At 37.5% G+C, this 288,358-nt stretch overlaps 7 protein-coding genes and 3 long non-coding RNA genes across 10 annotated transcripts; 8 read left to right on the top strand and 2 right to left on the bottom strand.

Moving 5' to 3' along the window:
- Window positions 1-23,913: 23,913 nt before the first annotated feature.
- LOC112049658 (chitinase A) lies at window positions 23,914-39,589 on the top strand. Its single transcript, XM_024087637.2, has 2 exons — window positions 23,914-24,044; window positions 37,798-39,589. Exon 2 carries the CDS (start codon window positions 37,806-37,808, stop codon window positions 39,462-39,464), a length of 1,659 nt encoding a protein of 552 aa, XP_023943405.2. The 5' UTR covers window positions 23,914-24,044; window positions 37,798-37,805; the 3' UTR covers window positions 39,465-39,589.
- Window positions 39,590-51,860: 12,271 nt separating this feature from the next.
- On the top strand, window positions 51,861-53,690 carry LOC128199322 (uncharacterized). Its single transcript, XR_008251974.1, has 2 exons — window positions 51,861-52,380; window positions 52,803-53,690. It is a non-coding gene; the product is annotated as an uncharacterized LOC128199322 (long non-coding RNA).
- A 744-nt stretch (window positions 53,691-54,434) lies between these two features.
- LOC112049659 (uncharacterized) lies at window positions 54,435-56,981 on the top strand. The gene is made up of 2 exons (XM_024087638.2): window positions 54,435-54,602; window positions 56,707-56,981. The coding sequence occupies exons 1-2, from the start codon at window positions 54,503-54,505 to the stop codon at window positions 56,916-56,918; spliced, it is 312 nt and encodes a 103-aa protein (XP_023943406.2). The 5' UTR covers window positions 54,435-54,502; the 3' UTR covers window positions 56,919-56,981.
- A 5,426-nt stretch (window positions 56,982-62,407) lies between these two features.
- On the bottom strand, window positions 62,408-64,355 carry LOC128199313 (uncharacterized). The gene is made up of 2 exons (XM_052888299.1): window positions 63,704-64,355; window positions 62,408-62,433 (listed from the first exon to the last, which is right to left on the bottom strand). Exons 1-2 carry the CDS (start codon window positions 64,353-64,355, stop codon window positions 62,408-62,410), a joined length of 678 nt encoding a protein of 225 aa, XP_052744259.1.
- Window positions 64,356-65,830: 1,475 nt separating this feature from the next.
- LOC112049666 (uncharacterized) lies at window positions 65,831-67,422 on the top strand. The gene is made up of 2 exons (XM_024087651.2): window positions 65,831-66,000; window positions 67,182-67,422. Exons 1-2 carry the CDS (start codon window positions 65,901-65,903, stop codon window positions 67,409-67,411), a joined length of 330 nt encoding a protein of 109 aa, XP_023943419.2. The 5' UTR covers window positions 65,831-65,900; the 3' UTR covers window positions 67,412-67,422.
- Window positions 67,423-69,427: 2,005 nt separating this feature from the next.
- On the top strand, window positions 69,428-72,005 carry LOC112049671 (uncharacterized). The gene is made up of 2 exons (XM_024087660.2): window positions 69,428-69,556; window positions 71,677-72,005. Exons 1-2 carry the CDS (start codon window positions 69,469-69,471, stop codon window positions 71,919-71,921), a joined length of 333 nt encoding a protein of 110 aa, XP_023943428.2. The 5' UTR covers window positions 69,428-69,468; the 3' UTR covers window positions 71,922-72,005.
- A 20,444-nt stretch (window positions 72,006-92,449) lies between these two features.
- On the top strand, window positions 92,450-96,184 carry LOC112048634 (uncharacterized). The gene is made up of 2 exons (XM_052888298.1): window positions 92,450-93,164; window positions 96,156-96,184. The coding sequence occupies exons 1-2, from the start codon at window positions 92,450-92,452 to the stop codon at window positions 96,182-96,184; spliced, it is 744 nt and encodes a 247-aa protein (XP_052744258.1).
- A 3,231-nt stretch (window positions 96,185-99,415) lies between these two features.
- Window positions 99,416-271,431, bottom strand: LOC112049667 (hemicentin-2-like). Its single transcript, XM_024087653.2, has 18 exons — window positions 271,224-271,431; window positions 247,469-247,644; window positions 186,353-186,500; window positions 160,999-161,207; window positions 146,449-146,559; window positions 126,641-126,847; window positions 125,215-125,360; window positions 124,399-124,546; window positions 122,630-122,760; window positions 121,801-121,960; window positions 121,129-121,290; window positions 120,117-120,254; window positions 110,586-110,759; window positions 109,548-109,697; window positions 105,703-105,808; window positions 104,893-105,035; window positions 104,203-104,318; window positions 99,416-100,151 (listed from the first exon to the last, which is right to left on the bottom strand). The coding sequence occupies exons 2-18, from the start codon at window positions 247,563-247,565 to the stop codon at window positions 100,137-100,139; spliced, it is 2,361 nt and encodes a 786-aa protein (XP_023943421.1). The 5' UTR covers window positions 247,566-247,644; window positions 271,224-271,431; the 3' UTR covers window positions 99,416-100,136.
- LOC128199349 (uncharacterized) lies at window positions 152,767-154,693 on the top strand. The gene is made up of 2 exons (XR_008251999.1): window positions 152,767-152,974; window positions 154,497-154,693. It is a non-coding gene; the product is annotated as an uncharacterized LOC128199349 (long non-coding RNA).
- LOC128199350 (uncharacterized) lies at window positions 256,161-259,507 on the top strand. Its single transcript, XR_008252000.1, has 2 exons — window positions 256,161-256,874; window positions 258,366-259,507. It is a non-coding gene; the product is annotated as an uncharacterized LOC128199350 (long non-coding RNA).
- Window positions 271,432-288,358: the final 16,927 nt, after the last annotated feature.

Here is a 288,358-nt window from a genome sequence, read left to right as displayed (position 1 = left end):
GACGCTTTGAGGACGATTAGACGACGGTGAGATAAAAAGATGAACGGCGAAGGTATTTCATTTGTTCCTAATTTATATTAGGTTTCCAGATCTTATTATTTTAATAACTTTCTTAAAGTAATAGTTTTCAGACAGCGGTAGCGTGGACTAAGGTCTAGTTTTGAACTGTACAGTTTGGTATAATCGAAATTACAATAAAAAGGAGATGGTCCATTTCAGATCCACTCTTGTACCCCGTAGCATTAAAATTTTAAAAATACAAGGATTTTGTTAAAATCTGAATAAATGAATAAATCTAACTAAATAAAAAGAAATAAATAAAATTAAAACCCAAGTTTTTGAGTTATATCAAGATGGCGCCCTTAAAGCAACTATGACATGACAATTGACAGCAAACGTCAAATCGACTACTGCATTGAAAACGTCATCAATCCCGTAATAGTGTTGCATTTCTTGGTAGATAATGAATATTATTTCGAAAAAATTAAAGTAAATTCGTATTTTTTTTTTCGTTTCGTTTAATCAAAAATAGTTAAACAAATATTTTCTTTTATTTCCGCCTGAGTACAATGACTGATCCTGGGCTCCAACAATTTTGGACCATCTCCTTTTAAGAAATAAGTGTAGGTAAAGTAAACTAATCGATAATACACACGAACAGTGTGCCTAGTGGGAGTTTTCAATATTTTCGTACTGTTACTATCGCGTTAACGTAAACGCGAATTCATATGGAATTGAAACAGTTATGCAGTAGTGCCACTATTTCAATTCCTTAGAAATTCGTGTTTACGTTAACGCGATCGTCACAGTATCAAACTGCCACTAGGTCCTCAGTTCGGGGTAGTACAGGTTGGATGTAAGACGCATCAACGAGGTACTTTCAGTTGCAGAACAGATGTTTCACGAATAGCTGTGGGTATGTCGCGCGACTAGGCTTCGGCTAGCGACTAGCATTGGGCATTGCTTTTATGCAATTAATGGCTAATGCTGAGCTGTAAACCCTTTCTGTTTGGTATCACAGACAGTCATATAATAATTAAAATAGGATGTACTGTGTGTGACATTAAAAATGAACAAATTTATTTTCTTTGAAGAGTTTGTTTGTTTGTTTGATTGAACGAGCTAATCTCAGGAACTACTGGTACAACCACACAAACTTCACATCATACAATCTAAATATATAAAACTCAAAGGTGACTGACTGACTGTGATCTATCAACGCACAGCCCAAACCACTGAACGGATCGGACTGAAATTTGGCATGCAGGTAGATGTTATGACGTAGGCATCCGCTAAAAAAAGGATTTTGACCAATTCTATCCCCAAAGGGATAAAATAGGGGATGACAGTTTGTATGAAACTTTGTCAATTTTGCGGCGATTTGCCTGAAATTAAGAATGAAAATAGATTTTACTCTGGATTAACACATAGGCTACTTTCATGCCGGAAAAATCCATGGTTCCCGCGGGATTTGTGAAAAACTTAATTCCACGCGGACGAAGTACGTAAGTACGGGGATAAAATGTAGTCTATGACACTCACAAATGACGTGGCTTTCTAGTAAAATCGGTTTAGTAGATTAACCCCCCCCCCCCTAGAACCCCTACAAAATTTTCTTCTATAATATTGGCATAGATTATGTATTTTCAATAGGTATAAGTGGCACAACACGGTGCAGCCGAGGAGCGATGGCGGCGGTTACCTATCGGTAATAGGATCTGCGCTCGACGCTTTGTACTACTTGAGGAGCTTTGAGCTACAATCACACTGATATTGTACACTGCCTTAGATCTCTGCTTTACCTGCAAAATTCAAAATTCATTAAAAATTCAAAATTCATTTATTTCAAGTAGGCTCAGTTTACAAGCACTTTTTACACGTCAGTTGACTATTTGTAAAGCTTAGAACAATGCATTTAATGTTTAATCTATGACAAGTCATCCTATTATAGGACTCAAAAGTGATTACTAATATAAGAAAACTAATGTCGAACAAAGGATATGATTCACAACACTTGTCAGGACAGGAACTTAATTAACAAATTAAACTGTAACCAAAATAAGATCCTAGAATGGCAGAGAATGACCTTGAGTGATGTCACGTACTTGTGAACGATGTGTGTAGGGTTAAAGGTGCCTTTGACTGTATACAAACATACAAACACTCCCCTTTTCCACTCAAGTCACTCTCCCCGCCTATCCCAAGTAACACATAAAGAATTACAGAACAAGAGATGTGGACGGCTCGAACGCCACGAGCACACTGAAGCCAACACGAGATCGAGCGACGTCATATCCGTCACAGACTACTATTTTCTACACTATTTATTAACAACATGTAAATTTAAAAGCGGCCAACGCGGCGAACGGCCCTTGACTGCAATCTCACCTGTATAATTATTAATTAATCAACAGTAAAAAAACAACAACTTTTAATAACCTCGTCATTGATACAAGTTGAGATGAGGGTAGTTTACCAAAACTTGATACTAACCAGTTGTTTTTTTACTGTTGCTTAATTAATAGTTATACAACTTACAGCCACAATGTCCTACAAATTGCGTGGTGCATCGTCTCCTTCCGACGCTCAGAAATTTTCCTTACCTGGTAACCCATTTAGCTACCAGAATCAAGAATTTTCGTAAATATAAAAGTTGATCGTCTACTCAAAATTATCATAACTTGTTAGTAATCAGGTGTAAAAACATTCTACGGATCCCTGACTATCAGTGTACGATTCAAAACACAAGCATTTAATCAAGTCACAGTGATGTTTCGTTTTGAATCTAAAAATATGATAATTTTGATGAAATTAAGTTGATAATTGCACCAAATGGGATTAGGATTTAATTGAAAGGAATTACCTTATTTGATTAATATAAAAATACAGCGTGACTGTTATTCATATTATAAAACACGGCTAAAACTCATATGCTACAACGTCGAAGTATACCCGACTAGTTTCTAACCCATACAGAGCTCTTATTTAGTCATGAGCTGGTTCGTGCAACGCGGCGTCAGCCAAACTGACACGGGCAACTGCGACGTTATGTCACGTGAGTTTTTACCGTGTTTTATTTTAATTTAATTAAAATAAGGTTATTTATTTACGACAAACTTATAACAGTATTTCTTGCTTGGTGGTTAAAAACGCTATGAAAGCATATTACAAGCTGTAACGTTTGCGCGTAGAACATAATGTTCAATCAAGCTGCACATATTAAGTCTCGGAGTTTCTTGTGGGTATACAGCTCGTAGTATCGCTACAAATTATAGTAATTTTCTTATGATTATAAGTTTCCTATCTATACTGATTTATCAAAATCAAATCAAAAATCATTTATTTCAAGTAGGCTCAGTTTACAAGCACTTTTGACACGTCAGTTGACTATTTGTAAAGATTCTACCACCGGTTCGGAAGGCAGGTTCTGCTGAGAAGATACCGGCAAGAAACTCAACAGTTGCTCTTTTGAAAAAGTCATACAGTATTACAATTTACAATTGATAACAATTACATTTACATTTCTTATTGTTTTACTTCCTGTGTGAAGGTGGAAGCTGATCCAACGGCCTCCAAGCATCTTTATCTATATCTATACTAATATACAAAGCTGAAGAGTTTGTTTGTTGGATTGAACCCGCAAATCTCAGGAACTACTGGTCCGATTTGAAAAATTCTTTCAGTGTTAGATAGCCCATTTTTCGAGGAAGGCTATAGGCTTTAGCGTCAGCTAGTTTAATATAAGAAAGCTAGAATTATACCTACGATTTTTCCAACTGATTACATTGATTTTGCCCGCATCGGAAAGCGCAGTGTTGGTCGACCCCCCACTAGGTGGACCGAAGACATTAGGCGTGTTGTAGGCAGCCGCTGGACGCTGGCTGATCGAGAATGTTGTGTTTAAAACCCCATGGCAAGAGGCCTATGTCCAGCAGTGGACATCCATCGGCTGTTAAACGAAAGAACCACAGAAATTTTGTAATTTATACGGCTTCAATTAAAACATCACTGCCTTCAAACTGATCAGAAAGTAGCACATAGGTAAGATGTTATTTTTTGCTTTTTAGTTTAGGTTAATTTTTGAGTTGGAAACCGGTTGATTTTTTTTTATTAATTTATGTCTGAAGATTGTAGCAATTTTCCTCAGTCTCATAAAAATCTCATAAAATATTCGAAGGTCATATTATCCATTAATATTACCTTTATGTATGATATTATTAAAGTATCTCATATGACTGCACATATTGTTATTACAATTATTATAATAACTTTATTGTGTTCAGCATTTAGTGTACTATTAGAAATTAGAATTTCAATGTCAAATTTTGTTTGTTGAGCGAGAAATATAGGTACATTTTGAATTGAATATTTGTTATTATGTATTTCCTGCGTTAAGTCAGCCATTGACGGTCAGATATTCTCGTGTTTCTGCAGCGCAAACGGCAGTGAAGACGTTTCATAAGTCGAGCCGTCTTGCACGCAGTGACCAATACACGATCAGTTATAGTCGTGGGTGCTGCAAAAACGTGAGAATAATTGATCATCAATGGCGTGCATTAAAGTTAAATAAACGAGTTATTGACGGAACTATCATGGCCAGGGGATGATTCAGCAATTTTGCCGCTCCGGGTAAAGATAAATTTTGCCGCCCTTTAGATACAATAAAGTTCCTTTTTTTTAATTAGTATATTGTTAGAATAGCTTTTTGAGCTTAGTTTGTTATGTAAAAATACTAAACTATAAAAAAATATAAATTGTTCTGCTGGGGAATAACTCTATAAAGTTACAGTAGGCTGGTGGGAGGCTTCGGCCGTGGCTTTGTACCACCCTACCGGCAAAGACGTACCGCCAAACGATTTAGCGTTCCGATACGATGCCGTGTAGAAACCGAAAGGGGTGTGGATTTTCATTCTCCTCCTAACAAGTTAGCCCACTTCCATCTTAGACTGCATCATCACTTACCATCAGGTGAGATTGTAGTCAAGGGCTATCTTGTAAAGAATATAAAAAAAAACTGCGATGTGACATCGCTCGTTACCATGGCAACTTCGTTGTTAGTGACATTTTATTTTTACATCTCATAGTAATAAAGTTTAAAAGGAAGACTTTAAGATCAATAATTAATACTTTATTCGCCTCAATGTTATAGGCGAATATTACATCGGCGAGCCTAAAATAGCAGAATCACACCCCTGATGGTAAACAGAGTAACGCTTCACCAAGCCACAATATTAACATTACACTCATACAAACGAGAGTGTGTTTGTGTGTGTACTATGTTTGTACGTCACAACTTTACTACTGAACCGATTTGGCTGTTTGGAACGGGGGTAGATAACAACATAATACTTTTTACCCCGAAAAAACCATAATTTCCGTGAGATTTGCTAAAATGTTCATCATTTTCATCATTAATAACCCATAATCCCCTCAGAATGGGAGGGGTTAGGCCTTAGTCCACCACGCTGGCCCAATGCGGATTGGCAGACTTCACGTAGAGAATTAAGAAAATTCTCAGGTGTGCAGGTTTCTACACGATGAGGTCCTTCACCGTTTGAAACCGTGTTATTTAATTTTATAAAATGCATATAACTGAAAAGTTGGAGGTGCATACCCCGGACCGGATTCAAACTTACGCCCTCCGAGTCGAAGGCGGAGGTCATACCCACTGGGCTATCAATCAAACGTTACTAAGGGTATACGCAGGCATCAGTTATTAGTCGATAGGCTTTGCAGGCTCAAGCGTATAGTCTACAGCGAAAAGCTATCCAGTAACATGTAGTGGTAGTGCACAGGTATACATGAGTCAGTTAGCATGCAGCGTTTGTGCACTAGATATGACCGAGTAGTTTCGGTAACGCCACTCCGTTATACTCGCCCGGAGTAGGGTGACCATTTACGTTCGGCTTTTGAGGGACTGTCCTGGAATTATTATTTAACTTGTATGAAAATTATGTAACTATAATGTAAAAGGCATAATCAATGATTATTTATTATATGACATCACAGTGTGGTTCACTTTCACAAAAATCACAATTTGTGGATTATCATTTTTTAATGTCATTGATTGGATACTGATCTGATAAGCGTAACGTATTAGGGATGTAACTCTTTCAATGTTTCTGAGCTGCTATTAAGAATTTCTTAACTGGAATCCCTCATGATTTTGAAGGTTAATTCATTTTTGTTGGTTTGTTAGCATGAAATTTCTTAAAGAAAAAATGCTCATATTAGTCGTATTATAAAGGTAAGCTTATCAGATAAGGATGTAAATGTTACCTTAACACCCTTCTACTATTTTAACAAAAAGTCATTATTAGAATACTTTTTTTTTTTTTTTCTGTCTGAGTAGGTGCCGATAGCTCCCTGCGGAACCACTACGGCGTCACCGGGGGGGTTGGGCGAGCGCAGAAGCATCGCCTGATGTGACCCGAAGGCTGAAAGAAAGATAGAGGACGGAACGGCTCTCTAAGGGCGTCTCCTATGAGACTCGGACCTCGGCTTAGAGGGCCATTCTGGAGGAGGTAACCGTGACCTGAGTGAATCAGTCCGGATTTTGAATACTATGAACCCTATTTATCTATGTGTTTCCAGTTTCCATAAAACAGTCCTGCATAAATATCATCGTAATGAACTACAATGATAGATTGAGGTAATGAGCCCAAATATAATGCATCTAAGTATACCTATAGCAGTCAAATATAATGTATGTAGATAGTCCTGTGCATGAGTCCGCATGCAATGTTCTGCACTAGATATGACTGAATAGTTTAGCTATTCTGTTATACCTGCCCGAGGTAGGGTGACCATGATCATGGTATAGCTGCTGTTACAAAATTGAGTTTCTAACTAACAACTAACAACTTTTATGTGATTTAATACTAGATCCTAGCCCATGTCCATATGACGTTCCGCGAGTACGCTGTGTGAAACGTGACATGGAATATGCTGTAAAATGTATATTTTAGTGTTAGTTATGTTTAATATCAAAGAAAACAAAAGGAAGTTGATAAGAGCGTAGGTATTTCAATAAGAAAAACCTAAAAAAAAATAATCATAAGTCACCCAATCGTGGATTTCAATCACCGTCGTGGTCGAAATTAATCTCACTAGATTCAAAAACGTTTTTAATACGTAGAGAACGTTCTTAGTGAGACGTAATTGTTCATCTTCCGTCTTCCGTCTACGAGGAAGTGTTTCTATTAAGGTATCTTCTGCAACACACAATCAGAATAAGGTACCGTCATAGACGTGCCGCCAAGAGATTTAGCGTTCCGGTTCGATGTCATGTAGAAACCGTAAGGGGTGTGGATTTCATCCTAGTCCTAACAAGTTAGACCGCTTCCATCTTAGATTGCATCATCACTTACCGTCAGGTGAGATTGTAGTCAAGAGCTAACTTGTGAGAATAAAAAAAAAAGGTATACGGATATGTCCTAATCTACGAGTATGCTATGGTCACCCTATCCTGTATTGTAGTAAACGCAAATTCTCATTAATGCGGGCGTTACGTGTTCGTGTAGGCGTCACCCTAACGTTTACGGCTAACAATTTCAACCGTTTGCAGCGGGTACATACGGGCGCGTATTGCAGGCGGCGCCGGGCGGATACTGTAAGTACTTGTAAGTGTTAATAAATAAATACAATCATATACATACGAATATCAAAAAATTGAAATTTTTAAGTAAAAGTTTGTGGGTATCGAACACGAATTGAATTACTAAGTTTTAAGTAATAAAGTAAGTACTGTGTTATTATTTAAGATTTATGATAATCATGAATTAATAAGATTCTTCCTCCTTTTCATATGGATTTACATAAAATCTATTTTAAGTATATTTATTTAATTAAGTAATATAAATAGAAGAAAATTTTATCAAAATATCCGGATTGTTGTAAATTATTATTTTTATAAAATTATTACATTTATAAGCGAAACCTCAGCTTATCAGCTCGTTCACATACTAATATTGTGTCTATGAATTGAAAGGCGTGACGTCATACTGACAAATGAATGAAAATGACATCTTAATTTAATTTATTATCAATACAGAAGCGAATTATGTAAACGTGTAGAGGTGCAAAGTAGAAATAATTTACTTAAGCGATCGTTTCAGTACATGATAGGCGCCCGTGTGTTTACGACTACTTATCGTCAGTTACGACTATTTCGGGAGTGGGATATTATCCGCTTTGGCTACCAAACTAAATTACTAATTACATACAAACTTAAAGTAGGCACTTAGCATAGAGCCACTTGGGTGCCCGACCACCCGGAGATATGATTTTAATGGAATTCACAGAAAGATATACAGATTCGTTTGTGAAGTTCATGATATATATGTACACTAGTGGATGCCAGCGACTTCGTTCGCTTGTAATTTTGTTTTTCATAAATCCCGCAAGAAACCATGGGTTTTACGTATTAGTATGGATAGGTATCCATACTAATACGTAAAACTGTTACAGTGGTGTAAAAAAACAATAAAAAGAAAGTATAATGTTAAAGTTATAATCTTTTTAAAATAAAAATGGAACGGACTTCGAAGACGTATTTCAGTTATTTTGATTTGAACACAAAATTACTAAACCGATTTTCATGAAAATGATATGGACCTACTCTTTCGAACAAAAACAATATTTTTCAAAAGTTATTAATAAATGACGAAATTATGTTGTAACTAACATTGAAAAAAAAACAAACGCTTCGAATTGAGAACCTTCTCCTTTTTTATGCTAACCCTAAAATTGCCTCGGTCGATAATCGAACCTCTCACTTCCCTGCAGTGCCCACAGGAGCATGTCAAATCAAATAAACTTTTAGTTAATTTACGAGCAACGCGAAAGTACAACATGTGATATTTGGTTCCCAAAGTTGGTTTTCCTATTTAAGCCGCGTATTCACACTACATTCTGTTGCAAAATAAATCAAATTGTTGTTTTTTTTTAAATTTATTTCTTATTTCAAATCAAATCAAAATTCATGTATTTCAAGTAGGGTTAGTTTTCGAACACTTATAAAAACGTTAATTGACTGTTTGTAAATACTCTAACTACCGGTTCGGAAGGCAGGGTAATTATCCCAAAAAACGAATTAAAATTTCGTTTACTGCAAATAAGTAGTACTAATTCGCAGAAACGTTTTTGTTTTTCTAGTCAAAAAAATAAAATGATAATTTATTAGCTTTTTTAATAGCTTTATTTTCTATTAAATATATATCAAAGGTTATCCCCAAGTAATTGGCTTACAAAGCAGCAGCGTTAACAGTTTATGTCAAGTGTACATAAAAAATAACAATAGATAAGTACATGAAATGAAATGATTGAAACATCACTTACAATGGTAAGTGGTGTTTCAATCATTTCATTGGTAAGGTGAGATTGTATTCATGGGCTTGTCTACTAACAATCCCATCTGTATAGAAAAAAACTCTTCTTCTGCTTTTGCCTTTAGGCCACCAGGCGATGCTTGTGGGCTCTAAATCCCTAGTGACGCAGCTGAGGTCCCATTAAGTAGCCTACGGCAATTATATTGTAGAAAGAATAAATCATAATAATTGTCTACTACTTACCAAATGAATACGTGGCCTTATCCCCGGCTCCAATTTGTCAAATGAGAAAAGTTGGGATGAACTCCGCTTGTAATCATAAGTTCAATCAAATAATTACTCGGATGTCACCCCCTCTCTCTCTCCGTGTATCAATTAGACGCTTGTCTTTGTCTATTTGATGGCGGTTTTGTGAAGTAGATATATGTTTACTTTATATTACTTGTGCGAAGAATAATTTTGTTAATTCAATAATAATTATACACAATTTTTGTAGACTTAGAGAGATTTTTGTATGTGAAGAATTAATCGCGACCGCGAGATTCTGCTAGTTGTAAGCCCCGTGGGAATTCGGGATAGTATATAGCCTATGTTACTCGGGGAAGATGTAGCATTATTGTTGAATTTTTAAAATCGGTCGAATAGCTTTCGAGTTCAGGCACAGATAACATATGGTTAGGGTTAATATTTCCGTTACATGCAGCACGTTGCTAACGGCTGAGGCAACTACTATCGACTGCAGTTGACTGTCGACGACTAAAATCGTAAAGAAGAAACAAAAATCAAATCTTATATCTTTGTATCCATACTAATATTATAAAGCTGAAGAGTTTGTTTGATTGAATGCCCTAATCTCAGCAACTACTGGTCCGATTTCAAAAATTCTTTCAGTGTTAGATAGCCCATTTATTGATGAAGGCTATAGGCTATATATTACTACGGGAACGGGAACGAACGCGGGTGAAACCGCGCGGTGTCAGCTAGTCTACGTATAAGTATGAAAACTCATAATTATCAGCCCATTTTCACCATCCTGCTCCAGTGCGAGTTGAATTTTTGATATTGAACATACAACTATCAGATGTTAATGATAATAACTGGGTACAACGGCTTTACACCAGCTTTCCACCTCCAGAATTTTTACCTCGGCGCAAACCTCGTGGCCAACGAGGTAGTTATATTTGTCGCTCAATTACGCAAAAGTGTGGTATGGGTTTACCTAGAGAAGATTTGGTTTGATGTGATGATTCACCAGTAGGTGTGTCTGAGTAACATCGCACCCATAGTGTTATCTTATCGCGTAGAAGGATAAGAGGAGGAAGCCTACTAATAAGTCTGACGTTCGTGACTTTGTCCGCGTGAAATTCACTTTTATATAATAATTTATTTATTTGCTATTATCCGCGAAAAGCGTGCAATTGCAAAGACTTTGCAATTGCACGGTGTAGAGCATAGAGTACATTTGGTGTAGAGTCAACATCTCCTGAGGATGCCCCGGTTTCGGTGAAACGTACGTAGAGAGTATTTTGTCGGACCTGGGTGACGTTGTCGCATGGGTTCGTCGGCTTTTCGTCGATAATAGCAAAATAAATAAATTATTATATATTCATGATGAACTTACGCAAAGTAGGTAACGCCTGTTTCTATCCAAATTCACTTTTTACAAAGCCCGCTGGAACAATTTTGTAAGATAGGTAGCCTTTAAGTTGCTCAATAACCTCCTTAATCTTTCAAGTCCAATTAAAATCCGTTTAGCCATTGCAGAAATTAGCGCGGATAATCAGACAGACAGAAAAAAATAATATATAATTAGTTTGTGTTTTAGTAAACACAGTTATTTTGAGTAAATCACAGACAGACGATTCAATTTTATTTATATGTCCTATTATATGTATGTAGTGATGTAGTGATGTATTGATGATACGGGTAGCTGCAAACAGTCATGCGTTAATGAATTGCAGTGCTTATGTGCATTCGCAGGGTGAGTTAAAACTTTTGGTTTTTTTCTTTACATACGTTACATAAAAAGTTTAAAGATAGGTATCTTTAAACTTTTATTTATTGTATTCTTTACAAGTAAGTTAAGTATTTTTTTGTATTCTTTACAAGTTAACTATAATCTCACCTGATGGTAAGTGATGATGCAATCTAAGACGGAAGCGGGTTAACTTGTAAGCAGCAGTATGAAAATCCACACTACTTTTGCTTTCTACATGACATCGTAACGAAACGCTGAAATCGCTTGCCGGTACGTCTTTACTGCTAGGGTGGTAACTAGCCACAGCCAGACCTGGAACAATTAAGAAGACCTCGATCAACCCCGCCGGGGATCGAACACAGGTCCTCCGTTTTGTAATTCCACCGCTCATACCACTACGCCATCACGGAGGCCATCAAATCCTTACCCATATATCATTAACGGTCAGCATCTATATTCTATACATTCATACAAATCCTAATAACTTTAAGATATTATGGTCACCATGGGCCTAAAAAGGCTCAGAGTCACTCAGCGAGTTATGCTTTGATTATCTCCGCGTCTTCGAATTAGAAATGTGAAGATCTGCAGACGAACCAAAGTCACCGACATAGTTCAAAGATTTGCAAAGTGGCAAGCAAACAAGATTACTTCGAAGAACCGTTAGACTTTGGGTTTCAAGATGTAGAGAACGTGCCGTACCGGAAGGCTCTCTTTAGATGTACCGAAATCATGAAGCAGCTTACAAAAGCCGTTCGATGTTTGGCAGCTCATGACTGATGTTTGGATGTCTTTACAAGAAGCTTATGTCCAGCAGTGGTGAAATGATCCTTCGTTCCTAGTTCCGATACGAAAGGTCAGGTTACACCTAAATGAACCTAAGTATAGTCTGACCATTTGGCACACTAGGATTTGGACATTTTAAAACCCCCCTCCAGTGATTGGGGGGCAGGACATCGCCTGTCAAATGAGCGAGTGCGCCGTAATGAGAAAAGTTTTTTGATCATCCGCTACCGCGCTGTGATCATAACTTTAATCGCGCCGATTTTTATTTATCTCGTGTGTAACTGCGAGTAGCTAAGTTTAGTAGCAGTTCTTAATAAAGAAAGCTGTAGGTAGGTGCTGTCATATCAAAGTTAAATAAGTTATGTATATCTATACAATGTCAGCCACTGACGATCAACTAATCGATAAAACTGACCGTGTGTTGTGACTGACATCATGCCAATCGCGACCAACACACGATTAGTTTCATCGGATGTCAAGCCGTTAGCGCTGCAGGCATGTGACACTGTGAGTGATTACTTGATCGTCAGTGGCTGACATAATATGATAAAAAGGAAAGTTTGTATTATTGTATGGGTAGGGGTAATCTCTGTAATCTAACTTTGAAATGTAAAAGGAAAAAGAGTTTATTTAAAACTTGTCAATGGGGAAATTCTCTTTTAATTACAATGTACTCTCGCAGTCGGCTGTCGCAGATGGGTGGGAGCATATTATCAGCTCAAAAATATTACTTATTAATTTTAATCTTTTTAAAGACAAGTTAGCCTTTGACTGCTATTTCACCTGATGTTAAGTGACGATGCAGTCTAATAAGGAAGCAGATTTACAAAGAAGGAAGAGATACAAGTGTATTTTTCCCATACCTGAGACGGTATCAACGCGGCATCGTACCGGAACGCTAAATCGCTTGGCGGTACGTCTTCGCCGGTAACATGGTAACTAAAGATAGCCTAAACATGTGGCCAAAGAAAAACTTCGAGCAGAGCTCGCAGTTTTTCTTTTTACGATGGACCCGGCACCCGCTCAATGAATCCATGGAATGCTAAGATATTCGTCTCTCGGCGTCTTGCCAAAACATTATGCTATTCTTCACAAAATATCAATTGAAATTAATGGTCGGTCGTATTTTCTTCGCTTGCTCGTGCTAAACCGTTTTCCGCATAAACACCAAGTAAATTCTAGATGATACTGGGCAGTAAGTTATTGTAATTGTTGCTGCTATGTTTATTGCACGTATCGTGAGCTGCAAGTAAACTAAAAATAGTAACCAGACTAGCTAGAATTTTGCTTTTTACAAATTCCGTGGGAACCATGGATTTTTTCGGGACATAAAGTAGGTTCTTCTCCAATTTATCTCTATACCAAATTTCATCCAAATTGGTTCAGCGGCTGAGCCGTGAAAAGGTAACAGACAGACGAACAGACGGACAAACGAACTTACTTTCGCAATATTACTAGTGGACGCGTCCGCGTGGATTTCAGCTTTCACAAATCCCGCGGGAACCACTGATTTTTCCGGGATAAAATGTAGCCTATGTGTTAATCCAGAGTAAAATCTATTTCTATTTCAAATTTCTTGACTGGTATCTCACCTGAAGTTAAGTGATGCAGTCTAAAATGGAAGCGGGCTCAGTTAGAAGAAGCACGAGGATTTACTACCCGTATACCTCCGATGGTATCTACATTACGGGAAGAGAAGGAAAATGTTCTCGCATTCTACTGATTTACATTTTTAACAATATGTACAAATTATTGAAAATCAAGATATCAATTGAAATTAACGACCGGCCGAATTTTCCTCGAATTTTCCGGCACTACTTGTAAACCGTTTTCCGCATAAACACCAAGTAAATTCTAGATAATACTAGGTAGTAAGTTATAGTAATTGTTGCCGCCATGTTTATTGCACGTATCGTTAGCCGCTGTAAGTAAACTGAATATATTATTAGAGTGCGGTGAGGGTAGTCTGAAATAGAGCTGCGGATGTTTATTTTGCAGTTTATCGTTAATTGTGGTTCCGTCGGATCGGTGTGCAAAGCGGAGGATTACTCGCACGAACGTTCCCGACTTGAATTAGAACCGAATCTGGCTTTTAACGTTTAAGTTGCAATAACTTTTAATCAGAATGAAGTAAATTGTGAAACAGTTGCATATTAGGGGTTAAAATACAAGTGCATCACACTTCACACTAATATTATAAAGGCGAAAGTTTGTGTGTAAGTGTATATGTTTGTTCCTCATTTGCGCTGTGGCTATTGAAGCAATTTGGCTGAAATTTGGAATGGAAATAGATTTTACTCTGGATTAACACATAGGCTACTTATTATCCCGGAAAATCCATAATTCCCGCGGCATTTGTGAAAAACTGAATTCCACGCAGACGAAGTTGCGGGCGTCCGCTAGTTTTATATAAATAACAAAGTGAGTTACAATAGAGACATGAGTTTTTTAATACCAAGTCATGGAGCGTTTATTATTGGCAAGTTGTTAGTGACAATTTATTTTTGTCAACCGATAGAAATAAAGTTCAAACTTCTGATAAAACTTGTTATAGGCGAATATTACATCGACGAGTTTAGTATAGCGGCATCACACCCGCTATTTGAGAGCTATGTATATAAATTTATCAGTGTTATATAATGTTTTTATATTTATAGACTATAGAGCAATGCAAAGTATATAAACTTCATAATTTGAAAAAAAAAAAAACAATAAAACTTTAAACGAATTACTTACTCGCGCGGGACGTTCAAATAATAAATATAAACAACACATAATAATCATTATAACATTATCATTATCATTAATCATTTTAATACAGAAACACTTCAACACATCACTATATGATAATCAATTTACGATAGTCGTAAGTATGAACTCATAATTTGTTTGAACAAACTTATTACTCGCGCGAGTTGTTCAAACAACTTTTCTCATTACGGCGACCGGCGCGCGGTTGACAACTTGGATTCCACGTTACCAACTATAAATCTGTAACATATTTTATTTTATTTCCACTTTATTCTAAAAAAACCCAATATGAATTAATGTTAAAGATAAAATAGTATTTATATGCGTTTTAATCTAAAATACCCTTTTTGTAAATCAGAATAAGTGATAAGAGAAACAGAACTCGCGCAAGTTGTTTAAATCTCACGGATAAATAAACAATAATAAAAATAGATCAACTACACTAAGTAATCATTATAACTAGATCAAGATACAGAAACACTTCAACGCGTCATCATAAGATAACCAATTTACAATACTCGTAAGTATGAACTCATAATTTGTTGAACAAACTTATTACTCGCGCGAGTTGTTCAAACAACTTTTCTCATTACGGCGACCGGCGCGCGGTTGACAAGTTGGATTTCACGTTACCAACTATAAATCTATCATGTAATAGGTTTTTTTGGTGCTCTAATACAACGTTGTCTGTCTGCAACGTTGAATGGTGGTATGCAATGATAGTTCATTATTCTATACTAATACCTACCAGCGAACAGCCTCCCTAGACCTCCTTAATCCGGCCCTCTTACAAAATCCGTCCAGACGAATACTAACTATAAACTAACTCCCTGCTAAATTTCATCTTTGTACCTATCAAGTGGTTTTCAAGATATCGTGACGGATGACCTTTCGCATTTATATAGTTACTAGTAGACGCCTCCGCAGTTTCAACCGCGTAGTTCCCGTTCCCGTAAGAATACGAAGATAAAATATAGCCTTCCTCGATAAATGGGCTATTTAACACTGAAAGAATTTTTCAAATCGGACCAGCAGTTCCTGAGATTAGCGCGTTTAATCAATCAAACAAACAAAAAAACTCTTCTGCTTTATAATATTAGTATAGATAAAGATTAAGATTGTAAAGAGGTAAAGTTTGTGATATTGATGGGTTAATGTGTGAAGTGTAGATCTACAGAACCGAGTTTGAAAATTCTTTACTACTAGAGAGCCACGTTATTTGTGAGTAGTAGTAGTATATTTAGTGAAATTGCAGGCCTTCGGCTGAAATTCAATATTTAAATGAAACCGATTCAATTCATTTGTGCATTATTTTACATCAATCGTTACTTTTTAGTAATTTTCCCAAATCACGTTTTGTTTGTATTACAAATAACAATGGAGTAGCCTAACCCGAGGCCGAACGATTATTATTATACATACTTGAGTACGTGACAAAACACTTCCTATATTGTCAGTGACCTTTTGATATTGATCATCATTTTATTAGCCACGAATACATCTTGTGGTATTTATATGTGTACAGTATATCTGTAATTAATTTATAATCCTGCTGGGTTATTGTCATCGTCGTCACTATCAGCCGATGGACAAAGACAGACAGACAGATAAAGACCTTTTGTAAGTTCTTCTAAACTCCATGGTCCTTAGCTGCATCCAGTGGCTCACTTTATCCCGTTTGATGTCATCGGCCCGTGTAGTGGGGGTAGCATGTTGCATGGACTGCCAAAAAACAACGGTCTCGAGCCGCCAGCATCCAACGGCTCCCTGAAACCCACTTGACTTCGAACTATGTGACTTGCTCGTGGTCTCTTCAGCTTCGCGACTCGCTGAGCTATGTCAATTACTTTGGTTCGTCTCTGTGGATCTCCTCATTTCTGATTCGATCACGCAGAGAAACTCCAAGCATAGCTCGCTCAATCGCCCGCTGAGTGACTTTGAGCCTTCTAATAAGCCCCATAGTCAGCGACCAAGTCTCGGAACCGTAGGTCATCACTTAGATTGCATCGCTTAATATCATGTAAAATCGTGGTCAATTATTAACTTGCTACAGAATAAAAAGTAAATATATACACCAAACAACAAACAAGTATTTTTACTTTTGTAGTACACAAAACAAAATATACCACATTTGCTAAACCTATGCTTTGAAATGAAAAGCAAAGTGAATTTCCCACTGTTCCAAAAACTCCACTTTTCCGTCTACATAATAAAATAGTTTCTAATTCAAATACCCAGTTCAAATAATATACGGTCAGGAAATACGAAGCGTAATATAATGTATTCATTTAGAAATGTACTATTTCGCGTAGAAATTAATACAATTAGTTTCAATTTTCTACGGTTCTGTGTGTCAAGAGATTAACTAAATTGTGTGCGAGCTTTTGGAAAATGTTGTTTCAGGGATTAATCGCGGTGTGCAATCAGTCACATTCGTCATTGATAACAGTTGCATTCAATTTTTGGAAAATATTATTTCAGGGGCTTGGGTTATTCATTGGGGTGTGCGATCGGTCTCATTCATCATTCATAACAGTTGCAATCAATTATTTACAATGAGTTTACAAGGTTGTTATAGTTCTATTTCCCTTGTAAAGTACCTACTCTTTTTCGGGACATAACGACTTACTTTTTTTATCTGTGCACCCAGATTACATGACGTAGGTATGTATTATTTTTATGGTTGAATAGTCAAGGCGTAAAATCGTAACGTAATCACCACGATTAAAACGATGCCAATCGTCGTATCTGATAATCTTTGGAGCCAATCTGTATCTCCATTTCGAGTTGCCATCTTCCACATGGTTAATTCTATGTTTATTAAATATTGTATTCTATTTAAGTGTACACTCAAATAATTTATTAATATTTATAATAAATAAATTGGTATTATTTATATATAAAAAAATTAATACAATATTTAATAATTTTATGTAAAAGCGATGCTTGACTTGACGGGGGCACGGCACCCAAATAGACTGATCGCCAAGACAAAGGAATCCTAACTTTAACCTAGTGGGGTTATCTTGTTCAGTTTAAAAGTTTCTATGGTCACCTTTCGACTTTATAGTCAGAATTGTAGCTCTATAGAACAATTTTTATAGTAATAATTGAAGTGAAAACCATCTACATTTCGCTGGTAAACAAACATCACACACTATACAAAACATCCTACAAAGTCTCATGTGCTAAACGTGGTAGTAGTACTTTACGGATATGCTCTCTCGCAAGAAGCTCTACTACAAAATTGCCACTGAAGAACATTAAACTTGAGTCCAATTGACCGTAGCCAAGGTTCATTCAGCTTTCAAGATTTCACACCTACGAGTACTAACTGGGTAAGTTAAATGTAATAAATAATGCTCATAATAAACAGATAGCGATTGCGCTCCGCAATGGCCCTTTCGTTCATTATATAAGTGAGTTTCACAGATTTTAATAGGCTCAGTATTTCAATATTTAGATATGCTATTTTTAAAGCATGAACATTTTGGTTAGGAATATTTTAGAACATATTTCTTTGAAGGATATATAATTTAACATGCTGCACGCCTGGTAATTATATTGTATGTGCCTATATAAAGGTAAGGATAAATAAAAAAAAGTGGGATGACTAGTAGGTATCAATAAATATTTTTTCCCAATTTCTGACCATTATTTTATGTTAGCTGTGACGTCACACGGGTCTCAGCTGAAAATCAGCGCCGTGTATTATGCTTCTATAAAGTACATGGCATATTATACCGAGATGGACACCCTTTCTTTTTGACAGACATGCTGTCTTCAGAGTAGGGTACTTTTGTAATTTTTAAATCTGAATAATTTTATGTTCTTTCTTCTTTCTTTCTTTCTTTCTTTCTTTCTTTCTTTCTTTCTTTCTTTCTTTCTTTCTTTCTTGTTAGTGACCTTATAAGGCATCCCCAAAAAATAAAGTTCAAATTCTAATAAAAATTGTTTTATATGAGTAAACGAGTATAAAAATCGGAACACCCCAGGTGTGTTCGTAGTCAAGGGTTAATTTGTCAGTTAATAAAAAGAAACCCAGGACTTCACAATCCGAAGCTATTTAACTAAAGGTTAAGTTATTGATAAGACAATATATTTGTATTCAAAGACAATACAATATAAATCGCTAGTGTTATTGTTTACATGTTCAAAGCAAATAACGCGGAACTTCGCCGATGATACGCGCGACGCATAACACCGGCTATACAGGATGATTCAACTGCTTTAAACAGTTGATTCACCTTTGTGATACAGGATGATTCACCACTGTTTATTTGCCACAAATTTGGACGTGCGCGGTTTGATTGACATTTAATTTTGGGGTTAAAATGTGAAAGTTTGAAGTTGAGTTTGACCCCTCAAATGTGGGTTATATTTCTTAAAGTAGGGTACGTGTACATTTTCATATAACTCGTGCGCAGTAACTTGGCACCTGGCTACCAAACGTGGATATATAAACACAGTACAAACATCAGGAGTCAGGTTAATCCGCACGGGCTGTATGTAACAGGTATGTCAGATTTATTCTTTGACTTGTTAGATTTGTCTTAGTTGTGGGATTAACACTATTATTATCAAGCTTATACTACAGGGCCAGACTTTATATGAAGGGGATTTTATGGAGTTTAGACAACTCTGCTACAATGCGGGTTGTTGGGTTTAGGATGATGTTTGTGACGATCACAATCAAACGTTAATGATGTGATGACTGACACAGGCGGTCGTGCTACGAGACAAACACCGACACGAGGCTTATTAGCGGACGCCCGCGACTTCGTCTGCGTGGAATTCAGTTTTTCACAAATCCCACGGGAACCATGGATTTTTCCGGTGTGAAAAGCCTAGCTTATGTGTTAATCCAGAGTAAATCTATTTCCATTCCAAATTTCAGCCAAATCGCTTCAGTAGCCGTAGCGTAAAAGAGGAACAAACATACTTACACACTTACACACTTTCACGCTTACACACTTACACACCAACTTTTGCCTTTATAATATTAGTGTGATAGTTTGATAAATAAAAGATCAAGAAAAGTTACAGACTGACGTACACTAGAATAAGCTTTTCGCTTCCTAGAAAAAAAAATCAAATATAAAATAATTGAGCTAAAGATGTCATTACAAACCATTACAAAATATTTGACTTTTTCCATACGTTCAAAAGAAAGTAAGAGTAAGAACACCCAGGTCAAACGCTTTCTAAATTTTTTACAGTTCGTGATGTACTGAACCCGCATTATATCGCGTCGTGCGCGTGCTGCCTACGGCTACACGTAGCGCGCCGCGCATCCTAATGCTGCTGCGAACAAAGAATGCATGTGACACGGTACACATCGTTTGTTATGATGTTCATTTTTTGACAAAAAACGTAGTACAAAATGTGGCTCATTGTAGCTTTAAATTATATTTATTTCTAAGGAAACCTGCATACTTGAGAATTTTCTTAATTCTCTGTGTATGTGTCAAGTATGCCAATCCGCATTGGGCCAGCGTGGTGGACTAATGGCCTAACTTCTCTCATTCTGAGAGGATACTCGAGCTCAGCAGTGAGTCGAATATGGGTTGATAACGATGAATATTATAAAGAGGAAAAATTTGCTTGTTGGTTTGTTTGCATAGCCTCCGAAACTACTAAGCCCATTTGAAAAAGTCTTTCACTGTTGGAAAGCTACACTATCCCCGAGTGCTATAGGCTATATTTTATCGCTGTTTTTCTTCGAAAACGGGAACTAGGTGGGTGAAACCACGTGGTGTCAGTTAGTAATCCATAAGAAAGCAATCTTCACAGAACATGAACGGAAACCACTGATGATATTTATTTTAAAAAAAAATATTTATCTAGTTTAAAACAATATGCCACACGTCGCATACTGTGTTTGTTCTACTGGGCGCCAACACAACACCTTGGGCCTAGTAAACGGTCTTGATTTAGCATATATAGGTTGCTCGGTAGTATTTCCCATAACTCTAGGGTTATATTCTATAAGAAAAAATAATAATTAAAGATGTCTAAGGAACATGTTGTATTCTGAAATGAATATTTTCGGAGTAAAAAATATTTCTTTTGTAAATAGATCATAAATGTGTCCCTTAAATCGCATCCTTATATTATGACCGATAAACTTATTAATTGATAGATATCATGAAGTAGCTTACTAGTGAAGTTCGGAGTGCCAGTAGGAATATCTCGTCGATATCAACAGTCCTACCACTACGATTACGTATTATAAAATGTAAAGATAGATAAAGACATGGATATTCGGAATTTTTTGAATTGCTTTGTATGCAAACTATTTTTTTTTAGTTAAAAAAATTAGTTATGCAGTTCGGCTCCTGTAAGTGGACTTGTCAACACCTTGAAGTTATGGAAAATACTCCCGAGGACCCTGTATATATATACCTAATATAATGTATGAAAAAACAGCGTAAAATTAAAATGTATGCAAAATTTTGATATTTGAAGATAATTTGATTTTGGATCATTTTTACGTTGCCATTTGCCATATTGGTTTTATTTATAAAAGAAAATAAGTAAGTTTCTTACACTGATATTACCATCTGGTGGTGTAAGCTCAGACATTGTTAGGTTTAGGTATTCTCTTTAAAAATGCTCATCTTCTTTTCACTTAGTAAACATTTTAAAATATACGTCGCGCTATAGTGCTCCTTACACCAAAGGAAGTGTAACTCTAAAAGCGCATATCTTTTCATTTTCTTTTGATGTTTCACTGGAATTAAGCAGTTTTTTTCATAAACAAGACACAGGATACTTTGTTATGTATATTTTTTTTAATTTCTCCTTAATTTAAATATGAAAAAGAAATGTATTCCAAAATAAGGGGGCTGGCACCGTAGAAATTGTAATAATTAATCATACATTCTTGTACGCAGTAGGTTAGCACATAAAAAGGTTTAAGTGTATATCTTTAGTATTGTAAGTTTTTGTAAATTATTTATTTATAAGAAAACTAAGTTTATTACGGATTAAATTCCAAGCGTATGCTAATTAACAGTATTTTACCTTTTACCTCCTACAGCTTCCAAAACTATCTAGAGGCCTACATACGGTGATAAATAACGTACCTATTATGATGAGTAGGTTAGAATACCTACTAATATTTTAAAGAGGTAAAGTTTGTGGTAGGGGGTAATCTCTGGATCTACTGACCGATATTCTAAATTATTTTCCTACGTTATTTATCACCCTTCATAGGTACTCTGTATACCTACCCCGTATATAGGCTGTATTGTATTCCCGTATTCTCCCGGGAACGTGAACTATGTGGGTAAAACCGTTTGTCTGTACATTTGAGAATCCTAACTTGAGAATTTGATAACCTAATTCTGACTGATACGTGAATAAATCTATTCCAAAATATACCGTTCTAACTGTAAAGATAAGTTCTATAATTGACTTTATTAATTAATAAGCCGGCAAAGTTCCCAGGCGTACTTAGAACATGTAATTTTCGTAATTTACGAGCAATCTTGTTTAAAATTACTTTACCCATTCGTAATTTAATTTAAACATTTGAATAATACATCTGACGTTTAATTTAATATTTAAATCAATATATTTTACTGGAGGGAGGATCCGGAGGATCTGGAGGATCAATCATTATAAAAGAATAAATAAAATTTTTATTTAAGTAAGTAAATACATTTTTAACCGATTTCAAAAAGGAGGAGGTTCTTAAGTTGATCGTTATATGTTTTTATGTATTTACATCGATTAAGTACTCGAAGACGCCTGAACCGATTTGTAAAAATCTCTCCATGTGGTCAATTTCATCATGTCATGGTCAGATGATGGAAACCTGGAGAAATCGATTGAAACTTTCAAAAATTATATGGATGACTAGTGTTTTAGTAATGAAGGTTTGAAATCGATCTGACGATGGAGCCAAAATACAGACGAGGGAACATCTCAACGATTTACAGCATTTACCTTTTGTATGGGCTCGATTCATTTGTATTGATGAGAACTTTCCACCTAGATGGGTTGTGATTGTCATTAGGGGTCTGGTGATAAAGACCAAGGTCCATTAGGGAACTCCTTATCGGTTAGCTACCTTGTGTTTAGGCTTGATTTGATTGAAGAAAAACATTGCGACGATATTCTGCTATAGACCAGGTGCTGTACGGTAGTGGGATTACATAAACAGAGGACAGCATTCTGTTAACAGTTTTGAAATCAGAAAAGCATGCATATTACGATTCTGCATGTTGCCAGGAGATATATTGGTCTATTCTTATGTTATATACTACCCCCTTTGGTGTCGAGTATATGTACAGATCAAATGCTTTGTATCAGTTTTATTGCTTGTTGTATTAAGGATGCGGTCCTCGGTTTATAGGTATAATTTTAGTAAATTACTCTGAAGTGGATTAAAAAAATTAGTAAAACCAATGTTGAACAAAGGTATTGACAACATGTGTGTCAGGACAATTTAACTAACAAGTCAAAATGTAACCAGACTCAAACAGAATTCACTACTCCAGACAAAGAGAGATTCTCCGTGCCTAACTAAGAAAAATTACTCCACGGGAAATGTTGGCGAATAGACCACGACCAAAACACTACCAAGGACCGTACAGCGAGCGCCTTATATCACATGCCATTCCCGCTCTCGGACGTCCCCATCATCTAAATCCCACTATTCATGGAAATAACTAGCGCCACCTAGCGACAGCACGAGCCGACTGAATAATTCCGACAACAGTCGAGTGAGCGAGAGAGAGTGAGCCCCGAAAGGAGCTGGAAGAAATCACCAGGGAAGCAAGTTTCCCTGCGTCTTACTCGGGCAAGGAGGCAAACCCTCGAGGCTCGTACCCCCTTACCCGACACTCGGGAAGAGATGACCCCCACTGAGTCGAGTGACGTCATATCCTTCTCTTCCAACAATAATCTCACTACCTCACAGCGCATGGTCTATTAATCAATACGTACTGCTGTCAAACTGTCAAATTCTCGTTACAATTCATGTGCCGTAGTATCCGGGAATCGCAGTGCACGCGCGCGCGCAATACTAATGCGAGCCCTTGGCTTGCCTCGCTCTTCCTGCTCGGTCTATTGTAGGCCGGCTTTAGTGCACCCAGCGCCGCCGCATCCGTCACTCCTCTCGTAGAGAACCGCATGTCTCGTAGTTCAGTGTTACACTGTGTCGGATTTTGATAAAACATAAACACAAACAGGTGATTATCTCTTACACTATATGATACTTTTTTAGTATAAGCTGATGTTTATGGCACAATTCTATGAATAGGTGTTTTTTGATGGCCTCCGTGGCGCAGTGGTATGCGCGGTGGATTTATAAGTCTGTCCTGGGTTCGATCCCCGGCTGGGCCGATTGAGGCTTTCTTAATTGGTCTAGGTCTAGCTAGTTACCATCCTACCGACAAAGACGTACCGCCAAGCGATTGATCGTTCCGGTACGATATCGTATATAAACTGAAAGGGGTGTGGATTTTCATCCTCCTCCTATCAAGTTAACCCGCTTCCATCATAAATTGCATCATCACTTACCATCAGGTGAGATTGTAATCAAGAGCTAACTTGTAAAGAATAAAAAAAAAGAATAGGTCTATTTAAAGGTCCACTACAGATCAGGCTTTGTTTCTAAGGGAAGGTTTATGCAGATCCCACCTTGTTATAACAATGTTTCAGTCTTTAATTATTAGTATCAGATTTTAATGATAGTGATCGAGTCTGACGTCTTAGCGTGCTCTACGAGGTACGCTAGTAAATAAAGAAAATAATAAAGAAAATAATAAAGAAAAGGTCACCCCATAGCCTATTATATATATAGCCATAGCCCTACACGACCGAATCCAAATAGGCTAAACATTGGCCAACGACGTAGATTGATAGTCGATAGACTACTAATTTTGTCTCGGAAAACCAATGGTTCTCGTGGTTTCGTGAAAAATATAACACAGAAAAAGTCGCGGGCGTCCGCTAGCGTTTTCTAATTTAGCAAACCAAGCAAAGCAAAGTTTTAGTTTATGGGAAAGCTTGTGTATGGTGTAATAAAATACCTCATTACGGACGCAAAAAAAAATAACGAAGTGACAACTTAATTTCGTGTATTTTCTCGAATACCAATTTAATTTAATGAATATTATGTACCCATTCTATCTTCACTTTATTTTGTCTTATCGAAGTATCCGAGACAATATGAAACCCACAACGAAGGGGAGGCGGTATTATGCTTCTTTCAGCAAAAGTTTCTGACCATCGGGTCATGTTTCTCTATGGCTCCGTACACAAGCAATAATATTTGTCAATAGTTATAGTAATAATTAGTCCAACCTTAGACAACTTTACCCTACTTTATTGCCTATTTATTAAATATCGTAAGATACCTAACATGCGTTTAAACGGTCGATAAAGTATTTTATAGCCATTACGTAGGTTTTTAAAATTCAATCATAATCTTTAAAATATAAATTAAATGGCGATTCTACAATAGGCTTGTTTTCTAACAAAGGGTCCGCAAAGAACACACGGAAGAAACAGTTGATTTAAACACCAGTAGATTATGAACAATCAAAAACTCCTGAGATTGATGACAAAGTATGCAATGAATGAATATGGAATTACTCTTAAGCCTTCTCCCAGTTGTGTTGCTCGTTATTAATCCGTTACATATCCCGTTATGTGTCCCTTCGATCCAAAATTGTAAATGCTGACTATTTTTTGCGGTTAAAAATAATTTTTCCCTTAAATTATGAACCTTATTTCAATGAGATACGGTATATTTGCATTTAGATGCAATGTAATCGCAGTTTGTGCGAGTGCAATGCTCTTAGATAAATATGTTCGTTGACCTCATGTGCATATCATTTGCATATTACCGATGCGGTTGTATTTTCAACCAAAAGGTTTTAATTAATTAAGTTAAATGCAATACATTCATTAGGGGCAAATTATTTTGAACTTTGATTTTTTATAAAAGAATGTTTCATATTTAAATATCTATACTTATAATAAATCTGTAAAGAGGTCATTTCTGTACATGAAATATATTTTCAAAATGTCAGGGGGGATTAGTGATCGATACCGATGCCAAAAATGCAATCAGTAAAATTTTTGCCTGTCTTTCGTCTGTCTGTCTGTCTGTCTGTATGTTCGTTATAGAAACAAAAACTACTCGACGGATTTTAACGAAACTTAGTACAATTATTCTTCATATTCCTGGGCAGGTTAAAGTATACTTTTCATCACGCTACGTTCAATAGGAGCAGAGCAGTGAAGGAAAATGTTGGGAAAACGGGAGAAATTACTCCATTTTTTAAGCTTCCGTCCGTGTGCAGCCTTAATGGGTAGGGTAGGGGTAGGGTAGGGGTAGGGTTAGGGCAGGAGTAGGGTAGGGCAGGGGTAGTTAAAAGTTTACATCTACTTCACGCGGACAAAGTCGCGGGCGTCCGCTAGTATGACTAATATTCCTGTTTCCCCCCAATGTTAAAAGAAATAAAAAAAAACCATGAACCACGATCTGTAAAATTTTGGTTTCCCCCCAATGTTAAAAGAAATAAAAAAAAAAACCATGAACCACGATCTGTTGATGATTAGTCCGATCTCTTTATCGTTAAGCGATTGAAACTTTACCGAAGACATCAAGCGGGTTGCAGCGAGCCGCTGGATGCTGGCGGCTCCCTTTTGTTTAAAAGTCCATGCAAGAGGCCTATGTCCAACAGCTGACGTCCAGCTGATAATGCTGAATGATGAATGATGATGATGATGATGATGATTGAAGCTTTGTGATAATATCAAAATATTTTTTGAGTAGGTATACTACTTATGGACGCCCGAGACTTCGTCCGCGTAAAATTTTGGTTTTCCACAAAACCTCCGGGAGCCTTGGATTTTTCCGGTATAAAGAATATATTAGTTAATGATCTATATTTTAAAGCCTCATTAAAATTTGTTTAGACACCATTAAAGATCATATATTTAGCGAACGTTTGAAAGATTCGTTATTTCCCATTGTAGAAAATATCAAAAAGTTTTACTTACCATGTGGGTTGGCAAATTTTCGGTTGTTATAAAATGAAGTACGTCTGGCGATTGCAGGCTTTCATTATATATAGCTACAGATAGGTGGTTAGATAAAAGATCATAGATCATAGAAGCACAAATGCACTGCTTACCTTTAGGATACTTTACGAATCGGTATTGGGAAAGGAATTTAATCATTTTGTAATTTGCAAGTTGCCTACCCTAGTTAAATACCTCGTGCATGCCACTGGTGGTTAGTTTGACAGTTGGAATCAATTACTAATTGGTTACCTTTTACAACTGACACAGTTTGACAGATGGTCTGGCTAACAGATGTTCATGCTCTAGTATGATTTATGTAATAACAAGTACGATTGTGTAGCCCTAACGCGCAAAATTTGTTACAAAGTACCACTCAGGGCTCGAATGCGAAGTGTTCGAACGCATCAGCTCTTTGCTACCACCAACTGCCGTACAAATGCGGGCAAACGTTCTCCATTATATAGAATGACGCAATCCTACAATGAGTTCTTCAATAATATTGATATTTTTTCTACACGTGTAGGTACCTTCAAGAGGTTGGTTATAAAACGGTTAAAGAGTTTATAGCTATTAGTTAATTAATAATTTAGTTTTTAGTCTTTTCTTCCATCTACTTTTTTTTATTCACTTTTTATTTTTTATTTTAATTTTTTTTCAAAATTTGTTTGTAATAATTTTATATAAAATATTTAGGTGCGTAGTAGTCTACTTTATAGTATTGTAATCTGTGGTTTTCGAAGCTGGTGTCATAGTTATTATTTTTATTTATATTACTATTATCATAATATGATTATGTACTATGATGTTGTTTGTAAGCCCTCAATAAAATAAAATAAAATAAAGATGGACAATTGCATGACATAGGTATATTTTAACAGTAAAGATAATCGCAACGGTAGTTGTAAACTGGAGCGCAGGGTATATGGATTTGCTGATAGGTACGGCTGCGTTCATAAGGCGTTAAAAATAATACAAAAAAAAGATTTAAATTTGACTTTTTTCACCTCAAAAAGTATGCAGATAATTTCTACATTCTAACCTGCCTAACTAACTAACATTAATTTTTTTATGTTTTAATTTCTACATTCTAACCTACCTACATTCAAAGATTACAACACAAATATTTTTTTATGATTTTTCATTTTCCTATCTATAATCCTGTTTATATTTTATGTAACTAATAATTAATCCAAAACTTTTTTTTTAATAAACTAGAATTTCATACATATTTTAATTAAATGCAAACAGGCGCCGTTGAGTGATCAATTAATTGATAGCTTTACATAATTAAATAACATTATACATATATTTTATACAAATAAAGCATTTTATAAATAACATACAGGTATAACTAGTGTCTATTACTGGCTTATTCTGAATACTGCAATAATTGTGATAATCGATTTGTTGATTGCACAAAACTCTTAATTATTGTTAATTATTAACTATTTACATATAAAAAGCCCCGGCATTTTTTCCGACACATACAATAATCGTCAATCATCGTGCAATATTCACAGAGTATATACCTTAATCTTCTTTATAAATCATTCTATCTATTGGTGATAGCTGCATGAAAACCATTTAGTAGTTTCAAGTATATCGCGACAGACAAATAATGGCGGTGGTTTTTGTTTTTATTATATTTAATTTATGTATAGACTAACGTAGTTCCAGTTCCCGTGAGAATAACATAGCTTTTTATAGGTAAAACGATTTTCAAAAATTGGTTCCATAAATCCAGATACTACCATAATGCCACAAAATTCACAAACATATATAGACAGACAAACGCTGCGGAGGACTTTGTTCTATAGTATGTTTAGATAAAACAATTCTGCTTATCTATACTAATATTATAAAGCTGAAGAGTTTGTTTGATTGAACGAGCTAATCTCAGGAACTACTGGTCCGATTTGAAAAAAAAATTCAGTGTTAGATAGCCCATTTATTGAGGAAGGCTATAGGCTATATGTTATCCCCGTATTCTTACGGGAACGGGAACCACGCGGGTGAAACCGCGCGGCGTCTAGTACAAAATACATCGAATCAAATATCTAAGTTAGGGTAGGTTACGTACCTACAGCAAATTGTAACTTGTTATTATACTTATTGAAACGGTGCCCTTTCGTCGTCGTTTGTATTACGCAAACGGATTCACTCGTTTAATTACTAGAACAACATACAAAAGAGCCGAACACAATGTAAAAAGGTCGGGAGATCCTCCAAATATACTCAGGCCATTGCCTTCGGATTCACCAATAAAAAAAATTCAACCGATTTCATAAAACACGAACTTGCGTAGGTACCTACTATAGTTTGGCAACATCGTTCGTAACACTCTCGATGGTTCGCGCTGGCCGGGGGGCGTCTAGCGACAAATGAAAATCCAACGATTGATGCACCTCACTTCCCCGCACGCACGATTTCACACCCGGTCTTTCCCCCCGTCGCCCGCATATCATGAGAGTGTCATCTATAAACTTGCCAGACTATACCTATGTGGTTCCAAATATAAGACATATTTTTTTAGTTTTTCAACGGGATATTATTAAGACAATAATTAACCACCTTTTATCGCCTCAGTTTCGACGCGTTAGTGTCATTTCTACTAATATAAAATCTTTGCCTACCTTACTTATGGTAGGAGCATAGGCTTTATTTATAACAAACTTTATTTATTTTTACATTATCACAAAAGTTTGGGTACCACAGGCCTCGTAATGTGATCTATGGTCTCAATGTTTAGGCGATTATGCGTGTTTGGTTATCACATGTCTCAGACCTTAGCATCGCTTGTACGCCAAAGCTGTGGCCCCAGCAGTCGGCATGTGACATTTGTGACATCAGTGGCCTACAATAAATTGTTTGTCAATATCGCCGCGATCACGATCGGCTGAATTTTACTAAAAGCATAGTTTACGCGAAATACCAAACTTGTAGCGTGTCAGCTGATGATATAACTGTGATAATAGCTGACATGACTGCAGCAGCGCATCATTATATTATGTACTCGTATCTACTAACACAATCATTTGATATGATATATTATTCGGACCTATTAAATAATGTAGAAGAAAATCATTCTATTCATTATCTAAGGTCCCGACTGTTTTCTAATTGCTTTCTACACTTCTGGACTGAGCTTGTTTTTTTTCTTTTCAGTTTTTTTATACTTTATGCAGTCGGGTTTTTTATTTGTTTAATTAATTTATTTATTTCACAATTTTTAGTTACGCTAGATGGTTAATTTCGGATTTATTTGATTCAGTGTATTTGTATTTGTGTCAGTGATTTCAAAATACGTAACTTTATTTTTTTAGTACTAATAGTTATTTACAGATTTAGATACTAGAATACAAATCAAACTTTTGTCTATCTGTCTGTTTATTTGTCCAGGCTAATCTTTGAAAAACTAATTTACACGTGGACGCAGACGCGGCTATTCGCTAGTTATTACTGTATTTGTATTGTTTTAACAATATGACATGTTGGTGTACGTATCTATAATATGCGCATTTTAAAGAGCTTTTTATACTCTAACGATTAATATACGTATGTTTAGTATCTGTTTTATGGATGTGTATTTTCTATCTACACTTGAAGGAGATTTTTATATTTATTTATATTATATTAATCGTAATAATAGTGAAAGAGGTAGCAGGTTGCAAGGGACAGCCCCAGTTAAACCCTCAGTTATTGTAGTGTATTTTTTAATAGGGGCGCAATTTCTTTGCAGTTAAAAAATCATGGTGAACTAACCTTTACATTTTGCCTTGCACTTCGCGGGGTCGTCGGCCCCAGGGCGGCCGCCCACGGCGCATTGTATGCTAATGTGCACCAGATTTGTTGCGCGTCGCTCCGGCACATGGGCGATAAGCTTTACAGCGGTACTGACGAAGCGATGTGGCATTTGTTGTTGTTATTTTTTGTATTCTTTTGACGGCCAGTGGTATGCGCGGTGGACTTACAAAACGGAGGTCCTGGGTTCGATCCCCGGCTGGGCCGATTGAGATTTTCTTACTTGATTCCAGGTCTGGCTGGTGGGAGGCTTCGGCCGGCTAGTTACCACCCTACCGACAAAGATGTACCGCCAAGCGATTTAGCGTTCCGGTACGATGTCGTGTAGAAACCGAAAAGGGGTGTGGATTTTCATCCTCCTCCTAACAAGTTAGCCCGCTTCCATCATCACTTCCCATCAGGTGAGATTGTAGTCAAGGGTTAACTTGTAAATAATAAAAAAAAATCTATTGTTTTTTTTTATTTTGGCTACAGTTATACTAAGAAGTTACTAGTCCCGATTTTGTTTTTGATTAATTATTTACATTTTTCCGCACAGTTTTCGACTGCTCAACCATCCAACAACAGCATTCTGTTTCTTATGATGTTGTTCAAAACTTTTTGATGTAAAACCATTCACGGTCATTCGTATCAATATATATATTTTTTTAAATAAATATACTTAAACAATACACATCACTATCTAGCCCCAAAGTAAGCATACAGAGTAGCTTGTGTTATGGGTACTAAGATAGTTGATATTATAATATTAATATACAATTATATGCTACATATAAATACTTATATAATGTATAAATACACACAGACACTGGAAAACACTCATGCTCATCACACAAATATTTTCCAGTTGTGGAAATCGAACCCACGGCCCTGGATGTAGAAAGCAGGGTCACTACCCACTGAGCCACGCGGTCGTCGAATTTATTAGAATATTAGTAAGCTTTAAAGATTTAAAAATGATCAAACCGTTAACCCGCTTTAGAAAAGTACTCTTTCTAATAAAGAGGGAAGACTGGCCGTTAAAATAGGCTGATAACAGATTTATAACACATAGTGTGTAGTCGCAGGATTTATTTAGTGTATAGTCAAAAGAAGCCGTTTTAAATACCCCGAAATGGGAGCCCTTAACGCATCGCTATGTTACGATAAGTACGCTTGTGTGTGTGTTGTCGAGGGTTATTAGATTAGCTCTCACATAGACACAGAAGTGGTTTACTTTTGGAGAGTAAAAAACTACGTGTGTAAACTATTTATGAACTTATACAATTCATCATTATCAACCCATATTCGGCTCATTGCTGAGCTCCACTCTCCTCTCAAAATGATAAGGGTTAGGCCAATAGTCCACCACGCTGGCCCAATGCGGATTGGCAGACTTCACATACGCAGATAATTAAAATAATTCTCTGGCATGCAGGTTTTCTCACGATGTTTTTCCTTCACCGTTTGAGACACGTGATATTTAATTTTTTAGAATGCACACAACTGAAAAGTTGAAGGTGCATGCCCCGGACCGGATTCGAACCCACACCTTCCGGAATCAGATGCCGAGGTCATATCCATTGGGCTATTATGGCTTTCTTTTTATATCTCTATTTTTATGTAGTATTTTTTTTCTTTAGAAAATAATCTATAATATAAAAATGAATCGCAAAATGTGTTGGTAAGCGCATAACTCAACAACGCCTGGACCAATTTGGCCAATTCTATTTTTAAAATGTTAATTGAAGTTCTAGGATGGTTTTTAAGGCGAGAAAAATTTAAAAAGACTAAAAAAACATTATAATCCCATACAAACGATTCGTAATAATTTGAATTTTAATATGTATAGGGTAGGGGTAGGGTAGGTGTAGGGTAGGGGTAGGGTATGGGAAGGGTAGGGGTAGGGTAGGAGTAGGGTATGGGTAGGGTAGTTGTAGGGTAGATGTAGGGTAGACGTAGGGTTGGAGTAGGGTAGGCAAGGGTATGGAAGAAGTGCACAAAAGTCAAAGCGAAGCTTGATCGGGTCCGCTAGTAAATAATAAAAAAATAAAAGATTAAATAAAAAAAAAATTGTACTGGAATCGAACTCTGGTTTAATAAGTTTTGCGCCTTAGATTCACACCACTGGTCCATCTGAGTCGATATAATAAACTTGAAATGTGTTAACTTGGTGCACGGCTTGGGTGTTAGGTTTATTTTCGTTACGGAATTTCCTCGGTCTCCGCGCTCAAAGCCCGCGATAAAAACTTAAAATTGTTATGTGTCTATAGGTTATTAGTCTAAGGCTGATAAATTAAATGCTTTATTTTGCATACTGGATGTTATGGATTGGAAGCTTCTGCCCGCCTCTCACTATTAATTATACAGTTTAAAACTACATCACACGCTCGTTTGACTTGTGACACTTGCGGTGTTATAATTGACAGCGCGGCAGTGTCATTATGACACGCCATTTTTCATTTTAAGATGCGTATCACTATCATTAACTTTATCAGCCAATTTTAATGACCCACTATAGAGTTTGGTTTTTCTATTTGTAGGAGGTGGGATATGGAACTAAGACCCAACATTTTCTAATGTGGTTTATGGTGATAATGTTAAATTCTTTAACCACTATTAGCTTCGCTTCCATCTTAGATTCCATCATCACTTACCATCAGGTGAGATTGTAGTCAAGGGCTAACTTGTAAACAATAAAAAAAAAGACATCCACCTCCAACTTTTCAGTTATACTACATTTTAAGAAATATCACATGACTCAAACGGTGAAGGAAAACATATTCAGGAATCTGCATATCTGAGAATATTGTTAATTGTCTAAGTGTGTGAAGTCTGCCAATCCGCATTGGGGCAGCGTGGTGTACTATTGGCCTAACCCCCCATTCAGAGAGGAGACTCGTGCTCAACAGTGAGCTGAATAAGGGTTGTTAATGATGTTTAGATGTTACCTAATGATAAACACCGAGACGGACGACTTGTGCTCTCTTAGGCGCTGTAACCTCAAACTTCTCGGGCTGCGAAATTTTATTGAAAACTTCTAAAAAAAATACCGGCAAGTGCATGTCGGGCCACTCGCAGTGTAGGGTTCCGTAGATTAAGTTAGCACTTTAATCCCTTATGTAATGCACAAAAATACCGATTACGTTAGGATAGACAAAAAATTCCCATATTTTGGGAAGGAACCCCAAACATTTTTTTTTCCTAATCTCATTTTTCTAGTTTAAACATAAAATGAGTCATTGTACTGACAACTTTATCTTTTTATTTTTCAAGATTTTATTTTACGACTTTGTTCACATTTTTAATTTACATATTCATGCTAATTTACAGCTTTCTAATCTAATCTTTGCGCTTAACCGTTGACGGACGGACGTACAGACGGACATGACGAAAATATATGGGTTTCATGTGGACTATGGAACCCTAAAAAGAAGCTCAGTTTTTCATAGCCCGACCCAGGGCTTGAACCTAGTATCTCGTGTAGCAACATAAACTTACCAATAGACCAAAGAGGCAGGCGTATTTATATAATATCCCATGTATGGGTCAAGCCTTTTCCCATACCTATTGCATTTGGGCGGATTTCGAGCTAATTTGAGCTAAGATTAAGATCCACCCGCACCTCCAATGCGGCACCTCCAAGCTGACTTATAAGTTAATGATAGTTGTAGTAATTGAGTTTCTTGCCGGTTCTTCAGCAGAACCTGCCTTCCGAACCGGTGGTAGAATCTTTACAAAATAATCAACTGAAATTTCAAAAGTGCTTGCAAACTGAACCTACTTGAAATAAATGAATTTTGAATTTTTTGAATTTTGATAATGAGCGAAATCGATGGCTTAACATGCTTTCAAGGAATCTTTCTCAACAAATTTTTCAACTCCGCGAAGCCATTAAGAAAATTTTGTAAGAAAGTACTCAGGGTTCAGGGCACTAGGAGCCGAACGGCACACACATCTTCCTACGTTGGAGAGCACGTTAAGCCGTGGGTCCCGGTTATCACAATCTGATAGCGCTCATTAGTCACGGAAATCCTAAGACAATTTTTAGAAATTATGAAATAACCCAAATTTGGAATCGAACCTAGAACTTCCCAGCTATACACAGAGCAACGCAACACCGTCAGAAATACGAGAAGTAAATTAATGATATCATTTTCATCATGACAAATTAGCATTAGAGAGAGAACTACAAAAATATGGAATGAGGAAAATTTAATATTTTTTTTGACTTTACAGTTTTTGATGATGGTGGAAAAGAAAAAAAAATGCAACGCATTTCCTCTAAAAGATGTATAATCACAAAATATTTATGTCATCATTAACAATACATATAAATAAATCGAGTTCTTTTAGTTATTTACAGCCTCCGTGGCGCAGTGGATTTACAAGACGGAGGTCCTGGGTTCGATCCCAGGCTGGGCCGATTGAGATTTTCTTAATTGGTCCAGGTCTGGCTGGTGGGACGCTTCGGCCGTGGGTTACCACCCTACCGACAAAGACATACCGCCAAGCGCTTTAGCGTTCCGGTACGATGTCGTGTAGAAACCGAAAGGGGTGTGAATTTTCATCCTCCTCCTAACAAGTTAGCTCGCTTCCATCTTAGGTTGCATCATCACTTACCATTAGGTGAGATTGCAGTAAAGGGCTAACTTATAAAGAATAAAAAAAAATACACGATACTAAAACACAAAGAATTTTTTTTTAGAAATTTCGTCTGTTTGTTGTGTTTAATCTCTGGAACGGATATATATAGAGACACACTTTTTATCCCGAAAAATCAATAGTTCGGACGGAGTTATAGACTTCTGCTTGTGTATAATATATAGCTGACGCCGCGCGGTTTTTCTCGCGTGGTTCCCGTTCCCGTAGGAACACAGGGATCATATAAAGCCTTCCTCTATGAATGGGCTATCTAACACTGAAATATTTTTTTCAAATCCAGTAGTTCCTAAGATTAGCGTTCAATCAAACAAACAAACAAACTCTTCAGCTTTATAATATTAGTATAGATTCGACTAAAGTACCCTAAAGATATAATGAATCAAGATATTCTAAGAATATTGAGGTATAATCACTTCTTCCGTCCCTATAAACGATATAATTGTTATTTGAGATAACAATAAGATATTTAGGTTTGTGGGTCAATTTGTCCCGCATAATGATTCAACGTGAAAAATTATGTAGGTAATAATTATGTATTGGAGCTAGAAACATATTATTCAAAATAGTAGATAATATACTCATTAACTGAACCGTGATAGCCCAGTGGATATACCTTTGATACGGAGGGCGTAGGTTCGATTCCGGTCCGTGGGGCATGCACCACCAACTTTTCAGTTATCATCATTTATCACGTGTCTCAAACGGTGAAGGAAAAATATCGTAAAGAAACCTGAGAATTTTCTTAATTCTTTACGTGTGTGAAGTCTGCCAATTCGCATTATGCCAGCGTGTTGGACTATTAATCTAACCCTTATCATTCTGATAGGAGGCTCGTGCTCAATAGTGACCCGAATATGTTGTTAATGATGATGATGAAACTCGTTAACTGCTATTGGTTCAGTAGTTAGATCGGCTGAGGATTATAAGGTCTAAGATTTGAGATCAGGGTCAAGGCAACAAAAACAAAGTTATTGGGTTTTCTTTTCATATATTGTACAAGCGATATAAGCGATTTAATTTTGGGATTTCACTATTTTGCGGGGGGGAATTGCGTTGTGAGAAATCATGGACTTAGTAACTTTAAAAAAAAAGCATACGCAGGAGACCCGGAGGCCTAGGCCGGTATTGTCTTGCTATAATAGGCTGATATCGATGATAATGAAAGTATACACCGATTTTCACGCAAGCAAAGTCGAGGGCGTCCGCTACTTTTGTTATAAGATTGGGTACACAATCTAAAGGGAATAATTTCCAAAAGGATTTCTGTACTTTTCGGTACCGGTGTATGCCTAGCTTTGTCTGGCTCGGTCCAACCTACGTGGTTTCGGATCAGGAGGTTCTGGGTGAGAGTATGAAATATTGAGCTTTTCTTTCTTCTACAAAATTTCAGTTGTAATTCTAAACCCGAAGTTAGGAAGTGGTGGGTTTAAACTCTATATTCTTTCTCATAAGAGAAAGAATATAGAGTTTAAAGGAGAGCTTGACCCTGTGGTTGGCCATTAAAATAGACTGTTGATATTGATGATAGGACTAGCAAATTGTGACAGAGTTGTACAAAGACCCGTTGATGTCTTTTGCTCTACATTATGTAAATGATATGCAAAAAGGAACCGGTACTTTTTCCGGCGTAGGATGGTATAACATTATTGATTGCTTACAGTTATGAATATACCTCTATTTCCGATTATATTCAATTGTACAATGACATTAAAAGAGTGTTTGGGTTTTCTTGCTGCTTTTCTTAGAAAGTTATCTCTTCCGAACATATTCTAAGAGTAGATTCACTGCAAAGTGACATTTTTGTTAAAATTTACCTATAATTTTGTATATTGTTTATAAATAGAAATACGTCTGATATGACCAGGGGTAAACAGGTTTCAATGACTTAACTTAACTTGATTTGCTTTTCAAGGCACAAAACCACTAACTTTGAGTTGCTATCGGTGACTGATACTCGATTATAGCTTCCCTACTCTTGTAAAGGAATGAAACTGATCTCTTTTATAATCTGTATTCAAGATCAAGGAGACTTAGTCAATGTAATAGTTACGTATAACGAGTTTTATTTATAACGTAAGCAAGTTGTAGGTTCTCACGGGGACGTCGACCGTTAGCTCGGAACAGGATCGCCACCGGTCCGTCTATCGAGCGTACTTACTCATAACGGGCTCGACTCATTAGCACTGCGTCTTCAAAAACAAACCATTAGCGAACACAATTAAAAAGATAATGTCTCCTTAAGCGACCCACTTGCGTGACCGGGACACGAGAAGTAAGCTAACGATTTTTATTACGCATCTCAAAATCAGTATCGGCATTCCTTTGCGAGCTTCTCCGCTAGCGGTTGGCCTACTATACCCCCCGTATATAAAAGATACCACCGAGATGCGAGTTCAGTACGCATCAGACGCTTAAATGTAGAGATCGCGCCCGAGTTTTCACTTGTTTATTTATTTGTAGAACCGGTCATGAGGCAGGCGGTGGTCTTCGCGGCGCTGCTCGCGCTCGCCGAGTGCGGGCCCCCTGGGAAGCCGAACTTGGGATGGGGTGAACGGACGTTCGCGATCGTCGAAGTGAACCAAGCGGCCACGGCGTACAACCAGCTCGTGAAACGGCATGACGCCGCCGATGTCACTGTCACGTGGAACGTTTGGTCGGGAGACCCGGCCACGAGCTCCAAAGTTCTTCTAGATGGCAAGCAGTACTGGTCCGGCGCAGGCTCTGCGACCTCCGCGACATTCCCTGTCAAGAAAGGAGGAAGATACCAGATGAAAGTGGAACTCTGCAATGCAGACGGTTGCAGCTCCTGTGAACCGACCGAAATCGTTGTAGCCGATACTGATGGAAGCCATTTACCTCCTCTGGACTTTTCAATGGGAGAGAGGAATAAGCCGTTCAAGCAGACATCTGGGAAAGTCGTCGGTGCTTACTTTGTGGAGTGGGGTGTGTATCCCAGGAAGTTCCCAGTCGACCGCATCCCTGTTCCGAATCTCACCCATCTTTTGTACGGATTCATCCCGATTTGCGGTGGAGACGGTATCAACGACAGTTTGAAAGAAATCGAGGGAAGCTTCCAAGCTTTACAACGATCTTGCAGTGGCCGAGAGGACTTCAAGGTTTCCATCCACGACCCTTGGGCAGCTTTACAGAAACCGCAGAAGGGACTGTCTTCCTGGAACGAACCTTACAAGGGCAATTTCGGACAGTTGATGTCGTTGAAGCAGAGGAGACCCGACTTGAAGATTCTACCCTCAATCGGTGGCTGGACTCTCGCTGATCCCTTCTTCTTCTTCACCGATCAGACAAAGAGACATCGTTTCGTGGACTCTGTGAAAGATTTCCTCATGACCTGGAAGTTCTTCGATGGTGTCGACATCGATTGGGAGTTCCCCGGAGGTAAGGGAGCCAACCCTGATCTCGGAAGCCCAGAGGACGGTAAAATCTACGTCACATTGATGAAGGAGTTGCGCGAAATGCTTGATGAACTGACAGTTTCGACCGGTAAGAAGTACGAGCTGACTTCTGCTATCAGCTCCGGTTGGGACAAGATCCAGGTTGTAGATTACAGCAAGGCCCAGAACTACATGGACCACATCTTCTTGATGAGTTACGATTTCAAGGGAGCTTGGTCAAACGACACTTTGGGTCACCAAACTCCACTGTACGCGCCAGAATGGAATCCCAAAGAGACGTACACGACTGACTTTGGTGTTAAGTACCTGTTGGCTCAAGGGGTTAATCCGAAGAAGATTATAGTGGGTGTAGCTATGTATGGCAGAGGCTGGACCGGTGTCAATGGTTACAAAGACGGGAACCCCTTCACTGGCAACGCAACAGGACCCGTTAAAGGGACTTGGCAAGACGGAGTAGTGGACTACAGGGAAATAGCCAATGAAATTGCACAGAGTCAGTGGGAGTTCCACTATGACAATGTAGCACAAGCCCCATATGTCTTCAGACCGTCGACCGGTGACCTGGTAACGTACGACAACGCGAGGTCCGTTATTGAGAAGGGTAAATACGTAAGGAATAACAAACTAGGGGGTCTCTTCGCATGGGAGATCGACGCAGACAATGGTGATCTACTAAATGCCATGAACATGGGTCTGGGCAACAATCAGGCTTGAATTTCGGTTTGAACCATGAACGTATTGTAAATGTGATCGTATATAATAAGTTTGCTGTAAGTAAGGTCTCACATAGGTCGTAGATGTATGAACGTAATTTATAATAAAGACTGGTAAATGTATAATTTTTGTTAGTTTTGAAAATCCCCTATCCAACATAATTTCCTGTTATATGTTTAAAGCTTATTGAATTATTACTGTATGCTAAAATTAAAACATGACCTCCGTGGCGCAGTGGTATGCGCGGTGGATTTACAAGACGGAGGTTCTGGGTTCGATCCCCGGCTGGGCCGGGGAATAATAATAATATATATGAAAATAAAAAATAAAAATGTTAAATTCTCTCACGAGATATTATTGACAATAACCGTGACCGAGAGCTTAACATTTTTTTTTATTCTTTACTAGTTAGCCCTTGACTACAATCTCACCTGGTGGTAAGTGATGATGCAGTCTAAGATGGAAGCCGGCTAACTTGTTCGGAGGAGGATGAAAATCCGCACCCCTTTTTGTTTTCTACACGACATCGTACCGGAACGCTACAACGCTTGGCGGTACGTCTTTGTCGGTAGGGTAGTAACTAGCCACGGCCGAAGCCTCCCATCAGCCAGACCTGGACCAATTAAGAAAATCTCAATCGACCGAGCCGGGGATCGAACTTAGGACCTCCGTTTTGTAAATCGACATCGCATACCACTGCGCCACGGAGGCCGTCAAAAACATACTCCTAAACCACCAACTTCCGAATTCATTGCAATTTTTACTGAGAATTTCCTTGAAGCTCGACCTAGGACTTGAACCTAGGATCTCGTAATTCAAAGCCACTATTAACCATTGGGTCAATAAGGGAGTTATTATGTATATGCACATAATGATACTAAAATAATAATATTATATTAATTGATTGCGCACTCCGAACAATGCAAATGCGATCGCAATATATGATAATTACACAAAACAATGAATTTAAAGACAATACAGTCTTTTTGCTCGTTCCAATCAGCAACGCACATTGTAATTGTGCGATACTGTTGTATGGAAACAGGACAGATATTGTAAAATTACTGTACAGTTAGACTATTGGCTAAGTCAGTCGCCTTCAGAAAAACAAAACCACCGAGATTGTTTGAAAGGAGATCAATAATATAATTAGTTATTTATATCAAACTAGTGGACGCTCGCGACTTCGTCCGCGTGAAACTCGAAGTAAACTTTCAACTACCCCTACCCTACCCTACCCCTACCCTATCCCTACCCTATCCCTACCCTACCTACGTACCTACCTACGTACCTTTCTGGTTGATTTTTTACACCTTGTGTTCGAAAAACACAAAAATCTTACGGAACCCTATTTTTTCCAAAATAAAATTAAGTCTATGTTACTCGTGGATAATGTAGCTTTCGAATGGTGAAAGAATTTTAAAAATCGGTTCAGTAGTTTTTGAGCCTATTCATTACAAACAAACAAACATACAAACAAAGTTTTCCTCTTTATAATATTAGTATAAGTATAGATAATAATATCAGTTTTAGACTGGTTTGATTGCAGTTTAATTGACAGTTGCAAAATCAAAACATGGGCATGTAGAATAGCACTGCTAGACTTCAAGAAAAATACATTACTTACTTTTGGTGATTAAGGATTTATTGTCATTTTTTGATTTTGTAAAGTGCTGGGTCTAAAATGGTCGATGTCCTTTCGTGTTCTGATAGAAGATCCGCTGGATGCTGACGACGAGACCGTGACAGCCCACTCAAGAGGCCTATGTCCAGCAGTGGACGTGCCTACGCTGATAATTCTGATAATGATGACAGAAGATAACATAAATCATTTTGAAGTGACAACGTCTTATAATTCGATGGAGCCGGCTGCACACTCGGAAAAAGATGACGTCATGTTCCCTCGCTCTAGGGCTGCCAACTTTTTTTACAAGAAATAAAGTATATTCTGGTCTATGGAGATTATTAAACAGTATTTTAGAAAAATGAACATTTTCTTTTGAAAAATGCAACCATTCCATTAGTATTTTCTTATAACGTTGTCACGTTCAAGTATCGTCAGTCAACTGAGTTCACAGACAACCGATTTTTTTTTATAGTAAATTGGTGGATCAAGCAGATAGCCCGAAATAATAGCGGTCTTACTTGAAAGAGGTAAAGTTTATTCTATACCCATAACTCTGTCGGTTTTCACGGAACGATAAATCGTTAGGCGATACGTCTTTGCCGGTGCCGGCAGTCGGCACCAGTACCATGGCCGATGACCACAAGGCTAGACCTGAAGCAATCTCGGAAACATGAATTCCTAAACTTACCCCAGCTGAGATTCGAACACAGGACCTTGTTGAGAACCACAGCACTACCTAACTGCGCCAAAGAGGTCGTCTCTAGCGAAGGTTTGCCACGAAGTATCTGGCGACTAAGGACTTGCTTTCTCATGACAAAGTCAAAGTCAAAATTAATTTAATAACTTCCAAAAAGGAGGAGGTTTTATGTTCGGGTGTGTGTATGTTTTTTTTTATGTATGTCCTGCGATATTTCGTACGGGGCATCGAGGCATTCGCTTTCTTGCCCAGGCACGACGCGGGAAACTTTGACGACCTCCGTGATGCAGTGGGATGCGGGGCGGATTTACATGACGGAGGTCCTGGGTTTGATCCCCAGCTGATCGAGGTTTTCTTAATTGGTCCAGGTCTGGCTGGTTAAATGCTTTAGCCGTGGCTATTTACCACCCTACCAACAAAGACGTACCGCCCAGCGATTTAGCGTTCCGGTACGATGTCGTGTAGGAACCGTAATGTGTGCCAAAATAGTTTTGAGAGGGCTGTTTGGTTACGTCATAATTAAAGCATGCTGATAGGGACACATTTTAAGATCTAAGATCTTGGTTAGTCTGTGTAAAAATTACGCGTGTGTGTATTGCAAGTCAAATTTATAGTTGTGTGTAGTGTATGGACACAGAATATACTCACTGGTGTTAAATATTTTTGATGTGTGAGTTTACCTCGTCCCTCTTTTTCAAAAAAACGACAGACTTTTTTGTTGGTGAATTTGGGTGTGAAACAGGTCCATTCTTTTTAATGGTCCAAATTAGGTTATAATAAGCAAAGTCGATAACTCGAAATTAAAGTCACTATTAAAGCTCCGAGAAAATCCCACAACAAACTCAGCCAGGGTTTCTTTTGTTTATCACCATTTTTTTTATAAAATATGTATAAAAAATGTAAATATTTGTATGTATGTATGTGTTACGTATAGCTGTAAACCGACAGTGCACCTGCGGGCGACTGGTTGAACTGTATCGCGAGATATTTTAGTTTTAACGACGACATCCAGTTTTGTTTACACGCTATATTGAATCGAGATATCGATGTAAATATGGAGCCACGAGATAAGCGAAAACATGGGAAATGTAATAAAACTATTGAATTTTTACGGCTAATAAAAAGTCTTTTAGTTGCTAGAGCTTAGAACACTATCTTTTAAATTACAGAAGATGTTTTCGACTTAACTTAGAACAGGCGCTGTGAGGTATTGAGTGTACATAATTCGAGGAACGCATTCTGTTTACAGTTTTAAAATCAGAAAGGCATGCATTCTGTAATGAGTATTACAGAATCGTAATCTGCATTGCGGGCCAGCGTGGTTGACTATTGGACTAACCTTTCTCATTCTGAGAGGAGACTCGTGCTCAACAGTGAGCCGAAAATGGGTTGCTAATGGTGATGATATTGCCAGTAGGTTTGGTGGTCCATTCTTTTGTCCCACGTTTGGTGTCGCGGGCTTGGACTTAATCTACTTACTCTGCAGTGTTTTCCAGTTTTTGGGAGGTTTTTATTTTGAATTATCATCAGTAAAAACCGAAAGTGGTGTGGATTTTCATCCTACCCCTAACAAGTATTTTTTTTATATTGTTTATATATTAGCCCTTGACTACAATCTCACCTGATGGTAAATGTTGATGCAGTCTAAGATGGAAGCGGATTAGCCCGCTTTCATCTTAGATTGCATCAAAACTTACCATCAGAAGAGATTGCATTCAAGGGCTAACTTGTAAGAAATAAAAAATAAAATATATGTGAACAATTCCCGCCAGTTATTCCATTCCATATAGTTCCTGGCAATACTTAAAATACGTAGCAAACCAGACTCTTTTTAACCGACTTCCAAAAAGGAGGAGGTTCTACGTTCGGCTGTATGTATGTTTTTTTTTTTTTATGTATGTCCAGCGATAATTCCGTCATTTGTGGACCGATTTTGAAAATTATTTTTTTGTTTTGAAGGGTTTGATTCCAGGGTGGTCCCATTTTTTTCATGTCAGGATTTGATGATGGCATCCTGGAGAAATCGAGGGGAACTTTCGAAAATCGTAAAGACGGCTAGTGCGTTTGTTAGTGTTTCCATAAGGTATTTTAAACCACTACAATTCTATGAAGGTCTGGAGTTGGTCTGATGATGGAGCCGATACACAGACGATGGAACTCGTCAACGATTTACAGTAGGTACCTTTTGTTTGGGCTTGATTTATTTGTATTGATGAGAACTTTCCACCTAGATGGGTTGTGACTGTATTAAGGGTCTGATGATGAAGACGAAGTAGAGTTAAGAGAACTACTCAACGGTTCACAGTAGCTACCTTGTGTTTGGACTTGATAAATTTGTATTGATGAGAACTTTCCAATTAGATGGGTTGTGACTGTATTAAGGGTCTGATGATGAAGACGAAGGAGAGTTAAGAGAACTACTCAACGGTTCACAGTAGCTACCTTGTGTTTGGACTTGATAAATTTGTATTGATGAGAACTTTCCACCTAGATGGGTTGTGACTGTATTAGGGGTCTGGTGATGAAGACGAAGGATAGTTAAGGGAACTCCTCGACGGTTCACAGTAGCTACCTTGTGTTTTGACTTGATTATTTTGTATTGATGAGACCTTTCCACCTGGATAGATTGTGACTGTATTAGGGGTCTGGTGATGGAGATGAAGGAGAGTTAAGGGAACTCCTCGACGGTTCACAGTAGCTACCTTGTGTTTGGACAAATTTTATATTGATGAGAACTTTCCACCCATATGGATTGTGACTGCACAGGGGGTCTGGTGATGAAGACGGAGGACAGTCACCTTTCACGTTTTTCTGAATATTCATATTACGTGTGGATAAAGGGGATGTGAAATTTTGTATATGAGTTATGGTAGTAGTTTTAAAATTGGGATTGTAGGACTTAGATACTTATCATAAGAAAATAACGTTTCAACTAATTGCTCATTAATTTTTGTTCACACTCAGTAGGTGTGCTAACACTAAAAATGAAAAAATAAAAATTTTAATAAAAAAAATTCAACCGACTTCCAACTCGAAAATTAACCTAAACTAAAAAGCAAGAAATAACTTCTTACCTATGTGCTACCTTCTGATCAGTTTGAAGGCGGTGCCAATCCAGTGTCATGTTTTAATTAAAGCCGTTTCTGAAAGAACCACAGAAATTGTCTAATTTAAACGGCTTGAATTAAAACATCATTGGCTTGGCACCGCCTTCAAACTGATCAGAAGGTAGCACATAGGTAAGAAGTTATTTCTTGCTTTTTAGTTTAGGTTAATTTTCGAGTTGGAAGTCGGTTGAATTTTTTTTATTAAAATTTTTATTCTCTTGTAGCACCATGTTATATGTATACAAGCATTGCTTCTAAACGGCACAGTAAGCTGCACCATTACTAAGTATACAACATTTATTCCACGTATGTTTTTTTTTATTCTTTACAAGTTAGCCCTTGACTACAATCTCACCTGATGGTAAGTGATGATGCAGTCTAAGATGGAAGCGGGCTAACTTGTTTAGAGGAGGATGAAAATCCACACCCCTTTTCGGTTTCTACACGACATCGTAATGCTGCAAATTGCAATTAAATGCTGCATCCGTAGTAAGTAATTCGCAGTAAGTAAACTAGTTATGTAGCTTATTTTTTCTCACGTGTGAAAGTCATACACATAGCACATTTTATGAAGGATAAAAGTGAAAAAATATGTGAACAATTCCGCCAGTTTCGTGGAGTAGGCGACGCAACAAGTTTTCAATGCGGATATAACGGAGCAACGATTGTCAATCTGTGTTTGCGTGCGCTGCGCCTCTGGATATATTTGCTTGAACAGCAATAAATGCAATGTCTGTTCTTGTTGTGCTGAGAGAATCATTTTAATATTTCTACTAGAATAACAGTTTGCGAGACTGAGAAACACTGAGAGAGAATTCCTTGACCGCTATACTTAAAATTCGTAGCAAACTGCTATTACGTTTGTAGCCGGCACCATGTATACAAGCTCCATAATATCTTCTATCTATATCTGTACATGAAATATAATCCCAAAATAACTGTTAAGGGGTGATTAGTGATCGATACTGATGCCAAAAATGCAATCAGTAAAATTTTCGTCTGTCTGTCTGATTTTCGTCTGTATGTTCGTTAGAGAAACAAAAATTACTCGACAGATTTTACGGAGACTTGGTACAATTATTTTTCATATTCCTGGGCAGGTTATAGTATAATTTTCATCACGCTACGATCAACAGAAGCAGAGCAGTGAAGGGAAATGTTGGGAAAACGGAAGAAGTTACTCCATTTTTACAGCGATAGGTACTACTGTAAGGGCTGGATTAAAGAGGTCTAAGGGCGGGCGAAGTCGCGGGCGTCCGCTAGTTATGTAATATGGTGTTGCTTCTAAACGACACAGTAAGCTGCACCATTGCTAAGTATCTTTAACAGTCCATATTCGGCTCACTGTTGAGCACGAATCTCCTTTTTAGAATGAGAGAGGTTGAGAGGTAGGTCGTAACTTTAATTTTAAGTTTTCGGCTTTACTTACCACCATTAATTAATAATGACATTACTTGACGTTTCAAAAGTGCTTGTAAACTAAGCTTCATCGAATCAAATGTATTTTAAATTTTGAATTTTTTAGCCTAATAGTCAACCACTCTGGCGCGATGAGGATTAGCATACTTCACACAAGTAGAGAGTTAAGAAAGTTCTCAGGTGTGTAGGTATCCTCACGATGTTTTTCTTTCACCGTTTAAGACTTTTATTTTATGATATTTAATTCTTTAATAAGAAGTTCGAGCTAGCCCCGGACCGGATTTACTTGCTCTACGATTGTCTTACGTTACTCCACACACTTCCATACTGCATTCTTAAACAAAAGTATTTCCGGTATTGTCGTCTTTCATAGCTCGGACCAGGGCGAAGCTACTATGGTGGTGCTAGCCCCATGTGTTAAGCCTGATGCACCTATACCTTCTAAGAATCCCTGTTTTAATGCTATTATTTTAGTTTCTCCAAAAATTCTTTTTTCTAAAGTATGCAAATTTAAGAAGCAGTTAGTTACATATGATTGTTTGCTAAATATTTTGTGCAGGCGTTTAAATTAAATTGAATAAAGTTGCAGGATGTGCTGCCTAGACCCCTCCTTCACACAGGATAGTCTGAGAAAGGTCATAAATCATAAATCATAAATCATTTATTGCCAGAATGTGGTCATATACAGATATTGTTACATTTTAATGTTCCTACACAATCTGCCTCATAGGCGTGCAAGCCGAGTACATTATTATAATTTTTATTTACTAATATTAGAACTGTCAATCATTTATAATATAGTAACCCATAGTAACCCTGCGTACTGTTACATCCCTAAACTCTACGTTGATAACGCAGGCCTGCGACAAAGATATCAAGAATCAGTCAGCGATGTATTTGCTATAAAAACCGTAGCTCTGTATCTTTCAGTCATCCTGGTAATTAGCCAAATTGCTGTCCAGCTACGGACCTGGTGTCTGCCTGCCAGTCTGGACTAGTAGTAAAGCTAAGGCCCTGACCAGAGGCGTCTCTAGCTCACGTAGCGCCCGGGTGCAAACTTCACCTTACCGCCCTCTAGTACATAACCTAAGCGTGCTGAGCACGCCGAGCGTGTTAAAATGGAATGGTGTACAAACATCACTTCAACTACCACAACTGTCTGTGTAGCAGACATCTATGTCCAAATCCTTCTACTGCTTTAATTTCTAAAAAAAACAAAAAATATAATTATTTTGATGCATAAGTATGTACGAGTATCTATCTACAGTTTAACATAACACCTAAGCACTCGGGCGCCTCTGAGATCGCGGCGCCCGGGTGCATCGCACCCTATAGTTGCCTAATAGACACTTTGCAGGTCCTCGCGAGTCGCGAATAGAAAGTGATCAAAAGTGTGTAGTGAGAGTGTAGTGTCGTTGTCGTAGTGAGAATTATAAAAAAAATAAATAATAAACAGCATAATTTCAGCAAATAAAGTGTTTTTTTTAAACACCGAGAGCCACAGTAAGTAACAGTACGTCGTGTCCCATATGAAAGGGTTGGGGTTTAAGGGTTGCAACGAACCTTTGAGGACGTGATAGCCCAGTGGATATGACCTCTGCCTTCGATTCCGGAGGGTATGGGTTCGAATCCGGTCCGGGCATGCACCTCCAACTTTTCAGTTGTGTGTATTTTAAGAAATTAAATATCACGTGTCTCAAACGGTGAAGGAAAAACATCGTGAGGAAACCTGCATACCAGAGAATTATCTTAATTCTCTGCGCGTGTGAGGTCTACCAATCCGCATTGGGCCAGCGTGGTGGACTACTGGCCTAACACCTCTCATTCTGAGAGAAGACTCGAGCTCAGAATATGGATATTAGTGATTTTGTGAAAACAAATTATAGATCTTTAATGTACTGGGCAACCACGGGTACCGTATTACCACTTTGATTTATAATTTTACCTGAAATGACCCTGATACCCAGATGACCGCCATTTTGGTTTAACTTTCTTGTTAGGGTCTATACCTACTCAAACTCATACATATCTTACTCCAGATAAACTCCCAGTTATTTTTGGACTCCATCGCCAGGTTAAAGAATAATTCACGCATTAAGATTTCAATTTGGAGATACCTGATCCCAAACACAGATAGCTCGCACAAACACGGCGGGGAAACAAATTTGTCACGCGCGCGTAATTGATCACGTCTTGAGCGAAATAAAAATGTATCTGCCTACATTAGGAGGCTGTGTGTTTTTCGTATCGTATCTTCATCAACCAATATTCGCCTCACTGCTGAGCTCGAGTTTCCTCTCAGAATGAGAGGGGTAAGGCCAATAGTCCACCACGCTGGCCCAATGCGGATTGGCAAACTTCACACACGCAGAGAATTAAGATTATTCTCTGGTATGCAGGTTTCCTCACGATGTTTTCCTTCACCGATTGAGACACTTGATATTTTAATTTCTTAAAATGCACACAACTGAAAAGTTGGAGGTGCATGCTCCGGACCAAATTTGAACCCACACCCCCCGAAATCGGAGGCAGAGGTCATATCCACTGGGCTATCACGGCTCTCGTGTCGTGTCGTGTCGTATGTGTGGGATGTGCTTTCTGGTATGCGCGGTGAACGTCGTCACCTAATGGACAAAACTCATTATAACGCCTTGGACATGGACCGGCTGGCGGCACACGCGCCATATTTGCGATATCGCAGTATACTCGTAGATGGCAAGGCGATTTAGAGCCGGTCCGTGGGTTTGATTCCGGTATTTTACACTCATTACCGAAATATCATCTCTTATTTTACAAACAGTGCCATACTCCCAATTCTCCTCATCATTATCAGCCATAAAGAACGATTTCACCCGCGTTGTTTCTGTTCCCATGGGAATAATGGGATAAAATATAGCCTATGACACTCACAAACAACGTTGCTTTCACAAACAACGAGTACGGAAATTAAAAATCAGTTCAGTAGTTTTTTTTTTATTATCTACAAGTTAGCCCTTAGCTACAATCTCATCTGATGGTAGGTAAGTGATGGTGCAATCTAATATAGAAGCGGGCTAACTTGTTAGGAGTAAGATTAAAATCCACACCCATTTCGGTTTCTACACCTTTGCACCTGAACGCTAAATCGCTTGGCGGTACATTTTTACCGATAGGGTGGTAACTAGCCACGGCCGAAGCCTCCCAGACTTGGATCACGTCAATCAGCCCAGCCGGGAATCGAACCCAGGACGTCCGTTTTGTAAATCCAACGCGCGCATTACTGCGTCATGGAGGACGTCAAAAATCTAGAGATTACCCATATAACACCACTTGAGCTAAACTTGATTATACTTGACCTCTCTATAATACTACTAGTACCCACTAGTAGTACTATAGACTAGTATAAATAATGTTTATGTATAAAGCCTCAATAGCTCAACCGTAAGAGCGGTTGGACTCATCATCGAGGGGTGGTGGTTCGATCCCTGCCCCGTTGGTCTATCATCGTACCCACTCCTAGCACAGTCTTTCCCGACTAGTTGGAGGGGAATGGGAATATTGGTCATATTACAAAATATGGCAAATATTCTTTTTTAAAAAAAAAAGAAAAAAAAAGTTACCATGCAAATGCCGGAAAGGAAGGAAAGAATATATAACCGATTATGGAATCGAACACAAGTCTTAAACATAGGTGCGATGCCCTTCAGTGACTTATATACATTTACTTAAGTATATCTAAAAACTATAGAATGGATCTCGCTTGCTTGAAGAAATCATAAACTTACAAGTAAGTTCAAGCCGGTTGTCGAGAGCGCTGTACTCTACCAAGGGTGACCTCTAGAACCGGTATTTATTAGTCAACTTTAAATACGCTAACTAAAAGAAAATGCTTACTAGATAAGTAAGCAACACGCGATTTTCCTTAGTCTTAACTTAGACACATGTAATTTTCATACACCTGATGATTATAGTAGAAATTATCAGGGTCTAATTATATTTAAGATACAACTTTACTTTTTATAATCATTAAATAAATAGTTATTATTATAACTTCTTCGTTCTTTAAGAAAATCTGTAAGTTTTGAATCCACATCTGTCTCAGAATAATTATGGGACTCAAAATCCGTCCTTAGATCATTTAGATAAAATTATTATATCAAATTCAACAACAACAACCACAACAACAACAACAACAAAAAACTCGCAATTCAGAGTTACGAGTACCTACAACACGGACAGACGGACGAGGCGAAAAAAAAAGGGTTCCTTGTTGACTACGGAGCCTTAAAAAGGCTGTTAAGTACCTATTTAATAAAAGTAAATTGAATACACATAATAGTAGTAAGGCACACAATACAATAATAATGAAAACTGGTTATCGTTAATCATGGATGGAGATGTAACTTAATAACAGATCGTCTTGTTTCCGAGACACGACTCGTCAATAAATATAATTATAAATGAAACACTCATGCTCAAACAAGAAACAATACAAACCGTACAAGGAAAACCTTGCAACAAGTATTTACCATGTTAAAACTCACAGATAGGTACATAGTCGTATAACTTTGTGTTTCTTTAGATCATTGGTTCCCAAAGTGGTCCAGGTCCACGGGAGACTCAACAACAACACTTTATTTATTTACAAACCGTGGCCCCCCATTTTTTTGTTACGACAACGTGGTCTACATTGTCGTTACGGGGTTCCATGAAATTGTATCTAGTTTCATACTGAATGGGGCGTTTTCTAAATAAAACAAGTGAGAATTTTTTGAATCCTTGTGCTGTGTATACCTAGATGTTAAAAAGTATAGTTGTTTCATTGGCCAACTTTGCTTTTTTACATCCACTCACAGCACAATAAATTAATTAATTCAGCAATCGATTCTCACTTAAAAAAAAAACTGATAATGTTGTTGTTAATTTCGATGGAACTGAGCCTACATATTTTTTCGAAATTTGGGAAATGGTAGAAATGTATCTGCAGGGGGTCCACCGGAACCAGCTAGATATCAAAAGTGGTCTATGAGAACAAATAGTTTGGGAACCGCTGCTTTAGATGTTCTAGATAAAAGTGAACATAATGTTTTATGAATAAACTTATACAAAAATATGGACAAGTGCGAGTTAGACAAACCAATCGTTTCAGCCACCAAGTTCCGTATTTTCACAGAATGTTTGCAGTTTCATGCAAAATTTCTCCTCGCAAAAGTTAACTATAGTCTACTATGGTACTGATTTCTACCTTTAATATACTCGTAAATATAAAAGATTATCGTATCAAACATTTTTATTTATTTTCAATTTAAAAGTAATTATTTTAATTATTATATTGGTCGTTAGTAACTAAATAACCTAGTTTCCTAATAAAAGACGTTAGTTGATCGTTATGAATCATTTCAAACAAATTAAATGAACATTTTCTTTCCCTGATGATATTAATAATAATTTAAACGAATAGGAAAATACCAAATTATTATAAATATTCCTAGAGTGACTTAAATTAAAATTAATAATAATTTATAAGCGGTATCTGAGACCGCTAGTAGTTGGCTAAGGGACTTAAAGAAGGTGGGTGGGGTGGGTGGTAGAGGCTAGGGGTTAATGCTCTCCGAGGCATGGGGATGTACTATTACCATCATCATCATCATCATATCAGCCGATGGACGTCCACTGCACTCCACGATGGATGGACATCGAGTGACGTTATATCCGTCAGACTACTATTTCCAACAATAGACACTATCAGGGATTATCCTGAGAAACCCATGTTTATCGCGGTATTTGGGAAAAATGAAATTTCCTCAAACAGCGTCGAGGGTTATCGCTAGGTTATAATTAATAAGTTAAAAGGTCGTCAAATTAAAAAATAAAATCATAATAACTGATTAAAGAAAACAATACAATAGCAATTGGCTAGTTGTTGGTGAGACATCACTTTAAACTCTCGTTGAGTACACGTCAATTTCATTACTTTTACCAATATGAAATTTATCTTCGCTTTTTGTTTATTCGTCGTGATCGGGTTGTCATTAGCCGTTATCCCCGAGTCTGATAGGGGTTGTATTTACGGGTTAAAAGGGAAATGTGAGTATTTTGTAATACGTAGAAAGTTCTAGGTAAGTCAGTTAAGTTCTAAGTAGTTCTTGGTATTGTCAAATACCTATCTTATAAGTTGGGTATCTTCAAAACAAGAGTGAATAGGCACTTCTAGGCAAGCGTGTCTCATCTTAGACTGTATCTACACTTACCATCAGGTTAGATCATGGTCAAACGCGAGCCTATTTGCATTACAAAAAAACAACTCAAGTAAGATCCGATTTGGCTGAGCAGAGAGAACAACGCGAGCAGAGAAAAGGGAGTGTTTACTTGTCATAGAGGAGAGAATTTCCTCTATGACAAGGTCATAACATCACAAGTTACTGGTTCTGCTCAGTTTTTTCTCTGGCACACGATAGACCCGGCACCCGCGGTGATTCCATGGAATGCTAAGATTCGTTTTATTTCAGGCCTTCATTACTGCGAGGAAGGCACCCATTCCTACTCACCAGGATGTGGTCACTTCTTACCGGAAGCTACTTGCGATAGTCCTGAGCCAGAGCTGGACATTACTAGCCATGTCTGCGACTTCTCTGCTAGCTACTGTGACGCTCCTGCAGTACGGGATACTGCTTCTGGAAAATGCGTGCCAATTGAAGAATGTAGTAGCGGATATCAATATATTGATTTTTAAACTTGAAACGGGCATTTGGTAATGATATTAGCCGTGATTTATCAGCCCCCTATGCTCCTACCAAAGATAAGTACAGTAGAATACTATGAAGTTTCCAAAAACACGTCGAAAACGCATGCCTTTGAGAGGTAGCAGAATTCAAATGTCGAAGCGTTATTTTTGTTATGAAAAATCATAGTCGCTTAATTTATTGATTACCCCTAAAAAATTATCTTTAAAGATTAAAGATTTAAGGATCTCCAGCGAAGAATTGTCACGAAATAGAGAAAAAGTTGACGACAATTTTAAGGTCTGGAAACGCTCTACTTCCTTCAAGCCAACATGATCGAAACTTTACAGTTTTCTACCGTACTTACTTATGATAGGAAATTTTCAGATTTCAGATAACATAATTATAGACTGGTCATCATAGTAGCAAAAATATGCCGAATGCGGTTGATTCGACCGCACGAGGCCGCGAACCCGTAGGAAATGAGTTATTTGCAAAAATATCGATTTTCGTGACCTTTGTCCTCAAATTACTTAGCTTATAGCTTTTGAGACAACTTATAGAATGCTAAAACATTTTAGCTAAGTTAAATTTTAAGCTAAAATACAAGTTTGTACTAATACTCAGCTGATTATCTATTTGTCTTGATTTTGAATAATTAAATAATTATTTGTATGTATAATTTTTTATTTTACAATATAAATAGGGTAATGTTAAACAATTTAACCATTATTGTCATATTTGTTTAAGATAGTGATGTATTTAAACAGTCGGATTTACGTCCTTTATGAGGCACCTGGTGTAACACCTCCAATTTCCTAATATATAGGTACCTCATCATTATCAACCCATATTCGGCTCACTGCTGAGCTCATTCCTCTCGGAATGAGATGGGTTAGGCCTTACTCTACCACGCTGGCCCAATGCGGATTGGCAGTCTTTACATACAAAGAGAATAAAGAAAATTCTCTGGTATGCAGGTTTCCTCAAGATGTTTTTCCTTCACCGTTTGAGACACGTGATATTTAATTTCTCAATATAGGTACCTCACCTACCTAATATTACGCCTACCTATGTTCTTTTCTGTACACCTGACAACGTGTCTGCGGCAAATGATAACCCAATGAATAGTTATGGAGAAAACTCATAACAAACACGAAAAAACCAGAGAAAATACTACTTTTTCGGCAAGGTATTGTATAATATAAGTACTACATATTCCGCAATGTATGGTCTATTCAACATGAAATAATATTTTTAATTAGTATTTAGTTTTGGAATGAATGTTTTCCCAAATTAAATTAATAATAAACAAATAAATAGACAAACAAACTGACATTGACATTTATTATATTATTAACTATTCGCTTAAATCAAGTTTAATGACATCATAGAAGACGAACTATTTAAGGCCACATGATCAGTGCATCGTGGGACTCCAGACGATACTCTTGTATTATCCGAACGATTTAAATACCTCTGCGACAATGAAGTTGTTGTTTGTTCTGTCTCTTGTCGCCCTGGTCGGGTTATCATTGGCTGACACGAAGACTCATAACAGAGGCTGCATTTATATAATGGGAAGATGTAAGTATATTTTTTCATCTTTTGATTTTATAACCGTCAGAGGTATCATCCAAGTAAGCCCATAATAATCTTAAATAGCATTGTCATTCGACTCACGGACTAACTTGTTTTGAATTGAAAGAATGCCCGGCAGTTTCACCCGCGTAGTTCCCGTTCCCGTGGGGCTATAGGTATAAAATGTAGCCTATTTTACTCGGTGAGGAAGTTGCTTTCTAATAGGGATATCTATACTTATATACTAATATTATAAAGATGAAAACTTTGTTTGTATGTTTGTTTGATTGTAATGAATAGGCTCAAAAACTCCTGGACCGATTTTAAAAAATCTTTCACCATTCGAAAGCTACAGTATCCACAAGTAACATAGGCTAAATTTTATTTTGGAAAAAAGTAGGGTCCGTAAGATATTTGCGTTTTTCGGACGCAAGTATAAAATCAACCAGAAAAGCAACTTATTTTACGTACGCTGCCCAAACTATAAAAGATAGAACCATAAAATGTTCTAATTTATTGTAGATCTTATAAATATCTATAAAAAGTCCGTGATACACTATACCTATCTATGTTGAGTGAAGCACAACAACCATTTTTTTATTTAAAAATCTTGATTTTTTTCGAATACATTTAAACGCATTTATTTTACTTTATTACTTTATTTTACTCTTGCTATTAGTCATTGAATGATTAAAATTGGACGTTTGGTTTTAAAGTTATGGTGAAATTAAAATATTACGATTTTAGGGGATTTGGTATTGGGGATTGGGTAGGGTATGGGTACAGGACGGTACGGGTAGGGGTAGTTGAAAGTTTACGTCGAGTTTCACGCGGACGAAGTCGCGGGCGTCCGCTAGTAATTTATAAAATCGGTCAAATAGTTTCCGAATTAATCTGTGGTAATATAGGCTGTGATAACTAATAAGAAACAATATTTTTGTACATTTTTCAAGACAGAAATAACTTTATCACTAAGAGATACTTGTTGTTTATTAAAAGTATCTACTAGTAATAATCTGAAGAGGCCAAGTTTTACTGATATACGTGTTAGTAGTAGTTCCGTCACATAAAAGGCGCGCTGACTGACTAACTGTTACTTTTAATTTTTACGTAAAATACAACTTTACTCACACTTTATTATTTGTTAGATTTATACTAAAATAAATTTACAACAATATTTAATTAGTTAAAATATACACGACAGGCATGAAATTGCGGAATATTAAACTGATTTTGAAAGGAGATTTACCATAGAAGAAAAAGCTTTAAAACAATTTCACTATCCAAAAAGTTTATAATAGATTGAAACATATTCACAACATTTTTCAGTGAATGTTGTTGTTGAATTCACATGTGCTTATGGCTTAACGCTTATGATTAAAGTCGAAGGTTGCCGGTAATTTAATTAATAGTATAACAAATCATAATTAAGAATAATGTATGTTCCTACAGAGTTTAAAATTTACTAAATGGGCATAATCATATGTTAGGCCCTTAGACCTCTTTAATCCGGCCCTATCGCAAAATCCGTTCTTAGTTAAGAAATAGTAGTAAGTTAATATTGCTCATTGTAAATTCAATTATCACAAAAACAGAGTCGGCTTAGACATAATGTGTAAGGGCAACGAAACATGTTAGATGTCAGCGCTCTTTTAACATGATATCAACTATACCTACCTACGCAGTCCAAATAAAATAATAAGTCAGGTCATTAACATTTATCTTAATTGGTTGTTTTTATACGAGTATAATTTTGATGGCCTAGCAACGAGTCCTAGTTTATAGCTATGATGATTCATATCTATCACACACAATTATAAATTCGTGTATTTTAGTGACCTGTGTAAAGATTAGAAATAAAAACTTGTTTATAGAATATTCTTTTTATATCTATCTCATCACTCCAAAACTACTGGATGAATTCAAATAAACTTGACATAATTTCGCATAATTTCGTAATTTTCGCGGTGAAATTTTGCATGGAAAGTCCTTAATTTTTTTGGTGACTTTGAGCCTTTTGTTGACTCCTATAGTTTGTGGCCAAGTCTCGGATCCGTAGGTCATCACAGGAAACACGCACTGTTTGTATTCATTTAGTTATTGGTTGCAGGTTATCGAGAGTGTGAAGAAGGCACCCATTCGTATGGAACCGGTTGCGGTTATTTGCTACCAGAGGCAACCTGCGACAACCCGACACCCGAGCTCGACAAAAGGGGCAAGATCTGCGACTTCTCCGCGTGCTACTGCGACCCGCCGACCGTCCGTGATTCTGCTACTAACAAATGTGTAGCTCTAGAAGACTGTCCCAAGAAAAAAGAATAATAAAACATAAAAGATTGATGAAAATAAAGTTTTTTTTTTGGAAAATATATTAGTTTGCCTATTTTTAATAGTATTTTATTTATGAAGCGTAAAGTCTATTTTTCACAAATCTCGCGCGAACTCATTGAATTACTAATACTAGTAGTACTAAGTACATAGTTTTAGCAGACTCAGATTTTTACATTTGGTGATTACATTTTGAAAACCAATGTCGAACAAAGGTTAGGTGCAACGACTTGCGGTACGGACGGCTTCAGTGTGCTCGTGGCGTTCGAGCCGTCCACACCTCTTGTTGTGTAATTCTTTATGGGTTACTTGGATAGGCGGGGAGAGTCACTTGAGTGCAAAATGGGAGTGTTAGATATCTGTCAAAGGCCTTTAACCCTACACACAACGTTCACAAGTGCGTGACTTCACTCAAGGAAATTCTAGGGTCTTATTTTGGTTACAGTTTGATTTGGTTATTAAGTTGTCCTGACAAAATATGTTGTAAAACCTTTGTTAGACATTAGTATTCTTATTTTTGTTATCACTTTTGAGTCCGCTAAAAGATCTTAGACTAGTAATATTTTACAATCAATCAATGTCAATTTTCTACCATACTTTATTTCTTATCTTAAGTAATTAACAGATGAGGGTATATATTACTTATGCCGGATCTCGTACTAATTGATAAGTGGTGTTAAAAGGTCGTTATATTAAAAATCAAATAACTATATAAAGCGAATGATTTATTACTAATTTACTAGTTGTTGGACGGACATCACGCTAAACTCTCGTATTATACTGACAATTTTAAAATACCCTTACGAAATGAAGTTAATGTTTGCTTTTTGTTTATTCGTTGTGGTCGGATTATCACTAGCCCAGTCTGATAGAGGTTGTATTTACATAGAAGGAAGGTGTAAGTATATTGTAATAGGTACCTACGTAATATAAAGTTCTAGCTAAGTCAGGTAAGTTATGGGTAGTTCTAGATACTGTCGTCGTCGTCGTTCGTTATCAACCCATATTCGGCTCACTGCTGAGCTCGAGTCTCCTCTCAGAACCCCTCTTGGTTAGGCCAATAGTCCACCACGCTGGCCCAATGCGGATTGGCAGACTTCACACACGCAGAAAATTAAGAAATTCTCTGGTGTGCAGGTTTCCTCATGATGTTTTCCTTCACCGTTTGAGACACGTGATAATTAATTTCTTAAAATGCACACAACTGAAAAGTTGGAGGTGCATGCCCCGGACCGGATCCGAACCCACACCCTCCGGAATCGGGGGCAGAGGTCATATCCACTGGGCTATCATGACTCTAGATCCTGTCACTAGGTACCTATAATTATTGTTATGTTTTTTTTATTCCATGACAAATACCCCCTTGATAAATAACCCCTTGTCATAGAAGCGGGGAAGAGGTATAAGTGTATTCTATCCATTTCTCTGTTTCTACGCGACATCGTACCGGAACACTAAATTACTTGGCGGTACGTCTTTGCCCATAGGGTGGTAACTAGCCACAGAAGTTTACCAATTTAGAAAACAATATATGTAGGGTAAGGAATGATAGCAATATATATATATATAACGTGCTTTAAGACCTTGGTTTCCCTAGAACAGTGGTAGTTATCGTTCGTTACAGCAAACGTTCTTTTAAATTAAACGGCTCAGTGGGTAGTGACCCTGTTCTCTACATCCACAGCTGTGGGTTCGATTCCCACAACTAGAAAATGTTCGTAGAAAATGATGAGCATGAATGTTATCCAGTGTCTGGGTGTATTTGTACCTTATATGTAGTTTATAAATACATAGCCTAAAAGCAATATTGAGCCGTGATAGCCCAGTGGATATGACCTCTGCCTCGGATTCCGAAGGGTGTGGGTTCGAATCCGGTCCGGGGCATGCACCTCCAACTTTTCAGTTGTGTGCATTTTAAGAAATTAAATATCAAGTGTCTCAATCGGTGAAGGAAAACATCGTGAGGAAACCTGCATACCAGAGAATTATCTTTAATTCTCTGCGTGTGTGAAGTCTGCCAATCCGCATTGGGCCAGCGTGGTGGACTAATGGCCTTGCCCGTCTCATTCTGTAAGGAGATTCGAGCTCAGCAGTGAGCCGAATATGGATTGATGACGTTATAAATACATAATATGATCAAATCTTAGTACCTATAACATAGGCTTACTTTTGGGTTAATTAGTGATGTGTGTATGCAAGTATATAATATGTAAGTAAGTATTAAAACTATCAGCTGTCAGATTAGTTGGGCAGGGAGTACAACACGAGCAAAAAAGGGGAGTGTTGTCATAAATAAACTCCTTAACCCTACACCCAGGTCACAAGTACCAGTCTCCGTTCAGTTTTTCTCTCCGTCATAATATGATGGATCTTATACCGCGGTGAATCCATGGAATGCAAACTATCCATTTATTATTTTAGGCTTTAAAGACTGCGAGGAAGGCACCCATTCTTACACACTAGGATGTTTTTGTACCACTTTAGTACTATTTGGATACTTATATATTTGGGTTTGAGTAAGGTATGTCGTGTCCCGGGTAGCGGTTATGGGTGATAAATAATAGTAGGCTCCACTGATAAAACACTTATATTGACTATCAGTTACAACGGTTAGGTAACGACTGGCGACAAACCGCCCGTATCGACTTCGTCATAATTACGAAAATGCTTAAGTAGCATTTTCATTTACAATCTATGTGTGTGTGACCACCACATCATTCCACCCCCTTTTTTTTTTTTTTTTTACAGAAAACAATGTATAGGTAGTATAGGGGTGTTTCATTCTTAACACTATAAGCACAATGCTGACAAAACGTTTCACGAGGAGCGTACACTTGTTACACTTAAACTAATGAACTCTGTAAAGCTAACAACAAAAAATTTAAACAAAAAAAAATATAAATGACAATGTAAAATTTGTATAAGTGTAATATTATGTAAACAATTTTGTAGAACACCTTCAAATACAATTACTTTAAACAGAATATGGTTTTTACTTTAACATTGCACACTAATATATATTTACCTAACTTAATATATTACTTTTGATGTGCCCTGACTTGTGTTCCCTGCATTTTGTATTGCCGACATGCTGTCAAGTTTTATCACTGGCGCATTGTTGTCGATTTGCCTCTTCATAAAATTTTTCATGTATTTTTGCCACTGGGCACGCACACCATACAATATTATAATTGACAACATTACGATTATTACTATTAACATGACCTCTACGTTATTCTCAGGAATTTGCACTTTGTGTTCGCTATTGGTAGTCTGCGAAATCACTACTTTTTCTTTATTATTTTGGTTGCCCATAATAATATCTTATTCTGCACTACTAAAAATATATGTGTATACTGCCTCGTGAAAACATATTCCTTATTTATATATACTTACTTATTCTAGAAAAAAATTTTGGTACTACGTGATAAAATATAAATCATTTCTTAAAATTATAAACATGACGAAACAATTAACAATAATGCAACTAAGCATAACGTGCAGGTACGCGGCTGACGCGACCACTGCTCGTTGTTTTGCATTTTACACCGTTGGTATTATAAGGGACCGTACACACTGTGACTTTCTTTTTTAAAATCGGTTCCGTAGTTTTTGACGACATAGTATTTTGGGGATTATCGTTTTCCTCCAAAATATAAGCTGGTTTCAACCGATCTATAGAAACTATAACCTGACGTGTGGGTAATTGGACCTTAAAAACTTTCTCTGTCCTGCTAATTACTCGGTACGGACCGTCGTAAGGCGCTTGGAGAGGCTTACGCACCGCGTCGTTCCTGATAAATACTTTGTCACAAGTGTGTAAATCCTGGTGAACAAAAATTTTTCTCGAGTCTTTATTGACCCTTTTAACAGGTTTTAAATCATTAATTATACTTTTTAATTTGCTTACATAACTAGAGCTATCTAAAATATTATCCTTACTTATATCATAAAATTCACCTGGCAGCCTAATACTTGTGCCGTATACCATTTCAGCACAACTAACATTAGTGTCTGCCCGTACAGCGGCTCTTAAACCTAGTAAAACGGTTGGTAGTTCTTCTACCCAACTTTTAGTTGACAGTCTAGCCATAAGTGCTGCTTTTAAAGATCTGTGCCACCGTTCTATCATCCCATTACTCTGCGGGTGATAAGCGGTAGTGCGGATCTTTTCAATACCCATAAGATTCATGAGTTGCTTGAAAAGATTACTCTCGAAACAACGACCTTGATCGGAAGTACACTTAAAAAATACTCCGAAACGCGTTATATAGTTTTCATAAAGTGCTTTGGCTACTACTTCAGCTGTGATTTCTTTAATTGGGACAGCTTCTGGCCAACGCGTACCTCTATCTATCATAGTCAAACAGTATCTATATCCCTCGGGTGATGTATTGAGAGGGCCTATTATGTCAATCATTAAGTGACTAAAACGATCTACTTTCTCGAAAGTACCTAAATCGGATACAGTATGCTTTTGAATCTTAGATCGTTGACATGGGATACAGGCTTTAGCCCATCTTCGGATATCTTTATTCATACCTACCCAAAAGTATCTATCTCTAACCATTTTGTTGGTAGCGCGAATACCCGGGTGACTTAAACTATGAATTGCATCGAAAGCGATACGTCTAAAACTTTCCGGTAAGTATGGTCGGGCCTTATTAGTCGATGTTTCGCAAACAACGCAACTATCGGTGCCTGGCATCACGATGTTTTTGTATTGTATTTTTTTCTTTAATTCGCTTAACTCTTCGTCATCATTTTGTACACGTGCGAGTTCCGTGAAATCAATGACCGTAGGACAAACAATTTCTTCCACGCGGGACAAAGTGTCAGCTACTATGTTATCTAACCCGCTCACGTGGCGTATGTCCGTAGTGAATTCGCTAATGAACATTATCTGTCTAGCTCGCCTAGGTAGCTCTTTCACGCTACCTATCTTTGAAAAAACATAAATTAGAGGTCTATGGTCAGTATACACAATAAAATTACGACCTTCTATCATATATCGAAAGTGAGCTATCGCCGAATAAATGGCTAATAACTCTCGATCATAGGTACTATATTTCCTTTGTGCTTCCGAGAACTTTTTAGAAAAATAAGCAATAGGTTTCCATACGTTACCTTCTCTTTGCTGTAGAACCGCACCCATGCATGACTCTGAAGCATCCGTCATAAGCGCCAAAGGTTTGTCTATCGCAGGATACGTTAACGTCGCGGCGTCACTTAGGCTCTGTTTACACTGCTCAAACTGAGCGTTTGCTGAATCAGTCCAAGCGATTTTTGACTTATCTTTTTTTTTTGTATTCGTTAAATAGCGATCCAACTCAGACTGCTTTTCAGCGGCACCTGGTATGTGTGATCTATAGAAATTTAACATACCTAAAAATCTCCGGAGTTGGTCCACAGTAGCTGGCCTCGGAAACTCGATGATGGCTTTCACCTTCTCGTCGAGTGGACGAATCCCTTCCGTTGTTACTTCATGACCTAAAAACTCCATTTTTGTCTGTTCGAAACAACACTTTGATATATTCAGAGTAATACCGAACTTCTCTAAGCGACTAAATACTTCCTCTAAATGTTTTCTATGCTCGTCGACGTTGTTACTTGCAATTATTATATCATCTATATACACGAATAAAAAATCTAAGTCTGGGAGTACGCTATGACACATAAAACGCTGAAAACTTTGGCCAGCATTTCGAAGGCCAAAAGGAAGTCTGATGAACTCGAAAGCCCCGAAAGGGGTTGACACAGACGTCTTTTCAATGTCCATCTCGTTAACTGGTATGCAATTGTAAGCTCTGTTTATATCTAACCGTGAAAAAATTTTCTTACCAGCGAGTAAGTACGTGAAATCGCGTAACCTGGGTATAGGGTAACTATCGGGCTTAGTAATAGCATTTAAGCGCCTATAGTCACCACATGGCCTTATCTGCCCATTTTTTTTAAGCACTATATGCAGAGGGCTTGCCCACGCGCTTTTACTGGGTCTGCATATTCCCATTTCACACATTAACCGAAATTCCTCTTTAGCCTTAGCGTATCGGTCTGGCGGTAACGGTCTTGCTCGACATTGAACAGGCGGACCGTTCGTCTCGATGTGATGACAAACGCTATGCTTAGGAACTTCCTTAAAAGATACCGGTTTAGTTAAATCTGGATATTTAGCTAACAAACTATAATGTGGGTGTTGATTATGAATTGTAGTTATTGAACTTTCCATGCACTGTGACATACTAGCAATAACATTAAAATTTGTTACCTGATCCACTAGTTTCCGTTTACTAAAATCTACCACTAACTTATACTTAGTTAAAAAATCGGCTCCTATTATAGGCTGTCTAACGTCAGCAACTATAAATGTCCACCGAAATGCTCTCCTTAACTTTAAATTTAATACTAAACTATGCAACCCAAATGTCTTAATAGGTGTACCGTTCGCGGCATACAGTCTATAGTCCTCGCACGCTCTATTTTTCTCGCGCACTGCCCACCGGGGTAACACTGACACATTAGCACCACTATCTATTAAAAACCGTAATTTACTGTTTTCGTCAGTTATACACAAGCGGTAATTTATCGATGGGTCACAGCCTCCCGCCGCAGACAGGACCGAAGCTAGTTTTCCGCACTGCCAGTAGGCTGGTTCGATGTCTTCCACGTACACGGTTGAACACATTTGTGTGCTCGGGCTCTAAACTTATAGTGGTAGTAGCAAAGCCAGTCTGGATCTGCCGGTGTCCTCTTCCTGCTACCGCTAGTGATGCGCGTACGTGGCGCGCCGTGTGACCGTGATCGGCTTCTCCCACCGCTACGCTGGGAATTTTCAATTTTTCTTAGTCGTTCGCCCAGCTTGTGGATCTCCGCTATGACATCTGGAGAATCACTCCTTGCACTCCGTACTGCGGCCACCCCCTGTATAGGCATTGCATTTTCTGTCACCTTGTCTGCCATTCTGGCCAAAGCGTTAATATCGCTTAAACCTGATGCCGTGAGTATTCCTCTCACCCATCCCGGCAAATGGTTTTGCCAAAGGATGGTAAGGGTTTCATCTGTAACTTTGCCACTTGCCAGCTCTTGCATTTTCCTCAGCAACTGCGATGGCTTCTGGTCGCCAAGCTCCATTTCAGATATCAATTTTTGTACCTTTCTATTTTCTGACTCCTCATAAATGTCAAGTAATCTTGTTTTTAATGTATCATATTTACCATTTTCCGGCTGTTTGACTAATATGTCTGTCACTTGTTGTATAACGTCTTTTCCTAATTTCGATATGACAAACTGAAATTTTGCCTCGTCAGACATCTTCTGCGGGTGTAGCACTGCCTCCGCCTGTATGAACCAGTGTCGCGGCAAATCCGTCCAAAATTCAGGAATTCTCGCCGATACAGACACGCCGGAAACTGACACCTCTGGTTGAGCCATTTTAAATTCCAATGTGTGAGTCGTTACGTGTTGCTACCCGTGCAAAATAACCGCTAATAAAACCGAGTCGGGTCACCACTTTTGTACCACTTTAGTACTATTTGGATACTTATATATTTGGGTTTGAGTAAGGTATGTCGTGTCCCGGGTAGCGGTTATGGGTGATAAATAATAGTAGGCTCCACTGATAAAACACTTATATTGACTATCAGTTACAACGGTTAGGTAACGACTGGCGACAAACCGCCCGTATCGACTTCGTCATAATTACGAAAATGCTTAAGTAGCATTTTCATTTACAATCTATGTGTGTGTGACCACCACAATGTGATTACTTGTTACCGGAAGCAACCTGCGACAACCCTAACCCAGAGCTGGATACTCGCGGCCATGTCTGTGACTTCTCTGCATGCTACTGTGACCCCCCCACCGTGCGGGATACTGCTACTGGCAAATGCGTGCCAATGGAAGAATGTAGCAGCGGAGATCAATAATACCTACATACATACATATCTATGTAACCAATAACAAGTTGGGTCACGCGGTTTCATTCGAGTCAAGTTATTGATTTTTTGATTGATTTATTATTAAGCTTTCCTTAATTATTGGGCTGTTGAACACTAAACATTTTCAATTCGAACCACTTTCTGAGATTAGCGCGTACAACCAAACTGTCACTCTATAATATTAGTATCACACCTAGTTGAAGTATGAAATATATTATGATAGTAGATGCCACTATTTGTTTATTTTATAGTACCTAAAACCTAATTAACGCATAGTTTGAAGATAGATATAATTATTATTTAATGATTTAAATTTTTTAAAATAAATGTAAAATCGTGGTAACTTTATGTGTTTAAAGCGAAGTTGTTAAATAATAAGTAAAATTTCAATAAACGAGCTGTGATTAATGAAATATAGTTGATTTTTTCTATTCCTTACAAGTAAGCCCTATCTCACCTGATGGTAAGTGATGATGCATTCTTAGATGGAAGCGGGCTTACTTGTTAGAAGGAGGATGAAAATCCAGACCCCTTTCGGTATCTATACGACATCGTAACGGATCGCTAGATCGCTTGGCGGTACGTCTTTGTCTTTGTCTTTGGGTGGTAACTAGCTACGACCGAAGCCTCCCACCAGCCAGACCTGGGCCAATTAAGAAGACCTCAAGCGGCCCAGCCGGAGATCGAACCCAGGACCTCCGCCAAGTAAATTCACCGCGCATACCACTGCGCCAGGAAGACCGTCAAATGTTTGATAGTAAGAACATTACAATAATTAAAATAAATGGTCAATTACTAAAACATTCTGAAAAATATTCCGTAATAAAACTCGGTGCGTGAGACCGGGGTCACCATTTGTGTAAGTCAAATTGTCGTTACCGTTGACGGGTTAATATTAACGATTAGCTTATATTAAGTAGATATAATGAAATCTTAATATTATGAAGGCGAACTATTTAAGGCCACCTAACCAGTGCATCGTGGGACTCCAAACGATACTCTTTTATTATCCGAACAATTTAAATACACCTCTGCGACAATGAAGTTGTTGTTTGTTTTGTGTCTTGTCGCCCTGGTCGGGTTATCATTGGCTGACACGAAGACTCATAACAGAGGCTGCATTTATATTATGGGAAGATGTAAGTATATTTTCATTTTCCATTTTAGCAGACGCCCCGCGGTTTTACCCGCGTAGTCCCCACTACTGTGGGGATCATCCTCACCTCATCATCATCATCATATCAGCCGATGGACGTCCACTGCGGGACATAGGCAGGCAAAAAGCCTGTGGGAATACCGAAATAAAATGTACCCTATGTTACTTGGTGAAGATGTAACTTTCTAATGGCGAAAGTATTTTTCAAATTGGTCCAGTAGTTTTTGAGTTTATGCGTAATATGCAACAACATAAATCTTTCCTTTGTTATAATTTTAGATGAGTTCAAATCTGGTCAAAGTTGGTCATTAACATGAAATAGTGATCTTTGAAAAGCTCACCAACCCTCATTGAAGCAGCGTGGTATGTCTAATTCCCATATCCTCTAGGCAGACCTGACCCTGTAGTTAAAATAGGCAGATAGTGATAACAAACAATAATTTTGTATACTTTTCAAGATAAAAATAACTTTTTTACTTAGAGATACTTGCTCTTTACAAAAAGTACGAGTAATTATATCAAGAGGCCAATTTTTACTGATATGCGAATAGTTAGTATGTATTCCGTCACCTATAAGGCGCGCTGGTTGACTAACTGCGTCTTTTTGTACGTTTTACGTAAAATAGTTTTTACTATTTACTAGCTGACTCAGCGCGGTTTCACCCGCGTGGTTCCCGTTCCCGTAGAAATACGGGGATAATATACCTATAGCATATAGCCCTCCTCGATAAATGGGCTATCTAACACTGAAAGAAGTTTTCAAATCGGACCAATAGTTCCTGAGATTAGCGTGTTCAATCGAACAAACAAACAAACTTCAGCTTTATAATAATAGTATAGATTAGATCTATACGATAATTCACAACATTTATTGTGACATGATAATAAATTAATTATATTAATTTATTATTACGGATTCAGCGTTTGAACATTACGGGATATAAAAAAATATTTTGAAAGCAGATTTACCGTGAGAGAAAAAACTTTAAAAAAATAATTTTAATTAACCTAAACTAAATTTGTTTTAAATTGAAATTTTGCAAAGGAAGTCCTTAATTTTTTGGTTCCCTTCTTCGCTCGAGTTGTTTCTCCTGCCCAGCCAAATTTGGTAACACGCACTATTCGACATACTGTGTTTTGTATTTAATAATTTATTGGTTGCAGGTTCCCGAGAGTGTGAAGAAGGCACCCATTCGTATGGAACCGGTTGCGGTTATTTGCTACCAGAGGCAACCTGCGACAACCCGACACCCGAGCTCGACAAAAGGGGCAAGATCTGCGACTTCTCCGCGTGCTACTGTGACCCGCCGACCGTCCGTGATTCTGCTACTAAGAAATGTGTAGCTCTAGAAGACTGTCCCAAGAAAGAAGAATGTGAAATATATCGTGATTGATAAAAATACCATTTTAATTTTTTTTTAAATTATACTTCCCCTCCCCTATAAGGAGCGAGTTCTGGTCTCGTAGTTACCTTTAAAATAAGCTAATAATGATGTTAGGGCTCCCGCACACGGGCCACAACCACAAAACGCCGCTAACGGCATATTTCCTGTAGATTTCATACATTTGGACTCGTCGCATACGCGACGATTGTAAGGCTGCCACACGTTACAATCGTCGCTGCTTGCTTCTTGTGGCTCGCAGCGGCCACTAAACGCTGTCACACGCCACTCGTGTGATTTCACACCTCTCTCTCCCTTATAAAAGCCTCAATAGCTCAACGGTAAGAGCGGTGGTTCAATCCCCGCCCCGTTGGTCTATCGTCGTACCCACTCCTAGCATAGTCTTTCCCGACTAGTTGGAGGGGAATGGGAATATTGGGCGTATTATAAAAGAAAAATATTCTTTTTAAAAAATAAAAATTATCTCAATAAACCTGTTAGGAGTCGAAAAGTAGCAGCCACCTACCGTAAGTGTCGACCACCGGCCACTAGTGGCTGGCGCGCGCTTCAGCTACTTTTGTGGCCCCTTCTTGCTTCTTGTGGCGGCGATTGTGGCTGGCGCGAGTGACCCGTGTGCGTCGACACTTAGAACTCTGCCTCATTGAGACGCCATGGCGACGTCACCGGCTACGTATCCAGTTAATATGATACCTAACTCACTTGGCGACGGTTTGGCAACGTCGCCAAAATGGAAGCATGGCCACGAGCTACGGTCTCTACGTGGCTTATGGATACTCTGGCGGCTTGGCGACGTTGCGACTATAATGTACACGGTAAACTGTACCTCGCTCACTCAGTCGCCAGACAGCCGCCATTTTGGACGTTCGCTCAAAATATAGTACCTAGTTGATGTTGTAAATAATAACTTTAGAAACTGAAAAATGTATAATAGATGAGATAGTATGAGATGGTTCATCTAATGAGTATTCTGATCGTAACTTAAACATTAAAGGTTGGGACGAAATTGAAAAATTTTTCAGGATATTTTCGTAAATCTCCATACAGTTTTAAAAAAATACTATTTCGGCTTCGATCTGATATAAAAGGATGAATCCATAGTTTCTTTATTTTTCTATTTTTCTACGACGTACATAACAAAGAAGTGCGATTTCTTCTACGTCCATTCCTGACGATGTAAACGAACTGACTGTAGAAACGCCATGGCCACTCGATTTGTCGACCTTCGGATGCCAGATAGCCAGGCCTGCGCCACTGGCGACGTCGCCATGGCGTTTTAATGAGGCAGAGCTTTTAGAAATATGCTTTGTATAGCATATATTCACTTGTATAGTAATAAAAAGCGCCGCAGTTGAATATTTTGTCGTGTTTAAGGAAATCCTTCATTAAGTTGTCACAGGAGCCGTCGGGAGCTGACGTGTGACACGCTCCGGATGTTATTGCGAGGAGGTGTTATTGCTTTATTCTTTTAGTTTTAGGGTTCTCTGAAGAAAAAACCGAAATCTATAAAGATTTTAGTAGTAGGTAGATAGGCTCTGCTTTTTTTTATTCTTTACAAGTAAGCACTTGGCCACAACCTCACCTGATGGTAAGTGATGATGCAATATAAGATGAAAGTGGGCTAACTTTTTGGAGGAGGATGAAAATCCACACCCCTTTTGGTTTCTACACGACATCGTACCGGGACGCTAAATCGCTTAGCGGTACGTCTTTGCCGGTAGGGTGGTAACTAGCCACGGCCGAAGCCTCCCAGCAACCAGACCTGGACCAATTAAGAAAACCCAGCCGAGGATTATGATTTTTTTACCTTTTTACAGGAGTTATGATTTTTAACTTTTTCACTATCCCACAGGATGCACAGAGATGTTCCTAATTAGGTTTTCTAAGTGATTCACAGAAATAACGTATTTTTCCCCAATATATTGACGTGGAATACACAGTTTATCTACAGGTCATGAGTTTAATCAGTCATATAAGTACAGCTAGTATATAAATGAATCATATAAGACATTCTACGCATATTGAAGGTGTTTAATTCGAAGTTAATAGCAATGTATGTGGTAGTTGCACTGTGTTTTGTCGCTTTGGCTAGCGCCATGCCGGATTACAGACCATGCACCTACGATACTAGAGGATTATGTGAGTATCTTCACAATAGCAGTATGAAACAGTTGCTAGGGGTTATTAACCCTTAACTGTAGTGGTGAAAAATAATCACACTCATAAAGTCGTCGGTTCGCGATACCAATACTTAGTTGTAAGAGCGAGCGAAGCACGTCCGATCTCCTCAACATACTTCGGCGTATTTTCTGAAGGTATCTAGGAGCGGGAGGCTCTGAGGCATACATGGGTCCTATGGACCCACAGCTACAGTTAAGGGTTAAAACACGAGTGCATTTTTTATAACGAAAGAACCGAGTTTTATTATTGCGACACGAGTATTTTAGTACCATTCTATGCACCGTTTCATACTTAACTTTATCTATTATTTGCGGATGCCCGCGACTTTGTCTTCTCCCTGTCGCACATATCGTTCTTAGCGAGCGTCTATTAATTATAAACAACCTCCTTTTCTACACTAGATATCAAGTACTTTTAGGTCAAAACTTTTTTCCTTCTCCAAAAAATATGGTTGACGTGTCATTCGCTTCGGAATCGTGTGTAGATCTACATTTTTGAAAAAAAATTCTCGCTCGCAAAAATTGCAAAAAGAAATTATTAAAATGGCTGGATTTTCAGTATTTAAATATACTAAAAATTATAAATAATCTTTTTAAATAAGTAAAAATTTTTTGTCTGAATTTTTTTTTTGAAAATTCCATAACCTAAAAAAAATTCCAAAACCGTTTGATGAGTGATCTTACGTTTTTATATAATTAGTATAATTATACATTGATTACAATATATCATTATACTAGCGGAACCCCGCGGCGCCGTTCGCATGAAGTATAGACTTTTCCGGAATAAAAAATAGCCTATAAAAGTTACCTACTTGGTAACCTCTTTTATCTTCCAGTGAAAGTAAGAACCATTAAATTCTGTTCCGCCAATTAGTTCGAACAAGCTGACATATGGACAGATAGACAAAAAATTAAAAAAAAAGGTGTTTGTGTATTAAAGTCGTGTAAATAACTATAAGCACTTGAAAAAACATAGTTATAATACATTTTACGCTTATGTGTTACGTAGTACTTTTTACCCGACTGCAAGAAGGGTTATGTTTTTCGCACGTATCTTGTATGTATGTATGTAGGTATGTAATATTCTTTATTACCTCATATCTTCCAAAGCACTGAACGGATTTACGTAATTAGGATATCGTTAGATTTGTCTCAATAACCCAAGTGTTTTTAGAAAGGCGAAACTAAAAAAAACAACAAGACGACTGTGAGACGCTATAGACTCGAGGTGAAAAAAAAAATTTTTTTTCTAATTTTATAATATGGGTATCAAATTTAAGAACTTTTTGTGAGAATTCTAAAATGGTATATCATGGTAATGTTTAAAAAAAACTACAATTAGAAAAACGTTATTTATTAGTTGTCTATACAAAATACGCGAGGCGAATGATTATAGGTGCGAGCAGGTTTGTGAAGTGAAGTTATAAAAAATAGTCTAAATATATTGATTATAAAAATCGGCTAAGTGCGAGTCGGATTCGCCCACCGAGCGTTCCGTAGATTTTTTTGAATATTTACTAAACCTCGGTTGGACGTATAAATTATCGTACTTTGTAATAAACGTAATAAATAAATCCGAAATTAACCATCTATAGTAACTAAAAAGTTTGAAATAAATAAATTTATTAAACAAATAAAAAAAACCGGCTGCATAAAGTATAAAAAAACTGAAAAGAAAAAAAAAACAAGCTCAGTCCAGAAGTGTAGAAAGCAATTAGAAAACAGTCGGGACCTTAGATATTGAATACAATGATTTTCTTCTCCATTATTTAATAGGACCCGATTAATCTAATTGCTTTCTACACTTCTGGACTGAGCTTGTTTTTTTTTTCAGTTTTTTTGTACTTTATGCAGTCGGGTTTTTTTATTTTTTTAATGAATTAATTTATTTATCAAAATCTTAAATACAGATAATGCGATAGTAACGAACGCCGTCGCGCCGGATTTATAAATTCAAAAATTAAGTTGATTTGTTCAATATTTAAATGTGTCATACATTAAACATTGTACACTAACTTTTTCATATACAAAATAGTGCGTTTAATTTTTATTTTAAATAACATTTTATAAACGTTCCAGGTATGCACTATTGTGAAGAAGGAACCTATTCATACAACACTGGTTGTGGCCCGATGACCCCCGAACCGACTTGTGAAAACCCGCACCCAGTAGCAACCAGATACGCTATATGTGACTACTCAGCTTGCTACTGTAAACCGCCCACCGTTAGAGATACTTCTAGTAAGAAGTGCGTTCTACTAGAAAGATGTCCACCAAAAGAGGATCATAATATTCACGATTCACATTTATATACTAAGTTTTGATTACATGTTTAACTTTATTTATTTCTTTTCCAATGTTAAAACCAATGACAATTTTTTTTTAATTTTTTGCTGCATAACTTCTACTGCGACCTTTTACGAAACTATAGCGATCAGAGTGAAACAAATTATTTAAATTAAAGTTATTTTAAAGTTGATTTAAAGTGTTTTTTTAAACCTTACCAACTGTAAAAGACTTTTATAACGACACATTCTGAATACAACAATATTTTAACTGATTTTCTAATTGATTTGTTGTGGCATCATGAAATTTTTTTTTATTTTTATTATTCTTTACAAGTTAGCCCTTGACTACAATCTCACCTGATGGTAAGTGATGATGCAGTCTAAGATGGAAGCGGGCTAACTTGTTAGGAGGAAGATGAAAATCCACACCCCTTTCGGTTTCTACACTGCATCGTACCGGAACGCTAAATCGCTTGGCGGTACGTCTTTGCCGGTAGGGTGGTAACTAGCCACGGCCGAAGCCTCCCACCAGCCAAAAATGGAATTATATAAAAACTACTGAACCGATTTGAAAAATTCTTCAACAATAGAACGCTAATATACATATCATATTCCGCCCCGCGGGACCAGACTACCGCGGACGAAGTTGCAGGCGTCGGCTAGTGTTATCTTTATTTTAAAATGTTTATTTATTTCTCTTAAATAAATAAATTATCACTACATTGTTTACTACACTATATACAATATATATTGTTCTAATATGTCCGTTCATTGCTACGCACGAAAAAGGAATGAGGAAGACGCTACCAACACTTGAACAGGTGGGGATCTCATAGTGGGGATAGGGCATATTGGGTGAATATTTTGTTTATTGACATCCGGTTCAAAGAAAATAAATCTCTGAAACGTGCGTTGTTGCTTGTAAGATAAGGGAAACTACATGGTAAAATTATATCTTCGAATGAAGCGACTCACATAATTATGATATAGCTTCACTTACAGGTAAGTTCGTTTAATCGTTAATTATACCGCGTATAATTAACGATTAACACAGCGTGGGACCAGACTACCGCGGACGAAGTTGCAGGCATCGCCTAGTGTTGTATATAAATGTAATCTCGTACGATATTGAACGCATAGTGTAGGTGTAGCTGGTAGCGATGTATGTAGCTGCGTTGTGTTTAGTCGCTCTGACGGCCGCCCTGCCGGACTACAGAGGGTGCATCTACGATGATAGTGGATTATGTAAGTACAGTAAAAGCTCATTTTTCGCGGGGGATACGTTCTCTAAATGTGTCGTGAATACAGAAACCGTGAATATAACCATCCATTCGCAATTTTAGGCAATAGGTATTACAAGTTAAAGTTTAAATTTGCAGATTTTACGTCAATTTCGTTAGTCAGATCCGCGAATAACGAAATATTTAGCCGCGAATATAGGAATTGGGACGCAATTTTTTAATCCACGAATAGTGAAAACGTGAATAAAGGAAGCGTGAATGAGGAGCTTTTACCGTAATCACAAAAAGAACATCCATATTTCTATTCTACTATTATTGCGAAAGTGAGTTTGTTGGGCTTTCACATCTAAGCCACTGAACTGATTTTAAATTTACTTTCATCGATGGAAAGCTACATTATCAGAGAGTAATATAGGTTAAATTTGATATCCGAATTCCCACGGGAAATGTAACTAACTATGCGGTTTAAACCAGCGGTTACCAGCGGTATGTTTTGTTTTATTAGAAAATCAACAGCTACATTTTTCTTCACCGTGATTATAATGAAGTGAATATTTTATTAAAATAAATATGTGTCAGTTATAATTTGTAGTCTATTAATTATTTTTATTGAAACAAACAAAACAAAATCATATTAGCATTTTTAATATTTATTCTCTTTATTCAATACAATAAATTTTGCTTTTACAAATATTTACACTAACTAAATACAATACTATTTAACTTAATAACTCGTAACAAACCTAACCTAAACTTATAAAATAAAATAAAATGAAATATAAAATTATATCTATATTATATAATATTTAATAGATCTAATTCAACTACAACTTATAAGATATTGCGTCTTTCGATTCAGTTAATCGAAAAACAATCTTTATACACTAGATCTAGTCGAGAAACCGAGCGCCCGATTCGATACGATTCTTCTAGAACGAATTATGATATCTACCATGAAATCGATTTACGACGTAGTAGGTAGGTACTACCTCGTTGGTAGGGTAAGCATAAGTAGCTTCGGATCTTGGGTTCCGGGTTAAAAATATTGACCTATTTGTTCTTCCAAAAAACAGCACAAAGTTGAGTTCACAGCTAAGTTATACTGCCGTGCTGTGTACTCTGTATCATTATTATAGTCTGGCAAGTTCGTCGTCACTCCAATGATATGCGGGCGACGGGGGGAAAGACTGCGCGGGTGTGCAATAGTGCGTGTGGGGAAGTGAGATGCATCAGTCTGCCTGCGCGGACCATCGGGTGTATTACGAAGTTGCCAAGCTTTAACATCCGGATTGTTACAAAGTCAAACATTATCCACCGGAGACCTACCCGCATTGGAACAGTGTGATAGGATTCATCAACATCGACCCAATAGTCCACCACGCTGGCCCAATGCGGATTGGCAGACTTCACACACGCAGAGAATTGAGAAAATTACTTTGCATAGGCGGGGAGAGTGACTTGAGTGGAAAAGGGGAGTGTTAGATATCTGTCAAAGGCGCCTTTAACCCTACACACAACGTTCACAAGTGCGTGACTTCACTTAAGGTCATTCTCTGCCATTCTAGGATCTTATTTTGTTTACAGTTTCATTTGTTAAGTTGTCCTGACAAATGTTGTGAACCTTTGTTCGACATTTGTTTTCTTATTTGTGTAATCACTTCTGAGTCCGCTAAAATAATGATGATAAATCAATAAACATAATACATGTTCCAGGTATGAGCTATTGCGACGAGGGAACCTATTCATACTCACCGGGTTGCGGCCCGTTGATCCCGGAACCGACTTGCGACAACCCGCACCCAGTAGCAAACAACCACGACATCTGCGACTACTCAGCTTGCTACTGTAAACCGCCCACCGTTAGAGATACTTTCACTATGAAATGCGTACTACTAGACAAATGCACACCAAAATAAAATTTATAAGACGAAGATTTCACTTAAAACCCCAAGCTATATCATTAAATATCATATAAGATCAATAAATGCCCAGTCTATCAATTATGTTTCTAAGTGTACAGGTACCAAGTAGTAAAATTTAAATCATCATCATCATTATCAACCCATATTCGGCTCACTGCTGAACTCAAGTCTCCTCTCAGAATGAGAGGGGTTAGGCCGATAGTCCACCACGCTGGCCCAATGCGGATTGGCAGACTTCACACACGCAGAGAATTGAGAAAATTCTCTGATGTGCAGGTTTCCTCATGATGTTTTCCTTCGCCGTTTGAGACATGTGATATTTAATTTCTTAAAATGCACACAACTGAAAAGTTGGAGGTGCATGCCCCGGACCGGATTTGAAACTACGCCCTCCAGAATCGCGGCTTTTTTAAATAAAATCGATCTTGTAAGTAAACGCATCGGAGGCAGAGATCATAACCTTGGGTTGGGTATGCACTTCCAACTTTTTATGTGCATTTTAAGAAGTAAAATATCACGTGTCTCAAACGGTGAAGGAAAACGTCGTGAGGAAACCTGCATACCAGAGAAATTTCTTGATTCTCTGCGTGTGTGAAGTCTGCCAATACGCATTAGGCCAGCGTGGCTATTGGCCTAACCCCTTTTATTCTGAGAGGAGACTCAAGCTCAGCAGTGAGCTGAATGTGGGTTGATTGATGGGTTTTAAATCACGAGGTTAATGGATTCGGATCTATAGCTTCTAACCAAGTGACATATCAATTCTCTTTCTACTAACGCTAACGCCTCGAAAACTAATAATTATATGGTGATGACATCCGTTATCGACAGGTCAGGTGTTCAACTTATCTATTGGATTTGTCATTCCCATATTTGTTTTAGTTGTTAGAAACGTTAGCGTTTGTAGAGTTAACTTGCACGAGTTATACGCTAATTTGCGAGCGTTTAACTCGTGCAAGTTAACTTGACACCTGGTATGACGCGACCCTCCTCCTTGCTTACGCGCGAGAAAACGCCAAGTACCAGTATCACAGTTATTGTAATGTTTTTAAAATAAAATAACTTTATTCTGAGGTCTTGTGAGTTTATTTTAATTACTTTATTATACTTATTATACTGGTATATTTTAAAATAACAACATGTATTCAGATACCGTGGCTAGGGCAGAGAGATAGGCCGCCATGTTCAATGTGGGGCCTTATATAGCAAAGCTAAGAGTAGTGAGTTGACATTATTCACTATTTAGTTTAGTTAGTTAGTAGGATTACTTTACTACAGTTATCACCAATCACTATAGCACGGCCAATCCCGAAATCGAATTTTGGCTTCAGTCATAATCATGTGGTATTTTTTAAAATGTTATCGCTCTGAAACAAATTAATCGATTTTTATGCGTTTGGCAGCGATCGACGCAGTGTTTTAAAATATACTATAAACTGTATCCGTTTTTTCGCCGAATCTTGGCCGAAATCGAAAATTCCGTCGGACACTAAATTAAATTAAAACTTATTTGCATTCCAATTATTTCCATTACCATAAAGAAACGTCAAGCCAGGTGTCAAATTATTCCGCACGAGCTGTAATTTCGTTAAAATAACCAATAACCATGTTAGATGATCACGTAAACAAAAATACGATGAAAAATGTAGAGACGCATGTTTTTAATCGTAGATACCTACTGTGCCTACACTGAGGTAATTATTGTCAGGCAGAGCGTATTAATTTAATTCAAATAAAACAAATAAAATATTATTAATTTTTGTTTACTTTATTTGTGTCCTTTTAATCTTAAAACATAATATAATTATTAGAATATGCAACGGTTGCATTTAGAAGTTCTTAAGTTTATTTTATAAATCTAAAGAAATTATAATAACCATATAGAACAGTTGTAAAGACAATTTTTGAATAGTTTCATGCTCTATTTTATATTATACACTCGTTAAAATGAGATATTTGAAAGAAAGAAAGCAATAATTGTTAATGAATACCCATCCTAAAACAATGTAGACAATGTCCTGCCATGGACCATTTTCTATATACCTATCCCGCAAGTAAAATGGTTGACACTCCAGGCCATCCCTGCAAGTTATCGCTAATTCTGAGTACAAAGTATAATAGGAAATGTCGCTTTTTTCTTTATTCTTTACAAGTTAGCCCTTGACTACAATCTCACCTGATGGTAAGTGATGATGCAGTCTAAGATGGAAGCGGGCTAACTTGTTAGGAGGAGGATGAAAATCCACACCCCTTTTCGGTTTCTACCGGAACGCTAAATCGCTTGGCGGTACGTCTTTGCCGGTAGGGTGGTAACTAGCCACGGCCGAGTAGCTTATTGCTAAGCGTCCACTGATCAGCATCGGACGCATAGCATTGAACGGATTTTTAATATTATAGTAGATAGAATAAAATTAAGAATAAAATAGAATCCGTTTGAAGCGGTCCGTATGCCAATCGGTTTGCGTATGCAGATTAGCGACGTTGTTCTTGTCGTAAAACCGTAGTTGGGAATTTCTTGACGAAGATGTTTTCGCTTCACCAATTGAGACATGTGATATTTAATTTTTAGCACATAACTGAAAAGTTGGAGGTGCATGCCCCGGACCGGATTCGAATCTACGCTCTCCGAATTGAAGGAAGATTAGGTTATATTCACTGGGCTCACACGTCTGGCTCTGTATTGATCGTATGATAATAATGAGATAAAATACTCCTAATTAGTTTTTCCAAGTGATTCAAAAAATACGAGCTTATTTTTCGCCAATACCTTAAAATTCGTGAAAACCCCACAGTTTATCTACCGGTCATGAGATCAATTTCGTAACGTACGAGTATGTACAACTATAGTATATAAATGAATTACATAAGCAATTCTATGGATAGTGAAGTTGTAGCTAAGTAGCGATGTATGTGATAGCTACGTTGTGTTTTGTCGCTCTGGCTAGCGCCCTGCCGGACTGTGGACGGAGCATGCACTATAATAGAGGACCGTGTAAGTATTCACACGAGAACATACGTTTTATATATTGCTAGCAGGCGCCACGCGGTTTCACCCGCGTGGTTCCCGTTCCAGTAGGAATACGGGGATAAAATATAGCCTATAGCACTCGGGGACAGTGTAGCTTCGCAACAGCGTAAGAATGTTTAATTTTTTTTTCTGATTGTGTAAGTGCCGTAACTTTTCTGCATATCTGAGAAATTTCTTCTTTCTCTGTGTGTGCGAAGTCTGCCAATTGGGCCAGAGTGGTGGACTATGGGCCTAACCCCTGTCATTTTGAGAGGAGACTCGAGCTCAGTAGTGAGCCGAATATGGGTTGTTAACATGTTCGCTGCGGCACTGATTTTTCAATACTGTTTCAGTACAATACGAGGTTTTTTGACCTCGTACTAAATTTTTTGTGTTATAGTACGAGGTTAATTGACCTCGTCCCGTGTGATACGAGGTTTTTTGAACTCACACTAAAACTGTGGTGTGGTACGAGGTAAATTGACCCCGTACGTTACGTACGTAATACAATTTATGTTCACATAATATACTTACTCGTAGCGTAATTCAGGTAAAATTTTAATTAAATTGATTTGAAATATTTTGAAACTAAGATTTGAGTAGGCAAGGGGTGTTAAGAATCTCCGGCAGAGATTCCGCTGCCAACCCCGACGACTAGACCTGGCAACATACAACGCACGCACTTTGAGGTCCGACGAAAAGGTCATCGAGCTGGAAGAAGTTATGAGCAAGTTGCACTGGGATATCATAGGATTGTCTGAAGTCCGAAGAGAGGGGGAGGGCTCGATAATCCTTGAATCCGGCAACATGCTCTACTACCGGGAGGGCGACCAACAGTCCCAGGGTGGTGTCGGATTTATCGTTCACAAGTCCCTCGTGAACAATGTTGTAAAAGTCGAGAGTGTGTCGAGCAGGGTAGCGTTCCTGGTCCTCCGAATTACCAAACGGTATTCGTTGAAGGTTATACAGGTTTACGCACCGACCTCGACACATCCCGACGAGGAGGTAGAGGTATTGTATGAGGATATTTTTAAAGCCATACATGCCTCAAACTCTTATTACAATGTTGTGATGGGGGATTTTAACGCAAAGCTGGGCGAACGTAGCGGTTCAGAGTTGAAAGTGGGACGATTTGGATATGGGCAACGGAACGATAGGGGCCAAATGTTGGCTGACTTCATGGAGAAGGAGGGCCTCTTTATGATGAACTCCTTCTTCAAGAAGCCACCACACAGGAAATGGACCTGGATGAGCCCCGATGGTTCCACGAAAAACGAGATCGACTTCATCTTGTCTACCAGACGGCAAATATTCAACGATGTTTCTGTGATCCATAGGGTGAAAACCGGTAGCGATCACCGAATGGTTAGAGGCACGTTGAATATCAACATTCAGCTGGAACGGTATCGACTGGTGAAGTCTACGCTCCGACCTACTCGTGCCCATATTCAAAACCCCGAGTCCTTTCAACTAGAACTGCAGAACCGCTTTGATTGCCTAGCAAATTGCGAAACTGTGGACGATCTGAACAACAGGTTCGTGGAAACTGTCCATTCCGTTGGGTCTAAGTTCTATAAGACCCACCGTGCGAAAAGAACCAAAAAGTTCTCGGACCAAACACTTAAACTCATGGAAGAGAGGCAAGAAATGAGATTACAGTCTTCAGCAGATGCGTCAAAATACCGACAAATCAGTAGACAGATCTCTAAGTCGCAAACCAGCGACTTGCGAAATTTCAATACCGAGCGTATTAAAAATGCGATTGAAAATAATCGAGGCTCGAAAGTTTTCGCCAGAGATCTGTCTATTGGACAGAGGCAGCTGACGCGTTTGAAGACCGAACACGGTAATCTAATTTTTTCCAAGCCCGAGTTATTAAGTGAGGTCGAGAAGTTCTATGGACAGCTATACACGACTACTCAGCAGCCTGTTGCCAATTTGGCTAAAGACCCCAGAGCCAAGTTGACCCGACACTATACCGAAGATATCCCGGACGTCAGCCTATACGAGATTAGTGTGGCTCTCAAACACCTGAAGAACAATAAGGCGCCAGGTGAGGACGGAATCACAGCAGAACTCCTGAAAGCGGGTGGAAAACCGATACTTAAAGTCCTTCAGCGATTGTTCAATTCCGTCATTCACGAGGGCACGACGCCTGAGGCGTGGCATAGGAGCGTGGTGGTTCTGTTCTTCAAAAAAGGTGACAACATCTTGCTGAAGAATTACAGACCCATCTCGCTGCTAAGCCATGTTTACAAATTGTTCTCGAGAGTCATTACGAATCGTCTCGCTAATAGGTTTGACGACTTCCAGCCTCCCGAACAAGCCGGTTTCCGAAAAGGCTTTAGTACCATAGACCACATCCATACGCTGCGGCAGGTTATACAGAAGACTCACGAGTATAACCAGCCACTTTGCTTAGCGTTTGTGGACTATGAGAAAGCCTTCGATTCGGTGGAAACCTGGGCTGTGCTAAGGTCATTGCAGAGATGCCGAATTGATTACAGGTATATCCAAGCGTTGAAGTGCTTGTACGAAAACGCTACTATGTCAGTCCGTATTCAGGATCAGACTACGAGGCCAATCCAGTTGCAGCGAGGAGTGCGTCAGGGAGATGTGATCTCTCCGAAGCTATTTACCGCCGCACTGGAAGACGTCTTTAAGCTTCTGGACTGGAGCGGACTTGGCATCAACATCAATGGCGAGTACATCACTCAACTGCGGTTCGCGGACGATGTAGTCATCATGGCACAGACTCTGGATGACCTTAGTACCATGCTCAATGACCTCAGCAGCGTTTCTCAACAGGTGGGCCTGAAAATGAACATGGGCAAAACAAAAATAATGTGTAATGCTCATGTATCGCTCCACCCAGTTATAGTTGAGAACGCTGCACTCGAAATTGTAGACGAATACATATACCTAGGACATATGATCCAGTTAGGTAGGTCCAATTTCGAGAAAGAGGTGAACCATCGAATCCAACTCGGCTGGGCTGCATTCGGGAAGCTTCGCGACATCTTTTCGTCCGAAATTCCTCAGTGCCTGAAGACAAAAGTCATCGAACAGTGCGTGTTGCCAGTGATGACCTATGGTTCCGAGACTTGGTCGCTAACTATGGGCCTCATAAGAAGGCTTAGAGTCACACAGCGGGCGATGGAACGAGCTATGTTAGGAGTATCTCTGCGTGATCGAATCAGAAATGAGGAGATCCGCAGAAGAACCAAAGTCACCGACATAGCTCAACGAGTTGCGAAGCTGAAGTGGCAATGGGCGGGGCACATAGTTCGAAGAGCCGATGGACGTTGGGGTCCCAAAGTGCTGGAATGGCGACCCCGCACTAGTAAGCGCAGTGTTGGCCGACCCCCCACCAGGTGGACTGACGACATCAAGCGAGTCGCAGGGATTCGCTGGATGCAGGCGGCTCAGTATCGTGATGTTTGGAAGTCCCTACAAAAGGCCTATGTCCTGCAGTGGACGTCCATCGGCTGATATGATGATGATGATGATGATAAATCAAAAAAACATACGCATGTTCCAGGTGTTACAAAACGTTGCGAAGAGGGAACCTATAAATATGAAAGTGGTTGCGGCCCGCTGAACCCAGAACCCACCTATGACAACCCGACCCCAGTAGAAACTAACTACGACGTATGCGACTACTTTGCTTGCTACTGCCTACCACCAACCGTTAGAGATACTTCTACTAAGAAGTGCGTTCTACTAGACGAATGTCCTCCAATAGAGAATTTAGTTGATTAAGAATTGATAATTAGAAATAATATAGATTTTGAAACGTGATATTTTGATTTAGGTATATGAATTGTTATGAAATAAAATATTCCTTATTAGATTTTCTAATTGATTCACAGAAATGTGTACCTCTACCCTACTCTTACCGTAACTCTTCCTTACCCCTACTTTAAAAACCCCTACCTACCATACCTGGGTAGGGTACAGTAAAGTAGGGATTTTCTTAAGCATTATTACGAATCGTTTGTATAGGAGTAGGTAGTAGGCAAATGTTGTTTTTAGACTTTTTTTTAAAGTTATTTTTACACAAACAAACAAAGGACAAGTCTAACAATAACAAATACATAAAACCAAGAATCACCCAAATTGATGCAGTCGTTCGAAAGTCATAGACGTATATACATTTCGAAGATCCATTTTTATTTATACAGATTTTTCGACATTATCTATAAAGTTTATCTACAGGTCAATCTCGTAACGTACGAGTACAAGTATAGTATATAAATGAATTACATAATCAATTCTATGCATAGCGAAAGTGTAACTCAGTAGCGATGTATGTGATAGCTACGTTGTGTTTCGTCGCTCTGGCTAGCGCCCTGCCGGACTATCGAGAGTGCATCTACGATGACAGAGGATTGTGTGAGTATTTACCAACAACCATTTTATAAGGAAACTAGCAGACGCCGCGCGGTTTCACCCGCATGGTTCCCGTTCCCGTAGGAATACAAGGATAAAATGTATATGTATATGCCAATAGTCTTCCTCGATAAATGGGCTATCTAACACTGAAAGAATTTTGCAAATCGGACCAGTAGTTCCTGAGATTAGCGTGTTCAATCAAACAAACAAACTCTTCAGTTTTATACTATTAGTAAAGATATGAATATTGCATCAATATTTCTTTACTTATAAATGCAAAAGTAAGTTCGTTTGTTTGTTATGCTTTCACGTCTATTGAAACGATTAAATTCTTTCACCAATGAAAACTACATTATCAGCGAATAACATTAGTAAAATTTTATATCCGCATTCCTCGGGAAATACGCGGTTGAACCAGCAGGCGTTCGCTATTATAATTATATATTTTGTGTTTGATGTCCACGGTTAGGAATATTCCTCCAGTATGGACATCCCTGAAAATTAACAAGGCAAATTATTGAAAATAATGTAGCAGTATTTAATATAGAACAAAAGAATTACGTCTTTTGAATCAATTCATTGAAAAACAACCATTGTAAAGTCGAATTGACCGAGGACTCGGGTGCCCGATTCGAATCGATTCTTTTAGAACGAATTGACATAACTACCATGAAATCTACAGTAATTTATGACACAGTAGGTAGTTACTTACTAGTATAGTTACGTGATAGCCCAGTGGATATGACCTCTGCCTTCTATTCGGAGGGCGCAGGTTCGAATCTGTCATGCATCTCCAACTGTTCAGTTGTGTGCATTTTAAGAAATTAAATATCACGTGTCTACGGTGAAGGAAAAACATCGTGAGGAAACCTGTATACCAGAGAATTTTCTTAATTCTCTGCGTGTGTAAAGTCTGCCAATTGGGCCAGCGTGGTGGACTATTGGGCCAGCGTGGTGGACTATTGGCCTACCCCTAACCCCTCTCATTCTGAGAGAAATCTCGAGCTCAGCAGTGAGCTGAATATGGGTTGATAATGATTGTCGACCTAAGACCGCACACCCGCCTTGTAGCAGCGTGATGGGTTTAAGCTCCGTAACATGCCAAAAATCATGGTTCCCGTGGGATTTGTGATAAACAGAATTTCATGCGAACGGAGTCGCGGGCGTTTGTAACGTATAAATGTCATCATAAAATATGGAAAAGCACTTGAAGTACAAAGATGAAACTTGGCATGGAGGTAGTGTACCGAGAGGCCGGTCTAAGGGCGGACGAAGTCGCGGGCGTCCACTAGTTTCCTATTGATCAAATCAAATCAAAAATCAAAAATCATTTATTTCAAGTAGGCTCAGATTACAAGCACTTTTCACACGTCAGTTTGACTATTTGTAAAGATTCTACCACCGGTTCGGAAGGCAGGTTCTGCTGAGAAGATACCGGCAAGAAACTCAACAATTGCTCTTTAGAAAAAGTCATACAGTATTATAATTACATATTTCTTATAGTTTTATTTCCTGTGTGAAGGTGGAAGCTGATCCAATGGCCTCCAAGCGCTTTTTTCTTTAAGGAACTAATCAATGTTGTAGTAACCTCGACTAAGTAAATGTTTTTTAACACATTGCTTAAAGCTATGCATTGGCAGGTCCATCACAGTCTTGGGGATCTTGTTATAGAAGAGTACACCCAAATCTACAAAAGATTTTTTTACTCTTTGGAGACGATATGCAGAAATAACTAACTTATGCCCGTGTCTAGATATCATAGAGGCATGACCCTGTGTCCTATAGGCTAGACTAATGTTCCAGGTATGAGCTACTGTGAAGAGGGAACCTATTCATACACGACTGGTTGCGGCCCGATGACCCCAGAACCGACTTGTGACAACCTGCACCCAGAAGCAACCGACTACGACATCTGTGACTACTCAGATTGCTACTGCAAGCCGCCCACCGTTAGAGATACTTCTACCAAGAAGTGTGTACTACTAGAACAATGCTCGCCAAAAGAAAATTTAATTGATGAAGATTTCACATTGAAACCTAGAGAATATTAATTGTTATACAATAAAATATATGAATACGTTACGTTTTGTTTAACTTTTTTTTTTATTCTTTACAAGTTAGCCCTTGATTACAATCTCACCTGATGGTAAGTGATGATGCAATCTAAGATGGAAGCGGCCTAACTTGTTAGGAGGAGGATGAAAATCCACACCCCTTTCGGTTTCTACACGACATCGTACCGGAACGCTAAATCGCTTGGCGGTACGTCTTTGTCGGTAGGGTGGTACTAACTAACCAAGTAACTAGCCACGGCCAAAGCCTCCCATCAGCTAGACCTGGACCAATTAAGAAAACCTCAATTGGCCCAGCTGGGGATCGAACCCAGGACCTCCGTCTTGTAAATCTACCGCGCTCACCACTACGCCACGGATGTCGTCAAAAATGTTAAATTTTATTTAATTAACTGTTTCCACTTCCCTAGTAACTCCTTAAAATCATTTATCAACTAAAATATTAGATTTTGTTCTAATGGTATAGGCCATGATTAGTTACCACCCTATCGGCTAATACATACCACCACGATATGATAGGTATGATGCCATGTACAAACCGTTAGAGGTATGTGTAGAATAATAGAATGAATTGTGACCGTTTTGGTTGTAAAACGGTTAAAGTTTCTTAAAACTCGAGTGTATTTATAAAAGACTAGCTGACGCCACGCGGTTTCACGCGCGTGGTTCTCGTTCCCGTAGGAATACGGGAATAATGTATAGCCTATAGCCTTCCTCGATAAATGGGCTATCTAACACTGAAAGAATTTTTCAAATCGGACCAATAGTTCCTGAGATTAGCGCGTTCAATCAAACAAATAAACAAACAAACTCTTCAGCTTTATATTAGTATAGATACGCGAGAATAAAGCTGGATTCACATTTGTCTAACATGTCGTGTCGTGACGTATCAGAACAGAATCGGTATCATACATTTTGTATGGCAACGATTACAGTTATGTGTTCTGACATGTCGTGATGGCTTCTGATGTGTACATACAAAATGTAGGATACCGATTCTGTTCTGATGCGTCACGGCCCGACACATCAGGCAAATATAAATCCGGCTTTAGGCATCGTCATACTCTATTTTATCAAATCTCATAACAATAATACTTTTAAATCAAAATATATGGGTCATAAGTGACACAAATTATCTTTAATATGGCGTATTAAACTAATATTATAAATGCGAAAATAAATCTGTCAGTCTGTTTGTGTGTTACCTTTCACGACTAAATAGCAGAACCGTTTTAGATGAATTCTAATATTTAGTGAAATTGTACGCTGACGCAAGAACATAGGCTACTTTTAAACACAAAATTAATATAGAAAGGGATGAAAGTTTGTATGCAAAAGGTAATTTTTTAGTTACCAAAGAAAATAAAGATACATTTTTATAAAGATATTTATATTAAATATATCTACGTAGATTTGACTCTTTCCTCAAAGCTACAAAACATGTACTTTGAAACGTCCTTTACTCTGGCACGCATTCCAGCATCAAATGCTATTACCATATGTTCTCGATCATCATATTAAAAGCTTTTATTTCACGAAATTTAAACACGAAATATACATGTACGGAAATATCCTACTACTAATATTATAAACGCGAAAGTTTGCGTGGATGTTTGTATGTTTGTTACTCTATAACGCCGCTACTACTGAAGCGATTTAGCTGAAATTTGGAATGGAAATAGATTTTACTCTGGATTAACACATAGGAATATCATCTCAGAAAAATCCATGGTTCCCGCGGGATTTGTGAAAAACTGAAAGGTAAGGTAAGGTACCTATTACTATTAGATATTGCTAGCGAGATCCAGGTGAGATTGTGAAATAAATCCCATAGTAGGGGCTAATAGATCTCTCTACCGCCGGTTCCAACACAACACAGCATTTAATTCGATTCTGCGGGTTTGTAGTTTGCACCGATACCGATTTAATCGCACGAACCATTTGTTTTTAACCGACTTTAGAAACAGAACAAAGTTCTCTTGAAGGAAGGAAACCTATTATAGTACAGGTGCTCAGAATTATGTAACATTTGATTAAGGTGTTTAGATGGAATTTATTGTTATTTGAATTTGTTCTCTTCATTTGAAAAATAAAATATGTTCATCTGTGTTTCATATTTGCTTAAAAGCAATTAATTTTACTACGTTGCTAGTTGTGTTTAGAACAAATTTAATTTAACGATATTTCCTGTTCTCATCAATAATTTAATAAATGGGTACATTGATACTTAATTAATAGCACGAAAAAAATATAATAATTATAAATACTTTAAGTGTCGCGCCTGTAAAAACATATTTTCAATATCGTAATAGAAATAATTTTAATTGCTAAAGCAACAGGCGCGAATTTTTCTCTTCATGCCTGAGATCGTCTAGGGAAGTACTAGTGCTAGGACCATGATAACTTTTGCCACCAAGCAAGCTGCGAGCAAGCAGCGAGCAAGTGTCGAGCAAGCTGCAAGTAAGCTGCAAGCAAGCATAGCTGTGTTACGATCTGAAGGGTTTTGCTGATGATGTCTTTGTCATGCTAGGTTTGTTCCGTCTATAACGAGTATTATCACTATATAAAAATATACTATGATTTATGCTAAAGCAACAATAAACTTAAATTCACGTCAAAAGACTCTCAATTGCGGTTTGCATTGTAATGTAAATACTCTGCAGACATCTGAAACTTTCGGCAACTTTGTCTACGAACTTTTGAAGAGAGCAACAATTTTTAGCAACTCTCTGTCTAAAGTTTCACCACTAAGTGGTTCAGAGGGACTTATTTTGTCATCTTGGTTCTTTTTAACTGTTTATTATTAAAAAGGCAAGAGATCTTAGACATTAATTAATTTTGGGGAGTTAAAAAAATCGTTTTTGCTGGACTGCGAATTTATTTCACTAAAAATTTAATTTCACTTTGCACCAATGTCTATCGGCTCATTGTTCTACGTGCCGCCTATTGACAATTCAGCTTCGCGATTCGTTAAACTATGACTGTGACTTTGGTTCTTCTGCGGATCTCTTAATTAATGATTCGATCACGCAGAAAAACTCCGAACAACGCTCGTCCCATCATCCGCTGGGTGACTCTGAGCCACATAAGGCCCATAGATAGCGACCAAAACTCGGATCACTGGCAACAAGCACTTTTTGTCCTAAGGCAAAAATAGCGCGAAGTTTTATAAGAAAATAATATACAGAGTGCTCGGAAGCCTTTCAACTAAAAAAAACTTTTAATGTTTTCATACAAAGTAATTCAGATAATTCCGACTATCCATATAACACACGCCATTATTCTTCATACTCCTTGGCAGGTTATAGTATACTTATCATCACGCTACGATCAATAGGAGCAGAGTAGTGAAGGGAAATGTTGGGAAAACTCCATTTTCTAAGCTTCCGTCGCTTGGTAGGGCAGGGTATGGGTAGGGTTGAGTCCCTACTCATCCCCTGTATGGTAGGGTAGCTGTAGAGTGGGAGTAGGGTAGGATAGTAGTAGGGTTTCACGCGGACAAAGTCGCAGGCGTCCGCTAGTATTAATTATAGTTGAATTTACACAAGTCCCTAAGTTGGCAAATATCAATTAGACACTTGTTCCAAACAACGTTAGTCTATTGTATTAAAGTAAGGTTTCAAATAAGAAGCTGTACTCGTAACATCGGATGCTTTTAAAAGTTTCCGCAAGTGAGGTTTTATTTTTATGCAAATCCCGCGGAGCCACGCGAGTGCTCAAACGCTGGTTCCGTACCAACACTTTTTGCTAAGCGCACTTGTAAACTACTTAATCTAACTTTTGTAGTTACGTCGTTGTTGATTCACTGTTTACAGTGACTGGTAAATAAAAAACCGGACAAGTGTTATTCGGACTCTCCTATCCAGGGTTCCGTATAGGTCATTTTCATAAATCGAAGTTATCATACAAGAAATTCAAAATCTGTCTAAGCTCATGTATATGTGTATGACGGCCTCCGTGGCGCAGTGGTATGCGCGGTGGATTTAATGACGGAGGTCCTGGGTTCGATCCCCGGCTGGGCCGATTGAGGTTTTCTTAATTGGTCCAGGTCTGGCTGGTGGGAGGCTTCCGCCGTGGCTAGTTACCACCCTACCGACAAAGACGTACCGCCAAGCGATTTAGCGTTCGGGTACTATAATCGTGTAGAAACCGAAAGGAGTGTGGATTTTCATCCTCCTCTTAACAAGTTAGCCCGCTTCCATCTTAGATTAAACATCACTTACCATCAGGTGAGATTGTAGTCAAGGGCTAACTTGTAAAGAATAATTAAAAAATATGTAGCCCGACATGATACTGTTAACTGAATTAACCTGTATTTTGTGATTTAGATACAGTTTTCAGATTTTTTGTTATATTTTTATGTCGACTTTTGTTTTTTTTCTCAGATTAGATGTTAAAAGCATTACATTTGCCGCCAGTCCAGTGCCTGTTACGGTTATGTGCATGGCTGAGTTGATTAAGCAAAACGTCGCGGCAACTATAATAATAATTAATATTACTTAAATGGAACATGAATTATACAGGGTGCTCGGGAAATTAAAATCAGTTTGACTAATTTATTATATTTTTACAATTTGACATACACATAAATTAAATATTTTATTATTTTCATTACTTAAGAATTTCAGTATTGGTATAGTTATGGTAAATTTTATGTTATTTTCAAACAAATTAACTTGCAGCATGTAATATTAATTGGAATATTTAAATTAAATTACTTATTTTTAAAATACTTGCACGCCTAATTCGTGGCAAAACATGTTTGGACCATTGTATTTATTGTATCTATTTTTACCCATGTTTTAGCAAATAAATTATTATTATTATTATAAGAAAAATTAATTAAAAATGTCTAAGGAATATGTTCAAAAATGTTTCAGAGTAAAAAATATTTCTTTTGTAAATAGATCTTAAATTGTGTCCCTTATATTATGACCCAGCCAAACTTCGTCGTTATCAACCCATATTCGACCCTTTTAGAATGAGTGGGGAGGTTAGGCCAATAGAAGACATAAAGACAATCCTCCACCGAAGCTACTTATCACTAGCTCAATCTAAAGTCTGATCATCAGGCTTAAGGTTATCCTAATAATATACTTAAACAATACACATCACTATCTAGCCCTAAAGTAAGCATACAGAGTAGCTTGTGTTATGGGTGCTAAGATAGTTGATATTATAATATTCATATACATTTATATACTACATATAAATACTTATATAATGTATAAATACACCCAGACACTGGAAAACACTCATGCTCATCACACAAATATTTTCCAATTGTGGGAATCGAACCCACGGCCGTGGATTCAGAAAGCAGGGTCACTACCCACTGCGCCACGCGGCCGTCAAAAGCCTAAGCTTCCTAAGCTACTAAGTGGCATACATCAAAGACATCACACTACTTCGTTGATCTAGTTTTAGCGTTATGTGGCATCCGGTTACGAGGTCCTGGGTTCAAAGATTGCGTCGAGTTGTAAAATATTGAGTTCTTTTATGAATTTTCAGTAAAAAGTCGCAGATCGGTGTTGGGATTGTGGTGGTGACACACCCATTATTAACATATGTGTGCCTAGTTGTAGTTTACAATATTTTCATTCGGTGACTATCGCGTAACCGTAAACGCAAATTTCTAAGGAATTGAAACAGCTGTGCAGGAGTGCCACTAGATGGCGCTGTTTCAATTTTACGAAATTCGCGTTTACGGTTACGCGATCGCCACTATATGGAAACATTGAAAACGTTACTTATTCAAACTTTACCAATTTAAGCTCGCCTACCTGTAATGGAACAGAGTGGTGAGTTTAAGCGTTATATCTACTCTCCTTTTAGGAAGGCTTGGCCATGTAGTGGGCCAATAAAATAGGCTGATTATTATAACTACACAAAGGTATATTACAACTATAATACTTATTAGGTATAGTAATTAAATGCAGGGATCACAAAGCGACACACAATGAAGACATAGGAATCATAATATAAGCGTATTACTACAATGATACTGATAAGCAGGTATCACAAAGCGATAATGTGGAGATGTATACATCTAATTACAATAATAACGTACTGATCAGGCATGATGATGCAGGGATCACAAAGCGAGTACAGTGAAGACGTAGGGATAGTTTAAGCGTAATACAACAACAATACAATATGTACCTGATTGCAGGGATCACAAAGCGTGGTCCAGTAGGTAATCATCATAAAGTGAGCCGATGGTTGATAATCACGCAATTTGTTAGTGTGCCGCGTTTATCTTCATTAGGGCAAAGCCGGTGCAAATACCTACCGTTGAGAGCGGTGAATGAATATTGGGATTTTGTTACTTTCTACCCGACTATATCGGCGTAAATAAAAGGGTTATGATTTTTGGGATTACTTTTTTTTAAGGGATATTTTTTATTAAATGTCAATAATTAGTATAAATTCGATAGTAAGACTGTCTGTCTTATACCTTTCCACGGTTAAACCACTAAGCCGATTTGGATGAAATATAGCATTTACATAAATTGGATATTGTAGCTGAACTAACATCGACAGTACCCACAGGATTTGTTAAAAAAAAAAACAGAATAACCCAGAGTCTCGAGCGTCCGGCAGTCTATTCTTATTCAATTTTGAATTTAAATTCTAAACAATAATCTAAGCGTTTAATTTGCATATTTGCACCACACACATACTATTTTAGTAGTATTTTCTACAACATGAGCCGTGATAGCCCAGTGGATATGACCTCTGCCTCCGATTCCGTAGGATGTGGGTTCGAATCCGCTCCGGGGCATTCACCTCCAACTTTTCAGTTGTGTGCATTTAAAAAAAAAAAATATCACTTGTGTCAATCGGTGAAGGTAAACATCGTGAGGAAACCTGTATACTAGATAATTTTCTTAATTCTCTGCGTGTGTGAAGTCTGCCAATCCGCAGATGGGCCAGCGTGGTGGACTATTGGCCTAACCCTTCTCATTTTGAGAAGAGACTCGTGCTCAACAGTGAGCCATATATGGATTGCTGATGATAATGATGACAATAATACGTACCAACAGAGTCCTGACGCAACACCACTGCAGTTGAGTTGGTATAAACTACCTCTTACTCGCGGTAGAGAATAAGCTGAAGAAAATACAGACGGACAAAAGCAACGGCTAAATCCACTTTATTATTAAGTTACTTGTCTAGTTATATCTTAATTAACCAAAACCCCAAAATACAAGTTTAAGTTTGAAATTAAAGTTACTACAAAGAATCACTTCTCCGAGCAAACTTGCCAGAAACTTCGGAGTGTTGTTTTGAGACGAGATTTGCATTAAAATACATCGTGACTACAAAATACTTGCATTATGATAATGCAGTATAGCCGCAATAGCGAATTGGTTGTTTTAAATCGTTTTAAGATGCAGCTGATTCTATTCCTGTGTAGCATTATCCATATAAATATTATTAAATAATTATTTCTAGCTTATCCATATTAACATTTAGTTCGTAGATTATCTATAAGTTAACAACGTACCAAATTGTAAGTCGACATGTGGCATGCACATGTCGACACTAACAACTCGAAAAAACATTCTTAGCTCTACTAACCCAATGTATTTGGTAATATTAAGTTAGTTGAACAGTAAACAATGATAAATAAATTTTAGAATTTAAACTATCGTGAGTGTTATTCATATTAATTGATTATGAAACACGGCTAAAACTCACGTGATATTACGTCAGACTCACGTGATATTACTCAGAGATTATGGTGAGTTTTGATGTGGAGTCCTTGTTTACGAATGTTCCTGTGGAAGAAGTAATTTCATTAATTAAGGGTTTCATAACGGATTCAAAACTACCATCGGCTTACTTGGATTTGAGTGAGTTTTGTCTTAAAAGTGGTTATTTTATGTGGCGAGGTGACTATTATAGCCAAATAGATGGTGTTGCCATGGGGTCGCCGATTGCACCTGTAGTGGCCAATATATTTATGGAGTGGGTGGAACGCGAGTTGGTCGATAAAATGACGTATAGACCGCGTTTTTGGCTGCGTTATGTGGATGATGTGTTTGCCATTGTAAACAGGGATGATTTGGCCATAATATTCCAGTGTCTCAACAGTCTACATGAGAAGGTTCATTTTACGAAAGAGGAAGAAAAAGAGGGCGGTCTGCCATTTTTAGACGTGATGGTGATCCGGGGGTCTGGTGGTGAATTACATACAACGGTGTACCGAAAACCGACTCACACCAACAGATATCTCCATGCGAGTTCGCACCACCATCCGTCGCAGATATCGTCGGTACCAAGAAGCCTCATAAATCGAGCCCTAAGTCTTTGTGACCCACCCTATATTGAGTGCGAACTAAGAGTGGTGAGACAGGCGCTGGAGAACAATGGCTATAGTTGGCGTCAGAGTTCCAGATGGGCACAAACAACAACTAGGCGGAAACCGTCCTGTGTGAACCGGTCACCAGTGTACTTAACATATGTGAAGGGCGTGACGGACAAAATCAGCCACTATCTCCAACGGAGATTTGACATAGTGACGCGGTTTCGTCCACCTGCACTGGTGAAGAGTATACTGCGATCGCCTAAGGATAGGGATCCGCTGAACGTGCCCGGGGTGTACAAGATTCCGTGTGACTGTGGTAGATCATACATCGGTGAGACTCGCCGTAACATCACCACAAGGGTAAAAGAACACATACGGAGCATGAAGAATGTGGACACGGACGGTTCAGCAATAGCCGAGCATGTTCTAGCTTCGGGTACGACTCATTATATCCGTTTTGATAAGGCTTCTGTATTGTCAAGGGAAAAGTTACTAGTACCTCGTAAGATACGTGAAGCGATAGAAATTAGTCGTCACCCGAATTTTAATCGGGATCATGGATGGTTGCTGCCCACAGCGTGGAAACCGCTATTTCTTTCATTGTCACATACAACAAACTTGGAACAAGATAGCATTAGTTCGGTTTGCTTACAAGAAGACGAGTCTAATGAAGATGACATTAATGAACCGTCGGAGAGTGTAACGGAACCTTCACTCCCCACCACTCAACCCCTCTCCGCGCGCGCAATGCGTGCAGCAGCGCGTCGCGCAGCCGCTTCGCAGTTTGGATCGTGCCGCGATGCAAGAACCAGCTCATGACTAAGGGCCCCGTATGGGTTCGAAACTAGTCGGGCATACTCCGACGTAATATCACGTGAGTTTTAGCCGTGTTTCATAATCAATTAATAATGATAAATAAACACGATTTTCTTTGCCTTCTTACCTTCTATCCACACGCGGCAAACCTGGACCTCTAAAATGTGCTAAAACGAGACTTTGTGAAACCTTAATTTGTTTAGGTAACAAGATGGCTGTTTAAAATAATTATCAGGCTATTAATAAAATCTATCTATTAAGTCTCTAACAATGGGTGGGTGATATGGAGATTCACTAAGCGAACGATTGGAGTGAGTTACGCTTGGAGTACGCGATTGGTGTGTGATCGAATCAGAAATGAAAAAAAACCCGCAGAAGATCAAAAGTTACCCACACAGCTCATCGATTTATTATATATTTATTATTTTATTTCTTAAAATGCACTGAAAAGTAGGAAGTACATGTTCTGGGTTTCGAACCTACAACCCTCCGAAGGCAGAGGTCAAATCAACTGGGCTATCACGGCTTTATTTGGCCCTCAAATCGGTCCATAAAGTTTTGACTTTGTAACATAAGATGTTTATAGTGACCAACTCTCAAACTCCTATTTGCTTTTAAAAATATATTGGAATTCCTCTTATTGAAAAATCATTATGATGAGCTGCAGTCCAGGACTTGAACTCGGTACCTTATACACAGCAATGCTGCCTGGCGGCAGAGGCATGGGCGCAAGCTCTTCTCGGACAAGCACAAGCTTTGTCACAAAAAGTTGTACGTCTACTTACTAAGGTAGGTTATGAAGTTGTGGCTAAAATAGAAGTTGCAAAACTACTTAAATCGAACTTCGAACCTTTTAGCGACTTCCTAATTAATTTATTCTCCTGTGTACACTTTCGCGGGTCCGTGTTATACAATGGTGAACTAAGAAGTCATTACGTTAGTGCTTCAAACAGTTTTGAAATCTATTATAGTAATATTTAGGTCTATTTTCGTGTGAAAGCTTTTGGCTATTCACTTGTGGTACTTTTTGTATGAATATGGGTTATCTCTAGAGGATCGTTATCATGAATTATGAGTGTGTTTATTGAATTCTGACCTATTATGACACCTGGGGGTATTGTATTTGTACTTAAGATTTGTATGTTCCAAGGAATTATCAAAAACAGCCCGGAGTTGGGAAATCGGTGGCGCCAGAACCGGTTTTTTGGTTGTAACATTAGTTCCGGTAAAATATGAATAAACATATGAACATATGAATAACAATAAAAAATAAAATAAAAAATAAACATCAAATAATGATTATTTGAGTCTTAGAGTACGAGATCCAATGATACTTTATACTATAGACAATAGACATGTTATGTGCCTACAAAATGGCCGCAAAAAGAAAGAAAGATCTTTATTTTTAAGTAATGCCACATATCACATTAAATCTAAATTATTTTACGGCTTAACTGTCCACTCAAACAGTGGAGCGCTAAAGAATTCCCTGTAATATGTGGCATAACCTAGAAAAAGGCCCCAACTCAGCATTTTGCGGCATACTTTCAATAAAAAAAGGATGCAGCACTGATTTTCAGTTAGGACCCAGTTCAGGTGCCGCCTGTGAGCTGAATTTAGCTACGCTATTGAACGCACACATGTACAATTTTGTGTTTAATTCCATTATATATTTACGTATATGTTTATACAGTTTTTAAAGTTTCTAAGCACACTACCTACTCGACATTTTGTAACCATGTAAATTCAGGTATTATTTGTTTGAATAACTTTACTATGCGACTCAATGAAATTCGGTCAATTTGCCGCTTTTTTTCGCATAATAAAAACTAGTTTCGGCATAAGAAATATATTCTCGCATCTGTTATTTACAAATCCTACTAATATTATAAACGCGAAAGTTTGTATGAATGTTTGGATGTATGTTTGGATGTTTGTGAGATATTTGAGATATTTATTTACTTAGCATCCATGCACTTACAAACTAATACATAAGCTTAGCATGCATGATACATGGGGCCCTGTCATGATATGAATGTTCGTTACTCTTTCACGCCTCAACTACTGAATCGAATTAGCTGAAATTTGGTATTAAGATATATTATAGCCTGGATTAACACATACACTACTTTTTATCCCAGAAAAATCTATGGTTCCCGAGGAATTCGTAAAAAACTAAATTCCACGCAGACGAAGTCGCGGGCGTCCGCTAGTAAGAAATAAATGATAGATAATATTCACATATATGCAATGTAAATAGGTTGCCTATATGAATTGCGAATTGCTATAAAAACATATCTGTCAGACCTATAGTCTGTGAGCTAAATAACCAAACGGTCATGGCAAAACTATAATGGTTTCTTGTTGACGTGAAACCCTAAAAACCACTGAAATCTGATATATAGAAAAAGTTGTCCGAAAAATTTTACATGATATCCCTATAATAGTTGATGAATAAAACGGGTCAACCGTCTAGTTACCGATCAGTTGAACGTTATTTGCTCAGGGCAATCAACAGATTCGTCCCGTCACTGAGCCACTCGCCCCAATACCCGGGGGGAGTACTGTTATGTCTCTGCTAATGAAGACATACTCGCTGGGAACAAATTGCCAGATTCTCAACTATTATTGGCAAAGAGAGTTGTTAGCGTTATTTCATATAGATAGTTTTTCTATGTCCATCTGTCTCGACAGGGTAATAACTTGTCGTCGATTAAAAATAAATGAGGAATGTCACACTATAAGGATTCTTACAACAGGTTCCAAGACTTGGTCGCTAACTAACGGGTCTCATAAGAAAGTCACACAGCGGGTGATGGAACGAATTATGCTCGGGGTATATCTGCGTGATCGAATCAGAAATGAGGAGATCAGCAGAAGAACCAAAGTCACTGACATAGTTCATCAAGTCGCGAATCCGAAGAGGCAATGAACGGACGGGTGGTTGGGGTCCCAAGGTGCTGGAATGGCGACCCCGCATTAATAAGCGCAGTGTTGGTCGACCCACCCACCATATGGACTGACGAAATCAAGCGAGTCGCAGGGATTCGTTGGATGCAGGCAGATCAGAATCGTGATGTTTGGAAGTCCCTTCAAAAGGTCTATGTCCTGCAGTGAACGTCCATCGGCTGATATGATGATGATGATAATGACACCAGGTATTTCCAGCTATTCTGAAAAAGCTTTACCATTAAAGTAAGAGAATGTATTTATTAAAACACCGGGATCCTGTAATGGAGTGTACTCGCGACAAGATTTATTTAATTCAAAGGTCCTCGGTCGCGTCATCAATTATTGCGCGAGGCTATAAATCGCGGGCTGTCTGCCGGCATCGACCCACCTGCCGCTGCCGACCTGATATATTTAACATTCGCATTATATTCAAATACCCACGACGTGAGAGCTCCAGGTTTTACCTGGTTGTACAGTAGCTATTCTGTTAAACTTCATCAAACTGTGTTGTGTTGGCTGTGTTCGTGGCGTTACCCAATCTGTGGTTCCAACTGAAAATCAGCGCTACGTGTCCAAATTCAAATGGTCACGTAGCATTTTGCTGAGTTGGGGCCATTTTCTGGTTAAGCCACACATCGCAGGGTATTGTCCTGGATGTCCTGGTGTACTGGAGATATTGTGATGTGTGGCATAATTTCGAAATAAACGCATTTTTCTTTCTTTCTTTCAAACTTGCAACCTTGTGAAGCGGTTGTAAATAATTTAGCATATAGATGTTTCGACTTAGCTAAAACGCAGCCACAGGTATGCATTGATTCTGCGCTGCGTTTCTGCGCTTGCAGCAAAAGTCCGTTTTTGTGTGAAAATAGGAATTCTTGCCTAGTTTTTTCTTTATTGTTGATGAAACAGTCCTCTCAATGTAAACGACACGACATAGTACCGGAACGCTAAATCGCTTGGCAGTACGTCTTTGCCGGTAGGTTGGTAACTAACCACAGTCAAAGTCTCCCACTAGCCAGACCTGGACGAATTAAGAAAATCACAATCGGCGCAGCTAGGGATTGAACCCTAGAGCCATGATAGCCCAGTGGATATAACCTCTGCCTTCGAATCCGGTCCGGTGCATGCATCTCCAACTTTTCAGTTGTGTGCATTTTAAGAAATTAAATATCACGTGTCTCAAACGGTGAAGGAAAACATCGTGAGGAAACCTAGAATTTATTTAATTCTCTGCGTGTGTGAAGTCTGCCAATCCGAATTGGGCCAGCGTGGTGGACTATTGGACTAACCTCGGCTGAGCTCAAGTCTCCTCTCAGCCGAGCCGAATATGGATTGATAATGATGATGATGAGGGATAGAACCTAGGACGGTCTTGTTAATCCAACGAGCATACCACTGCGCCACGGAGATCGTCGAAAAGCTATGTGCAAGTAAGCTTGCTTCCATCACGTATCTAAATCCCATGCAAGGGCTTGTCGTTGAATAAATAACACATACTCGTAAGTTCATGAAAACTAACGATCCAATATAAAATACATATCATTCTATCGAGAAATATCCCGATAATCCCCGTGCTATCCATGCATTACCTAGATAGCTCAACACTTGATCCTCAGAGACGTTTCGTTCGCAAATGAATACAGATGCTGCGTCGATCGGATGAGCATTGAGATGAATATCACGGCTAACGATCGCGGGAGCTGCTAATACCTACCCACCACCTACTGGTACCTACTTCCTTTATTTATAAAGCTTACTTTGAAAATACTTACTGATCCTCATCTATAAAAACATGCCAGCTCGCTACTCCGTCAGCTGGAAATTGTCTTTTATTTATACTTTATACTAATACTAGCGGAGGCCGGCGACTTCGTCCGCGTGGAAATCAGTTTTTCTCCTCATTCGCGGGAACCATGAGTTTTTCCGGGATGAAAAGCCTAGCCTATGGTATAATCCAGGGTAAAATCTATTTCCATTCCAAATTTCAGCTAAATCGCTTCAGTAGTCGCAGCGTAAAAAAGGAACAAACATACTTACACACTTAAACACTTTCACACTTACACACAAACTTTCGCCTTTATAATATTAGTGTGATTATAAAGCTTTTTTTTTTTGAGTTTGTTTGAACGAGTTTATCTCAGGAACTACTAGTCCGATTTAAAAAGTTCTTTCAGTGTCAGATAGCCTATTTATCGAGGAAGACTATAAGCTATTTCCTATTCCCGTATTTTTACGGGAACGGGAACTACGTTAGTAAAACTACGCGGCGTAGTCTGTTATATAACGATTCCCCTTCACACAGGAAGTAAATAAAATTTTTTGGATTACTGCAATTTTTTTCAACTTGTTATAACTGACTGCCTTGTTGGTGCAATAGACCTGGGTTCTAGTCCTGGGTCGGGCTATACTGAGCTTTTCTGATTAGAGCACGTTAAACCATCGCTCCCAATCTTTATCATTAACAACAGCTGAGAGTGATCATAAAGTCAAAACTTTATCACCAGCAGCCGACATTCAGCTGCGTGATGGGTTTAAGCTTCATATTCATTATAAGGATTATCACAAGCTTGGAGTGGTGACTCTATAACTGAAAGCATGTGGTGGTTGGTGGTCTAGACCACCTTTTTGTTCTTCCTTCAGACCTTCATTCTATCTACCCACTATTTATACTTAAGGTAAAACACATAAAAAACTACCCCACTACCCAATCTTTGAGCAAAAAAGCCTTAAAAAAGCAAATCCTACGGCTGAAGTACTCTAATTATTTATCTTTCGTTTTTGAGAAAAAAAAAATACCAACTGCTTTAAGTATCAACATTTATTTAAAGATATCATAGAATTTACATTAAATATTATATTATTATAATTAACTTTATATATGAAGAAGAGATCTTTATTCAAAATAAAAAGAGCCTCCATAACTCGATTATTCGAGTATTTATATGTGTTTAATAATTTGTGTGAGTTTAATTTACTTAAACACATACAAAATGAGTTAAACTCATAATTAATTTAATCTATTTAAAATAAAAATGGAACCGACTTCAAAGACGTATTTCAGTTATTTTATTTAATAGTTATATTTTAACACAAAATTACAAAACCGATTTTTATGAAAATGGAATGGGACTAATCTGGAAGTAAACTTTTTCAAACAAAAGAATAATTTTCAAAATTGGTTCTTAAATGACGAAGTTATGTAACAAACATTAAAAAAAAATCGCCTAATTTTTTTTATTTTTTACAAGTTAGCCTTTGACTACAATCACACGTGATGGTAAGTGATGATGCAATCTAGGATGGAAGCGGGCTAACTTGTCGTACCGCACGCACGCTAAATCACTTGGCGGTACGTCTTTGTCGGTAGGGTCCTTTTTTTGAAGTCATTTAAAGAGATCTCTTCCTCTCATATGAATGAAAATTTAAAGTGATATGGAAGAATTCGTCTATATTCTCTTAACTTATGTTCATTGGCAATCAAGAAATGTACAATGTAATGGTATATTTACACGACGCGCTGCTCGCCCCTTCTATGTTATCTTTGAGGCATCTGAAAAGATAAAAAAGATTAGTTCCTCGTTTCTGACTCGTATCATCAAAGCTGCAGGACATAGGCCTTTTGTAGGGACTTCTAATCATCACGATCCTGAGCCGCCTGCATCTAGCGACTCAGAGGTTCCCATTTTATTTCTTTCCACATTCTAATTTAAGTGGTTCCTGTGGACCATCTGCTAATCCTAGCTATCCAAAACTCGTCAAATTTTTTTTTTTAAATATTTGCCATATCTTTTCAACATGGCCAATATTGCCATTCCCCTCTGACTAGTCGGGAAAGACTGTAGGAGTGAATACGACAATAAACCAACGGGGCAGGGATCAAATGTGTCCGACCGTTCTTACCGTTGTAACTATGGAAATTCGTTGCAGTTGTATCAACAGCCACCACCAAATAACAGTTTTTTAATAAAATAGTGATAATTGGTTACATAGTTAATTAAATAATTTAATTGATTGTGCTATGAGTGGATGACAAAAAGTAAAATTGTCCAGGCAAAAAGGTATTTCAGTAAACTTTATTTTTTGATATCTACTCACAGCATAAGGAAGCCATCAATTCACAATTTATTTAGAATTCTCCCCATTCGGTATGAAAACAGATAAAATAAAAAAAAAACAATTTTAAGATTCTATCACCAATGGAAAGCTACAATATCAGCGAGTATCATGGGCTTCAATCCCATACTGCCACGGAAACGGGTCGCTTTAATAGATGAGCTTTGATGGAGAATGTGTGATAACCTACGGATCCGAGACTTGGTCGCTAACTATGGGCCTTATTAGAAGGCTCAAAGTCACTCAGCGGGCGATGGAGCGAGGTAAGGAGTTTCTCTGCGTGATCGAATTAGGAATGAGGAGATCCGCAGACGAACCAAAGTCACTGACATAGCTCAGCGAGTCGCGAAGCTGAAGTGGCAATGGGCAGGCCACATAGTTCGAAGAGCCGATGGACGTTGGGGTCACAAGGTGCTGGAATAGCGACCCTGCACCGGAAAGCGCAGTCGACCCCGCACTAAGTGGACCGAGGATATCAAGCGGGTTGCAGGGAGCCGCTGGATGCTGGCGGCTCGAGATCGTTGTGCTTGGAGGTCCATGCAAGAGGCCTATGTCTATCGGCTGATAAGGTAAGGTAAGGGTAAGGTATGGCTACAGAAGCGCTTAGAACGTTATAGAAAATCAACATTTGTTACACTTCGCTTACAATCTAAGCGAAGCGTAACAAATGTTATGTGACAATTATTATCATAATTATGTAAGTGATAACAAGGTACATTTCAATTCGCTTATATCTCTCTCCGCGGTACATTTAGCCGCGCGTATATAATTGCAGGCGGTGAGGGCGTGCAGGGTGGTGCGAGAGGGGGATGTGCGGATGACCGGCTGGAGAGCTGTTTGTGGAATTGATGCGGAGTTTCATTACTAATACATGGTGCTACTATGTACAAGTCGCTTGAGACACTGTGTGACTTTTGCTGACTATGTTTTAGAGGTCAGAAGACAAATCTTTCACCATCATCAATTCATATAAATATATTTTTTCTCTAGCTTATAGTTATATACTCCGATTCCGGAGGGTGTGGGTTCGTATCCGGTTCGGGGCACGCACCTCCAACTTTTCAGATATGGGCCTTTTTAAGGAATTAAATATCACGTGTCTCAAACAGTGAAGGAAAACATCGTGAGGAAATTTGCATACCAGTACATTTTCTTAATTCTCTACGTATGTGAAGTCTGCCAATCCGCATTGAGCCAGCGCGGTGGACTATTGGTCTAACCTCTCTCATTCTGAGAGGAGGTTCGTGCTCAGTAGTTTCAAACTTTTACAAAGTTTTTGTCCGTCCTATCCTATCCTATCTAATCCTATTACAAAGAGACGCCTGTGGTAGCTAATAATTGTGTTGACTAATTGCAAAAGGTTTTTTTTATTCTATGACAAGTTAGCCCTTGACTGCAGTCACGTTTGATGTTAATGTCGATGAGGTACGAGTTTATTCTATACGTATCTCCGACGGTTTAACGCAACATCGTACCGAAACGCTAAATTCGCGGTACGTCTTTGCCGGTAGAGTGGTAACTAGCCACGGCCGGGAGGATTCGGCCGTGGCCAGACCAAGACTAACGAAATATTTATTAAATTCTAAACTGGCCCTACTAGGAATCGAATGCAGGACATCTCTGTTAAGATCCATAGTACTAACAATTACACCAGCGAGGTCGTCAAATTAACTGATAGTGATAATGACTAGTCGTAAAAGGCCTTCACGCACTGTGGATTCTGAGTGTCACGTTTTTTAGGGAAGAAAATCTGCCGGCTAGTGCCTTCCCTGGACTCCGTGGTCAGCACGGAACCGCTTTGCATTTCTTCGTGATGTTTTCTTTTACTCTCTCTCTCTTTTGTTCTAACTCTTTTTCCTCTCTTCATTTCATCGTGGTTCGGAGCCTATGGGCCACTGCTCCTCGCTTGACAACATACGTGAGATGAGGCTTCTCGCGTTTACCCCCTCGTTAGTACCTCCGTGGCTGCTCTCAGATCTGTGGTCAGGGCATTCAAACAGTGCATACCTCGACCTCTGAGTGTCACGTTATTAACCTTTAAGTACCGACGTGTCATTTTAGTTACATAAGTTCCGACGTGTGGTCTGGTAGACCACCATAGGTTTGATAACGAATACTTTCATGTTTGTTGATATGCTTCGGCCCGAGTGGTACGAGTATAGAGGAGCGCGAGAAGATTGGTATCTAATAACTATACAAATTAGTGGCTAATAACTATACAAATCATGCCCACGTGGAATGGTGGCAAGAACACTGGCTGCATTTCCGCGCTGGACAGCCAGGCTGATCCTTTGCGCAAAAAATGAGCCAGCCCTTCTGTCACCAATCGAGGCAACTAGCCGCGGTAAAATTATTCGGTAAAATTTTTTGGCACTGTGATTCCATGGCTCAAGGGTCTCCACGGCAAAAGGTACAAATATGTAACTCTCTGTCTGAGAGGCATACTTTAGCCACTTACCGGTGTCAGCTTTTTCTGCTGCGGCTCCCGGTCTTGATTCTGTCTCCCTGATATGACACGGTGCTAATGTGTCGACGCGTTGACATTGACATTAGGGACCGCCCCATTTCATCGCTAACAGTCAGACCACACGACGGTACATAAAGGTTTACGTTACATTAACATTAGTAGTGCGTATTAACCCTCTACCATAATTACGTACACACTCATAACTCAATTGAGTGCGAACTGAAATTGGTCTCCGCGGTATAATTAACGACGCGTAATATATAATTGATTTTGCCATCAATTTTATGATAACCATTAAAATATTACACTGTAGGCTGTTATATTAGTTAAAATAAATAATTTCATTCATTAAGATAAATAAATTTATTAATACGATAAAAAACGGGTAGTGTAAAAATGGCTGAGGACAGATATGTTGAAAAGTAAAAGGTTTGCTTGGATATGTGATGATAGGGGATGAAAGTTTTGCGACCGGGATTTTTTAAGTAGGTCTAAAGATGGACGAAGTTGCGGACGTCTGCTAGTTATGATATACATATGAATCCTAATGTGAAAACCTGATTCAGGAATTCATGTAATAATGGTACTTCATGAATTCTTGACCCTAAAGTGGGTTGGTCTAAAGTGTTAAAAATTGTCTAAAAAAATAAAACCGTACATAATTTAAGTATTGTAAATAAATAGAATGTAATAAACATAATAATTTAACTCTCGTATGGGGTTAAACAGGGGTTGAATTTTTTTATAAAAACCTGTAACTTTTAAGTTTTATCTACGGTGATTGCTTTATTGACTAAAGTTAAAATGTAAAATGTATGGGGGTTGAAAAGGGGATGAAAGCCTACTGATTATTTCGTGGACAAAGGTGCAGGCGCTCAGATAGCATGGGTACGGTGACAGTTCGTTTCACTCTTGGAAGTTTGCCACGATAATAGTACGTATTATCAACGTCATACAGGCGACTGTCACCCATGCTATCTATAAAACACTTTAGTGATGCTATAAGTGAGGGAATATTCACCATATCATCCTCGGGGGCTGGTGGGAGGTAGGAAGACTTGCAGGGCTGGCTCGCCTCCTTGATGGTGTAGGTTTTGCTGTCACTTGACTCCAGGACCACGCGCGGAGGCTCGCTCTCTGTTACAGAAGAAATATATGTATATCAGTTTGACGATCTTTGGCGCAGTTGGTAATGTTTATTTATTTTATTTATTTACAATAAATCTCGTTGCCTCGACTGGTGACAGAAGGGCTGGCTCATTTATTGCGCCAAGGATCAGCCTGGAACCAGCGCGGAAATGCAGTCAATATTCTTGCCACCATTTCACGTGGGCATGATTTGTATAGTAATTAGGATAAGTTATTGTATTCTTTCTCAATAAACGCCTATAAATATTTCTAAAATATTTTTAACCGACTTCCAAAAAGGAGGAGGTTCTATGTATGTTTTTTTTTATAAATTCTAATTATTAAATCATCAAGATATATAGATAGATAGAGATCAAGGATAACTGAATAAACATCGTGAAGAAACCTGCAAACCTGAGAATTTTCTTAATTATTATCTACGAGTGTGAAGTCTGCCAATACGCATTGGGCCAGCGTGGTCCTTTTAATTCTGAGAGGGGTCTGGTGCTCAACAGTCAGCTGAATATGAGTTGTTAATGATGGTGAATGATAATGATAATGATGATGACACAAAGAGCCTCACCAGCCTTAGGGTTGAGGATGTCGGGCTTGGTGTCCGGCTTGTCAGCGGGCGCGGGGTAGGCGATGAGGTAGCGTCGCCCGTTGGCGTCCACCTGCACCACGCTCTGAGATGGACGCTTGCTGGTGGATGTAGCCTCGTTGCGTCTGTTGGGATGAAACATTGATGTAAACTTTCATTGTAAATGAATTGACCATTTAACAGAAGATTAGCGGATGCCCGCGACTTCGTCCGCCCTTAGACCTCCTTAATCCGGCGTAGTCCTCCTTAAGTAGACGTTCGTTAAGAACGGGCTTTGCGACAGGCAAAGCCCGTTCTTAACGAACGTCTACTAACTAAAAGCTACCTCCCTGCCAAATTTCATATTTCCACGTCTAGCGGTTTTCGAGATGTCGTGATACCTTTCGCTTTTATATATTTAAATGGAATGGGTAAAAAACTGTCCTTTAAAGTGAAATAAATGTGTTTATAATATGACTTCGCGGATTTTTTTGTTGACCTTGAATATCCAAATGCGTTGTTTCGTTGTGAAGAAGTGATGAAATTAATTTTATTTACGCAAAGTTAGACTCAATAATGCATTTATTTATCACACAAAGTCACAAGCAGAGAGATAAGTAGCGATTTTATAGTCTCTCCATCTCTCTGTCTAACTAAACTAAATATAGATTGAGAAACATAGAGACGACCTCAAGAACTCACTCTCAAAAAGCAGTTGTTACAGTACAACCTATTTTATTGATCACTGCAGTATTGGGCAATAAAAATAGGTTGACAATTATGACATTTTCTTTCTTTTCTTTCCTTACTCACTTTCTCAGTAGAAGCACGACAATCGCAGCAGCTGCCGTCACGACTGCCGCGAGTCCGGCCACCGCCGCCGCCGCTGGGAACTTCGACGTCAGCCGTGTCGTCTCCTCTGTTGAGCGACAAAATGTTGCGGATAACATTGTACGCTATAGCTTGGCAAGTTCGTGCATCAACGAAGTGTCATCACACTTCCATGATATGCGGGCGACGGGAGGGGAAGGACTGCGCGGGTATGAAATCCTGCGCGGGCCTCGTTACCACGGACCATCGAGAGTCTTACGAAAGAAAGGGGTGAATCATCATCATCATCATTGTCAACCCATATTCTTGAGTCTCCTCTCAGAATGATAGGGGTTAGGCCAATAGTCTACCAGGGTGGCAAAATGCAAAAAAATACTGAACGAAATCCAGGAACATCTCAATGAAAGCCAGGCCAAGATTACCGGAAATCGACGATCTTGAATGATATAATGAGAATGGAAGAACTAATTTTACAAAGAAGCAAGATATAACTGCAGCGATCAACTGGATGAAGAACATGAACCTACTCCAATGGAAATGACGCTTGACGATAAGTCTCGATAGCTTCACGGTAAAAAGGCCTAACTCAACAAACGTAAAGAGCTCAAATTTCCGGCAAATGCAATTATTATTCTACTAGCTGATGCCGCGCGGTTTCACCAGCGTGGTTCCTGTCCCGTAGGAATACGGGGATAATATATAGCCTATAGCCTTCCTCGAAAAATGGGCTATCTAACACTAAAAGAATTTTTCAAATCGGACCAGTAGTTCCTGAGATTAGCGCGTTTAATCAAACAAACAAACAAACAAAGAAACAAACTCTTCTGCTTTATAATATTAGTATAGAAGTATAGATATAAAAAACCGTACCATCACATAACAATATGATATTTCACTAAGCCTTATTCGCACGAGAGTTTTTTTAGCGGACGTTAAAAAAGCATTCAAATGCATTGTATATGTTCACACGACAGCGTTTTTAAATCACGACGCTTTCATTCGAACAGTGCATTGTTGTGAAATAGACCTTTATACTATATTTGAATACTTTTTTTATGGGCGTTAAAAAAGCTCTCGTGCGAATGGAGCTTCACCTTATAAAATAATTTTAAATAAAGCAAACTCTTAATATAATCTTATAAACATTTTCCAAGTACACTCTCGTAAATATTTATCTAGCAGAAAACCGACAAATAAGCGGGAACTGAAGCAATCTTTGGCGAATTACCTGCGAGGAGGTAACGTAAGTAGTTTTATTAGCAACGCAAGGAGTTTTATACGAGTAGCAGTAGTAGAAGCGCGTTCATAAAGTATCACTAATATTGCTCGCTCCCGACAGAGTATGATTCAAGGCAGCTGTAATAAGCTCGGCACTAGGGTGACCATGACTTTACAACTTTGGAAGAAAATATAGGACAGGTTGGTGTACCTCAACAGGTACACCAACCTGTCTATATTATATTGTTGAGTGCACATCGCGTATGCGGAATCCGCGGCACACGAGACGGGTAAAAAAAAAAGTCTGCGCGTATTTAGAACTAGATATGTTATTAGTATAACTAAAACATACAGTGTTCTGTTCAACACTGATCATCGTAAGAGAACTGATCATTGTAAAGGTAGCCTTCCATTCTTAGCGACCGCGACGCGCGACCACGATCTGCGACCGCACGACCCACTGCTTAGTATGAGTTTATATGGAGCACTAAGCAAAGCCCGAGAATTTGACGCGCGACCACTTTTGTTTAGTGCTCCATTTATAGCAGTGGGTCGCGCGGTCGCAGGTCGCGGTCGCGCATCGCGATCGCAAAAAACGGAAGTCTACCTAAACTAGTCTAAAGAGAGCGAGTATCTTGAGAGTGAAGAGAAGAGATAGGTACGGCACGGCAATATTACGTTAAGGTTAAGAAACACGCAGAAGTTGTTCGTAAATGGCATGTACGTTATAATCATGTTGTTCATAGAACCGTGCACACAACCGTGCATTTTGCTACACAGCGAAAAGTTTAATCTCGCGGCAGTGCATCTTTGCCGATAAGTTAATAAGTATTTTGCATAGGGGTAATAACTAGCTTCGTTCAAAAACTCTAAATAGGTACAGAAATTTCCAATTAATAAAATCTGAAAATCGAATTTAATAAACGTAAATATAACAAAAGTCCTACATATTCCATCAATTACGCTCCACATGGCCACCCCAGTCGCCCGTATATTACAGTGGAGAGTATTCCCCGATGATTCCACAAACAGAATTACAGTTACACGCTGTTATATGTTATATTGTAGATCGGATCTAGCAATTTGCGATGCAGACTGAGTAGGACGCGAACACGTTAGCGACATGTCGTGCGACAAAAAGTCGCCTCACTGTATTTAGTGGTGCCGTTTATGAATTGCTAAGGCTAGATCAATTTTTTATTGTCCGTCCTGAGTGTGGCTCAGGCATGCTTGTATGTATTACATTGAAATTTCAGTCCATAGCTAAATATTTCTATAAAATATTTAGGATTATTGTGGTTAAAGATTTTATTATCGTTGTTTGATTATATAGCAATAATTATAGTGTGTTTGGAACTAATATGAATACCCTAATAACATGGAACGGGGGTCTGCGTGGCGTTGATAGCGCCCAATGTAATTTTATCATACTATTCGGTCTGGTCTGCCTCTAGCCTGTATTTTGAGTAAAGTGTGAATGATGGATTTGATATATACTGTTATTTTCCGCTAAATATCGACGAATTACAGCGACATATCCACCCAGCCCAGGAAACATTCGTTAGCCATCTACGTACAATTTTCACTTCAACATGAGGGCGTTTTCAGGAGGTGTTGACAGTGATTTTGGTTGATTAGATACTTAACGGTAGCTTGGAAGAGGTACAAGTTTATTGTATCTTTACTACGAGTAACTATGCACGACCCTTGTCTATAACCAAACAATACCTGAACCAATTTAGAAAATATAAAATTCTAAGCTTACCCGAGTTAGGAATTGAACCAATGGACTTCTTGCTGAAATGCACAACATTACAAATTGCCTTACAGAGGTTTAACGTGACATGTCTTTAATGTGTTTTTGCACTTAAGTATAAGTTGTTATATAAGTGTTATAGTATATTGTTATATATGGTAGGCAGCAATTTGTAATGCAAACCTCGTCGCTGGTAATTCTAACTGTTATTGCTTTAATTTCAACGCGTTTCAACTTTGCCGAATTTATTATCTCGCGAGTGTAGAATTAGACGTTCGGGGAGGTAGCGATGTTTGGATTGGAGGTGGCTTGTGTTATTACAGATATTATGTTATTAGACAAATTGTGTTATTAGAGATATTATGTTATTAGGGAACGGAGTTAAGTAGTCTTAACCTTTGAAGCGAAATATGAAGATGGTTTTGTGTATTTACGAGTACCTATATAAGTGCCTTGATATTAAGTTTAGGCTTTGTTGCTCGCCTAAGGTGCCTATTCACTCTTGTATTAAAGGTACCCAAGTTATAAAACTCAGAAGAGACACACTTGGGAAGGGTATTCCAGACCCTAGCAGTGCGTCCCAGGGACGTCTATAACAAGGGGATAAAAACGCACCCAATGTCTTGCGCTGCGATGGTAAAAAGACGAGGTGACTAACTTGTAAGGTAACTTTTACGAATTAAAAAAAAAATAGTTCAGAATCGGATTGCGCAATTTCTGCAGAGCCTTTTTTGAAATATGCAGACCCTTGTTTTTAAAGATACAATTAATTATTTGATAGTTTTGAGACTTTTTCTTGTACATAATTCTTGTAACGATGTTACATGGAGTGAAACTGTGTATGCTAGTGTACCTATATGCTTGGCAGCGTCCTTGTAGACTAGATCCCTGATGAGGACAGGGTCAGAAACTCCCTTGCTGTTCCGCGCCGTCACCGTCAGCACCTCATCGTCAGGCATGGCCTCCAGCTCCGACCAGCTCACGTTGAGCCATACTGTCAGATCTGGAAGAGAAACTTTAAGTAAGCCATCGTCATTATTCGGATCATTGTTGAGTAAGAGTTTCCTCTTAAAATGTCTGGGGTTAGGCTAATACTCTGGCCCAAAATGCGGATTGGCAGACTTCACACATGTAGATAATTAACAAAATCCTCAGGTATGTTTCCTCACGATGTTTTTTCGCGAGACATGTTTTTAATTTCTTAAAACGCATGTAACTGACAAGTTGTATGTGCATTCCCTCGGACCGGGTTCGAACCTACGCCCTCCTAATCGAAGGTAGATATCTACTAGGCTATCAGGGTGGATATAACCAAGCAGATAAAAGCATAGTCTTACAGCCCTGTATAATTGCTTTCGTAAGCTCCCCTTTCTATGAAGGATTCTGATGAAAGTTGATGCAACTTTTTCGTTGCGGTTAATCGGTTAACTTCTATACTTCTAATAAAACAGTAACATGTCAAACTCGGTATATGGAAGATATTTTGAAAATTATTTGGAGAGCATAATCAATACTAAAGCAAACATTTTTTTCCGTGTCTCTGTGATATTAATTAAAATAATCCTAATAATATTATAATTCGAGATTTTTCAGAATTTTACCTATAAACGGGTTGAAATTTCTTTAATATAAATCGTTCATGTTTTGTGTTATAATATGTTTATAAAATTATACCTACGTGGATTACTTATTATCAAAAATATAATTGGAAAAGGGGGAAAGTTTACATTGATTTTAACGCGGACGTAGTTGCCGGCGTCCGCTAGTATCGAATAAAAATATAACTCGTGCGCATTAACTTGACACCTAGCTACCAAACACAACCAAACGAACAGCACGAAAATCATTCGAGCCAGGTGTTAAATTAATCCACACGAGCAGTATGTCTCACCAGTTTTGCTGGCTGTACTGTTCTCCAGGATCCTGCCCGTGTCCCCCACAGTCTCCAGGGTGAAGTGCTGGTTGAGCCCACCGTCATATCCAGCCACGCAGCGCACCGTGAGGTAGGCTTCGTTGTTCTTGCTTGTCTTCTTGGCCGTGCAGTTCCTTGGCGGAGATGGACGCGCTTAAGGAAAGAAGTACACTGGATGATATAACACAACTGATGTCAAGATGCAATCAAAGATGGTGGCAGGATAAATTGGAAAAGATGCCAGTTTATTCAATTGGAGATAAACGCTTTCCAAACGTACGCAAAATCGTATGACAGTACTTCTTTTAGATGCTGTGGCAGCTAGTTATAAAAAGCCCCATTATTGCCTGCATCCAGTAGTTCCCTGCAAACGGAAAGTCTTTACCACCGTTATGGCTTTCCTGGGAGCGACACGTTAGTTGCCTATGACAGTATCTTCTCATCAGGTACTGATTCGATCGTCAGACACTCGGAGCAAAGCTCGCTCCATCACCTCATGAGTCCACGTCCTGATGAGCCTTCTTGTCCACAGTTAGCGACTATCATTCTTTTTCATCATTAACAGCCGGTGGACTTTCATTGCTAGACATAGGCCTCTTGCATGGACTCCAAAACAACACAGTACCGAGCTGCCAGCATTCAGCGGCTCCCTACAATCCACTTGATGTCCTCAGTCCACCTAGTGGGGGGTCGATCAACACTGCGCTTTCGGAAGGGGAGTTGGGACCCGAACTCTTCGAACTACGTATTTCCTTCTAAATTAGAAACTTTGATTCCTAAATTGACCAACCAAAAACCTAAATTATTCGAACTCACGATATTTCTGTTATGATAATAAGAAAGGTATTCCCTTTCACAGAGATGTTATCTCAAGATGAGATTAGCCACCGTGGCCGAAACTCGATCGGGAGGACATTGTTAATAGGATCAACACTCCTCCCTAATCCTTTAAAAATTGGGGAAGAAAGGACATTTTCGTTTTACGTCGTTCCGGGTTGTAATTCGAGGAATTCTTTGCAGGAGTGTAAACATTTTTATGAGAAAGCAGTATTGATTATTTTATCGCCATGAAGGCCTACAAGGAATGTAGATTTTAGAGACAAGCGACTTAACTTCTCAAATAAGTAAATGTTACTTTGTTCTACTGTTTTATTTTCCTATATATATACTATTTACTATTTCAGAATTTACTCAATCTGTACTCGTTTTTATCATTAAGAATCTATCTGCTGTTTTAGAGTTATAAAGGGGTGTAACTAATTAATAATTTTAATAGCCTTATACCCTGTGGTTTTTCGAAAGTTTTCGAAACTTGTACTGGACAGGCTAAAAAGTCAGCCGATGCTCCTACCATAGGTAAATAATATATGCATACAATGTATTTTATTTATTTCGAGATTTATATTTATATATAGATATTTTATTAATATCGAGTGTCTCAAATGGTGAAGGAAAAACATCTTGAGGAAACCTGCATACCAAAGAATTTTCTTTCCCCCCTCATTCTGAGAAGAGACTCTAGCTTAGCAGTGAGCCGAATATGGGTTGATTATGATGAATCATGGAGTTTGATCTGTGGCTTTAGGAGGTTATAGGTTTCAAAGGTAGCTAGACTGCCAACCGGTTAAATGTATTTTATTAATATCATTAATTTCACCCATCATAAAATATTTTGTTACCATAGGCTTGTTCTATATAGAATTTTACTAGAAATAAATGAATTTTATTTGAGTCGACAATTAAACTCAAGTGAGTTATCAATTCGTACATGTCAGTCGCCACTTTTACAATGATTTAATTTGACAATCGTTATTGGTTAAACGAATTTAAAGTTTCATTTAAAATCGGCATCCGGGCCAGTTAAAATATGTGCCGGACGCTAACCGTTATAAAATAAAACTAATAAAATAGCCGGAGCAATGTGCGCGAGAATTTTCAAAATGGCGGACTAAATCGCACGTTTTACAATTTATGGTCATGTGTGCGAGTGTGCGTACGCATGCGACATGTCGTTAGTCATTATGTTGTCACAACTTACGACAATATTATTGTTTAGTGATAAACTAAAAAAGAATAAACCTGGCTGAGTTTGTTGTGGGCTCTTCTCGGACTAAGGAGCGTTTGGAACCCTCGTAATTTTAATTTTAAGTTTTCGAATAATTATTATCACCATTATCTTAAGTTTAATATTGTCATTTGTGTAAGGCGCTGTCAATTTTAGATCAGGTTTTAACCGCGGGACTTCTTTCATGATAAGGACTCTACGGCAACTGTAACGGACGAAACAATAGAAATATTCGGCGAAAATGAGCTCTTCGGGACGTATATCGTTGGAAGGGATGTTGACAGTTGGATAATTCGTAACGAGCTGCATGTATTCAAACATCTGTCAATACTGACAGTTACTATTGAACGTTATATGTTCCATTGTTTGCCCGGCCCGTTTATTTTATTAAAACATCTACAAATAAAATATACAATTGCGTCGCTTACAGCAACCATTTATGGAATTTAGACTGTGGTGGGCTTTCGAAGGTAGCCTGTTTTAAGTCTCTAGATACTCAATTATCAAAGTATAAATCATTTAAGTCGACGTCGACTACAAATCTGTATCTACGCAACAACATTAGCCTAGATGACAGAAATTCAACTCGTAACTTCGCTCTACAGCCTTGGCGTCATTGACTCTTCAGTTAAGAGACTGTAACAAATCTAAAATCTAAAAGGTCACAGGTTTGATGCTTGATACAAGTTACGTCTAATTTTCTTTAAACTAAAATAAAATTGAATTTATTTGAATTTAATAATAAAAAAAACATAATCATCATTATTAACCTGTTTTCACGGCACACTATTTGGCCAGGCCTGCCCTGTCATAAGAAAGGGGATATAGACCTATTATGCTATTCCAATGTGGGTTGGCAGATCTTATCACAGTATAGGTACATAATGTAAAAATAATGTAACATAAAGTATTTTGCAGCGTGCGACAATTTTGTCGTGGGTTTGTGCTTACTCCGACGCTGTTTGTAAGCCGGGTCACTAAATTTTGAGCAACGTATAACAAATCTGCGAAATTAGGTTCTATGTTTTATCTTTTTGCCACTACGGGGCGTTGGGTGCGGTCGTATAGAGTTATATATGTTATGGTCAATTGTTAGAGCTTCGACGCTTTACGTTTGACCAATGGTCTGAGGAATTAACTCAAAATGTCAAACTCAAAACTCTTTCACCAATAGAAAGGTATGTCGGCGGAGCAGACTATATTTATATTTTTAATATTAATTTATTCGAATTGTCATAATTTGACAATGAATTTTAAATAGGTACTACTAATCTTATCATCTTAATATATAAATGCGAAAGGTAAAACCGCTGTAGTGATTCTTCATTCTTCATCTTTCCGATTTCTCAGAGACCAACTGTAGTGTATAGTGAGATTTACAGTGATTTACTGCTATTACAGTAATGACAAGGGACCTTACACCAACCAAACTTAAGAGTCAGTTAAATAAATATGAATTAGAATGTATTATAAGCCAACCTAAACCTAAACGTTCTAATATATAAACCTAAGGGTTATAATATACATAAATTAAGTATAGTAAAACCCTCCCACTTGAAAATTGTAACTTGGATCAGTTCCAATCAACACGTTATTTCGTTATCGTCTCACCCAATCGACTGGCGGCTTATGACTTTAGTTCCATCTCCTAATATATTTACGCTAAGGCGAGATTGAGACAAAATTAATGATTCTAAAGTCGCCCGATGCGTCCTTATTCCCGCCACGTTTTAAAATACGACTCCGCGCTTTTCGGGGAGGAGGGGGTAACGAGAAAACTTACACCAACTTTACTCTCTCCGATTCTCGATATGCTATCCGATTTGTTTTTTTTTAATTTGGTGATATTTGTACCCTTGAAATAAAAAAACAATTTTGAAAGAAATCCTTGAATATGAAATCTTCTTATAAGACGGAACTCCTGTAAAACATACTTATTTTTAACTAGCGACCCGCCTCGGCTTCGCACGGATGCAATGCTGATACTAAATACACTACAGAAAAGCTGTGAAAGTTGTATATAAAAACATAGCGACCCGCTCCGGCTTTGTATTATACATATAAACCATCCTCTTTAATTACTTTCTCTATTAAAAAAACCACATCAAAGTCCATTGCGTAGTTTTAAAGATTTAAGCATATATAGGGATTTAGAGAAAGCGACTTTGTTTTATATATGTGTGACTAGCGGACCCGGTCAAGCTTCGCTTTGAATCATTTCCTATTCCTACTCCTACCCTACTTTTACCCTACTCCTACCCTACCACTACCATACACCTACCCTACCATAACCTACTCAACCTGACCCCTACTTTAACCCTACTCAAAGTATCCTATATCCTTCTCCTGGTTCTAAGCTACTAACCGTACGTACCTTTTCACTAATTTTCAGCCAAATCGGTCCAGCCGTTCTTGAGTTATAAGTGTTGTAATAAACCCGATTTTCTGTATAATTTTAAACATTTAAACATAATTTTTTTTTAAAGTTATAATTGTATAAAATATTTTGACATTTTAAATGGAAAACCATATTTTTTTTGGAAGGCCCTTGAACCTCGGGTCATTGAGACAGCATAGAAAATACATCGCCATACGGTTTAATTAAGTTATAAATTAGCAATTAACAGCACTTTGATGTGCCCACTTCCGTGAGATAGCTGTTGATTAGCGCGTTGTAACGCTCGGCGTGTGCTAACTTACTGTTAATTAACTCTAAATATTGATTTTAGTTTTTAAAGTTAATTAACATTTTTTGAATTCCGTTCGAGTCGACTTTTAGCGCGAGAAAGAGAAAGTTTACACTCTGTGCAAAATAAATTCGTGTAATGAGATTAATTAATTCCGTTAACCATTTTAAAACTTTGAGTTATCCTTGTTTAAAAAAAGATGAAACTCTTATCACTAACTACCTCGTTGGCCTCTGTGGCTTTAGATAACAAGTTCTTGGGTTCGCGTCTTAAGTCGGGCTATGAAATACTGAGTAATTCTAAGATTTTTAAAGAGTAAAAAAATCAGTTACAATTCTCAGCCCAGAGTTGGGAAGTTGGTAGTGTTATACTCTCATGCCTCCGCGAGCACATTTAATCATGGTCGCTTTCATAATTATCTTTCACCTAACTCTTTAAAGACCATCTTAAGCCCGCCAACCTGCATTGCAGCGGCATGGTGGGTCATAGCTCCACATTCCTTGTCCTATAAGGAGGGAGGGCTGGTAGTGTAGTGATCATGTAATAGACCGTCAAAATAAGCCAATTACTAATGATTAACTTTGTAAAAACAGTTAATACTACAACATTAGGGGTCTTTTACATTCCGAACATAACACAAAGCTTGTAGAAAAAAAACAATATCCTTTATATATAATTCGTTCGTTAAACTTCGGCCCATAAACCAGTAGGTAGTAGACGCCGAAATTAAAATAAAAAAAAAAGTTTTTACGACGACATTCTTGAAGCCGGGCGCCATAAATCGCGTTTGCGAGTTGATTCGCAAACTTTCTGCGCGAGGCGGCCTCATCTAAATAAACCCGGGAAAATGAAAATGGAAGACGGAATTGGCTGAATTTGACAACTCTGATCAGAGAGGTGTTGGAACTGCGACCCTGCACTGCAAAACCGCAATGTTGATGGACCCCTCACTAGGGGTCTCAGTGATTATCGTTATTAATAGGCTTTACGGAATTCGAAAAATGCGTTTGTTATTGATTTTATGTTAACTATATTAGGTGTCTAACATAGCCACAGTTAATGAATAGGCCAGCTGATATGACTCCCGTATTGAGAACGAGAACAATCAATCATTTATGTGCATATAACTATACAAGATGACAAATTTAAATGTAGATACAATTCATCATCTTTATCAACCCATATTCGGCTCACTGTTGAGCACGAGACTCCTCTCGGAATAAGAGGGGTGGCCAATAGTCCACCACGCTGGCCCGATGCAGATCGGCAGACTTCACACACGTAGAGAATTAAGAAAATTCTCAGATATGCAGGTTTCCTTACGATGTATTTGCCTTTGACTGACGTGCAAGTTTTACAGTGTAGATTAAATACGAGGTTTTATAGTTGTAGAGACCTATGAACCGCGCCCTTCTGGGGAAGGTATTACCAGTGCTTATATCTACCAGATACCATGTTTTCCTTTTGGAGGTTAGCACTTTAGACTTTACAAAATTGTGACTTCATCCATTAGAAGGCTTTGAAACATCGCAGTAAAGTTACAAAAGCTATTAAAAGTACGCACAAAGGTGGGTAGGTATATAAAAATGTAAAACGTGCTTTTAAGCCGCCACTTTGAAAATTCCCGCGTACGTTTCCCGCCATTTTATTAATTTTATTTTTTAACGGCCTCGCTCCGGACTCCAGCCAATATTTTAAACCGGTTCCAGATTCGAAATTCAAATAAAATTTTCAATCGTTTGACCGGATTGGGCCAAATTAAATCATGGCTACAACGCTTTTTACGTGAAATTGAATAGAGTTTTACAATTTTTTAGAAAATTTGTCAATTTGTGAATGTTGTGTATTTTTATTCGTGTTTCCTGTTTTCACCTTTTAAACAGACCGTTGGTAAAGAGGTTTAAATATGCACTGTTTTGTAGGTCGCCACACTGTTATTATGGATAATGTTTCTTTCATAAATGCAAATGTAGCATTAATGCATATTTTGCATCGAACAACGATGTCATATTTTACTTGGAGACAAAATCGCTTCTCACTGTATTTTGAAATAGTTTCGTTTATTTTCAAATTTATTCAGTGAAATTCGTTAAATTTAAGTTTTATTTTACTTATGTTTACAAGCATTCTCGAAAAGTCAAATTACTGTTGGAAGTTTTTGATCGTGATTAGTATTTTATATAAAAGAAATTTAATATAGCGAAATGTTTTTTTTAAACACAAATTTATATGACAGACTTCAATAGTTTACATGAAATTCAGTTTTTTACAAACCCCGCGGAAAACATTTAAACATATTTTTCATCCCTGAATAATTCTGGGATAGAAGTAGCTTATATGGTGTTCAATAACCCTTCTCGATCTTTCAGTGAAAATCCCAATGAAATTGATTCAGTCGTACCAAAGTTTAGCCCGGACAAACACAAAGAGAGATAGACAAACGAAAATTTAATTTAAAAAACTTGGTTGTGTTTTGATTTTGTGTAAATAACCATAAGCACTTGAAACATTTTGAAATCCCAAACAGTTGCTTCATTATATTTATTTGTATACTCAATATGGAAGCTGCTTAATGAATTAAATATAATTTTATCTTAAAATCGTATGCCTGAAATTCAAACAATTCAAAATTCATTTATTACAAGTAGACTCAGTTTACAAGCACTTTTGAAACGTCAGTTGACTATTTGTAAATATTCTACCACCGGTTCGAAAGGCAGGTTCTGCTGAGAAGAACCGGCAAGAAACTCAACAGTTGCTGTTTTAAAAAAGATACAGTATTATAATTTGCAATTATTGATAACAACATTACAATTTCTTATAGTTTTACTTCCTGTGTGAAGGTGCCAGCTGATCCAATGGCCTCCAAGCGCCTCTATCATCCTGCTGTTCGTTATTTGCTTAGTTATCGAAACGGCACGAATATGCCCCGTACATTTCACACTCGACGTTACAGACGTTACAAACCCGTTACAGCCTAGCCAACAGGTGTCCTAGATCTAGATCTATCTAAATTACGAGTTTTAATGGTCGGGTCAGACCCTGCTTTCTCCAAGGCTTTAGGTTCGATTACAACAACTAGAAAACTTATTTGTATGATGAGCATGAATGTTTTCGAGTGGAAGGGTGAAGTTATTAAAACACAAACGTACTTTTTTTAAATATTTGTTTGTCTGTTAGTCCAAGCTAATATTTGAAATGGTTTAATGAGACTTTCATTGGAAAATAGAGGAGGTTATTTAGCACCTCCTTTTTTCCTGAAGTTTCTCAGAGATTGGGTTAGAACCCAAATTCATTACAAATAAGCCCCCATTCGCACGTGCGGTTTTTTTAACGGGCGTTAAAAAAGCGTTTATATAAAGTTTGAAATTAAATGAAGGTCTATTTCCAACGCCCAAAATTGAAAATGCACCACTGCTCGAATAAAAGCGTCGCGTTTTTAAAATACTGACGTGTGAACATATACTTGTTAATGCATTTGTTCTATTTGAACTCTTTTTTTCCATCCGTTAAAAAGCGCTCGTGCAAACGGGGGCTAACACACAATCTACGTTTACTGAGAGATGGATATAAGAAGTGTAATGTCAATATATATTTATTAAAGCTTGCGAAAGTCATAAATATCACATGTTTTAAATAAAAATAACAATTAAAAAAAGAAATTCCTCAAAAACTCCAAAAAGTCAGGAAAAAGATTTAAATTGCCGTCGACCGATAAAGTTGAACGGAAAGTCGGAAAACGCCATGAGAAAACTCTTTTACGGCTGTGTTTATTGCTTGTTTTACCCGACTTTCAAACAAAAGAGGTTCGAAATGTTTACAACACTTTACTACTTTCCAGTATGTTTGACGCTGCAAAATATTGACTTCTTTTCAAAGAGCGAGAGTCTCGAGTGCCACACCTTTGTATTTTATAAAAGCTGAAAGTTTGCCATTCCAATTATGGCTACCATGGTGTTTCATGGCTTTGGGAGATTCACACCTACAACCACCTAATTGTAGAGCGACTAACTTGTTGTTGTTGTTGTTGTAAGTTATCTTTGAAGACACGAGCTGTCAATGTCAAAGTCAATAAATTAATGAGATGTTATTATCAAATATAATTATTAACATAATTTGATTAGATGTGTCAAGTTAGATAATGCCATTAATTTTATGTCAAAGGGATATGAATTATTGCCCACCTGTAACAAGTAATTTATCAGATTTATCAAATGTAGTAATTTTTGAAAATTAGCTTCATTAGTTCTCCTTGATTGTTTTATTTTAAGGCGAATTTTCAGCTCTGTATCATTTGTATAATTTGAGCCCAAGTTTGTATGGAGACTGGATATTGGAAAACGTATAGTAACCTCGACTAAGTAAATGTTTTTTAGCAATGTGTTAAAAACATTTACTTAGTCGAGGTTACTACAACATTGATGAGTTCCTTAAAGATAAAAACGCTTGGAGGCCATTGGATCAGCTTCCACCTTCACACAAAAAGTAAAACTGTAAGAAATTGTAATGTTATCATCAATTGTAAATTATAATACTGTATGATTTCTTAAAAAGAGCAACTGTTGAGTTTCTTGCCGGTTTCTTCTCAGCAGAACCTGCCTTCCGAACCGGTGATAGAATCTTTACAAATAATCAACTGACGTGTCAAAAGTGCTTGTAAACTGAGCGTACTTAAAATGAATGATTTTTGATTTTGATTTTGATTTTCGAACAGCTAAATAAAACTGTTTAAAAAACTGTACTAAAGTGGTATCATACCAGCAGGCACGATCTGGAAGACGCACGGCTTCTTCTGTCGCCCCACAGCGTTGGTGGCGCGACACAGCAGCGCGCCGTAGTCGCGCTCGCTGGCGGCGCGGTACCGGAGCTCGCTGGAGGTGCCGCCCGTCGACACTGCTGCTGGAGCAAACTACTGTCAAACTACTGTCACAGTGGTCACTGGCGCAGATACTAACACTGCTGCTAGTGCAAACTACTGTCACAGTGACCACTGGCAAAGATACTATAGTAGGGGAGCCCGGGATGCCAAATTTGCAGTTACTCGAGCGTCATTGAGATCGATTACATTTGGTAGATTAAATTATAGGAAGAATAAATGGTTATTTACTTTTTCCGCTTTTAGCGGTGGAAAAAAAAACTACAGACTTTAAAAACAATTTTTATTACTTTGGCTTACTGAAATTGACTCAGGGAGTAAAAGTACCATGGGAAAAGCCAGGAGGGAGAGCTGAAGTAGCTAGTGTAGTCTAAAGCACATAGCATACTATGAATAATTGAAGAGGTCAAAACCATCTTAGCGCGATACAATTTTATCTCAAACTACTAGTAGCGCCATTTAGTATACGAATCGCCAACCACATTTATACAACACTAATCTATGGTGACCAGTTTCACGGGGCGTCCTGCTACTGAAGTAGCAAACTACTGTCGAAATACTGTACGGCGACTTATATCATACCACTCGTAGGTACTATATGACCAATCTATGGTAACCATTTTTAGGGTGCATCTAATTAGGTTGGAATCATCTTAATTCTTATTCGCCTATATTTAGAAGAGATTTAATGAAATTAAAGAGACTAACATAATCTGATTTCTTTATTATCTGTTAATTTCATCATCATCATTATTAGCTGATGGACGTCCATTGCTGGACATAGGACATGATTCGAACGAAGCTTAGGTGTACTAAGTCGTTGGTGGGTTGATGTTAGTGTATTCTGGGCCTGTGTCCTGATGACTGTTGGAGGTTGGTTGTTAAGTGACTGACCGTATCTCGCAGGGGACACTTGGAAGCTCTCGCCACTGTTGTTGAACTGCCAGTAGAAGGCCACGTCGGCGGGGTCCGCGCTGACGGTGCAGCGCACACGCAGGGGCTCGTCCAGCCGCGCGCCGATCACCTGCGGCGTCAGCTGCGCGCACAGCGGGGCGACTGTTGGACATGCTGCTTGTTATAAGATCCGTATTGGAAACAATCTTCTCGCATCTGTTTAATGTATAAAACGTAAAAATGATATGAAAGTAAGTTTAGTACGTTAAAAAATATTGACTAAAAATTTCCTCGTTAAACTATTATTGACCATTATTAATAATAGTTTATTAGAATTGTCAAAGTAATTCAGCGGGCAATGGTGCGACTTATGCTTGGAGTTTCTCTGCGTGATCGATTTGGAAATCCGAACTTAAAGGACATTAATATAAATAAGATAAAGAAATGGTCCAAGTATAGATCCTTGAGGGACCCCTACTATTAGTTAATCTATGTTATTTCCTGATGATGTAGCTTTCTATTAGTGAAAAACTATTTGAAATCGCTTCAGTAGTTGAGTAGTCAGTCAGTAGTAGTTGAGATTATTCGTCTCATACGAAAATACAAATATTTCCTTTTTATAATATTAGTATTGAAGTATAGATACAATCTTGAAAAGTGATTACAACTTACATTGAACTCGTAAATATACAGCTTGGCTACTAGATTCTCCTATTTGGTTGGCAGCCCTGCAAGCGTACAGACCACCGTCCTTCTTGGTCACCTTCTGCAGCACCAGCGACTTGGTGCTGATGAAGACTCCTGAAGACATGTTCTGTGTTACGAGCTGATCCTGTGGGAATGAAATATTTAAAAATCACTACATGATGTAAAAAACCGCCATGTTTATCTGTCAAACATAAATAAATTTTATTATTATTATTATTATTTTCAGAGTAATTACATTAAATTAAGCATATAGTAGTGCAACAGAGTTGACGACCTCCTATTTATACCTTGTATAAATCTGAGTAATCCTTGTTTAGATTGCCAATTTGCAAAAAAAGAAAAACATTGTTTTGAAGCTAGAAGGGTCAAGGTTCATTGTTAGTGTATTATTAAAAAGTAATGGCTTCGTTTGAATTTAAAGAAACTGCATTTCTTCCACTTGATAAGTATAGACTAGCCTGCAATTTCGCGTGAAATTTAGTTTTTTCAAATCCCGCGGTAACCACGGATTTATCTTAGATAAAAATGAGCGTTCTGCGAAATGAATGTTGCTCAATGACCTTCTCTATCTTCCAGTGAAAGTATCATAATTCAGTTCAGCCGTTCTAAAAAACCCGGACATACAGACAAACAGACAAAAATTTAAAAAAAGCTTGAGTGTTTTAATATCGTGTAAATAACTATACGCTCTTGAGAAAACATAGTTATCTTGTAATCACAGACAGGTACTTCAATATTATTTATATATGTATTGATAATATGGGTAGTCGTAAAACAAAATTAACTCACTCACGTTATGGTACCATGAGATGCGGTGCTCCTTGGGGTTCGCTCTGATGTTGCACTCGAAGTAGACATCGTCGCCTTCCTTTATGTCGTTTGGGTTCAACGTGCTGCCTAGCGACATGGTCAGCACGGGCCTGTCTGCGGAAATAGGTCTTGACTTAATAAACTTAAGGTATAGTTCTCCTTACATAAATCTAGGAAGTAAATCAGTCCAAACTGTTCTAAAACCAACTTCCAACCATCTATACAAAGTTGTTCGCAGTTTATAACTCCGAATAGGGAACTTAAAGTCAGTATTGGGCAGTCATTTGCCCATACTTTTATACAGAACTGCAAATTTATGTTGATTCGTAAATGATTAAAGAAAATTTCTTTTACAGAAATTGCAGCCAAAACGCCATCACTAAAATCTAATAGATACTCGCATTTGTAGAATATTGTCATCATCATTATCAACCTACTAAACTGCCCACTATATGGCCAGGCCTCCCTCCTTATAGGAGAGGGGATATAGAATGCGGGTTGACGGGTCACAAGTAAGTAAAAAAAACGTTCGTTGTCCTTATTTTTGTATGTAAATTTGCTATTTAACCCAAAATTAATGTATGAGGCCTTTAGAAAAAAAATGCCCTTTCTTTTAGAAAACTAATTTAAAAGAGAGAATGTCACAAGTTTATTGCCCAAGGTTTTGTTACAAGGGTTTGAATATTGGCAAAGATGATTGCGTCCGATAACGTCCAATAGCGTCCGTCGACGTCCGTGCGTCCAGCTATCGCGTCTATCTCACGTACGCGCTGTAGTTCGTAGCAAATTGTGACTATTGCTGATAAGAACCCTTTACCCTTTTCAGATCTTTAATGGGGTTGGAAATCTAAGACCATAACCGTAAGTTTGAATTAAGATTACGATATGACAAAGTGTCGCTTCGCTTGGTACGAAATATGCAGAACAAATTTCCAAATTATTTTTTAAGTAAAGTTTCTTATTGTATTATTTCTCAATATGAAAAAGAAACCGTAATAGGAAATCTAAGATAATGGGCCTGATAACTGAGAAAAGTCTAAGTGTCGTTAGACTTGACTGAGTTTAAATCCATCAAACAGCTATTGAGGCTGTAGAGGATGATGAAGATCGTGTTCAAGGAAATACCGAAGATGGAAACAGGTTTCACAAATTGTAGGCGCATGGTCTGAAAAACGCTTGTGAAACAACTGGTGGTGAGAGTACATTAACAAGCGTCCAGTAGAGATGATATTCGCTTCCGCGACTTGTATCAAGTTTTTGTCGTCATGATAAAAGTGTTTTCTTAAATCTGATCAAAGAAATTGGTATTGGGACAGCCTCAGTTCCCCCAGGTAACAAATATCTGATGGCTCTGTTGACAAGACAAAGATTTTCAGAAGCTAAATCCAAATTGGAATTCATTCGAAATATTGGCACCACGCTTTTGGAAATGGGAATGGGAGACTTATTCGTAGGTGTGATTGTTAGGAGCTGATCATTTTAGGGGAAAAGTTTTCTTTTCATTTGGTTTCTCTGTATGATTTAATAGCCAATTCTTGCCCTAATTTAGAATTGGTACAGGGAGAATCTTGGTTCATTGATCGAGACAGTTTCGGCGTATAAAAGGCGTGCGTACCTATGCAGGCCTTTTATAGAGAGCGTCATTCGTACTTTCGTTCAAATTCTACGATTTTCTGAATACACAGCTAGAGAATGCAGCAGATGATGCCGTTGCCTACGATGTTGAACTCGCTGTGCTGGAGTAGAACTTACAAACGACGCTCATCTTGAAGGAGTCCTCCAACGCTACGCGGAGGATGGGGTTGTCGGCGCGGCAGCGGATGGCGGCGCCGTCATCTTCGGGCTGCGGCAGCATCGTCAGCCTGCTCAGCGTCGACGTCTCGTTGCTGAACTCACTGTGCTGCAGGAATTTGCGGCTTAAGATTTATTCTAGACAACCCCAATATATATATTAAGTACTCCGAAGTATGATTGATGTATTTCTAAATGCCTAAGACGAATAGAACTTTTTTTTAAGAATCTATGGAATAGACTATGTGGATGTTTGCTAATCGTATATTCGGCTGTCATAATTTATGCGTCTTACAGATTTCATCTTCTCATAGGATGAAATTTTATTTCGTAAAGGTGATTTTTAAAAGACCAAATTTTTGTCTTCTTGCAGTAGAAACTGCTTTTGAAACTAGTAGTAGAGTATATGCAGACACAAAAAAACAGAAGTAGTTTCTAAACTACTACTTGAAATAAAATACTTGAAGTCGCTCTGAAACTCAATTCATAACCATGTTCTCTTATTGTATAAGATAAAAGCTGATTCCTTCCAAACATTTTTGTTTTCATCAATCGTACAGGAAACTTGACTTAATAAATGTGTTTCAGCTCAATGTAAAAGAATAGCATATCTTGCCTAAAAGTTGTCAACTTAGAATATTATTTACTGCCAGGGGTTTCCAGAATTTTTAATTAGCTATTTTTAGTATTCCTTAATGATATCAGTTTTGTTCTGCTCTATTGTTGTGCTGTGGCTGTACGCAAAATTAACTTAATGCGAAGTGAGCTCAAAGTTACCTTTCCTCTTGTGTATTTCCTATTCTCCCTGAACCAGGTGACGATCGCTGCTGGCCGGCTGCCGTGGGTCACACAGACCAGCGTGACCTCGGTGTCGGCTGACAGTTGGCCGGGCTTGTCCACTATTGACACTGAAGTGGGACGTACTGTATGCAACAAGGGAGAAAACAAATCATCATCAGCTGATAGGCGTCCACACCGGCTCGTGTAAATCAGCATGTCATTAAAACTTCCCATACATACATACCACTATGAATTTCTGTTTTAGGTAGACTCATAAGACAGCTAGGTAGACTCATTATATACAAGAGATGCAGGGAGTCGCATAAGGTGTTGTGTGAAATTCTAAGCATCACAGTACTGAGACGCTTGTGGCCAGCGACTCTGTACGATACGTAGAGTAGGGGTAGGTCAGAAGTAGGGTAGGGGTAGGGTAGAGATATGGTAGAAGTAGGGTAGTTGTAGTTTGGGAGTAGGGTAGGTAAGGGTATGGAAGAAGTGCACAAAAGTAAAAGCGAAGCTTGACCGGGTTCGATAGTAATAAATAAGAATTCAAGGGAAAAGTTTCTAGTACCTCCTAAGATACGAGAAGTAATAGAAATTAATCGTCACCCGAATTTTAATCGTGATCATGGATTGCTGCCGATAGCTGGAACCGTTATTTCATTAATTGTCACAAATAACAAACTTGGAACAAGATAGTGTTAGTTTGGTTTGCTAACAAGAAGACGGGTCCGATGAAGATGACATTCATGAACCATCGGAGAGTGTAACGGAACCCCTCCCACCCCTCAGCCTCTCTACCAATGCGCGCTGGGAGCGGTGACGCGCGCCGCAGCGTCGCAGTTTGGACTGTGCCTAGTTCGAAACAAGTTGGGCTAACTCGTACTCCGAGTTTTATTATAAACTAGCGGACGTCCGCGACTTCGTCTGCGGGAAACCCTACTACTACCCCTACCCCTACCCTACTCAACCCTACCTTACCCCTACCCTACCCCAACCCTGTATGAAGAATAATTGTACCAAGTTTTGTTAACATCCGTCGAGTAGTTTTTGTTTCTATAACGAACATACCACGCCACTGAAGCTTAAAAAATGGAGTAAGTTCTCCCGTTATCCCAACATTTCCCGTCACTGCTCTGCTCCTATTGATGGTAGCGTGATGAAAAGTATACTACAATCTGCCCAGGAGTATGAAGAATAATTGTACCAAGTTTCGTTAAAATCCGTCGAGTAGTTTTTGTTTCTATAAAGAACATACAGACAGACAGACAAAAATTTTACTGATTGCATTTTTGGCATCAGTATCGATCACTAATCACCCCCTGATAGTTATTTTGGAAATATATTTCATGTACAGAATTGACCTCTCTACATATTTATTATAAGTGTAAGTATAGATTAATAAGAATTAAGACATACGTACAGTTCATTTCAACTCTAGCCGTCCGTTCATGTGGACTCAGTAGCGGCGTGTTGGTGGCCTGACACTTGACGCTGGTGTTGAGCCAGCTGCGCTCGGCGCCGGTGACGCTGATGCGGCTGATGATGAGCTTGCCGTCGCTCCTCAGCACCGTGTGCTCTTCCAGAGGCTTGTTGTTGATGAGCCAGGAGAGACTGGGTTGAGGGCGACCTGGTGACAAATTAACGATTAATATTTTTGTTTTTATTATTTTATCCTGGCTATTTTATAACCCATCCAATTTACCGGCAAGGGCCTCTTCAAAACCCTTCCATAATTTTGGATTTTCTGTCATTTGATGATATGATGATAAAGGGTCCACATATTCCACTAGACAAACTAGGTGACAAACGATTCATTTGCTTTATTATTGCTGGAATTAAGTTTTTTAGGTAGAAATCAGCACTTAATGCGTAAAAGTACCAGGGCTACAGAGTATTGAAGCCATGACTGTTTTACTGAAAAGAGGCCTTGAAATGTAGACTAGTATTAAATAATAAAATCCCTGGCAATTATTATTATCTTAAGTAAAACGAAGACTTATTACGAAAATCCTTTTCATTTAAAGTGGGTGAGAAAGGAATACTACATTTCAATTCCAAACAGCCTTCTTAGTAGTTATTCTTAGTTGCTGCGCGAAAGACTAACTAACACACACATACAAATGCAAACTTGCATCTGTATAATATTATACCATTACCATTTATTTACATTTTCCGTGTATCCAAATTCTATGGAGTTCCACAAAATACCGTTTATATTCAATAATAAAGCTTTATAAAAATAAAAGTAAAATAAGAATGAATTGACAAAGCAGTGGAGAGCGTCAAGAAAATATAAAAAGGAAAGAAAAGTCTCAAATCGTTTCTGAACGGTTTCCTTGTACCCAATATGGCGGAGACCCAAAGCGGTTGAGATAATATTTAGTCGGAAAAGCCGAGGAAAAGTTGCGCGGGGAAATGTCGTTTTCCGGAAATCCGGCATGACAGTGTGTTTTACAAAGTGAGGTGTTGTTTATGGAATAGGTATTTTTCTTTTATTTTATATCGTTTATTCTATTTATTTTTTCATTTTATTTTTATTATAGTCTAAGATAGAAGCATACTTCCTTGGAAGATATACAAATGACGCTTTCTACGCATCACACCGGAATGCTAAATCGCTTGGCGTTAGTAGTATTTATTTATTATTTGGACCACCTACAAAATTATATGTACACATAATCAAATAAAATTAAAAACTAGGGTAACACATATAACTTTACTTAAAGTGTTGTAGCTCGCACTAACATTTAAAAATTAAGTGTTGAAAAAAATAAAAAAGAATTTTACATAAAAAACAAATTAACAAACAGAAAAAGACAAAAAAAAAACAACAATAAAAACAAATAATTAATACATACGTACGGTGTGACTCTATTCAGATTATCTTGCAGTAAATCTACATCATTGCTTTCGGTGATCTTTCTAACAAATTTTAAATCATCGGTAAAGATAAAATATTTTGAGTTCTGGAAGCAGTTTGTAACGTCATTTATGAAGATGTTGAATAACAGAGGTCCCAAGATTGAACCCTGAGGGACTCCTGAATGCGAAGACTAGCCACGATTGAAGTTCACCAATGACCCGAGTCAAAATCGAGAATTCAACCCAGGACCTCTTTCTAAAACCACAGCATTACCATGTGCACCAGACAGTTCGTCAAATATGAAAAGACTAGTTGACGCCGCGTGGTTTTACCCGCGTGGTTCCCGTTCCCGAAGGAATACATGAATAATATATAGCTTATAGCCTTTCTCGATAAATGGGCTATCTAAAACAGAAAGAATTTTTCAAATCGGATCAGTAGTTCCTGAGATTAGCGCGTTCAATCAATCAAACAAACAAACTCTTCAGCTTTATAATATTAGTGTAGATTATCATAAATATACTCAGAGGCACAATTATCCGCCTTCTTTAATATGACGCGAGTAATTAAAGTGGGCGGAAAATTGTGCCTCTGAGTATATAACAAAATTCATATTATTTATTATGTAACATCAGGATCTTGAATATAACAACAGAAATCTTGGTCTTCAAACAGGCGTAGGTGAAGTCGAGCATCGCCTACGAGGTACTAAGGGGCCTCTATTTGGCGCGGGAAACGTTTTATATACATTTCGCAAATTAATTAGTATAAGTAGGCTTAGTTTACAAGCACTCTTGAGATGTCAAGATTGACTATTTGTAGATTCTTTAAGTACCGCCAGTTAGGAAGGGTTCTGCTGAGTAGAGCAGGCAATAAACTCAAGATGATGATTGCTCTTTTATAATAATCCTTTTTAAACAATAATGAAGGTCCAAGTCAAATGTATATTCTAAGCAACCTACAATATATTTTTAACGTTCTAGATCTACTACATAAAAATAAGTCGAGATTTCCTTCCTGACGCTATAACTCCAGAACGCACGAACCGATTTCCATGGTTTTGCATTCGTTTGAAAGGTCTCGGGCTCCATGTAGTTTATAGCAAAGAAAATTCAGGAAAAATTTCAGGGTAGGGTTAGGGTAGGGTAGGGTAGGGTAGGAGTAGGGTAGGGGTAGGGTAGAGGTAATTGAAAGTTTACATCGAGTTTCACGCGGACGAAGTTGCGGGTGTCCGCTAGTTTGATATAAAATACTTTTCAACCAATAAACAGATGGGATGTTTCTAATATTAATATAAAACTTCTATAGCCGCACGTAAAACCGATTTCTGGCGTGGCGACGCATGCCGTGGCGACGCGTCACCACGCTATATGATGGTATATAATTATATATACAGTCTATATGCAATAGTGTGTACGGTGTGGCGACGCGTCGTGCGCAATGGACTGTGCGATTCTCTCCCACTGTTCTTTTCTGCATATTACTTTTACAAAATAATGTCGACGTTTCACATCTGCCAGGCTATCCGTGACGGCTCACATTTTTTTTATCATAAACGATGGCTATTGTAGATTATTTATTAGTCCCAGATATTTTCGCCTTTAAACTAAAACAGTGATATTGTACTACTGGAATTTCCACGAAGAAGCACTTTCGTAATAGCTGTATACTAAAAATACCTTAATTAATTTATATTTACTCTTAGTTATGAGAAATCTTTAATATAAATTGCTGGTAACTCGACCAAAGCAATGATAGCTCCTTTAGAATTTAGTGGACTAAATTTATAATCTAGAAAATAAGTTTGTAATTCAGAAAATGTTGTAGGCACAGAATTGTTAACATACTTCCAAAAAGTTTCAGCAAGTTTGAGTTTAAATTCCCAACTCATTCCTTTCCCTTGATTTATTCATATCCCTTTATAGTCGTTGGGAGATTATGATGGTTTTTACCAGGAGTCAGGATATTTTAGTACAATCTCATATAGTCTGGAATTCGATTCCTGTCAAAAGTCATCATCATCATGTCAGTCGATGGACGTCTACTGCAAGACAAAGGCCTTTTGTAGGGACTTCCAAACATCACGACACTGAGCCACCTGTATCCAACAAATCTTTGCAACCCGCTTGATGTCGTCAGTCCACCTGGTGGGGGAGTCGACTTACAGTGTGCTTTCTAGTGCGGGGTCGCCATTGCAGCACCTTGGGACCCCAACATCCATTCGAACTATGTGCCCCGCCTATTGCCACTTCAGCTTCGCAACTCGTTGAGCTATGTCGATGACTTTGGTTCTTCTGCGGATTTCCTTATTTCTGATTCGATCACGCAAAGATACTCCTATCATAGCTCGTTCCATCGCCCGCTGTGTTAATCTTTACACGTAAGCCCTTGACTACAATCTCACCTGATGGTAGGTAAGTGATGATGCAATCTGAGATAGAAGCGGGCTAACTTATTAGGAGGAGGATGAAATCCACAACCCCTTTCGGTTTCTACACGACATCGTACCGGAACGCTAAATCGCTTGGCGGTACCTACGTCTTTGTTGGTAGGATGTTAACTAGCCACAGCCGAAGCCTCCCACCAGCCAGACCTGGACAAATTAAGAAAATCTCAATCGGCCCAGCCGGGATCGAACCCAGACCTCCGTCATGTTAATCCAATGTGCATACCAAAACAACTTCCCAACAGTGAAAGAATTTTTCAAATCGGTTCAGTAATTTCGGTGCCTATTCAATACAAACAAACATACAATTAAATCGTTCTTCTATATCTAATATTAGCAAAATAATGGATAATTGCAACTTAGATCAATAATTTAGTTTTTAATTTTTCCATTTTTTAGTGTAACTCATTGTAATTTTAACTTTATTATTACTATAACTTTATTATTTTAAGTTTTTCTCAGAATGACTGAATAAAATGAATTGATTTGAATAAATAGATTGATATCTACACCGAACCCCATATTGTAAAGGTATGAACAATTCATATCCATGTGTATTTCCATATCTCGCATCATCGGGGCTTGCATACATTTTTAATACTAGATATCCCGACAGGCAATATCGGCGGCGATTAATATTCGACCAGTTTTGCGTTACGTGGTTTTAATATTTCAGAGCTTTATTTATTTACATTTAGTTGTTAAATATTGCTATTTGTTCGTCGTGGGTTCATTCTAAAGTTGTAAACCACGGATTTGGGATTTAGAAAAGGTGATAATTGTAATATTTATACAAGCAAAGTGACTTTGACTTCGGAAATCGGGCTTAGAGTCCTTTTTCATGAAAGAAGTCCCGCGTAAATTTGACAACGCTTTACTCAGTAAGAGCACCTTTACTAAACGACAATGAGCGACATTAGGACTGGACTGGGGACTTCTTTCATGTTTACATATTATCAGCAGGCTAATTTAGTATCTTTGCCACATGCTAGGTTGCCATACACGAAATTGAGATTCTATGTAAAAATGTTATCCGTTGCTTACTGGTGGATATCTCACAGTATGTAGATGACATTTTGTCAATATATTTAATTTTTGTTTCAATATGTTGATAATAAACACTAAAATAGTGAATAGGCCAGCCAAGTCAAACAATAAGTTTCAAAACAGACTATCATACCCGCACATAACAGTCGCAAAAGAAAAAAACAATTAAAAGATAAGAAAGTGGTTTTACGTTAATCCAAAACTATTGTATAAAGAAAATTTTAACAAATACCTATATTTTTTAAGAAGAGGAAGATTTGTAATAAAAATATTTACTCAAGGAACCTAATCTCTAAAATAGAAGCCTCAATAGTTCAGTGGTAAATGTGCCAGACTCATCAACGAGAATTGGTGGTTCGATCCCCGCCCCGCACTATTGTCGTAACCCACACCTGAAACTGTCACACACAAACACTCTTTTCCGAGATATTGCAGGGGGGGCGGTATATTGTTTTTATTTAAAATATATGTATAATGCAAATATTATTTAAAAAAGAAAATTAAAATACCTCTCTCGAACCTAGGAATACCCGTATAACCTGCGATGAATAATTTAAAAAATGCAAAACGGAATTAAAACTGATAGCGAGTAACTGTTAAACTGTCTCCGGAACTCAAAAAAAGTGGAGTGACGTCGTGAATAAATAAGGAGGGGAAGGAATGAAATTGGAATTTAAAGTTCCCGGAGCGGCCATTTTGTGAATGATGCTGCATTCGCAGTTCACTAAAACTGATTAAAACACCAAGTGTCGGCCCAGGTACTCGTAGCTACAGTTCTTTGGCTGTTTATTCATGGGACGTGAACGTCGTTAAGCGGCTTTTCTATATTTGTTTGACTCAAACAATTAAATTTCCACGCACTTTCTGATATCTTACAATAAACTAGCCAAAACTGATGCCAAAAGGCATGAAGCCGATAGACGTCCATTGCTGGACATAGGCCTCTTGCATGGACCTCCAAGTCGCTTGATATCCTAGGTCCACCTAGTGGGGTGTCGACCAACACTGCGCTTTCCGGTGCGGGGTCGCCATTCCAGCACCTTGGGATCCCAACGTCCATCGGCTCTTCGAGCTATGTGGCCTGCCCACTGCCACTTCAGCTTCGCGACTCGCTGAGCTATGTCGGTCACGCTACACCAATTGCTAACATTATGCTCAAATCGTGTATTAAAGTCAAATTTTTGATGGCTGCTAAATATCAATTGGCTGTTTTGAACGCTGTGGATTGCCAGGAGACTCATAAGCAAAGACTCTTCTCTTCTGTCAAAACTTCTAAGCTTTGGTCATCGCCAGAAGGTTACTAGTATCTTGGTATTTTACAAAATATATTTCGAAAAGTGGAAGTATTTGAGTTCATACCACGGTCACCGTTTTGCCATCGCACTGCAAGACACCGGGTCTCCATCCCTATGTCATGGACATCCCTAGAACCCGTCAAAGCGATTTGCTTCATCGTTGTTTATACGCATGGCTACGGCTAGGGTATGGAACTCTCTCCCGAAGTCAGTATTTCCTAATTCTTACAACCTGGGCATCTTTAAGATATGAGAGTGAATGGGCATCTTCTAGGCAAGCCAAGGCAAGCTAGTTTTAAAGCCTCATCTACACTTACCATCAGATAAGATCGTGGTCAAGCGCGAGCGTATTCCATATTAAAAAATAACTTTTTTCGAAGTATTAAAAGCGATCAACTGCGTCATACATAATTTTTGCGTATCATTGTTTCAGGCGTACAGACCTGGCAGTATCACTTAACATCAAGTGACTCGCTTGTTTGTGTTTCCACCAATAAAGCAATAAAAAAAATCTGGTATCGGAGATATTCGCCACTATCATAGACAGACCGAAACACTCAACCATAAAAAAAACATATATTTTTTATTGAATTCGTATGAATTTCAATGACCCATTATTATCAATATCGTAATATGTTCACAGTAAACGATCCTTTATAGGGTTCCGTACAAAAGAAATAAACCCTTATAAGATCACTTCGTTATCTGTCTGTCTGACCCTTAAATAATTTTTCTCAGGAAAGCATAGAGCGTAGAGTAAAAAGTTGAAATTAATGCTAAATACTAAACTCCATGGTATTTTCCACAAATTAAATATAACATGTCTCAAACGGTGAAGGGAAACATCGTGAGGAAACCTGCATACCTGAAAATTTTCTTAATTATCTAGGTGTGTGAAATCTGCCAATTCGTATTGGACCAGCGTGGGTGACTGTTGGCCTAACCCCTCTTTACTTAGAGAAAACTCGTGTTTAACTCAAACTTGAGCTGATATGGGTTGTTAGGTCAAAAAAATCAAATCAAAATCAAAAATCATTTATTTCAAGTAGGCTCAGTTTACAAGCACTTTTGACACGTCAGTTGACTATTTGTAAAGATTCTACCACCGGTTCGGAAGGCAGGTTCTGCTGAGAAGAAACCGGCAAGAAACTCATCAGTTGCTCTTTTTAAAAAATCAATTACGTAGTACGGAACCCACAGTGGGTGAGGCCAACTCGCATTTATCCCGCTTTTTTACATGATGTTCAAAATCACCCGAACGGTGATCGTGTATTAATCGACTACGATATTGGCTTGTGACCGGATATGGATAGCTACTGTTAAAAATTTATGCTCATCCGGTACAAATTGGAAATGAAAATGGATGGGATGGACGCGAAAATTTTACATTTTCCCGGATTTTTTCAACGCAGATCCCTTTATATTTATGTTCTATTGTTATGAATATGGAATTATTTGAGTGACACGACAATGATTTATTTTATACTAGTGGGCTTTTTGCAATTGATTTAGATCCTTTATTAACCAAACCTTTGTGATTTTATGATTTTTTTTTCAATATTTGCCATATTGTTATCTTTTTTTTAATATTCCGGCAGTGTGGTGAAGTGGATAGTGACCCTGCTTCCTGCATCCATGGCCGTGAGGTTTTATTCCCACAAATGGAAAATATTCGTGTGATGAACATGTGTGTATTCTAACGTCTGGGTGTGATGTTAAAACAAGCTGCGCTTACATTGGACCTATATAGTCCAAGAATTTGAACCCACAATAAATAGAAATCCGATAATTTGTGATTATCGTAGGCTACATTTTATTCATTAGACGGGAACTGCGCGGGTAAAACTGCGTGGCGTCTACTAGTTAATAAATAAAACAATAAAAAAAGTTATTTATTGTAAAATAAAAGTTTTTCTGAGCGATCCTTTACAGTGAAAACATTGGAATAGTTGGCCAGTTGTTTCAGTCTCAAAGGTTATTAATTAACCATACGGAGGATAATTTAAACAAACACCCGACACAAAAGAGATGAAAATGAAAATCATTGTCCGACTGTTTCAGTTTCCACCGCTGGAGCGATTCTTTGTAATATTTTATGTATGTATGTTTTTGTGTAAATAACGTATGTCTGCTTTTAACTGCCTCGTGGTTGTGTGATTGGTATGGATTGAACCACATAACCACGTAGCATTGGTCATGTGGTTTCTGATCACGAAGTCCTGGATTCCAGTCTTGGGTCGGGCTATGGAATATTAAGAACTAGCGGACGCCCGCGACTTCGTCCGCGTTAAATTTAGTTTATCACCGATCTCTCGGGAACCATGGATTTTTCCGGGATGAAAAGTAGCCTATGTGTTAATCCAGAGTAAAATCTATTTCCATTCTAAATTTCAGCCAAATCGGTTCAGTCGTTGCGGCGTTAAAGAGTTACAAACATCCATACAGACTTTCGCGTTTATAATATTATTAGGATTAGTTAGTATAAAATAAATAGTGAATACGAAATCAACAAAAGCTATAAAAATTACTAACAATAGCTATAGTTACTCAAACTTAGTGAACTGGAATCGAACCCAGAACCGTGATTTTACAAATGCTGCTACTGGACTAAGAAAGCAGTTCAGATCTAATTCAAAGTGTATATTTTTCCACAATTTTCCTTACTTAAAATACTTGGGCGAAATGAATTTTATTTCAAAAGTGCTTTAAAACAATGTAATGTACTTTATTGCCCGTAACACTTTTCGCCCTCGTTTCGAAAAACAAAAGAGCTCACCTAAAAACGTGGGGAATAAAATAATTAGGTGCTATTATTTCGCAGATTATCCACAGTTCGCGGGATTATCCTAGTTGTATGGCTGAAAATTACTTAATATGTGTTTGTCTGTTGAATTAATTTCAATGTAGGGATGTGTATTTAATAATTGTGATGTAATTATAACATATAAACTTGAAGATAGAGCCAGCCTCAGCCAGACCTTCGCCGTTTTATAAAAGCCCAAAATTTGCCATAAAAGTTCATGCTTCCACCATATGTAAGTACCTCCTACCATAGGTAAGTACCTCCTACACAAAGTAAGTACCTGCTTCCATAGGTAAGTACCTCCTAAAATAGGTAAGTACCTCCTACCATAGTTAAAATAGCTCTTACCATAGGTAAGTACCTCCAATCATAAGTAAGTACCTTCTACCATATGTAAGTACCTCCTACCATAGTTAAGTACCTCTTACAATAGGTAAGTACTTCCTACAGTAGGTAAGTACCTCCAACAATAGATAAGTACCTCCTACCCTAAGTAAGTAGCTGCTACCATATGTAAGTACCTTCTACCCTAAGTAAGTACCTGCTACCATAGGTAAGTACCTCCTACCATAGGCAAGTACCTCCTACAATAGGTAAGTACCTCCTATCATAGGTAAGTACCTCCAACCATAGGTAAGTACCTCCGACCATAGGTAATTAGAGTTTGGACCATTGTTACTTTGGGAGGTACTTACTTTTATTGGCTACCGTATTTACCTATATAGTAGAACGTATTAATCAAATTTCAGCTTCCATAAAATGAGGGAATTCTGACTATTAAACATAAACAATAACCAAACGTTTCCCATTCAATCATAACAAGTTAGGATCACAAACAGAGCAGCATGTCACGACTAGTATCAACAGCTCTCAGATAAAAGAGGCTGAAATAATGAGAATAATGGAAATAAATAGCCGAGATGAGTTACATTTAAACCATTAAGGCGAGGCGCTCACTGTCGCGCTAATCCAGACAAACGATTGGTGCGCGGGCATGATATCAATGCCCCCTCCCCTTAACTCCTTGTTTTTGATTCTTGTGATTGATAGATTCCGCGACACTGCAAGACATGGGAATACTTTTCACAGCATTCATCGTTCATCGTTTTCATGTTTCCATTTGCTTTGACGTGAAAAAGAATACAATAATGGTATGCCCATGATGCTAAATGTGTTCTTACTCGAGCATCGCGGACCTATTAGATTTGTTAAATTAGATGAGAGGCAGAATACATGGATATATTGTGTGTCATCACCATCATCTTTATCAACCCATATTCGACTCGCTACCGAGCTCGAGTCTCCTCTCAGAATGAGAGGGGTTAGGCCAATAGTCCACCACGCTGGCCCAATGCGGATTGATACACGCTGACAATTAAGAAAATTCTCTGATATGTAGGTTTCCTTACGACGATTTTTCTTCACCGTTTATTACATTTATTTTTTTAAAATGCACACAACTGCAAAGTTGGAGGTGCATGCCCCGGACCGGATTCGACCCCACACCCTCCGGAATCGGAGGCAGAGGTCATATCCACTGGGCTATCACGGTTCTAAAATGTGTACAACTTTACTATTGCCATTTTTCTGGTTTTTTAGTTCACATTTCCCTTAAATGGATGTTAAAAAAATTCCTCGGTTGAAGATAAAGTTCTTACTACTTAATAAAATGCCAATATGGCAACACGATGCGTTCAATGGCGAATGTGAAAACTCGGCTGAATAAGTAAGGAAACTTTAAGAATAGTAACTTTTATAGAAATCCAAGTTCTACAAAGTTTGACATTTTCCGCGTTTCGCTCTTTATGTTCTTAGAAATTGGATATAGTAACTTTACAGTACGGAAGTTAATACTTTTTGTATACAAATCTATTAATATAAAAGTATACATGATTTTCCCGCGGCTTCACTCGTTATATGTTTTTTTTAAATTATTCTTTAAGTTAGGAGGAGGATGAAATCCACACTCCTTTTGGTTTCTACACGACATCTTACCGGAACGCTAAATCGCTTGGCGGTACGTCTTTGTCGGTAGGGTGGTAACTAGCCACGGCCGAAGCCTCTCACCAGCCAGACCTGGACTAATTAAGAAAACCTCAATCGGCTCATCCGGGAATCGAACCCAGAACCTGCGTCTTGTAAATCCACCGCGCACACCACTGCGCCACGGAGGCCGTCAAACTTGAACCGGGATTTGAACCCTGGACCTTATTGTCCGTAGTTGAACCAGCTAATTACGGGATAAATGAGGCAGTTTTTATTAAAGCTATAAATGGTATCTAACACGCCCAATCTGTAGCAGGAACGTGGAAAGCAGTAAAATAAAAACAAAATCCATAAAATATAGCAAAAACTTTCTAACATATTTAACTATTTAACCAATAGATAATGCTTACACCCGGGAAGGTGTTATCAAATAGAAATAAGCCTGGAATTTCTGTGTCCGGATTAACTGGATATTTACGATGTGGAGCTACAATTTATACGGCTACCGGGTTTGTAGTTCCGATACTAGGGGAACGGGGGAGGGAAAAACTTTCTCGCACGGAAAATTTCTATTACAGTTTACAAAGTATTGATTAAAATGTATTGACAGGAAAAAAGTTTTGTGCATACTGTATATTGACTGCTTCGTTGGTGCAATGGTTCATTCGTCAACCCATATTCGGCTCACTGCTGAGCTCCAGTCTCCTCTCAGAATGAGAGGGGTTAAGGCCAATAGTCCACCACGCTGGCCCAATGCGGATTGGCAGACTTCACACACGCAGAGAATTAAGATAATTCTCTGGTATGCAGGTTTCCTCACGATGTTTTTCCTTCCCCGATTTAGACACGTGATATTTAATTTCTTAAAATGCACACAACTGAAAAGTTGGAGGTGCATGCCCCGGAGCGGATTCGAACCCACACTCTCCGGAATCGGAGGCAGAGGCTATCCACTATCCTCCTTATTTTATCACAGCTCTCAATAGTTCATGTAATCCATCAACTCCTGAGTCTAATTTTTTTTTTTTTTGAAAAATCCTCATGAACTTTTCTATGTATAGAACTATGAACAATTGAACTCCAGGCTGTCGAACCAGTTAAAAAGTTCAAGATTCCAACCTCCCATACCTAGGAGAGCATAGTAGGTAAATCTTATACTTCGATCACACTCGTTATTACCTAAGCTAATTACCCTCGTCGATACGCACACAAGCGCACTTATCGATAGCGATGCGTCAGTACACACTATCTATGTGTTATAACTGTATGGGTAATAATGATTTTTTTTTCATCAATGTTATGGTAGTCTTTGACTGCGATCTCATTCGATGTCAAGTGACGATGCAATCTACGATGGTAGCGGGCATACTTGAAAAAGGCCTAAGTTTCCATCTATACTTCTGACAGTTTATACGCAGCATCAAAACTCCTAAATCTTTAAGTAATTTGTCAGTGATAAATAGACACAGCTGAAGCAGACAAGAGACAATTTGGAAAATAACAATTATAGTTCTTGGGAAATTATTATTGTACATCACAAAGGCTCACAGAAAAAACTAAATTGAAAATTAAAAAAAAAAATGTGTTCTTTTTTTCAAAACATAAAATCATCGAACTCAAGACCTCTGTTAACCTCTCTCTCTAAATCTCACCTGATGGTAAGTGATGATGCAGTCTAAGATGGAAGCGGGCTAACTTGTTAGGAGGAGGATGAAAATCCACACCCCTTTCGGTTTCTACACGGCATCGTACCGGAACGCTAAATCGCTTGGCGGTACGTCTTTGCCGGTAGGGTAGTAAATAGCCACGGCCGAAGCCTCCCACCAGCCACCACAGTATTCTCAACTGCGGCAAAGATAGAAAACGCTAATGAAAATGCTAATGATGATGAGTAGTTATTAGAAAAACTACACAACGTTGTAGTCGCGGACGAGTAAGCCGCAAATCTCGCCTATTCGCAGATTATCCGGATATTTACGAGCGCTCGTTAAAATTTACACCCGAGTGAGGAACGAGGCGCTTTATACCCAAACATGTATAGTAAATTAACATTTTTGTCACACACGGTTTTATTATTCAAATCTAAATTATCTCAGCAACGTATTATATTTTTTACCGATTTAAAAAAGAAGCGATTTAATATTGTAAGGATTTTTGTTCGTTAGTTCACATCGGTTGAGGTGTGTGATGTAATTGTAAGTATGTATGTTTGTCAGCGCATATCTCGAAATTTTATAGATAAGTCTGATTACAAATCTTTTTCTAGAGGACTATAGGGGAAATCCTATCACTTACTTGCAAATTTTTTTAACGTAAAATGGATTCGACGTCAAAGACGTATTTCATTTAGGTATTTTGATTTAACACAAGATCACTATATCGATTTTGGAAATGAAATGGGACCAATTTGGAAATATTATACCTATCCTTTCAAACAAAAAAGATTTTTTCTAAATTGGTTATTATATGACGAAGTTATGAGGTAACAAACATTTAAAAAAAACACACGCATTGAATCGAGAACCTCCTCCTTTTCCTTTTTGAAGTCGGTTAAAAATTAAATTACTAGAACTTTTGTATAATAAATGTAGCTAAATAGATTTGGGAGGTAGCAGAAAACAAAGATGGGCCTTAGTTTTCATAATCACCGTAAATACGGAAGTAACGATATCGTCATTTCTAAACTAAATGAATAATGAATTGTTTTCCTATCCAACTTACTTCTGAGCACTAATCTCCTCTCAGAATGAGAGGGGTTAGGCCAATAGTCTACCACCAATGCGGATTGGCAGACACACGTAGAGAATTAAGCTAAATTCTCTGGTATGCAGGTTTCCTCACGATGTTTTTCCTTCACCGTTTGAGACGCGCGATATTTAATTTCTTAAAATGCATATAACTGAAAAGATCATGTTTTCCTATGATTGTCGTAAAAATTGTTCGTACAAATATTCTCATTCTGTGATAGTTTATTCCAAGATGGCCGCCGCGAGAGATTTCAATTCAGAATTCATAGCTCTTCATTTATTCACGAAGTCAGATCACTGTTCGAGTTGCGGAGACAGTTCAACATTCAGCTCGGCTTGATTGTTTTAATGCGGATTTCCGCATTACGTCACGTTTATACAATTAATCATTTAGTTTTGTTTAGATGGTGATCAGAAAGAAACTTTCCGAGTTTGTTTTGAGCTTTTCTGAGACTAGGCGTGCTTGGAACCAAACGTGCTTTCAGTGACAGCATTTGGACATCAAGACAACTATGACTCGAATTAAATCCTAAGGAGAGTACTTTGAAGGGGCGATTTATTTAGATGATAAAATTATAATTTGAAACTAAACTCTCAATACTCGTAGATAGAGATAGTATAAAATCGCTCTCTTTTTCGTTGCGACGTGACGAAAGGTGTAGACAAATCATTTTATTCGTGGAGAAACGCCTACTGACTGCTATTGTGAACTTGTTGGAATAGAGAAAAACCATACCCATAATATTCCACTCCGTGAATAGGACTCGAACCCAGGACCTCATCCTTAGTCAAACAACTACTGAACTGACATTGCTTTCATCATCATCATTATAAATAACCCATATTTAGCTCACTGTTGAGAAATAGTCTCCTTTCAGAGAGAGAGGTTAGGCTAATAGTCCACCACGCTAGCCCAATGCAGATTGTCAGACTTCACACACGTAGAGAGAGAATTAAGAAAATTCACAGGTATGCAGGTCTCACGATATTTTTTCTTCACCTTTTATGTGATATTCACGAAATTTTGACGGCCTCCGTGACGCAGTGGTATGCACAGTGGACTTACAAGACGGAGGTCCTGGGTTCGATCCCCGGCTGGGCTAATTGAGGTTTTCTTAATTTGTCCAGGTCTGGCTGGTGGGAGGCTTCGGCCGTGGCTAGTTACCACCCTACCGACAAAAACGTACCGCCAAGCGATTTAGCGTTCCGGTACGATGTCGTGTAGAAACCGAAAGGAGTGTGGATTTTCATCCTCCTCTTAACAAGTTAGCCCGCTTTCATCTTAGACTGCATCATCACTTACCATCAGGTGAAATTGTAGTCAAGGGCCAACTTGTACAGAATAAAAAAAAAATTAACATCGAACCTACGCCCTCTAAGTCGAAGGCAAAGGTCACATCCACTCGACTATCTCGGACATAGCTTTAATGAGCACATTTTCTTATAGAAGCAAGCCTGTAATAAACTCAGCCATTATTGCTTAACGAACTGCGCATTACGATGTAGTTAATTCCAAAAATGGCCGCTCTAAAAGAATCTCAATCCAGCTTTCATTCCGTTGCGCTTTATTTAATCAGCGTGTCAAGTCTTGCTCTGCGAGATTGCTTCGAGCGCTGAGTTTGCATTAAATTAGTCTCCACACTGTACCTATGTAGGTACAACACTGTATTCGAAAAGACTTGACTTGACTAACGAAAATATAGTGACTCTAATAATGGACTAAGAATTTGTTGGCCACTGGGTATACCACCACCTTTTAGAAAACCATCATGATACTTGTATATATCCATCTTATGGGCGTAAATAATGTAACGTCGGTCATCATCATCATCATCATCATCATCATATATCAGTCATCCACTCCAGGATATAAGCCTTAGGGACTTCCGAACATTATGATTCTTAGCCGCTTACATACAGCGAATCCCTTGAACTCGCTTGCAGTCATGCCACCTAGTACTCACACTGTGCTTTCTAGTGCGGCGTTGCCATTCCAGCACCTTGGGACCCCAAAGTCCATCGGCTCTTTGAACTATGTGCCCCGCCCATTGCACCTTCAGCTTCGCGACTCGTTGAGCTATCTGGGCGACTTTGATTTTTCTGCGAACCTCCTCATTTCTGATTCGATCACGCAGATATACTCCTAGCATAGCACCTACCTCAGTAAATGGTACGAATTGAGTAAATGCAAACGAATTGAATTGTCACCCGCACCATCCTACATGAAACGAACTGTAGTAATTGTGACCAGTTAGCAATAAGTAAATTGTGAATACGATATCACGTGACTTAAAAATTACTATTAATAGTTGGTAAATTTCGTGTATATCCACTAAAGTTGCTCAAAGTTAATGAATAGGCCCAGTTGGTATCGTGATTTTTGCTAACAATGGGCTTGTTAATGATTTGATGTTAACCTTAATTTAATAGGTAGGTAACATATATGTCAAAGTTAGTGAAAGACCGGCTAGTTCTGTATTGGCCCTTCAAATGATGACATGCGGAACATCCTCATCATTATCAACCCATATTCGGCTCACTGCTGAGCTCGAGTTTCCTCTCAAAATGAGAGGGTTAAGCCAATAATAATTCACCACGCTGGCCCAATGCGGTTAGACAGACTTCACACACGCAGAGAATTAAGAAAATTCTCTGGTATGCAGGTTTCCTCGCTAAGTTTTTAATTCACCGTTTGAGGCACGTGATATTTAATTTCTTAAAATGCACACAACTGAAAAGTTGAAGGTGCATGGCCCGGACCGGATTCGAACCCACTCCCTCCAGAAGTGGAGGCAGAGGTCATATCCACAGGGCTATTACGGCTCGAACATCCTCATGGTGGATCTAAATTGAGCCTCAGTAGCTCAACGATAAGAGCGGTTGGAATCATCATAGAGTGGTGGTTCGATCCCGCCCCGTTGGTCTATTATGGTACGTACTCCTAATACAGTCTTTCCCGAATAGTGGGCGGGGAATGGAAACACTAGCCGTATTAAAAAAAAAATATGGCAAGTGTTCTTTAAAAAAAATATTCCAATGCTGATTATACCACTGTGTAAAACTCCGTCAGTGGTAGTTACATCAAAATGAAAAATCCGCCGCCGCCATTCGCGAAACGTTATTTATTGTAAGGGGCGTTATTTGTAACGCTAATAGTTCGTGTAGTTTCGATCCCACCTATTTTTGCTTTACGCGTGTATAGGGTTGCCACCTATGCACGAGAAAAGAAAAAAGTTAAAAAAAAATAATTGTGTACCTGTGTGATTTTAGTAAAAAGTATAAATGAAACGTTGTCATAATTTTTTGTCTAACCCGCATTTTAAAACATTCATTCCATTATCCAAAGGTTGTTTGGCAAAATTTGCTAAAACAATAACTGCCTTTGCGCAGTGTATACTACGTGTATAAGGTTGCCACCTATGCACGAGAAAAGAAAAAAATAAAAAAAAAAATTGTGTACCGATGATGATTTGCACCGATTTTAGTAAAAAGTATAAATGAAACGTTGTCATAATTTTTTGTCTACCCCGCATTTTAAAACATTCATTCCTTCATCCAAAGGTTGTCTGGCAAAATTTGCTGAAAGCAACCACCGCCTTTGCATATTTATGTATTTTATGTTCTCTTTTCTTTGTATTTTTTTTGTGCAATAAGCTTTACATAAATAAATAAATATATTTGCATTTTAGTGTTTATGGTACAGTTCTACTTTTATTCCTATCGGTTTTTTAATTCTCTTTCACGGTTTTTTGTATTTGATATAAGTCTAGGTTAAAGTGTTGGTTTTACGACACGAACTCTACTCGATTATTATAATAATTTAGTTCAAGGATAATTTAAAAATTTTCAGAAATAGGTAAATAACTAAATAGTATCAAAAATAGTCTACTAGCCTGGAATCGGTCTTTAAAGTCTGAAACTCGACTGGAAACCTTTTTGATAATCGTGGCCAAGTGAAAACAAGGTAAAATTCCTGTCGGTTCTAAAATTTTTAACATTTTGTATATATTTATATAAAAAATTAAAACCCTCTCTGTATTTGAACTACCCGGATGACTGAGTGCCAACCCTACAGCAACCCTTTGTACGGCTGTGACGTGACGGATGGCTGGCCGCTCGGATATATCTTTGACGTCAAAACGGAACTTGTTGTGAAATACTTTATGCGGAAAACTGAGACGATACTTACTTACTGATCTGTTTTTAAGTATAGCTCTATTTTAGCACCTACTGCTTTAAATATACGGTCTATTTTCGAAAGGTATTTTTTTCTTGCCTTTGACCTCATTTTCACTTTTTCACAAAAGGTTAATACGATGGTTGAAATTAAATTGCAATTTTTTGTAAAGAATTAAATAAATCAAATAGTAATAATAAAATGAAAACACAAAAAAAAATTAAGTAGGCATGGTTTTAAAACATATTTAAATAGTAATATTCATTTGCTTCTAACGACTCCACTATTTAAGTTTATTCGCCAAGGCCACAGGCCATAGGCCAAAAAAAAAGCTGACCTGAACCTTCCTTACGTTATATATATTTTTTTTAACTTAACCGTCTGTATAACTGTCTTCTATAAATTATAGCTTCGTACATCGAGTTTAGGTTGGCGTGGCAAAAAAATGGGTGTTCCACGAAATTATCTGATTTCAAAGTGGTATTTATCTCTCTTTATTATACTTACTAACAGATGTACAAATATTAAAATAATTAAAAGTAAATAATACAATGTATTACGGGTACAATGATTAAATTTAAATCTATTTAAAGGTAAACATGCATGCAAGTTTTCATACTGAATGGGGAGTTTCTTAAAAACAATTCTCGTAACTATGGCTTGATTTATTTCTTGTGGCCTTAAGTGAGTAGATGTCAAAAAATGATGAATAATCACTTTTTTGGTTCCCCATTAGGTTTTATTGGATTGAAGTATGCCGTTATTGAGATGGCTTAAACACTAAAATAGATTTTTCACTACTCTTGCTCAAAAACATTGTCATATTACCACTCCACGGCGGGGCTAAACAAGCATATTAGCCTCTAGGGGCTAAAGTAATTTTGTTTTTTTAATTATTGTCTGTTACGAGTACTAGTCAAGTACTAGCCTACTTTATAACGAAGGAGGTTTTATTCGTAAATAGAATCATCCGGTATGGCCCTTCTTCTTCTTCTTTTGGTTATATGGCTCCGCGCGTCGAGCGATTGAGCCAGAGGTAAGGTCCTGACTGTTTGATAAAAATAAAACTTGGAATTGGAATAAATTGCTGCGTTCTTGTCTGTGGAATGCGGTTATTTTTTTTTATTTGATTTTTATTTTTAGAGCGAGATTTGAAGACAAGGGTGTACGGTGTAATACCTTTTCCTTCTCTTCATGGGAAAAAATATATTAATAAAGACAATAAAATTAAAGAGCGAGAATTTAAAAACAATTATTGTCTAATCTAATCTAAATCTAATTACTTGATATTTTTAAATAAATTCATTGTGAATTTGTGACCGTAATTTACATGTTTCGAAACATTAATTGTTATGTCTTCATCTAGTGAGAATGGTGACCCTAATTTGGAGATGGGTTAAAAAAGACTTAAAAATTAAACTCCTACTTACGAAAAATTTAATAAGTGGAGAAAAGAACAACAAGTGCATTCTTACTTACAACTTACGCATGGTGTTTTTAAACAATTATCTAACATGTTTACCCCTCATACTCATTATTCAACTTCACTGTAGTCGAAAATTAAAAAAAAGCATCTCCCCGAAACATCCAAAGTTGTAGCATTTTGTACCTACATTTTAATTTTCAAATAAAATAAAACATTGAATACTGTACCGAGTTATTTTATTTTCTCGCAATCGTAGTGAAAAGTATTGTGTAACACGCGGGGCTAAACCCATTATAAACTCGGTTTCTATTTAGGCGGCCCTCGCCTTCGTCTCGGGCTCTAAAAATACCTCGTATATAATGGGTCTTTTTAGCCCCTTGTATAACAATCTACTATAACACAAAGTGGTATCCGCTACTCGGTTACATGACCACTGACCTCCTCGCAGTTCGCAGAGCAGAGTGAAGTTCCCTCCCTCCTCCAGAGGTCCCACCACTCCGGCGACGTCGCGCCCCGCCTCGTCGTACAGCAGCAGTTGGTGAGGAGGTACTGTGGAACAGAACAGGATGTTACGAACAAAATACACGGATTTTATTTATTTTTCTTATTCTTCACAAGTTAGCCCTTGATTATAATCTCACCTGATGGTGGTCACCTTATGGTGGATGGTGGATGGTCATAGTGATGATGCAATCTAAGATGGAAGCGGACTAACTTGTTAGGAGGAGGATAAAAATACACACCCCTTTCGGTTTCTACACGACATCGTACCGGAACGCTAAATCCCTTGCGCGTACGCGATACGTCTTTGTCGGTAGGGTGGTAACTAGCCACGGCCGAAGCCTCCCACCAGCCAGATCTGGACTAATTAAGAAAACCTCAATCGGCCCAGCCGGGGATCGAACCCAGGACTTCCATCATGTAAATCCACCGCGCATAGCACTGCGCTACAGAAGCCGTCAAAACTAAATTAAAATTACACTAATAACTAATGTCGTAATGGTTATGTTAGTTACGTATAACTGCAAAACTTAAAAAAAGTTTCATTTATGGTTAATACATATGGATACATAACGCGTCGCGTTAACGTAAACTCAAATTACTAAGAAATTGAAACAGCGCCATCTAGTGGCACTACATCATAACTGTTTCAATTCCATATAAATTCGCGTTTACGTTAACGCGATAACAACAGTATGAAAATATTGAAAACTCCCCCTAGGCACACAGGTCTGATGCGACATATCAGAAGCCATCACGACATGTCCCATGGAGACAGAAAAACCTAAATCTGTATGATATTCTTCCCTATGTATCTATGGCTATGGATACATAGGCCTAGCACCGCCTTCAAACTCTTCATCAGTTAATACATAGTATGATATAGTATAGAACTTAAAATGATATTATTTTTCGCTTTTTAGTTTAGTCAGTATATTTTATGTTTTTGAAGTCGGTTGAACTTTTTCATTACTTTTTTTACCCGACTGCAAGAAGGGTTATGTTTTTCGCGCGTATCTTGTATGTATGTATGTATGTAATATTCTTTATTACCTCATATCTTCCAAACCGCTGGACGGATTTTCGTAATTAAGGTATCGTTAGATTTGTCTTAATAACCCAAGTGTTCTTAGATAGGTGAAATTTATTATATTAAACTAGACGACTGTGAGACGTATACAAGTGGAGGTGAAAAAAAAAAATTTTTTTGAATATTGCAACATAGGTATCAAATTCAAGGGCTTTTTGAGAGGATTTCAAAATGGTATATGATGACCATATTAAAAAAAAAACTACAATTAGAAAAACGTTATTTATTAATTGTCTAACAAAATACGCGAGGCGGATGACTGTGAGTGCGAGGTTTATGAAGTGAAGTTTTAGAACACCTAAAATAGAATAAATTTTATATTGATTACAAAAATCGGACAAGTGCGAGTCGGATTCGCCCACCGAGGGTTCCGTAGATTTTTTTTAAATATTAACTTAACCTCAGTTGGACGTATACATTATCGTACTTTGTAAAATGTAACAAACGTAACAAATAAATCTGAAATTCACCATCTATCTTAACTAAAAAGTGTGAAGTAAATAAATTAATTAAACAAATAAAAAAACCCGACTGCATAAATTATACAAAAACTGAAAAGAAAAGAAACAAGCTCACCCCAGAGGTGTAGAAAGCAATTAGAAAACATTATATAATGATTTATTTATTTTGCTATCATCCGCGAAAATTCGGCGAACCCATGCGACAACGTCACCCAGGTCCGACAAAATACTCTCTACGTACGTTTCACCCCGAAACCGGAGCGTCCTCAGGAGATGTTGACTCTACAACGTGCAATTGCAAAGTGTCGTTTTCGACCTTTGCTTCGTCTTTTATAGACCAAAAAGTAGGTGGGGCAAGAGGTGGGCGTTGCCAAGATACTCATAATATAAGCGATTTATCTCGCATCGCATTCAAACATTTTTATTAGTGGTGACTTCGATAACTCTATTTGTTCATTTAATAAGGTAATTCCTGACTTATTATGTTTTATTATTTCTAATTGTTCCAAAACGCATAGTCGTAGGCCTTTATTGCAAGTGTGTAAAATGTCATACATATGATTATCTGCCAGCTTATGGCCAGTATCTAGGAGATGCTTTGCAAAGTGCGACCTTTGTGGACGGCCATTTCGAACAGCGGATATGTGTTCCTTGTAACGTGTATCAAAATTCCGACCGGTTTGACCAATATATGTTGCATTACATTCAGAACATTGCAATTTATATACTCCCGATTTATGTTGCTTTTCTAGTTTATCTTTACCATTGCAAATATTTTTAAGAGAGTTATTTGTTCTGAAAGCCACATTTATATCATGCTTTCTAAGTGTTTTTGCAATACGTTCCGACACTGGACCAAAGTATGTTAGACTAGCTTTAAATTTTTTAGGTTTTTCTAATGGAATTCCATAAAGTTCTTTTCTAATCAACACCAATTGTTTCTTATTGATTATTCTATTCACAATATTCGGGTTGTATCCATTCGAAATGGCCATGCGATATATTATATTTAATTCCTTGTTATACTGATCCCTAGTTAGAGGAATGGACATCAGTCTATGAACATAACTATGGAAAGCTGCTAATTTATGTTGCCATGGATGACAAGATGAAGCTGGTATGGTTATATCTGTATAAGTTGGCTTACGATAAATCCCAAAGTGATGTCTATTATTAACTCTAGTGATTGTTACATCAAGGAAATTTAAAGAATTATTCTGTTCTATTTCTAATTTAAATTTAATTTTTGGGTGCAAATTATGCGATACTATCGATATGTAGACGATATAATTATATGCTGGACTGGAACGGACAGACAATTGGATGTCTTTGTAGATAAATTAAACAATTTGCACCCAAAAATTAAATTTAAATTAGAAATAGAACAGAATAATTCTTTAAATTTCCTTGATGTAACAATCACTAGAGTTAATAATAGACATCACTTTGGGATTTATCGTAAGCCAACTTATACAGATATAACCATACCAGCTTCATCTTGTCATCCATGGCAACATAAATTAGCAGCTTTCCATAGTTATGTTCATAGACTGATGTCCATTCCTCTAACTAGGGATCAGTATAACAAGGAATTAAATATAATATATCGCATGGCCATTTCGAATGGATACAACCCGAATATTGTGAATAGAATAATCAATAAGAAACAATTGGTGTTGATTAGAAAAGAACTTTATGGAATTCCATTAGAAAAACCTAAAAAATTTAAAGCTAGTCTAACATACTTTGGTCCAGTGTCGGAACGTATTGCAAAAACACTTAGAAAGCATGATATAAATGTGGCTTTCAGAACAAATAACTCTCTTAAAAATATTTGCAATGGTAAAGATAAACTAGAAAAGCAACATAAATCGGGAGTATATAAATTGCAATGTTCTGAATGTAATGCAACATATATTGGTCAAACCGGTCGGAATTTTGATACACGTTACAAGGAACACATATCCGCTGTTCGAAATGACCGTCCACAAAGGTCGCACTTTGCAAAGCATCTCCTAGATACTGGCCATAAGCTGGCAGATAATCATATGTATGACATTTTACACACTTGCAATAAAGGCCTACGACTATGCGTTTTGGAACAATTAGAAATAATAAAACATAATAAGTCAGGAATTACCTTATTAAATGAACAAATAGAGTTATCGAAGTCACCACTAATAAAAATGTTTGAATGCGATGCGAGATAAATCGCTTATATTATGAGTATCTTGGCAACGCCCACCTCTTGCCCCACCTACTTTTTGGTCTATAAAAGACGAAGCAAAGGTCGAAAACGACACTTTGCAATTGCACGTTGTAGAGTCAACATCTCCTGAGGATGCTCCGGTTTCGGGGTGAAACGTACGTAGAGAGTATTTTGTCGGACCTGGGTGACGTTGTCGCATGGGTTCGCCGAATTTTCGCGGATGATAGCAAAATAAATAAATCATTATATAATCATGATGAACTTCCGCAAAGTAACGCCTGCTTCTATCCAATAATTAGAAAACAGTCGGGACCTTTCTATTGAATAGAATGATTTTCGTCTACATTTTTTTATAGGTTCCGACTGTTTTCTAATAGCTTTCTACACCTCTGGGTTGAGCTTGTTTCTTTTCCTTTCAGTTTTTGTATAATTTATGCAGTCGGGTTTTTTTATTTGTTTAATTAATTAATTTATTTATAGATACATTTGACGCCTAATTATTTTCGAGGAGATCGTATTTTGTTAGAGAATAATAAAATACAAAACAAATAATTACAAAAATCACATTTTATTATGAAGTTGAACTATCTTGGATTACAAAAGTCAAATTAGGAGTGATTTTGATTGAAATATGATTCAAGCATCTCGTCGCGAAAATCGGGTGATCGTTCCTTGTGATAGGCTCCGGCTGATCCAGCGTGTCTTTCTATTAATATAGTATCTGGAAATCCATAACCCACTGGGGGGGCTTTATTGCTAAACCATTCCCTGGGCGCCGCGTAGACTGCGCACGCGCACGCGGTCAGAGTGACGCAGAGCAACAGCTGGGAACAACAACAATATCAACTAAGCAGTCATATACACCATTGTCTAAAGGCTATAGCAACTATCATTGTTTTGATAGTTGTTTCAGTCAATAGTCTTACAGCGAAAAGCTTCGACCAACACTTTCACATAACTGTAATTGAATCAAGAGTCGGATACAGAAGGCAGTGACTCTTGAGACGGCGCGTATTGTGAGGAGGTTCCTCCCTCTGGAGCCTTGATCACCGGTTGTTTGACACTCAAATGTCCCGCACCGGGAGAGTTTAATTGTTTTATTTTAACAGAGTTTTGTATTATATTTGTATTTTATAAACATTGATAAACATAAAAAATGGACAAATAAATAAATATAGTAATAATTATGACGAACCATTTATTTACTAAAAGTAAATAAACTAAACTAAGTTGGATAAAATTAAGAAAGAAGAACGAAAGAAAGGAAATAAGTTTATCCAATTTTTTAGTGTCACAAAGAGTACATCCTATCTTAGATATTATATGACTGTCTGTGACACCAAACAGAAAGGGTTTACAGCTCAGCACAGAAAAACTAGACAATAATAATATTTACTCACGATTTTCATTGTGGCAGAGAGAAGTCAGTTAACGACATTTTGCGCAACGTTTATTTATACGATCATTAATTATTATGATATCGATGTTAATATGATTTCATTTACCTTATTCTGATTTTAATTGGTTTTTAAATATTAATCATTTAAAAATCATTAACAGTGGACTTCATAGACGTTGTGGGGGATCGTTTAGTTCCGAATTCTCAGATGCATAGAGTTTAAATTCAGCACTCAGCATGTGAACGATCCCCTGGGGGCGCCCCCATGACGTCTATGAATTCCACTGTAAGTGTATGACGGCCTCTAACGCAGTTAGTAGTAAGATTCTTAAGATGTCGGTCGAAGCTTTTTGCTATAAGACCATACTGAAAATCGGAACACTAATAAATGTAATCTCTAAAGGTCTATTTTGATGCTTTTTCCTGAATCGCAAACCTGTAAATGAGTACCCGGACCATCAATAATTGTATTTGTTTACGCGAACTGCCGCGGGGCTGGTGACATTCAGGGCGCTGGCGACGCGAACGAAGTTGAACGGTTCTCGGTTCGGACACCCGTCGCCAGCGCTTCGCTCATCGCGTTGTCGAATCGGCTGGGTGCGTCTACCGCCTGTGGCGATTTTGAGGTTTAGGATTTTCGAATTGACGCTGATTTTGCTCGCGAAACCACGTCACCTCGAGCGTTTTGAGCGGCAATTTTGATTGAAGGCGCCTTAATTTCTTAATCATCATTCATCATCATCATCATTATCAACCTATATTCGGCTCACTGCTGAGCTCGAGTCTCCTCTTAGAATCAGAGGGATTAGGCCAATAGTCCATCACGCTGGCCCAATTTGCAGACTTCACACACGCAGAGAATTAAGAAAATTCTCTGGTGTGCAGGTTTCCTCACGATGTTTTTCCTTCACCGTTTGGGACATGTGATATTTAATTTCTTAAAATGCACACAACTGAAAAGTTGGAGGTGTATGCCCCGGACCAGATTCGAACCCACACCCTTCGGAAATCGGAGGCAGAGGTCATATCCACTGGGCTATCACGGCTTTATTAGTAGGTACATTATAATGTCGTTGGTCGCAGAGCAACGATTGGGGACAACAGTTATATCAACTCAAGACTGTTAGCCATACAAGATCTAAGAGCCTGTAATAACCCACTTAACAATTTTTAAATGGTTAAACATTTAAAAGTCAATAAAAAATGGATAAAGTAATTAATTAATTGATATCATAATCGATGTAGTATAAATAAATGCTCGTCGTGCTCTGAAAAGCTATTAATTGACTGCCACAATGAAAATCGTAAGTAAATATTATTATTTTCTACAACTTACTTGGATTAGAAGCAAATAAATAAAATGGCTGGTTATATATTTATTTATTTATTTTATTTATTTATTTTTATAGGGTACCAACAAGTTATGACAATTAAAATTGAGTTTTACAAAAACATAGATTAGTGAAGTTGTTGTGTCATAGACCCACTTATAGGTTACCTCAACATGCGTAATTTAGTACTCGAATAGATACATAAAAAGAATTAAAAGAATAATAAATAGGTTAATTACACTAAATTAGGGAGAAAACTGTTTTAGATTTGCGTTTGAAAATTTAGATATGGATCTATCACACAATTACATTATGAACAGAATTAAACTAATATAACCATAAAAAGAAAAAAAATATATATAACTATGTTCCGCTTGACTTGATGAAACTATTGTCTCGAAACTGACTTTTTTTTTATTCTCTTAATATTAAAAAAAAAACTGACTATAAGTGCAAAGTCTTAATAAATGCAAATTGATTAAGCCCCATCACAAGGTAGCTACTGTTGACCTTTGAGGAGTTCCATTAACTGTCCTTCATCTTCATCATTATACCTCTATAACCCATCCAGCCATAACCCATCCAGGTACAAATTTATCATCAAAACAAACTTATCAAACCCAATCACAAGGTAGCCGTTGGGAAGTTCCATTAACTCTCCTTTGTCTTCATCATCAGACCCTAATGACAGTCCATCTAGGTGGAAAGCTCTCATCGACACAAATTAATCAAGACCAAACACAAGGTAACTGCTGTAAGCCGTTGAAGAGTTCCCTCGTCTGTGTTTCGATTCCATCATTAGATTGACTCCAGACTTTCATTTTACTGTAGTGTTTTAAAGTGCCTGAAAAAATTAACAAACGCTTAGTCGCCCTTTCGATTTTTGAAAGTACCCGTCGATTTCTCCAGGATTCCATTCTAATATGGTGACAATGGGACCACCTCAAAAGTATACCCTATCAAACAAAAAATAAATATTCAAATCGGTCCAGTAGTCTTCGAGTAATCGAGTAACATACATATACAAAAAAAAAACATGGGCTCGAATTGAGAACCTCGTCCTTTTTTTGAAGTCGGTTAAAAATACATGTCTTTTACTACAATGGAACTCTGTAAGGGTTTGTAACTAGTAGAGAGGCGGATTTATTCTTTTTCAGTCCAAAAGTAATTTATTTTATAGCAAACACTATCAAGCTAAAATGTTATAATAGAGCCTGGTGTATGTTGTCTGGCGGCTTACTCGTACAGTTGTGAGTTGATAATAATATTTTAGAATTTTCACTTTTTCACAAGCCAGTAGGTTTGGATGTTTCTGCAAGCGTTTTGTACTTCTGTTTCTCGTTCTGAACTGTTGGCATTTCCAAATATTAGTGTATTTCAGTATTGCGTGTATACCAGGGCGCATTAGCAATTGTTCTCAATATTCTATTTTATTTCATTTTATAAAAATATTTGATTTTTTTCTTTTGCGGGTTAATATTGGTTTTGTCCCCAGCTGTTGCTCTGCGTCGCTCTAGTTGCGTGCGCGTGCGCTGCTTACGCAGGACTGGATATTCCCTCGGATCTTGGCTGGCACGTTATAGACGGACGACACGCTGGCTCTACTGGGGCCTATTACAAGCCATGATCCACCGGTTTGACGACCAAGACTACTAATATTAACTTCAACTTCGTAATAAAATGTAAACTGCTTCTAGTTGTTATCTTTCATAAAGCATTCCTGAAATTAATTGATTATGAAACACGGCTAAAAGTCACGTGCTATTAGGTCGGAGTATGCCCGACTAGTTTCGAACCCATACGGGGCCCTTAGTCATGAGCTGGTTTTTGCATCGCGGCACGATCCAAACTGCGAAGCAGTTACGCGACGCGCTGCTGCTCGCATTGCGCGCTGGGAGAGGGAGTGTTAGCCGTGTTTCATAATCAATCAATATAAATAACACTCACGATAGTTTAAATTCTAAAACAATCCTGAAATTGTTCTAAAACAATCCTGAAATTGTTCGTTTTGTGTTTTTAGGGTTCCGAACGTAGTACAAAAACGGAACCCTTATGATATCACTCGCGCACATTTTAATGACTGTATGTTTTCTTCAAATGTACTGGACCAATCCAGTTGAAATTTGGTACTCATATCAATTTTTGTAACCAAAATACAGGAATGTGTCGTGAATAGGTACAATTTGAATATGGGGGGTAAGATGGAAAGTTGAAAAAAAACCTCTTACTAACTTCATTGTGTGATACATCAAATGAAAGGTCTTGATTATATAATAACTATTCACTACTTGCCCTGCCGTTACCATAACCGCTGCCAGAGCCAAGAATAGCAGCAGAGCTGCCGGGGAATAGGGTCTGTGTTTTGTTTCGTTGGTCAATAAACAAAGATTTGCACGATTTTGACCACGCTGGGCATGCGATTTGGTCAGCGTAGAGCTAGATCTCTCGCGCCAGTGTCGCTGCTGCCCGACACCTTGACGGCCTTTGACACTTTGACGGCCTCCGTGGCGCAGTGGTATGCGCGGTGGATTTACAAAACGGAGGTCCTGGGTTCGATCCCCGGCTGGGCCGATTGAGGTTTTTTTTTTTTTATTCTTTACAAGTTAGCCCTTGACTACAATCTCACCTGATGGTAAGTGATGATGCAGTCTAAGATGGAAGCGGGCTAACTTGTTAGGAGGAGGATGAAAATCCACACCCTTTTCGGTTTCTACACGGCATCGTACCGGAACGCTAAATCGCTTGGCAGTACGTCTTTGCAGGTAGGGTGGTAACTAGCCACGGCCGAAGCCTCCCACCAGCCAGACCTGACTCTAAAAAGAAAATTATGCAAGTATTTGTTTCTTAAAATAAGTACAACCTTATTTTCGTTAACGTAATCTTTTATAGATCAAGGAAAATAAACAAAACACTTATTGACTATTTAAAAATCAATTAAAAAAGACAAAGTTATTAACAAAATCGATATAATAATCGATGATGGTCTAAATATCTAATTTTAATATATAGCAGGCTTAAGAGTTCCAGTAGATTCAGAAAAATTGACTGTGACAGACGAATATATCATCTCTTTTATATTGAATGAATTAAAATTTCGCCCTTCACACCACATGAAAGTCCATGTTTCTAATAGCCACACCCACACGTCTTACAAAATACTTCAAAGTACTATTACAAAATGACTATAAGAACATGTCGTTATAAGTTATTAACAAAAAAGCGTAACAATTTATGCTCACGGTCACAAAAAGCTCACCCTGTAATATGCGGCGAGCCTAACGATTTTAACGAGCCTGTTTTCAGTACATATTTTAACCGGTAATTTAGGGTAATTTGCAGCCCACCGCACACCGCGGAATATTCACACCGTCATACGGTTACGGTGTAGATTACATCATTGGCTACAGGAACTTTGATAGCATCGAAATATGCTTTGACCCACCAGAAAATGCTAGTTTTTACCCCATAATCAACGGTGTTGTTTGAAGATAATTATGTTGTTTAACCGACTTTACAAAAGTAAATTGTGAACGAATCGTTTGTATTTTTTATATCCACGATTTTGACAAACTTTCTGATCCGATTTTGTTGGACTTTACATTACTTAGATGCATATTTTTAAGAAAGGTCTTATAAGTTTTATCAGGCACCATCAGTCCAGATTTCGGAATGTGTGTGTGGTGTGTGGAATACGAAGATTAAAATATAACATATGTTGCTCGCTATAAATATAACATATGTTGCTATAATGTAGTTATCCATTCCAAGATTTTTTTTAAATCAGTCAGATAACAAACTAACTTAAGTAAAATCTTACCTCTTTATAATTTTAGTATTAAGAATATGTTATGGACTGAGACATAATGTATAAATTTGTGGCTTTTAAGTAATTTAAAGTAATTTTCAGCCCTCCGCACACCGCGGATTATTCACACCGTACGGTATGCAGATTGAGCAAATTACTTAATGGGCTACATGAACATTGATAGCATCGAAATATGGTTTGATCTACTATAAAATTCCATAGAGTTTACCCTATAATCAAAGGTGTTAAGATGTTGTTCAATCGACTCAATCGATTGCAAAAGTAGATTCTGTATTCGACCATTAATATAAATAACTATGGGCCTCTTAGAAAACCTCAGAATGACACAGCGAGCGATGGAACGAGCTGTGCTCGCAGTATCTTTGCGTGATCGAATCAGGAATGAAGAGATCCGCAGACAAACCAAAGCCACCGACGTAGCTCAACGAGTCCCGAACCTGTGTGCCTAGTGGGAGTTTTCAATATTTTTATCCTGTTACTATCTCGTTGACGTAAACGCAAATTTATATGGAACTGAAACAGTTGTGCAGTAGTGCTACTAGATGGCGCTGCTTCAATTACTTAGACTGCCAACTGCCACTAGGCCGTCTGAAGTGGCAATGGGCGGGGCACATAGTTGGAAGGACGTTGGACGTTAGGGTCCCAAGTTGCTGAAATGGCAACCCCGCACTAGAAAGCGCAGTGAGTATTAACGTTCCACCAGGTGGACTGATGACATCAAGGAAGCCGCAGGGATTTGCTGCAAGCGGCTCAGGATCGTGACGTTTGGAAGTCCCTATAAAGGTCAGTGGACGTCCATCGGCTAATATGATGATGATGATTCGACCATTTTTTTTTTATTCTTTACAAGTTAGCCCTTGACTACAATCTCACCTGATGGTAAGAGATGATGCAGTCTAAGATGGAAGCGGGCTAACTTGTTATGAGGAGGATGAAAATCCACATCGGTACGTCTTTGTCGGTAGGGTGGTAACTAGCCACGGCCGAAGCCTCCCACCAGCCAGACCTGGACAAATTAAGAAAATCTCAATCTGCCCAGCCGGGGATCGAACCCAGGACCTCCGTCTTGTAAATCCACCGCGCATACCACTGCGCCACGGAGGCCGTCAACCATACCATTATGTTTGTTAGTTGCCCAGCCGCCCTTCTGCCGCTTGGCTGTTATGAACCATGATAGTTAGACAGTTGAAATGTTCACAGATGATATTTCCGCTACACTACCAAATGCTAAGCCACAATACCAAATACTAGGCCAATATTTGGTCACAAATACTAAAAGATAGAATAAAATACAGCCGTGATAGCCCAGTGGATATGACCTCTGCCTCCGATTCCGGAGGGTGTGGGTTCAATTCCGGCCCGGGGCGTGCACCTCCAACTTTTCAGTTATGTGCATTTTAAGAAATTAAATATCACTATCTCAAACGGTGAAGGAAAACATCGTGTGGAAACCTGCATACCAGAAAATTTTCATAATTCTCTGCGTGTGTGAAGTCTGCCAACCCGCATTGGGCCAGCGTGGTGGACTAATGGCCTAACCCCTTTCATTCGGAAAGGAGACTCGAGCTCAGCAGTGAGCCGAATATGGGTTGATAATGATGAGAATAAAATGAATACTAAAGGGGGACTCCTATACAGCAAACGTATCTTTTTTACCGTTTAATAGATGGAGCCTTTTGTGCGCGAGTCCAACTCACACTTATGCAGTTTTTTTTTAATTTTAGCTCGTTGTTACTCCATACACTGATCGTCAAATAAACTACATGTCACACTCTTACAGTCGACATCAAACTTGTAACAAGTGTACATAAATTAAAATATACATCAATCACAACTGAACCGTGAATTTCGTTACAAGAATAGTAAATACTTGTATAGCGTTAACTGCTTTTCCTAAGGCTGGCCGCACACAACACACAAGTTTTCGTCTTTAATGAAAATTAAAAAAAAACTGTATTTGAATTTTATGCCATATAACAGGAACACAATAATTATATAATATGTTTTATAACACATTTGCTCGTAAAGTATCTCTTATTTCACCAATTTCAATATCGTAATGTATCTCATTACGCACATATGCCGTAATGTTATGAATAATACTGGATGTTTTTGGTGCATTTGCCTAAACAAAAACGCTGATATGCGCACTTCACTATCTGTGCAAAAATTACAAGCGTATCAAAATGTCATCTTATGGAAAACAGGCAAAGAAGCAAATTTATTTTCAGAAAGTGTGTTCAAAGTGTGTTTCCTCGCAAATGTGTTATAAAAAGTCGTATGCCATACGTGCGCTTTGATAATTACAATCTCTGCTTCCTTACTAAAGCTCGCGCCTTTGGCTCGAGCTTGCAATATCGCCTCGGCTGTAATTTTCAACTTACCCCACTTATATGACTTATATCAAAATTACTACCCGCTTATGTTTTTTTTTTAGTTTTTAAAAAAATATAATAGCCAGTGCACAGTAAAACCAACTGTAGTTTATGTTGCACTTTATGTATGCTGTAAAATAAAAAAAAATGTTAATAATTCCACTTTCGCAATTATTTGTAAGAAAATAGACTCGTAGTTCATAAAAGCTTGCATGTCCTAGAAAGAGGCGACAATTTTAGACTTCAAATGGACCACATTTTACATGTTCCACCAACAATTAGTATAAAAACTGTTAAATATTTTTGGAGTAAAGTGTCTCCACCCACGCTTGACTTATGGAGTAAGCTGGTGATAAAAGTGTGATCGGGCGAGACGAACGGACGTTGAGTGGGAGATATACTGGTAGGTTAATTAAGATAGAAAGAGACACAGTTTGTTTAAATGATGATGATGATGATGATGATGATGATGAAATCATTTCAAGATGCAGTTTATTTACTTAAATAAATAATTTTATTAGATTAATGTAAGAACTAGTTCTGAGACGACAATAAACTGTTTGTGGTATGCCTTACCTACTGAAAGCGCACAATAGTCCTTGAACTATGTTGAAGTGTTGGACTAATAAATAATCTTACATTGTATAGTTCAAGGACAACATAACCGCAAACATTTCATTTGAATTCGACTTTAGCGAATGGTTTGACGACTAGTTGATAAACTAGTTGAGTTAGTTTTAAAATCCCTGGCATAGCCAGACATCTAATACCGTGTTTAATAGATACTAGCAGACGCCCGCGACTTCGTCCGCGTGAAACTCAATGTAAACCTTCAACTACCCCTACCCCTACCTCTACTCCTACCCTACCCCTCCTACCCTACCCCTACCCTACCCCTACATCTAGTTCCTTTAGGTTGATTTTTTACACCTTGTGTCCAAAAAACCCAAATATCCTACGGAACCCTATTTTTTTCCTAAATAAAATTTAGCCTATGTTACTTGTGGATAATGTAGCTTTCGAATGGTAAAAGAATTTTTAAAATAGGTCCAATAGTTTTTGAGTCTATTCATTACAAACAAACATACAAACAAAGTTTTCCTCTTTATAATATTAGTATAGACAACATAAAGTGGCGCTTCATAGACACCTGAGTCAGTGGCGTAGCTTGACTTGGAGGGGCCCGGTATCAAAATTAGTTGGGGGGCCCAATAGACGAGCGACAAATTCCGAAAATCTCTTTGACAGTTTTCTTTTGCGGGAATCACCAGATTAAGAGAGATTATGGATTAAATTTCACAAATTTTGCTATCACACATAAGGGCCCCCTGCCGGGGGACTTATCTACGACATTGAGCTTTTAACAGTAGAATTCATAGAGGTTGTGTTGGCGCCCCCAGGGGATCTTCCACCAGCTGTGTTTCGAATTTAAACTCTATGCATTTGAGAATTCGACGCTCAGTGGGTGAACGATCCCCTGGGGGTGCCCCTGCAAAGTCAATGAATTCCACTATAATTCAAAAATTCAAATTCAATTCAAAATTCATTTATTTCAATTAGGCTTAGTTTACAAGCACTTTTGAAAGGTCAAGATTAAGTCATAATATAATTTAATGGTAATAATAGTCGATAATTTAAAGTTAAAGTTACGAGGGTTCCGAACGCGCCTTGTTCCGAGAAGAGAAGAGTTCTTTATACGAAAATCAATCACTCCTGTTAAAACATTCTATTTAGAGCTCTATATTTTTTTAAGAGCTCTGACTGTAAGCAAAATAGGGGGCCTTTTTTAAACTTACCTACAACGTTGAGCCGTATCTGGAAGTTCCTGGTGGGGGAGTTCTTGAAGTCGACCCTGCATCGGTACACGCCCTCGTCATCCAGCTGCACACCATCCACCGTCAGCGCCGAGGGTCTGGACATGGTGACGAAGTACGCGCGCCTGCCGAACGCCAGGGGGTCCGACCAATGGAGGGCCTTGTTGAAACTGCGACCTCGGACGTCGAAACTGAGGACAAATATATTTTTTAATTACTTTATTCAGCTGTTATAGTACCAGGCTGAAGTGACAATGGGCGGTGTCATAAATTTATAGAGCTAGATGGAAGTTGGAGTCCCAAGGTCCTACAATTGCGAACATGCACCGAAAAGCGCAGTGTTTATTGACCCCCCTACTATATAAACATCAGAGTAAAGACTTTAATTTAAAAACATTAAAATTTCAAAAGAAAACAATTTAAAATTTCAAACCCTATTTCACCACTTGAATAAATTAAAAAAAATTTGAATTACATTATATTTTGTATTTTTTTTTATGATTTATTAACAAATTTTAAAAACTGCAACTCTAAAAATGAAGGACTTTCTATACAAACTTTCAACCCCTATTTCACCCCCTTCTCATTTTATTTTTGCAATAAAAAGTATCCTTTAACCTTCTCCGTATTAGGGTCTTAAACCGTGCCAAGTTTCATTTGAATTCATTCAGTAGTTTCAGCGTGATGCCGTAATAACAAAAAGACACGGGCAGACAGACAGACAGACAAAAAAAAATATTTTTAGCTTCAGTATCGATTATATAATGCCCCCCAACAAACATTTTCAAAATATCTTCAATGTACAGAATGTACAAAATGTACAGAATTCGTATTGTAAGTATAGATTCTAGATGGCGCTGTCTTCCGTTATGCCATGCTAACGTTTGTTGTTACAAATAGTATAAATAAAAAGTATTTGCTCTTTAGTAAAAAAGCCTTTTTTTGCAGCAGTTAAAATCCATCACTCTTTATGGTTGGATGCAGGCAGTAAAATAATACCGCGTATTCTGATCTCTACATCTCTCTGCTGCCTAAAGCCGCGCCAAGATTCACGAATGCCGACTCTATTTGCTCTTGCTTCATTACGCCTCGCTATGAAGCTCCCAACTATTAAATGTACCGAATCGCAATTATACAGGAGTGTACAATACACATACGATATCGCGTATTACTAGAGCCGGCAGATTTAATCGCTTCATTAATTAAATCGCTTAGAGATATTTGGCCCGCGTTTCGGTTCGTGTTTTCTTAAGCACTATAATTGCTTTATTGTATATCGCTAGGAACTGCGGGATTTAGGTAAAAAGAATGCATACGATCCCAACTAGTATATATAATACAAAATGTTTAATTTTTGTTTAACTTTAAGACCTATCTGAACTAATTAACCGACTATGATACAAAATTTTGCGTGTTGTATTTTTTAATCTATTGCATAGCTTTTATCGCGGTGCGGCGACCAAATCAAGAAATTCCGTAACGAAAATAAACTTAACACCCAAACCGTGCATCAAGTTAACACACTTCGACGTTATCATATCGACTTAACTGCACAAGTGGAGTGATACTAAGAGACAAAATATATTAAACCAGAGTTCCATTCCAGCTCAACGTAAAGACATTTTTATTTTTTTTATTTATTAATTATTTTCTAAAGAAAACAAAATATACTGCATAAATAGCTCAACGGTAAAGCGGTGGGACTTATCACCGAGGGGTGGTGGTTCGATTCCCCGTTGGACTATTGTCGTACCCACTCCTAAAAACGTCTTTTCCGACTAGTTGGAGGAAATATTAGTCAAAATTAAAAGATGGCAAATATTAAAAAAAAATTAGCACAAGGTCCAAATCACCTCTCTTCTATAGGGAGAGAAGTCTGACCTTGTGCTGATAAATGAGCTGATAATGGAATGACGGTTCGTAAAGGCGTGTGCATATTAATGTAGGGGCGTATGTTATTTAGTATTTGGCATAAAGAATATTTATTACACATATTACGATCAACGGAGGCAACGAAATGGCTACTAATTTGTTGCGGCACACTAATTTTTGCGGCTACCGTTGATAGAGTAATTACAATGGTTATTAACATTAATTGAAAGGAAAAACTGAAGGAATTTCTTTTGTTGTAGTCGAAGTCATAAAATGACCTCCCAACTGAATTTTGACCTTGCTCGCTAACACTAAATTAGACTCCTATATGAATAGCATACGACCAAGGACATAATATTCCGTGTCGAAAATGAGGGAAAAGGTCAACCAACAGCGGCCGATTAGTCCCAGATTTTCGTCGCAATGAAAGAGATAGCGGTATTTTCGGTTGCGCTGCTATCATCACATTTGTCTATTTCATTTCACGAGATACGTTTGGTCGCATGTTAGGCCTTCTGTACCAAAAGTATATTTCATTATATTCAGATACAAAAATAGATATACAATATATACAGGATGTTGTGGAGTATTTCCCATAACTTCAAGGTGTTGACAAGTTCACTTATAGGAGTCGAATCGCATAACTAATTAATTAAAAACCTTTATGTGTTTATACAAAGTAATTCAAATAATTCCGACTATCCATGTAACACACGCCTTTATATATCCTTGCATTTTAAAATACGTAATCGTAGTGGTAAGACTGTCGATAACCACGAGATATTGAAACTGACTCTCCACACTAGTAAGCTACTTCATGATATTTATCAATAAATAAGTTTGGCTATGGCATATCAGGATGCGAAGGGACACAATTTTAGATCTATTTACAAAAGAAATTCTAACACTTGTTCTATGAACATTTTTAATTAATTTTCCTTAAACAATATAACTCTAGAGTTATGGGAAATACTCCCGAGCATCCTGTATACAAAGATATCGTAAACTATTTGAGCCCGAAACATTGAGTAAACCTGCCAAAGCCATAGAATCCACAACTCTTGGTTGCTACTGAGAATCTCTAAAAATATTGTCTGATTTGGGAGTTTAACCAAGCAGTTGAAAATGATAAACATCACTGTGTGGTCAATTTCCCATAGTTGGGCCCATCCCATAACCATTGCCCTCATAAAATCGAATGCCAAAGAGTTTGTAATCATTACATTGCTGCTATGTGGGTACTATAAAGTACTTGGTAGATACTTGACAAGTAAATTAATATTAGACTAAAGTTATAATATACAAGACGGGAAGTTCGTTAGTTCTTAAATAAGCTTAACTTTTAAGTAAGCTCTGGAAGTAACTGAGAAAATCATTAAGATAATGTTAGCTTTACTTTAATTAGCTATAAAACTGAGCTAAAACACATACAACTACGTTATTTGTAAGTTTTATTTTATCCTCGTATTCTCATGTGAACGGGAACTATGCGGGTGAAACCGCGGAGCGTCGACTGATATCTCTAAATATAAACCAGATATCAGACAATTTTAGACGCCCAATGCAGAGGTAGAACTCTTCCTTATAAGACAGGGCATTTGGAGTGTATACCCACCACACTGCATTAATCTGAATTGGTGGGCGGCTTGCCTTATTCATTGTTCAAACTTAACACCTCAATATAAAGCCGATACGTACCTACTACTTGACAACCGAGGGAGCTTAAAAAATCTCTATGAATGTAATTTTTTGGCTAGTAGGAGGCTTTGGCCGTGACTAGTTACCACCCCATCGACAAAGACATACCGCCAAGCGATTTAGCGTTCCGGTACGACGTCGTGTAGAAACCGAAAGGGGTGTGGGTTTCATCCTCCTCCTAACAAGTTAGCCCGCTTCCATCTTAGATTGCATCATCACTTACCAGGTGAGATTGTAAGGGCTATCTTGTAAAGATTAAAAAAAAAATTAAAAACAATTAAATGCATTTTACAATATATAAGGAAGTTTAAAATTATGTATTCGGGGCAAGGAAACCGTGCAGTATTTCCCCCCGGGACTAAGCTAGCGGAAATGCTTTTAAACGTAGAAATTTAGCCGAAAATAATCTGCGCGGGACTTTATCAGGTTTACTCGAGATTTTATTTGTTGAGAATAATTTTCCATTTAATGTAATCCTCACTTTGCTTCTTTTTTCTTTTTTTTTAAGAATATTTATTTTATTTTTTCTATCCTACTAATATTATAAACGCGAAAGTTTTTATGGATGTTTGTTTGAATGTGGGTTACAATAGTTCTTACTATAATAGCATGATTTCCAACACTATTTATGATTTGTGATTAAATCGTCGTGCTAATTTTTACCAATATTTTACAATAGTACTTTTATAATTTATCGTTATACATATAAATTATTCACAAAAAATATATATAAAAATTGTAGATCCAAAAATTAATTTTAAAGCATGAAAATAACGACTTAGGAAAATATAAAAAAATGACAATATTTGCAATAGTAATTATTATCGATAATACATTGAAGAACATATATAATTAGATATATCAATAATTCAGCTAATATTAAAAAAAATGTTTGTAGGGTATTTTTGCATCTAATAAGTACTTGTACACTGTGTATAGATAATTTCCTACTCCATCATCATCAGTGGCGTAGTTATATAGAGTCAGAGCTGGTGAAATACCTGCTCAGTTTATAGTACGGGAGCCGAAGAAATGATTTTTGGATTTACGCAGCAGATTATAAGGGAGTATGTCTTGCATGTTGTTCAGTACCTCTACCAAGTAGTTTAAGGCCACTAAAAAGAACTAACTTCAGAAACACTCGATCAACACGTCAGATAAGGATTTGGTAGATTTGATTTGACGATTTGAGCGTAACGTAAAGAAATGGGAAAGTTTCAAAGTAGTAATAGTAGTAGAGTTCATAAGACCCTTGTATTTCTATTTACGAGTTATTTTTATGACGCAGTTATTTTTTTTTCTATTCTAAGGAAATGATTTCCCAAATGTTTGCTGATGTAGTCATCAGCCTAGGCAGTCAACAGATTTATAATTAGTCTATAAATACAGGCCTCGGATAAAGAGGGGGTTAGTCGCACTTAGTTGCTACAGAAGTGCGTACCGAGATGGTACTAAATAGATACAGTGTTCAACCGAGTGGAAGTGATTAACCGAGTGATCAACTGATCACCAGAGAGAGTGCAAACATTACAGCTAATATTTTCTGATTATTTCAGTAAGCAGAAGTATTAAAAATACGTATATTTATATATGGGTATTGATTAAGTAAATAAATAAATAAATTATATAATCATGATGAACTTCCGCAAAGTAACGCCTGCTTCTATCCAATATTTAAAATTTGTAGTTTTTTGCCCACACCGCACAAGCGTAAAAAGTATATCACCATTTACTCTTCCTATCATCTAATCTATCAAAACTAATCGGTTTACTTATGGGCTTTAGTAATTGCAAGTTTAGCTTTCCCGGCTCCCATAATTTTAGTATAGTAACATTTTTTTTAATTGTATGTATTATAAGCCACCAGCTCCTAGACTATCTGGGTACAGCCAAGTTTGTGTTTGACAGTAGTAATTTGGCACACAAGTGAATGAAAATGAATTTTATTTTCATCTTGTTTGAGCCGTTTGTTTGCCCAATCAAGTTGTGTGCTTTCGAGTTTGAAAATTAAGCCTTGAATAATATTCGTTTATCCATTTTAAGAGTATTTCCCGTTGATGTATTTTCGCACGGCGGCGTTTTTCCGTGTTTGCGTATTTGCGCACATAAATGAGGGCAAACGTTGCGCTTTGAATATATTTTTTTGATACCTACAGAGAGATTGTTATTGTAATGATTGTCGAACCATGAACTTTTTATCGCTTTTTTTGGAGTTTATTGGAGTTTACTCCTTAAGAATCGATTTTTTATGTATAAGGCGCCCGGTATGAGAAAAATCCGAGGAGTAAAACCAACTGAACTAACGAAAAAGTGTCACGTTTTTGGTGCGCACCTTTAGTGCGCAACTTTCTAATTTATTTTAATGATTATATCATTGTAAGAGTAAAATATATAATGTGAAGTATATTATAAAGTCTATTAGTTATTTTACAATTCTATACATTTAGTCTTCTTTAACATAAACATTACTAAAGCCCTACTCGATGTGCACTGTTTACCAACAAAAAAAAGTGTGCATGTTAAAAAGAAACAAAAAGTTACCCCGAAGCACGTCTCAATACTCGCGCCTTAAAAGTGCGCAACCGAGGTGCAGCAGGCCGCGGCGTGCGCGCCCGCCTACAGCGTGCACATGGGTGCGCACGTATGTGCACGCTGTTGGCGGCAGCGCACGGTGAAAGGTGCGCAGAATAGGTTGCGCACAAAAAACGTAACGCATGTCATTTCATAACTTATTGGAGTTCACTCCTTAAGAATAGATTTTTCATATATAGCCTCCGTTATGAAAAAAATATGGGCAGTAAAATTCGATGAACGCATAGCGTTACCTTTTTTGTGCGCAACCTATTCTGCGCACCTTTCACCGTGCGCTGCCGCCAACAGCGTTCACATGCCTAGCGCGTCCGCACGCACGTGCACGCTGTTGGTGGGCGCGCACGCAGCGCTGCACCTCGCTTGCGCACCTTTCACTTTTCAGGCGTTGCTATTGAAAAGAGTAAACTCCATCCGTGCGTCGGAGCTGACACACACTTTTTTTTAATTTATTTACTTACCATATATACCTTTATAAAAACACTATTAAAATTAAAAAAAAAATACATTTTCCTTTCGCTCCGGGGCTTGAGCGTCAAGCAACTGAGTGGCTCCGGAGTGAGTGAACCGGCTCCAGAGTGAGGAACCACCTCTTTACATGTCGTAAATAATAAATTGACTTCTAAACATTATCGTAACTTTTTCAATAATACGATTGACGATATGTTTAGGCTTGTCAGCTTGTCACCTTTTGTACCTGGATACGAGGCGATATTTTCTAAGGATTTTGAAGCTGATGAAGCGATTTGGCTGAAATTTGGAATGGAAATAGATTTTACTCTGGATTAACACATCGATTACTTTTCATCCCGGAAAATCCACAGTTCCCGCGGGATTTGTGAAAAACTGAATTCCACGCGGACGAAGTCGCGGGCGTCCGCTAGTAAGATATACAAAGAAAATTATCTGGCCTTTATTTGAATCGTATGCATATTCTCTATTGTTAATAAATTAAGTTACACGACAATATAACGTTATATTTGAGGTCCAAATGCTACACTACTTCTGCGACTTTGGAACTTTGTTTGGAGCTTTGGACTTAAGAATACTTTATTTGGAGCTGCACCAATATACTATTTTTATTGCTTCACATTAGTGCCGGCAATTCACGCGCAAATTCACGCCATGAATTCACTGCACGAGTCCATGCCCTCCACATTCACGGGATGATCACAATCGTTTGAAACCCGCCGCGAAATGGACGTAGAATCTGCTGCAGCAGTAACTTTGTTTGCTGTGTCTCTTAACCACTGTTTAGAGCCGTTATTGTGAATACGCGTAAACGCCGCGCGAAGAAGGCGTGAACTCTTTGTCGCGGGACAAAATACCGACTCTAGTCGGGGAACAGACGTAAATGCGCGTGAACCCCGGGAAAAGCGTCCACATTCACGCTCGCGCCTGTTTACGGAGCTTCACGGCACGGCACACGGGTGCATCCCGTGAATGTGGAGGGCATGAGGAGCGTGCCGTGAATTCATGGTGTGAATTTGTGCGTGAATTCACGGCACTAATGTGGAGCCTGCATAACATGATTGCTGCTGGTTCCATATATTGAAAGCCGCGTAACAGAACTTCGTTCTAAAAACTCCACTAACAATAAACATGTTTTCAAGATCTCGTGACGTCTCATTAAACTTTCATTAGAGACGTCAATTAGTTTCCGTTTCCCCGTGATCGTTAACATCGGATCGCTTCTACCGTTACACCTGCCTGCGACCTACGGCCTCACTCCAAATTGCTCCCCATTTTAATGATGCCTAATTACGTACGAGCGAATGAGGAGTCGAAGAAATCGTAAAGAAAAGAAAATAGAGATAACTCTGACTGATTTTAGAATTCTTAGCCCTCGTTTGCACGATATTGTCAGAGTAAAGATACTGTGGTATTGTCCTGTACATCTTTTAACGTAAACGTCGTTCGTTATACGTTCAATTGATATCGTAGCGTTCAACCCGCCCACAACTCTTGTAGTGTAATCCTTCATGGGTTACTTGGGATAGGTGGGGAAAATAGCTTGAGTAGTGAAGGTGAAGTGAAGCTAGTCGAAAAGGGATCCCTTCAACCTGCACCTGGAGTCACAAGCCTCTTAGTATTCTTTGTCATTATAGGGTTCTATTTTAGTTACATTTTGTTAACAAATTTGCCCTGACAAATATTGTAGATAACCTTTGTTCGAAATTGGTTTTCTTATTTTTTTGATTCCATTATTGAAGTGCTTTAGCTAACTATATTTTTTTAAATATAGAAGCCATTTTCAACCACACCTGCAGGTATTAAAAGGGTTCTAGATTCCAGATCTATCCCGCAGCGCTAAGCACGTCTTTTATCACGCCGCGTTACCGGAGCCCGGGGGACTTTATCGTGATATATCAGACGAATTCCCTCACGTTACGATAGCGAGGATAATATTGGATGCAACGTGACTTGGTGGCTATAGTGACTGCTGTATTATTTAGTGGTTAAGCGCCGTGATAGCCCAGTGGATATGACCTATGCCTCCGATTTCGTAGGGTGTGGGTTTGAATCCGGTCCGGAGCACGCACCTCAAACGTTGAAGGAAAAACATAGCGAGGAAACCTGCATACCTGAGAAATTTCCTAATTATCTGCGTGTGTAAAGTCTGCCAATCCGAATTGTGACAGCGTGGTGGACTATTGGCCTAACCCCTCTCAATCTGAGAGGAGACTCGAGCTCAGCAGAGAGCCGAATATGGGTTGATAATGATAATGAAGATTGTCCCATACTCCAAATATAGGTTGGCAATTATGGAATTTATATCATAGTGACTTTGTCAAAACCTATTTTTTTTATTTTTATATTGTCACTAGCAGATGCCACGTGGTTTTACCCGCGAAATTCCCGTTCCCATAGGAATATGGAGATTGAATATATACTGTAGCATCCGGGGATAGTGTGGAACAGTGTGAAAGAAATTTTCAAATCGGTTCAGTAGTTTCGGAGCTTAGTTCGATGCAAACAAATAAACAAACGATCAAATCTTTCTTCCCTATTATATTAGTATAGATTATAGAAAGCATCCCCCAGTCACTAGTGACTTGGCTTTGAAGTAACCCTTCAAAATCACTATTTCAAGGTAAAGTAAAGGATTAATTCTTCTTCTGTTAAGTATGTTCCTAGTCGCCAGCTTAGCTTTGTGGTTCAAACACTTTTTAAAATCAAAGTTTAAGGATGTAAGAATCAACGTCTTTCTATTTATTATTTCCTGAAATATAAAATCGCTTCCTCCCGTCACTTGTACCACACGAACCAAACGAAGCGTTAAGACACTCGTCTACCAAACGCTAGTGCAATGTCATTTCACGTCGCTTTTATGTCTATGTGTGTTAGCTGTCTGAAGCTAGCTACGGGTACAAACACTGCGGTAATTTCATTGACCTTTGCCTCGAGAGCGGTACTGCTGGTTTAACATTGCATATAACGTCTTTGATATGAAGTTTGGTCAGGATATTTAACATGGTCCGGTCTTGTGGACGAATTTATACAAATATTTTAAAGAGTTACAGTTGCTGTAGGAGGTAATTTCTGGATCTACTAATTTATTGCTAATTGACTTTTTACAAACCGATTCAGAATTTGTTTTACCATTAGTAAGCCACTGTGTTTGTGAGTGTAAAAGGCTTTATTAAGCAAATACTAAAAACAGGGCGGGGCACATACTTAGTTCGGAGAGACGATGGATGTAGGGGTTTCAAGGTGCTGGAATGGCAACCCAGCACTAGAAAGCACAGTGTTGGTCGACCCCCCACCAAGTAGACTGAGGACATTAAGCGAGTCGCAGGTATTCGCTGATGATGATGATGATAATGATGATGAAAGGCTATATTTTATCCTCGAATTTCCACGCAAAAGGGTAAAACACTGTCCTATTCTACTCCTACCCTACACCTACCCTACCCCCTACCCAAGCTGACCCTACCCAACCCTACCCTACAACCCGATCGCTAACTTTGTATTAAGTATGTTTCACATCTGCCAAGCGTGGCGAATACTTACTATTTTTGTATTCCAGCCCCCGCATTCTGTAAAGCGCTGTGACATCGTTAATTTCTATAGAAACTTCGTTGATAATGACATTTTAATTTTGGTATACAAACAAAGTTCAAATTCGAATAAGACGATTCACTAAAGGCGATTATTTCATCGACGAGTCTGTAATAGCGGAATCGCATCCTTGATTTTAGTTTAATTTATTTTACCGCAATGAACCTATAACTTGTACCATACGAATAGGTAACGAAGCGTCGCTACAAGCAAGTTTTGCACCGAAATTCCAATATGGCGCGGAGTTGGCGCGGCGACAGACGTGACACGCGAGTGATGTGATTGCCGACGGCTTTGAGCGCTAATTGACGTCACACGTCGATGGGTTCACAACACGCTAAGTGTTTTACTCCAACATGGCCGACGTAGCGTTAAGATGTGTAGTACAGACTAAAGGTTTACAACTTCTTTATGGCTATAGAACATAGTAGCCAGGGGATACCAACCTTTAGTATGACAAAATATATTTAACACTGAAATAGGAGTATTGGTCACAATAAATATGGTAAATATTCCATAAAATACAAATCGCGAATAATGTTATTGTCGTACGTTTGATGTGCCTGCGAAGGTCGTTTTAACAGAGCTGGTCAATGACTACACTGCTACATAAAAGTTGACTGGCTTAAAGTGCCAAAGTTTAACTATGTTAAAGTTCACTATCACAATATGTCGACGATATGATAGACATCTTAAATTGTTCTACAACCTAATCCCTGGACCTTGTCGTGAAATTCTTGTAAAACTTAAAACAATTATTTTGAGAACTCCACCCAGAAATGAATTAAATTTGTTTCATCAGATTTTTAAAAATAACTTTATTTTTTTGTATATACAATATCTATAAAATTTTATGTCTTTGCTTAGCAAAATATTAAATTATTTAACGATACCTTTCCCGATCTATACTAATATTATAAAGCTGAAGTGTTTGTTTGTTTGTTTGATTGAACGCGCTATCTCAGGAACTGCTGGTCCGATTTGAAAAATTCTGTCAGAGTTAGATAGCCCATTTATCGAGGAAGGCTATAGGCTACATATTATCCCCCTATTCCTACGGGAACGAGAACCACGCGGGTAAAACCGCGCGGCGTCAGCTAGTAAGGATTATATTTTTAACAACGGCAAGTTCCCCAATACGCTACAGCTTATGACTTGCGACGCGCGCAAGGTAACGAAGCGATAAGACGAGTCACTCGCTCTTCCGCTTCAGCGGCATTTCAATATGGAACAATGCGACCTCGCGTCACTACACTGTGACGTCACCGCATCCACACCGGAGACGATATCTGTAATAGAAGACTGTGCAGTGGTCTAAAGTTGACCGTATAGTGGTTAAAAGTTGACCGTACAGCGGTCAAAATCAAAATCAAAATCAAAAATCATTTATTTCAAGTAGGCTCAGTTTACAAGCACTTTTGACACGTCAGTTGACTATTTGTAAAGATTCTACCACCGGTTCGGAAGGCAGGTTCTGCTGCGAAGATACCGGCAAGAAACTCAACAGTTGCTCTTTTGAAAAAGTCATACAGTATTATAATTTACAATTGATAACAATTACAATTTCTTATAGTTTTATTTCCTGTGTGAAGGTGGAAGCTGATCCAATGGCCTCCAAGCGCTTTTATCTTTTATCATCATTCGGTTTATCATCATCCATCATCATCATCGTCCACCATGCTGGCCCATTACGATTAGCAAAATTTCGTCATCATCATCATTATCAACCCATATTCGGCTCACTGCGAAGCTTGAGTCTCCTCTCAGAATGAGAGAGGTTAGGCCAATAGTCCACCACGCTGGCCCAATGCGGATTGGCAAACTTCACACACGCAAAGAATTAAGAAAATTTTCTGGTATGCAGGTTTCCTCGCGATGTTTTTCCTTAACCGTTTGAGACATATGATATTTAATTCCGTAAAATGCACACAACTGAAAAGTTCGAGGTGCATGCCCCGGACCGGATTTAAACCCACACCCTCCGGAATCGGAAGCAGAGGTAGCCCATATCCAATGGGCTATCACGGCTCACACGAACGAAGTTGCCAAGCTCTAATAGTAAGTTTTTTTTTTAATTATTATTTATAAGATCGGTAACAACTTTGAAATGGAATCAAATCTCTGTAAAATATTAATAAAATGGGCACAGATAACATAAAGCTGCTTAGGACGAAGTGCACCCCCACGGAGCCATGAGCGAAACAACATCGCAGTAATCCACCCCTTGAGGCGATGGTGAGATTTCTTTTGTCAGGAGTTTTGCTTACAATTCCACTGTTTTCTTTTATCTGAACATTTATATACATATATTTATATATTTACTTTGTCAACACGGTTACTTTAATCTTATTTACTTGGGATTTGTTATGATCTTGAAAACGTTTGCTTGGATTGATATTTTTGCGAACGGAAAAGAAATTGGTAATTCTTAGGAATCGCTTTGGGGCCATGTCGCTATCTAATATTTGTATTATGTTTTTAATTTTATCTAATATTCTTATTATGTTTTTTTTTTTTATTTTTTTTTTATTTTTTACAAGTTAGCCCTTGACTGCAATCTCACCTGATGATGAGTGATGATGTAGTCTAAGATGGAGGCGGGCTAACTTGTTAGGAGGAGGATGAAAATCCACACCCCTTTCGGTTTCTACACGGCATCGTACCGGAACGCTAAATCGCTTGGCGGTACGTCTTTGCCAGCAGGGTGGTAAGTAGCCACTGCCGAAGCCTCCCACCAGCCAGACCTGGACAAATTAAGAAAATCTCAATCTACCCAGCCGGGATCGAACCCAGGACCAGGATCTTGTAAATCCATCGCGCATACCACTGCGCCACGGAGGCCGTCAAAGGTGTTTTTAAGTTGTTTCGTATCATGCTTAGAGAAAACAAACAAAAGAAAATATTTCTAACTTGTGTTTTAGCGAGACAAGCGAAACTCAAAATCATGTTTAATATGTACCAGCAAGTCAAAAAAAATTATAAATATTTCAGTATTTAAAATGCTTAAAACTAATTTACCGCACCGATTTTTAGTTTCTACCTTGAAAATTGCGGAATGCTCTATACAAACTTCCACCCCCCAGTTTAGGGAAGCGGGGGGTTACAGAGAGATAAAAAGTAGCCTATGCCACTCTCCAATTATTTCAACTCTATCTTCTTTAAAAATCACGTCAATTCATCGCTTAGTTTTGCCATGAAAGACGAACAAACACACTTTCACATTTATAACATTAAGTGTGGTGTGGATATTAGATACCCTATTTCACAAAGAGCACATGAAAACATCCTTATTTAAGCTAATATTATAAAGAGGTACAGTTTAATATTTTAAATCCTGCTCCTAACAAGTTAGCCCGCTTCCATCTTAGATTGCATCATCACTTACCATCAGGTGAGTCAAATTGTAGTCAAGAGCTAACTTGTAAAGAATAAAAAAAAATCTACTAAAACCGAATTTGAAAATACTTTAACAACTAGAAAGTCACGTTATTTGTGAGTGTCATAGTCATAGTCATATATTTGATCCCCGTATTCTGAAGGAGCCGAAGAGGAGGAGAAGAGTAAGCCGTGATACGACCTCTGCCTCCGATTCCGGAGGGTGTGGGTTCGAATCCGGTCAGGGGCATCTCCAACTTTTCAGTTGTGTGCATTTTAAGAAATTAAATATCACGTGTTTCTAACGGTGAAAGAAAAACATCGTGAGGAAACCTGCATACCAAAGAATTTTCGTAATTCTCTGTGTGTGTGAAGTCTACCAATCGGCATTGGGCCAGCGTGGTGGACTATTGGCCTAACCCCTCTCATTCTGAGAGGAGACTCGAGCTCAGTAGTGAGCCGATTATGTGTTGATCAAATCAATTCTGAAGGAAACGGGAACTACGCGAGTGAAACCGCGGCATTAGCTAGTATTAATACCTACTCGTAAGTATGATCTAAATTTCTCATTACGTGAAATTGTTTCTTTTGAAAACAAATTCCTTTACACGTAAAATACACAATTCAAGAGAACGCGGACGGTTCGAAACATATCCTTTGTTGATGGATCCGATGAACAAGCAGCCAGTTAAAAAGGAGAAAAAGAGAGAAAAAGAGAGCTCTTTGATGTGCTGAGTACGAATTTGCAAGGCGCTGAACCGCCGTCTACACCTCGTTAGCTATTTTGTACAGGGCTGCCACTACTCAGTTTTTAATCTAATCTCTACTTCTATTCTGATGTCAGAAAGAGTAAAGAATTTTTTGGTTAGTTTTATTTGTAGCGAATATTGTCCGAAACTACTAGGCTTATTTTAAAAATGTTTACACCAATTAAAAGCTACATTTTCTGTGAGTAATATAGGCTATATTTTATTTTCATATTACTAAGGAAACGGAAACAACGCAACTAAAATCGCGGGGGGTCAGCAAGTAAATTATAAAGCAAAAGTGACTTTGTTTATTAAGCCTAAGTAACTTTTTTATTTTATCTTCGTACCCCTACGATTACAGATATTACGTGAGTGAAAACGCAAGATATTCGCTATATGCAGTACTATAATAATAAAAACGAAATCTTTGTTTTTATGTATGAATTAGTTAACATTGATTTAATTTTCCTAAATATCGTATTACATTTAATAAATTCAAAAGTAGTCACATACCTACTATTAATTTATAGATTAAAGAAATTGTTCTGATAAAATTAAAAAGCCTAGGTTGGTTTTTGAAGTTAATCAGAACAATTCCAATTCTTCAATTCCAGCAAAATATATGCCCAAAAAATTCCCTTCATAAACGTAAGTTGATCGACTAGAGGCGATCGACAGCCCTGGATGTAACGAAGCGTGTCACAAAGTGGATTATCGTCTCCCACAAATGATTGACACACGGTGCATTAACGTATGGTCGTAAAGACCTGTACACACTAGCGATTTAACCAATCACATGCAACGGGCGATGGTGATAAAAAAAGTCTCCCACAAATGATTGACAAGATGCATTAACGAATTGATGTAAGGTTCCGTACACTCTAGCGTTTTTAATGCCGGCGTGTACCGAGCTTACCCGCATACAGGCGATGGTTATAACAAAAGTCTCCCAAAAATGATTGAGAACATGCATTAATGTATTGTCGTAAGGTTCCGTACACTCTAGAGTTTTTAACACTGGCGTGTACCTAGCTTAGCGAATACGGGCGATGGTGATAACAAAAGTGTCCCACAAATGATTGAGAACACGCATTAGCGTATGTCGTAAAGTTCTGTACACTCTAGCGTTATTAACGCTGGCGTATACCGAGCTTACGTGAATATGAGAGATGGTGATAACAAAACTCTCCCACAAATGATTGACACACGGTGCATTAACGGATATTCGTAAGGTTCCGTACACACGTACTAACCAAAGTCGAAAAATTACGGAAAGCAAAAACCGGAGTATGAGTTGCTATAGAAGCTGGTAATCAAGATCTAAATGGAATTTGAGCTCTTTTAGTTACACACGAGCTTCCTAATCGCTAGCTACATTATAGCGAACGACCTGAAATCTGTTCGCGTGAACTCAGGTTTTGACAAATCCCACGGAAATCATGGACTTTTTCAGTATAAACATTAGCTTACGTATTAAACTAGGCTGTAGACCAAATTCCTGCCAAACCGTTTTAGTAAAACCGGCGTGAAGGAGTAGCAAATATCCATACAAGTTTCGCCCTTATAAAATTTGTAGATATGATGATTATTTGTTATATTATTTTTTTATATTATCAATAACCCCGCTTAAATGAACATCAATCAGTTAGAAAATATTGCCAGGTGGATCCAACGGACGGGAATCGAAACCACGACCTTTCAATATTGAATCCAACCCCTGTAGCCGAGTGGCAAGTCGATTCTCGTTCTACGATTGCTAACGCTTCGAAAACTAGAAAGATGTATGGGAATGACATTTGCTAATAGGTCACGTGATCAAGATCTGTCATTTATCTAGTTTTCAAAGCGTTTGCGATCGTAGAACGAGAATCGACGAGTCACCTGGCTACAGGGGCAGCTTCTTTATCGTTGAACTATTCAGGCTTCAAAGCCATTATGAACTTGCATAGTCCACATGAACCGCATCGTGTGTGCGCGCCCTAATCCACCGCCGCCCACAGAATGTGTACCAATTTGGTGGGACACGGCGCGTAATGGGCGCGATATTCGCTCGGCGCGCGCCGCAAATGAGCGCCAATCCCGCTTAGCACACTTCGGAAATATGACGTGTATTCGCTTGATAAACTCTGCTTATGTACTCCAAGAGCTGATGGTAATTTTCACGATTTTTCAAACTCAATCTAAAATTCAAATTTGAAATTCATTTATTTCAAAAGGGCTCAGTTTACACGCACTTTTGAAACGAGAAGTTTCCTTTTTTGTAGACTGTTCTTCTTGCAATGCTTCTTGCAGAGAAATCAGTAATAAACTCAACAGTTACCCTTTAATAATCATCATTTCTTACAATATTCGTTCTAATATTCTAGTACAAGTAAGTTTTAAGAGATTAAGTTTGTGAGGTTATAGGGAGCCATCTAATGAACTGATTAAACAAAAATATTATACCGATAGAAAGTCACGTTATTTGCGAGTGTCATAGGCTATGTTTAATCCTCATATTACCACGGGAACAGGAACTACGCGGGTGAAACGACGAGGCGTCGGATAGTCATAACATTATTTATTTATTTATTTATTTAATATCAAGCAATACCATACATTACATTATACAATATAATAATAATAATTACAAGTTACATTTTATTACATAATGCAAGTTATGGATACCCAGTTTGGGCGTAGCCTTTTGTCGAGTGAGTGATAGGGAGACCGATTTTATTTTTTGTTTTTATTTGTCATTCAAGTAGTCATTCACCGTGTAATAGCACTTTTCGACCAGAAAGTCCCTTAATTTCTTTTTGAAAGCAATATCTTTCGCCTCATTACGTATACGGTCTGGAAGGTTGTTGTAAATTTTTATTGACATTGCGTATGGGCCGGAGCTGTGGAGTATTAATTTTGAAAGAGGGTAAATTAGTTTATTTTCGTTTTTTTCGCGGAAGCGCCGTGGTTTATAAGAGTTATCGACTTTTTCGTAAAAATTAAAATTTTTTCTCACAAATTTACATATTTCAAAAATATATATGCAGGGCAGGGTCAATATTTTTAGTTGTTTGAAATACGGTTGTGTGAAGATGAAAGCGGATTCAATTGACTATTACTAGTATGTTGGTGAGCGACATTGATCTGGCGATTATAAAGTTAAAATAAACTTTATAAAGTTAAAATGAACTCTATAAAGTTAAAATAAACTTTTTAACGCCAGGTTAATCTCGGTCACCAACAAGCAAGCAATTATTCTAAATAAGTATAATTAATTTAATGAGATTGAAAACTATTTCAAAAATTCTCATTTTTTATAAAATTAATTTTAAAAACGATTATTTAGCTTTTATGCTAATTACGGCCACTAGCTCCTGTGCTACGTGGATCAAATTCGCTCGGTATTTCGAGTGTGGTCGCGTGAAATGGTCCGGCAATATCTTGATGATCCAGCATCCGTTTATTGGGAGCAATTTATCTGGATTTCGTGTTCCATGTCATTACGATCGAATTTCTGTGCCTGTACCTAACCAAGAGTATCTAATCGGGAAAAATCTATCTAACGAACAATCTGGAACATCATCATCATCATCTACTTACCCTTAACCCACTTAAGTGGGGTCGAAAAATTTGTCAATCTTTTCCATTCGTCTCTATTACTCGTCAACTCATCATCCACTCCTTTTACACACATGTCCTCTTTCACACAATCCAACCATCTCTTCTTTGGCCGCCCTCTCCTCTTATGACCTTCCACTTGCACATTCAACATTTTTCTAGTAATATGACTTTCCGGAACATTCTGGAACATCATCATCATTATCAACCCTTAGACGGCTCACTGCTGAGCTCGAGTCTCCTCTCAGAATGAGAGGAGACTCGAGCAGGAGGAGAGGAGTTAGGCCAATAGTTCACCACGCTGGACCAATATGGGCCAATCCACATACACAGAGAATTAGGGAAATTCTCTGGTATGGTTTCCTTCACCGTTTGAGACACGTATATTTAATTTCTTAAAATGCACAATGCACAACTGAAAAGTTGGAGGTGCATGCCCCATTACTATGTAGGTAGTACCTACACTAAAATAAGCATCGTTCTGGACTGTACTGTGTGTTTGATATAAATAAATATTGTTCATTATTCATTTAACAAATAAACTAATTAATAGTTGCAAATGTTACGTACTTAGTGTACGTAATTAAGGCATAGAGCGTTTGGGAGTTTATTATTATGTTTGTATGTAATAAATAAATATTATTCATTAATCACTTCCCAAACAAACACAGCATGCATGAATAGGGGTCCAAAATAATTATTTACACTAAATTAGGCATAGAATGTTCGAGGACATTATAATATTGGTATGTTTGCATGAAATAAATGAATTCATTATTCATTATTCATTTATCACATAAATAAATCATGAATCCACAAAATAATTAAGTACATATGTTTGAATGAAATAATATAATAAATAAACATATGACTACTTCCAAACAATTACATAATTAGTCTACATTTGCTGAGAACACATACATTTATATGCATGTGTTCTCAGTAAATAAATAACTGAATTGAATCAGTAAATAAATAACTGAATTGAATTAAGAATAATACGTAATTTAGGCATAGAACGTTTGTGTATCTTTATTACTATATTTGTAATAAATAAATAAATAATCATTATTCATTTAACAAATAAACACAGCCTGAATAGTGGCGCACAATGTAAGTGGTACACTAAATTAGCCATAGAACGCTCGGCGGTAATTCGCCCGGCGAGTGCACACAATAACAATTAATCAAACACATTAACAATAGCGCACATTAGTTTCATACGCGATCACATACCATCGATCGCCTTTAAAGCCTATTCAATACCTACGACATAGTCTAGGAGCTAGTGCATTCAATGCACTTCGCTTTCAATATTTTCGACTTAAACTCAAATTCTGTTGATTTTGAGGCGTATAAAAATGGTACTAGCGGACGCCTACGTTTTCGTCCGCACTTAGACCTCTGTAATCCGGCCCTGTTGCAAAATCCGTTCTAAACGGACTCCTACTCACTTTAAACTACTCTTAAATCAGTGTCAAACTCTGTGTTTGTACCTCAAGTGTTTTTCGATATTCCTTACAGCCTTTTCGCTTTTATTCTCTCTCATTTATTTATTTATCTTTTTTTTAATTTTTACAATATTAATCTAAAAATATAATACAAAACACTATTAAAAATTTATAATAAATATTATTATTATTATTATTTTTATTAGAGCTGTGAGAGCACAGTAGATATAACATCTGCCTTCAATTCGGAAGGCATCGGTTCGAATCCGTTTCAGGGCTTGCAATCCAACTTTACAGTTATATGCATTTCGAGAAATTAAATATCACGTATCTTAAATGGTGAAAGAAAAACGTCATCTTGAAGATTTTGAGAATACCTGACAATTTACTTAATTCTCTACGTGTGTGAAGCCAAATCACATTGGGCCAACGTGGTGGACTTTTAGCTTAACCTCTCATTAGCCGAATATGTATTGTTGAAAAATTATTAACAAAAATATTAAATAAGGGATTCTTTGATTTAAACCTAATTTATTAATCAATTTAACCTAAGCGGTAGGAAAATAATCAAATGGTTTAGGGATCTAACCCAAACTTAAGGTCAATGACTAATAGTCGGGCGATTGAAATTTCTAAATATTTGAAATAATTTGAATTAAATCAATTTATTCACCAGCTCTCACCCTACATAGAACTAAAGCCTATTGAATACTATCAAATAGTGATGTGCTGAATCACTTGAGAATCGATTAAAGTCTAACAGAAAGAGTCTTTCAAGCTTATCGAGGTCGACGCTTAGCGATTCGCCTCTTGACTCCCGAGTGTGAAAAGAATTGTAATCAAGAACGACCTTACCGACACCGTCGCATTATGGCTCCTTCTGTCAAGGTTTTAATCCCTTTTGAAGCAGTTGGAAAATGAATAGTTTTAGCACGTGGGATTTCTGTTTCACCGTAGAAATAGAATGTATTGAATACGCCATTTTGATGATCTTTAACCCGCATTTACATGTATCTAGCAATTTATATTATACTAAACTACTAAACATATAGACATATAGATAGACTAGCTGACGCTGCGTGGTTTCACCCGCATGATTCCCGTTCTTGTAGGAATACGGGGATATTGTAGCCTATAGCCTTCCTCGATAAATGGGCTATCTAACACTGAAAGAATTTTTCAAATCGGACCAGTAGTTCCTGAGATTAGCGCGTTCAAATCAAACAAACTCTTCAGCTTTATAATATTAGTATAGATGAGTATGTATTCATGTCAAATACATATATGGAAAACAAAACGAAAACTCACCGAAATCAAAACCACCTGTAAGAATAGGTTCTGCTAAGAAAAGCTGGCAATAAACTCAACAGTTGCTCCTTTAAAATACAATGTTTACAATAATAAATGGTCACTATCAAACGCCGCGCAGTTTCACCTGCGTAGTTCCCGTTCCCGTAGGAATACGGGGATCAAATATAGCGTATAGCACCCGGGGATAGTGTAGCTTTTTCAAATAGGTTCAGTAGTTTAAGAGCCTATTCAATGCAAACTAACAAATCCTTTGTCTTTATAATATTAAGTAAGTATAGATTAGATAAGATTATTAATTAAAATCAGATGGATCATGTGTTAAAAGTTCCTCGATTACGGGTGGTATTAACATTATTTTTTATATTATTGTGGAGGGGAGCTATCAATGTTGATATAAATAAGAAGGTATTTGATGACTTGAGCTCAGTTGTTTGTTAGGCAGCGTGAACACCGTCACGCTGCTAGTCGCGTTAGTGATTTTGTGCTGTAATTATTGATAATGTTTTATGTTTTAATTATTGTTCATAAATTGTTCGGCAGGGAAGGAGATGTTAATGCATTCTAGAATTCCTTAAACCTACTCCTAAGGTCATAAGTCCTGTTGGAAGTGTTTCCTCTACCACAAAATAATGGTACAACCACTGTCGCTATATAAAAAATCTCTTACTGTAAAAATCTCTTTTTAAACTCAACTATTTTTAAACGTTCAACACCCTACTTTGCATTCGGGTAATAAATCGGAGCCAGTCACAGACTAACACGGGGGCATTTTCTTTCATTAATCGCTATTGACAAGTCATTTCCGCGGCTTTATTGTAGTTAGCTAATAGAAAAACAATTTATCAATTGATTTTTTTTTATATTGATTAAGTATATCTAACAATAGATAGTATTCAAGTTTTTGGCTTGCTGTGTTTGTGATTATTAATTATTTTAACATCTTTCCAATTCTAATTAAACTAAAAGTTTAACTGTACATATTAAATATATTTTCAAGAAAAAGGTTGGAATGAAAATTCAGCACCTCACCTACATTTTTACCAGCAACTTTGTAATTACAAAAAGTAGACACAAGTTTTTTTACCAATTTATAAACCTCGATAATTGTACATGTACACTTCACTTTCATGCATTTTTTTATAGAACAATTTTTTTTTAATCGGGTCATCTTAATAAAAGAAAAATAATTATTGCATTCAAAGCTATTGCTAGAAAACAAATAAACATTATTTATAAAAATAGTATTATTGGTACGTTATATACGTTGGTAATTAATTCCGCAATGTATAACAATAATCAGATCTTTAAAATCTTATTTACAACAGCTACAGCATTGAAAAAACTGATTCAAGAAAGTAAAATTTTGAAAATCCGAAAAAAGAAATAACTTGGTCACCCTAGGGACTTTTGAAAACCTATTTAATTTAGTTTTAGACAATTAGGTGGTGTATCTACCTTTTGCGTATTATCCATTAATTACTTGACACCCTGTATATTATGCTTCTGCCTTTGATCCCTATCTCGCAATGCTTCTGCGCTCGCCCAAACCCCGTAACACGTTCGCTGCGGCACTGATTTTTAGTGCGTTATGAGGTTTTTTGACCTCATACTAAAACTGTATGTGGTGCGGTACGAGGTCCATCGACCTCGTAACTCTTGAATACGTTAGGCTTGCGAGGTCAATTGACCTCGTAGGTACCGCAGCGAACGTGTTAAGGAGCCTAAGGCACTTACACAGTCAAAACAAAAGAATAAAAATACAATATAGACATCACAACCGCACCACGTTTTCTTTAATTTCGTTATTTCTCTAACAATGTATTTGTACGAAAGCATTACGCACTTTCGCAATTCCCTCACAATAGGTTAATGATTTATTACAACGATTCATGTAACAAGGTGATACGCATTTATCTTAAAAGATAGATACATAATATGATAGAACAAGAAAAAAGTTGGATAAAACCGTTGCCAATGAAATATGAATTCATTCGCAAACGATACGTCGGTCCGTATAAATTATTGTCTAACACGCGATATTGTCGATACCTAGATGTGTTATCGGAGCTTGTATAACAAAGCCATATATACTTGAACGATATAATATTTTTAGCAGAAGCTTCAATAGTGGATTACAGTAAATCAATGTCGAACAAAGTTTATTCACAATATTTGTGAGGACAACTTAATTAACAAATCAAACTGTAACAAAAATAAGACCCTAGAATGGCAGAGAATGACCTTGAATGGAGTCACGCACTTGTGAACGTTGTGTGTAGGGTTAAAGGATCCTTTGACAGTTAACTAACACTCTCCTTCTCTACTCAAGTCACTCTTCCCGCCTATCCCAAGTAACCCTTAAAGAATTACTTAAAAATGTGGATGGTTCGAACGCCACGCGCATACTGAAGTCGACCATACGACGAGCGCCTTATATCGCCAGTCGTTCCCGCCAACCGATCACTACCCTTCTCTAACTCCCTACTCTTTACGGAAACAAGGCGCGCCACCTAGCGTCGGCACGAGCCAACACGAGATCGAGCGATGGCATATCCATCTCAGACTACTATTTCCTATAATATATTTACTTACTCTAAATGTTTAAGAAACTGCGTCATTTAACCAGGGGTTTCAGGTATTTTTCTAAGAAAATTTCACTCGTTGGATTTACACTTCTGTGGCGCAGAGAACAAAAATGTTAAAGATAATGATCGGATTCAACGATCATTATCTTTAACATTTGACATTATCATTATCAGTTCGCCCGCCAGTCCGCATTAAGGCAGCATGATGGGTTTAAGATCCATATCCCCTCTCATATAAGAACGGAGGCCTGTATATAAACTACCTCGTATGTCCACAGTTTGAATTATTCTGCAACGTATAACAAGGTTTTAGGTTTGGATCCGATTTTACATCATCTGGGTCTGGATTGGGATTTAGGTGACATTGTGATTTGAATTTGTCAGTTTTTCGCAGATAATAGCACAATAAATAAATAAGTCACTATTTATAGTATACTTACGCCAATTAACGCATGTTATTATAAAATTATTTCTTAAAATAAAATAATTATGAAATACATATTTAAAATCTAAAAGTTTTACATTGTATTTGATTAAACGAACAAGTAGTAGGGGTCTAGTTAAATCTTAGTCCACGACCCTGACCTTTCAAAGTTACTCTTGTAATTTGGTTCGAGATAAAAGTCGAAGTTAATTAGGGGACGGTGATAGTGGGTACCTAATGTGATTACACGAGATCACATGATTACAGCTAAGTACAGATTAGCTTAACTCCGATCTATGAAGAGGTTTGACGGAAAATGGACCCTTCCTACTTATGCCACAGCCTTTCTTGATGAGTACTGTTTACCAACAAACAAATTAAAAATGAGGGTATAAATCACTAGTCATTTCACACGTATTAATAATTATAATTTACTTGTTCTTAAATTAATGAAAATAAATTGGATTTATAAGCTTAGAACAATTAGATATCATTAATATATTTTATATAACATTTTATAAACAAACCGTACATAATTTGACATAAATAAGTTATGATATCTAATTTCTTTGTTGGTAAACAATACTCATTAAGAAAGTTTGTAGTATAGGTTATTTTTATAGATGATCCGATGCCCCGCAGTTTCACCCGCCTAGTTCCCGTTTCAGTGAGAATACGGAGATAAAATATGCTTTTGACAGTCACAAATAACGTAACTTTTTTGTGGTATAAAATTTTTGATAATCGGTTCAGTACATCCACAGATTACAACACTAAACTTAACCTCTATAATATAGATATAGATTTACTCTAACAAGCATGATTTTATGAAATCTTATTTTTTCAATTCAACCAGCTTCATAAAAACAAGGATTTAATTACTACATTAAATAAAAAAGCAAGATATAACATGTTCTAACTAATGATCGGTTGGAAAGCGGTGCCATAGGTAGATAGTGCTCTTTTTTTGGGCAACGCCTGTCACACACCTGTTGGCAGTACACATATTTATGATCACAAGGTCCAAGGGTCGACTCCTGGGTCGGGCTGTAAACAGCTTTTCTTTCTTCTAAAAATTTTTTCTTAAGAAATCTTCAGTAATAATTCTCAAATCAGATCGGTTGGAAATACCGTTGATATATTATTTACAAATTGATATATTATTAACCGTTGATATTTTATAAGCCATTTGGCATTGGAGTAGAGTGTTAAGTTTACATTGCGGGTTGTCTGGAAGAGATCGCTATTAGCGATAAGACCGCCTTGTGCATATTTCTACATACTTATTTTGTTACACTTGATGAATATTGTTTTATATTTTATGTGCAATAAAGAATATATCTATCTATCTAAGCTAAATTTTAGCTTAACAAGTTCGTTCTTATCTCTCTCGATGGTCTGCGCGGGCCGGGGGCCGTGTAGCGATGGATGAATAACCCACTTCCCCGCACGCACGATTTCACACCCACGCACTCTTTCCCCTCGTCGCCCGCATATCATGGGAGTGTCAAAGAGTCAATCAACGAACTTGCCAAGCTATAAGCTCCATATCCCTACTCCTAAAGGGAAGTCCTGGCCCTGTATTGAGATATTAAACTAAGCTGGTAATGAAGAACTCACCTGTAGAGAGGCTTTCCGCCCGCGTGTCGGAACCAGAGCACCATGTATACGCGGTCCTCGTGCGAGTCCGGCTCGATGTCGCAGGGCAGCGAGGCCGTGCGCCCCACCACTGCCTCCACGTCCATCGTCGACACTGGAACAAAGTCCACTACATCTGAGTTGATTTGAGCGTTCTGCACTGCACCCAATGATAGTGCACCCTCGGGTAGTGCATCCACCGATAATGCACCCACTGGTAGTGATCCCACTCACAAAGTACCCTCGTAACTCGTGTACATACATTTTGTAGGCTACTGATGTATCGCATACAAAATGTATGTATACGACACGTCAGACAAATATAAATCCGCCTTTAATATGGTCCAGTGGTAAATATGGTCATCTACGGATCTTGATGACGGACTTCAAATCCTGAGTCGGGTCTAAAAAATATTGATTATTCTTACTTCCAAATAATTTGTCTATATTTCAAATACATGTATAATATATTCTAATTCCCACCATAGCGTCAAATTCCATCATTGACACTGGAATAAACCACTAACATATAAGTTGATTTGAACGCTCTGGTAGTGCACCCAATCATAGCTCACCCTATCGCAGAGTGCACCCTATGGCAATGCACCGCATATATGCACCAAAGCATAGACTACCTTACGAAGCTCATTATGGTCTGTTAACGAAGCAAATTATTATTTTATAAATATTTAAGAAGAATAAAAAAGAAGAAGAAAGATTTTGACTTGAAGCCTGGTACCTGCCCCGGTGAAGCAAATCTCTAGAACACAATAATGTACAAAATTACAGTCCGAAACTCCGTAATTCAGTAAGTCCGGCGTTTGCAAATGTCCGGAGATAATAACTTACGGAGCGCGCGCCAATGAATCGTTCCCGGACAGACTCATATTTTACGGATCGGCAGTTTCGCCACACTTTTTCACATTACGTATTGTCGTAAATAACGAATATTCCGGAAGTTGTAACGACACGGAACAATGGTAATAAGCACTTTCTTCTATTGCAATGTTTAAGCTTTTATAACCGTTTTTAGCCGAGTAAAAAGAAGCAATAGGTGTGTAAAGGATCATTTTTTTTTTTATTCTTTACAAGTTAACCCTTGACTATAATCTCACCTGATGGTAAGTGATGATGCAGTCTAAGATAGAAGCGGGTTAACTTGTTAGGAGGAGGATGAAAATCCACACCCCTTTCGGTTTCTACACGGCCTCGTACCGGAACGCTAAATCGCTTGGCGGTACGTCTTTGCCAGTAGGGTGGTACGAGCCACGACCGAAGCTTCCCACCAACCAATAGTTTTAATAAGGTTTTACTCGTGAACGACCACTATCAGAAATTAATAATAGTGACCGAGACAACTTAACATGGTCTCTGAAGAATGAGGGTGTAGCACCAACAACTATCCAACTCTGGATGAGAATTTTCTTGAAAAAAACAAGTTTTTTTTTCATAATTCATTCATTCATATTTTTTTTTAAATTTCATAGCCTAATTTACCAATTTACCCCAAGACCTCGTGAACCAAGTAATCTAATCATCCAACAAGGCAATGATAGAATGGATAATTATTATTTTTTTTAATTATATAACATTTTTTAATAAAAATTATAACGAAGTTATAACATCGCGCCGCATGAAGCTGTTGGATGAGGGAAAAAATGGAATGCAAACGAAATCGCAGCCGAAAACTAGTTTATATAGACAAATGAGTCATCAAACTGAATACGAATGCCACGTACAGACAAACAATCGTTAAGTTCATTTCGGGGACCAATATTTATATATGCATAAATTATTCTTCTTTGGAAAACCTCCGCAGTATGATTTTCGCGATTGAAAACTCGATGAATACAAAATTGGAAGGAAAATTCTATTTGTTCAACAATTTAAGGGATTTCCGATCCAAGTAGATATCATTTACATTTAATTTATAAGACTAGCGGAGCTACTGCGGTTTTACCCGTATAGTTTAAGTATCTGTAGATATACGGAAAAAACACTTCGCAACTCGCTGAGCTATGTCAGTGACTTTGGTTCATCTGTAGATCTCGTCATTTCTGATTTGATCACGCAGAGAAACTCCAAGCATACCTCGATCCATCGCCCACTGAGTGGCAGTGAGCCTTCTAATAAGGCCCATATTTAGCGATCAAGTCTCGGATCCGTAGGTCATCACTGGCAACACGTAATGTTCGAAGACTTTTGTCTTCAGGCACTGAGGAATTTTGGACGCAAAGATGTCGCGAAGTTTCCTGAACGCTGCCCAGCTGGTTTCAGCGATTCACCTGTTTGTCGAAATATTACGCGAAAATTATATATAACGTAATTGTTTAGTATAAAGTTGGAAAAGGGATTTCATGACGAAGTCGGGGTCTGCTAGTAACTAAGTAAGAGAATAAAAACCGTAAAGCTATTTATTTTCCAAAAACTTAATAATCAATAGTGGCCAAGTCTATACTCAGGGGCAGTCCAATAAAATCCCAGTCCGTCTGTGTATTCAGCAGTATTTACGTTTTCCAGTTAACCTCAGCAAACTCAACCTGTGTTTGTGTTAGCAAGAACAATACAATTCGTACAAATATCGCGGTTACTGTATTTTTTTAACTGCTAAGCTTCAATTCGATAGCGTACAGTGTGTTTCTAAAATATTACCCGCTGTGGCTCATAGTAGTTCGCTTGGGTCAATCCTCCCCCATCCAATAGTCTATTTGCCTATCTATCTTCTTATATACATGGTGTCCCGTAAATAGCACGACATACTCTTATTCTACAGGTGACATCAAGGCATAATAAAATAAAATAATGTTTTAAGAGCGCGCAGCGCGTCGGTACGATATGGATAAAATTTGAAGCGCAAACGAGACGCCGAATTATGACTTTCACGTGAGTGAAAAGCACGGAGCGATTAACGCGCGACGCAAATTTTATGACGTGAGCGCCAAAACCATTTTTACCTTATTGCAAGTAAATTAACGAAAATTCGAATTAAACATAACGAAAAAAAAAATTGCCATGTTCAAGATATATACCTAATTTTCTATACAAAACAAAAATTTAAGAAAATAAGTTTGCTTTTCCTGAGATTGAAAGCAAAATGTGAGCAAAACATAGTATTTTTCAACATAGTCATAACGAAACTAACACTTTGAAATATCATTTACCCAAATATCAGGCTAGTAACTTTTCCAGAATCTGAGATCCAGAACCATTTGTAACCACCAAATTACATATTGCACACTCTTAAGTATGTGATAATACATGAATAGCTAAATTGGTTGACATTGGTTGAAATATGTGTATTTCTCTTCACGAGATATCTCGTTGGTCGCATGTTAGCACTACATATATATTCATTGTAGCAACGTGTTCATATCGACGTGTGACTCAGATTGCATATATTACATTTGATCACCACAGTGCACGCCACGGACGCGTTGTATTGGACACCTTAAGCGTCCTGCAAACTTGACGGTGAACTTGATCGTCAGTAACTGACGTAACACTCTACTTAACATCAAGTGAAATTGCTGTGAATTTAAATAAAATTACTAAAAAAGTTTTATTCAATTCGTAAATAAATTTTATATAGAGTAATAACAACAAAAATAGTACAACAAGAATAAATTTAATACAATGGGCGAAGTATTTTAGGGCACGAGCCGTTAAGTGAGGGCCGCTAAATAGAAATATACCATAGTTTTCACTACGATTGCGAGATAATAAAATAATTCAGTACAATATTCAATGTTAAAATTGTGTTTTCCAGACACAGCTCGCAATTCAATAAAAAGAATACGCATTCTACAGACAAGAACGCTGCATTTCGATCTGATTTTAAATTTTTATCAAACAATCAGGGCCTTGCATATAAATTCGTACCCATCTATGATCATTCTATTTACGAATAAAACCTCCTTCGTTCGAATTAAACCTTTTTCGTTTTATAGTAGGCTAGTACTCGTAACAGACAAAAACTAAAAAAAAACAAAATTACTTTAGACCCTAGAGGCTGAAATGCTTGTTTAGCCCCGCTGTGGAGTTATATGACAGTGTTTTGAGCAAGAGTAGTGAAAAATCAATTTTACATTTCAGAGAGTTATAGGTATGCCGAACACACGAGCAAAACCGCGCGCTAATTCCATTCATCTATATTTTAATTAGAGCATACAACACATATGTCACGCCGTTAATCGGATGACCATAAATTAGATATTATAATATGGAGTGGATCGATAAATTACTAATTAGGGTCTGCAAATAATTATCTACAACACCACAGCCGGTCGAAGCGTGTATGAACTACGAATTCGTGTATTTTGATAACTGTTTCTGTGTTGCTGACAGTGAAAATTGTTGAGTTGATTTATTGCCTAAATAGCTCAACGTTAAGAACGGGCGGAATCACTGAGGGGTGGTGGTTCGATCCCCGCCCCGTTGGTCTATTGTCGTACCCACTCCTATTACAGTCTTTCCCGACTAGTTGGGAATAGGAATATTGGTCATATTTAAACGATAAGGCAAATATTCTTTAAAAAAAAATTAAAAAAGTTATTGCTTGGCAACACTTGTGGATCAATCTGAAGCAATCACTGGAGCAATGTGAAGCAAATTAAATAAAATTTGGCAATTTTTTTTTTCTGTTCTTTATTCCGTTATCTTCATATGGTGTGGCGTTATATAATGTTATCAGGTATTGCAGTTAATTTTCAAGTAATTGGTACGTTATAAATAAGCAATATTGCCTAGAATAGAGCGATTTTATTTGCCCGTGTAAATGCACCCTTATAAACATAATCCCTCCGAAATAAATAAATCCCTCATAACAAGATCGCAATATAATATTATGATTGAAAATATCTAAAATAATAATAATATACCTTTCCATCATAAAGGTACATTATACCTTTATGATGGAAAGTGTAGCAAGCTTTGTCCTTTATTTTCAGTTTTTCACGGATTATGCTGGTAATTATAGTCATTTTGCATTTCACAATCATGTTCACTGGCAAAGCTTTAATGTATAACAGGATTAGATCTTCCTTCTTATAGAGGATAATATATTAATATGTTTATAGAATATGGAGCTTAGACCCCTCCATGCTATTTCAATGCGGGTTGGCGGGCTTAGAGTGAAAATGTTGGAATTTGTAACGATTACTATTAGATAATAAAGTATTAACTGAATTAGGACTTCTCTAACTCCACCAACTCTGGATTGCAGCCGAAAACTTTCCAGAAGAAAGATAAAGCCAGAAAGCATTCCATTGTCTATTTAATAAACAGAATGTTATAGGACAGAATTTAATAGTGTACAAAGCACATTGTCTATTTTAAACAGAATGATATACTTATAGAGACAGTATACGATCATGTATAAAACGCTATAACCAAATGCGGCAGGTCGTTTGTTCGTTTTACCGTTTTATTACGAACAGACGCGCGCTCCGTGGTTAGGTTGGCTGTAGTGTTGCCAGGTGCGCGATTTGCGCGGGACTTCCCGATTTTCAGAGGACCCGTTTCAGTTATTATAGGAACTTCCGTTTCTTCGATCTTCGATTATTTAGTTAAGTGCATGTTTTTCCAATTTTCAGTGGTCCTAATTCAGCAGGCTTCATTCATTCATAAGTCTTTACTTTATTCCATATTATTGACAGGATAATTCTAAAGTATTTTAAATTGGTACTTAAAAGATTATTTTTCTAAGTGAATTTCATATATATTCAGACTGATTCACTAACGTTTGATGTATGTAAGTAGCCAAATACGAAATTTATCAACTAATTCTTAAATAGTAGCGTAGTAATTTCATATTCACTATTTATTTAATAATAGTAGACGCCTCCGCGGTTTCACCCACGTGGTTCCCGTTCCCGTGGGAATACAGGGATAAAATATAGCCTATAGCCTTCCTCGATGGCTATCTAACACTGAAAGAATTTTTCAAATCGGACCAGTAGTTCCTGAGAACTTAAGTACGTTAAATCTGACAAACGTTTATAATATTAGTATAGATTAACTGATCAATAATGGTATTATAGAAAAATGTCATCCAGTGCCTAATGACAACCCTTCGTGGATATCATAAATGCAATTGCCCAGTTGACATTGTAATTTTTTTAACAATGGGCAATAAAGAATACGAAAAATATGGTTATTAATGATTTTATATTAATTACATTAAGTATACTCGTACGTCGAAACTGGCCTGGCTGGAATGCTCTTCTAACTTCAATTTCCCTACGAACTGAATGTACATGTCTTCAAGTCACGAGTTACCATAAAAACACCATATAATTTTAACTTTCCGTTCCAAAATTTGACAGGCTGTATCTGGCAACACTAGCTGGGTGTTACAGCATTAGCGAGCGGTTTACGACGTCGTAACTTGCGCGGAATTTCATATAGTAATGAGTAATTATTGCTGCAAGCCTTGGCGAAGGAAAATCCGCAGTTTCGGTAAATAATTATTTTTGCAAGCTTATTTCCTTACATTGTTTGTTTACGACAAAACTGCTTTTTGGATGAAATCATAATGAAAATATATTAAATGGCATTTTCAATTATTCAACTCATCTTGACAGTGGAAAACTACAGAGACAATCTTACAGAGATCATTTCCTTCAACTATAAGATATACAAGAATTAAACTGTAATTTCAGGCTGTCAAGTCAAGTCACTAGCGCTGCAGGCATGTGAAATTACTTGATCGTCAGTGGCTGACATAAGAGTATGTACCTAACATTGTAAGGCAGTTTAGAATCGCTCTGGCACAATAATTATGACGTCACGGCTACAAGAAAAAAAATACTGCAATACTTGGAAACACCAAAGTTGCTCCAAGTATTGCTATACCGCATTGAGGAACATGGAGTAATATGCAACTATTCCGAACCACTTTGCAATACTTTAATACATTAGCAATTTAGGTCATCACTAGTTGCTCGCAACACACCACCATTGCACCTTTACAAAAGCAAGATATAACTTTCCCAAAAGCGTTAGCTTTTAGCGTTGTCTGTTCTGTGACACCAACGAACTATAAAATAATATAATAATAATATACCAATCATCATTATCAACCCATATTCGGCTCACTGCTGAGTTCGAGTCTCCTCTCAGAATGAGAGGGGTTAGGCCAAGAGTCCACCACGCTGGCCCAATGCGGATTGGCAGACTTCACACACGCAGAGAATAAAGAAAATTCTCTGGTATGCAGGTTTCCTCACGATGTTTTCCTTCACCGTTTGAGACACGTGATATTTAATTTCTTAAAATGCACACAACTGAAAAGAGGACCCACACCCTCCGAAATCGGAGGCAGAGTTCATATCCACTGGGCTATCACAATATACCAAATAAATAGATATTTGACAATACCTGTCGATGGTATTGAGCAAGCTGAAAATTGCCGTAACAGTTGCCGATTTTTTTATGAATATGTCTCCAGATTTCTCCACTAACTACTCCTGATTAATCTATATGTGTTGACAAACAACAATTGCTTCATAAATTTTTCGTGCAAGTTACAATTGCTTTTTCTATATGAGCACCTAATTAATTGCTCCAGATCGCTACACTAATTACTCAAAATTGATACTTAAGTATTGTCAAAGAACAGTTGTACCATAATTTTCCCGCGTAAGCACACCGTAAAGCCTACACATTAATATTAAAAGAGTAAGCTAAATAAAACTTTTAAATATTATAAATTCGACCAGTTTATACAAATTTAATGACTGACGGCCGTATTTCGACCACTTTTCGGACAGCCCAAAATAATTCTGAATACATAAAATAGGATGGTAACATAAGTCCCGGTAAAGTATCAGTTGAAACTTATCAAACACCCAATTACATTGCAACGTACAATCGTTCGTATTTCACGGCGATTTATGGCTCAAATTTGCTTGCATAAAATTCAATGCGCGACAGTTAGGCAGGCGGTTATCGGTCTTATCGCGTACGGAATACGGGCGGAAGTCGCTTACACTATCTAGTATATGCAGCCGATTGGTATATGTTCCTGTTTCCAATGCACAGGTCCCCATGGTAGATGGATATAAAGCTACTAGAAATGTGGTTGCTTACATTAATTTTTTTTAATAATACGCAAAATACCACACAAACTCAACAAAGAAGAAGGCTTCCCCTTCTAAAAATAGAAAGGAATAGAAGAAGAAGGATAAATAACTAATGGAGTGGAGTAAATATTCTTTTCCCTGCGGGTCGCGGGTTAATTAAAAACGAAAACGTGAAAGAGAATACTTTCGAAATTATAATAATGCAGTTAGTATTTAGTACAACGCGATGTTAAGAAGCGACCCGAATAGAGGAAACATCTCGAGCGGGTCCCAGGACTTGTGACTTTGGGTGTAAAGGCAACTTTCAGGATCCATTAATACTACAATTTGCGATTAATTACACCGCAAAATATTATCGCACAAAATCAGTAATGAGGACGAAGCTGCTCAACCTTGAACAACTGAAGTGAGCCAAAATCAACAAACACCTTCTTATTTTATAATATCGCTCGTATAACTATACTATACCTTTTTGTTCTTTCTTACGTCATCATCATCATATCACTGCATGGACGTCCACTGCAGGACATAGGCCTTTTGTTGGGACTTCCAAACATCGCGACCATGAGCCGCCTACATCTAGAAGAATGTAATTAAAAAAAGCAGAAGAACCAAAGTCACCGACATAGCTCAACTAGTCGCGAAGTTGTGGCAATGGGCGGGGCACATAGTTTGAAGAGCCGATGGACATTGGGGGTCCAAGGTGCTGGATTGGTGACCCCACACTAGAAAGTCAACCCCCCTCCATGTGGACTGACGGCATCAAGCGAGTCGCAGGGAGTCTCTTCTCTTCCTTACAGAAGCCATAATATGCATGGTAACTCATAGCCAAGATAATAATGTTTAAAAATGCAACACTGCGTGCCAGATATGCGCCAGCCTTAGCCCTCATTCGCACGAGAGCTTTTTTAACGGACGTTAAAAAAACGTTCAGATATAGTATCAAGTTAAATAAAGGTCCATTTCCAACGCGCAAAATTGAAAATGTTTGAAAGACACTGTTTGAAAAAATGCGTCGTGCTTTAAAAACGCTGTCGTCTGAACATGGTAATGCATGCATTTGATGTATTTGAACGCGTTTTAACGTGCGAATAAGGGCTAAGGCTGGCGCATACCTGGCGTCACGCAGTGTTGCGTCAATTACGCGTTAACATTAATATCCTTTGGGCTACTGTTAATATTTTGGTAAAACACTGCGACTCGCTTGGTGCCGTCTCTTCACCTGGTGGGGGGTCGACTAACACTGCTTTCTAGTGCGGGGTTGCTATTCCAGCACCTTGTGACCCCAACGTCACATCCAGTGAGCCGACGCCGTGTAAAAGGAAGCACATCGCGCAACGGCCGCCTAAACGCCGACGTTTCCGCCCCCGCCGCCCGCCCTGCATGCACATTACACGTTATTTAGCAATATTACGATATTAGCGCGTTTACTGCTCGTTACGTGTTTCCAATATTCAATATTTTGCCGTTTAAAATGTTTGTCGTGGTACAATAATATTTTTATTTTATTTTTGTATGTAACAAAAACTACTGGACCGATTTGAAAATGTCTACACCAATAGAAAACTACGTTATCAGGGAGTAACATAGCAATATTTGATACCCGTAAAACTACGTGGGTGAAACCACGAGATTCTGCTACTTTTTTAGTTTTTTAGACTTAAAAAATAGGAGGAGGTGTGTTACCTCATAACTTCGTTATTTCTTAATTTTTTGTTTGAAAGAGTATACTTTCAAATTGGTCCTATTTATTTTTTATGAAAATCGGTACTTTTCTTAAATTTTTAAATTTAATTTTAATTATTAAATTTAATGTTTTAAAATTTTTTATTTGAAGAAAATTTACAATTATTGTATTTGATCCACCAAAAAAAAAGCAAATTACATGCCTATTCTCTGCTGAGATACGGCTGAGATCATATCAAACGCTAAGTTTTTCATAAAAATAATAGTCCCACGATTACATATCATCGCGGAAAAAATATAAGTGTAACAAAAGTGTCTCTATTTATCCGAGTGCGGCTGAGGGCTGAGGGCTGAGGGTAAATTATCACATAACGCAGAGTTACGGCCGCGTCAAATGCGGAATGCCTGTCCTTTATATCAGAAATGAGAAAAATTTGAGTTATTACCTTTATTAGGCGCCGCCCGCCCACGATTCTTTACGACTACACCTTGAAGGTGACTGACTTGTTTCTGTTTATTCCCTTGACGTACTCTTTTCTTGCTATTTGCTGAGTAACTCTTTTTCTTTGTATAAAAGATAGTAGGAGATAGGATGGAAAGAATTTTAAATCAAAAGTAATATGTTAAAAAATAATTGCAAGTACATTGCCAAAAAAACTTTGGCGTAACTGTCATTAATTAATACAGCAAAAGCTCCTTATTCGCGCCTTCTTTATTTGCCCATTCACTATTCGTGGATTAAAACCGAAAATGACTTTTATTCTGCACAAATTTTAAATTTAACTTGAAAATATTGCCTATCAAATTCAAAAAATTGCGAATGGTAAACGTAAAGTAGTAAAGTGAAGATTAAGAAATTCTAATGATTTTAAACTTATTTCGTGGTTGTTTATTATCATCATATATATCATCACGACGGGACAGTCCCGTCGTGACCACGATCCATGCAACTGGGTCGAAATATCGACATTAAAAAACTCGTCTTTTTATCGTGGTATGTATCCGTTTAAATAACATTCATAATTAAGAAATTCTACTGCTGAATTAATCTGTATTAAATAAGCTTTTGAAAACAGTCAATCAAAAAAATACACAATTCTTCAAGCCATTATCTAAGACTGAAAATTAATCAACTATCCCCTACTCGTTTAATCCCGTAAAAATATCATTCCATATTCACGGTTTCTGTATTCGCGGCACATTTACAGAACGTGTCCCCCGCGAAGGAGCTTTTACTTTATTTAATAATGCTTGATATAGTTTAGTCAGGAAGTCTTTATTAATACCTACTAGGGTTGACGCAAAACACAATATTAATAAATATACTTAAATATACTTAAACAATACACATCACTATCTAGCCCCAAAGTAAGCATACAGAGTAGCTTGTGTTATGGGTGCTAAGATAGTTGATATTATAATATTAATATACAATTATATACTACTTATAAATACTTATATAATGTATAAATACACACAGACACTGGAAAACACTCATGCTCATCACACAAATATTTTCCAGTTGTGGGAATTGAACCCACGGCCCTGGATGCAGAAAGCAGGGCAAATATACTCGAAGTACGCTATGATCGAGTTACATGGCATCAGATAATAGACGGCATAGATTTTTGGCTGGTGGGAGGCTTCCGGTACGATGTCGTGTAGAAACCGAAAGGGAGTGTGGATTTTCATCCTCCTCCTAACAAGTTAGCGCGCTTCCATCTTATATTGCATCATCACTTACCATCAGGTGAGATTGACACAACTTGTAGAGAATAAAAAAAAAGATAACTTTTTTACCGTGCAAGCAAATAAAAATCATGTAAATTAAAGCCATGGCTTGTAACAAAATGTTTTTGATAAGATATCGTTTAATACATTAAATTGGCAATATCAGAATCTCGTGAATCCATAAAAAAACTATCGAACGAGTTGAATTTCAAACGGAAACGATTGGATCAAAATTTGAAAATTCAATTACGGATATCGCGAAAATATCGCAAAACTTTCCCTGTCGTGGATGTGAACAAAACTCGAGCCGCTAAAATTATTTAATTAAACTTAGAGAATTTATGCTGAGCAGTAACTAGATAAAGTCTATTAGTGAAAATTAGATGACTTTCTTGGTAGAAGAGCCCATGGTGTTAAATGTGGATTGCCTAGAGCATCGCTAGAACTCGGGTTTTTTTTAAAGAATATTTTCCATGTTATTATTTACTGTGACAATTATTCCGTATCCTCACCAATTAGTTGAACATGCAGTGCTAGCAGAGGTGCGACAATAGTATAAAGGGCGGGGTTTGAACCCATCCTCTTGGTGTGAGTCTTTGAGGTTAAAATTTGGTAGATTAAATAATATAAATAATTTACTATTTCTATTTCTAGAGGTAGAAAACGCACACAGATTTAAAAGTTATGTCTTTTAATATAAAATGAAAAATCCGCGCTCTAACTCTAGAACCTAAATACTTACAACGGCTGTATTTTCCTTAAGTTACGCTTAAACCCTCTTATTTTCGAAATGCACACTTTTTGGCTGTTTAACCTTACCTCGAACTAACGTTCTGATTGAGTGTTTCTGAAGTTATTTTTTGGGTCACTCTAAACGTACCCACCAATATTAAATACATGTTAAAGGTACTCCATAACATGTTATGTCTCCTCCCGTTTATTTCCCATGCTCAAATGAATCCAAAAGTCCTGTCATCGTCTCCCCTACTACCTCAATTAGAACGTGACAGCGTAATCTGGCATTCGAGCCGATCCCGCTACGGAAAGCAAATTATTGTATTACGTATTATAATGTACGCACTTGTATTACCAATATTACTCAGTGTATCTTGGGATTGTTCGTTTGTTTATGATGATGACTAGGACGCGCTTGCGACTTCGTTTGCAGAAGTAGGTACACTTGTCTGTATTTCTCTGCAGTCTGTGGTACAGTTATAGTTACCAGATAGACTTGGCTTTTCAAAAGTTCTTGTTAGACGACCGCGTGGCGCTGTGAGTAGTGACCACGCTTTCTGTATCCACGGTCGTGGGTTCGGTTCCCACAACTGGAAAATATTTGTGTGATGACCATGTTTTCCAGTGTCTGTGTGTATTTATACGTTATATAAGTATTTATATGTAGTATATAATTGTATATTAATATTATAATATCAACTATCTTAGCACCCATAACACAAGCTACTCTGTATGCTTACTTTGGGGCTAGATAGTGATGTGTATTGTTTAAGTACATTTATTTATTTAAGTCTACTTGAAATTTTTGATCTATACTAATATTATATAGATGTAAAGGTTGTATTGTAGGGTATAATCTCTGAATCTACTGAACCGATTTTGAAAATTCTTTTACCACTAGAAAGCCACGTTATTTGTGAGTGTCATAGGCTATATTTTAGCACCGTATTCTCGCGGGAACGGGAACTACGAGGGTGAAACCGCGAGGCGTCGGCTTAGTTAAAAATATATTACGACAATATGAATATATTATACACAATAACAAACCCACCAAAACTCTGGAAAACACCCATTCTCTTCTCACAAATATATTCCAGTTGTGGGAATCGAATATGCGCCACTCGGCCGTCGCTTGCTGTTAAAAAGTCGGAAATCAAATTGATTTTGACTACAACTTTATAAATATAAAGTACCTACTAACACTGCCTTATATTCTACACCCACTGCCTGATTTTGTTAGCCTGGGACTTAGACCGAACTACCAACCACGACCGCGGAGCCACTATCTTTATTACTATAGTCATTACACAACGAATCCAAAGTCAAAGAAAACCCACCATATTACTTAGCGCAACTGCTTCCAGGAACAAAAAAGACTAAAACTATAGAGCTTAAGCTAAATGCTTCACAGTTTCCTAAACCTTTTATATAATGGACCGAGAGGCTGCGATAGCCGGACATACCTCATTTTAGGAAGCCAGAAAATTTTAAGAAGACAGAAAATTTTAGGAAGGCGGAAAATTTTAGAAAGGCGGATTTTAGGAAGTTAGAAAATTTTAGGAAGGCAGAAAATTTTAGGGAGGTAGAAAATTTTAGGAAGGCAGAAAATTTTAGGAAGGCAGAAAATTTGTCAGTCCATACCTACCATAGGTATTAGTATTATGGAGTTTCTAGAGTTTGGAAGGTACGATCCTCAATTGTCGAAATATAAAACGTGTTATTTTTATGTTTTCTACATTATTTCAAGTGATAGCGCAGTGGATATCATCATCATCACGAGAGGAGTTAGGAAAATTGGCCACCACGCTTTCCCAATGCGGATTGCCAAACTTCACACACGCAGAGAATTAAGAAAATTCTCTGGTGATTCACTTCACGTGATATTTAATTTATTAAAATGCAGACAACTGTAAAGTTGAAGTGCATGACCCAGACCGGATTTGTAGTCAAAAAATCCGATCTGGGATTCGTGGATACAAATCCGGAATCGGATATGAACTTCCGGAATCGGAATCAGTCCACCAAGAAAGAAATAAAGAAGTGTTTTTCAGATAGCATGGTGCAAGTGGCAGTTCGTCTCTTGAAAGTTGGCTGCGTTTCCCGATAATAGTACGTAACAAGATCTTCATAAGGCAATTGTCACCATACCCATGCTATCTGAAAAACCCTTTAAGCATACGCCGTGCACTACAAAGAAGCATAAAATCAGAGCCCAAAGTCTATAAATACTTGACTTACCTATGGTAGGAGTATAGACTGACAAACTTTCTTTGTTCGTAAAATGCGGTTTGTCTGGCTAGCGCAGACCGGTCCATAATGTCTGCTACAAAAAGGCCTGGTCTTTCAGGACCGAAAGTGATTTCGGCCGAAACGGTATTGAAAAACAATATGCATGCATGAACGTTTTTAAGAACGACGTTGAAGGGAAAACCCTCGTTTTTCTCGTTTTCCCGCCGAGCAAGCGTTTTCCCTTGATCGTTGCGAGAGGTCAGTTTCTTGGAGCACTTTCTTTTTTACTTACGAGCTTTCTTTCACGCAAATTGGTACTATTATTTATGCGATGGTTTGAGTATGAAGAATAACTATTTTTTACTATATAGGAGTATAGTTATTAATTAAATACAAGCAGGTGTTGACTCTTGTAAGTTAATTATAGACAATAAATAATAATTGATTTATATTGTAATTCTCAGCAAAATAGGATCGAACCAGCAATGCAATCCAGACTTGACAAAAACCAAAACTAACCAAAAGTAGAGTATCATCAAATTCAAATTTAAAATATTTACAGTAGGTTTGGTTTACAAGCAATTTTAAAACGTCAGGTTAGGTTGTTGTCAATAACTGAAAATAAAGTTACGAGATTTCCTTGCACCATATTAAAAAATAAAGAGCCCATAGCAAATTCAGCTCTGGCTTTTTTATTTTTTATTCTGAAAACACTATAAGTTTCACAGTGAATAGCTAATTAAATCAATTATTCTTTATAAACTTAAACAAAGTAAGAGCTGCTTCTATTTAATGTTTAAAACTTATTTTTCCAAGTATGACTGCAAGTACTCGTATTATAAAAATAGTTAAAACTTGTAGAGAAGCCAAGCCGCATGGCGCTATATGCCCAGAAAAATAATATTCGCTAAGGGTCACGACCCTTAGTAATGAGGAACACGAAAATTTACATAAACATTAAAAAAAATGTAAAATTTCGTCTCAACTACGCCCCGGTGACCTAAAAGTGACCCACGGACGGTTTATGATGAGGAGCCACGCGACGTCTGAGATTAAAACTCGCTAAATCGCAACATAACGGTGAGCAGACACGTATCGCGCACATAAAGATAACACTGGGCCGGGATCCCGACGGCAATTATTTATTCCGGGACCACCGCACAAGGCACAGGCGAGAGCGATTCCAATTTTCCAAGAAAGGTCGCCTGCTGAAGCGATCTTCATTATAATTTTAATAGTTTTCGTTCACACTGATGAGCCACCTCATGTTTACTGGAAAACAATAGGCTACAAGATATCACAAGAAACACAACATAGACTACAAGATATCACAAGAAGAGCAACATATCATAGAGCGTGGAATACAGAATACAATGCGCTGTTTTGTAATGTGTTCAAATCATTGTGATGAGCCTATTTTAAATGGTTAACTTTATAGTTGGGATCCCTTTTTCCTGTAAAAGAGAGAGGGTTTTAGGGTGTATACCCGCCAAGTGCGGTTAATCGGTTATGGGATGTGCAAAAACTTGAGTCGTACGATTGTACGATTACCCTCAGATGACAATAATAGGAAGTAGATGAGACCAATTTATCTCTCGAAAGATGCTGAGAATTTTTTGCTAGCACAATCATGGACTCAGAACCAGATCTTGGAATCCCTAGCCGCAGATAAGTTTTGTATTTAATTTCAATCCTGTGAAAAACGAATAAGTACATTTATTTTGAAAGCAAAAATTAATTAACGATTAAAATCGCTCACCGCTTGTGACCAGCACCACAAAAGATGGGTCTAAAAAAAGAAGGCGTCTGCTAAATTTGAGGATATATTTTATACTTAATGTGCTCTTCCTCATGACCTGCGCTGTTATTTTTTGCTTAGAAATTTTATTATTTCGGGGGAAATAGAGACTTCAGTACAGTCGGCATCATTTGTTACATCTGCGAGCTGAATAAAATGAATTGAGTGTTTTTGCGTGACTGTACCTGCTTTTTGTAATGAGAACACTGTTGCTTTTTACGTCATGTTTTACATTCATTTTGACCTGCGATAAAAAGACTTATTTATTTGTACTGACTTTTCCTGACTATATGTAAGCTCTGCCCTTCTTATTTAAGACTAGCAAGGCCTTGAGCTTAGACTCCATCATCATTTGGTGAAAGAGTTTAGACTCCATCATCATTGGGTAAAAGAGTTTTGGTGAAAGAATTTAGACTCCATCATCATTTGGTGAAAGAATTTAGACTCCATTATAATTTGGTAAAAGAGTTTTGGTGAAAGAGTTTAGACTTCGTCATCATTTGGTGAAAGAATTTAGACTCCATCATAATTTGGTAAAAGAGTTTTGGTGAAAGAATTAAGACTCCATCATCATCGGGTAAAAGAGTTTTGGTGAAAGAGTTTAGACTCCATCATCATTTGGTAAAAGAGTTTTGTTGAAAAAATTTATACTCCATCATCATTTGGTGAAAGAGTTTTGGTGAAAGAGTTTAGACTCCATCATCATTGGGTAAAAGAGTTTTGGTGAAAGAGTTTAGATTCCATCATCATTTGGTGAAAGAATTTTGGTGAAAGAGTTTAGACTCCATCATCATTTGGTGAAAGAATTTAGACTCCATCATCATTTGGTGAAAGAGTTTAGACTCCATCATCATTTGGTGAAAGAGTTTAGACTCCATCATCATTTAAAATCAGGTGTGTTCGCAGTCAAGGGCTAACTTGTCAAAGAATAAAAACAATCTGCAACAACTCGAAACTCTTCTACATAATAACACGATCGTACATCAATTCGATTTCGCAGTCCAAGTAATCTCATTCAAATAAATATCCAAAGGGCCGTTTTATTAGCAATTTTCTTACGTCAAAGGTGACCCGCCTTCTGTGGGAGATAGTTACACGATTTGTTAACGTTCGGGGAAACCTTTATTGGTGAATTCGTGCGGTTTTATTATTTTGAACCGATTTCTGTATGGTTGGCTTTGTATCGTATGGTGGATTGTGTTCACCCATTCTAATTGTAATTCATTTTATTGAATACTAGCTGATGTGTCTCAGTCTCACCCTAGTAGTTACGATTTTCGTGGGATTATAGGAATAAAATATAGCCTATACAACTCACTGATAATGTAGCTTTATAAATAGTCGGTATATTTTTGGTAATTTATTAATTATACCTAAATTTTATGGTCATGGTCTTTACTTTATTGGTGGAAGAGATTTCTATATCTCGTAACATAGCCCTCTTCATAGCTCGCTGAGCGATTAAATTTGCGGATAAGGCCATCGATATAAATCGTTAAATGGGCCCCTCCATACTAAAGAACTACAATTGTATGTCATTACCCAAAGACGTGCACGCACATCTTATCTTAGTGCGTAACAAGCGCATGCTGTGAGTGGACGTGGAGTCAAAAAAATATTTACTGTTTTTTCTTATTTTAATCCCTTAATTATGCCTCCGTGTTCATTTTAGAAGTGTAAAAACATAAGCCACAACATGAATAAAGAGAAATGTGCTACGAGTGATGATGTACCCAATGTGCGAAACCAATGACAATCCGCGACGATTTGAGGCCCATCTAACGATCTACGATCGATGGATAAGGCCAACCGCCAGTGTCCACGTTTCTACTCCATCACAGAAGAGATACACTAATTAAAGACTTTTGTCTTCAGACTTTGGGGTATTGTCGATTGGAAGACCCAACACTATTTCCCAAATACTGCCCAACCGAGCTAAATTAAGAGATTTGTATCTCTATTAATTTGAATATCGCTCAATCAAATCAATCTCTGAATATTAATATTTAGAAGTAGAGTTCGAAGGTAGTTATAAATAGTAGATTGTTATACAAGGGGCTAAAAAGACCCATTATGTACGAGGTAGTTTTAGGGCCCGAGACGTAAGGCGAAGGCCGCTAAATAGAAACCGAGTTTATAATGGGTTTAGCCCCGCGTGTTACACTCTGCTTTTCACTATAATTGCGAGAAAATAAAATAGTTTAGTACAATATTCAATGGTTTATTTTAATTGAAAATTATATGTACAAAGTCTACAATTTTGGACATTAAGGGAGATGCTTTTACCCGGTAACATAATTTCCGATTACTGTGAAGATGAATAATGAGCATGTGAGGTAAACGTGGGAGATAATAGTTTAAAAAACTTCTTTCGTAAGTGAATCCATTCGTTGTTGTTTTCTCCACTTTATCTAGATAGTAGGCTATTACTTGGCTAGTACTCGTAACAGACAAGAATTTAAAAAAAAAATACTGTTACAATGTACAATTAAATGACAGTGTTTTTGAGCAAGAGTAGTGAAAAAATATTTTTTCACAGCACCGCCGGCCCTAGCCGCGTCCCATTCAGCACATAGCTACAGAAAGCAGCGACGCGCGTTATCGGTATATTGAAAGAGCAAAGAGCCTTTTGAAGTCAAAAGGGTCCGCGCCTGTATGTAAATAAGATATAGCCATCCGGGGGTTTGGCTTTTGGCGTTTCTGATGAATAGTTTATTAATTTGTTGTTCATTCCGTTTGTTGTAAGTACTTTTGTATTAAGTGGTTTGCTGCTCGAAATTAGGGTCTAACATTATTCTTAACTAGCAGACGCCGCGCAGTTTCCCCCTCGTGGTTCCTGTTTCCGTAGGAATACATGGATAAAAAATAGCCTATAGCACTCAGGGATAATTTAGCTTACCAACAGTAAAAGAAATTTTTAAATCGGTTCAGTAGTTTCGGTGCCTATTTATAACAAAAGAAAAAAATAATTGCCTGTATATTTTTCTTTTAACGGTATAAAGTAAGTACAAAATCAAAATCAAAATCAAAAATCATTTATTTCAAATAGGCTCAGTTTACAAGCACTTTTGATACGTCAGTTGACTTTTTGTAAAGATTCTACCACCGGTTCGGAAGGCAGGTTTTGCTGAGAAGAAACCGGCAAGAAACTCAATTGTTGCTCTTTTAAAAAAAAATCATCATCAAACACATACGTACATAGATCTGACCTAAAATGGACAATCTCCTTGAACGTCCCACTAACGAAATTGGCCAGACTTCATAATGCATGCACTAACATCAATTTCTCAAATATGTTCCCAACCTTAGCGAATTTTCAGGAGAAAATCCGCCCAAACAGTGAAAAGCTCCAACTTTTGAAATTGGGTCGGGCAGTAAAAATTTTGGTAAACCACTCGAGTTTTCTCTGTAGAAATCGTTTAAGCGGTACCAGTTAGAATACTTAAACCCATTCCGAACTCGAGAGTCAAAAATATTCGTATTCTCTTTGCTAAACCAAAGGTAATAAACGTTAACTGGTTCAAGTTTTGGCAGCCATTTTTGTTTTTGGTGGCGCGAAATATCAAGAGGTTGCATATTATATTTTATTACTTAACTATATTCAGACTACCTCATTGGTTAGCTGGTTCAGCTACGAACGATGAGTTCCAGGGTTCGAATCCCGGGTCAGGCCAACAAAAAAAATACGTTATTTAGATTTTCCTTACAAGAAAAATCTTAATAGCAGCCTGGAGATGTCGGTGTTGGTACACCCCTGAACCTCGGAGAGCATCTAAAGCCGTCGGTCCTGCGCCTGATCTCTCACCGGTCGTGTCAGTCTGCCGTCCCATCGGACTATGAGAGTGAGGAAATTGAGAGTGCTTTAAGCGATGTGTTAAAAACATTTACTTAGTAGAGGTTACTACAACATTGATGAGTTCCTTAAAGATAAAAGTGGTTGGAGTCCATTGGATCATCCACCTTCACACAATAAGTAAAACTATAGGAAATTGTAATGTTGTCAAAATTGTAAATTATAATACTAATATATGATTTTTTAAAAAAGAACAACTGTTGAGTTTCTTGCCGGTTTCTTCTCAGCATAACGTGCGTTCCGAACCGGTTGTAGAATCTTTACAAATAGTCAACTGACGTGTCAAAAGTACTTGATAACTGAGCCTATTTGAAATAAATGATTTTTGATTTTGATTTTGATTTTGCTTGCGCACACACCTTGTGCACTATCATATCTTCTGCGTAAATGGTTAAATGGTAAAATTTTGTTCGACTGCAACATTTTGAACTATTTGAACGATGATATGATATGAATGTTAGAACGTTAATTGCACTATAGTTGTATAGAGCTGGTTCAAAGGCATTTATTTAAGGAAAACAAAACTGATGTAAGCAGCATGTATGTATGTATGTATCTTTGAACTAGGGCTGTCCAACTTTACGTTGTAAAGATGATTGTTGTTGATAAAAGTTATTACTGAGTTTTTTTGTAACTTACAACCTTTTTGAATGCAGGTATTTAAGTAAAAACCTATTGGTTTATGTCAATTTTATAACTATTTACCGTAGAGTTACATGACCCAGACCATTTGAGGCAGTTTTTTTTCTGATTTAAACAGTGCATTAAAAAAAAATTTCATAGTTTGTGGACTACAACGTTTTCGCTTTCCGCCGTCGATATTTCCATTTCTGTGCATATTTTATGCTGAATGCAATTACGCTTGACATCGTCTGTCTATTTCCTTCGCTGTCGTCCTGGTGCACGTTTTCCGGGTCTCTTGCCTTGTAAGATAAATTTAAGAGATCCAGAGATCATTTTTGCAAATGTCCGGAACATGCAACTTTCCTTTTCAAATGATGTTAGTACAGGTAAAAGAATATTTGCCATTTAAATACGACCAATTTTCCCATATTCGTCCACTCTTTTATGTTTTTTTTTCTTTAGCTACAAGTTTTTTTTTTAAAAGAATATTTGCCATTTTTTTTTTTATAATATGACCAATATTCCCATTCCCCTCCAACTACTCGGGATAGACTGTGCTAGGAGTGGGTACGACAATAGACCAACGGGGCGGGGATCGAACCACCACCCCTCGGCGATGAGTTCAACCACTCTTACCGTTGAGCTATAGAGTTAAGTTAGCCCTTGACTACAATCTGACCTGATGATAAGTGATGATGCAATGTAAAATGGAAGCGGGCTAACTTGTTAGGAGGACGAAAATCCACACCCCTTTCGGTTTCTCGTACTGGAACGCCAGATAGCTATGACGTCACACGGGTCTCAGCTGAAAATCAGCAAATCTGTATGTAGTACACGGCATATGCTGAGCTGTACACCCTGTCTTTTTAAGAGTTACAGACAAACATACTGTCATTAGAGTAGGGTACTTTTAGATTTGAATATTTTTTTTTCTTTCTTTTTTCTTTTTCTTCTTTATCTTTGAGCTATGTTTAGTTCAGCGGTTCTCACGGAACCCTCCTGGAAGGCGAAATACTTGACGGAACCCTACAATAAAACAATTGTTTTTGTAAATGTATTCTTTATTAATTAATAACAAAAGTACAATGTAACAGTTACGACATATTACATACTTAGTAAGTTATTACTTAACAAGTATAATAATAATAGAAGATGTTAAAAAAGAAAAAAAACTAATGGGAGATATGAAACTGATTTTTGAATTATAATTCGACGCGTAAAAACTTTCGACCTGAGAGTGGCGTTATGTTTATTTGTTTCTAAACTCTCGCGGAACCCCTACAGGGGCTTCGCGGAATTCAGAGTTCCGCGGAACACACTTTAAGTATGGCTGGTTTAGTTGTATAATTATTGCTTAAAATTACCTTACTGGACAACAAAGCCAGGCCTCCCTACTTATTGAAGAGGGGTTGGCGAGCTTAGCGTGACAATAATGAACTTTGATTTGAATATTTTGAAGACTATTGTGGTTATATATATTATTGATCGATATTTTTCTCAGATGTACAACACTATAATCATTCCAAATTCAAACTGTTACTTAAAATCTTAATATTTCATAGCTTAACCGAATCCAAGACTTCACAGAGCTGTGTCGACTAACCACTGGCCTAAAAATGAATTTACTTATCTATAAATATTAGAAAGAGGTAAAGTTTGTGGGGAGTAATCTCTGGATCCACTAAACGGATTTTGAAAATTCTTTTCCCATTAGAAAGCTACATTATTTGTGAGTATCATATGCTTATATATTTATTCTCCTCATTCACACAGGAAAGGAAATAACGCAGATGAAATCGCGGGCGTCCGCTAGTTAGTAAATATATTCGGAAAGCTTCGCTATAAGTTTCCCTGCATACATACGTTAAGGCGTGCAAGTTTAATGCGATTCAAAAGCAAGTTTATTTCACAAATATCGCCTTTGCTATTAATCAATGCTATCGCGAGCGCTGCGATATATAACGTCCTGAACGACAGCGCAAAAATATATACTAGCATTATACCGTCATTGATATACGACTGCAGAGATGCGTACTAACATCATAAACTAGCAGCGCCTCCCGGTTCCCGTTGCCGTAGGAATACGGAGATGAAACATAGCCTATAGCACTCGGGGATATAGAAGCTTCCCAACAGCGAAATATTTTTCCAATCGGTTTAGTAGTTTCAGAGCCTTATCAATGCAAATAAACAAACAAACAATCCAATCTTTCCTCTTTATCGTATTAGTTTAGAACTATAGATGAGAAAATGAGTTTGTTTGTTAAGCATTCACCATTAAACCACTAAACGATTTAATTTATTTTGGGAATATATCATTCAGTGGGAAGTTACATTATCAGCGAGTAAATCGGGCTACTTTTAATCGCCATGGTCCAACTAGAACGGGAACTGTAGAATAAACCGCGGGGTGTTAGTAATTTTATAAATGCAAAAGTGACTTGGAAATTTACGATTTCACGCTTCAGCCTCTTCTTATTTATAAAAAATAAAAATGTAACCAAATGTTAGATCCTAAATAAAACACATGAATGCCATTCCCACACAATAAATGACGTATTCCAATCATATTAATGATATTTTAAATTTATTTTTAAATGTACACAACAGTATAGCAAAATGCGTTTTATATGTAAGTTTTTAAATTTTACATAATTTAAAATGAAGGTGATAAGATAATACGTAAACTTTATATCTTAACTTTGAAGTGTATGCAAGTGTAGATCTTTGGTTGTGTATATCAGCGTGTAATACCTAGATATTGTAGCGTATTTGCATAAATACCGTGCTGCCGATGACCCAGTTCTGCTGCTGCTGATAAACGATTTATATGATATACTAGTGCCAGCCCTCGGCTTGACACGCGTCGTTAACACGTACGTAAAGAGGGGTACAATGTTGATATATTACTAAGAACAATACATCGCTTGTCTCAAAGTAAGCGTAATTTGTGTTATGGTATGGGGGCTAAGATGGTTAATGAATATGCTTATTAGCAGGGAAGCCGAAGAGAGGGAATTATTGAGCGCGGCAGATGGACATAAGGGAAGACAGGATATCTTGCATGTTGTAGAGTACCTTCACCAAGTATAAATATTAATATTGGTATGCTTAGGGCGATCAAAAAAATGTCAACTTCAGATACAACTGGCACGTCAGATAAGGGTATCATTTCTTAAAATGGTAGCCCAGTGGACTTAACCTCTGCCTATCAGAGGGTGTGGGTTCAAATCCGGTCCGGGGCATGCACCTTTAACTTTTCAGTTGTGTGCTTATTAAGAATTTAAATATTACGTGTCTCAAACGGTGAAGGAAAACATCGTGAGGAAACCCGCATACCAGAGAATTTTCTTAATTATCTGCGTGTGTGAAGTCTGCCAATTCGCATTGGGCCAGCGTGGTGGACTATTGGCCTAACCCCTCATTCTGAGAGGAGACTCGAGCTCAGCAGTGAGCCGATTATGGGTTGATAATGATGAATAATGTTGAATCCTAAAATAAAAAACATAATCTCCTTTTTTTGAAGCCGTTCTATGTCGATGAGAAAGAGGTACATCTAAATTGCTTATTTAATAAAGCAAATTAGTATTTACCTTATTATACATGTTATCTGACTAACAAACTCAAAATATAATTGGGCCCCCCAATAATTAAGCTTCAAACTCCCTAAATAATCCAATCTATTCTCCAATCTCGGCACAGATCGCTATATATCAGTGCTAATACGGGCCCCGGTTACCGTCTCACTGTGCAGGTGACAGGCGAATCCAGGTCACACCACATAGCTACACCTTAGGTACACTATACCTTAATTATCCTAACAACAAGTATAAGATAAGAGTTTCAGTCGACTAAATACTCGTTGGTTAGCCTACTTTTTTATTTTATTCTTTACAAGTCAAAAATCAAAATCAAAATTCATTTATTTCAAGTAGGCTCAGTTTACAAGCACTTTTGACACGTCAGTTGACTATTTGTAAAGATTCTACCACCGGTTCGGAAGGCAGGTTCTGCTGAGAAGATACCGGCAAGAAACTCAACAGTTGCTCTTTTGAAAAAGTCATACAGTATTACAATTTACAATTGATAACAATTACTGTTTACATTTCTTATAGTTTTACTTCCTGTGTGAAGGTGGAAGCTGATCCAATGGCCTCCAAGCGCTTTTATCTTTAAGGAACTCATCAATGTTGTAGTAACCTCGACTAAGTAAATGTTTTTTAACACATTGTTAACCCATGAATACAATCTCACCTGATGGTAAGTGATAATGCAATCTAAGGTGGAAGAAAGAAAGAAAGAAAATTATTTTATTTGGACAACTTGTTAGGCGTAGGATGAAAAACCCATTTCGTTTTCTACACGACATCGAAGTACTGGAACTCTAAATCGCTTGGTAGTATGTCTTTTTATTTTTTTAAGAATATTTGATATATCTTTTTTTTTTTAATAGGACCGATATTCCCCTCCAATTAGTCGGGAAAGACTGTATTGGAGGGGGTACGACAATAAACCAACGGGGTGGGGATCAAACCACCGTCACTCAGTAATGAGTCCGACCGCTCTTACCGTTGAGGTATTAAGGTAAGTCTTTGTCGGTAGGTCGGTAACTAGCCACGGCCGAAGCCAACCAGCCAACTACCAAGGACCAAATAAGAAAACCTCAATCGGCCCAGCCCAGGGGATCGAACCTAGGACCTCCGTCTTGTAAATCCACTGCGCATATTCTGCACCACCATCAACGTGATTTTGGATCACGAGGTCCTGAGTTCGAATCCTGCCCCTGTAACCAGGCACGTCGATTCTCTTGGGAATGACATTAATAAATAAATAATAATAATAAATAAAATCTTTATTGCCCAAAAATATATACAAAAAACCATAACATTGCCTGTGGTCTCCACACTAGATTGATCTGTATCGTGGAGACCAGGTAGGATTTTCTAATGTTTTCCGTTGGACTAGGACTAATTACAAAAATTACAATAAATAGGACTACATTACAAAAATAAAATACATTACAAAAAAGAAAAGTAAAGTAAAACAGTAAGCAGAAACGTTAGATAGGTGAACACAATTATTTTAATATTTGCATTGAGTAATTCTTCAGTGTCTGTATAAGTTAAACTTTTTAACCAATTTGTTATTGTTAGACTTGACTGATTTACTGAGAGGTTGCAAAGATTACAGGATATAATAAATAACTTGATCGTGGATATTTGACTACTCGTATACAGCATATCATATATGTCGATGAATACATACTAATATTGCGAGAATTTAAGTGCGTCTGTTACTTGTTAACGGCTAAATTAACCGATTTCAATGAAAATTAGCACAGAAATAAAGAACTAGGAGCGGAAAATAGGCCACTTTTTATCCCACAAGAAATCAATGGTTCCCACGAGATTTGTATAAAAACAACGGAGTCTTTTAGATCAAAACATTTTGAAATTACCTCGCAATCAGAGTCGTAGACAAATGTCTAGTTTTTTTATTCAGTTCCAGTCAGCAAGTAGACGCAAGCTAAAGCAAGCAAAGGCAATCAGTTGTATTTTCCCAATAATGCCGCTTTCTCTAACAAGACTTTGAGAAGCTATGTCGTTTTACGAGCATTGTATTTACATTTGTTGTAATGAGATATTTGTAGACTTATAACAAATAGAAGAGTTCGATGTTTATTTGTATGTACAATTATAGGGCTCAAAGGTGATTACAAATATAAGAAAACTAATGTCGAACAATGGTTATGATTCACAAAACTTGTCAGGACAACTTAATTAATAAATTAAATTGTAACCAAAATAAGACCCTAGAATGGCAGAGAATGACCTTGAGTGAAGTCACGTACTTGTGAACTATGTGTGTAGGGTTAAAGGATCCTTTGACAGTCGACTAACACTCCCCTTTTCCACTCAAGTCAGTCTCCCCGCCTATCCTAAGTAACCCTTAAAGAATTACACAACAAGAGATGTGGACGCCTCGAGCACACTGAAGCCAACACGAGATCGAGCGACGTCATATCCGTCACACTACTATTTCCAACACTAAACGGCGATAATATTTCATGTAAAACAAAGTCCTCAGATGCATCTGTCTGTTCACAAGACACTCGAAAACTAATATGTAACGAATTTTCATGCAATTTTTACAAATGGGTAGTGATTTTTCAAGAAGTTAATATTTTTTCAGAAAATTCCAGAGCGTCGAAACGAGATAGTGTACCACGCAATATGTAGGACATTGTGGCTGTTAATTTCTATAACTATTAATTAATCAACAGTAAAAAAACATCTGGTTAGTAACAACTTTTGTCACGCTACCCTCCTCCCAACTTATATTATATTATTTATAAGTTGGGTTAAAAGTTGTTACTAACCAGCTGTTTTTTTTTACTGATGATTAATTTTTAGAGATAACATATTCTCAAGAGAAATCCGCATCCGCGCCGAGTCACATATCAACCTGTTTATGTACAATAACATAATTCGGCTGTTAAGTGTTAAGTAAGTGATTAGTAAAGTGGATCTAATCACTACTATTTAAAGATCACTTTACTTTGATGCAATTTGAAGTTTAAATACTAGTTATCCATACAAATATTATAAAGCTGAAAAATTTGTTGTTTGTTTGTTGAAATTGAACGCGCTAATCTCAGGAAGTACTGGTCCGATTTAAAAAATTCTTTCAGTATTAGATAGCCCATTTATCGAGGAAGGCTATAGGCTATATTATCCCCATATTTCTACAGGATCGGGAACCACGCGGGTGAAACCGCGCGGCGTAAGCTAGTTTATAAATAAGGCCGATAGAGAGCATGTCAACATAACAATTTGTTTTTGACGAAGTTAATATTTTTTCAAAATACTGATGGATATTTATTTTATAGATAGATTTGTCACATAAATAACTTACCACTTTATTGTGTAGAGAAGCAATGCTGATGTCTAGAATCATAATTCGATATGAAATTATATCGAGACAGCAATTCCCCAAGAGAGATCCGCATCCGCTTCGAGTCACATATCAACCTCTTTATGCAGCATGTGTGCTTATAATCTCTTTGTTTTCTGCTTCAATTTTACCGAAAACAGACAAATTTTACCGAAAAGAGTAGAAAGTATACCTATTTAGCAATTGTAGTTCAATACTAAATATTATATTTTTATTGTGTGCGCATATTAAAGCAATGCCGATCGGTTCTATTAGTTATTGACGAAGTTTTAGGTTTTTTAAGAGAGAAAAAAGCATGTTTAAATAATGTAGATAGATTTGTCACATACTCGTAGTTAACCTACTACTTTATTATGTAGAGAAGCAATGCAGATGTCTAGAATGATAATTCATATCAACATCAATTCATATCAATATCAACCTCTTTATGCCGCACGTGTGCTTATAATCTCTTTGATTTCTGCTTAAATTTTACCAAAAACTGACAGATTTTATCAAAAAGAGTAGGAAGTATACTCAGCAATTGTAGTTTGCGCATTGACGAAGTTTTAGTTTCATTAAGAGAAAAAAAACATGTTTAAATAATGTAGAAAGATTTGTCACATATATAACCTGCCACATTATTATGTAGAGAAGCAATGCTGATGTCTAGAATGATAATTCGATATGAAATTATATCGAGACAGCAAGGCCCCCAGAGAGATCCGCATCCGCACCGAGTCACATATCAACCTCTTTATGCCGCCCGCGTGCTTATAATCTCTTTGATTTCTGCCCCAATTTTTATTCAACGTCGGCCTGAAGATAGCTTCTGCGAGATTTTGAGAGCCCTCGGGAGTTATCGACATCTAACCCAATTTACGAGATTTTACAGGAATATGATGCACTCTATACTTATATCCTTTTCTTGTAGTTCCCGGGTAATGTTGGTAAATATGTTTAAATTCGTCTCTTTTAAACTGATCCCACGTACCTCCATAAAGGGAGCATTTTTTACATTGCAGAGGCGAACGCTTGGCTGATGCAGCTTATGGTGGAACGCGCTTGCCTAGAAGATGCCTATTCACTCTTGACTTGAAGATAACACAACATAAAGCCTATTTTACTTTCTGATAGTGTACCTATTGAAAATTAAAAAAAATAGTCCAATAGTTTGGCGCCAGTTTGCTACAAACAAACAAAAAAAAATCTTTCCTCTTTATAATATAAAAGTAGATAATATAATTTTAATAACACTTTTCACAAATCAGAAGTAACATTACAGTCTTGAAGATATATATATAGGCTTTGCAAGTTTTTGAGATCCCTCTGGAGTTATCGACGTATAACCCAATCTTCGAGATCTAGCTGCATTATGAGTTTTAACTAATTAACTAAGAAACGTCATTACAAATCCAATATGGCGGCCTCCCCAAGATGGCGGACTGGTTTGAACCCCTATGATATGGATATCAAATGAAAGGGTTTGCTGTCAGGATTACGACAAAATAATCACGTGACTTACATCCAAATATTTTACAAGCTTTTACTTAACTTCGCCTGTGTGAATCCAACTGTGAAATTTTGAATTTTTTTTAAAACATTAAGATTATTGCATATTGTATTAGTTGTAATAACAAAAAAATAATCTTGTATTAAATCGAAATTAAATCTAAAACCTCCTCGATTCTACCACGCCAACAAAGCACCTTGCTAAGACACAACAAGTACACACACTCTTTGAATAACTAAATTAGACTTTACTATGAAGTAAATTTAATAAAATATAACGTTCTAAGCAAAATCTTGCTTTATTTAATATTCCGTTATAACATGTAAGTCTTTCCACTGTGAAGCATTCAAAATTTCTCTAAAGAAACATTACATTATGTATAGAAATAAAAACAACAAATGAAATGAGGTTCTTTAGCGAGTTTTCCTTGCTGGTTGCATTATTAAATTTCCCGGCAACTCTATAAATCTTATAATTAGCCGACGAAGGTCTGGAATGTTTCATCACATGGCCACTGGAATTTTCATGCAAGGGAAAACGCAGGAAAAGTGAAGCGTCAAGTCGTCAAGTGACTGAGACTAATCCAATGTAAACATAGTAGGGGACTCTCACGACTTTTTTATATGGAATAAGCTCGCGCTTGACCACGATCTCACCTGATGGTAAGTGTAGACGTGCGATAGGATAGCGCGATGCCTTTTCACTCTCGTTTTAAAGATGCCCAGGTTGTAAGAATTAGAAAACACTGACTTCGGGAGAGAGTTCCATACCCATGCGAATCAGAAACGAAGAAGAAAATCGCTTCATATGAGTTGTAGGGATTTTAATGGCATAGTAAACTTTGGAAACCTATGATTACAAAACAAAAATATTTTGGTGAATTGACCTTAACAGTGAACATGTTATACTATCATTTTAGTAGTTTTTGGCTGGTGGGAGGCTTCAGCCGTGGCTAGTTACCACAATACCGTCAAAGACGGTAGATTAGCGATTTAGCGTTCCGGTACGATGTCGTGTAGAAACCGAAAGGAGTGTGGATTTCATCCTACTCCTAACAAGTTAGCCCGCTTCCATCTTAGATTGCATCATCACTTACCATCAGGTGAGATTGTAGTCAAGTCACTTATTTGTAAACAATAAAAAAAATATTGTAAAATTGCCAGTCAATTTGAACCTCTACTTTCATTAGCCAAACTCTACCTACTATATGGTATTCATTCATTTCTTACATTGAATCTCAATTTCGAATATGTCAACTAGCATACGTCAAAGATTAATTAGCCTGAGGCCAGATAAGAAAGTAAATAGATACAGAACCCTAAAAGAGGAAGTTGTCAAAAACGGATACGTACAGCAAAATCGACATTTCCCGAATCTGGAAGTTATTCCACGAATCACATTAAATTTATACAACTCAACAGAGGGAAACTACCGTCGCCCTTCGCAGCCTTTACACTTATTTTGTTATCAGCGAAATTGATTTGGACAAAAAAGGTCCACCTGGGGACCCGGGGCGACCAATATCCACAACTCTTGTAAATCTCGTGTATAAGGTAAGCCAATAGCTAATACTCTTGGGTACTGAAAAATTTATTATAGAACTCCTCGAGGCCGGTGTTGAATATAAAACATTTTCTGACCTTAATAATGTTACTGCGGTTTAGTTTTTTTTTTTTGGTAAAACAATAAACGATATTTCACTTCGCAAATATAATCGGTATAACGGTATCGGAATCAAATGCGATACAGTTACCATTAAATGTTCAAATAACAGGTATCATAACGTTGTTTTAAAGGAGATGGTCCATAATTGTATGTTGCCCAGTGCCCATGGATCAGTCATTGTACCTGGCAGAAATAAAAGAAAATATGTTTTTTTTTTAATTATTTTGGTTTAAACAAATCTACGAATTTACTTTAATTATTTCGAAATAATATTCATTCTCTCCCAAGAAATGCAACACTAATATGGGTAATAAAGGCGGATTGATGACGTTTTCAATGCAGTAGTCGATTTGACGTTTGCTGTCAATTGTCATGTCATAGTTGCTTTAAGGACGCCATCTTGATACAAATCAAAAACTTGAGTTTTAATTTTATTTAGTTAGATTTATTCACTTATTTAGATTTTAATAAAATCCTTGTATTTTATTAAATTTTTATGATACGGGGTACTAGAGTGGAACTGAAATGGACCATCTCCTTTACAATCAGTATAATAATAATAACTTGTTAACATAATATTTGTTAGTGTAGTTTCCGTTCCCGTAGGAAAACGGAGATAAAATATAACCTATGACAGTCACAAGCATCATGGCTTTCTATAGATCAAAGAGTTTTAAAAATCTATACATTACAGATCCAGAGATTACCACTACATCCCTACACCCTTACACACTTTTCTTCTTAACAGGGTCCGATCCAGGAATAACGCCGCTCCGGGCAAAAATAAATTTTGCCGCCCAAATATACCAAAATTACGAAAAATACATTCACCAAAAATATTTTTATGTCATTCATTTATTTTTCCCGTTTTTATTTTCTAGCATTGTTAATATAACACTATTAAAAATTCCCAAAAAAAAAAAAATATTATTAAGAGTATATATTAGTAGTTTTATAGTATCGTTCAAATGGTCAGAGGCTGTACTCATAGCAAAGCATTGTCTATCAAAAGATGACTTGCTCACAATCCTCAGTCATGAGGATCGTGAGGAGAGAGAGAGAGAGAGAGTTACAATAAATAAAAAAAGTCTACTGGGGAATAACTCAATTCTGCCGCATTTCATTTTTGCCGCTCTGTCAAATGCCCTGCTTGCAACCCTGGATCGAGCCCTGCCTCTTTATAATACTAGTACTTATAAATAGATTACTTTAATATAACTATATCAAAGATTAAAATAGAAAAATAAAAGATAAGTAAATAAAAGGCCATTGATAAAGACCACACATTTTCAGACCTTATTAATCATGGTTACAACGGTTTCGTTGTTTTAATTCAACAAAGTATATTTCAACAAGTAAACTAATCGATATCGCAATATCGGAATAAATTACATTGTTAACACGTCACAGTAACATCATTATAACGTGTTATTTATATTTGCTATCCACAGGTATTAGATAAAATAAATAGAGCTAAATAACCTGTTGATGAGGTATTTATTATTTAGTAACTAGAAATAACATGGTAATGCAACCCATCTATTTTAAATTTCAGCCAAATTGGCTTAGTTGTTACGGCGTTATGGAGTAACAAATATGCATAATTGGTTTTGATTTTGTTTTATTTATATTTAATACTAGCCGATATCCTACGGTTACCTACTCATAACATTAGTATAGATTTGTTTTTATAGCTGTGGGGCTAGATAACGATGCGTGTATTGTCTAAATACATACATATATATCATATATATATTTATTAAAAAAATATATATTTCTTAAATCCAAATCTTATTAAATATGACCAATATACCCATTCCCCAACTCGGAAGTCGGGAAAGACTGTATTAGGAGTGGGTAATACAATAGATCAACGGGGTGGGGACCGAACAATGATAATTTTATACTATAGATCAGTTACGTCCCTACAAAATCAACGCAATAAGTGATCCGAATAATAGGCTACAAAACCGAGTGCACACATGCACAATTTTGTCTTTAATTCCATTATTTATTTATGTAGGTATATATAGTTTTTACACTTCCTGAACACACAACTCGACTTTAAAGACGATATTCAGGTATTATTTGTTTAAATAACGTTCGTTGTTGACCAAAACTAACTTGATGTGGAACTTTCCTCTTTTGAGCGCCTCATTTTTCACGACCTAGTAACACATCTAACAGTATTTAACATCATTGGGATCGAACCATCACCCTTCGTCGATGAGTCTGACCGCTCCTACCGTTAAACTATTGAGGCTTTATTATTTAAATCATAGATATAAGAGGTAACTAGATTTATAAAGTGCCAATTCTTTGTACTGAAACCAGCGTACCCAGGGGCGTGGCCTAAATGGTTGTTTAATATTTAGTGAAAAATGATATATGTCACCCTTACTTTAGAGTTAAATATTATTTATTCCTTTTGCCACAGAACAAAACAAGACTGCTAGTACATGCGCGGACGCGCTTGCGTTATTCCGCACACCCGGGTGTACGCGGGCCACGCCCCCTTGCTACTTCTAAACGCTTTTAGCGTTGTCTGTTCTGTGATTTAAATAATAACATAATAAATATATAAATACTTCCAAGCCACGCACAAAAAACAATCCGTACTTACATTACTATAGCGTGGGTTAGATAATTCCCAACGGCTTTGCAAAATTTATACCAACCTCGAGTCCAGTGCTGAATAAAAATATTGCCAGCAGTCAAAGAGATTATAGAACAGACGCCATGACATAAAGAGGTTGATATGTGATTCTGTTCGCGGGTCCGCTCTCGTGGGACGTGATCTAGTAACAGGTATTTCGTTATTTAACCGATATGATTTGTAACGCTTTGAGAATTAAATTGATAACCGTTATAAATAACCGATAACGGTTTTAATGTTTACATAATTAATGTTCGTTAAACGATATTTATATGTTAACTCTGGGTTAATTGAAGTCTAAACAGTTTAGTAGGACCTGGATTCGATTCCCGACCGCTGGTCTATTGTTTTACATTAAAAATGCCGTAAATTATTTTTAAATATTAACTTGTATGCTAATTTTTATGATGGTTCTCTAATCATTTTAAACCTCTTTATTCTACCATCCATTAAGTTTTATGAAAAGAAAATTCACTAACGCTTTCATCATCATTAACATAAGTGTTCTCTGTTACTGTGTCAGTAAATACAATGTAGGTTTTAGGTATTTTTTAATAGATCGTTTTCACTTTTTCAAGACGTAAATCCATCGCACAGGTGGCTGGCGCCTCGAAGTCTATGCTTAGGTCTTCGACATAGCTAACACTATATATACGAGAAAAAATATGTCGTAACGACAAAATGAAAACGGCTCCATGGTCCATGTGAAACTTGATTTAAAGTTTGAGCCCTTTCCAGCAGTAGCTATTTACCCGTCGCGTCGACTCGGCCCACGGTTTTTATGTTCGACACGTTTTCCTTATTAATTCTTATAATTTATTAGCTGCTGGCCGTTTTAATTTCAACTCGCTCCCCAGTTTGGATTAAACTCTTAATATTTCTAGGATAGCCAGGACTTTATTGTTAATTTTGTTAATGATATTTGCAGTTACTCTGACAAATGAGAAAGCTAAACGCTATTTTGCGTCATAAAGTCTATATCCTGCTTATCTTCCTGTGAAAGTACTATTAAATTTTTCATGACTTTCATTTTGTTAAAAAGAATATTGACCATTTTTTTTTAAATATTACTATTCTCATTCCCTTTTCATAAGTCTGTTATATTGTCCAATTCCTTAATCTATTATTATTAGATTCCCCTGTACTTTAATTCCCGTTTGTAAAACGGTTGCCTGTGGATATAGTATTTAGTAGACAGCACTAAGGCTTTTGTATTTGTAAAGAAACATTCAAGACAGCAGAAACACGCTTACAAACACTTGAAATGTCAACTAAAACTGTTATGATATGTGATTAATGGTGATAAGTTAAATTGGAAAGTTAACATTGCTTAGCAAACACTCACAGGCATTTCATACGTACCAACCTAGGACTCGAAGCCAAGTCCTCGTTGGTACGAAAGAAAAGAAAAATTACGTGCTCGTGTTTAAGAAAAAAATTTCAGAATTCTTCATTCATCATCATTCATTCATTATCAACCCATATTTGGCTCACTGCTGATCTCGAGTCTCCTCTCGAGAATGAGAAGGGTTAGGCTAATAGTCCAGCACGCTGGCCCAATGCGGATTGGCAGACTTCACACACGCAGAGAATTTGAGAAAAATCTCTGGTATGCAGATTTCCTCACGATGTTTTTCCTTCACCGTTTGAGACACGTGCTATTTAATATCTTAAAATGCACACAACTGAAAAGTTAGAAGTGTATGCCCCGGACCGGATTCTAACCCACACCCTCTGGAATCGGAGGAAGAGGTCATATCCACTGATTTCACGGCTCTCTGAATTTTCAGAATATTTACAAATTTCAGAATATTAAAGGTAAAACAGAGTTCAATCATGAATGTTAAATGTTTTAATTCTAAGTCCGGTCAACTTTCTTCAATGGAAAACTAATTTTCAGCAGAATAAAAGGACATGAAAGAGTCGCTTTATGTTAGTCCACTCTTGGCCCGTTCATAAAGATTCTAGTTAAGGAATAAAGTTTACAAAGTTAATGTAAGAGCTGAGAAAATATTGAGCGAAACGTTAGGCAAGGCCGTTTCAAAGCAAATGGCGAGTCAAGATTTGTTATTGCCTTTGAGAAAATGTTAGTATTAATAACTAGTAGGTAAAAAATACACGGTAAAAAGGTAAAATTTGTTACATATGTAAAAAAACATTTAGTCAATTATTATGTACTTTACTAATCTTTACTGTATTTTCTAATATATAAATGCTCTTTCGTTTTCTTATTTCTTTTTGTTCCTTTTTTATCTATCACTACTATACGAATATATTATTTTCTCCATTTATAATCATTTTTGACAGCCTCCGTGGCGCAGTGGTATGCGCGGTAGATTTACAAAACGGAGGTCCTGGGTTCGATCCCCGGCTGGGCAGATTGAAATTTTCTTAATTTCTAGCCGTGGCTAGTTATCACCCTACCGGCAAAGACGTACCGCCAAGCGATTTAACGTTCCGGTACGATGCCGTGTAGAAACCGAAAGGGGTGTGGATTTCATCCTCCTCCTAACAGTTAGCCCGCTTCCATCTTAGACTGCATCATCACTTACCATCAGGTGAGATTGTAATCAAGGGCTAACTTGTGAAGAATAAAAAAAAAATCTCATAAAAAGGCTCAGAGTCACACAGCGGGCGATGGAACGAACTATGCTAGGAGTATCTCAGCATGATCCAATCTGAAATGAGAAGATCCGCAGAAAAACCAAAGTCACTGACATAGCTCAAGCTGAAGGTCATTGTTCGAACAGCCGATGGCCGTTGGGGTCCCAAGGTGTTGAAATGGCGACCCCGCACCAGAAAGCGCATTGTTGGTCGACCCCCCACCAGGTGGACTGACGACATCAAGCGAGTCGCAGGGATTCGCTGGATGCAGGTGGCTCAGTATCGTGATGTTTGGAAGTCCCTACAAATGTCCTGCAGTGGACGCCCATCGGCTGACATGATAATGATTTCAACATAATCTAGGTCGAAATAGTGACAACGAGAATTCGGTAATGCACAATTTTTTAGAAAATTCACTGTTTTATTTATTTTATTAATTGTTTGAGAATTAGGAACATAATATTATTTAATGCAGGTTTTTTGGCTATAGAACTGTCTACGTCATGTGAAAATCCATGTCTTCTTTCACCAGACACTTCATTTGCGAAGAAGAGAAAGAAAAGAAGAAGCGAAGAGCTGCTACACACTCTTCACTAAAGAGCCTGATAGTAAAATCTGTAACGGTATTTTTCGCAGTTTTCATGAGCGTGATTTCTTTTAATTATCTTCAGATTCAGTTTCTTCAAGGATTCAGATCATCTGTAATCCGAGTGGAACAGATGATCTGAACTGAATCTTTGAATCATGCTACCTCCCAAAGCTACCACAGCCGATATATTATACATATATGCTTACTAGCGGACGCCCGCAACTTCGTCCGCCCTTAGACCTCTTTAAACCAGCCCTATTGGAAACTCCGTCCTTAGTAAATACCTACTAACTATAAACTACCTTCCTGCCAAATTTCAGCTTTGTACATCAAGCCATCAAAGCGGTTTTCGAGACTTCGTGTTGAATGACTTATTACTATATATGAAAATTTACAGAGTAGACCAACTTTTCCGCTTAATGAAATGACTAGCTGACTTGGACTTCGAATGAACCACCCATATCACTAAATTATAACAACGTATACTCAGAGCAAACAAATTTACATATAAAACTTCATTAAAATCGATCAAGCCATTTCGGAGTATAACAAATGGTCTGGCCAGGCTCTCACATTCGCTAGGAAAATGTCATGCAAGTCATGTCATTGCACGTGGTCACTAATAATGCATGTACATGCGTCTCAAACATCTCAAGGGAATAAGATGTAATAATAATGACAATAGTCAATGAAATTACACAAGTCACAGCTCAAAGTGGTTGATTTATGATTCCGTATGCGGATGCGGAGTTCCCGCGAGAGTTGATGTGTCTCGGTGAAGTTATTACATGTTATTAGCTTACTCGTGCCACTTAGCGGTTAGGTACGAACGAACGGGCACTCAGGTAATGAAAGGCGGCTGTGGATAATTTTTATATTTTATATTCGTTAGGCTTTAGAACGATTGCGCTATGCTTCGTCATTACGGTTCTAATAAATGGAATTATATAAAACTAAATTGAAATTTTCTCGTTTTATATACTTATAGATTTCAAGTAAGCTCGCTTCATCGACTTCCATGTTAGACGTATCGTCACTTAATGGCAGAGATATGGGCACAAATAAACTTGACCATCTTGTTTTCATCTGTTTTGTTACGCTTCTATAATCAATTTATAGACGTATACAGTATTTTCCATTTTTCTATTTAGTCACACTTTTTCTATTTTTAACAATGCTTATATTATTATGTCAGAAATAAAAATAAAATGGTTGCACACTTTTTAATAATAACCTGCCACATGAAACCACTGGCATGTCTCTCAATAAGTTCAAAGTTTTTATTAAACGTAAGCTTCGGATCGTCTTAGCTTAGCTTATAGAAAAGTCGTATTATAATTAGTTATAATACGACTTTTCTATAATTAGTTATTTAGTGTTAATGATTACGTAAATGACAAAATTGCTTGGAAATGAAATGTAATACATGACAGGTTACTTATATACTGTTGTTAAATGGTGATAAACTAAAAAAGGATAAACCTGGCTGATACTTCTTGCGTTTGGAACACTCGTAACTTTAATTTTAAGTTTTCGAACAATTATTATCACCATTATTTTAAGTTTAATATTACCTGACGTTTCGAAAGAGCTTATAAACTAAGCCTAAATAAATGAATTTTGAGTTTGAGTTTGAGTTAATATAAATCAATACAAATATAGATATAATTTAAGTGTCTCTCTTTTATTTTTAAAGAACTGTAATAACTGTATTTTCTTAAGTGATTATAGTTATTTACATAATCAAACTTTTTTTTATTTTTGTCTGTTTGTCCGGGCTCTCTCAGGCCCTCAGACACTCTCATCTCAAAATATAATATCTCAGCCAGGACATTATATTTTTAATATCCCAGACAAAGGGGTGTTAAGAATCTCCGGCAGAGATTCCGCTGCCAACCCCGACGACTAGACCTGGCAACATACAACGCACGCACTTTGAGGTCCGACGAAAAGGTCATCGAGCTGGAAGAAGTTATGAGCAAGTTGCACTGGGATATCATAGGATTGTCTGAAGTCCGAAGAGAGGGGGAGGGCTCGATAATCCTTGAATCCGGCAACATGCTCTACTACCGGGAGGGCGACCAACAGTCCCAGGGTGGTGTCGGATTTATCGTTCACAAGTCCCTCGTGAACAATGTTGTAAAAGTCGAGAGTGTGTCGAGCAGGGTAGCGTTCCTGGTCCTCCGAATTACCAAACGGTATTCGTTGAAGGTTATACAGGTTTACGCACCGACCTCGACACATCCCGACGAGGAGGTAGAGGTATTGTATGAGGATATTTCTAAAGCCATACATGCCTCAAACTCTTATTACAATGTTGTGATGGGGGATTTTAACGCAAAGCTGGGCGAACGTAGCGGTTCAGAGTTGAAAGTGGGACGATTTGGATATGGGCAACGGAACGATAGGGGCCAAATGTTGGCTGACTTCATGGAGAAGGAGGGCCTCTTTATGATGAACTCCTTCTTCAAGAAGCCACCACACAGGAAATGGACCTGGATGAGCCCCGATGGTTCCACGAAAAACGAGATCGACTTCATCTTGTCTACCAGACGGCAAATATTCAACGATGTTTCTGTGATCCATAGGGTGAAAACCGGTAGCGATCACCGAATGGTTAGAGGCACGTTGAATATCAACATTCAGCTGGAACGGTATCGACTGGTGAAGTCTACGCTCCGACCTACTCGTGCCCATATTCAAAACCCCGAGTCCTTTCAACTAGAACTGCAGAACCGCTTTGATTGCCTAGCAAATTGCGAAACTGTGGACGATCTGAACAACAGGTTCGTGGAAACTGTCCATTCCGTTGGGTCTAAGTTCTATAAGACCCACCGTGCGAAAAGAACCAAAAAGTTCTCGGACCAAACACTTAAACTCATGGAAGAGAGGCAAGAAATGAGATTACAGTCTTCAGCAGATGCGTCAAAATACCGACAAATCAGTAGACAGATCTCTAAGTCGCAAACCAGCGACTTGCGAAATTTCAATACCGAGCGTATTAAAAATGCGATTGAAAATAATCGAGGCTCGAAAGTTTTCGCCAGAGATCTGTCTATTGGACAGAGGCAGCTGACGCGTTTGAAGACCGAACACGGTAATCTAATTTCTTCCAAGCCCGAGTTATTAAGTGAGGTCGAGAAGTTCTATGGACAGCTATACACGACTACTCAGCAGCCTGTTGCCAATTTGGCTAAAGACCCCAGAGCCAAGTTGACCCGACACTATACCGAAGATATCCCGGACGTCAGCCTATACGAGATTAGTGTGGCTCTCAAACACCTGAAGAACAATAAGGCGCCAGGTGAGGACGGAATCACAGCAGAACTCCTGAAAGCGGGTGGAAAACCGATACTTAAAGTCCTTCAGCGATTGTTCAATTCCGTCATTCACGAGGGCGCGACGCCTGAGGCGTGGCATAGGAGCGTGGTGGTTCTGTTCTTCAAAAAAGGTGACAACACCTTGCTGAAGAATTACAGACCCATCTCGCTGCTAAGCCATGTTTACAAATTGTTCTCGAGAGTCATTACGAATCGTCTCGCTAATAGGTTTGACGACTTCCAGCCTCCCGAACAAGCCGGTTTCCGAAAAGGCTTTAGTACCATAGACCACATCCATACGCTGCGGCAGGTTATACAGAAGACTCACGAGTATAACCAGCCACTTTGCTTAGCGTTTGTGGACTATGAGAAAGCCTTCGATTCGGTGGAAACCTGGGCTGTGCTAAGGTCATTGCAGAGATGCCGAATTGATTACAGGTATATCCAAGCGTTGAAGTGCTTGTACGAAAACGCCACTATGTCAGTCCGTATTCAGGATCAGACTACGAGGCCAATCCAGTTGCAGCGAGGAGTGCGTCAGGGAGATGTGATCTCTCCGAAGCTATTTACCGCCGCACTGGAAGACGTCTTTAAGCTTTTGGACTGGAGCGGACTTGGCATCAGCATCAATGGCGAGTACATCACTCAACTGCGGTTCGCGGATGATGTAGTCATCATGGCACAGACTCTGGATGACCTTAGTACCATGCTTAATGACCTCAGCAGCGTTTCTCAACAGGTGGGCCTGAAAATGAACATGGGCAAAACAAAAATAATGTGTAATGCTCATGTATCGCTCCACCCAGTTATAGTTGAGAACGCTGCACTCGAAATTGTAGACGAATACATATACCTAGGACATATGATCCAGTTAGGTAGGTCCAATTTCGAGAAAGAGGTGAACCGTCGAATCCAACTCGGCTGGGCTGCATTCGGGAAGCTTCGCGACATCTTTTCGTCCGAAATTCCTCAGTGCCTGAAGACAAAAGTCTTCGAACAGTGCGTGTTGCCAGTGATGACCTATGGTTCCGAGACTTGGTCGCTAACTATGGGCCTCATAAGAAGGCTTAGAGTCACACAGCGGGCGATGGAACGAGCTATGTTAGGAGTATCTCTGCGTGATCGAATCAGAAATGAGGAGATCCGCAGAAGAACCAAAGTCACCGACATAGCTCAACGAGTTGCGAAGCTGAAGTGGCAATGGGCGGGGCACATAGTTCGAAGAGCCGATGGACGTTGGGGTCCCAAAGTGCTGGAATGGCGACCCCGCACTAGTAAGCGCAGTGTTGGCCGACCCCCCACCAGGTGGACTGACGACATCAAGCGAGTCGCAGGGATTCGCTGGATGCAGGCGGCTCAGTATCGTGATGTTTGGAAGTCCCTACAAAAGGCCTATGTCCTGCAGTGGACGTCCATCGGCTGATATGATGATGATGATGATGATGATCCCAGACAAATTGATCCATGCAGCAGGTGACCCAAGAGCTGGCGCTTATTTGACCCGAAGGTTATAAGCCTTGCTATCCAGAGGAGTAACAGCGCCAGCGTATTGGGTACCTTGCCTCTGGGTGAATAATTAGATGGTGTGTATTTCTTATATACTCATATGCTATCCTACTAATATTATAAAGGCGAAAGTTTGTGTGTAAGTGTGTTTGTTCCTCTTTTACGCTGCGGCTACTGAAGCGATTTGTCTGTTTGGAATGGAAATATATTTTACTCTGGATTAACACATAGGCTACTTTGCATTCCGGAAAAGTCCACGGTTTCCGCGGGATTTGAGAAAAACTAAATTCCCCGCGGACGAAGTCGCGGACGTCCGCTAATATATTATAAATTTGAATTTAATATACTGTTAATTCTTAGTTTTAATTTATTTTTCACTACTATTTGATCAAAAATACAACTACTGTCATATTACCATTCCACAGCGGGGCTAAACAAGCATTTCAGCCTCTAGGGACTAAAGTAATTTTGTTTTTTTAATTTTAGTCTGTTAGGAGTACTAACCTACTATAAAACGAAAAAGTTTTAATTCGTAAATAGTTTAATCATACTAAAATAAAGAACTCTATTAAACGAAGGGGGTTTTATTCCTAAATAGAATCATCATAGGTGGGTACGAGTACTTATATAAGTCCCTGATTGATTGGTAAAAAGTTGAAAAACGAAATGCAGAGTTATTGTCTGTGGAATGCGTATTTTTTTATTTGATTTTTACTGAGTGGCGAACTGCGTCTGCAGAAAGAATTGAATACTGTACCGAAATATTTTCATTTCTCGCAATCGTAGTGAAAAGTAGAGTGTAACATGCGGGGCTAAACCTAAATTATAAACTCGGTTTCTATCTAGCGGCCCTCGCCTTACGGCTCGTGCCCTGAAAGTACCTCGTATATAATGGGTCTTTTCAGCCCCTTGTATAATTATTAATTTAATTATTAATATGTATTTCACAAATAAATAATTATATAATGATTTATTTATTTTGCTATCATCCGCGAAAATTCGGCGAACCCATGCGACAACGTCACCCAGGTCCGACAAAATACTCTCTACGTACGTTTCACCCCGAAACCGGAGCATCCTCAGGAGATGTTGACTCTACAACGTGCAATTGCAAAACTTTGCAATTGCACGTTGTAGAGTCAACATCTCCTGAGGATGCTCCGGTTTCGGGGTGAAACGTACGTAGAGAGTATTTTGTCGGACCTGGGTGACGTTGTCGCATGGGTTCGCCGAATTTTCGCGGATGATAGCAAAATAAATAAATCATTATATAATCATGATGAACTTCCGCAAAGTAACGCCTGCTTCTATCCAATACAAATAAATAAATTATTCGAAATCAGAATAAAGACAAAGCCAATATATCCCACCTAGCTTTCATATCTGTTAACTTCATAATGAAATTAAAAGATTAACTCCCAGCTCGTACCTGAACGTATTTCCTGTTAATACAACATGCCCGGGGCTTACTATAATACATGTCACTGAATTTAATCCCTTTGTTCGTAGAACCAATACAATATAGGATTGGAATTTGAATATACTTGTAAGGATTGATGAACAAAGAGCCAGTATATGCCAGACCTACTACATTTTGTAAAAGCTAAAAGTTTGACAATACATTCTACTACCTTTAAGAACGGTAGGCAATTGCGAACTTAAAATTTTGGAAGGTAGAAGGTTTTCGGAACTACAATCACTCAATTAATAAAAATATTTTTTTTTCTCGGTATAATATGAGAAATTATGTCCCCAGATCCCAGATACCTCATGGAAACTCTTCACTGAAATGAAATAATATTTCACTATTCGCTACTTCACTATGATTTGTTTGTGGACCTAGGTGCGTTTGGAACCCTCGTAACTTTAATTTTATGTTTTCCCAAGGACCAATTACTATCACTATTATGTAATAATATTAGTACCTGACGTTTCGAAAGTACTTGTAAACCAAGCCTAATTGAAATGAATTAATTTTGACTTTTACTTTGATAAGAGGCCTCTATAAGCTCTCAAAGTCACCAATACAAAACTATATAGTTTCCTCCTACTTATGGTAGGAGTAAGGGCTGACAGTCTTTCAACTTTTATAAGGAAGTTTTAAAAAAGGAAGTCTAGCTACCACAGGCTCACACTATATGGATTGAAGGTAAAGCCCTATTCTCATTAGCGACTGACATAACATACGGATAAGAGAAATTGATTGTTGTATGCTTATAGTTATAACTAACGTTCGTATTCAGCTTTCCTTCTATTAATTTCGCTGTTTATCGCTCTGTGTAATAGATTATAAAACGATTGTCTGATAGTGGTTATCGAATATACTATATATACGAGGATAATTTAAATCCATATTTATATTATTATAAAGAGGAAATATTTGTTTGTTTATATTGAATAGGCTCTGACACTACTGAACCGATTTGAAAAATTATGTGAATGTTTGGAAGTTACACGTCCCCCGGGTCCCAATGTGCAGGAATGACGACCCCGCACTAGTAAGCGCAGTGTTAGTCGACCCCCCACCCGGTGGACTGACGACATCAAGCGAGTCGCAGGGATTCGCTGGATACAGGCGGCTCAGGATCGTGACGTTTGGAAGTCCCTACAAAAAGCCTATCGGCTGATATTATGATGATGACCTAGGTCCTCATGATTCGAAGCCGTATAGGTTAACCAGTATACCAACAAGGTAGTTCGCTAACTAGTAATCGAATAAAAAAAACCTTTTAAGGTAAACAGTCCCTATATTCAGAGGCAAGAACATCCGAAAGGTAAATCCAAAGCGCGCCCACTCTCACCAAACACTATTACCTGTAAATAGCCACAAAAGGTAAATTGGAAATCAAGGTAAAAGCGTTTTGGGCGAGAATTTTGAAAGAGACTGCAATCAGGGATGAAAGTTATTATCGTCGGCTCCGGTCAGGCATTATTATGCAAATCGGGTGTTTCTCCAACGTTACTTGCACGGAATACCGCTCACCGTTTAACGCTAGGTATTGTTCTAGATTATATATACCTACGTTGTTAAAAATAGTAGTGAAGTTTAATGAAAAGCTTCCGCGAAACTTTTTGCACAGAATATCTGTGCCTAAGGATGGATGAGCTAAAACTGATTTAAGGATCTAAGACTTGGTATATTGACATGGATCTGAGACTTGGTCTCTAACTATGGTATAGGCATCGATATAAATCTTTAGATGGGCCCCTCCATATTATAGAACGCACAATGTTATGTCATTACTCAAAGACGTGCACGCACATCTTAACTTCGTATGCAACAAGCGCTGTGACTTGAAAAAATATTTTACTGATTTGTTCTTGTTTCATAAATCATAGTGTAAAAACACAAGCTGCAAAATTTTTCATTCGTAAGTATTTGCGAAACCAATGACAATTCCGCGACGCTTCGCGATCTAACGATCTACGATCGATGGGTATAAGGCATACAGTCACATAAGGATAAGGCGAAGGAGCGAGCTATGCTCGGAGTATCTCTGCGTGATCGAATTAGGCATGAGGAGATCCGCAGAAGTAAAGTCGACGACATACCTCACCGAAGCTGAAGTTGCAATTGGCGGAGCACTTAGTTCGAATAGCTGTTGGACGATGGTGTCCAAAGGTGCTGGAATGGCGACCTTGCACCGGAAATTAAAGTGAGGCCCCCAGTAGGTGGACTGATGACATTAAGCGAATAAAAAAGCGAAAGCCTCAATAACTCAATTCGACTGACTCTGACTTATCAATATGAGTCGTGTTTATTATCGTACTCAGTCCTAACACAGACTAGTTGACGGAGAAAAGGAATATTGGTCATGTAAAAAAAGATATGACAAAAATTATTAAAAAAAAAAAAACAAAAAAAAGCCACTGGATGCTGACGGCTAGGGGTCGTGTTGTTTGAATACCCTTACCTGAGGCATATGTCCAGCAGTGGACGTCCATCGGCTGCTAATGATGATGATGATGGAGTTAGTGAAACCATTCGTTTAGGAGTTTCGATAACACACAAAAACACAGATACCCAGACTGACAGGTATTACTTAGATGCCTCCATTTCCGCTCCTTTGGGAGAATGGTATTAACATATAGCCCATGCCATTCTGTAAATAAATCTGTTAAAAAACCAGAGATTACCCTCTAAAACCTCACAAACTTTCCCTCTTTATAATATAGAAAAATAAAAGAGCAAAACTGATTGAAAATCCTCAATAGTAAGTCGCTTAAAACGAGGTAACTTAAAAGCAGCTGATAGCAATAAAAGTTTAAGTTAAAGTTGGAATATCCCGCACAGTCAGCAAAAGCACATCGATTCCCGATCGGGAAGCAAGCAGGAACAATCCCACTTAATCCCGTATACCGGGTTTAGCCTATAATTCCTGCGGGCCTTTAAAAATTCATACAAAGCTCCTACGTTCGGATATGGGATAAAAATTGCGGCAAAAGTCAAAGAGATTATAACCGAGTACGAGTACATATTGGGGTGGATTTGATATTTGATTCTAAACAGGCAAACTCCCAGAGGCTGAATGAGGAGAATGCGTATTACTACTGTGTTAAAATAGTGATTGTATTAGTGCTGATTAAGAGTTAGTTTTTAACGGCTTGATATATTTTTTTTAAATAAATAAATAAATATACTTAAACAATACACATCACTATCTAGCCCCAAAGTAAGTATACAGAGTAGCTTGTGTTATGGATGCTAAAATAGTTGATATTATAATATTAATATACAATTATATACTACATATAAATACTTATATAATGTATAAATACACACAGACACTGGAAAACACCCATGCTCATCACACAATTATTTTCCAGTTGTGGGAATCGAACCCACGGCCGTGGATGCAGAAAGCAGGGTCACTACCCACTGCGCCACGCGGCCGTCGTATATGTAGTTTCGGCCCGCCACACTACTCCAATGTGGTTTGGCGGCTTAGAGTGATATATTTTGGATATTTGATGATCACTATCAGGTCTTATGTTACAGAATCAACGCCTGAACGTGCAATCAGTTATTTACACCCCGTGCCTCAACTTCAAAAGACTGGAAGTTTTCACTGAAAAGGACATGAACCAAAACTGCCCCAAGTGAAATGCAAAATACCAAGAGACCTTATTATATAAATCTAATAAAAATACTTTTTTTTTATTCTTTACAAGTTAGCCCTTGGCTACAATCTCACCTGGTGGTAAGTGATGTTGCAGTCTAAGATGGAAGCGGGCTAACTTGTTAGGAGCAGGATGAGAATCCACACACTTTTCGGTTTCCACACGACATCGTACCGGAACGCTAAATCGCTTGGCGGTACGTCTTTGTCGGTAGGGTGGTAACTAGCCACGGTCGATGCCTCCCACCAGCCAGACCTGGACCAATTAAGAAAATTTCAATCGGCCCAGCCGGAGATCGAACTCAGAACCTCCGTTTTGTAAATCTGACGCGTATACCCCTGCGCCACGGAGGCCGTCAATTATATACGAATATATTATATTTTCTATATTATCTCTATATATTCTTTCTATATATATATATTATCTCTGTTTTTACTACATCTATGCAGATCTATGATAATACACAAATGTGGAACCAAGCACAGAAATTCTGTCAGCAAAGATAAATAATTGATTCGTAGTTATGCTACGCCGTAGATGGGTTCTACACGTACTCAACAAGTATGCTACGAGATGCTACGATATTATATTTAGCAATTTTCGACGGATCTAATTTTAGCACTCGACAGTAGATAGATTTAGCTCAGCAATCTATACTTATATTATAGAGAGGTAAAGTTAGTGGTGTTGTAGGCGTAGCCTCAACTGATTTTGAAATTATTTTACCACTACAAAACCAAGTTACTTGTGAGTGAACAGGAACAGGACTAACATATGTCTCTTTTAAAAGAGAATTATGCCTTAGTGTCAAGTGTTTAAAGCTGTTTTGAAATTTTATGTCAAGTTTACGCCATATTGCTTGAACAAGCCTGTGATTAAGAACCCCAGATGGGAAAGCCAATCAGGCGAAGTTAGAAGTTATATGTATTTGTAGGTATATATATCTATTTCAGATTTTTTTTATTACAAACATTTTAAAATAGGGTAATTACGGTTTATTTTTAAATAATCTTAAAATTACATACTTATACTGACTACCTATTACCTATATTATAAAAATAAAAGGAAATATACTAAAATTATATTTAAAGACTTTAAACTTTCAAAATCTTGTTAAATTGTAGTCAGTTCAAGCAGTTCTTATTGTTTATTTCTGTTTCTGTCTCTTATTTTATTCAAAATACATATATACCTACAGCTGAACATAGAACCTTCTCCATATTGGGAATCAGTTAAAAATAGAGCATATCAAACATTTTCTACCCCGCAATATCCAAATATTCTTTATACTTGTTTTTCAGTTGATTGCAGACTATTCCTAGTAATCCCCGAGGGCGGAAAGCCGTCCTTTGTACTTCTTACGTAGGCATACTATTTATAAAATTAGCTTGCCTTTAAATTCAACTACGGTACATTTATTAGTCACTAGCAGAGCCTTGCGTGGTTCCCGTGAAAATGCGAAGATAAATTATAGCCTGTTTTACTCGCTGATAATGTAGCATTCCATAGTGATGGATTTTCATAATCAGTAAGCTAGTTTCGGAGCCTTTTTGCTACAAACAAACAAAAAATCTTTTCTCTTTATAATATTAGTGTAGATTAAAAAATATATCAAGAGGATTACAACAATATATACAACTAGCGGAATTAAAGAAAAATAATTATATTGCATTCAAAGCTTCTTCTACAAAAAAAAATAAAACATTATTTATAAAAATAGTATTAAAGTACATTGGTAATTTATTATTTAACATTTAACAAAAATCAAATCTGTATAACCATAATTACAGCAGCTACAGCATAAAAAAAACTGATTCAAGATAGAAAAAATTTAAAATTCGGAAAAAAAAATATAACTTGGTCACCCTATGGATTTTTGGAAAATTATTCAAATGAGTTTTACATAATTAGGTGGTGTATCTACCGTTTGCGTTTTATCCATTAATTACGGGGCACCCTGTACATATACTAGTATGTATTGATGCTATGCATTTTATATATTCTTGTTTTAGAAGCAAAACTTCAAAAATACAATACATTCACCGAGGTATGGTGCCTTTCATACCTTCAATAATACCAGAGAAGGTATGAAACAATTACATTAAACGCGTTTTCTTTATTAATTCCTTTTCTCGTTTGGTTGTCGTCCAATTTATTTGTTTCGTCCACAATGCCTCGGTTTTAATTTTAACTTTTTTCCTGGAATCGTAATCTTGGCTGAACAAAGTTATTTTTGACATAATTCTGAGCTTTTGTTATTTTTGTGTGATCCGAAGATTTTAGATTGTTAGTTATTAACCTTATTGTTTTACGTTGGCGTGTGTATAAAAGTGCTTGTAAAATAAGCCAACTTTTTTGAAAAAGAATACAATATCAATCAATGTATCAATAATATAATAATATCCAATAATGGACCATTTCGTGGTCCAGTGGTCAGTCTTATTATGGTAACGGATAAAGAGGTCCTTGGGTTCAAAATCTGAGTCAGGCTTTGATATACTGAGGTTTTCTATAAAAAGCAAGGCCTGACCCTTGAGTGGTCTATTACAATAGGAAGGTAATGATGAAGATGCTGATAATGATCCAAAGTTGCCTGGAATCGCTACGTAGAGATAAGGCCGCCTTTTGCATTCTACTTCTGCACTTTTTCTTATTATTTGTTATTTCTATGTTGGGGTGTACTAATATAGTACAAAAAGTATAAATAAATATATGAAAACTAAACTAAGCCTACTACTACGAGTAGAAATTGAACAACTTTTTATTTTTTTATTTTGATAAAAAAAAACAAGTTGTAACATAATCAAAGTTTTATCGAGTACACAAGAAAGGAGAGGGTAAACTAACGAAGTAGGGTTGCCAACATTTTTTCAAAAAATATAGTAATTTTCAGATTTCGCTTTAAAAAAATATAGTACGCTTAAAAATAAAATATAGTATTTTATGGAATAAGCAAAAAATCATATTTTACACATCTGATTTTTAAATTTTTGAAACCAAATGATATTGTTTTAATTCTTTATTTTAATGTTTGAAACTCAGTAAGATAGACAAGTTCGGAGAAGTTAGACGCTATTGCATTTGTCGAAAACGGATATTATTAAAGATATAAAATGAATATTTTGTTTGTAAAAATATAGTATTTTTGCGAACTATATATTTCTTCAACAGCGCGCAGCCCCGAAATAGTACAGTACTATATATTATATATAGTACAGTTGGCAACCCTACAACGAAGTCACGGCAGTCGGCTAGTATAATATTATTCAAAATTAAAAGCAAAAGTTCGCACAAACTCGAAATTTCCAAGCTGAAGAGCGAAACTAAATATTAGTTTTAAAGGAGGGTATTCCTGAAATCTTAAATCAGCGGAATTAATCAAATGCTGAAGTTGCATCAGCCAAGTTTCAATCAGCCAGTTTTAGCCGCTGTAAAGTTGGCGCTCATTTCTCTTTCTTTTTATTTTTAATTTATTTATTTATTATTCTACAATAGTAATTAATGCCACTGTCATGTAGTAACGTAGTAATTAATGCCACTGTCATGCTAAATTTGCAGTTAATAAAGCGTCATTAAATCAAATGAAATTAGTGATAGTCCAGTGGTTAGTACCTCTGCCTCCAATTCCGGAAGGTGTGGGTTCGAATCCGGCGGGCCATGCACCTCCAACTTTTCAGTTGCGTGCATTTTAAGAAATGAAATATCACATGTCTTAACGGTTAAGGAAAAACATCGTGAGGAGCATACTCGTATCAGAATAATAAAATCATAGAATTTTCTTAATTCTCTGCCTATGTGAAGTCTGCCAATCCGCATAGGGTCAGCGTGGTGGACTATTGGCCTGGCCCCTCTTATTATAAGAGGAGACTCAAGCTCAGCAGTGAGCCGAATAAGGGTTGACAAAGAAAGCGTCATTGGAATCGATTGGATTTGGTACTTTTTTCGCTTTCAGCGGTGATGTAAAAAAGTACAGACAATTGAATGCAATAAGACGAAGCCGGATTTACTCGTCACTCGTCATAAAATAAATAAATACATAGTTTATTTATTTATTAATTTCAGTTTCATTCACAGTCGTATCTATATTCATGACACAGCCACATACACTTTTTTAATATAAATAACATCAATGGTGCAGGTTTTACTATAAAAATATATTGAAAGCAAGTTGAGCAGAGTCCAGAGGCTACGGCGCGGCGTGCTACGGGCTCGGTCTACGGTCTACGGTCTAATTAAATTACTTCGCGTTGCTTTTTGAAATTCACAATTAGCGAGGGAACGGGTACAAATTACGTTTTGCAGCGTAAGTTTAAGCGATTTACTAAAAAAAAGAGAGAACGACGTAAATGTGAAATTATTATACCTACACGTAATATCGAACGTTAAGTAGAATACTAATAGTAATCGTACCCAGGTCGTCAAGATACGAAGCAGTTTAGGCTAACGACTTGATCAATGATACATTGCATTACTATAATTCTGGCAAGAAATTAAACCAAGTAAAATCGCCTTTAAATAACCGATGGTAGATTTATTACGAAAGCACATAACTACTCGTATACGAGTACATATTTTAAAACAGTCCTCTGTCAGCCTGTACGCATACTCATTAATAGATAGAGTGATTCGTGAGAAAGAGCTTGTTTAAATGGTTAATATTACAAGACATCTAGCGGACGCCCGCGACTTCGTCCGCGTGGAAATTATTGCAAACTTTCAACCCCTGTTTCACCACTTTAAGGGTTGAATTTTAAAAATTCTTGAATCACATTATATTTCGTATTCATTTTATGATTTATGAACAAATTTAAAAAAATGAACGACTTTCTATACAAACTTTCAACCCCTATTTCACCGCTTCCTATTTTTATTTAAGGTCAAAAAGTACTGTATGTTTTGCTCCAAAGTACCATTTACCATTATACTAAAATTCATCTTGATCGGTTCAGCCGTTTAGCTGTGAAAAGGTAACAAACAGACAGACTTACTTTAGCATTTATAATATTAGTAATAGAACTATATATACTTGGTTGTTGGAATATCGGCATAAATCAAGCTCCTTGGGAGTCCTCATCGACAACGCGGACGGACAAAGTCGCGAGCATCTGCTAGTATATTTCTATTTCGAAAGAGCTTGTAAACTAACTTTTCATAAAATAAACTAATTTCGACCATTACTTTGAAACTACAACCATTATGCAGATTTGTAAATAAATATATTTTTTATATTGTATTTTTCATTTTTATAACAGCGTCTGCACACCTGAATCCTTTGTTATTTTTAAGTTTAATCCCCGACACTAAAACTGGCATTAATCTGGGAGATAATAAAATTCAGTTTAAGTTTACTTTTCTAGCGAACTTCACCTCTCCTTAGGGTTGTCAACCGCACTGTAAAACTATATACTAATATATTAGTAGCCGACGTATCGTTTTCGTCCCGAGGGAAAACGGGATAAAATATGGACTATTGCACTCACCATGCTTGGTTTTCTATTGGTAAAAGATTTTTTTCAAAATTGGTTTTAGTAGATTACTTCCTACAACCTCACAAACTTGACATCTGTATAATCCCAATATAATATTAGGTACGAGTAAGAGTATAGATGTACTTAATTTCGGATTCGTGTTATATTTACTGTTGAAGAAATTTATATCGCGCTGAAATACTATATTTTATGTACTATTTCATTCATTTTTTACTGATACTATAGCGTAACTAAACGTCAGAGTATATCTGCCTTATTACCTTCCCAATAAACTAATTATTAAAAGCTTTTGATTTTCAATTATTTAAAAATATGTACGATTTAAGATTTATTATTTTTTACAAGAAATTGATAAAAATCTGTCCATTGAAACATCATAGATCTGACTTTTTATAGTTACTAACAATTTTACCATTAGTTGAGTATTGTCTATCCAATTAGGGCATTATATTTCCTTAAAAGAATGTTGGCAACCCTACCTCCCCCTCCACTGTTTCCCCCGGGCCCGCCCGGAGCAGCATCTTGGGACAGTTTAGTTTATCTACGCTTTAATACCGACTGGGGAATAAAGGCTTATCTCATAAGGGAAGTCGATAAACCACAGGGAAGTGGAGTTTTTGGGAAAGATGGCGTCGCTAGAACTACGAGTATCTATTTTAATAATATCTAGCATAGATACGATTATACTCGTATCTCGTAATAATATTCAAAGGAGTATTTTTTTTATCTTTTTATTTTCTTATTTATTTATTTAAGAAATGGAATATCATCTGTCTAAAACGGTGAAGGAAAAACGTCTTCTTAATACTCTAGTCTGCCAAGTCGCATTAGTGACTATTGGCCTAACCTTCCCTTACTGAGAGGAGACTCGTGCTCAAGCTCAACAGTGAGCCAAATATGGGACGTTAATAATGATGAGTGTTTGGTAATAGTAAAGTTTTTTGTGATTATCTCGCTTATTTTAGCCGCCAAGAAGCACAGTGTCCCGTTATATGAAGGACTATCTGACGCCGCGCGGTTTCACCCGCGTAGTTCCTGTTCCCGTATGAATACAGGAATAATATACAGCCTATAGCCTTTCTCGAAGAGTCTTTTCTTTCACTGGAAGAATTTTTCAAATCGGACCAGTAGTTCCTGAGATTAGCGCGTTCAATCAAACAAACAAACAAACAAACTCTTCAGCTTTATAATATTAGTATAGACTAGCTGACGCCGCGCGGTTTCACCCGCGTGGTTCCTGTTCCCATAGGAATACGGGGATAATATATAGCCTTATTACAGCCAGTAGTTCCTGAGATTAGGGCGTTCAAACAAACAAACTCTTCAGTTTTATAATATTAGTATAGATTAATACAGCGAAAGCAACGCTCTCTGCGCATCGTTCCATGGCACTTCGCTTTAACCACACTTCAATACCGGTTGGGGAATACAGGCTTATCTCGTAAAGGAAGCCGATATACCAAAATAGCGAACCGAACACCAAGTTTGGCAAGATACGTATTATTTCTAGACGTTCATACGTCTGGGAACATATGGGAATAAATTCCTTCTTTCACGACTTTTGAAACCTCAACAAATCCTCAGTATAACCACGAAGACTTTAAAAGAGAAATCATAGGTTAGACAACGCTGGACTATTTTCGTAACTTGAGAAGCATAAAACACTTAAAATTATATTTTTTTACTTATTTTATTCTGACTGTTTTTGTCCACCAATTAAGGACCGTTTATATCTACAGTGCGTCAGACAAGTGGCAGACACCCACAGACACCGTCTATTCACACTGCCCAGCAGGTTGCTAGAGATATTTAAAGTTAAAGTTAAAGTCATTTTCATGAAAGAAGTCCCTCAAACAATATATATAGTCATTTGATAATAGCGCTGTCAATTTTAGTTCAGGTTTCATAAAAAGGACTCTACAGACATAAACCGCACAGACGAAATATTCTTTCCGCAAATACTGGCCGGGCACGGCCCGTGTCTCAATGTCTGCGCGGTCGCGTTACGATAGATATAAATACATTAATAAACACAGTATCGAAGAATGAGAGAATTGTCTGCCACGGCACGTGTCTGGCACGCTAAATGTCTGTGGATATAAACGGACCTTTAACCAACACTGCGCGTTCCGGTGCAGGGTCACCATTCCAGAACCTTGGGTCCCAAGCGTTCATCGGCTCTTCGAACTATGTGCTACTTCGCGACTCGCTGAGTTATGTCAGTGACTTTGGTTCTTCTGCGGATCTCTGATTTGATATCATTTCTGATTTCATATCGCAGAGAAACCATAACTCGCTCCATCGCCCGTTATTGACTTTGAGCCTTATTATGAGAGAGTTACATTTTCTGTAATCTGACAATAGCAAGTAGTTAAATCGTAACAAACAAACAAACTCACATCCGTTTTAACATAAGTTAGAACAGTCCTACTGTCGTATGATAGCAAGAAATCTGAAAAGCCTCCACCGGGGACCCTGGGCTATAACTTTAACTCATCCCATTGTTATTTTAGCGATATTTGGGGCATATTTGAAATGCAAATGTAACTTAGGTGCCATATATTTTCCGGGAATTTATGTACGGCAAAATTTTAATGGAAATTGTCCATTCGTGTGGTTGAAATGGCTGTCCTATTTTATCTATTCTTATGCATAATTCGCGTTTTGGCAAATTTCACAATTTTGTTATTTTATTTATACTGTCTCGTTGGTCTAGTTAGTTTTGTTTTTGGTTCAGAAGGTTTCGGGTTCGAGTCTTATGAGTGAGTGAGATTCTTTTTTCTAAGAAATTTTCAACAATTCTCAGACCGAATTTGGAAAGTTGGTGTTACACCGCCGTACCGTGAGTTTAACATAATCACCTTAAACCTGCCCATCTGCGTTGGAATAGCGTGGTGGGCCTAAGCGCCATAATATAGTACCATAAATATTATAAAGAGGGAGCACTGGCCTTAAAAATAGGCTATATAGTGATAACACTTCAAAATAAGCTTCGTCACATTACTCGTAAAACCGGGTAGAAACGATGCTTTTAGTAGCCAAAGATAAAATAGACGCTATAGACTCGAGGTGATTTTTTTTTTTCTAATATTGCAATATGGGTATCAAATTCAAGAACTTTTTGTGTGGATTCTAAAACGGTATTTCATGGCCATGTTTAAAAAAAACTACAATTAGAAAAACGTTATTTATTAGTTGTCTATACAAAATACGCGAGGCGAATGACTATAGGTGCAAGCAAGTTTGTGAAGTGAAGTTATAAATAAAATAGACTAAATATATTGATTATAAAAATCGGCTAAGTGCGAGTCGGATTCGCCCACCGAGCGTTCCGTTGAATTTTTTGAATATTTGCCTAACCTCGGCTGGACGTATAAATTATCGTACCTTGTAATAAACGTAATAAATAAATCCGAAATTAACTATCTATCGTAACTAAAAAGTGTAAAATAAATAAATTAATTAAACAAATAAAAAAACCCGACTGCATAAAGTACTGTTTTCTAATTGCTTTCTACACTTCTGGACTGAGCTTGTTTTTTTTCTTTTTTAACCCGGGGTTTTATCTTAATTCTCTGCGTGTGTGAAGTCTGCCAATCCGCATTGGGCCAGCGTGGTGGACTATTGGCCTAACCCCTCTCACTCTGAGAGGAGACTCGAGCTCAGCAGTGAGCCGAATATGGGTTGATGACGACAATGATGGTATCTCATATGGCTCAGTCCAGAAAGGACGAATTCGCCGCTATTCTCTCTCGCGTATTACGCGCGACCGATGCGTCCACAAGGTGTTACCAACGCGCGAGCATTTGGGGAGGAATTCAGTATGAAACATGGAGTTGAACGTGCACTATTTTGAATTCTTGCGATGCTTGTGGACGCGATGTATTGATGTCTAGTACTTACGCGCGATACGATTTGCGGCGAATTCGCCCCTTCTGGACAAGGATTAATAAAGCGACAAAAATCGGATATTGAAATGTTTCTTCGTAATGCTATTTAAGAGGTCACAGCACGTGCCAGAAGTATTTACGCGATGCATAGTGTGGATTCAGCCTATTACAATGAAAATTGTGTTACCCTCGCCTGGTGTGGATGCGGCATAACAAAACACTGATTTGATTTTAATTTTACCATTACCTCTTTTGGAACAGTAATTCTTTAATGATAAAGAACAGATTAAAAGTATATTAAGAATCTATTAGTAGCACAAATTCATAATTTAATATTTATTTTGTGTATTCAACCATCATGGAAAAGATGATTTTGGTGTATTAACTATCTATACTTAGTGTTTTTTTAATTCTTTACAAGTTAGTCATTGACTACAATCTCACCTGATGGTAAGTGATAATGCAATCTAAGTTGGAAGCGGACTAACTTATTAGGAGGAGGATGAAAATTTCGCACCGATGTTAACATATCTGAGGTGTGATTCTGCTATTTTATACCCGTCGTTGTAATATTCGCCTTTAACAAGCTTTATTATAATTTTTAATTTTATTACTACGGGATGTCTAAAATAAAATGTCACTAACATCAAAGTTGCCATGGAAATGAGTGATGTAACATCACTGTAACTTTACAGAATGCAAGGGCTGATACGGGTTGTTAAAAGAATTTAATATCATCACCCTATGCCCGCCAACCGGCATTGTAGCAACGTGGTGGGTCTAAGTTCCATATCCCCTCTTTTACAGGGAGAGAGACCTGGCCTTGTGAAGTTAAAAAAGGCTGATAATTATGAGAATTTTGTTGTCATTTTTAATATTTTTTTTACGAATTGGAAATATGGATGCAAATTTGGTAATAACATCTCCATATTGGAAGTGACGTAAATCAAAGACCAATGAGAAATAAGGATAGATTGTTATTGAACTGTAAGCCCAATACGGCATTTTTATACAAAAACAGCTATGCTATGTGTATAAAAATACATAACAAGATGCCTCCAACCTTACGTCAACAACCTCCAAATCAATTTTTAACCGACTTCCAAAAAGGAGGAGGTTCTACGTTCGGCTGTATGTATGTTTTTTTTTTTTTTTTTATGTATGTCCAGCGATAATTCCGTCAATTAAGGACCGATTTTGAAAATTCTTTTTTTGTTTTGTAGGGTTTACTTCCAGGGTGGTCCCATTTTTTTCATGTCAGGATCTGATGATGGCATCCTGGAGAAATTGAGGGGAACTTTCGAAAGTTGTAGAGACGGCTAGTACGTTTGTTAGTGTTTCCATAAGGTATTTTAAACCACTACAACTTTATGAAGGTTTGGAGTTGGTCTGATGATGGAGCCGAAATACAGACGATGGAACTCGTCAAGGATTTACAGCAGTTACCTTTTGTTTGGGCTTGATTAATTTGTATTGATGAGTACTTTCCACCTATATGGGTTGTGACTGTATTAAGGGTCTGGTGATGAAGACGAGGGACAGTGAAGAGAACTCCTCGACGGTTCACAGTAGCTACCTTGTGATTGGACTTGATAAATTTGTATTGATGAGAACTTACCACCTAGATGGATTGTGACTGTATTAAGGGTCTGATGATGAAGACGAGGAACAGTGAAAAGAACTCTTCGACGGTTCACAGTAGCTACCTTTTGTTTGGACTTGATAAATTTGTATTGATGAGTACTTTCCACCTATATGGGTTGTGGCTGTATTTAGGGTCTGGTGATGAAGACGAGGGACAGTGAAAAGAACTCCTCGACGGTTCACAGTAGCTACCTTGTGTTTGGACTTGATAAATTTGTATTGATGAGAACTTTCCACCTAGATGGATTGTGACTGAACACACGCAGTGGGTATGCTAACACTAAAAATAAAAAAATAAAAATTTTAATAAAAAAAATTCAACCGACTTCCAACTCAAAAAATAACTTTAACTAAAAAGCAAAAAATAACATCCTACCTATGTGCTACCTTCTGATCAGTTTGAAGGCGGTGCCAAGCCAGTGTCGTGTTTTAATTAAAGCTGTTTCTGGAATAACTACAGAAATTTATAAGTTTAAACGTATTTAATTAAAACATCACTGGCTTGGCACCGCCTTCCAACTGATCAGAAGGTAGCACATAGGTAGGATGTTATTTTTTGCTTTTTAGTTAAAGTTATTTTTTGAGTTGGAAGTCGGTTGAATTTTTTTTATTAAAATTTTTATAAAAAATCTATTCTCGTGGTTGTTAGATAAATGATTTTATTCAGTAAATGAATTTTTATACTAATGTAAATTGTTCTTAGACTTTAATTTAATTTAATTTGCATGCCAGAGATGGTCGAATGCATTGTATTATATTTAGATGTATTCAGCAAATAAAGAATTTTTATTTGTATAATTCTTCTCTCTGTGGTAATAACAACTCTATGTATATCCATGAAAAAGCCACATTGAGAATACTTGTTACTTTGCCAACACGGGCAAATAAACAGAGTATTTCTATTCAAAGAAAAGCCAGACCAACTTATCGCCTATTAGCATTTGGAAAGTTGTTTTTCTCGACATTATTAGCGTCTGCAAACATATTTTCCGTGGAAAAAGGGGAAAATCCGAGGCCTACATTGTTAAGGCAACCTACTTCTAGATGCCGCTAGAACGGATTTCGAAATTACGTAACAATTTACTGTAATAAAAATCAATTTGTTATTGGTTTTAGGGTTTCAAAAGTACTTGTACAAAAACCTTTATAAAATTTTCTCCGAACCTATTGCACCGCTTATGTTATTTGTACGCGTATCAATTTCTGTGACCCATGCAGAGTTGTGGTGTGAATAGACGAAATGACTGATTATGGGGTCACCTTTGGGGACAACGGAGACGGTAAGACGATATGATGGCCTCCGTGGCGCAGTGGCATGCACGGTGGATTTAATGACGAGGAGGTCCTGGGTTCGATCCCCGGCTGGGCCGATTGAGGTTTTCTTAATTGATCCAGGTCTAGCTGGTGGGAGGGGAGAATTACCACCCTCCCGACAAAGACGTACCGCCAAGCAATTTAGCGTTCCGGTACGATGTCGTGTAGAAACCGAAAGGAGTGTGGATTTTCATCCTCCTCCAAACAAGTTAGTCCGCTTTTATCTTAGATTACATCATATTCTTACCATCAAGTGAAATTGTATTCAAGGGCTAACTTTTGTAAAGAATAAAAAAAAAAATATTTTGAAAAACCTCCGAATGTCTAGTTTGGCAATTCCATTCGTAACACTCCCGATGTTCCGCGCGGGCCGGAGGGGCGTGTAGCGATGAATGAAAAACCCACAACTGTCACGTCCCCGCACGCACTATTTCACACTCGCGCAGTTTTTCCCCCTGTCGCCCGCATATCATGGACGTGTTATCAACGGACTTGCCAGATTATAGGTACACTCTCGATCAAGTCATCAATATTCTCTTTCAGTGAGTTTTCATTAGAGACCGCACTCGAGTAGGTATATTTTCAGACATTCGATTATTTTTCCCCACTTTAACCTCTACAACTTTTAAACAACTCAACCGATGTTCATCAAACGTATCTAAGAACACTCGAAAATAAGTCACCTTCAATACAAAAAAATCTAAACTGAAATCCATTCGGGGGCTATGATACCACAGACAAACAGACAGACACGTCAAACTTATAACACCCCTCATTTTGGGATGGGGGTTAAAAAAATTAAAAAAAAATCTATGCTTATACTTCCTTGGTTAAAAGTAGGTTAAAACAACGATTAACTAAAGAAATGCATTCAACAAGTATTGTGACATAAAAATATCATCATCATCATCATCATCATCATCATCATCATCATCATCATCATCATCATCATCATCATCATCATCATCATCACCAATATCAACAAACAGACGTCCACAGCTGGGCCTAAGCCTCTAGTATGGACTTACAAACACGGCGAGCCAGCTTTGAACTTAAAAATGTATTTTTGCGTTAAAAATACGAAAATAGAAGCATACATTGTTAAGGCCTACTTAAGATGCGGGTATGATGTCTCTCCGAGTACTGAAGTTTGTAACAATTTATTGGCTTGTTACAAACATTGTTACTTATTTTTAACTTTCTTGAAAATATTTTTGTTGCAGCATTATAAGTACGAGTTTCTTTTTAAAAGAATAATAGACATGGATTCCAACATAATATAATATGTAAAGTAAAGTTAAAAAACATGTCAATGTATATGTACTTTAAATGTATTCTGTTTTTGTTTTATTTGTAATTTCTTATTTTTAATTCCCATTATTATTATTGTAATTACAGTTTTAGTTAGTTGTAGGTTAGTTGGTAGATATAGTTTTAGTGGTAAATTAAAAATTGTTTAGAGATAAACGCATGTTGAGTTAGCCTTTTGTTTGTTCTAAAATAACGAAGATCTTGTAGATACAGGCCTTTAGACTACCCCAATTGAAATTGTTTTCACATTTCAGTTCAGTTTAACACAAATTACTTTAATGATAGACTTCGTTAATGCAATCACCAGCTGGCTAATTCGCTAACTTTGACGTATATTAATTGACATACCTATATGATTGTCACTTAGAAGTGACAAATGTCATCTGGTGCCTACTACTACTACTAATGTTTATTTTAATAGGTTGTTAATAACTAAACCAAATTAGTGAATAGTCTAGCAGATCAACGCAGCAAAGTATATAACAATCAATGATATTTTATACTAGAGATACGGCACTAGCGCATCAAAACTCAGGCGGATAATTGATAAAAGATAATTTCATTTAGTCGCTTATTAAACAACGAACGTTATTTAAGCAAGTTGTGTGTTGAGGAAGTGTAAAAACTATATACAGATGAATATATAATTGAATTGAAGACAAAATTGTGGATGTGTGCGCCTCAGTGGAGTCGCTAAATTCGGATGACTTTTTGCGGTGATTTTGTAGGGACGTAACCTATTTAAAGTAAAAAATTATCATTGATAACAATGCTATACACTACAAAATAAGTAGAAAGCATCGAACCCAGGTCCTCGCTCTCCCTCGCCAGCTGACACAGCACGTTCTCCACCAGCAGCAGCAGAAGCACCCGCACTGCTTTCCCGCCAAAAGCGTCCGCCATTTTGTTTACACGAGCGCCGCCATTCCGTGTCACACCGATTGTTACACTATTTCTACTGATGCGCTCATTTTTGAGTTATCTGAAACAATAATATAAATATTAAATATATTATTATTTAAAAGATAATATATTTTGAAGAAGTGGATTTAAAAAAAACACAAAGGTTCAGCACAGCCTATATTCACAGATTTTTATCAGAACAATTTAATAACTAGACAGTTATTTGTTATTAACTGTCGTTGTTTATTAAGACAATTAACGACCTTTATTCGTCTCAGTTTTGACGCACTAGTGACATATCTAACAGTACAAAATCTTTGAACATGATACTCCGTTCGAACCACATAACTTTGTGCTAAACTTTAGTCCGTACTTTGGATACTTTTGTGAAGTGAACTCTTGCGAAATCTCTATTATGGTCTCGCCCTATTTATGCGATTTTTGGTAACCCAGAAGTTACAAACTATTTAGATAATGGCTTTGTCTTTTGAGATTGTAGGTATTAAGTATCTTTAACATTATCAATACGCAAAATATGTTATAAAAAATGTAAATGTCTGTTTGTGTTTTAAAATTTGAGTCAAAATAACTATGTTTTCGAAAGAATATGATATATGGTAATAAATACCCATATGACATGGTACATATTAGTATTTTTTTTTTCAAAATCCAAGGGTTTTGCACACCTATTTCATATTTATTTTACCTTGAAAACTCCATGAGTTTAATTTGAATTACTCATATCATAAAAATCTAGCATTTCCACTTTTATTACTATTAGTGTATAGTATAAAATAGTATGTTTTATTTTTTCATGACATCCGGTACCAATTAGGTACTAAATCAAATTACGATCTAAGGTATACTTATGTGACTTAGTAATTTTACTTGAACAAAAAAACTTTCTTTTTATTTACTTATTAGATGTTACTCAGATATCGTCCGATCATATAGTAATATTATAAAGCTAAAGAGTTTGTTTGTTTGAACGCGCTAATCTTAGGAACTACTGGTCCGATTTGAAAATTTTTTTCAGTGTTAGATGGCCCATTCATCGAGGAAGGCTAAAGGCTTTATATTATACCCGTATTCTTACGGGAACAAGAACCACGCGTGTGAAACCGCGCGGCGTCAGCTGGTACCTTAATATTATCTAGTGTTTATCGAATTATTCACGTGATTTCATCGTGAAAAGATGAACCAATACATCTTTTATAAAAAAGTAAAATAAGGTAAGTGTTTGACTCAAAATGTCTTAAAAAGTATTCACAAGTATTGATATTTAGTTTGATTACTTATTTGAATATTTTATTTTAATCGGATGTGGTAAATTATCTCATTCTACAATATCTTTATTCGCTAGCTCAGACCAATTATAGAAGGACCAGTATCGCACCCATATTCACAAACGAAATTTTCTGTTATTTTCTAAGGAAAACGAGCTTAGATTTGGTATATATCTTTTACTAAACTATAAGTTTTTGCCCGTTTTTTACATTATTCAACTACACAAAAATGTATTTTTACGGAGCTATTTAACCGACGAGCACGATTACAACTATGAAACATCGATGCTATAGAGACAGTTTTTATAATCGTATTAGATCGTTGATCATAAACTTTGACAGAAAATTAACGTATAGCGAGGCAGGTCCTATACAATAGTTGGTCTGAGTTCGATAGGTACTAAAATAGAATGGCAGTATCAAAAGAGTAGTATATTGTCGTCCCTAGCTACGGAACCCTCAACGTAACTGTAAGATTAGTTCGAGCATAAAAGTACAGTCAACAACACAACATGAGTATTTGCATGTATCAGCAACGCAAATACGCCGCAAGCTTGCGTCTGACACAACACTCTGTCCCGGCCACTTACCGCACAATGATGTTACTTTAACACTCAACTATTACGTGTTTATAGACCAGGAGTCCGTGGAACGTTTTTACAATTGATATAGAATACTATCAAGTTAATTTTCCGTGAATAGCTTAATTTTGATGAGACGCTCAACTTTTATTTACGATATTTCTTGATTCTAGTAGCTAACTGGGTTACCAAGTAATGAACATTTCTGAGCGTCGGAATGAGATAATGTACTTACCAAGCAATTTGTAGGACATTATGGCTGTTAAGTTGTATATCTAATAATTAAGCCACAGTTAGAAAACAGCTGGATAGTAACAACCTTTAACCCTAGATAACTAAACTATATTTGTAGATACATAATAACTTAACTTTCGTCAGGCTGACTACGTAGTAAAAAACGCGTAAAAATTATCTAAAGTATTTATTAAAGATATTTAATTTCTTAAAATGCACACAACTGAAAAGTTGGAGGTGCATGCCCCGGACCGGATTCGAACCCACACCCTCCGGAATCGGAAGCAGAGGTCATATCCACTGGGCTATCACAGCTACAAACAGCTACATTTTTTAAGAAATTAAATATCACGTGTCTCAATCGGTGAAGGAAAACATCGTGAGGAAACCTGCATACGAGAGAATTATCTCAATTCTCTGCGTGTGTGAAGTCTGCCAATCCGCATTGGGCCAGCGTGGTCTCCTCTCATTCTGAGAGGAGACTCGAGCTCAGCAGTGAGCCGAATATGGGTTGATGACGTATTTATTAAAGATAGAAACAGGTTACATTAAATTTAAGTTTTGTTTGGCCTAACCCCTCTCATTCTGAGAGGAGACTCGAGCTCAGCAGTGAGCCGAATATGGGTTGATGACGTATTTATTAAAGATAGAAACAGGTTACATTAAATTTAAGTTTTGTTTAGTAAGACCTAATTTAAAACATTTAACAATAAATCATTATTCATACATTGTTAAGGCCTACTTAAGATGCGGGTAGAAGTGAACCCTGTACTGAACTTTTGTGACAATTTATTGGCTTGTTACAAACATTGTTACTTATTTTGAACTTTCTTGAAAATATTTTTGTTGCAGCATTATAACTACGAGTTTCTTTTTAAAAGAATAATAGACATGGCTTCCAACATAACATAATATATAAAGTAAAGTTAAAAACATATGTCAATGTATATGCGTAATGCATTCTGTTTGTTTTATATGTAATTTCTTATTGTTAATTCCCATTTTTTTTTTTAATAAATAAATATACTTAAACAATACACATCACTATCTAGCCCCAAAGTAAGCATACAGAATAGCTTGTGTTATGGGTGCTAAGATAGTTGATATTATAATATTAATATACAATTATATACTACATATAAATACTTATATAATGTATAAATACACACAGACACTGGAAAACACTCATGCTCATCACACAAATATTTTCCAGTTGTGGGAATCGAACCCACGGCCGTGGATGCAGAAAGCAGGGTCACTACCCACTGCGCCACGCGGCCGTCTGAATAGACAGGCCGTCGCGGTTGCAGAATAAACAGGAGTTTCAGGGACAGACTATATCCCCATATTCTAATGGGAACGAAAACTACGCGGGTGAAACCGCGGGCGTCTGCTAATCTCGTAACATAGGCTTATAGTTAGCGACATCTAGCGACTTTTCGGCACACTAAGGCATCCGGGGAGAGTGGGGAGAGATTAACGCGGCGCGCGATGTATGGTAATGCGTCCTATCACTGGTCGACAGAAGCGGTTTATTTGCATTGTATTGAATACCGAGCGAAAGGGCGCGGTCTGTGTGACAGCGGATACATTCTTGTTTTTTCACCAGATTGCGGAATGAATTTTATGTATATTGTTTAGTAATAACTAAAGGCTGAGCCGTGATAAGCCCAGTGATCTATGCCGCCGATTCCGGACGGCGTAGGTTCAAATCCGGCCCGGGGCATGCACCTCTAACTTTTCAGTAGTGTGCATTTTAAGAAATTAAATATCTCGTGTCTCAAACGGCGAAGGAAAATATCGTGAGGAAACCTGCATACCAGAGAATTTTCTTAATTCTCTGCGTGTGTGAAGTCTGCCAATCCGCATTGGGCGAGCGTGATGGACTATTGGCCTAACCTCTCACATTCTGAGAGGAGACTCGAGCTCAGCAGTGAGCCGTTGATAATGATGTCAGATGAAAGGCTGAAGTTACTCGTGCGGTAACGCATATTCTTGTAATTCAGACGATTACGGGAAGAATGAAATTATTTTATTTTTCAGGTAATACGAGTAGTTAGTTAGAAATTATGTAGTCTGAATTACAAGAATATAAAATTTATCCAGAAACAGTATAAATAAAATAAATTAATTCGCAAAGTCTCGATTTAATCTTGGCCTGCATGTATGTTTGTCTGTTTGTCCAGACTAATCTGTCCAAGGACGGGACCGAATTTAAATACTACTACTTTTCCCGGTAAACATCCCAAGAAATTTGTAAAAACTGAATTTCACACGGACAAAGTCGAGGACGTCCACTAGTAATATTGTGGAAATGTAAATATTTCACCGGCTAATCCCCTCGCGAGCACATTAACGTTTTATTGACAAATAAAATGGCGGCAGATCGGTGGCAACTTTTACTACATATTTTAATGGCGGACCGATACGCTATTAAATCGATTTTCATGTTTTAGGCATCGTAAGATGAACATTTCTTGCACTATAAAAATACTGTAATACTAATTTATTAGTAAGACGCCCTCAGCTCGTTTTTGTGGAATTGGGTTTTTTGGGATACCATTTTTATTGAAATACTAGCTGACGCCGCGCGGTTTCACCCGCGTGGTTCCCGTTCCCGTAGGAATACGGGAATAATATATAGCCTATAGCCTTCCTCGATTAATGGGCTATCTAACACTGAAAGAATTTTTCGAATCGGACCAGTAGATCCTGAGATTAGCGCGTTCAATCAAACAAACGAAGAAACTCTTCAGATTTATAATATTAGTATAGACTAGCAGACAACCCGCGGTTTCACCAGCGTATGTTCCCATGTTCATGCGAATACGGGGACAAAATATAGCCATACACTCACAAATAAAGTGGCTTTCTACTTGTATAAATAATTTCAATATCGGTTTTGTAGATCCAGAGAGTATACCTCCCTAAGACACATCAGTCCTAACTCCATAATTGGCTACCATATCAATGGTAAGAACTGACAAACTTTAAGCCTTCCTAAAATGAGCTAAGTCTAGCTATTGCAGGCTAGCTATTATCATTATCATTATCAACCCATATACGGCTCACTGCTGAGCTCGAGTCTCCTCTTAGAATGAGAAGGGTTAGGCAAATAGTCCACCACGCTATGCGGATTGGCAGACTTTACACACTCAGAGAGTTACGAAAATTCTCTGGTATGCAGGTTTCCTCATGATGTTTGTCTTCATCGTTTGAAACACGTGATATTTAATTTCTGAAAATACACACAACTGAAAAATTGGAGGTGCATGCCCCAGATTGGATTCGAACCTGGGCTACCACGGCTTTCCGGCATTATATTTGTAAAAACCTTAAACTAACTAACATTATCATTAATGGTCGTTAATGAATTTAACATAATCATTGTAATAAAAATTGCCCGCCAACCCGCATTGGGGTAGCGTGGTGGGTCTCAGCTCCATAATATCCCTTCTCCTGTACGGATTGAGGCCTGGTCTTGTAGTAGGTTAAACTGATAATGATGAATTTGTTTTTCATAGATACACTGAAAAAACATACCTCCCCCTTTCGGGTAAATATGATCGTAAAAGTCACAACGTATGAGTTGCGGGCGGGGAGAGGGACGCGCGGGGGGAGGGGTTTATGACCAATAAAACATTACCGCTGCCCATCGGGGATTATCGGCTTAACCATTTATCTTGCGACATTCTAATTACACTTAATAAAATGATAATATTAATCGTTATTACGAAATTCAATGAGCTTAATTTGTCCTGGCTTATATTTCACTAGCAACATCACCCGGTTTCGTCAGCATGGTCCTGTTCTTTATCTGTGATGTTTATGAGTGACTAGCGGAGGCCCGCGACTACGTCCGCGTAAAATTCAATTTTTCAAAAATCCCGCGGGAACCATGCATTTTACCGGGATGAAAAGTAGCCTATGTGTTAATCCAGAGTAAAATCTATTACCATTTCAAATTTCAGCTAAATCCCTTCAGTAGCCGCAGCGTAAAAGAAGAACATACTTACACACTTACACACTTCCACACTTTCACACTTACACACAAACTTTCGCCTTTATAATATTAGTGTGATTAGTATGAAGTGTGATAGTGTGAAGTGTGATAATGTAGGATTCAAATAGAAAAGAAATTTTTCAAATCGGTGCAGTAGTTTAGTCCAGAGCTAATTTAATGCAAACAAACAATCAAATCTTTCCTTTGTATATTAATAGCACCCAGGATGCCAACAAGGCAATTAAAAACCTACCCAATATAAAATTAAATAAATCTATCTAACGGTGGTTTGAAACTTCGAGTTAAAGTATATTTTTCAAAAAATTATGTTTTAATATGACACAAAATTTAAATAAAATATGATTTCCAAAAACGCCATTAACTCAACCACGCCCTTATCTCGTGTCGTAACCTCAGACAATTCATACGTTGCATTGCGAGTGTACCAAATAACACACATCGCTATTGAAAATGCGATTTCATTTTAACACTCAAAGCTGGAGACATACTTTCCACATACTAGCTGAATTATAAGCATAAGTTGGAGCCTTATTAGCTTAAAGGCTATTTAGTCATAAATTTGCAAATAAAATATCTTGTCTTGTGCGTAGTATAGGGAATAAACTTATTTATAAATATGTACAGCCAACGGATAACATATAATAATTTATTTAAACAATTTAGCTAAACAATTGATTTATAAAAACGCATTTTATTTTACAAAATTAATCAACATTAAAATTAAATACACCATTTTAAAGCACACATTTTCTAGAAAATTGTAATATACTGAAACTATGCTAATATTTTAAAGCTTATGAGTTTGTTTGTTTGTTTGAACGCGCTAATCTCAGGAACTACTGGTCCGATTTGAAAAATTCTGCCAGTGTTAGAAAGCCCATTTATCGAGGAAGGCTATAGGCTATATATTATCTCCATATACCTACGGGAACGGGAACCACGAGGGTGAAACCGCGCGGCGTCAGCTAGTATTCAATAAAATTATTAAAAATTTCTAAACAAAACAAAAACAAATTTGTATATTACCAATTTACCAAGCACAACAGATTCAATAACTAAACATATATGATGCCCTGCGGTACGCTCAGTACAGCGTTTAATTTAATTTTCAGCATAAAAGCCTTTTCACGGTTCGCTTTACTTATTTCTTTTTTGTACATCATAAAAACACCCGCTGGAGGATTCCAATTTAACCGCAATAATACTCTGCTGTGACGTTTATTAGGCTCAAATACCGTGTTCATTATTACCAAAAATAATAAGGGTCGGCCTGTTTTAACGCGGGAATTTCGGCACCTTGTGTCGCCGCACACGACAGCCACAATTGCCGCCACAAGAAGCAAGAAGGGGCCACAAAAGTAGCGCAAGCGCGCGACAGCCACTTATGACCGGTGGTTGACACTTGCGGTTGGTGGCTGCTATAGTGCCCGCCACGAGATATTGTGTTTTTGAAGTTAGCAACAAAGGACTGCGCAATTAATTTTACAAAATTAATCAACTTTACAATTAATGAATCAATAACGATGCAACCGGCGGGGAGCCAACAAAAATTATGAAAATTAGAAGATTTTTTTTTTAATTCTTTACAAGTTAGCTCTTGACTACAATCTCACCTGATGATGCAGTGATGATGCAGTCTAAGATTGAAGCGTGCTAACTTGTAAGGAATAGGATGAAAATCCACACTCCTTTCGGTTTCTACTCGGCATCGTACCGGAACGCTTAATCGCTTGGCGGTACGTCTTTGGCGGTAGGGTGGTAACTATCCATGATCGAAGCCTCCCACCAGCGAGACCTGGACCAATTAAGAAAACCTCAATCGTCCCAGCTGGGGATCGAACCCAGGACCTCCGTCTTGTAAATCCACTGCGCCACGGAGGCCGTTAAAATATGCCGGTAACGGCGTTTTGTGGTTGTGCCCGGTGGCTCGTGTGAGGGAAACCTAAGGGTTCCATCGTGCTCATATTCATAAAGAATTATAGAAGGTTAAGATTCTTCTTCTTAACTTCAGTAAGTCTAAAATGCGCACTACGACATAATTGTCGCGAAGAGAAAAATACATAGTCGACTAAAATCGAAGAACCGGAATTTTGAAATATTGAGGAGTTGTTAATACATTGTCACGCATCGGAATGTAGGTAAATCTAATAGGGTATATATACTAATATCATAAAAGCGAAAGTTTGTTACTCTTTAACGCCGCACAGATTTGGAATGGAAATAGATTTTACTCTGGATTAACACATAGGTTTCTTTTTATCACAGAAAAATCCATGGTTCTCGAGGGATTTGTGAAAAACATTACACCTATATTCAGATGTGATGTTAGACTAGAGATCAAACAACGAATTGATGGCGTTATGTGCTTTCCGGCACGAAAAGTAAGCAGAATGTGTTAATAATGCCTCTTCAAGCATTTTGCCAAACCATGGACAGGCTTTTTTGACTCAATTTTGGTCAGGTTTGATCAGCAGGCTGATTATGTATCTCGACGTATCACTTCTAACTGTGTAACGCAAAGCTAAATTGAACACTAGAGTGTTTTTGCAATTCCGATTATGTAAGACAAAAGACAGCCACAATGCCTAGTGATATCGTTCTAGGCGCAAAATTTTATCGACATTATGCGACTAAATAAAATACACCCTTTCCCGGTACTACTTACTACGGGTGCGGCATACTTTTGCACATATACGCATTATACTTGATTTTGCTGTTTGTCTGTGGTGAAGTGAAGTGCCATAGTTTCTTTGTTGGTAAACAAAGCCGTATTAAAATATTAATAAAAAAATTGGTTTCGTTGGATCAAAGTACTTGCTACTGCTAGTTTTTTGTTTTCAATAGAAGTAATTAATAAATCATTTTATCGTATACATTTTTATTAGTGTTAATAGTTAATTTATCAAAGTAAACGGCCACTTTTACATAAAACATTATCTACACGAAAGTTCTTCAAAGTTTTATCGTCTGCCTATGATTAATTTAATGGTCGTTGTGATAATATGTAAAGTATATTGTATAGTGTTTTGTTTATTAAAGTTCATCGCTTGCAACTAAAGATGTCCGGGAAACTCAATGATCGCCTTGGCTTGGATCAAACTTGGCGATGGGTTGTTTTGGAGGGCCTTTGGAAAGTCAGGCTACTAAATAAACCTTCCGTGTTCGCGTCTGCCAGTAGCGTTGTGTAAGTTATCACATATCTATATTCTATATTATTATTTTAAAGAGGATGAGAGGAAATTTTTGATATTGTAGGGGGTAATCTCTGGATCTACTAAACCGATTTCGAAAATTCTTTCACCAATAGAAACTCACATAACTTGCGAGTGTAATAGGCTATATTTTATCCCTGTAGTCCCAAGAGAGTGAGAACTATGCAGCTGGAACTGTCGAGCATCAGATAGTAATTATATTCAATTGAAATTCATGATTTTCTATTATAAGTTTAACATAATACTTGGTTTTGTGACTAGCATATTGCATTAACAAGCCTTTTTAAACCACAACTATACCTGCACCATGTAACCTTTAAGTTCTAAGCATTAAGTACAAGACAAATAATCAAAATCAAACTTTGTCTCATTATGCAGATGTATTAGAATTGTTTGTATTTGTAGGTGTTTGTTTTAGTTACATTAAGGCTAAATATAAAATCCTACCTTGATTAGTAATTTTTTTATGATGATTGAGGCTAGCCACTTAAAATAATTAATTCAAATTTCAATTACAATATATAGTTAAGTTAAATCCTACAAGTATATGTATCTCCTACAAAACTGGATAAAATATAAGGCAAATCAAAAAACAAAAGAGCTCAGTTTAATCCCATAAAAGCCCAGTTGCTGCAGAGTATAGACTAGAGGGTTTGCCAGGGATATAGGTCCATAAGCACAGCAATAGCCCAGTGGATGTAACCTCTGCCTCAGATTCCAGAGGGTGTGGGTTTGTATCCAGTCCGGGGCATGCAGCTCCAACTTTTCAGTTGTGTACATTTTAAGATATTAAATATCACATGTATCAAATGGTGAAGGAAAACATCGTGAGGAAACCTGCATACCAGATAATTCTCTTAATTCTCTGCTTATCTGAAGTCTGCTAATCCGCTTTGGGTCAGAGTGGTGGACTATTGGTCTAATCATGAATGAATGAATAGTATTACCTAATCCAGTGTATGTAATTCTTAATGATAATAATTGCTAATTCAAATAATAATTTGTACTTTATATTTTCTTTTATTATGTACATGTTCAGCTTAATAAATATTGCACATTTTGATTTGTTAAATATCATCATTTTGATTTGTTAAATATCACATATAATGAATATTGTTATCATTTACAATAATGTATTGTTTATGATAACAATATTCATTAACCTGAAACTAAAGGATCACAAACATTCTTCGTCTGAAAAGAAGCTCAACATAAATACAACAAAGTATTATTTTTGTTATCACCATCTCACAGAAATATATTGTAGAACCAAGTAATATACCTGAGGTATAAATATATCAATTAACCCCCCCCCCTAGATTTGTCATTTATATAAACTCTTAATCAAGATATAATACATAGGCCATTTCTTATCTCAATATTCCCACAGGAATGAGATCTACTTAAAGAAACAGGGGGCATATGTAGTTCATGTAATTAAAAAAATATTTTCTACATTTCAGATCAACATGAAGATGTGGGCTCTAAACTTTGAGTGCCAGGGACTGACTATGGAAGTCTCCATGTCGCTGGTCTCCATTGAGGTGCAAAACACCTTGAAAAAATTGGTGATTCTGAATCCTTCATCTCTATGAACGATTCATGAAGAAAGAATTAAACAAACATTTAATGAACAGATTTTTTATAAGATTATTATCAATAATGACATTGCATATGAGAGAAAATTGTCAAATATAATTTCATTTTAATTTAATATAGTTAATTATGACATCACTGTATATAAAGAATATGATTATTATCATTTGGTTAATTTCAGTATTACATAGTATTAGATAAAAATTTTATTGTAAAATTGCACATCAAAATATGTTTTATTATCTATTATTAGGAGGAAATATTATTTAACTATTATTATTATCCCTAATAGCCCAGTGAATGTGACCTTTGCCTCCAATTCCGGAGGGTGTTGGTTCGAACCCGTTCCGGGGCACGCACCTCCAACTTTTCAGTTGTGTGTATTTTAAGAAACTAAATATCACGTGTCTCAAACAGTGAAGGAAAACATCGTGAGGAAACCTGCATACCAGAGAATTCTCTTAATTCTCTGCATATGTGATGTCTGCCAATGTAATCCAAATATGCTGGCCCATATTCAGCTCCTGTCAGAATGAGAGGGGTTAGGCATTGGCCTTCCCTTACCTTATCAGCCGATAGACGTCCACTGCTGGACATAGGCCTCTTACATGGACCTCCAAGCACAACGATCTTGAGCCGCGAACATCCAACCAACCGACCAACCACGCTTTCCAGTGCGGGGTCTCCCGAGTGCGGGTAGGCACTAACCCCTCTTACTGGGGGAGACTCGAGCTCAGCAGTGAGCCGAATATGTGTTTATAATGATGATGATGATGATGATGATGATTATTTAAGTAATTGTAAAAGAAAAAATTTAATACTACATTATATCTATACAATTCAATAATTTTAAGAACAAAACATGTACCTACCACATTGTAGGAAATAAATAAATAATGATTTGATTAAAAACAATGTTGTTTAATGTTAAGCAGGTAGGGCCAGGTAGTTAAAGTAGATACTCTATATTTGTGTAACATCTATTACTTAAAAATAAAAAATATATTTACTTGTGTATTTTTTATTCAGACTTGATATATTGTTGTTGACAAATTTTGTTATAATATACAGGAAGAAATTTTTTCAAGTACGGATATTTTTATATTTTGTACATAAACAAAATTTAATGAACACGTATTTTCTCTTTTTTTTTTAACTCAACAATAACAAAGTTATCGTTAGCTAAAGTTTAAACATTTAAACAGAATTTGAGGGTCACCCTATCGCTGTACTAAGTAATAGCACAGTAATAGGCAACTACAAAATCAGCTGGTAGGTACTAGGTTAGCGAGCGCCCGCGCCGAGGGCCGTTGACCTTTCTACGTTTATTTTTGTACCTATTATTTTTTATAATAATTAAAGGTCGTCACTTTTGAGTTGAGTATCGATTTTCCCTTCATACTTTATTGGGCTTAGAACCATCAATAATGCGTAGTAATAATAAAAATTATAAACTTTCGATTGGAATAATGAAATACAAATGATGATTATTATTACGCAAACTTTTGCATTAAAGGATGATTCGACTTAAATGCGCAAGCGACGGCAGATTGTCTGTCACTGGTCGCCCATCGGCAATTCGGCAGGCGTCCTCAGGGATTTTTCGATCCCCTCACCCCTGCCACCCCCGTCAGCCGAAGCCGAAGCGATATGACTACTGCCGGTATTTCTTTGTCGGCGTCTTACAAAGTGCCGCCAGCAGTTGTGCAGTTTGTTTGGGAATGTGTCCATTATTTTGTTATTTCTGAGACATAAATTGAAAAAAAAAATTACATAAAATGTATCGAACTGTTTGTAGATTTATGTTCTATTAATGATACAGAACCACGAAAAAAAATGTCCGCACTAAAGTCCGAATCACCCTGTATATCTTTCATTCTTTAGTTTAATTTAATCAAGAAACGACCCTACTTACACATATAGGTACCCCCTCTAACAAAAATAGACTGAAGTATAGGTAAATATTTAACAAAAATGTAAATTAAAAATTAATTATAGATTAATTAAAAACATGACTACAATTTCAATTATCAACTTTAATAATTTGCTTCAAAATAAAAACACATACGCGTGGCGCAGTAAGTAGTGCTCCTGCATCCACGGTCATGGGTTCGATTCCCACACCTGGAAAATATTTGTGTGAAGAGCATGGGTTTTTTCCAGTGTGTGTGTATTTATACATTATATAAGTATTTATAGGTAGTATATAAATGTAAATGAATATTATAATATCAACTATCTTAGTACCCACAACACAAGGATTACTGTTTTCTGTATCCAGCCCTTGATCTAACAGCCAAGTGAAAGCTTCTTTAGGTGTTGGTTGAAACATTGTTAAGCTCTTCACTTCTTCAAAATTATTAGTGATTCTCCTAGAAAAATAAATCATAATGTAGGTATACATGGTACTGCCCAACAAGTTCTTATAAAGTAGGTATATAATATACTGACCTGTGATAAGTCTCCTCCTTCGGCTGCATAGCTTGAGGGTTTAGGAAACCAGAGTTCATGGTTTTGGAGTGAGGAAACATTTTACAATATGCACCCAACTACAAGGCTCCACTGTATTTCTGACACAGCAATGTTGTCCATATCTTCATGGGATCTAGGAGCAGCTCCCAAGATGGGGTCATCATGCAAACATTGGTCACCTGAAAGAATTGAAGTGTGTATTGCAATGTATTATGTATTTTGCCTACATAAAAGTAACAGTTTCATAATTTAGATTTGGATCCTGTAGTTTCATTAACTGACAGTTATACCTAAGCAACAGCTTACCTAACAACCAACAGCGGTCCCTATTGGGCAGGTTTTCCTCAAGTGGTCTTATTGCACTGGTTCCATATGTACAAGTCATAAGATGCACCACCAAATTGAGCATCCACTATGTTATTATTAGATTGGCATCACATATCTGAAATATTAATTGACAATATATAAATAAGTTAATGTTTAAATAAAAGGAGGTACCATGCTTTTATTCAATTCTAATTGTTAGCCTCCTAGTAGCTCTTGGCTTGTAGGCCGAACTATTGTCACATGGGTGCAATCAATCCGCCCTAATACCCGGGCAATCCAAATTTTTTCATAAATCTGTAAGTAGATGTTAATCTAGATTAAGCACCTGGGTATATGTCTATTTACAGTAACATCCTGTGATATGAATAAGCACTCTGTGTATTATTTATTAATCTCAATCAATAATCAATCTCATTTTGCAAATAAGTTTTTATGCAAAATTCAGTGTGGTAGTGAACATAAATTAGTTGAGTCTTAGAAAAAAAAAACTAAAAATATAATGAATAGGTTATGTTAGTTTCATACTGAGCTATAAGTTAGTTTCATACTTACTTATTTATAATGATTTTGTGTTTAATGCAAAGGGAACTTAACACATTTTTTTTAAACAGCTGGGGTATTCAGGAGCGTCAGCGACTTCATGTAGGCATTTGCTAAAAGATGCCTTAGCCATCACAAAGCCATTTGTATGATCCATTGGCATAAAAGTTTAAAGCTGCCAAGACCTGTAAATAATATTCAATGGTTTAATTTAGGTTCTTAGGATGACAGTGACCGATCTTTAGATAATATTATTTGTTTCTTACAATCTAACACAAATACTACTGGACTGATTATAAAAAATCTTTCACCATTGGTAAGCTACAGCACAGAGTAATATAGGCTATAAAATATAGCCCGTATTACTCTGTGCTACCCCATATTCCCACAGGAACGGGAACTACACCGGTCAAACTATGGTGTGTCTGCTAGTACTGAATAAGTCTACTCCAAATCTTAAACCAACTTATCCTATGATGGAAGCTCACCATATAAAAATACCATATTTGGCTCACTGCTGAGCTCGAGTCTCCTCTCAGAATGAGAGGGGTTAGGCCCATAGTCCACGTCACTTGCTCAACGCAGAGAATGAAGAAAATTCCTTCATTCATTCATATAACTTACTTATCTCTAATTCATTGCGAACAGCAGTTGTTCGAAGACTTTGTATTTCTTCTAAAACCTGCTGGTATCGCGACACGAAAGTTTTGCAATGAACTCGACAAAGACATCTTTTTCGTTCCGTTTCCGCGTACAATACAAATGCTACATGCATTGTATTGTACATGGCAATGTCGGTAAACACTACAAAAATAACACAATTAATTAAATTCACTTCAACTAACTCTAAAACTGTAATTCTGCTTTATGAAATAAGTATGTAGGTACCTACTATATATTCTCAACTTTCGTCATATTTTACATGAAAAACTTTTCTAATTCTGATTTTATTGACTTACAAACTAATACCTTACTTACAAGGTATAGTACAAAATTCAAAAAAATCCTAAAAGTACTTTTATTTGTAATTATTGAATCACAGGCGTCAAGTAAACTTTATTAAAACACTGCTCGGTATTAGTTTCTATAGCGATTGACTTTGACAACTTCTGTGTCACCCAGTTGTATGATCACTAGGCTTACATAATCGCTTAAACTGACTATCGATACGTAAAAACTGCGTTATAACTTGGATAAATCCCTACAAGTGACCGTGACAGAGAACGATCCAAGATGACGTCATTTCGGTGGGAGATGTGTGTTACATGATCGCAAAAACGAAAAATCGCTGTCATTTGTTGTCGTGACTGTGATTTTAAAGCGTTCACCGAGTTACATAATGACCCTGCAGGTCTGGCCATGTGGCATCGACTACTTACCGGCACCTTCCATTTTAGGCTGTATTTTCACTTATAATCCGGTGCGATCGCAGACAAGAGCTAACTTGTCATAGTCTAAAAAACCGATAAAACATCTTTCCTTTGGTAGACGGGTAAAAACAAGTTATCGCTCTGTGAGCAGGGAAACAACGTAAATAGGGGTGTAAATAGGGTGTAATAAGGTGTAAATTGAATAAAAAACCTTTTTTTATCATCACGATGTAAATGAAAGGCGCGCGGCGTGCATTAGCCACCTGCGGCGGGTAAGTGGCTACAACAAACATGAGGAAGAAATGAGATATTTTCTTATTTAACGCAACTACGAAGTCCTACGGAGGGTTATGTGTTTGGCTTATGTTTTTTGACGTACAGACTTACGACTTACAAACGTATGTACATTATACTCGTAGTACAGAATATGTCTGTTTCTTTATTCGTTAGCAACTCTTTATTTTTTATGGTTTTAATAAATCATCATTTTCATCTTTATCAACCCATATTCGTCTCAAACAACCTTCTTCACTTTCTAGTTATGCCACAAAACAAAGTTACACGATTCAATATTCATCATCATCATCATCATATCAGCCGATAGACGTCCACTGCAGGACATAGGCCTTTTGTAGGGACTTCCAGACATCACGATACTGAGCCACCTCCATCCAGCGAATCCCTGCGACTCGCTTGATGTCGTCTGTCCACCTGGTGGGGGGTCGGCCAACACTGCGCTTACTGCGGGGTCGCCATTCCAGCACTTTAAGGCCCCAACGTCAACTCGGCCGAGGTGCATTCTGCGGACACTTCGCGAAGTGCCTGAAGACAAAATTCTTCGAACAGTGCGTGTTGCCAGTGATGACCTATGGTTCCAAGACTTGGTCTCTCACTATAGGCCTCATAAGAAGGCTCAGAGTCACACAGCGGGCGATGGAACCAGCTATGTTAGGAGTATCTGCGTGATCGAGTTGCGAAGCTGAAGTGGCAATGGGCAGGCACATAGTTCGAAGAGCCGATGGATTCAGAAATGCCTACGTAAAATAAAGATATTATAGAACATAAAATTTTTTTAACAAAAAAATTCAACCGACTTCAAATCACAAAAATTAACTTAAAAGCGAAAAATAACATCATGTGCTACCTTCTGATCAATTTGAAGGCGGTGTTAACGAAGTTACGAGATATCGAACATGAAAAAAAACAAGCTTCGAAAAAACCTCCTCCTTTTTTTTGAAGTCGTTTAAAAATAAGCAAGCAGTCTAACGCTGCCTATTCTAATTTCGCGAGACCTATATTATACGTATTATATCCCACCTCCTAAACTAATATCAATAGATTCTACATTACACTAAAATTGTATTTTTGTAGAAGCTTTCTTCCTAGAATCTATACTAATATTATAAAGCTAGAGAGTTTGTGTGTTTGATTTAACGCGCTAATCTCAAGAACTACTGGTCCGATTTGAAAAATTCTTTCAGAGTTAGATAGCCCGTTTATCGAGGAAGGCTATAAGTTATAATTTATCTCTGCATTCCTTCGGGAACGGAAACCCCGCGGGTGAAACCACGCGGCGTCAGTTAGTTTTCTATAATTTTCATTCCATAATAACACAATTGTATACATTTCAAATATTATAAAGGGAGCTTAAAGCTTTAAAACTTTTGATTTCAACATACTTAAGCGCTTAAAGCTACTGTACTATTGTTCTAAGTTCTATTAAATTTTCAGAATAAACATTCTCTATACAATAGAGTACATAAAACGTCGTACAACTTCGAAACAAGAGCTAGATATTTATGTTGTTATTGTATGTAGTGGACCCCGCAGTCTCACCCGCCTAACTGCCGTTTCTGTGATAATACGGGGATGAATTGTACCCTGTGTTACTCTCTGATAACGTAGCTTTCAATGGGTGAAAGAATTTTTTAAATCGGTTCAGTGGTTCAGCCATGAACTCAAAACAAATAAACTCATTTTAAAACGCTCGTCTACGAGCTTGTCTACGCCCGATTCCGAAGGCAGAGGTCATATCCATTGGTCATCCATCCTAAACAACTTGCACAGTGGGCGCGAGAGTACCTTATGCAGTAATAAGTTAGTTCTTGACTGTGATCTCACCTGATGTTAAGTGATAATGTAGTTTAAAATGGATAAAAGCCTTATACCTCTTATACCTCATTCAAGTATGAAAGAGGTATAAGATTATTCTATCCTATTAAAACATAACAGTGAAAATGGGAAAAAATATATAACAGATGTGTGTCGTTATCGATTATGCCAACAAAAGAAATTATATCTAATTGGGTGCCAAATTCTATAGATTATAGAACTTAGAATACATTAAAGCTCCTGTAAAGATACTTTGTCAGCCGTTTTTCCCTATTTGGCTGATGCACTTCGATCCCTGGCAGTTTCTACGCTTCATCATACCGGAATGCTAAACCTCTTGGCAGTAGGTATGTCTATTCCGGTAGGGTGGTATTTAAATACGGCGTATTCATCCCTAATCCCTGTCTGTCTGTCTGGCCTGTTTTTTCAGGCTGTTTTGTTAGAACCACTGAATCTATTTTAATGTATCTATATTATAAAGAGGAAAACTTTGTTTGTATATTTATATGTTTGTTTGTTTGTTTTTTGTTTGTAATGAATAGGCTCAAAAAAAACTGGACCGATTTTAAAAATTCTTTTACCATTCGGAAGCTACATTACCCACAAGTAACATCGGCTAAATTTTATTTTGGATAAAAATAGGGTTCCTTAAGATATTTGGGTTTTTCGGACACAAAAAGTAAAAAATCTACCAGAAAAGTAACTTATTTTGCGTACGCCGCCTAAACTATAAAAGATAGAACCATAATATGTTCTAATTAATTGTAAATCTTATAAATATCTACAAAAAAATCCGCAACACACTATACCTATCTATGTCGAGTGAGGCACAACGACCATTTTTTTATTTAATTTTTTTTTGGACTAAATTTAAAAGATATTAATCCTTTTGAAAATAAATTATACCATCACTAAGTACAGTTTATAAGATAATAAGTATAAGTTTGGTCTTTGAATGATTAAAATTGGACGTTTGGTTTTGAAATTATGGCGAAATTAAAATATTACAATTCGCGGGCGTCCGCTAGTCTTTCTATAAAGGCTACTTTATTCCCAGAAAAATCTATGATTACTGCGGTAGTTGTGAAATCTGAATTTATGGACAAAGTCACAGGCTTCCGCTATGTTAAAATATATTTTATTTCTAGTTTCAAAAGTATGGTAGGTATTTATGTTTTAGTTCAACTCTGTTGAACAAAGAGAGACTATGCAAATATTCACTTCGTTTGTTTCATATAGTTGCTTCCAGTTTAATACGTTTGAAATAACTTCTATACAATTGCTTGTTTTTCTATTAAAAAGCTTTTCAGGTATATGGGACAATAAACCTAAAAAAGCCTGTCTTGTTTTTTTTATATGGAATAAGCTCGCGCTTGACCACTATCTCACTTAGTGTAGATACCTAAGGTGTAACGCGCTTGCCTAGAAGATGCCTATTCAATGATCATAAAAATCCCCTGGTTGTAAAAATTGAGAAACACTGACTTTCAGAGAGAGTTCTATGCATATAAATATAAAGCAAATCACTTCGAGTTCTAGGGATGTCAATGATATAGGAATAAACCCAAAGACTAGCAACCTTCCAACGATGACCAAGGCTTATATCCGAAGGGGTTTTGTCGTTGGTCCAGTTGTTAGTCTATACAGCTCGGGGTTGTGAAATACTAGGTTCTAAGCTCTGAGTTGGGACTTTTGTGGCGTTACGACCCCTTGAATTAATATTAACATATGTCAGTAATCAACAACCCATAATAGGCTCACTGTTGAGCCCGTTTGAAAGTTAATATTTTAGTACTATTCTACAAAATACATATTGAAATTATTGCGCCCCCCCCCCCCACACACACACATTGATACGCCGTGCCGCCGTGCCCATCAAGTCATATGTGAAGTAAGTTATGGGTATAAAATCTCCTTTGAATCCCTTGCAATCATTAATACAGAAAGCGCAGCGGCTTTTGTCCAAAATGAATGGGCAATGAGCAATAACGTATTTCAAAATTGCCATTTTTAAAGCACCTCGGAACGCAGCGCTTTTATAAACCGACAAAATTAAAAATGCATATCCGCGCTGTTTTTCCGACGCATACAGATTACACTATCACACCACATTTCACACCTATAATATTTTCATATTATGCGGTATATTATGGAAATAATTTTGCACATCTCTTGCGCAAAAAGTTTGTCAGCTTAACGAACCAAACTTTAAACAAGTAAGTAAGTCAGGCTTATTGTAAGTAGCACGATAGTGCCCAGCCAATGCAAAAATACTACCTTTTTCGTTGCCCATGCAGCCTGAGTTTTACAATATTTCATGAAGACATAAATGATTGATTTGTTTGTACGTATTCTTGTTTGTTAAGTTTGTTGATAACAGAAAAAAGTATGTTTCTTCAATAAAAACTTTTTTTTTCACTATTAAATATTGTAATACTCAGGCTGTATAGTCAAAGATATTATTAGCTTGTCCCCTTTCTGGACAAATTAAAGATGAATTGAAAATGTCGTAAAACATTATAGCAAAGTCTTAAAATAGAATTATCAATTTTTTTTTTTGATATAAGCAAGTTAGTTAGTTACTAACATTAGCACACACAAAAAAAATCATTATTTTATCTCTCTCCGTGATTTTCAAATATAACTTTAAAAGTAATAATTAAATTCGTTTCAAAAGAAAGAGGAATCATTTTAAATCTTAATTATGCTTCTATTGTTTGGAGCAGGAAGAGAAATTACGAGTAGAGAGGTAACTACGCCCAAAAAATACAATTGTTTGCGTCAATGAGATTTACTTAAAAGACAGAGTGGCTAATCATTACTAATATTATAAAGCTTGAACGCGCTAATCTCAGGAACTACTAGTCCGATTTGAAAAATTCTTTGAGTGTTAGATAGCCCGTTTATCGAGGAAGGCTATAAGCTTTATATTTTCTCCGCATTCTCACGGAAACGGTAACCACGCGGGTGAAACCACGCGGTGTCAGCTAGTTAATTAATATAGGAATTTAGTAGGGCTCGATGATGCAAGGGGTATATGTTAAGTAAACAAATGATTGAAGGTCCGTGAATTGTTAACGGCGGTTTACGGGTCTCATTTCAATATCGTTTCGAAATCAGCCAATAACTAAAACTATACGGATGATCTCTCGCACCCATTAAATACGAGTATGAATGATCTGTGAAATAAAATTATTTAGGAACCTCTACTCTACGCAATTGAGGAATTTAACATAATATGAATTATTATCAGACTTGCTTCAATTTTAAGTGTGACATAGGGTTTATTGGGTAAAGGAAAAACATCGTGAGGAAACCTGCATACCTGAGAATTTTCTCAATTCTCTTCGCATGAAGTCTGCCGATTCGCATTGGACCACCGCCTAATCACTCTCAGTCTCAAAGGCAACTCGTGCTAAACTTTAATGTTATGTTGGGTGTTAATGATAATGATAATAGGGTTTATGTATTAATCGAATTTTCCTATTAACTTTTAAGCAGCCCGATTTTCGATACTTTAAGATATCCCTTATTAAGGTTGGCTTGGACGACAATGCCGCCTATATAATAATATGTATCACTATACTTGAATATACTCATAACTTGAAAATATCTAACGGAGCAGCGTTGGTGCTTTTAACATCAGAATACAAATTATTAGATACAAGGTCTAACTTGTATACTTGACGTCCTATTCTTTTATAGAAAAGAGGATGCCTGTGTTCAGTTGTGGGATAAACATTAAACAGACTAATAGTATAAACTAATGATTTTAAATTCATTTCGTGGTTGTTCATTATGAATATTATTTAAACGGGTACATACCACGATAAAACGACGAGATTTTTAATGTTGATATTTCGACCCAGTTGCATGGATCGTGGTCACGACGGGACTGAAGTTGCGAGATGCGAAGCGAAATCAGCTGTTAGGGGCAGAACCGATCTACCCTCTTTCTTGTTCTTTTTCTTTTTTTTTCAACAACGCGTTTTTGGCTGTTTAGGCAAACCACACTCACGACATCGCTTTTGTTATTATGCGTTTCGCGGCGCCCTCTTGGATTGCACAATACAAAACAAGGCTAATAGTATTGCTATCATTACACTATTATAATTCATTTAGAATAAGTACATATTATATCATTCATTTCATTCTGTTTCATTAGAAATGAATAAATTGGATTCCCTTGAATAAAAAAATTTAATTGGATTGTCCTATCTGCATTTAATTTAAAAGTTAACGTATCTTACGAGTAGGAGCGTAGTACGAGCAAATTGTAATTTTTGAAGTTGTTCGGACCGTAAATTTTTCTTTTGTTTTCCTTGCGACAACTTTGCGAAAGTTTCCTATTTTGTTACAGAATTGCGTTTACCCTTAGCTTACGACTTAAGGGAGAAATATACAAAACAATTGTTGGTCGGGAAAAAGGACTTCAGAAATGAGTAGAAGAATGCATTCTAACGAAATACTTTTTTTTTATTCTCGACAAGTTGACTACACTCTCACCTGATGGTAAGTGATGAAGTAATCTAAGATGGAAGCGGGCTTACTTGTTAGGAGTAATATGAAAATCAATGACACCGCTTTCGGTTTCTACACGACATCACACCGGAACACTAAATCGGTTGGCAGTACGTCTTTGCCAGTAGACCTCCCGCCAGCCAAACCTGGAAAACACTGGGTCCAGCCGAGGATTGAACCTAGGACCTCCTTTTAAATCCACTGCGCCACGGAGGCCGTATGTTGAGATGGATGTGTGGTGTAATAAAAATGGATAAAATAAGGAATGAAGTTTGAAAGTGGCGCCAGTGAGAGAAAACTTGAGGAGTTAGGTTGAGGACAATTATTAAAATCCTATCATGACCGGTACCGACGGCATTACGTGCTTTTCGAGGCACGGGGATGTAACACCACTGTGTAAAATGGGAATGCATGGGAAACCGGCCCAACGTCGGTCCAGGGAACCCAGGTATACCCCCCGTATAAGGAGATGATAATATGATGTATAAATCTGGTTAAATAATTATCTTAGTAAAAGCTTTTTCTTGAATAAAAATACATTTCAATATCACTTTAGGGCAAAATGTTCGCCAGTTTAAGAAAACGGCAAAGTAACATAAAGCCGTATTATTTTTTTCTATCATCAACACTTAACAACAAACCAATCATAAGTCTTCAAAAATATCGTTAAACTCAGACTGCATGGTCAACTATCTTAGCTTTTCTTGCCGGTATCTTCTCAGCAGAACCTGCCTTCCGAACCGGTTGTAGAATCTTTACAAATAGTCAACTGACGTGTAAAAAGTGCTTATAAACTGAGCCTACTTGAAATAAATGATTTTTGATTTTGATTTTTTGATTTTTAGCTTGATCAAAGATGAATTTAAAATTTCTTTAATTTTGTAGCAAACTTTTTTTGATAAAGTAATGATTTCATTATTATAGTTAAATTATCAAGATTTTTTTTCTGTTTTGTTGTACTGACTAGAAAAATACCTGAATAAATTAATTTAATTTTGATTTATATCAAAATTAAATTAATTTATTCAGGTATTTATAAAATTAAGAAATTTTAAACCCTCTGCCAGGTGTCATATCTAAAATATTATTGAAGGGCAAAGGGTAATCAAAACAATCGAACTCTGCGCTCAAAGTAGACAGACATAAATTATTTATTTCTCTGTTCATTTGTTTTACGATCTCTGCTTCGCTCAGGTTAGCGTGCATCCAACAAAATTACAATACCTGATAGAGCTCGAGGAGGTGGAATTAAGCATGGTAACCATAAAACCGTATTATGAACGACGTTCCGATAAATTGGCTACAGTCAAACTACCACGTACATCGTAAAAATGTGCTTCCGTAGGAAATAACTGCTACAATAAAACAGCAATACAGCCTTACCTAATAAAAAAATATCTCCCCGCCAAAAACTGTCCAAATACACTCAAAAAATAACAAAAATCCACTTATTATTCATAAGTTTTGTTAAATCAAAAATAAACATACAAACACATAGTCAATGTTTAATTGCACAGCGCGGAAAAAGTTTCGTCGCGTTCGAAAGATTTTCGCGGAATTTCACGGAGCGAAACGTCCACCCCCCATGGTGGTCCGCGGCGCACTGAAATAAAATAAACCTTTACACCTTCATACCGTAGTATTACCCGACCAGTTTAAACTTCAGGCTGTGGCTTCCTGAAAAGGAGCTCCAAGGATTCCTTCAAAACGGGCGGTTAGCGTTATGTTCGCGATACGGTATGAATGCTCGTTAGTATATAGGTGGAAAGCTTGTGGATAACTTTCATAGCTTGCTTAAACTTTAATGTTTGGTAACTTCTGTTTAAATTATTGTCTGCACATGACAACATCCAAGGCTTTTCATTTATACAACGTTATTGTGAAATCCTTTGTACAAGTTTTACAATTAAATAGCAAATTTAAAATTAGTTTATACCTATACAAATTAATTATTATTATTTACAATGTTTGTATAAATTATTATTATTTACCATGTTGTTACCTGGTTTTAGGATGGTCACGCTTCACCAATTCTTTATTTTTTATTTTAAAGCTATAAGAGTGGTATGCGCGGTGGATTTACAAGACGGAGGTCCTGGGTTCGATCCCCGGCTGGGCAGATTGAGATTTTCTTAATTTGTCCAGGTCTGGCTGGTGGGAGGCTTTGGCCGTGGCTAGTTACCACACTACCGGCAAAGACGTACCGCCAAGTGATTTAGCGTTCCGGTACGATGCCGTGTAGAAACCGAAAGGGGTGTGGATTTTCATCCTCCTCCTTTTCCATCTTAGACTGCATCATCACTTAACATCAGGTGAGATTGTAGTCAAGGGCTAACTTGTAAAGAAAAAAAAAAGCCGCTTATCATTCACATTTCAGTGCATATCATTTCTGTAATATTACTAGCTGTATTATTAAAGTAACTAATAGAATATTACTTAATTATTGTTTTATATTAATAACAATTATTGTTTTACATTTTCTAAGTTGGAATAGATGTTTTAGATAATTATAACCGGTAGACTATTGGGAAACACGACTTTCAAAATACTTTATCTGTTCTATTTCACTATAGAAAAACCATTTAAATTGACTTTTCAAATCACATTTAGGGTGCATAATCATTTCAATATTTAAAAAAATCAAAGCATTAACTCTGGATCCAACTGACTATACTTATGAAATTCGACTTGTTCAAGCCCTTGCACAATTAATCCCACTGTCTCTGGTACTATTATGTATTATGTAAACTGGCTTTATATTTTTTCTAACGGCGTGCAAAGATCTACAATCACTTATACGTACAAGGTGCGCTTTCAAAGGAGTAATGAGCCGTGAAGTCTAGAAAAAATCCTGCTCAGAGACGCTTTTCAGGATATTTTATGTGTATGTACACTCAGCGGCAGAAAAGGGTAATAAAAATAACATAAATCAGCTATGCATACAGTTGACAGTAGCTTTCTTTGCATTGAAATAATTACCAAAAAAGTGCGATGAAATATAATTGATGTTATACTATCTATACTAATATTATATATGTATACTAATAATTGAGCTAAAGAGTTTGTTTGATTGATCGCGCTAATCTCAAGAACTACTGGTCCGATTTGAAAATGTTATCAGCGTTAGATAGCCCATTTATCGAGGAAGGCTATAGGCTATATATTATCCCCGTATTCCTACGGGAACGGAAACCACGCGGGTGAAACCGCGCGGCGTCAGCTAGTATCAGATAAAAACTGTAGTAGAACTCTGTGGATACTCTGTTTCGTCACTATTAAATAAGAGAAATAACAAGAAGGTCTTGGCAAGGTTGCTTGACTTTACTTAATATTAAAAAAAAAGTTAAAAATAACGTAAAGTCTACTGAACCGATTTAGAAAATTCTTTTTTCACTAGAACGCCACGTTGTTTGTGAGTATCAAAGGCTTTTTTACCCCCGTATATTCTCACTGGAATGAAAACTGCGCGACGGAAAAAACGCAGGACGTCGGCTAGTATTACCTACTTGGGTAATTACACATGAAAATTAGTTGCATCGACAGTTGCAAGAAGGCCTGGCAAATTTTTTGCGTAAACGTATGCAGTATTCTTGCCACCATTCCACTTGGACATGATTTGTATCTATAGTTATTGGCATATTAAGTTAGCTTAATTTTGTAGTCTATTATCACATCACACTATCACACTAATAATAAAAAGGCGATAGTTTGTTTGTGTGTAGGTGTGAAAGTGTGTAAGTAAGTATGTTTGTTCCTCTTTTACGCTGCGGCTACTGAAGTGATTTTGCTGAAATTTGGAATGAAAATAGATTTTAGTCTGAAATATCATATAGGCCACTTTTCATCCCGGAAAAAATTATGGTTCCCGCGGGATTTGTGAAAAACTGAATTCCACGCAGACGAAGTCGCGGGCGTCTGCTAGTTTCTTAATATAAAAACGTCTTTACGTCTACCCCCTATGAGTAAGGACTCTTGTGCCTTTATGGGCTTTAAAAGACTGATGATGTTTAAGATATATGAAGATAATAATGATGGTCTGTTCAAAAACGCAATTTTGTGTTCAAAAGTGCATTTTTGTTTAAGCTGACTGTACATTACGGTAAGTTTCGCACTTTGAGCGTGTGCTTACGCGTTTTTTTGAAAAAATAAAGAGCTTTAGCAACGCTTTTTATGGACACCTAATTATATGTGCCTTACGCGATATTGTAGGGGTTTGGTGCTATAATAGCGGACAAACCAACGTATAATAGTAGTCGACCTCGTTAATGCTGTGAATTTCTACTGATAAGTTCCGGGTTCGACTTCCAGCTCGGGTCTAGCTAGTCGTTGATTACTCTCCCATGATATGCGGGCAACGGGCGAAAAGACTGCGCGGGTGTGAAATCGTACGTACGGGGAAGTGACGTGCATCAGTTGTAGGTTTTTCATTTATCGCTACACGCCCCCCGCCCCGCGCGTATCATCGAGAGTGTTACGAAACAAGTTGCCAAGCTATAGTTACCATTCTACCGGCAAAGGTATACCGCCAAGCGATTTAGCGTTCCGGTACGATGCCAAATAGAAGCCGTCATGTATGTACGAGCGGACGCCCGCGACTTCGTCCGCGTGAAATTTAGTTTTTCACGAATCCCTCGGGAACCATGGATTTTTCCGGGATTAAAAGTAGCTTATGTGTTAATACATGCTATAATATATCTCAATACCAAATTTCAGCTAATTCGGTTCAGTAGTCGAGGCGTGAAAGAGAAACAAACATTCATATCATCAAAATCGTCAGTTTTCGCAAATCTCAGGAAATCATGGATTTTTTCGGGATAAAAAGTAGCCTATATGTTAATCTTAAGAAAAATCTATATCCATTCTAAATTTCAGCCAAATCGCGTTAGTAGTAGCGGCGTTAAAGAGTAACAAACATCCAAACATCCATACAAACTTTCGCGTTTATAATATTAGTAGGATATATAATACAGGCTGTTGATCATTAGGAGAGAGTCCTGGCTCTGTAGTAGACCAGAGCAGAGACTACTGGAACCAGGACTCAATTAATAGAGCCAGGACTTAATTAATAGAGCCAGGACTTAATTAATAGAGCCAGGACTCAATTAATAGAGCCAGGATTCAATTAATAGAGCCAGGACTCAATTAATAGAGCCAGGACTTAATTAATAGAGCCAGGACTTAATTAATAGAGCCAGGACTCAATTAATAGAGCCAGGATTCAATTAATAGAGCCAGGACTCAATTAATAGAGCCAGGATTCAATTAATAGAGCCAGGACTCAATTAATAGAGCCAGGATTCAATTAATAGAGCCAGGACTCAATTAATAGAGCCAGGATTCAATTAATAGAGCCAGGACTCAATTAATAGAACCAGGAATCAATAAATAGAGCCAGGACTCAATTAACAGAGCCAGGATTCAATTAATAGAGCCAGGACTCAATTAATAGAGCCAGGATTCAATTAATAGAGCCAGGACTCAATTAATAGAACCAGGAATCAATAAATAGAGCCAGGACTCAATTAACAGAGCCAGGATTCAATTAATAGAGCCAGGACTCAATTAATAGAGCCAGGATTCAATTAATAGAGCCAGGACTCAATTAATAGAACCAGGAATCAATAAATAGAGCCAGGACTCAATTAACAGAGCCAGGATTCAATTAATAGAGCCAGGACTCAATTAATAGAACCAGGAATCAATAAATAGAGCCAGGACTCAATTAACAGAGCCAGGATTCAATTAATAGAGCCAGGACTCAATTAATAGAGCCAGGACTCAATTAATAGAGCCAGGACTCAATTAATAGAGTCAGAAATCATTATTCGGGTAAAGTCTGGTAAGACTATTGTAAGACAAACACGACAAACGAGATATCTCACTACAAGAAGTAAGTCGTAAAATCGAAAATAACCACACCACATTGCTTACTAACAAGTTAGTTTATTTTCCTTAAAATCAAACCGTTGCCCTAACCGGGAATCGAACCAAAATAAACTACAAATCAATCTAAGACGAAATCATTCAATAGGTGCATTGTTTATTTGTATTTAGCCGTATGGTTTTCTCTACTGTTTCCTAACTAGGTCCTTTTATTTCTGACTAGTTGACGCCGCGCGGTTTTACCCGCGTGGTTCACGTTCCCGTAGGAATATGGGGATAATAGCCTTCCTCGATAAATGGGCTATCTAACACTGACAGAATTTTTCAAATCGGACTAGTAGTTCCTGAGATTATCGCGTTCAATCAAACAAACTCTTCAGATTTATAACATTAGCAATAGATATTCTTTGATTTCTAATTTTAACATGAATTACAAAGTACCTGTATGTTTTTATAATTGAACACTGACGAATGATAAGAGCCGTGATATGACCTCTGCCTAATTCCGGAGGGTATAAATTTTCATCCCCCTTTTTCCTTCTTGCTTCCATCTTTGATTGCATCATCACTTACCATCAGATGAGATTGTAGTCACCTGTACAGAATAAAAAAAATAACTTGTAAATTTATTCTTTTAAAGAATGCCCTTTGAATACAAAAGCTTTAAAATTTTTAAAAAGACTTAAAAATTAACAAAAAAGATGGTCGTTGTAAATGTAGCCACTCCTCCGCGCGGAGATTTATAATTTTAATGCAAAAAACCTCAGCTAAGACCCGATGTTCGGCGGATTTATGCGAACATATCCCTGTCTCACATACATACATTGAAACGTTTCGTTTATACTAGAGCAAGAGCCTGTGATAGTCATACCTCCCTCGTTTTATAAAACTGACGGCCTCCGTGGCGCAGTGGTATGCGCGGTTAAATTGCAAGACGGAGGACGTTCTTGAGGTTTTCTTAATTCGACCAGGTCTGGTTGGTGGGAGGCTTCGTCGCTAGTTATTACCCTGCCAGTAAAGATGTACCGCCAAAAGATTTAGCGTTCCGGTACGATGTCGTGTAGGAACCGAAAGCTGTGTGGTTTTCATCCTACTCCTAGCAAGTTAGCCCGCTTCCATCTTAAATTGCATCATCACAGTCGCCAATTCTTATTCTTTTTTTTAATCTTTCATTTATTTATTTAACTTTTTTTAATTTTTAACAATGTTTATAAAATACAAAACACTTCAATAGTATAAAGTCATTTGTTTTGTATTTTGTGTGCCAAAGTATTGCTTCTTCTTCTTTGTGACAACCTTTTACAAAATCACTTTCATAGATCAAACTATATAGCTAAGTGTCTGGTCTGGCGATATGATATTGCGTGATATCCTGTAAAAAGTACAAAAAAATACCTTTTACCTACCCAGGACTACTATAGTATGGGCAAAACTTCGAGTCCACTCTGAAGTTGCAACACGTCGAGCTACAGCACAATAGTAACTGCTGGGACATGTATTCGTACACTGCGCAGCCACGACTCAACTTCAGAGCGGACACGAAGTTTGGCGCAGGCTTCTCTCAAACCCACCACGGAACATACTCTAGTAGGCCTCGTGATGAAAAAATTACATATTGTCGACCAAAAGCAGCCAAACTGAAAATATTGCTCTCTCCCTCTTTGACGAAAGAGACGAAAGAGAGAACTATATTTTCGGTGCGGTCTCTATTGGTAGACAATATGTTATATTTTTGTCTTCATGAGATATGTCGTGGCGCGCATCGTAGGGCCACAGAGGTTAGCAAATCTATACTTCTATTACTAATATTATAAAGAGGAAAACTTTGTTTGTATGTTTGTTTGTTTGTTTGTTTGTTTGTTTGTAATGAATAGGCTCAAAAACTACTGGACCGATTTTAAAAATTCTCTCACCATTCAAAAGCTACATTATCCACAAGTAACAAAGGCTAAATTTTATTTTGGAAAAAAATAGGGTTCCGTAAGATATTTGGGTTTTTCGGACACAAGGTGTAAAAAATCAACCAGAAAAGTAAGGTAGGGGTAGGTAGGAGTAGGGTAGGGGTAGGTAGGAGTAGGGTAGGGGTAGGTAGGAGTAGGGTAGGGGTAGGATAGGGGTATGATAGGGGTTGTTGAAAGTTTACACCGAGATTCACGCGGACGAAGTCGCGGGCGTCGGCTAGTATTATATAATAATACTGACCTCTGGTCGGTCTGGAGCATCGGTTGACAAACTCTCAGCTTTTATAAAATTGAGGGAGGTCTAGCTATCACAAGCTATTCGTCCATACACGTATTTTTACGTTACTGAATAAAGAAACATGCACCGTACACGTAATAAATTTAGATAAACACATTTGTGTTTATAAGTAAGCGTCCATTCCCATTTAGCGTAGAATCGAAGTTAAACGTCGCGTCGTGTTTTTACATCCTAATCTACATGTATACTAATATTATAAAGAGGTAAAGTTGAATCTACATGTATACTAATATTATAAAGAGGTAAAGTTGAATCTACATGTATACTAATATTATGGAGAGGTAAAGTTGAATCTACATGTATACTAATATTATAAAGAGGTAAAGTTGAATCTACATGTATACTAATATTATGGAGAGGTAAAGTTGAGTTTGCATGGGTTAATTGCTGGATCTACTGAACCGATGGATTTATAATAATAATAAAGCCCTTTTATTTTCTCCTTAAAACACTTAAAATTTTTTTTTAGTAACAATAATTCCTTAAATCTAGTGTTAGTATATTTAATATTTACATTAGGTATGTTATTTTTTTATAACACTTTTTAAATTACAAGGATCCCTCATAGGGTATAGGCCTCCCCCAGTTCCTTCCACTTGTTTCTGTCTTTTGCCATTACAGTCCATTTTCTTCCAGCTATATGTATAAGGTCATCACACCAAAGGGATTTCGGACGTTCTACACTTCGTTTTCCTCCTGAACCTGGCCATACTATTGTGGAGTGAGTCCATCGTTGGTCTGTTGATCAACAGAACCGATGGATTTACGTTTCATAAAAACAATATCTTGTTATCCAAACGTTAGGCGGGGAGCCAGCAGCAACTATTTGACAAGTTTTAACATAATTTCAAGAGCTGAGTGATTGCATTGATCATCGGAGTCTATGGACCGGTAGGCACAATATCATTTGTCGTAGATAGGCTGAAGACATCAAGCGAGTCGCAGGGATTCGCTGGATGCAGATGGCTCAGTATCGTGATGTTTGGAAGTCCCTACAAAAGGCCTACGTCCTGCTGTGGACGTCCATCAACTGATATGATGATGATGATGATGAGGCTATTTTGTCCCCAAATTCCCAGGGAAACTGTAACTAACTTTTGAGCTCTACTGATAATATCAGGCAACGAGTTAACTTTTCTTTTTTTTTTGTTGTGACGAGTTAACCCTTGACTGTGAACTAAGATGGAAGTGGGTTTACTTGGAAGAGGTGCAAGTTTACTTTAACCCTAAGCCCTCATTCGCACGAGAGTTTTTTTAACAGTCATTAAAAAAGCTTTTAAATACAACAAATGAATTCCGAAGTATATGTTCACACGACAGCGTTTTTAAAATATGACGTTTTTTTATCGAGCAGTGTTGCATTTTCAATTTTAGGCGTTAGTAATAGACCTTCATTCAACTTCACACTATACGCTAACGTTTTAACGCATCGCTTTTTTAACTCTCGTGCGAATGAGGCCTAACCGTACCTTTAAAGATTTGTATGCGGCATCGTACCAGAACTGCTATTTTTTTTATTCTCTACAAGTTACCCCTTGACTACAACCTCACCTGATGGTAAGTGATGATGCAATCTAAGATGGAAGCGGGCTAACTTGTTCGGAGTAGGATGAAATCCACACTATCTTGGTTTCTACACGACATTGTACCGGAACGCTAAATCGCTTGGCGTTATGTCTTTGTCGGTAGGGTACGGCCACGGCCGAAGCCTCCAGCCAGACCTGGACCAATTAAGAAAACCTCAATCGGCCCAGCCGGGGATCGAACCCAGGACCCGTCTTGTAAATCCATCGCGCATACCACTGCGCCACGGAGGCCGTTAAAAATGATGGCGGTACGTCTTTGTCGGTCACTTACCTTACTGTGGTAACTAACGACACTAAATGTCTCCAGACAAAGTGAATACATTAAAATATCGATAAGGTAGCCATTTTGAATTATTGCTCCCGTACCACCGAAGCGCGCATCGTGTTAAATAATTCAATAATAATTATAACGAAATGTAACATATAATTGTTTCCAATTCCGCCGGCAGACGATTGAGATATAATTAAAATAATCGGTTTTATATTATTATTATACGTCACTATACAGCGTGTCCCAGACAAACAACAACGAATGTTTTTCCATCATTCTACTGTGCAATGCATAAGCGAAGAGCGATAGAAACTTTTTTATTTTTTTATGACAATTTATATTTTTAACAGCCCCCCACAGTGTCAGCCCTCGTTATAGGAGAGTGAATATAAAGCTTAGGCCCACCAAGCTACGCTATCCTATAAGAAATGCAGCCTAACCCAGTATGCCGTTAAAATAGGGTGATATAGGCTGATGACAACAATATTTATGTTTTTTTTAAGAATATTTGCCATATATATTGAGTATGACAAATTTTCCTGTTCCCCTCCAATTATTCGGAAAATTCCATGTCAGGAGTGGATAGGACAATATTCCATCGGTTGTACTACTTGGTGATTCATGGATGAATTATAACTTAGTAGCGGGAAATTCAATATTTTTACAAAATATTGAATTTCTTGTTTCTTGAATAAAAGTAGCTTATATGCTGCTTCAAGATCCAATTTATGTTTATACCAAACTTCATCCAAATCGGTTCTGCGGCTTAGACGTGTAAAGATAACAGACAGACATACTTTCGCATTTTTAATATTATAGTATAGTATTATGGATGTTTGCTGATAATGTAGCATATTCCATTAGTGAAAGAATATTTGAAATCGGTGAAATGTTCGATAAATTACACCAAAATAAAGAGTAATTTCAAGGGATTCATTCCTATGCGCGATCAACCTTCTGGTGATTTCTTTATTCTGAGCTAAAACCATAAATAAAAATATTGATTTATAACCCGCCTGCGCTTATGGACTGGGCCACGCGCCGCGCAACTGGAGCGTGTAATCACGATCGCTCGTCGATCATTTAGCGTCCCCCGCGAGTACACGCCTGTTTGGGAAATCACTACTAATTGACACATTTAACATTTTATTTCCAATACATCCCCCGTATCATAACATTTTTATCGTCAGGCGGATACCGATATAACTATCGATTAAACTGATTCATCCCTAGGGAGTAGGTTTGTTTATTTTTTATTTGGTTAGTTTACATAGTAATAGTTGATGTTTGATAGTTCTCTATCAAACATAACTCAAATTTCCTCTTTATAATACTAAAATGTTTTAAAACGTAGAGAATTAAAAGATTTATATTTTTGTATTTCACTACCAATATAAAGCTTTAAAAGCATTATCAAGGAGTCATCATCATCATTATCAACCCATATTTGGCTCATTGCTGAGCTCGAGTCTCCTCTCAGAATGAGAGGGGTTAGTCCAAGAGTCCACCACGCTGGTCCAATGCAGATTGGCAGACTTCACACACGCAGACAATTAAGAAAATTGTTGATTCTCTGCGTGTCTCAATATATCATCCTCTTCTGGAGGAAGGAGGAAAATCTATAGTAGGTCATTCCAATGGGCTTTTAGTAGTGACACTATACTACTAAGAACTAGCGTTTGACTGATAATGAAAAAATATACGGAACCAAACGCTAACTTCACAACTTCACGGCGAACAATTTTTTCATTCCAGTGATAATCACTTGAACTAAAAGAACAAGTTGCGAGCACTTTTAATTTTCCAAAAGACAATGGCGTTTTCAAAATGAATACTCCATTTTCCGTCTGACGGACGGACATTCAAAGATCTCATAAAAAGACTACCCTCATTTTATTTTCGAAAATGAGATTTAAAGTAACATACACGTCAAATTCTTGTCTAATAAATGAAGTGATGTCTGTTTTTTGTTATAAATAGGTTCCGAAACTACTAAACTGATTTTAAAAAATACTTTTACTAATGGAAAGCTACATTATCAGTGAGCAGCATATGTCAGAATTAACCCTTTGTGTACGGAATCCTAAAAAAAACGTTTCAGAATAGTGCTAATATTAAGTGAAAATGTGCTAATAGTAAGTGACTTTTATGTAGAATAGTGCTACAAACAGGTGACTAGTTTGTCATAGAAAAAAAATATCAACCAATAGTCGAATCCGCAACCCTATTGTGAAGTTAATATATAAAGAATGTATAAAAATATGAAAGTACGTGTCAACGCAAAAGGCGAAAGAAATCGTCAATCATTCACAGTTATTTATTTTGCTCGATATTATATTATTTCCGAGGAGTTTTTCCATTGGATTTTCATTTTCCCTTTGTATCGCTTTTAATATTGAAAAAGAAATTAAGGTGTGTTCGTCAGAAATATGTGACAAAGAGATGAGAAGGTAAACATGACAGGTGCGAACGCGAAGACAAAGTTTGGGTTCAGTAGCAAATAAAAACACATTTTGTTGAGATGCCGCGCGGTTTCACCCGCATGGTTTTGATCCCTTTAGGTATACGGGGATATTATATACACATTAACCTTTCTCGATAAATAGGCTATCTTACACTGCAAGTATTTTTCAAATCGGTTCAGTAGTTCCTGAGATTTGCGCGTTCAAACAAACAAACTCTTCAGCTTTATGATATTAGTACAGATTATTTTTCTGCGGCTAGTTGCCTCGACTGGTGACAGACGGGTTGGCTTTTACGCTAAGAATCAGCCTGGCATGTTCTACGCGTAAATGCAGCCAGTATTCTTGCCTCTATTAATCGTGCTCCAGACCGGATTCGAACCTACACCCTCCGGAATCAGAGGCAGAGGTATATATATACTGGGCTTAGGCAGTAGTAATATGGAGTAGTCAATTGTAAATTATAATACTGTATGACTTTTTTTCATTTCAAAAGAGCAACTGTTGAGTTTCTTGCCGGTATCTTCTCAGCAGAACCTGCCTTCCGAACCGGTGGTAGAATCTTTACAAATAGTCAACTGACGTGTCAAAAGTGCTTGTATACTGAGCCTACTTGAAATAAATGAATTTTTGATTTTGATTTTTGCAAATTCACCATTCAAGGTGTGTGGTCTCTTCCTAAAAGTTTTTGTTTAATTTTAATCTAGTCTTGTGTTTTTGTGTTTTTTTTCCTTTTTTTATATTTAGGTAAATTGTTTGTGTACTCAGCTAAATAAATCATTTATTATTATTATTATTATTATTTTCTGATATAGTAACAGCCTTCTAAGCGTTATTCATGTTGGTTCATTTCACATGTTATTTTGTTCAAGGGCTGTTAGTCTAGGCAATAGTATGGAGTGAGGTTTTCACATTAGCCGGCGAGTCTCCACACACGTGCCCGCCTACCCGTCGCGGAGTCAACAGTGAATAAGAAAGTTTTCGCCTACAGAGTTGGCCCCTCAGTTCGGTTTATATATTTATTGCAGAGTTTTAAACTTCGAGCATAGGTAATATTGACATGACACTGTTTGCTTCGGTTTAATTAAATCTTCGAGACTTCAATATGAAACAAAGTGTATTAGAAAATCTTTCATTTTGTGTGTGAAATATGAATAAACGTGCTGGGAAATATTTTTTATCTATACTAATGTTATGAAACTGAAGAGTTTGTTTGTTTGAACGCGCTTATCTCCGGAACTACTGGTCCGATTTAAAAAAACTCTTTCAGTGTTATGTAGCCCATTTATTGAAAAAGCTTATAGGTTATATACTATCTTCATATTCCTACGGGAACGGGAACCACGCGGGTCAAACCGCGTGTCAGCTAGTCCCATATATTACGACTATCAATTCCATATCTAATAATTATTTTAAATGTGGATGGATGTGACTTTATTTGTCCGTCCGTTTTTGGAGGCCTTCGTAGCTCAGTGGTATAGACGGCGGATTTACAAGACGGAGGTCCTGGGTTCGGTCCCCGGCTGGGCTACACGACATTTCGTTTTCTACACGACATCGAACCGTAGCGCTAAATCGCTTGGCGGTACGTTTTTGTCAGCCAGATCTGGACCAATTAATAAAATCTCAATCAGCCCAGTCAAGGATCGAAATCTGGATCTTCAGCTTTTAAATCTACCACCCATGTCACTGCGCCACGGAGGCCGTATATCGACTAATCATAAGTGGTCACTATTCCAACTCCTCTGGACACCAATGTCCGATTCTTTAAACAATATGCTACAATAGAATATACTCGTGGTTTAATTTTTAGTGAAACTCTAACTTAAGTCCAAAAAAGAAACATATTATCCCTCGCCACCCAATACTAAAGTATATAACATAATATGTATTACATGTATTTCTCACATGAAATAAGTGTTCTATTATGGTCTACGGAAAGCAATTCAATATCACAGATTGGAAAAAGGAAATTGAAGGTTTGAACGTAAAGGCGGGGCCTTACTTACAGCGATAAGAGGCCCTTCTATGGATTATATGTGAGAGTTTCAAAGATTTCAACCAATACATTTACTGTAATTTTTCGATATGATCATCACCATAACATGATAGTGTATTTTTAACCAACTTCAAAAAAGGAATTTCTCAATTATCATAAGTAATTCTTTTTTTAAGTTTGTTATCTCATAACTTCATAATTTCTTAACAGATTTTGGAAAAACTTTTTTTATACTTCCAAATTAGTCTCATACAATTTTCATAAAAATCGGTTCAGTAGTTACGTGTTAAAATGAAAATAACGAAATTTCCTATACTGTGGTGAACACACTAAAAACAGAAAAATATATATTTTTTAACAAAAACACTGGCTCGGCACCGCCTTCAAAGTGATCAGAAGGTAGCACATACGATATTATTTTTCGCTTTTTAGTTTTTTTTTTTGTAATTTTGAAGTCACACAACCAGCGCCCTGGGACGAGCCAACACGAGAGAGTGACCTTATATCCTTATTTCCTACAGTAGGATCATTGCAAAGTCCGAAGGTGCTGGAACTCCGCAATGGAAAAAGCAATGTTGGCCAGCTCACCAGGTGTATCGACGACGTCAAACGAGTTCCATAGAGACGCTTGAGGCGATTCAGAATGGTCATGCAGTGGACGTCCATTTAATGATGAATGATAATGGCGTCCATCGACCCCCCACCAGGTAGATTGACGAGGTCAAGCGAGAGCCAAGGATTCGCTAGATGCAGGCGACTCAGAATTGTGTTGATTGGAAGTCCCTACAAAAGTCCAATGTCCTGCAAAGGACGTCCATCGACTGATATTATGATGATGATGATGATGATGATGATGATGATGATGATGATGATGATGATGATGATGATGATGATAGCGAGATTTTACTCTAAAATATAATTAAAATTAAAATGAAAACCGCTGTAAAAGGCACCACACCCATAGGCATTTGTTTGTACGAGTGTTGGAAGGAAATGAAAAGGGAAAGGCTCGCGCGCCGGCCAGCGGAGCCGACGGCGTTTAGCACATCTACATGAGATTGGAATACTCGCCGAACACCCTTCACATTATATTGTTTGCTAAACAGCCCTTTTTGGACTAGACCAAAAAGGTTAATAACCACGAGCTCCAAGATTCGATTCCCGGGTGAAACAAAGTTCAAAGTTTCTACGCAAATTACTGTTGTACGATTACCGTTTACAATTATACTATGTACCTGTGTAAACAGTACGAGTATGTATTCACAATGGCGTGAACAAGACCCTAGTATAGGGTAGGCACAAGGTAAAAATTAAAAAAAAAATCCCTAGTTTGTAATGGGTGTTGTGCCATCATGAATGATGGAATAGAAGGACAGAAGGACTTTACGTATAGGTTTCCACATTTTCATTTTCTGCTGTGATTCTGTCATCACCTGGTGACTAGTTGTTCTTTAGTTGTTTTAAGAACCATACCTACTAATATTATCATGATTGTGAGATTGAGAGATTGAGAGGTTAATAGGGGGGTAATATCTGCATCTATTAAACCGATTTTGAAAATTATTCTCCCAATGGAAAGCTATAATATTTGTGAGTGGCATATGCTATATTTTATCCCTGTATTCTCACAGGGACGAGAACTACGCAGGTAAAACCGTCGGGCAGTCTAGTCTCATATAGACCGACATTCGTTCTTAATTGTAAGTTCTCTAGAACGAAGTAGGTATCTGTATGAAACGTCCTTAAACCCGCAAGCCGAAGTAACGTCGTAGCCGGGACGCGTATATCGCGTAGTCGATAGATTCCCGGGACGCGAGGCTTTCCCGGATCGCGCTTTATCCCGACCGATAGTCCCGAATTTATTCCCTCGGAATTATTGTTATGGCTGAATGTTGTGTTACGTGCTTCTTAAAAGGATTCCGTTTGTTTCGCGAGCGTTCTGCGAAAATGCTTACGCTTGAGATGCTTTGAATGGGATTTAATTTTTTTTCCAAAAACTGACGGCCTCTCGTGGCGCAGTGGTATGCGCGGTGGATTTACAAGACGGAGGTCCTGGGTTCGATTCCCGGCTGGGTCGATTGAGGTTTTCTGAATTAGTTCAGGTCTGGCTCATGGTCCAGTCATGGCTAGTTACCACCCTACCGGCAAAGACGTATCGCCAAGCGATTTAGCGTTCCGGTACGATGTCGTGTAGAAACCGAAAGGAGTGTGGATTTTTATCCTCCCCCTACCAAGTAAGCCCGCTTCCATCTTAGATTATCACTTACTTTCAGGTGAGATTGTAGTCAAGGGTAAAAAAAACTTCCAACAATTTCGTTTTTATGAAAGATAGGCTCACGCTTGACTATTTTCCTGATGGAAAACAGTAATGCGGTCAAATTAGAGCGCGTTTACTTAGAAGATACCTATTCACTCTTGCTTTGAAGTGTCAAGAAACACAAACGCCGAAAGGCATTCCAATTTTTGCTGTGCGAATCTGAAATGTGGATGCAAATCGTTTATAGCTTGGCAAGTTCGTTTATGACACTTCCATGATATGCGGGCGACGGAGGAAAGACCGTGCGGGTGTGAAATCATGCGAGCGGGGAAGTTAGGTGCATCAGTCGTGGTTATTCATTCATCGCTACACCCGCGCCCGCGCGGACCACAGGGAGTGTTACGAACAAGTTTTCCAAAGTATAGTACTTTCTTCTTCCAACTTCCAACAATTATTGTCATATTCGTCATATTCGTACCTTTCACAAAACCTTAAATTATATCAAGAAAAAGAAAATACGATATCTTTTTTTTTTTTATTCTTTACAAGTTAGCTCTTGACTACAATCTCACCTGATGGTAAGTGATGATGCAGTCTAAGATGGAAGCGGGCTAACTTGTTAGGAGGAGGATGAAAATTCACACCCCTTTCGATTTCTACACGGCATCGTACCGGAACGCTAAATCGCTTGGCGGTACGTCTTTGCCGGTAGGGTGGTAACTAGCCACGGCCGAAGCCTCCCACCAGCCAGACCTGGATAAATTAAGAAAATCTTAATCTGCCCAGCCGGGGTTCGAACCCAGGACCTCCGTCTTTTAAATCCACCGCGCATACCACTGCGCCACGGAGGCCGTCAAACAAATCTATCTATCAACAAAGTTACTATTTTGTAAAACTTTAACTTCTTCTTGAATATAATTTTCATGTACATAATACAGCAAAATCCCCTAAATGTGTATACGCCTGTCAAACGTTTGGCTATGTACTTACGTTGTACAAACGATCTGAAAAAACTGTATAAAAAGCTCATTGAAAGAAGCACGTCGGAAGGGCGCCTTATTCTATTTGTTTAGGACTGAGCACATTTGGCGGGCCTAATATGGCTCCCTTCTGACATTTATATGGAAGTAAGGATATATTCTTAATATAATTATTGCGAAATCTTATTATACAGGGTCGTCGTTATCAACCCATATTCGGCTCACTGCTGAGCTCGAGTCAGAATGATAGGGGTTAGGCCAATAATCCACCACGCTGGCCCAATATGGATTGGCAGACTTCACACACGCAGAGAATTAAGAAAATTCTCTGGAATGCAGGTTTCCTCACGGCTCACGATGTTTTCCTTCACCTGATATTTAATTTCTTAAAATGCACACAACTGAAAAGTTGGAGATGCATGCCCCGGACCAGATTCGAATCCACACCCTCCGGAATCGGAGACAGAGCTCATATCCACTATCACGGCTCTGTTATACATAAAATATATAAAACACTATTAAAAACTTATAAAAAACAATTCAACCCTCCCGCTGCGGGACATTTGAGTGCCCAAGCAACCGGTGGTCAGGGCTCCAGAGTGAGGAACCTCCTCACAATACGCGCCGTCTCAAGAATCACTGCCTTTTGTATCCGACTCTTGATCCAACAGTTAAGTGAAAGCTTCTTAAGGTGTGTTGGTCGAAGATTTTTGCTAGAAGACTTCCTAATATAATTATTGAGAAATCTTATTATACAGTACAGTCTCGGGAGTATTTTCCATAACTACTTCAAAGTGTTGACAAGTCCACTTAAGAGCCGA

The sequence above is a fragment of the Bicyclus anynana genome, chromosome 22 (assembly GCF_947172395.1).
Source record: "Bicyclus anynana chromosome 22, ilBicAnyn1.1, whole genome shotgun sequence".
In the NCBI taxonomy this organism is placed as follows: domain Eukaryota; kingdom Metazoa; phylum Arthropoda; class Insecta; order Lepidoptera; family Nymphalidae; genus Bicyclus; species Bicyclus anynana.
Note: the sequence above shows the minus strand (reverse complement) of the source record. Positions and strands in the feature narration are given on the sequence as shown.

Bases quoted from the DNA above. Each gene is read 5' to 3' on its own strand.
- LOC112049658 (XM_024087637.2), top strand. From the start codon at position 37,806: ATGAGGCAGGCGGTGGTCTTCGCGGCGCTGCTCGCGCTCGCCGAGTGC.
- LOC112049659 (XM_024087638.2), top strand. From the start codon at position 54,503: ATGAAGTTGTTGTTTGTTCTGTCTCTTGTCGCCCTGGTCGGGTTATCA. The intron at 54,603-56,706 runs GTAAGTATATTT...TATTGGTTGCAG, and splicing joins CATTTATATAATGGGAAGAT to GTTATCGAGAGTGTGAAGAA.
- LOC128199313 (XM_052888299.1), bottom strand. From the start codon at position 64,355: ATGGCTCAACCAGAGGTGTCAGTTTCCGGCGTGTCTGTATCGGCGAGA. The intron at 62,434-63,703 runs GTACGCGCATCA...TGTTTCGAACAG, and splicing joins ACGGTCACACGGCGCGCCAC to ACAAAAATGGAGTTTTTAGG.
- LOC112049666 (XM_024087651.2), top strand. From the start codon at position 65,901: ATGAAGTTGTTGTTTGTTTTGTGTCTTGTCGCCCTGGTCGGGTTATCA. The intron at 66,001-67,181 runs GTAAGTATATTT...TATTGGTTGCAG, and splicing joins CATTTATATTATGGGAAGAT to GTTCCCGAGAGTGTGAAGAA.
- LOC112049671 (XM_024087660.2), top strand. From the start codon at position 69,469: ATGTATGTGGTAGTTGCACTGTGTTTTGTCGCTTTGGCTAGCGCCATG. The intron at 69,557-71,676 runs GTGAGTATCTTC...TAAACGTTCCAG, and splicing joins CTACGATACTAGAGGATTAT to GTATGCACTATTGTGAAGAA.
- LOC112048634 (XM_052888298.1), top strand. From the start codon at position 92,450: ATGGGGTCGCCGATTGCACCTGTAGTGGCCAATATATTTATGGAGTGG. The intron at 93,165-96,155 runs GTGAGACTCGCC...TTATTTGCTCAG, and splicing joins CTGTGGTAGATCATACATCG to GGCAATCAACAGATTCGTCC.
- LOC112049667 (XM_024087653.2), bottom strand. From the start codon at position 247,565: ATGGCGGACGCTTTTGGCGGGAAAGCAGTGCGGGTGCTTCTGCTGCTG. The intron at 109,698-110,585 runs GTGAGACATACT...TTTCTCTTCCAG, and splicing joins CAGTACAGCCAGCAAAACTG to ATCTGACAGTATGGCTCAAC. The intron at 105,036-105,702 runs GTGAGTAAGGAA...TCATCCCAACAG, and splicing joins GTCGTGCTTCTACTGAGAAA to ACGCAACGAGGCTACATCCA.